General features: G+C 46.0%; 1 protein-coding gene across 11 annotated transcripts; it reads right to left on the reverse strand.

Annotated features, from left to right (window-relative positions):
• Positions 1 to 10,115: 10,115 nt before the first annotated feature.
• PDS5A (PDS5 cohesin associated factor A) lies at positions 10,116 to 229,340 on the reverse strand. Of its 11 annotated transcripts, none has more exons than XR_012227056.1 (35): positions 229,067 to 229,340; positions 228,584 to 228,725; positions 164,355 to 164,558; positions 148,881 to 148,967; positions 134,093 to 134,190; positions 132,859 to 132,985; positions 124,334 to 124,414; positions 123,566 to 123,706; positions 122,602 to 122,717; positions 120,801 to 120,895; positions 115,735 to 115,880; positions 115,456 to 115,607; positions 115,192 to 115,305; positions 114,338 to 114,419; positions 113,866 to 113,914; positions 113,539 to 113,678; positions 110,991 to 111,106; positions 110,691 to 110,796; positions 109,551 to 109,711; positions 90,600 to 90,723; positions 84,263 to 84,421; positions 84,103 to 84,171; positions 73,478 to 73,614; positions 73,237 to 73,360; positions 71,475 to 71,679; positions 68,044 to 68,158; positions 67,757 to 67,889; positions 64,179 to 64,298; positions 55,320 to 55,382; positions 53,932 to 54,077; positions 38,985 to 39,090; positions 33,623 to 33,975; positions 28,033 to 28,180; positions 11,834 to 11,956; positions 10,116 to 11,222 (listed from the first exon to the last, which is right to left on the reverse strand). XR_012227056.1 is itself a non-coding variant. In XM_073561102.1 (34 exons), the coding sequence occupies exons 2-34, from the start codon at positions 228,692 to 228,694 to the stop codon at positions 11,219 to 11,221; spliced, it is 4,107 nt and encodes a 1,368-aa protein (XP_073417203.1). In that variant the 5' UTR covers positions 228,695 to 228,725; positions 229,067 to 229,340; the 3' UTR covers positions 10,116 to 11,218. The 11 variants fall into 11 exon arrangements, 9 of the variants coding, with proteins under 9 accessions (XP_073417203.1, XP_073417200.1, XP_073417201.1 ...); XR_012227057.1 differs by lacking the exon at positions 10,116 to 11,222 and adding an exon at positions 11,653 to 11,745; XM_073561102.1 differs by lacking the exon at positions 28,033 to 28,180.
• Positions 229,341 to 253,462: the final 24,122 nt, after the last annotated feature.

Consider the following 253,462-nt stretch of genomic DNA (forward strand, 5'->3'; position numbering starts at 1 on the left):
TAATAATTGTAAGACGTGCAAATACACATTTCAAAAAATTTCTCAAATACGTACAACACGGTCAATTTTAAAATAAAAAATTATATTAATTGCAATTCGACCAATGTTGTATACAAAATAGACTGCAAAGCTTGTAATTTATCATATATAGGTTGTACTTCTAGGACACGAAAAACACGAATTAGAGAACATCTTCGTGATATTAATAATACCAACATTACAGATCGTAATGTATCCGCAGCTTCTTACCATTTCATATCACAGCATGCTCGCAATACAGCGCATTTTCAGGTACAGGGAAGAGAACGTGTCACCATACCTTTTCGGGGAGGGGATGCCAGATGGCGTCTCCTTACCAGAGAAGCTTATTGGATCTACAGCTTAAACACTAGAATCCCTGGTGGTCTCAACAAAAGAAATGATTTAATGCTACATTATTGTTAATTTACCATGTTTTTTTTCTCATTCATTTTTGAATTTTTTTATTTTTCTATTTTTTTATTCATTCATTTTTCTGTTTGTTTTGTACCTTAAATATCATGGTTAATGCTTTTAAATTTTGTATAGGACCTGCTTATCGGTCATGTAATATACTATTGTGTTGTGATTGGTTACAATTTTCTATATAGAGATAAGCTGTATATGTACTAGTATGGCTTGGTTAAAGACCGACAAGGTCGAAACGCGTAGCATCTGTCTGTTATGGCACCTGTGGAGAGTGCATAAGCTATTTGTGCATTTTAATACGTTTTTTCAATAAAGAAAAGGATTTTATACGCAGCTGGAACCAATTTTTCCTTTGCCTTGCCAGAAATGTATCCTCGCCATACTGTAAACTATCCTCCAACCATAACAGGGTGTCAATACAACGTGAAGAACATTAAAAACACAGGAATCATATAAAGCCAATATTGTTGCCTAGTCCGCTCACATGTCTACGGACACTGCCCAGAAGAGCATAAAAAGGTGCAATACTACAAGCAAATAAGTGCAATTGTTCCATACCCACAGATGATGCTTGAGATCAACACTTCTAACAAGAGAGGAGGGAGGAAATGCATGAAATCGTAACCGTGGAAAGGCATCCATTCAAGTGTTCATTTATGTTATGTGGCACCCGTTACATCATGAAGTTTGGTTGCTGGAGATTCCAGAATTCACAGCATAGACAAAGGTCAAGATTAAGTTGCTAGAACTCTGCAGCCATTTGCTCCCTAAATGCAATTTTCTAATAGTGTATATGTGATAAAAAAAAGACCATTTTGCTGCTGTTGAGCGTTTGCAAGTCCTATATTTAATAAAGCGAGCAACAAAAATGTTACAAATGCATCAGAGCTTTCGCTTCCAATGCACTTTCTGCTCTATCCCTGTTCGAAATAGCAGGAAGGAATGTGAGGAGGTTGTACACCGATCTGTTGTGGAGGGGAGGGAAAGGATCTATAGTTTTATGGACAGCATAGAAAACATGCTGCAGACAAGGAGGAAAGCACATGCAGAGTACATTATTACAGCGGTGCTTAAAAATTTAAAGCAAATGAACTCCGCAGCACCCTGAATGTACACAGATCTCACATCCAGCATGTGTTACAGGGAGCGACTCTCTGATAAGAGAAATGTCTGAAACTGCTTATCCGCAAGTCTGAAAATTAATCAAAGAATGAAGGTTGCAGCCAGAAATTTACCGTATATACTCGAGTATAAGCAGACCCGAGTATAAGCCGACCCCCCTAATTTTGCCACAAAAAACTGGGAAAACTTATTGACTCGAGTATAAGCCTAGGGTGGGAAATGCTCCATAGATTATTCCCCCATATACTGCCCCCATTAGAAGCTCCATATTGTTCCCCCATATGCTGCCCCCATTAGAAGCTCCATATTGTTCCCCCATATACTGCCCCCATTAGAAGCTCCATATTGTTCCCCCATATACTGCCCCCATTAGAAGCTCCATATTGTTCCCCCATATACTGCCCCCATTAGAAGCTCCTTAAGATTATTTCCCCATGTGCTGCCCCCATTAGAAGCTCCTTAAGATTATTTCCCCATGTGCTGCCGCTGCTGCAGCATGTAAAAATAAAAAAAATGACATACTCACCTCTCCGTCGCTGGGTGTCAGATACTCACCTGTCCTGCGTCCATGGCTGCTCACCGCTATCTGCCACATCATCAGTCAGTGACGTTCAGACTGCAGGGGGCGCGGCGCGCACTAACCACGTCACCGCGCCCTCTGCTGTCTGAAGTCACTGACCGATGACAGACAGACAGCAGCAAGCAGCCATGGACGCAGGACAGGTGAGTATCGCTATACTTACCCGTCCTGACGCTGTTTTTTGAGCCCCCAGCTTCTCCCCGTGCTCTCTCTTCCTGCCTTCAGTGGTCACGTGGTGCCGCTCATTAAAACTCATGATATGCGCATATTCATGAGTTTTAATGAGCGGCACCACGTGACCGCTGAAGGCAGGAAGAGAGAGCACGGGGAGAAGCTGGGGGCTCAAGACACAGCGTCAGGACGGGTAAGTATGACCTGACACCCCCGCCCCCCCTCCCCCTCTGACCCCCGGTGTATATGACTCGAATATAAGCCGAGGGGGGGACTTTCAGCCCCAAAAAACGGGCTGAAAATCTCGGCTTATATTCGAGTATATACGGTACTGCAATTTTATTAACTTAACGAAATCACTGAAGATACATAAAATCAATAATCCAATTTTTTTTTCAGTTTGAAGCCCTTTATGACCGCAAATATGCCTTTTAATGGCGGCAGTTAAGGGTACTTACTCCTCAGCGCAGCTTATTAACGGCACTGAGAAATAAGGTTATAGCACCCCCCAGCAGAGGAAATTTTCCGGGGTCTCGGCTAGCAGGGGTAGCTGAGACCAAGGAGAACATGATTCGGGTCGATTTTTACTGACCCCAGTGGTACAGATATTCACGCAATAATGGCGACCGCAAAAAAACAAAAGTCCGACTTCCCATTTAATTTCTCTTTCCTCTGATGTGATCACACATCAGAGGAGAGAGAAATGGGGTCCCCCGATTCCTCCACCCCGGTAACTCTGGTGTCCCTGGATTTTCCTGCATACTCCGTGTTGTCTCCCGGCCGGCGGCGACTTCTTCCGGGAAGAAAATGACGGCACCCAGCAACAATAGGAAATTTTTCCTATTGGTTCATTTTGATCACTGTGATATATATCGCAGTGATCAAAATACAAAAGATAGTAAATCAAACCCCCCTTTATCACCCTTAGGTAAAAAAAATAAAAAAAAGTATTTCCTTTTTTCGGCTATGGTGGGGGCCAGGGTTAGGGTTATGGTTTGCATTCGGGGTGTGTGGGGGTTAGAGTTATGGTTAGGGTTGGGACAAGGGGTTAAGAGTGAATTGGGGTTAGAGTTTGAGTTAGAATGGGGGGGGGGGGTTCCACTGTTTGGGTACATTAGGGGGTCTCCAAATGCGACATGAAAAGTCATTGATTCCAGCAAATTTTGCTTTCAAAAAGTCAGACGGTGATCTCTCCCTTCTGAGCCCTGCCATGCGCCCAAACAGTGGCTTTCCCCCACATACGGGGTATTGGCATCCTCAGGAGAAATAGCACAACAAATTTTGTGGTCCATTTTCTCCTGATACCTCTGTGAAAAAAAAAATAAAAATTGGTTCCAAAGTAAATTTTTTGTGGAAAAAGTAGAATGTTCATTTTGCTCATTTTTTCATTCCACATTGCTTTAGTTCTCGTGAAGCACCTGAAGGGTTAATAAACTTCTTGAATGTGGTTTTGCACACCTTGAGGGGTGCAGTTTTTAGAATAGTGTCACTTTTCGGTATATTCTGTTATATTGATCCCCCAAAACTCACTTCAAATGTTAGGTGGTCCCTAAAAAAAAGTGCACAAAAATGGCAAGTTTTCAAGGGGAAACCATTTCATGAAATGTTACTTTTTTGGTAGGTTTTAGAGCAGTCTTTCATTTCCTGAAGAGGACTGGGTATGAATTCTGTAGTGTTTCGTAAACGTGTGTAGGCTAGTCCAAGTGGCCGCCTTACACACCTGTTGTGCCGAAGCCTGGTGCCGAATGGCCCAGGAGGCCCCTATCGCCTGCGTAGAGTGTGCCGTGATATCGGCTGGAAGAGGAGAATTGTGAAGGCGATAAGCCTCTTGTATGGTGGACTTGATCCACCTGGCAAGGGTAGCTTTGGAAGCCGGCAGATCCTTGCGAACGCCTTCCGGAAGGAGAAGAGAATCAGACTTTCGGAAGGGCGCAGTCCTAGACACGTATATACGCAATGCCCTGACGAGGTCAAGTGTATGCAGAGCCTTCTCCACTCTATGAACCGGGCAAAGGGATGGCAGTGAAATTTCCTCATTGAGGTGGAAGTTGGACACAACCTTCGGAAGGATGGGACTGTACAGAGAACCACCTTGTCCTGGTGAAAGGCTAGGAAGGGACGTCTGCAGCAGAGTGCTGACAATTCAGACAACCTGCGTAGCGAGGTGATTGCCACCAGAAAAAACACCTTCTGTGATAGAATGCGGAATGGGACTTCCTTAAGGGGTTCAAAAGGTGGTGCCTGCAATGCTGTCAGGACCAGGTTGAGGTCCCACGTTTCCAGTGGATGTCTGTAGGGGGGAACTAATCGGGAAACTCCCTGGAGTAAAGTCCTTACTTGCGGCTTGTTAGCATTGCGCCTCTGGAAAAGCACTGAGAGCGCTGACACCTGGCTCTTAAGCGAGCCTAGGGATATCCAGGCGTCCAGGCCCGATTGAAGAAAACCAAGTACCTATGGGAGGGAATAAGGGAGTGGAATCTGGCCGTGAGATTCGCACCAGGCAATGAAAACTCTCCAGGTACGGTAATAGATCTTGGCGGAGGCTGGCTTCCGTGCCCTGATCATGGTTCCAATGACATCCAGCGAGAGCCCTGCCTGGGTAAGAACCCAGGACTCAAGGGCCACGCCGTTAAATTGAGAGCCCCTGAATTCTGATGGTAGAACGGGCCTTGTGACAGAAGATCGGGATGGTCGCGGAGACGTCAGTGGGTGTCTGCTGTAAGTTGTACGATGTCGGCGTACCATGTACGTCTGGGCCAGTCCGGCGCTATCAGAATGGCTGGAACTCCCTCTTGTTTGATCTTCCTCATGACTCTGGAGATCAGGGGGAGAGGTGGTAAAATGTACAGAAGCTGGAACTGGGTCCAGTCCTGAACCAGGGCATCCGCTCCGAGCGACCGCGGATCGCGTGTCCTGGCCATGAAATTGGAGACCTTGGCATTGAGATGGGATGCCATTAGGTCCACATCTGGGGTCCCCCAGCGATGGCAGATCTGGTGAAAAATTTCAGGATGGAGAGACCACTCCCCCGAGTCCATTCCTTGTCTGCTGAGGAAGTCAGCTTCCCAGTTGTCCACACCCGGAATGTGGACCGCAGAGAGTACCGACCTCGTGTCTTCCGCCCAGTGGAGGATATGTGCCACTTCTCTCATCGCCTGGGTACTGCGGGTCCCGCCTTGGTGGTTCACATATGCCACCGCCGTGGCATTGTCTGACTGTATTCTGATCTGAGAGGCTGCCAGCAAGTGATGAAAGGCTCTCAATGCCAGGAAGATGGCCCGAATTTCCAGGATGTTGATGGGCATGGTCGCTTCCACTGGGCCTTGTGCCCTGTGATGTAAGTGCACCGCACCCCAACCTGTCAGGCTCGCGTCGGTGGTTAGGACCTTTCCAATGACCTGAGAGAAAGGATTTTCCCCCCGCAAGCAAGGTTGGCTTGAGCCACCAGTGCAGGGGACCTCTTGGTTGACGATGTTAGCCGGAACTCCCTGTCGAGGGAAAACGGATTCCTGTCCCAGGACTTGAGGATGGCTAGTTGAAGAGGCCTGAGGTGAAACTGAGTAAATGGTACCGCCTCCATTGCTGCTGCCATCCTGCCGAGGACTCTCATGGCAAACCGGAGAGATCGGGGGGGGGGGGGGGGGGGGAGTGCCAAGGAGTACGCGAACTCCCAGACGGAGAGCCGGTACCTTGTCCCTGGGAAGGAGCACCAGACCCCTGGAGGTGTCGAATAGCATCCCCAGGAACTGACTCGGGGTAGTCGATGACTTTTGTAAGTTGACTAACCAGTCCAGGCGTCTCTCGCAGCGCTTGAAGGTGGAAGCCTTGATGAGAAGGTCGTCCAGGTATGGAACGACTACTATGCCTCTGGAGTGTAGAACGTCCATGGTGGCTGCCATGATCTTGGTAAACGTTCTGGGAGCCGTGGCAAGTCCAAACGGGAGAGCCACGAACTGGTAGTGGTCCTGGTCGATCGCGAACCTGAGAAATCTTTGATGGGCGGGAGCAATTGGTATATACAGGTATGCGTCTTGTATGTCTATGGAGGCGAGATATTCTCCCTGCTCCATGGATGCAATGATGGACCGAAGGGACTCCAGGCGAAAATGACGAACACGTACATATTTGTTGAGTTGTTTTAGGTCTAGTATGGGCCGGACGCAGCCTCCTTTCTTGGGAACTACGAATAGATTGGAGTAGAACCCTCGGAAGCATTCAGCCACGGGAACCGGAACTACGACTCCTGCTTGAAGAAGGGAGGAAATCGCTTGGTGGAAGGCACGAGCCTTGTTTTGCGGTTTTGGTGGAACAGAGAGGAAGAACCCTGACCCACCTGTCTTCTGTAATAGGCAGCCAGACTTGCTGAAAGAGTAGAAGTCGTCCGCCTACGGGTGGGGTGTCTTCCGGAGTTCGTGAGTCATGATGTGGAAAAATTCTGAGGTATTCCTCCCTTGGGCTTCGCCTGGCCTGCTTTCGACTGCCAGGTCCTGTCCGGCCTCTGCACCGTCCATGGGTTGTCCCTGCGTGGAGAGCGGTTACGATTTTGTGCTGGACGCGAGACGGACCAGCCCGATGAATTCCGAAAGGATCGGAATCGTGTTTAGTTACGCCGTTTGAACGTGTGTTTAGGTTTTAGTTGAAGGAGAGGTACTCTTACCCCAAGTGGCGTTGGATATCATTGTGTCCAACTTTTCACCGAAAAGCCACCCACTGAGGTACGGGAGATGCGAGAGGGACTTCTTTGAGGCCGCATCCGCTTTCCATTCCCGCAGCCAGGATACGCCAAATTGTGATGGCGTTTGATGCTATCCCCGCTATGCCTCTTGCGGAATCCAGGGCTGCATGAAGCATGTAATCTGCTACCACTGCTATTTGAACCGCTTAGTCCGACAGCTCAGGATTTGAAGCTTGGAGGCCAGCTTGCAATTTTTTGGCCCAAGCCAGAATGGCCTTGGCCGCCCAAACTGAAACGAACGCGGGAGCCAGGGAGGCCCCTGCAGCTTCGAAAACTGAACGAGCCATGCGTTCTACCTGCCAGTCTGCTGCGTCCCTGAGGGTTGAGCTATCTGGCAGTGAGAGGAGGGTCTGTGCTGCTAGCAGAGACTGGGGGGTCCACTTCAGGCGGATCTGTCCACTCTTGGTGTCCTTTTGTGGGAAGGGGTACCTAGCCTCCAAATATTTGCGATTGGTGAATTTCTTCTCGGGCTGTGAAAACTGCTTAGTAAGGATCGCCTGTAATTCCGGGTGGTTAGAGAAAACCTTAGGCGGTTTCAGAACACCTTCAAAGAAATTCTTGTGTTCTGGGGCTTCCGGGGTTGGATCGGAAATGTCCAGCACCCGATGGATGGAAGAGATTATGTCCTCAACTAGCGCTGTATTGCTAGGGGGACAAGGGACCAGAGACCTCTCCGTTTCGTTGTCTGAGTCACATATGCCTTCCGAATCCTGCGTATCGCTGAGGCGTTCCCTGGTGGGTGAGCTGGGGTGGAGGTCTTCTGTAGTCGGGGATCGCAGTGGAGATCTGCGTTGTCTGTGACTGGTAGGGGACGGTCTAGGTGACCTAGAACTACGGTCTCTCCCCCTAGAGGGAGACGACCGTGTGCTATGGGATGACGCAGAGGAACGCGACGTGTGGGTCGGCTTACGTCTGGGAGAGCTAGAAATGGCCTGTCCCTGAATGGAGCTGTCCCTTTGCTGGGTAACGCTCATAGCCGAGACATGACCCTGCAGAGCCTGGAGCAATGTGGAGGTTAGGTTATCTATGGACTGCGTCATAGACTGCGACATCTGGGTAGCCCATTCCGGCGTGGTAGCAGCTGCTGAAGCATTGGTAGGAGCCTCTTGGGGTTCTGACCCAGTATTCTGGATACAGTCCCGACAGTGCGGGTACGTGCTGCCACTGGGGAAAGCGGTTTTTCAGGCTGTGCAGAATGCATAAAAGCATTCCTGCCTGGTTCTCTTGTACCTAGAGCCAGGCATAGTGTACAGAGTGCGGAAGGGCTGGCTATAAGAGGACCCTACAGGGGTGGCTATGCAGGGAAAAACTAAAAGGAGAGCCTCACAGGGAATGCGGATTCACAGCCGAGTGAAAAATCCGAGCTGTGATCTTACCCCACCAGTGTGCCCCTAGGTCCAGCGCCAAAGATCCACAGTCCTGTGCCCCCCGGAGACTGGCTGGCATGGAGCTGCTGATGCCTGCGGCAGAAATGGCCGCCGAGAGGATGAGGAGGGAGAAAAAGGGGGCGGAGAGCTGAGAAAGAGCATGCAGTGATGTGTAAAAACGCACCCTTTCTGTCTAGATCCACACTGTAGCGTGTCATATTTGTCATCCGGGGGCGGACCGGGGGGTGGAGATGAGGCGGCGATCTCAGCTAGGCCGAAGCCGCGGCCTAAATTAGATACCGCTGCCCAGATAGGGCTCCAGGCCGGCGCGGAAGTCCGGAAGGGGGTCGGATCTGAACTGGACCCCGCGGATTGAAAAGGCAGGATAGCGGTGGGGCCACAATCAAAAGCGGAGCCCTTTGTTGGGTCCCCCTGAGGTGCTATGGAGCTGGTGCTGCCGCAGAGACAGGGGCGCAGAGAGCCCTATGTCTGTATGTGCCATGCCTGCCGCACTCTCCCCCGACAGGAGCCCGGAGCTGGGCTGGGGTGCCTGGATACTGTGAGTGGTGTCTCTCCCTTAGGCAGCCAGACTGCAGATTGCCGTGGTACAGACCCTACCTGAGGCGTCTCAACCTAATACCCCCATAGGGGGATTAGGGAGGGTGCTGCTGTCACCATCAGGGGGCTTCCTCCTTGCCTCGACCTCAACCCAAGACCAAAAGGAATTGAGGAAGGAGGGGGGTCTCAACTTCGAACCAGCACCCACAGGACTGGGGAAGGAGCGACATGGGGAACAGCCATCTCACCTTCAACCGGGCACCACATAATAGGGGGCCGAGGAAGGAGCCATGCCGGGAGTCTCACAAGAGACCCACTTTTCTTCATCTGTCTTCTGGAAAAAGAAAACGGAGTGAAAGAAAAAGAAAAAAATCTTTAGGTGTGCCTCCTGTGCGACACTAAGCAAAAACTGGAGAAGGCTGACGCCGTCCAGGGGTGTATACTGCAGAGGCGGAGCCAAAGTTAATCTTTTTCAGATTATGCATAGTGTCGCCTCTTAGTGGACAGCAGCATAACACCCATGGTTCTGTGTCCCCCAATGAGGCAACAGAGTAAACCATGGAGAGAAAAAAAAAAAAAAAAAAAAAAAAAAACACCAACGGCCAAGCCAGTGGGAAACAAATTGCTCCGGAAAAGACACCCTTCTCCCCCATAAAAGACAAGATTTTTCAGGATAAAAAAAAATGCCATTTACATGGCAGATAGCCCGAGTTCAAAAGATGCTGGGTGCACATAAGTTTAGAGGTGTTTTTTGCAACCTTCCGATTGGACAGTCCCTTTAATATACACCTGAAGAACAAATATAACTAATATAGATATTAGGATTATCATCTTATATTACTAAAATGAATATACAGTGCTGTGCAAATTAATTGGGACAAAGCATTTTTTTAAGTAAAATTGTAAGTTGGTTACTAGTCAGTGATTCAAACCAGTTTTAACTGCTTTGAACAGGCACTCACACCTGTTGAAAGCAGTTAAAACTGGTTTGAATCACTGACTGATAACCAACTTACGATTTTACTTAAAAAAAAAAAGCTTAGTCCCAATTAATTTGCACAGCACTGTAAACATGACAAGACAATGAAAAAAAGCAACAAAAAAATCAGAACAAAAATAACCAATGGACACAATGTGACACCTAGAAGCGTTTATTGTATGCAACCAAACTTAAATATGATCATGTGTACATACACGGTGCAGGGCGTCAGGGGAACATTTACGTGTCCACTAATCCTTTGACAACATGCGTCGTGTACGGTCATCAATCTAAAACTGAAAGTTGGAAAAATTATTCTGAGACAGACAACAAAACAAGGACTGCAGAACAGCAAAAACTCCTAAACAGAGTCGGCCGCCTCCTGTACAAAGCCACCTAATGCAGCTACTTTCTTTATAATAATAAAAATAAAAGGAAAAAAAAATAAAAAATATAGACGTGGAAACGTCAAAACCTTAACATCTTAGGAAAGACCTGGCAACCAACATTATAAAATGAAATGCCGGACTGTCTCGCTTATCCAGTACAATATCCCAACATGAACAGGTCATAAAAACGGCGTCTACGCAAAGTGATATATTGTTTAAAAAAATATGTACATTTGGATAATTCTGAATCCAGAGCAGACAGAGGGGCAGAGAGGTGGAGGATTAATGAAATGTCTGCTTAAAAAATAAATGGTGAATCCCTCTCTCCTACTCGGGGCAGAGAGATAAGCGTAGTATAACATTCTTGGGGTCTGGGGTTGGGGCCTGGGTCTGTACATTTTATTCTATTTAAAAAGTAGACTTGCGACGCAGTTTTTTTTTTTATACATAAAACAGTTTCTAATTGATTTATTCAACCCATTTGTCCAACAAGCGTTTCCCTTGCCTCTATGTACACCAGCAGTACAATCTGTTTACACAGCAAGTCCTATGTGCAGGGGCAAAATTCATGAGAAGCCGGCTGAAGTTAGAACGGCACCTTCCAGCTTTTTCTTCCAGAGTAAACCAGACACGTTGTGTCCTGGAGACCCAGTACGACCATACTGTAATTTCAATAGATTGGGAAAAAAAAAAAAAAGTTCCTAAAAATTCAATGAGCTTTTTTTTTTTTGTATTTGTTAAAAGTAGAAAGCAGTTCATATTTGAGCAAGTTTAACTTCTTCTGAATAAAAAACTGGAATTTAATCTTGAAGTGTGGAGCATGCCTGGTGTCGGACAGTCACTTCTGTCTCGAGTTCAGGACCTTTCTTTTTACCTGTCCAGAGAGAGAAAAAAAAAAGAAAAACAAAATATAAAAAACAAAACAAAAACAAACGTGGCATAGAAGCAAGATCTGTAACACATCGTGTATTTCTATACTAATACCCCAGGGTAATCTAGATGAAACTTTTCATGTACAGTATAAACAGACTTTAGGTCACCAAGTATTAGCCAGACATATAGTCGGTGGTATGGCAGGTTTGATGTAGGGTATGGATATGTTTGTATGATGGCGCAGGCTATGAGTGTAGTTTGGGATGGTAGTGTTCATTCAGCACTGTTCACATTGGATGTATTCCCCAGATATATCCGTAAACTAGTGCACCCAACATAAGGGGAAAAAACAGAAGGATTGCCAGCATTTTGTGAAAAAACAAAAAAAACAAACAATTAATTGGAAATCCATTGGGTAACCAACCATGTACTTGCCTGCACAGGAAACCAATGGATTTCCAATAGAACCTTCTTGGTGTCTCTTCACAAGATCCCGGCAATCCATCTAATTTCGTGCTGTTGACCTGAAGATAAATGGTTACTTTTGCCTAACAGTTTTAGAGACTCTTTAGTTGGAAAGATACAGCGTGAAAATTTCCTTTTCATTCCTACCTTAAAAAGTATTCTTCGTAAAATCGCTTGGTGGACATAGAGACCATGGGTTTTAGTTTGCTGCCGATAGGAGGTGGACACCAAGTAGTTAAGGGTTTGCTCCTCTCACAAGCTATACCCCTCCTGCAGGCAGTGAGTTGTATATTAAGTTTGTTACCAGCAGTAGGAGAAACACAAAATCGCCAATATCAAATGCGAAAATATAACCAAACTCGAGAATTAGGAACCTCTTGTGGAGGACGGGTCAACTTTACGAAAGTTGGGTGGGTGCAGTGTTCCCCTATGTGCCCCCAATGCAGGGTAGAATAAAGGCAGCTTTTTTAGGCAAGAACAAAGAGTGAATTTTCTTGTTAGTGCCTTTTGGGGAACGCTGGACAATGGGATGCTCCAAAGCAGTCCCTAGGGGGCTGGACAACAATGGAGAATCTTTCTAATGAACCTGCCCCCATTCTAATGAACTCTGCATCCTAAAACAGCATCAGCATAAGCAAATTGTGGCAAGGCAAAGATTTGGCCAGGCAAAGATTTGGCCAAGGTTACAAAATAATTTCTGCAGTACTCAAGGTTCCTAAGAGCACAGTGGCCTCCATAATCCTTTAATGGAAGAAGTTTGGGACCACCAGATGTCCTCCTCTACTTGGCCATCCAGCCAAACTGAGCAATCTTGGGAGAAGAGCCTTGGTGAGAGGTAAAGAAGAACCCCAAGATCACTGTGGCTGAGCTCCACAGATGCAGTAGGGAGATGAGAGAAAGTGCCACAAAGTCAACTATCACTCCAGCCCTCCACCAGTCGGGCCCTTATGGCAGAGTGGCCCGATGGAAGCCTCTCCTCAGTGCCAGACATATGAAAGCCCGCACAGAGTTTGCCAAAAAAAAAAACACACATAAAGGACTCCCAGACTATGAGAAATGAAACAAAGATAGAACTTTTTGGGGATAATTTTAAGCGGTATGTGTGGACAAAACCAGGCACTGCTCATCACCTGCCCAATACAATCCCGACAGTGAAACATGGTGGTGGCAGCATCATGCTATGGGGGTGTTTTTCAGCTGCAGGGACAGGATGACTGGTTGCAATTGAACGAAACATGAATGCGGCCAAGTAGAAATATCCTGGATAAAAAACCTCTTCCAGAGTGCTCTGGACTTCAGACTTGGCCGAAGGTTCACCTTCCAACAAGACAATGACCCTAAGCACACAGCTAAAATAACAAAATGAGTGGGTTCAGAACAACTCTGTAACCATTCTTGACTGATCCAGCCAGAGCCCTGACCTAAACCCAATTGAGCATCTCTGGAGACACCTGAAAATGGCTGTCCACCAACGTTAACCATCCAACCTGACAGAACTGGAGAGGATCTGCAAGGAAGAATGGCAGAGGATCCCCAAATCCAGGTGTGAAAAACTTGTTGCATCATTCCCAAGACGACTCATGGCTGTACTAGTTCAAAAGGGGGCTTCTACTCAATACTAAGAAAAGGGTCTGAATACTTATCACCATGTGATATTCAGTTTTTCTTTAATAAATTTGCAAAAATTACTACGTCTGCTTTTTTCCAGTCAAGATGGGGTGAAGAGTGTATATTATATTAATGAGGAAAAAAAATGAACTTTTTGGAAATTCCCAAATGGCTGCAATGAAACAAAGAGTGCAAAATTTAAAGGGGTCTGAATACTTTCTGTACCTACTGTATGCACAAATCCTTCCTGATAACTGGCCTGAGGGACTCCATCGGAAAATGGTGAATCTTCATACAGCAGTTATGAAACATGAGGTTCAGGACGGCGCACAGAACGTCCTTTCTTGAGGATAACCAAAAATATCTGAAAACCATTGCAAGGGTACTCCCTCCTGAACACAAACTCTAACCCCTTGGCCTCACAAAGAAAAAAAAATTCATCTGCTCGGGGTGGTGCGTTCATAGGAGTATTGCGGAAAAAACTGGGGGCATAGAATTTTAAATTATAAGCTGCATAGACCTCCTAACTCATCCATGAATCTTGTAGCTCTGAGAGTCAGACATCCTTAAACAGAAGACAACAAGCCCCAACCCTAACCTCATCAGGAGGAGATTGCCCATCATGCTGAAGTAGACTTTGCTGATGAAGACTTTGAAGTTGTATTGGCAAGGATGGGGGTGACTTCTGGTTGTGAATTTCATGTTTCTTGTAACCTTGACTGTGCTGGACAGATGCTAATAGGAGCAAAAATGTGTCTTGGATCTCATCTGATGGCTGGAAAGAACGCGCTCATTATGAGGCAGAAGCGTTCTCTTTCTACCTGGTGCTTCTGAGAGGATTTCATCCAGTGGTTTACCAACCAAACAAGAGCCTGTAAAAGGGAGAGCTGTAAGAGCTTTTATTGAATTTTTATCTGTAGACTTGAACTTCAGTAATAGAATGCGATGGATGGCCACAGGGTAGAAGAGCGGACAAAAATGGCCAGGTGCATGAAGAGTAACTTCTCAGATATATCTTCCAGCTCCAGATCTTTGCAGACAGACGTCTACTAAATCTTTGGGAGAAGTACCAGCTAAAGATGCCACCCTAAAGTTAAATGCAGTTGATTGTGGCCTTATAAATAGTCATGAGCATTGGAATATTGACCTGAGCTCCAAATTGGCAGCTTCAAAAGAGAATTTAGCAAACTACTCAATCTTACAGGTCCCTGAATGGGTAAAGCTGTATGTTTTGTTAGACATGAGACTACTAGTGAGGACAACCATCTTTCAAGGCAGTCTTATCACAAAAAACAAATCAGCCCCAATTCATTAAGACTGGCATTTTGTGCACCAGTCTTAACAGGGGTGAGCATGAATAAGATGCGCTAAATTCATTAAGCGGCCACTTAATGAATTCAGCGCATGTTTCATCTTGCCATAAATGCTTCTCCAGTTTGGTACATTTGCTGAATTGGACGGCCAGGCATAGCCACACCATACCCAGCTCCACCAATTTTGGCAAAGCTGTTTGAAAAGCCACTGTGTAAAAATTTTAAGATTTTCAAAGAGTTGTCCATCAGTTTTCTAATGTATACTTCATTGAAAAATCTTGCCATATCGTCCTAACATTTAGATATGAAAAAATGTTTATCCAGCCATTTCCATTCCTTTCACAACTTGCTGTCAATACTCAGTGTAAGGAAAAAAAACACAGGTATTACATACCTGGTAATGTGTTTTTTCATGAGACATGACGGCACCACGTGAGAGTTAGAGATTTGTATTCTCTTAGGGAGGGATCACTGCTTGTAACACTCTTCTCCCGAATGTGAGATCAGAGGTAGCAGATAGGTCTAACCTATAATGTTTGAAAAAGGTAGACGGAGAGGACCAAGTGGCCGCCTTACAGATTCGGTCAATGGAAGCGTCTGCTCTCTCTGCCCAAGACGTCGCCATGGCCCTCGTGGAGTGGGCTTTTAGACCCTCTGGAACAGCCATGCCTGCACTACTATACGCTAGCATAATGGCCTCTCTCACCCATCTAGCTATAGTCTGTTTAGAGGTTTTAAGGCCCTTCCTTGCCCCCCTGGAACGAGACAAATAAGGCCCTCTGCTTTCTCCAAGGTCTCGTTACCTCTAAATACTGCAGGATACATCTCCTAACATGTAGGCAATGAAGCCTCTCCTCCTTCTGGTTGCAAGGGTTAGGACAAAAGGATGGTAAGACTATCTCCTGAGCCCTATGGTATTTTAATACCACCTTGGGAAGGTATGATGGATCTAATTTTAACACAACTCTATCGTCCATGACCTGAGTGTAGGGAGGGGTCTGCTGACAATGCATGTAAATCCCCAATCCTACGGGCCAATGTGAGCACCACGAATAAGTGTACCGTTACACCTAGCGACTCACCAGCGATCCCGACCAGCGATATGACGCGGTCAGGATCGCTGGTGAATCGCTAGGTGGTCGCTAGTGAGCTGTCACTCAGGCAGATCTCAACAGCGACATCGCTGGGGACAGGGATCGCTACTTACCTGTCAGACTCGGCGATCCTGCGTCCTCCCGCCCGGCTCCACGCGTCGCTCGTCGGCGCCACAGGAAGCGCCGCAGGAAGTGGACGACGAGAAATGGTCCAGCAGCTTCTCGCGCGATCAGCGATAACCAGCGGGGGAGCCGGTCGGAGGTAAGTATCACATGCCGCGATATCGCTAGTAATATCGCTGTAACGTCACAAAATCGGTGACTTTACAGCGATATTGCTAGCTGACATCACTCTCAGCCAGTAGAACCAAGGTCTTTTCGGTCAAAAGGCTATCACAATCACTGGCTCTGATCTTCCTCAGAACTGCTGGTATGAGGAATATTGGAGGGAAGGCATGTCCACTCGATTCTGAAGGCGTCTACTGCCAACGGCCTATCTGCTGGACTTAGTGAACAGAATTTCTTAACCTTCCTGTTGGCTTTTAAGGCGAAGAGATCTATACTGGGTTTTCCCACATGTGCACTATCCGTTGAAAAATGGACTCTTTTAGGGACCATTCTCCATGCCTCAAGTGGTTCCTGCTCAGAAAATCTGCCTACAGGTTGTCTACACCTAGGACATGCAGGGCCGACAATGAGAGGAAATGGTGTTCTGCCAGAGTCATTATCCTCTTTGTTATCTGCATCAAGGACTGAGAACAGGAGCCCCCCTGGTGGTTTACATATGCAACCGCTGTTCGGTTGTCCAATAGGACCCTCACATGGTGTCCTCTTAAAGCCCCCGTCACACATAGCAATCTCGCTAGCGAGATCGCTGCTGAGTCACAAGTTTTGTGACGCAACAGCGATCTCACCAGCGAGATCGCTGTGTGTGACAGCTATCAGCGACCGCCCCCCCCCCCCCGCCGGGTATCGCTGATCGTTGTTGAAACGTCTGGACATTTTTGGGGTCACTGGCCATCACGCATCGCTGCGTGTGACAGGCGGGAGACCAGCGACCAGGAGCTGGTAACCAAGGTACACATCGGGTTTCTAAGGGGCGCGCAGCGCCTAGAAACCCGATGCGTACCTTAGTTAGGAGCGCGCTGATGCAGGGAGCTGGTAACCAAGGTACACATCGGGTTTCTAGGCGCTGCGCGCCCCTTAGAAACCCGATGTGTACCTTGGTTACCAGCTCCCTACATCAGCGCGCTGGTAACTAAGATACGCTGTGGGTAACTAAGCGGCGTGCGTCGCTTGTTACCCGCGTGTCGCTGGTCCTGATCGCTGGTGAAGCTGCCTGTTTGACAGCTCACCAGCGATCATGTAGCGACACACCAGCGATCCTGACAAGGTGATATCGTTGTCGGGATCGCGCTGGTGAGTCGCTATGTGTGATGGGGCCCTAAGGGTGGTAACAACCCCTTTAGTGCCTTTTCGATTGCCAGACGTTCCCAATCGTTTGAGGATAGATTTCTTTCCTCCTGGGCCCAGGGATCCTGGAGCCATAACGTGTCTAGGTGGGCTCCCCACCCGCAAGGACTGGCGTCCGTTGTGACTACCTTGGAGGCGGTGTATGTCCAAAGTACTCCTCTCGGAGATGACTATCTGTAACCACCACCTGAGTGACTGGAGTACAGAGTCCGGGAGGGTGAACTTCCGCTCTGTCCGTCCCTGAATTTTCAGGTCGTTCTGCAGCACACACCATTGCAGTTCCCTTGTATGGAACTGGGCCCATTTCACTGCTGGTATGCAGGAGGTTAGAGACCCCAACACCAACATGGCCGTTCTCAGAGTCATTTCCGGCTTTTTTATTGTTGTTACAATTGTTTAATTTTTTCCTCTTTCTCCTCTGGGAGGCGACACTCCTGCACCACCGAGTCCACTGTTAACCCCAAGAAATTCTGGATCATTGCTGGTTCCAGTTTGGATTTTTTGAGGTTCAGCTGCCATCCCAGCCTCTTTATTGTTTCCATCACTATTCTGACTTGTTCTTAACAGTGAGGGAGATTTCTTCCCACTATCAAGAAGTCGTCCAGATATGGTATCACCAGAGAATCTTTTTCTCTGTGATGCGTTGTGACCTATGCAATTAATTTTGTGAAAACTCGAGGGGCTATCACTACCCCAAAGGGCAGAGCCCTATACTGAAAGTGACGCCACTGTGACCCCATCTGGACTGCCACTCAGATATTTGTGATCTTGTTGCCGGATCGGAACGTTGTAATAAGCATCCTTGAGGTCCAGGACTGCCATATAACACTGAGGAAAGAGGAGTTTTACTGCTGACCTTATCGTCTCCATCTTGAAAGACGGGATTATCAGATACCTGTTGAGGCCTTTCAGATTTATAATTGTCTGCCAGGAATTGTCTGTTTTTTTTTTTTATAAGAAATAGGGGGAGTAAAAACCTTCCTTTCTTTCCTCTACCGGAACCTCTTCCAAGATATGTTTGTCTAGGAGCGAGATTACTTCCCCTTCCAGACTCTCTTGTTTTTCTTTAGAGGACTGTACTGAAGTCTGCATGTATCTTCGTGGCGGTCAGTGGTGGAACCTTAACTCCAGACCTGATCCCACAATTTGCCAGATCCATTTGCTGGATGAGATCCTCTCCCAGGCTGGGAGGAAGTGATAGAGCCCCCCCCCCCCCCCACACCTGAGAAGGACAGTCACTGGGAGGGTTTTTTGGTGTCTTTGGAGGGCTTGCTGAAGTAGAAGCCTCTCCCTCCTCTGGATAGCTTGTCAGAGTTGTTTCTGTCTCGATCCTTGTACTGCTGTCTTCTGAACTTCCAGCCCTTCTGAAAGGAGCGCCAAAAGGCCTAAAATGGCTATTTTGGGAAATTTTTTTTCTTGTCGCCAGCTTTTTCCAATACGTCATCCAATGCCAGTCCAAACAAGAAATTTCCCTCACACGGCAGAGAGCAGAGTTTCATCTTTGCCTGTTTCCCCCCCGGCCAGCATTTGAGCCATACTGCACGGCGTCCCACATTAGCCAAAGCTGCCGATTTTGCTGCTAGCCTTGCTGAATCCGCTGAAACCTCAGCTAGAAATACTGCCGCTGCTCTTATGGTCGGTATTACTTCTAGGATAGACTCCCTGGGGACTCTTTGCTCTAGCTGATCCTCCAGGTTATCAACCCATATTTTTAGGGATTTAGCCACACAAGTGGCCGCGATGGCCGGCTTTAGTGCCCCAGCCGAGGCCTCCCAGGCCGTTTTAAGACAACTGTCTTTCTGTCCAGAGGTTCTTTCAGGGAACCCAAATCCTCAAAGGGCAGGGAGGACTTTCTGGCGACTTTTGAGATCGCTACATCAATCTTTGGAGCCCTATCCCAAGATATCTTCATCAAAGGGCTACCTCCTCTTCAGGGAATTGACTATCTGGGACTTATCTGGTTTTTCCCATTCCCTTTTTATGAGTCCTTGCAGCTGTTCGTTAATAGGGAAGGCTCTACGTATTTTTTTTTTTTTGCAAACCGCCAAACATGAGTTCCTGGGCCGTCTTTTTTGCTCGCTCATCTACCAGCCCCATGGTAGATCGGATTGCTTTTATAAGCTTATCTGTAGCTTCCACTGGGAATGTATCTTCCTCACCAGAGCTACTTTCTGAGTAGCGAGATTTAACAGAGTCCTTCTCTGATCCTGTGGAGTCCTCCTTCAATGAGGAGTTGGACCTATCCCTTGCTTTGCTATCCGCATCCGTTGACTGTAAAGCCCTCACTGATTTACAGACTTCTGACTGAATCAGGCATCTCAGGTTTTCAGCGAAAGAGGCTGTCTCTTCCGCCACTGTTTTATCAAGAGTCCTGGAACAATCTCTTATTCCAGGATGCTCCTAAGGGACTTTTGCATAAGGGACACTTCTTAAGCCCCCGTCACACATAGCGAGATCGCTGCTGAGTCACAAGTTTTGTGACGCAACAGCGATGTCACCAGCGAGATCGCCGTGACACTGACCAGCGACCGGCCCCCCTGCCGGTTATCGCTGATCGTCCTGGAATGGCCAGGACATTTTTTTTTGATCGCTGGTCTCCCGCTGGCCAGCACGCATCGCTGCGTGTGACAGGCGGGAGACCAGCAATCAGCGAGCTGGTGCTGGTAACTAAGGTAAACACAGGGTTTCTAAGCGACACACAGCGCTTAGAAACCCGATGTGTACCTTAGTTACCAGCGCGCTGGTGCAGGGAGCTGGTAACCAAGGTACACATCGGGTTTCTAAGTGCCGCGCGCTGCTAAGTGCTGCTCCCTGCACCAGCGCGCTGGTAACTAAGGTACACAGTGGGTAACTAAGCGACGTGCGTTGCTTGTTACCCCCGTGTCGCTGGTGCTGATCGCTGGTGAAGCTGCCTGTTTGACAGCTCACCAGCGATCATGTAGCGACACACCAGCGATCCTGACAAGGTCATATCGTTGTCCGGATCGCTGGTGTGTCGCTATGTGTGACGGGGCCCTTATTCTTAGCATTTGATTTACTCTTTAGGGACCTCCTAAACTCCACCCCACCAATGTATGTAAAAAAAGAGGGGAGAGATGGAGATAAGAGAGAGAGGAGAAAGAGAACAGACATTAGCGTGCTGGACTTCCTTGAAGCTCATTCACCACTTGGACGCTTCACAGAATGTGTACCGGATCTGGACGCTGACTGGTCATCTCACTGTCTCCCAAAGAGACTATGGAACCCTCTTTTTTAGAACCATGACAATCCTCCCGTACGCTGCAGAGCGGCTTCCATTACTGCTGCGGCGCGTCTGGCTCTTCTCATTTGAGCGAGACAGCCTCTCCTGCACCTCCTAGTGTGGCTGCAAGTGCTCTGGCGAAAGGCTCTCCATCTTATAAGCTGATTAGCTGCTGATTCTTCCTGACGAGAGCAGTCACATTCAACCTAGAATGGCTGGTGACGTATGCCAGCACTTCTGACTGCCTTTAAATAACAGCATTATCCCTTTTTTCTTTTTGTTTGATTAACTGATCACCTGGTTGATCCTGCACCTGCCGGCCTCTTGCGCTTCCTGGATCTTTCCCCATGCATGCGCGCTGTGCCTTGTCTGTGCGCGCATCCGGCAACCACATCCGGTGCCCGCGCCCCCCCTCATTATCCAGGTATATGTGCATCTTGCGCACACCCGGCTGAGGAACGCACCTGGCAACCACTTTCAGTGCGGGCTCTGTACTGTTTCCGGTGCACGCATCCTCCATGTGTGTGTACCCCAGAATTACCTACGGAGCGTGCTGGACCACCTCCGGTGCGCGCTCCCCTGACATTCCGGCTCTGCGCTGCTGCTTGGTGTGCGCTGGCCCCGGGTGTACATACCCGCTGTGCGCACCCGGCTTCACTTCCGTTGCGTACCTGCGGTTTGTTCCTGGCCATGACTCCCGCCATAGTGCTGCAGAAAAGCAACATCGGATCTGAGAGCTGTCCACTCTGCCACTGTCGTCATCATACCTGTGTGGCCTGGTCCGGAGGAAGCATCAGCACTGACACCACTGCTTGCAGGTATTTCTTCCCCAGGGCAGCCCTTAGTGCCTGGCTCTACCTGCTTCAACAGGGAGGGTACACACACGAGGCCTCCAAGGAGCTTCAATTCTGCCCGAGCACTATGTGCCTCACGGGCTGCATGGCCACCCACTGTCGACAGGGAGGGCACATTGAATGTGGCCTCCGAGGACCTCCATATATCTGGTGGGTTGTAGGTATCAGGGAGGGTACACGAAACGTGTCCTCCGAGGTTACAAACTTCACCCAGGCATTTGCCTCACGGGCTGTGGCCATGCGTTCGCTCAGGGGGGACATGGGAATACATGGCCCCCAAGGAGACTACCAGTACCTGGTGACGGATGCAGCAGACCCGTGCCTGCCAATAACCATCCGACCCAGGCTCGGGCATCCTCTTCTTTCTTCAAGAGTCTTCATCTTGAGGGTTCCCCATCAAGGACAGTAAACCAACTGATGCGGAGAGAGGAGCCGCCCCTTTTATCTTGAAGGCTTCCTGTCCTTGAAGGGCGGATCCCCTATCTCGTGGTGCCGTCATGTATGATGAAAAAAAAGGTTTCGAATTTGTCAGATCCTGAAAGCAAATGGGCTCCTGGTAAGAAATAGCTTAGTTACTCACCGATAACGGTGTTTCTCGGAACCCATGACAGCACCACGGAGAGAGGGGATCCGCCCTTCAGGGACAGGAACCTACAGAAAAAGGGCGGTACCTCTCCTCCGCCTTCAGTTGGTTACAGAGCATCAGAGGGTCTCCAGGTTAGACAACAGAAATATATACACAATATTATAATACTGCTTACTTATCAAAGCACCGTGCCTAAACGGAAACACTCTACTAACAGTAAAACGTGCTCACCATACTCGAAGGGGAGGGGAATAAGCGGGTGCTGTCATGGGTTCCGAGAAACACCGTTATCGGTGAGTAACTAAGCTATTCTCTCTCACCCATGACAGCACCACGGAGAGAATTTCAGAGATTGGTAGCTTAGGGAGGGACCACCGCCTGAAGGACCCTTCTCCCGAAGGTCAGGTCAGATGTAGAGGCTAGATCTAATCTATAGTGCCTAAAAAAGGTCGAAGGTGATGACCAGGTGGCCGCCTTACAGATTTGTTCTATTGATACCTCAGATTTTTCAGCCCATGAGGTCGCCATTGCCATTGCGGAATGAGCTCTCAGCCCCTCTGGGATGGTATTCCCGCTGGATGAATATGCCAGGGCAATCGCATCCCTTATCCACCTTGCCAGGGTACTCTTGGATGCTTTGAGCCCCTTCCGAGGACCCTAGAAACATACAAAGAGAGAGCCTTCCTTCCTACACTTTTTGGTGGCCTCTAAGTACTGTACTAGGCACCTTTTAACAGCTAAAGTGTGGAACTTTTCTTCTCCCTTATTTTTTGGATTTGGGCAGAAGGAAGGAAGGACTACCTCCTGGGACCTGTGAAAATGTGATGACACTTTAGGTAAATAGGCTGGGTCAGGTTTTAGGATGACTCTATCCTCTAGAATTTTTGTAAAAGGAGGCCCCGCTTACAAGGCTTGAATATCGCTTACTCTCCGGGCTGATGTTAGTGCCACCAGAAGCACAGTTTTAAGAGATAGGATTTTTAGGGGTGCCGAGTGAATTGGTTCAAACGGAGGGCCTGTCAGTGTTGAAAGTACAAGATTCAGGTCCCATGATGGTAATCTTTGACTGGCTATAGGCCTAGATCTGGTTGCGGCTTTAATAAACCGTGCTACCCAGGGGTCCCCTGCAACATCATGGTTATAGAGGGCGCCTAACGCCGCTATTTGTACTTTTAATGTGTTGACCGCCAGACCCTGTTCTAGGCCCTTTTGTAGAAATTCTAGGATCTTATCAATCTGAACCCCGTCCTGAACCTTTGCCCTAGAGGTGGATAGAAATTTTTTCCATGTTCTGCCATAAGCTCTCATTGTCACCGGTTTCCTACTCTTTTGTAGTGTTATCAGGTTTTCTGAAAAAACCCTGTCCCTCATCAGTGCCCTTTCAAATTCCATGCTGTTAAATGGAGGTTCGGTGCCTGAGGATGTAGCACTGGGCCCTGCGATAGCAGGTCCGGGAGATCCGGTAGGACCCATGGGTCGGTACTGAGAGCATTCTTAGCCAGGAAAACCAGGTTCTTTTGGGCCAGAAGGGGGCTATCAGTATCATTCTCGCCCTGTCCTCCCTGACTTTCTTTAGGAGCGCTGGAAAGAGCATGATTGGGGGAAAGGCATATGTTAGACTCTGTGTCCATGGGAGCATAAATGCGTCCAGAGTTAGAAAATTCCCCCTGGGATCTAGGGAGCAGAAGGAGTCTACTTTTTTGTTTTTGAAGTCAGCGAACAGATCTACGTCTGGGCTCCCCCACATTTTTACAATCTGCCGAAAAATGGACTGCTTTAGTACCCATTCCCCCTGTCGTAATTGGGTGCGGCTCAGAAAGTCTGCCCTTTGATTCTCTGTACCGCAGATATGTAGGGCTGTCAGAGATAACAGGTTTGCCTCCGCTAGATTGAGGATTTTGGCGGATGTGTCCATTAGGGCTCGGGACCTGGTTCCCCCCTGGTGATTTATATAGGCCACTGTGACCCGATTGTCCGAAAGGATACGGACATGGTGGTTCTGGAGTAGGGGTAGGAAGTGTGTTAGGGCATAGCCTACTGCTAGAAGCTCCTTTTGATTTGAGGAGGCTTTTAGTTCTTGATTTCCCCATACGCTCTGAGTCACCTCGTTGTTCATGTGCGCTCCCCATCCTGTGGGACTGGCATCCGTTGTCACTATGTGTGTTATCGTTGATGCCCAGGGGATCCCTTTGGATAGATTCTCCTGGTTTTCCCACCAAGCTAGGGAATGAATAGTGCTTGAATTTAGGGTAATGCGACCCTCTAGGTGTCCCCCTATTATTGCCTGGTTGGCCAATACGTCCCACTGGAGATTTCTCGTGTGTAACTGAGCCCATTGAACTGCTGGCAGGCAGGCAGATAGTGATCCCAGCAGTGACACAGCCTTCCTTAGTGTCATAGAGGGATTTTGGATTGCTCTTGCTGTAATTTGAGCGATCTTTTTGTGGTCTGGGAGGCGACACTCCTGAATGTTTGAGTCTAGTGTTAGGCCCAAGAATTCTTGTACCCTGCTGGGCTCCAATCTTGATTTTTTTAGATTTAGAAGCCAGCCCAGGTCTTGTAGAGTGTTCATCACCCTGTCTCTCTGTTCCCTGCATTTTTGAGCCGAGCGGCCTGCTAGATACGGGATTATTATTATGCCTTGTTCCCTTATATGAGCCATCATTTCCGCTACCATTTTGGTGAATACCGGCGGGGCTATCGATATTCCGAACAGCAGGGCTCTGTACTGCAATTCTTTCACCTTGCCTTTTATTGAGACGGCTAACCTTAGATACTTCCTGGAGTCTTTGTGGATAGGGACGTGATAATAAGCGTCGCTGAGGTCCAACACCGTCATGTAGCAGTTTGGGAACAGGACTTTGGTGGTAGATTTGATCGACTCCATTTTGAAGCTCTGGTTCTTGACGTATTTGTTTAGCTTTCTCAGATTTATAATTGTACGAAAGGTGCCGTCTGGTTTGGTCACTAGAATAAGGGGGGAGTAGAACCCTCTGCCCATATCCTGCAAGGGAACCTCCCTGGAGGACTCCTTTTTTCACTAGGCCTAGAACCTCGCTTTCTAGCGCTTCCTGTTCTCGCATGCTGGATCTCAGCGGAGTTGTTACATATTTTTGAGGCGGGAGAGAGAGAAAGTCTATCCTTAGGCCCTCCTGGATTAGGTTTATTATCCATGGGTTTGTTGAAATTCTCCTCCAGGCTGGAAGGAAAAAGGATAACCTTCCCCCCACCCTTGGCGTACTGTCACTTGGAGGGCTTTTTGTCCCGGGGAGAGTTATTAAAGAAGAAGCCTCTATCTCTTCTTTTATCATCCCACTTTTGTTCCCTTGGTGGTCTTCTCTGAAAAAACCTCCTATTCCGAAAGGGTCTTTTAAATGCCGCTGGCCCTAAATTTGGGAATCCTTTTTTCTTGTCCCCTGCTTTCTGGAGGATGTCATCTAACGTTTCCCCAAAAAGGAATTTTCCTTCACAGGGGATGGAGCATAATTTCATTTTGGTCTGTAGGTCCCCATGCCAACTTTTAAGCCATAGTGTCCTTCGGGCCACGTTTGAAAGTGCTGCTGTTTTGGACGCTAGTCTGACTGAATCGGCCGATGAGTCCGCTAGGAATGCAGCCGCACCCCTTATTACTGGGATAGAATCTCAAATTTTATCTCTAGGTGTTCCTTCCCTCAGTTGTTTCTCAAGTTGGTCCACCCATACCATTAGGGCTCTTGAGGTACATGTCGCTGCTATCGCTGGCCTGAGGTTACCGCCTGCCGACTCCCAAGCCCCCTTTAGAAAGGTATCCGCCTTCTTATCTAGGGGGTCCCTGAGGGTGCCCATGTCCTCAAAGGGAAGGGCGAATTTCTTTGAGGCTTTAGCAACTGCTACATCGAGTTTCGGGGCTCTATCCCAAGACGTGGATGCCTCCTCCTCAAAGGGATATTTCCTTTTAAGGGAAGGGACCGTAGTATTTTTCCTATCTGGCTTATCCCATTCCTTTTTGATTAGACCCTTGACGATTTCATTCAGCGGAAATACTCTCCGTTTTTTTTGGCCTAGTCCCCGAAACATTATGTCCTGGACTGTCTTATCCGGCCTCGGGTCCAATACCCCCATGGTAGACCTTACAACTTTCACAAGTTTGTCTACCTCTTCTAGGGGAAAACAATGGCGCCCTCCTGTTTCCTCGTCTGAGGAGCCGGATTCTGAGGATTTAGACGAGATTTCTCCCGATGTGGAAGAATCTGACAGGGAGGTTTCTACTGTGTCTTTTTTCCTCGTTTTATCCTTATGTTTAAGGGATTCGAGGGCAATCTGGACCTCTGATTTAATTGCGGCCCTTAGGTCAGATGCAAAATCCGGAGTCTCCTGACAAAAAATTTCTTTTGTACAGGACTCGCATAGTTTTTTCTCCCATGATACCGGTAGGGGTTTAGTGCAAGTGGGACATTCCCTGTTCTTTTTAGCCTTCTTCTTTCCCTAGTAAGGGAGAGGGATTGCATTACAAGGGTGACATTCACGAAGATCACTTACCCCTCAAAAAAAGGCGCGTGGCTGCAGGTACCGGTTCGGGAGACGGAGTCAGGTCCAGTATTGGCTGATCTCCTGGTGGCGTTTTGCTCCTCGCTGCTGACGTACTACGCCGCGTGGAGTGACTGCTGGAACGGCGCTCTGTTTCGTTCCTTTTGTCGGTGGTGGTGTTGGTGGTGCTGCTGCTGTTTCAGCTGCTGCCTCTGCTCCTGTTGCTGGTAGCTATCCTCCATTATTAGGATCGCTTCCAGCCAGGAGTTTCTGCGCCTCACCTTTTTAAACTTAGCGCCCCGTGACGTCACCGCTCCCCCTGCACGCGCTGGTCGGCATGCGCCCGGTTCCGGGACCCGAAAGTCGCTGCTCTACTTCCGGGGCAGCGGCCATCTTGGTACTCTCCGTACCATGGCGCTGCCCACGCTCCACCGGGTCCCGCTGAGCCCCGATCTCCTTTCCGGAGCGGCGACTCCGGCGTCTCTCCCCCCCGCTCACCCGACAGCCCGCATCGGCCCCGGCAGTGGCGGCTTCGGGCACCGCACCTGCCGCGACAGAGGCCTCCCCACTGCCGATAACCGGTCAGGCCGGCCCCGGACTCCTGGATGCACAGGTACCGTCCTGTGGGTCCCTCAGTCAGGGACAGGAACCCAACTGAAGGCGGAGGAGAGGTACCACCCTTTTTCTGTAGGTTCCTGTCCCTGAAGGGCGGATCCCCTCTCTCCGTGGTGCTGTCATGGGTGAGAGAGAAAGAGGTCTGTGTGAAAGACGTTTAAGGTCTGACTGAGAAATCTCAACTTCAGAGAGGTCCTCAATTGTAGATAAAGTCTCCGAGCATTGTGCCATCAGTGGAAGGGGTGGTAAAAAGCAAGGGAATTTCAATAGCGGGCTGAAGAGTTTGAACTTCAGCCATTTACACAATGTGTCAGAAGATTCTCCTGCAGCAGAAGCCTCATTGTCCATGGGGTTGTGATTAAAGGACTTGTCCACTATTTGGACAACTCCTTATTGATCAAAATCTTTGCCCCCTCCATAAAATAAAGCCTGTGGGGGCACAGTGTGCGGACGTTTGTGACAGTTATGGGTAAGAGCTACTGACTGGGGTTATGACCCACTGACGGATAGGCGAGGGATCACTGGGACATTTGTACACCTCACTAGGGGGGTTTATCACGCCTCTACCTATCTTTGTCTGTGGGGCCTCATTTATACTGCGGCACTGGCTTTCTCTATATAAGTCTGATATATGCTACTGTCTAAAATACTGCACTAGTGTTGCACCTTGGTATCTCAGCTTTACACTCTGCCATAATATTGTACATTGATCATGTCTTAATGTGTGATGTAATTTATCTAGATGTAATGTATCTAATAAAATAATTGGGATATTTTTTTACACATGGATTTAGACTCCTTTCTTTCTCTTTGTTTATATAGTCTGGGCTGTAACAGCAGATCCAAGCCTTGTTCTTGGATTGTACTTGACAACACAACCCCTGTAATGTAAATGTGCATATAATAGTGATATATTTGCAGACAGGTAATAAGAAGAGCATAACAATACTTATGGACTAGAGCAAGAAATGCACAAAAATATACGCACTGCAGACATTATGGATTATCATGTAACTAGACACTTCTACTCTGTTCATTATTAAGGTTAACCTGCACCTTCAAGAAACCTCTCTCTTCTATCTGTGCATCTTCTGTTTCCTGGCTGCTCTCACATGCACTAAATTGATCAGCATCACTAGCTGTATATCCTGGACTGGAGTCTATCTCCCATAGGCATTCTCCTTCACTGCCCAGATAAAGGCTGCTGGAGGAATCAACAGATTATGAGATTGTACATCATCGCTTAAAGAGTCAGCACGTATGGGGGGAAAAAAAATACATACAAAGTAAACAGTGGGGTACTACAGGGGTCAGTATTGGGTCCTCTTACTTTTATTAAACACTCCTCAACATTGAAATTTCAACAGCAAGAAAAATAGACATAATATCAAAATCACAGAGTGAATAGACATGTTAATGATACGCAATGAGCGTAAAGGGGTAAAGTTTTTCCTTGTGGAGAGTACAATTCCAGTGTAAGGAGACTTCCAGGTGAGTGCAGCCTAAAAGAGTTACCATGTGGCTACTCTGTGTGACTGCAGATTTATAAATTACCCCAGTGTACGCACTGTGAGGATTCACTAGTTTCTGACCTGGGACGGGAGAGTGTGCGCAGCCTCGCTTCCATACACATGTATGGAGCAAGGCCGCGACCTGTAGCAGTCCATGCCCATTGGTTGGCCGTGTCACAAGTCAGGGGGCGGCCTCGCTTCCATACACTGGCCGGGAGTATGTGTAATGCATACATACTCTCTGGTCCCAGTTCAGAACCAGGAAATCCCCACAGCACACAGTGCGTGACTGCAGACTTATCGGTTTGGAACTGACAACCCCTTTAAGTGCGTAGATATACAGGTGTTTCTCACAATATTAGAATATCATCAAAAAGTTAATTTATTTCAGTTCTTCAATACAAAAAGTAAAACTCATTATGTAGAGTCATTACAAACAGAGTGATCTATTGCAAGTGTTTATTTCTGTTAATGTTGATGTTTACGGCTTACAGCCAATGAAAACCCAAAAGTCATTATCTCTGTAAATTAGAATACTTTATAACACCAGCTTGAAAAATTATTTTAAAATCAAAAATGTTGGCCTACTGAAATGTATGTTCAGTAAATGCACTCAATACTTGGTCGGGGCTCCTTTTGCATCAATTAGTGCATCAATGCGGCGTGGCATGGAGGTGATCAGCCTGTGCACTGCTGAGGGGTTATGGAAGCCCAGGTTGCATTGATAGCAGCCTTCAGCTTGTCTGCATTGTGGGATCTGGTGTCTCATCTTCCTCTTTTGACAATACTCCATAGATTCTCTATGGGGTTAAGGTCAGTTGAGTTTGCGGGCCAATCAAGCACAGTGATACTGTTGTTTGTAAACCAGGTATTGGTCCTTTTGGCAGTGTGGACAGGTGCCAAGTCCAGCTGGAGAATGAAATTTCCATCTCCAAAAAGCTTGTCGGCAGAGGGAAGCATGAAGTGCTGTAAAGTTTCCTGGTAATGAGCGAACTTACACGTCACTCCGTGTTATAAAGAGATAATAATAATAATAATAAATTTTATTTTTATAGCGCCGACATATTCCGCAGCACTTTACATTTCAGAGGGGATTTGTACAGACAATAGACATTACAGCATAGCAATAATCACATACAGTAGATTATAACAAATACCAAGAGGAATGAGGGCCCTGCTCGCAAGCTTACAGTCTATGAGGAAAGCGGTAGACACGAAAGGTGGGTGGTAACAGTTGCCCTGATTGTATGGACCAGAGATAGATTGTGCACAGAAAAAGGATACCACTCCTTAGTCAAAATATAGAAAACATTCTGGCACTCTATGTAGTATCATCAGTGTTTATTAAAGTTTAACAATCCCAATATATTTTCACATTCTGGTGACACTTGCGCTTTCCATAGGTAACGTTGGTACCACAGCTCACATCAGTGCTATTTTCTTGATGTCCCAAGTCTTACTGATACTACATAGAGTGCCAGAATTTTTCAATATTTTAAAATTTCCTGGTAGAAGGCTGTGCTGACTTTGGTCTTGACAAAACACAGTGGACCTACACCAACAGATGACATGGCTCCCAAAACCATCACGGATTGTGGAAACTTCACACAAGACCTCAAGCAGTTTGGATTGTGGCCTCTCCACTCTTCCTCCAGACTCTGGGATCTTGATTTCCAAATAAAATGCAGAATTTACTTTCATCTGAAAAACCTTGGCCCACCGAGCAACAGTCCAGTTCTTTTTCTCCTTGGCCCAGGTAAGACACTTCTGACGTTGTCTATTAGTCATGAGTGGCTGATACAAGGAATGTGACATTTGTAGCCCATATCCTCGATACGTTTGTGTGTGGTGGCTCTTGAAGCAATCACTCCAGCAGCAGTCCACTCCTTGTAAGTCTCACCCAAATTTTTGAATGGCCTTTTCTTAACAATCCTTTCTAGGCTGCGGTTATACCAGTTGCTTGTGCACCTTTTTTCTACCACACTTTTTCCTTCTACTCAAATTTCTATTCATAGGCTTGGATACAGCACTCTGAACAGCCAGCTTCTTTAGCAATGACCTTTTGTGGCTTACCCTCCTTGTGCAGTGTGTCAATGACTGCCTTCTGGACATCTGTCAAGTCAGCAGTCTTCCCCATGATTGTGGAACCTACTGAAACAGACTAAGAGACCTTCTTAAATGCCGAGAAAGCCTTTGTAGATGTTTTTGTTAATTATTCTAATTTACTGAGATTATTACTTTTGGGTTTTCATTGGCTGTAAGCCATAATCATCAACATTAGCAGAAATAAACATGTAATAGATCACTCTGTTTGTAATGACTCTATATAATATATGAGTTTCACTTTTTGTACTGAAGAACGGAAATAACTTAACTTTTTGAAAATATTCTAATTTTGTGAGAAGCACCTGCAGATCTCCATTATAATCTACTGAGAGCACAAGGAGAGTGAATTAAGATGTGGTGTGGTATTGCTGCAGATTTTACTAGGAAATTTGTTAGGGAAATCCTACAGAGAATGACTGTAGCAGACAGGAAAATCTTTACATGCTGCGGATATTTTGGCATGGAAAAATAAAGCATGCTGCCAATTTCCAAATGTAATTTTCAAATCCCAAATGTCCCCATGGCCTAACTGCTATTACTTCAAAGAAACGTTATAAAATCTGCAAGCTGCTCCAAAAGGTATTTGAGCTCTCTGGGAACCATTGTTGGCATGGGATCTGATATTATCTATATAGCTTCTTCTCACATATATCAAATATAATTTATATCAAAAAGATCATTTAGGATTTCCCTCTGCTCCCCTAATTTATATGCAAAGGCCAATATTTTGTAATACACCGGTACTTCAATACTAGAAGTAACTTCCATTGTGCAGTGCTCATTTGCCAACAGAGCACCATTTGTACCTGTCCATATGGCAGACTACACATTATCCAATTCCTCCAACTCATAATACTAGTAAATGTGAGGAGAGCAATAGCAGCATGAGAAAAACATGATCACTTTACTAAATTACTTTCATAATAGTTTGAGGGTAGTACTAAACTTGAATGCTACAGAGCTTGAATAGCAGAACCAGGCCATGGACAACTAAGGGGAGGCTCCAAGTTCTCCTAATATCATTCAGGCACTTTAGTTGTTTCAATTTTACAGTCACTTCAATAAAAAAAGAAACAAAAACCTTTTAATACAATTCCCCCAATGGAAAATGCTGGGGTAAAAAAAGTCAAGTTTTCTTGGATTTCACCATACCTGCTCTTATTCTCACGTGCAGCAAGCCAAAAAAAAGTTATCTGGCACTAGATTACTACCCTCAGCATGCTGCGAAACGCACAAACGCTTGGCGAGCAGAGTCGCTCAACAGACATGTTGGGCTGACATCTATCTAGGATGTTGGTTATCTTACAGTTGCGGCCAAAAGTATTGACACCCCTGCAATTCTGTCAGATAATACACAGTTTCTTCCTGAAAATGATTGCAAACACAAATTATTTGGTATTATCTTCATTTAATTTGTCTTAAATGAAAAAACACAAAAAAAATTGTCCTAAAGCCAAATTGGAAATAATTCCACACCAAACATAAAAAAAGAGGGTGGAAAAAAGCATTGGCACTGTTCGAAAAATCATGTGATGCTTCTCTAATTTGTGTAATTAACAGCACCTGTAACTTACCTGTGGCACCTAACAGGTGCTGGCAATAACTAAATCACACCTGCAGCCAGTTGACATGGATTAAAGTTGACTCAACCTCTGTCCTGTGTCCTTGTGTGTACCACATTGAGCATGGCGAAAAGAAAGAAGACCAAAGAACTGTCTGAGGACTTGAGAAACCAAATTGTGAGGAAGCATGAGCAATCTCAAGGCTACAAGTCCATCTCCAAAGACCTGAATGTTCCTGTGTCTACCGTGCGCAGTGTCATCAAGAAGTTTAAAGCCCATGGCACTGTGGCTAGCCTCCCTAGATGTGGATGGAAAAGAAAAATTGACAAGAGATTTCAACGCAAGATTGTGCGGATGTTGGATAAAGAACCTCGACTAACATCCAAACAAGTTCACGCTGCCCTGCAGTCCGAGGGTACAACAGTGTCAACCCGTACTATCCATCGGCGTCTGAATGAAAAGGGACTGTATGGTAGGAGATCCAGGAAGACCCCACTTCTTACCCCGAGACATAAAAAAGCCAGGCTGGAGTTTGCCAAAACTTACCTGAAAAAGCCTGAAACGTTTTGGAAGAATGTGCTCTGGTCAGATGAGACAAAAGTAGAGCTTTTTGGGCAAAGGCATCAACATAGAGTTTACAGGAGGCATTCAAAAAAAAAAAAAACACGCTCCCTACAGTCAAACATGGCGGAGGTTCCCTGATGTTTTGGGGTTGCTTTGCTGTCTCTGGCACTGGACTGCTTGACCGTGTGCATGGCATTATGAAGTCAGAAGACTACCAACAAATTTTGCAGCATAATGTAGGGCCCAGTGTGAGAAAGCTGGGTCTCCCTCAGAGGTCATGGGTCTTCCAGCAGGACAATGACCCAAAACACACTTCAAAAAGCACTAGAAAATGGTTTGAGAGAAAGCACTGGAGACTTCTAAGGTGGCCAGCAATGAGTCCAGACCTGAATCCCATAGAACACCTGTGGAGAGATCTAAAAATGGCAGTTTGGAGAAGGCACCCTTCAAATATCAGGGACCTGGATCAGTTTGCCAAAGAAGAATGGTCTAAAATTCCAGCAGAGCATTGTAAGAAACTCATTGATGGTTACTGGAAGCGGTTGGTCGCAGTTATTTTGGCTAAAGGTTGTGCAACCAAGTATTAGGCTGAGGGTGCCAATACTTTTGTCTGGCCCATTTTTGGAGTTTTGTGTGAAATGATCAATGTTTTGCTTTTTGCTTCATTCTCTTTTGTGTTTTTTCATTTAAGACAAATTAAATGAAGATAATAATACAAAAGAATTTGTGTTTGCAATCATTTTCAGGAAGAAACTGAGTATTATCTGACAAAATTGCAGGGGTGTCAATACTTTTGGCCACAACTGTAGGTCCCTGTCACTCCTTGGTCTCAGAGGGAGAGCCTGTACTCCAATTCCTGAAAACTCTATTCTATGAAATTTCTTTGTAAACTGACTCATTTACCTTTGTAAATCCATTTGTCTTTGTGCTGTTTTTTTGGCTGTTACATCTTGCTGTTTTGGTACCTTTGCATTGCCTGCCTCCATCCCCGCAGCACCTTCTTGACTGGCCGCTGCCCTCTTGCGTCCTCGTCCAGACGTCTTGCTGGAGTCATCACGCTTTGCTGCACTGCCCTGAGACTCTGACTTTGGCGGCCGGCCTCTTCTAGGTTTGGGTGGTGGTGTTGGCACCACAGCATCTGTCTTTATCTCCTCAGTCTCTTTCCTGATATTTTCGGTCCCCGTGGAAGCTGCTGGCCTCTTTTTTCCTTTTTCAGGCCCGAGAATTGGAGAAGTTATCTGATCTGAAATAACCTCCTGAGACAAAATGCATGTGTAAAACAAAGGACTAAGAAAAACCCCATCTACAAAAAAAAAAAAAAAAAAAAAATTTTTTGCACTTACTGCAAAATTCCTTTCTTATTCAATACATTGAGGGACACAGGATTGTGGGTAAAACACCGTGGCTCTAGGAGACCTGACATTAGGTGAATAAAAAGTGTTGGATTCGCCTGGTGGGCTATTCCCTATCCTCAAATGCTAGGCAGCCCAGTTTAGTGCCAAAAGTAATAGGACAGCAAACAGTAAAAATTCAGTGACAGACACACACACAAAAAAAAAACAACCAGGAACCAATATGACCCGAACCCCGGGAAGAAAAGAACAGTGCAACCAGAACTGAATCCAGGACAAGTGAAAAAGGAACAGAGTGGGAGCTGTGTCCCCCAATGTATTGAACTAGAAAGGGATTTTAAGGAAAGAATACAACTCCAATTTTCTTGTTGTCAACATTGCGGAATAGAAGACCATGGGACATTCCAAAGAAATTCAAACGGGAAGGAAAAAGCAGCAGCTTTACCATGGCCTGCAGTATCATGTGCCCCAACCCAGCATAGGCCATATATGCTGGCATTAGCCCGGGTAGCAGCTTTGCAGATCTGAAAAACAAAGGCCTAGTGCCTGATCTATCAGGAGGCCCTGATGACCCTTGTAGGCTGAGCTGTAATCTAAAGGGTGGAGATTTGCTATTGGCCTTGTAGGCTTCTACGGTAGCCAACCTGATTAATTTCAAAATGTCATCTTAGACGCCGAAAAGCACATGGGCGGTCCATCAGGGATCAAAAAAAGAAAATTGGAAAGCTGGAAGACTTCCAAAACTGAAAAAGATAGGCAGGCCCTAATTGTCTTGACCAGATATAGATGGTGGAGAGAACGTATAATGTCCTCTTTGATGGGGAAAGACAAAAACTTTAGAAGAAAGAAATATAAGGGACCTAAGACCACCTTGTCCAGATGGAGAAGAAAGAAGTGAGTTCTGAAGGAAAAGACAGTAAATAGAGGTTATGACCACCAGAATTGAAACCTTCACCAAAAGGAACCTTGGAAATGTGCTGCAAACAGGCTCAAAAGAAGACTCCTGGAACAAGGTTGATGTTTTAAGGTTCCACTAGATAACTGGATGCCGAAAGTCATGTCCAGAAATTCCAGGCGCTGGGAAAGCATCAGACATGACTTCTGTCAGATGATGATCCAACTAAATAGATGCAAGGAGTTTGAACCGATTTGGAGACTGGACAAGTTTTTCTCCTGTCGACATAAGGAATGACTGCATTCCTTCTGGCACAGAGGAGCTTCATCAGGAGTTAGGGCACGTTCGTCAAGACCCCCTGAGAGCTGTCTCTAGTCTGAAGGTGAGTGCGACAAACTGGAAATGAAAAAAATGTGCAATAAAGCAAATAGGTTGCCTCCCTTGACAACTTAACAGGTTGGAGTAGTATTCCCAGCAATGTTCCTTGTATGGAACAGGAACAATGACCCTTAGAGCTGAAGGTCATGGATGGCTCAGAATAATGCAAACACGCAATGTTTAACCTTCGGAGGGGAATAAGCATAGATCCTTTAGGAGAGTAAGTAGGCAAATTTAATCTTGAAACCCAAAGACACCACCTACTCTTTGACACAGGTGTCCTCCACGTTAGCCATCCATATCTCTCTGAAGAAAAAAAAGACGTCCTTCCACTCAAGGAAGGGATTCAAGTGGCTGAAAATCTTTATGCATTGAGGGACCTGGAAGTGGAGACCTTTGCAACCTTGTGACAGGTGTACCCGAAAGGTATAGTCTTGAAAGAGGGCTGCTTGGACTTGGAAGGACTTCTGGTCATCTCTGCGAGAAGAGGAGTTACAGAAGGAATTAAAATTTAGGTAAAGCTTAGAAGGATGAGAGTGTCTACATTTCTGAGGAAGCAGAGCAATTGTGCACCTAGTAGAATTGTTGATCTTATATAAGCACTTTCTCCAGAGTCAGTCTCCTCTGGATCAGCATCTGAACTAAGTGGCTCTTCAAACAGCCACAGAATTGGATGCAAAGCAGACTGCAGGTTATGCTGACAAAAAAATATTCATAAAAACATTTTTTAATGCAGCAAAAGAGAAGTAAGGTCAAGAAAATTCTCCTTAGGATATCCAGAAGAGAAATCCTACTTAAGATGCTTAGCCCTTGGCATACAGTCTTTACTGACCAAAGACACCGCAAAGGCAGGACAGAAGGGGAACCTGCTTTTGAAAAGGCCGCTTTTCAGAGTGAGTCAATCTTCTTATCCAGCTAATCACTGAGGGATGCCGCATGAGAAATAGTCAAGGTAGTAGCTGTAGACAGAAAAGCTACCTGGCAATCAACAGAGAAGCATATAGACTATTTGGCATCCCATTCTTCAGTAAAGGGGAAGAAGGCACATACCTTGCTTAAGGAATGCCCCATCTGAGTGTGTTCACTGTATGACAAGCATACAGTCAAAGTCTTCATAGTTGGTAAAGGTGACCTGCTGCTGGTGATGCAAACAAAAGAAAACCACTTTCAGGAAAAGAGATGCAAACTTGTCCTTGACCTGGAGGGTGCCCTAATAAAGAAGGTTCTGCATAGATGAAGCCAACTTAGAATCCTGCTAGAACTCAGAGATCTACCCTGGAGATTTAGGCTGGGAAAGGAAAGAAACAATTTTCTCGTCTGTGGCTCTGAATGTGGATCCGGGAAGGTCGATGACCATCTGTGGGAAGAGATCTTATGCCTTTTGTGAGAGCATGTGTGGAGAGGGTGTAAGATCCTCAAGCTTTATGAAAGAGGAAACTAGCTGGGTTGGCAAACACTCCAGGGAATCAACCATAGATTGGGAGAGGATGGCCATGCTACCTATGGCCTGGGTCAAAGGCCTGACAAACTCAGGAAGACTCTCCTCTTGAGGGGGATCAGACATCTGGGAGAAGTAGTGAGTGATAAGGGTGGGTTACGGCATTAGGTGCAGAGAGAATTTGGGGACCGCATGTTAAGAGTTTGTCACATGCGGTCAAATAAGATAGGGGTCCATTGTGATTTTGAGAGTAGGGGTAACATGGGATGGGGCCTATGATCCAGAAAGGTTCAGTCCACAAGTGACAAGTCAGTGATGCTGGGGATAGATGGGCAGCTGGAGGTCTTGGAGATGCATACAAATCAGCAGGAAAAGTGAGCCCATGGTTGGAAGTGAGGAAAAAGGCTCAGGAAAAGCGACCCTCCCGCATTATATAAGTGGAGGGTCAGGAGAGAGAGTCACCCAGGGCGCAAGATGAAAGTTTAGACTTATCCGTGAGAGATGATGCAACACGTGGTGCAGCTGACCGCGCAGGATGCTCGGAAAGAAAAATTGGGGACTGACAAGTAGTTCTCTAACAGCAAAAAAGCTTATGGAAATTGGCATAAAACGTGCCGTAAGATGATGGCAAGCCTCACAAAAAGGTGGTCTCAAACTAAAATAAATGACCCAAAGGTGGAGATCGCCTAGGTAAAACATAACAAAAAAAAATACTAAAAAAGGTGAGATTGCCAAGGGCGTTGTGTATGCGCCAGAAACGCGTCAGGTGTTTATTCTGTTTTTAAACATGGCTAACATGCCTTAAAGATTTTTTTTTACCAGGCAGGAGTGTCACTTCTATTCCTGTTGTTTCCTTCTGCTAACTGCTGTGCTCACCAGCGCAATCTGGCACCCATTTGTGTTTTCCTTGATTGGACCCAGCATCATTTGGTCGTATGTTTGGATCACGTGTCAAGCTCCCATACCTCTTTCTCAGGCACCTAAAATAGGTGGGAGAGGTGGTTGTAGGAATTATACTCACAAGTCCGACATTGGACGCCCATGGAATGACCCCTTTGGTGACCTGTCACGATTGTGTTGTGTTCAAAACCACACTGCAGCAATAGCCTCAGGTGACTGGTGACCCTTGGAGAGATAGCATCCACAGGGAAGTTCACTACTGTGAACTGTGTGGTGCGACCTCCCTTGGGTGAAGGAAAAAACAGATGACGTGAGAGAGGTCATATTTGCGACACCAGGCTAAAACTGAGCTGTCTAGTATCCAAGAACAAGAGAGATAGCCCAACAGGTGGAGGAAGCACATTTTTTTTAACCTGGAATTGAAGCGCATAGTGACAGGGCGCATACTCACGGTCCTCTGACCCCAATTGGTATTAACAAGAAAAGAACCTACTTTGCACCATGAAAAGAGAATCTTTTACCGGGTTTATGCAGCAAAACTAGAGGCAGAAATCACAATTCCGGGCCACTTAGACTAGATGCGACAATGTCTTTTTCAGGCAGATTCTGCGTTGATTCCGCCACAAGAGAGACCGTCTTATGTAATGTTTGTAATCGTTTCAGGGTTAGGAAACCCAGAAGCAGTTAAATGACGTGACAAGCTTTTTCGGGCTTAGAATCCACCTGCACTTTTTACGTCACAGTACACAATGGAAGATGACAGAATCAGAACTGCTGCAAGAACAATGACAAAAATTTCCAAAAAGGCAGCTGCAGAAAATGACAGTGTGCGTTTTCCTGAAGCAGCTTTGCATGGGAAAACTCGGCTGCTACGCCGCCTTCTAGATACACAGTGTGCACATGCACTTACTGGGCTTCTATTGTAGTTTTGGTTAAACACTGTTAAACACTGTTTTAATTGCTACAAAATTTGCTAGTCCTCTCAAATAGGACCTTGCGCAATGTAGTCCTTGATACTTATGAACCCTGGCCATCCTTCCTGCCACAGCTGATTGATAGCTTTATGTCTATGTACAGTATAGGTATTAAGTGGTCAATGTTGCAGGAGGGGTTAGAAAGAGCTGAGAGAACTAGCAGGGCTGCAGCAGATAAATCGTTGAGTTTATTAAAGAATCCCAGTTAATGACCCAGCACTAGAATCAGGGTCTTTGCCCCCATGTTATGTTGCCTGCAAATTGGGAAGCATAAACATGGTGCAGCTTCCCTTTAACTATAACAATAAAAGCAGTGATGTCACTGTACCTTGTTCTTCACAGCGTCACACTTTACTGGAGTGACAGAGATCATTCTCACTGGATGCTCCTCATTTTCGCTTACACCAATTTCAGATACTTCTGAACTTTGATCCCTAAAGAGAAATGAACAAACTGTACACAAAGCTTTGCTTTTTTATGTGCAAATACATCACTACATAAATACTAATCTGAAGGAAATGCGTCACTTTTCTTTATATTAAATATGATATTAATAGTATATAGTACGACAACCTTTAAAACATTGTAATGTTATTTTATTTTCAATTGCGTAACAAGGATTTGTTATACAGGAGCGCAACCTGTTTAATAGCATCTTCGTGCGGTCTCAGGACACAATACACACCATATGGCATACCTAAGACATAGGAGAGGAAGGACAGCAACTGACCTATCACCTACGCTGATCAACTATGGCAGGTGCACAAGTATTGTGTAGGAGACTGTTTGTTGGGAGACTCAGCTGCATGGACAACACAACCTGGTGGACATTCGCTGCTAAATAAGGGATTATTTCCAAAACATAAAGTTAGCCCCTATCTTCTGGCAGTCTGACCTATGAGACTGCCAGAAATAAGAACTTGGATTTCTCTGGTAGTCCCAATGAATGGAGCAAAGCGCCAGCAGGTGCATCTCTGCATCACTCAGTAGAAGACACTGCAGAGCCTGATCCTCCAGATCTCCAGAGATTTCAGCTGCACAACCCCCAGCAATCACTAACTTATACCCTACATAATGGTTAGAGGAGAACTTCATATTTTGGGAGTAGCCCATTAACCTACTTCTCCATCCTTGTTTTGTAGAGGCCAAAGGGAAGTGTAGCTACTAGTTTTTGTAGTTTGCTTGTTTACACAATATTTCCATACTTGCCTCTCTGCTGGCAGACAAAGATAATGAATATGGTCAAAAATTATTATTTAGATTTCCAGAACTACATGCAGCCGGACCCTACTAATTTACAGTGCCTTGCGAAAGTATTCGGCCCCCTGGAACTTTTCAACTTTTTCCCACATATCATGCTTCAAACATAAAGATACCAATTGTAAATTTTAGGTGAAGTATAATAATAATAAATAATAATCTTTATTTTTATATAGAGCTAACAGCGCTTTACAGTTTGCACACATTATCATCACTGTTCCCGATGGGGCTCACAATCTAAATTCCCTATTAGTATGTCTTTAGAATGTGGGAGGAAACCCACGTAAACACGGGGAGAACATACAAACTCCTTGCAGATGTTGTCCTTGGTGGGATTCGAACCACTGAGCCACCATGCCGCCCCAAGAAGAATCAATAACAAATGGAACACAATTGTGAAGTTGAACGAAATTTATTGGTTATGTTATATTTTTGTGGAAGTTCCAAAACTGAAAAGTGGGGCGTGCAATATTATTCGGCCCCTTTACTTTCAGTGCAGCAAACTCACTCCAGAAGTTCATTGTGGATCTCTGAATGATCCAATGTTGTCCTAAATGAATAATGATGATAAATATAATCCACCTGTGTGTAATCAAGTCTCTGTATAAATGCACCTGCTTTGTGATAGTCTCAGGGTTCTGTTTGAAGCACAGAGAGCATCATGAAGACCAAGGAACACAACAGGCAGGTCCGTGATACTGTTGTGGAGAAGTTTAAAGCTGGATTTGGATACAAAATGATTTCCAAAACTTTAAACATCCCAAGGAGCACTGTGCAAGTGATCATATTGAAGTGGAAGGAGTATCATACCACTGCAAATCTACCAAGACCCGGCCATCCCTCTAAACTTTCATCTCAAACAAGGAGAAGACTGATCAGAGATGCAGCCAAGAGGCCCATGAACACTCTGGATGAACTGCAGAGATCTACAGCTGAGGTGGGACAGTCTGTCCATAGGAAAACAATCAGTCATACACTGCACAAGTCTGACCTTTATGGAAGAGTGGCAAGAAGAAAGACATTTCTCAAAGATATCCATAAAACACCAAGGTTACTTACCGGTAGCCGGTTTTTCCGGAGCCCATGACGGCACACATGAGAGAGGGGATCCGCCCAGTCAGGACAGGGACCCTACTGAAGATAAAAGGGCGGTACCTCTCCCTCGCTTCAGTTGGTTTACAGAGCATGAGGCGCCCCCCGGGTTAGTACACATGGTAAAACTATCACCACATTATATCTAACTAAAAAAACACCCAAACTATAGTGCACACCAAAGGAGTGAAAAGGGTGGGAATATACAGGTGTCGTCATGGGCTCCGGAAAAACCGGCTACCGGTAAGTAACCTTGCTGTTTTCCCATCTCCCATGACGGCACACGAGAGACTTTTGTAGAATAAGACACCATAGGGAGGGACCACCGCTTGCAGCACCCTTCTACCAAAGGTTAGGTCAGTAGAGGAAGATAGATCAAGTCGGTAGTGCTTAAAAAAGGTGGAAGGTTAGGACCAAGTAGCGGCTTTACAAATTTGTTCAATTGATACCTCAGCCTTCTCTGCCCAGGAGGTAGCCACGGCTCTGGTGGAGTGAGCCTTGATGCCTTCTGGAACCGGAGCGCCACTTGCGGAGTAGGATAACATAATGGCCTCCCTGATCCATCTGGTAATGGTACTCTTAGCTACCCCGTGCCCTTTTCTACTACCCTGAAAGGCTACAAAAATGGACTGATCTTTCCTCCACTGACTAGTTACTGACATATATTGTAATATGGCTCTTCTTACATCTAATGTATGGAACTTTTGCTCCCCAGGGTTTCTAGGATTGTTACAGAAAGATGGCAAGGAGATCTCCCGAGTCCTATGAAACTTTTGGACTACCTTGGGGAGATAGGCCGGGTCTGGTCTTAGAACCACTCGGTCCTCCAAGATCTGTGTATATGGAGGACATAACGACAGAGCTTGAAGGTCGCTGACTCTTCGGGCTGATGTTAAGGCTACCAGTAAGACAGTTTTAAGTGTAAGTAGCTTTGGTGACAGTTCTAGTAGTGGTTCAAAGGGGTCTTTGGTTAAGGCCTCTAAGACTAGGTTGAGGTCCCAGGGTGGTATCTTTGGGATAATGACCGGCCTTGACCTGCCACAGGACTTTATGAATCGGAACACCCACCTATTGGCTGCTAAGTTGCAGTTATATAGGGCCCCCAAAGCTGAGACTCGAACTTTGAGTGTGTTAGTGGCGAACCCCAGTTGTAGCCCCGACTGCAAGAACTCTAGGATAGGTTCCACTGGCACTACATCCCCCAAGGGTTCCCCCAGGAAGTCTAGGAACTTTTTCCACGTTCTGCCGTAGATTTGGGATGTTATAGGTTTCCTACTTTTCAACAGGGTGGAGACTAACCCTGGAGAAAATCCCTGGCGACTCAGTAGCGCCCTCTCAAATTCCAGGCTGCTAGATGGAAGCCCTTCACCTGAGAGTGGACCACAGGTCCCTGGGAGAGCAGGTCTGGAATCTCCGGTAGTATCCATGGATCTGTCACTGACATGAGCCTCAGAAGAGAGAACCAAGGCCTTCTCGGCCAAAACGGAGCTATAAGAATTATTCTCGCTCGATCCTCCCTGATTTTCCTGACCACCACTGGGATTCATTGTTATCGGGGGAAATGCATAGGCCAGGATGAACTTCCAGGGTATTTGTAGGGCATCTACTGCGAAGGGGTTTTCCCTTGGGTTTAGTGAGCAGAACTTCCTGACCTTCCGGTTGTGTGCGGTAGCGAACAGGTCTATTTCTGGTTTGCCCCAGGCCTGAACTATTTGTTGGAAGACTTGGGGGTTTAGGGACCATTCCCCTTGTCTCAGATGCCTGCGACTCAGGAAGTCTGCCTGTATATTTTCTGCCCCCTTTATGTGCAGTGCGGTGATGGATAACAGATGTTGTTCTGCTAGCTGGAAGAGTAGATCTGATATTTGCATGAGGCCCCGAGATCTCGTTCCCCACTGGTGATTGATGTAGGCTACTACTGCCTGATTGTCCGTCATGACCCGGGTGTGGCGGCCCCGAAGTAAGGGAAGGAAATGTCTCACGGCTTTCTCCACTGCCCATAGATCTTTTACATTTGAACCATGATCCCTTTCTAGCGAGGACCAGGTCCCCTGTACTGAGTGGGATCTCAGGTGTGCTCCCCATCCTGTGGCACTCGCGTCTATTGTAATGATGTCCTCGACTGGTTTTTGCCACGGGACACCGGCTGTTAGATTCTTTTCTACAGTCCACCAGACCAGGGAATCTCTTACAGCCACTGAGAGACATAGTTTGCCTTCTAAATGCCCTTTTAATTGTTTCTGTGCTGACAGAACTTCCCACTGTAGTTGCCTTAAGTGGTACTGCGCCCACGCTACCGCGGGTATGCATGTCAACGAGTCTAAAAGGGACATTGCGTTCCTCAGTGTCATATTTGGCCTTTGTATTGCTATGCGAGCTACGCCTCTTATCTTGGTCACTTTGCTCTCTGGTAGGAGGCAGCGTTGTTGCTCGGAGTCCAATATCAACCCTAGGAAGGATTGCTCTTTTACTGGGGTTATCCTTGACTTGGGGATGTTTACTATCCATCCTAGTCCTACTAGAATTGCTATCACTTCCTTCACTTGATGTGTGCAGTGGGACTCCGACCTCCCTATTACCAGAAAGTCGTCTAGGTATGGGACGATCACTATGTCCCTGGAACGCAGAAAAGACATTACTTCGGCCATCACTTTGGTGAACACTCTGGGGGCTGTAGACAGGCCAAATGGAAGGGCTGCGTACTGGTAGTGTTTCACCTGCCCCTGGATATAGAGCGCCACTCTCAAATATTTTCGATACTCCTGATGAATTGGGATGTGATAGTAGGCATCTTTTAAGTCTATCACTGCCATGAGGCAATGCTGGAACAGGATCTTTGTAGCCGTGTTGATTGACTCCATTTTGAAGGAGCAATTGTCTACCCACTGATTGAGTCTCCTCAGGTTGACAATGGTTCTCCAAGAGCCGTCTGGTTTTTGTATTAAGAAGAGGGGGGAGTAGAACCCCCTTCCTTCTTCTTGCACTGGGACTTCCTGTAGGACTTGTTTTTTCACTAGTCCCAAGACTTCCGTCTCCAGGGCCAGCTGTTGCTCTTGGGCTTTCCTTATGGGTGTCATTATGAAGGTATGTCTGGGCGGACGGATGAATTTTATTTTTAAGCCGTCCTTGATTATATTTAGGACCCATGTACTGGGGGAGATATTTGCCCAGGCGGAAAGGAAGAGAGAAAGCCTTCCCCCTACCTCCGGCCCAATGTCATTGGGGAGATTTTTTGGAGGAAGTGGATGGCCCTTTAAACATATAGCCCGATCCTCTTCTTTCTTTAAAGTCCCAGCTTTTTCTATCTCCCGGAGGACGACCCCTGTTAAATCTCCTCCTCCGAAAGGGCTGCTTTTTAGGTTCTCCCGGAAATCGAGGAAAGCTTTTCTTCCTATCCCCCGCATGTTCCAAAATCTCTTCTAGTTTTTTCCCGAAGAGGAATTGGCCATCGCATGGAATGGAACATAACCTATGCTTTGATGGTAAATCTCCGGGACACCCTTTAAGCCACAGGACTCGTCTGGCCGCGTTTGACAGGCTTGCTGCCCTAGCTGTCAATCTTGCGGAGTCTGCAGAGGAATCTGCTAGGAAAGCCGCTGCTCCGTGCACCAGTGTCAAATTAGCCAGAATTTCGTCCCTAGGAACTCTATCCTTGATCTGGTCCTCTATTTGTTGCAGCCAGACCATGAGGGCACGAGCGGTACAGGTACCAGCTATCGCTGGTTTCAATCCACCTGCTGAAGCTTCCCAGATGTGCTTCAGGAAACCGTCTGCTTTTTTATCAAGCGGGTCTTTCAACACGCCAGAGTCCTCTAATAGTAGGGATACCTTTTTTGAGGATCTGGCTACGGCCCCATCAATTTTTGGGACTTTTTCCCAGGCTTCTGAATCCTTCTGCTCAAAAGGGTACCTCCTCATTGATGCGGAAGGTAAGCCCCCTGACCTCTCCGTTTTTTTCCATTCCCTGTCAATTAGTGCTTTTATTTTATCATTTACAGGGAAGGTACGTTTTCGTTTTTCCTCCAGTCCTCCAAACATTACATCCTCTAATGATTTGGGAGCTTTTTCCTCTTTAAGGCCCATTGTAGCCCTAATCGCTCTGACCAGTTTTTCCACATCCTCTGTTGGGAAACATGGACGGCCGCCTATATCGCTGTCCGAGGAGGATTCTGAGGACTGAGTAGAGGAAGAGGCGGTGGAGGGGGACAAGAATCTATCCCGCCCCTTCTGCCTTGGCGAGGCCTCTGAATCGGAGCTTCTTCTACGATTTCTTTTATCTTTCTTTTTAAGGGCTGCCTTTAGGGAACCCTTCACCTCCTGCTGAATTAACTGTTTAAGGCTAGTCACCAAATCAGGGGTCTCTTCCTGTATAGTTTTATTTATACAGTCAGCGCAGAGGTCTTTCTGCCACTGATCTGCCAGCGGGTGTTTACATAGGGCGCATTCTCTATTTTTGGTTTTGCTGCTGGCCTTCCTCGACCCTAGTGCTCAAACAGAGAAAATGGAACCCTGTTACCATAAGGGTGACATTTACGTAGATCACTCACCACCGCTGTCAATCAGGGGTACCGATCTCGGAGGCTCCTCAGATGCACTCGTGACGTTTCTCCTGGACGTTTCAGTCATGCCGACTGCGTTTATGACTGCCGCTCCCACCACTCGAGCGACTGCTCCTAGTATGTTGGCGGCTCGGCCTGGCATCTGGCGAGAGGTCTTGCTGCTGACGCTGCTGCTGACGCTGCTTGTCTTGCCCCACTTCCATCATGAAGCCTTGGGCATGAGTGCGTCTTCTGTGGTCATCCCCCTTTTGTAAGGGGGATCCACTGCACTCTCCGCCTCCTCCGGTTACCCCCCAGCCCCTCCCCCCCCGCCATGCCGCCGGGATCTCCTATCGCCGGCCGGCGTTATTTGCTATGGGCGCAGCCATCTTGGATCGCCGGCGCCGCCACCCGAAGTCACGCAGGCACGCCCCCTCCCAGCGTGCCCTGCGCGTGTGACGTCAGGGGAGCGCGACCTGGAAGTGGCCGCTCCGACGCTCCTGGATGCGGCAGAGGGGGAGAGGGCGGCGCGGCAGCCACGGCAGAGCCCCAGGACCCCAGGCCGTGGTGCTCCTGCGCCCGCTCGGACGCTGAGCCCCCGGGGGACCCGCGGACGGCGCTTCCCTCCCCCGACGCACGGCGCCCAGGACCCTGCCTGTTCTTCCACGCCGGCACGAGAGAGGGGCAGGTACGTCTTCAGTACACGGGTCCCTGTCAGGACAGGAAACCCAACTGAAGTTAGGGAGAGGTACCGCCCTTTTATCTTCTGTAGGGTTCCTGTCCTGACTGGGCGGATCCCCTCTCTCATGTGTGCCATCATGGGAGACGGGAAAAACATGGATTTTTGTGAGTACTCACCGTAAAATGCTTTTCTCCGAGACGCTCATTGGGGGACACAGAGACTGTGGGTGTGTGCTTCTGCCGTCTGGAGGCTGACACTAAGTATACAAAAAAAGAGTTAGCTCCTCCTCCGCCGCATACACCCTCGCCCCCAGACCGGGCGTAACTCAGTTTAGTGCATAAGCAGTAGGAGAATGCGCCTTAAATTCAGGCAAGAAATTATACGTCTGGAAAAGGGACCACCCTGATCATTACATAAGGATTTGTATAACTCAAAATAAGCAAAAGCCAACTGGCTAGTAGGGTGGGTGCTGTGTCCCCCAATGAGCGTCTCGGAGAAAAGGATTTTACGGTGAGTACTCACAAAAATCCATGTTTCTCCTTCGACTCATTGGGGGACACAGAGACTGTGGGACGTTCTAAAGCAGTCCCTGGGCGGGATCTTAGCTCACTCAATCCATGCTATTTTGCGCCCCTGATTAGAGGTGCGCAACTGCTGCCTGGAGAATCTTTCTTCCCAGGCTTGCATCCGAGGATGCCTGGGTATGTACGTTATAATGTTTGACAAACGTATGCAAGCTGGACCAGGTAGCTGCTTTGCACACCTGTTCCGCTGAAGCTTGGTGTCGCAGTGCCCATGAGGCACCCACTGCTCGAGCCGAGTGTGCCTTGATCCCTGCCGGAACCGGCGTGCCACTAATTTCATAAGATTCTTGGATCGTCAGGCGAACCCATCTGGCCAAAGTCGCTTTGGACGCAGCGAGCCCCTTCCGCCGCCCTTCTGGGATCACGAATAGAGAGTCTGTCCGGCGGAAAGGAGCTGTCCTTGTCACATACCTCCTAAGAGCTCTTACCAGATCCAAGGTGTGCAATGCCTTTTCTACCCTGTGCACCGGTGCCGGGCAAAACGAGGGTAAGACAATGTCTTCGTTGATATGGAATGCAGAGACAACCTTCGGCAAGAAGGGAGGAGCTGGCCTTAAAACTACCTTATCCTTATAAAAGGTCAGGAACGGCGGTTTACAAGATAAAGCCGCCAATTCCGAAACCCGCCTAATAGACGTAATAGCTACCAGAAAAACGACCTTCCTGGACAGGTAAGGTAAGGAAACCTCTTGTAACGGTTCGAAAGGAGCCTCCTGAAGGGCCCTGAGCACCAAGTTCAGGTCCCATGATTCCGTCGGCGCCTTATAGGGGGGTACTAAATGTGCGACCCCCTGCATAAACGTCCTAACCTGCCAGACCGAAGCGACCTTTCGTTGGAAAAGCACCGACAGAGCCGAGATCTGCGTTCTGAGCGAACTCGGAGCCAATCCTGCGTCCAGCCCTGCCTGCAGAAAAGCCAGTACGTTGGGGATCGAAAAAACCAGAGGAGCCACTCCGCGATCCCTACACCAACGGAAAAAAACTTCCCAAGTCCGATGATATACTCTCGCCGAGGAAGGCTTTCGGGCACTCACCATCGTGGCTACCACATCGCGCCTGAATCCTGCCTGTGTTAACAGCCAAGATTCAATGGCCACGCCGTCAAACACAGGGCCCCTAAGTTCGGATGGTAGATCGGCCCCTGGGACAGCAAGTCCGGCCGATCTGGGAGACGCCAGGGTACGTCCACCACTAGCTGAACCAGATCTGCATACCAGGCCCGCCGAGGCCAGTCTGGGGCCAGCAGAATTGCTGGAACCTTCTCTCTCCTTAACTTTCTGATGACTCTTGGAAGCAGAGGTAGAAGGGGAACAAGTACGGGAGACGAAACTGGCTCCACGGAAGCACCAGAGCGTCTGCTGCGATTGCCTGCGGGTCGAGGGATCGAGCGACGAACCTTTGTACTTTGGCGTTCTCTCTGGATGCCATAAGGTCCACGTCCAGTGTCCCCCACCGTTGGCAGATCTGTTGAAAAACCTCGGGGTGCAGGGACCATTCCCCTGCCGCGACCCTCTGTCGGCTGAGAAAATCTGCCGCCCAGTTTTCGACTCCCGGAATGTGCACCGCTGAAATTACCACGCGGTTCTTCTCTGCCCAACGCAGTACCAGCCCGACCTCGCGCATGGCTGCCTGGCTGCGCGTGCCCCCTTGATGGTTGACATATGCTACTGCTGTAGCATTGTCCGACTGAATGCGCACCGGCCGGTGTCTCAGGAAACACTGGAAATGTTGCAGGGCCAATCGTATTGCCCGTATCTCCAGAATGTTGATCGGGAGAATTATCTCCTGAATGGACCACCGCCCCTGGGCTGTGTGACTCTGGAAAACTGCTCCCCAACCATGCAGGCTTGCATCGGTCGTCACCACCAACCACTGCTCCGGGGGAAAAGGTTTCCCCTGGACCAGGGACGAGTCGCGAGTCCACCAGAGGAGTGAATGTCGGACCAGCGGAGACAACTTGCACCGATGACTGAGAGACAGCAGCCTCCGGTCCCATGCTGACAAGAGCGCATGCTGAAGCGGACGGAGATGGAACTGGGCAAACGGGATTGCCTCCATCGCCGCCACCATTCTGCCCAACACACTCATGCCGTACCGGATGGATCTGGTGCCCGGCTGCAGAAGGTTCCGTACTCCTTGCTTGATTTTTCGCGCCTTGTCCTGAGGGAGGATCACCAGCCCCCGGGAGGTGTCGAAAATCATGCCTAGGAACACGATTCTTTGGGCTGGAACCAAGGACGACTTGATCCGATTGATCAACCAGCCTAGACGGGCCAGGGTATCCAGCGTGATACTGACATTCTCCTGGCACGCCTGAAACGACGGCCCCTTTACCAACAGGTCGTCCAGGTAAGGTAGTACCGTTATGCCCCGAGCATGCAGGATGGCCATAACCACCGCCATTATCTTCGTAAAGACTCTGGGAGCAGTGGCCAGACCGAAGGGCAGAGCAACAAATTGAAAATGTCGCCCTCCGATCGCAAAACGCAGGAACCTCTGGTGTGGAGGAAAAATCGGAATGTGCAGATATGCATCCTGCACATCGATCGAGGCCAGGAACTCCCCTGGATCCATGGCTGCAATGACCGAACGGAGGGATTCCATCCGGAACCGCCTGACTCTGATGAATTTGTTCAGGATTTTTAGATCTAGTACTGGCCTTACTGTCCCGTCTTTTTTGGGGACCGAAAACAGGTTGGAGTAAAAACCTTGTGTCTCTTCGCTTTTCGGCACTGGGACAATGACCCCGTTGCGCCGTAGCGTCATTATGGCCTATAACAAACCCTCTGCTTGCGATACTGTTCCGGAAAACCGGGAATGAAAGAATCGCCGTGGCGGGAGTCCGACAAACTATCTTGTACCCGGACGATATCAGTTCTGCCACCCAAGCGTCGCGTGCCACTGCGACCCAAACGTGGCTGAACCTTAGTAGGCGTCCGCCCACTCTGTCGTCCGTAGGTACGGAGCGCCTCGAGTCATTTTGCTGGAGGCTTTTGGGATCTGGCACCCCTCGTTCTGGGCAAACGACCTCAGCCTCTGCCCAGCGGATTGGCTCTGTAAGAGGTTTGCCTTTCCCTAATCTGACCATCATTTGCGGAGGTGGATGCTCTGGCCGAAGTCCCCCTCCAGGGGTTACGAAAGGGCCGAAAACGCCTCTGTGTGTGCCTGAATGCTGGCCAAGTCCTCTGCTGCGGGAGTAAACTACTCCTCCCCCCCGTGGCTTCTGAGATAAGCTTATCAAGCTTCTCACCGAACAAAAGATTGCCCTGAAAAGGCAATGAGGTCAAGGATTTTTTGGAGATAGAATCCGCTTTCCACAATCTCAGCCATAATGCTCGCCTAACGGCGATCGCATTTGCTGCTGCCACAGCAGAACACTCGGCCGCGTCCAGAGAGGCGCTGACGAGAAAATCACTTGCCCCTGATATCTGATTTGTAACCTCCAAGACCTCCGCAGGCAGATCTCTGTTTTGGAGGGCATTATGCAGAGCGTCCGCCCATGAAACCATGGCCTTAGCCACCCAAGTAGCCGCAAAGGAGGGGGCCAGGGCCGACCCCGCTGCCTCATACACCGAGCGGGCAAGCCCCTCTATAAGGCGATCAGTTGGGTCCTTGATAGAAGAACCGCTGGGTATCGACAATAGCGATCTTGATGCCAAACGTGATACCGGTGGGTCCACTACTGGCGACTCCACCCATCCTTTATGGAGTTCAGGAGGAAACGGATACTTTGCTTGCAGCGCTTTTTGCATTGCAAAACGCTTACCCGGGTGTTCCCTATGTTTCTGGACTAGCTCCTCGAACTCCGGATGCGTGGCAAACCTTTATGCGGTCGCCTGGTCTTCTTGAAGGAGACCTTGTGACCTGAGGCCGTGGACACATCGTCCTCGATCTCTAATGTCTGGTTGACTGCCTCAATGAGGCTGTCCACCGAGTCCTGGTATCCCAGGCTTTCTGGATTCCAGGCCTCCTCTCCCTCCTCCTCGCCCTCATCCTGCTCGCTTCCCGAGCTCGGCGACGGGGAACGAGATGCCCTAATACCCGCCGCCGAAGCCCCAGAGGGTCCGGCCGACGGGGAACGAGTTCTTTTGCCATGAGCTTGTCTGGTGCTGGAGCGGCCTCTAACGGTCGGAGGGTCCTGAGACGTGGACGAGCTGTCTTCCGCTGGCAGACCACCATCCTTGTCCCTGCCCGGGCCTCGAAGAGACTCAATTGCCCTTGTAAGGGACATCATAGAGTGTGATAAAGACACCGCCCATTCTGGGGGGTCCTGACTTCTGGGCTCTGCAACAATGGGGGGCTCCTGGGCTCGCTCCGACTCGCAGGCTTCACAAAATTTATCCGGCTGCGCCTTAGGCAGCCTGACCCCACAGGAAACACAAACAGCATATAGGAAAGAATGAACTTTCCCTTTGCCAGACATATTGCAGGGTAGGGTAGGCGGAGGAGGATAACCCCTTCCTTGACCACTAGTGCGGCACTCGAAACGGGGTTGCACTCACCCACCGGTAATGTCCACCTTGCGTCTCTTCCACGGGGCGTGCGGCGTTAGTCGCCGGGGCGCTTGCGGCGCACTCCGGGAGATAGGCGGCGGCTTCCGGCCGCACTTCGCGAGAAATGAGGAGGGGGAGGGGGCGGAGCTCCCCGGTAACTGTGCGCGCCCGCCGCTCTCCGCCCCCGGAAGTTAGTGGGCGGGACTTCCGGCTACCCCCGGAAGTCGGCGGGCGCGCGGAACTCCGGACCTCCCCATACAGCGGGGACCGCGGCCGCCGACGGGGCTTCTGGCCGCACTACACGTGCGGCGTTCGAGGGAGGAGGGCAGGAGCTCCCCGGTAACTGAGCGCGCCCGCCGCTCTCCGCCCCCGGAAGTTAGTGGGCGGGGCTTCCGGCTACCCCCGAAAGTCGGCCGGCGGGCGGGCGGAATCTCGGGCCTCACCATACAGCGGGGGCCGCGGCCGCCGGCGGGGCTCTGGCCGCACTCCACGCCCATCAACAAGAGAGCCACCCAACAAGAGAGCCCCCCTGTGGCTTCTGCGCCGTGGGCTTGTGGTGCTCTCAACCCCATCCCTGGGCCGGGAGGGGGAGGCTACTGCACCAGTCTTCGACGCTTCGCTCCCTTGGCTCACCTCCGCCTCCAGGACCACCCCTGGTCTCCTACCTAGGGGTGGTAGGGGCATTAATGCATTCCCACGTTGCAGGAGATTAACAACGTGGAGGATCACTCACACGTGCTCGCCCGCTGGGGTTCATGGGGAACCGAATCCTCTTATCAGGATGCGTTGCCACCTCTTTAGAAAAAATAACAAAGAAAAATGGTTGTCTGGGGAAAAGTCCCAGATGTGTCCCTCGGTGCGGGAGAGAAAACACGTGGAGGGCTACTCACACGTGGTCGCCCGTTGATGATTTGGGGAGATCGGACCCTCTCTATAGGATCCGTCGCCCCTATCTTATCTTCATAGAAAGAGACCAAAAAAAAAAAAAAAAATCTAGTCTGGAGCTCCAGACTGCGTGTGCCTCCATCAGACACTAAGCAAAAAACTGAGTTACGCCCGGTCTGGGGGCGAGGGTGTATGCGGCGGAGGAGGAGCTAACTCTTTTTTTGTATACTTAGTGTCAGCCTCCAGACGGCAGAAGCACACACCCACAGTCTCTGTGTCCCCCAATGAGTCGAAGGAGAAAGAGTCATTTAAAGTTTGCAACAAGCCACCTGGGAGACACACGAAACATGTGGAAGAAGGTGCTCTGGTCAGATGAAACCAAAATTAAACTTTTTGGCCACAATGCCAAACAATATGTTTGGCGTAAAGGCAACACAGCTCATCACCATGAACACACCATCCCCACAGTCAAACATGGTTGTGGCAGCATCATGGTTTGGGGCTGTTTTTCTTCAGCAGGGACAGGGAAGATGGTTAAAATTGATGGGGAGATGGATGGAGCCAAATACAGGACCATTCTTGAAGAAAACCTGTTGGAGTCTGCAAAAGACCTGAGACTGGGACAGAGATTGGTCTTCCGACAAGACAATGATCCCAAACATAAAGCAAAATCTACAATGGAATGGTTCACAAATAAACATATCCAGGTGTTAGAACGGCCAAGTCAAAGTACAGACCTGAATCCAATCGAGAATCTGTGGAAAGAGCTGAAAACTGCTGTTCACAAACGATCTCCATGAAACCTCACTGAGCTCGAGCTGTTTGCCAAGGAAGAATGGGCAAGAATTTCAGTCTCTCGATGTACAAAAGTGATAGAGACATACCCCAAGCGACTTGCAGCTATAATCACAGAAAAAGGTGGCGCAACAAAGTATTAAGTTAAAGGGGCCGAATAATATTGCACGCCCCACTTTTAAGTTTTGGAATTTCCACAAAAATTTAAAATAACCAATAAACTTCGTTCAACTTCACAATTGTGTCCCACTTGTTGTTGATTCTTCACCAAAAATTTACATTTGGTATCTTTATGTTTGAAGCACGATATGTGGGAAAAGGTTGAAAAGTTCCATAGGGCTGAATACTTTCGCAAGGCACTGTATGTAAGGGCATACGCTTCTTCATGAATCAGGAGAGCAAAAAGAGTGGCGTGCACACAGTCCCTGAAAATTTGTGGCTTAGCTCCAGCTCACATTGTTGGAGCAGGGCAAAAAATAGGGTGAAAATGCCAAAAATCGCAGTCTTGAGATGTGCCAAGTTTATGAGACTTTTCCAAGCTTTTTATGGCATAAAAGCTTTGATGAATTGGGCCCCTTACCTTTACAACACCCTCCATTCTTCACATATACCCAGTCTGTTAAGCAAACAGTTCCCTGTTCACCATATTTAATTAGGTAAAAATGTTATAAATACCTTTACGTAATAAAAGCCACAACTATTTTAGTGGTTATACGTTTAAGGGCAACCCTGAAAAATTGTATTTGCGTGTTTTTGAGCACAGAGACACAAATAAAGGACTGAGGAAAAAGCAAAAAAAATACTATTTTTCATAAAAAGCTATTTGTATAGATTTCTGTGGCTAATACAGTGCCAGCATCTCTATTTTGCGGTACACAGGTAAAACCTTAAAATCTTTTAAGAATCTAGCCGATACTTGGTTATTAGTAAAGTGTCTTTGTTCTACCTTTGCCGTATAAGAATAGTAGGGTCCGATTCTGAAATGACACTTGTATTGCTTACAGCATCAGGACCAGAGCTCCTGTGATAAGGCCGCCTGCCGGTTGCAGAAAGAGGCTTATTCAGAGCACCTAGGACTGTTGTTGGTTTTGGCTAAAAGAGAAAAAGAAAAGGTGTGAAAACCATGAAATACGTGAAGAACATTTGCCCATCAGTACATTTGTAATATATGTTTTTACACAATTTTATTTCAATCTCAGAATATCTGATTATATTGCGGTCCTCATAGGTAACCACGAGTAAAGCAAGGTGAGGGTAGTGCAGCCTCAAAACCTTCCACAGAAGCAAATTTAATGATTTTAACTTCTTATTTATGCAATTCCTTGATCTATTAAAGACTATATGAGTCTTAGGGTGTGTGCACACGCTGCGGATCCGTAGTGGTTTTGGCCCTGCGGATCCGCAGCAGTTTCTGCTGCGTTGTACTGTACCATAATATCCTATCGGAAATGGAAACCGCAGTGCAGACGGTGCGGATTTCTCCATGCGGATTTGCTGCAGTTTCTAATCAGCAGAACGAATTGACATGTCAATTCTTTCTGCGGATTCCACTGCCGTTTACCATTGTAGAGGTGATAAATCGCAGGGCAAAACCGCAGGCTAATCCGCAGATAAACCGCAGGTCTTTTGACCTGCGGGATTTACCTGCAGATTTTGCAAACTCCGAGCGGATCAATCTGCAGCAGAATCCGCAGCGTGTGCACACACCCTTAAAATCTGTTTGAAAAAGGAGGAAAAGGAGCATAAACGAAAATTGTCATAGTCTTTAATATTCAATTTAATTAATTATAATTAATTTCATATTTTTCCATATGAGGGATTCTTATTTTGCAGAATGAGTTGTTGTTTTGGACAACACCAAACATTTTACCATAAATTGTACATAAAAAAAGCAGAACAAAATTCCAAGTGAAATACTGAAACATCCTCGCCCTTCTTCCGCCCAAAATTACCATTATTTTTGGGGTGTTTCATTTTTATGGTGTTCGTTAGCAGGAAAAATGACCTGGCAAGTTGATTTTTCCAGTCACTCTGATAATACCAGTACCAGACTTTTGTAATTTTTGGGGGGGCTTTGTTAATGTCTTAAAAAAAAAAAAAGTGAAACTTTGTATTAAAAAAAAAAATATATGGTTTGTTGCCATTTTCTGGGAAATGAGCACCAACATGGTAGCGGAAAGCTTTGCCTTCAGCAGAGACTGACAGAGGCGTTTAAGGGGTTGTCAGCATGGATCAATCCTAAGCTCAGACTGTAGGTGTTGGAGGCAGATGCCGACGGTGATCAATGATCTTTTACACTTCAAAAAGGGGACATTTAACACTTTAAAATGTTACCTTTCCCGTTAACAGATGTATCCGCGTCTCTTCAGATATGTAACTCTTATCATTGCATAAATCCTGCAAGGAACAGAATTACCTGTTATATTCTCCAGAAGTTACAAGTGAGAAAAAATGTACAGCATATTCCACCAAAGAAAGTGTGTAACGTCAAGGGGGTTTTACACAGTGATATCGCTAGCAGTATCGCTAAAACGTCACCGATTTTGTGACGCAGCAGCGATATTGCTAGCGATAACGCTACATGTGATACTTACCTCCGACCGGCTCCGCCCGCTGGTTATCGGTGATCGCGCGAGATCGGCCTGGTCCATTTCTCGTCGTCGGCTTCCTACTGGCGCCGACGAGCGGGCCATGGACGCAGGCGGAAGACGGACACCCTCGCCGCATCTGAAAGGTAAGAGGGACCACCGAGCATCTCTAGTGAGATCTGCCTGTTTGGCAGCTCACTAGCGACCATTCAGCGATGCACCAGCGATCCTGACTGGGTCGTATCGTGGTCGGGATCGCTAGTGCATCGCTAAATGTAAAGGGGCCTTAAGTCGCCAGCCCTGTTATGTAATGACATTACTAACACTTTAACAACTGCACTGGTGGGGGGCGTGGCCTAGCAGCATGTGAGGAGGACGTGGGTCTGCTGAGCTCCCACACACAGCTACTGATTACTGCCATTATATCCCCACAGCACGGTCAGTAACTAATCTGTGTGCATTCCTGAGACCTGTGGGTGCCGCTGGACAGAGACATTCAGCCTCTAGCCCTAAATCATGCGAAAAAAAGGTCAGAGAAGAGTGACTAATGAGCTGGGGCCTGGGTCCCAAGATGGCGCTGCTAACAGTGCGTGCTCTGGAGGAAGCAGCTGCAGACAGTGAGGCCAGGAACAGGGAGGTGGCAGCCCGGCTGAGACGCTTTGCCAGAGTGGAGGAGGCAGAGCGCGAGTCCCTCCAGGAGACAGATGAAGAGCTGGAGTCTGCAGGTGAGGGTATGGATCCGGAGGTGGGAGAGAGGGGAGAGGAGGAGGCCACAGGCTCTGGAGGTCGGGAGAAGCAGGACGCTGCAGCCAGCTAGGGAGAACTAGTGGAGCATAACAAAAGCCAGCTCCAAGCACTGCAGCTGCAAATGCCAACTGAACCTACTATCAAAGATGTGCTGACAGCAGTTATGCAGTGTGGGTCTGCTATTTCTTCTGTGCTCACTCAGCTGGGTTATTTACAAGAATCCATGCAAAATGTGAGGCATGAACTGCACACCATTAAAGACAGAACCGGGCAACTTGAGAAACGAGTCGGAGTTGTGGAGGGTACTGTGTCTAAGTCAGCGCAGCATCATAAAGAACTTAAAAGAGATATGGTTGCTGTGTGGGCCAAAACTGATGACCTAGAGAACAGGTCTAGACGGAACAACGTCCGCATTGTTGGCATGCCTGAACGTTATGAAGGCAAAAATTCTACTGTTTTTATCGAAGCCTGGATTAAGGAGAAAATAGGAACTGATAATCTAACTCATTTATATGCTGTGGAACGTGCTCACAGGGTTCCTACCCGCCCTCCTCCTCCTGGTTACCAACCGAGGCCTATCTTGGCTAAAATTCTCCACTATAGGGACAGGGATAATATCCTTAGATACTCAAGGGAACATCCTGACCTTTCTATTGATGGCTCCAGAGTTTCTTTTTACCCTGACTTCTCGCCAGAAGTCCAAAGTATGAGAGCTAAATTTATGGACATCAAAAAACGTCTAAGGGCCATAGGTATCCGATATTCTATGATATTCCCGGCCAAGCTGCGGGTCGAGGCCCGGAACAAAATTCACTTTTTTCTGGATGCTACAGATGCTATGGACTGGCTGGATCTGAATGAACAGCAGCTGAGGTAGGATGAGGAAGACCTGGAATGCGGATGATGATGTATTTGCTACTTTAGACACTTCTGCGCTGTCTGGTGTCTTGACTTTCGGTTCTGTTGCAGGAAACTGCTCAACATGTTGTCGTTTTGCTGTAGATGGTTGCCGTGTGCTGTGGGGACTGTTATATGTGGGCAGCAGTTAGGAAGCAAAACGCCCGTTGACTGATGTGGAAGGGAATAACATCGCCCTTGGTTGAAATACCCTTGGCACTGCCGGGGGACATGTTGGGGAGAGTTCTGGGGGGGGTTCTAGGGGTTTGTCGGGTCCTATGTAATTTTTGTGCACAACAATGTAAGCTCTACTATGACACGGTGGATATTGGCACCGACTGTATATCGACTTGAGAATGGGTGACGTTAAAATACTTAGCTGGAATATTAGAGGGCTAAAGTCCCCAGTAAAAAGACAGGCCATATTTTCCTTTATAATGGATCAGAAGCCAACTGTTGTATGCTTACAAGAGACGCATCTTACTCCTGAGACACTTGGTATATTAAATAAGAGGTGGATACAACATGGGTATCATTCCACATACTCTCAATACTCCCGGGGAGTTAGCATATTGGTCTGTTCAGGGTGCCCAGTTTACATGCAATCAGGTGGTGGTGGACACGGAGGGGCAATTCGTCTTTCGAGTCTGCAAACTCTTTGCTGAGATAATGATACTCATTTCTATATACATCCCCCCGCCTTATAGCAGCAAAGTTATATATAAAATTCATACCATGTTGAGGGACTTTCCGGGGGTCCCTTATATGTTGGTGGGGGACTTTAATAATGTTTTGGACTCCCACTGGGATAGAGGGAATCATGCACCCCTGAAACCGGGAGGTAATCGTACGCCTTTCGGAGTTTTGTTACATGAGCTAGCCCTGACTGACTTATGGAGAAGTCGTAATCCTGATGTCTACCAATATTCATGCTTCTCCTCTACCTTTGTCTCAGTGTCACGCATTGATTTGGCTATGGGTGATGATTTGATGCTGAGAAAAATTTTAGACGTTAATTATTTGCCGAGAACAGTGTCGGATCACTCGCCCATGTCCATTACAATCAAGGGGGGGATAATAGATTGAAAACTAAACCGTTATGGCGACTTAATCCGTTTTGGCTGCAGCTAGTGGATAAGAATGATAGCTTTATCTTTGAGATAGAGGAACATCTCAGGTTTAATTTGGGTTCAGCATCTAGTTTGACTGTTTGGGAGACTCTGAAGGCATACCTGCGGGGCATGTATATACGTGAGATTTCAAAGCTTAAATCTAATTCCAGAGCAGAATCTCAGATTATACTTCATGAGCTGGAGGATGCGGAAAAGGCTCTCTCCATGCGATTCACTCTCGCCAGTCAGAAAAGGCTAAAAGAGGCACAGTTGAAGGTGACTAAAATGACGCTAGAAACTGCGAAACGAAAACGTATGTTTCAGTCAGTTCAATATTTTAAAAATGCGGAGAGTGTTGGTCATTTGCTCTCGGATATAACTTCAGCACGGGGGGGGGTCCTCGTTTATAGCCGGCCTTCGGGATGTGGGTGGGCAACTTTTCAATGACACACCGGGTATTTTGAGAATTTTGGAGACTTTTTATACCGAGTTATACTCCTCACACACCAGGGCCTCGACTGAAGACCTTGACAACTTTTTGGGGCCCGCTAAACTCCCACGTCTGACTGACGAAGCGAGACGTATGCTTGATGAGCCGCTGGACTTGGGGGAGATTGAAGAGGCTTTGGGATCTATGTCCAATGGTAAGGCGCCGGGGGTGGATGGCTTACCGGTTGAGGTGTACAAAAAGTATAAATCTGTACTACTCCCTACCTTGCTGGCTGTATTCAATGATAGTCTCAGTTCTGGAGCTCTCCCATCTTCTATGCGGGAAGCTATTATTACTGTGCTGCCAAAAAAGGACAAAGACCCGACACTCCCGGCGTCATATAGACCCATTTCCCTCCTGACGGTGGACATTAAGCTCCTGGCGAAGGTTTTGGCCACTCGACTTTCGAAGGTGGTGGAATCGTTAGTACATTTGGATCAGACGGGTTTCATGCCTCGTAAGTCTACGGCCATAAATATTAGGCGACTATATTTGAACATGCAGATGAGGGCGGATAATGCGGGGGGGAGGGTGGTCCTCTCTCTGGATGCCGCCAAGGCATTTGACAGTGTAGAGTGGACCTACCTCTGTGCTACACTTCGCTGTATGGGGTTTGGTCCGGGTTTTATTAGCTGGATCAGTCTCCTATATTCCGAACCAAAAGCACGAATACGAGCAAATGGATCACTGTCTGACCCTTTTCCTCTTTATAGAGGTACGAGGCAGGGCTGCCCTCTGTCCCCGCTACTCTTTGCTTTAGCGATAGAGCCTCTGGCCTCCAGAATAAGATATGATAAGGGCATCGAGGGGTTCAGATACAGAGGACAGGAGGAGAAGGTAGCACTCTATGCTGATGACTTGCTTATGTTCTTGGCGGACCCTGATAGATCATTACATAATGTGATGTTGCTCCTTAATTCTTTTGGTGCTGTCTCGGGACTAGTTATTTACTGGGAAAAATCTGCGATTCTCCCTTTAGATCCGATCCCAATCAACGTCACACAGGTGCCGGTTGTAACGACTTTCAAATATCTGGGTATTATGATATCTAATAAACTCATGGATTTTGAATATTTGAATCTCTCGCCACTGATGGCCAGGATTAAGGGAAAGGTTAAGGCCTGGGCTAAGTTGCATCTTTCTGTGGTGGGCAGAGTGAACTTACTAAAAATGGTGATCATGCCGCAGCTTCTGTATGTTCTTCACAACTCCCCAGTCTGGCTCCCTCAAAATAGGTTTTACAAAATTAATGCGATATTTAGAGAACTTATTTGGTTAAAAAAGGGTGCAAGGATCAAATTGGAACATTTACAAAAATCTAAAGAGATGGGGGGGCTGGCGCTGCCCAATCCATGGCTCTACTTTCTCTCCTCTCAATGTCAGCACATGGCGGGGGGAATGGAGGGCTTCCCAGCGGTTTCCGGTTTCTTGTGGGTCAGGGGTCGCTGTTAGCCAACTTAGAGGCGGGCAGATTTAGACCTTGGGCGTCTAGATATCCTACGGTCCTTCTCATGATTAAAGTGTGGGATAAAATTAAACAGTTAAGAGGAATCACGGGTTTCACAAAATACTCCCCTATTTGGGATAATCTGTATTTGCCGCAAATGAGGTCGCTTAAAGGTTTTGCGCAATGGAGGCGAATAGGTATCTGGTGGCTGTCGCAATTAGTGGAGGATGGGGTTTTTAAGTCCTTTGACACACAGACAGGATTTTCCGCTTCAACACTCTATGTTCTTCCAGTATCTGCAGTTGCGGCATGCCTACACAGTGCAGGACCAAATGAATACCATATCTATACACCAGGATGCTATTGTCAGCAGGCTTGGGCTGCAGGCATCCACTAGGGGTTTAATCTCGTTTGTGTACGGTGGAGTTCTTTCAATGGTTTTGGTGAAGCATCCGATAGGAGCGCTGGCGAAGTGGGAGCAACAGTTGGGCGCCATTTCAGGGGATCAATGGGAATCTATTCTGCAGATGGTCCCCAGGCTGTCTCTTAGTGAACCCAATCGTTTGTCCCAATTGTATATTCTTTATAGAGTTTATAGAACCCCTAAATGGTTATTTGATATGGGCATGAGGAGGGATTCGCAGTGCCCTAAATGTACGCTCGAGAATGCTGATATCTTACATATGTTGTGGACGTGCCCCTGCCTGCAGGTATTTTGGATTCTGGTCCTTAATTTGATCCATGTGACTACAGGACAGGATATCCCGAGAGATCCCGTCTGTGTCTTGGGTTATGTGGAGGGAGATGAATACCTTCAAACCGCAGTTGCCAGAATGCTTTATGCTGCTAGGAAGCCGATAGCATACCATTGGATTTCAGATAAGGTGCCATCTCGGACAGAATACATCAATAAATTAAACTATATACTCTATAGAGAAAAAGCCATATACCTTAAGAGGGGACGACCGAATACTTTTGTGCAAGGGTCTGCCAGCAGCGAACCTATTCGTCTAATAGCTGATTTTGGTCGACATTGTTATCCACTGTGTCTATGTGCATGTATTTTATATTTTCATAAGATTTGTGCTTTTTGTGTATAATTTTCTTATTTCTTTTGTGGACCGGGCGGGGGTGTGGGGAGGGGGATTTTGGATGGTGATACAGATGTTTTTCACTTGTTTGTTATAATGAAAATGTGAATAAAAACTATTTGATTAAAAAAAAAAACAACTGCACAGGTGTCGGCCAATCAGTTTAGTCAGATGAAAAAATCGTGATAGTAATGAAAATCATAATTGGTTATCACATCATTAATGCAGGGTGGGCAAGTGACAGGTGTGACACTGCGGGAAAGTTCCATAAGGTATGATAGCAACATTCTGGTAAAGGTGACCATACAAAATAGATGAATACAAAATTAGTGACCTTCCTAATAAAGTGAAAAGGAGCTGAGCTGCAGTACATGAGATCGGCCACTGCAGCATATAGTGCCTTTGCTGGTGTATACGGATTATATCTAGCCACCAGCAGCACTGCTAACAGCTGATACAGTTGGGGCCAAAAGTATTGACACCCCTGCAATTCTGTCAGATAATACTCCGTTTCTTCCTGAAAATTATTGCAAACACAAATTCTTTGGTATTATAATCTTCATTTAATTTGTCTTAAATGAAAAAACACAAAAAGAATTGTCCTAAAGCCAAATTGGATATAATTCCACACCAAACATAAAAAAGTTGTCTTAAATGAAAAAACACAAAAAGAATTGTCCTAAAGCCAAATTGGATATAATTCCACACCAAACATAAAAAAAGAGGGTGGACAAAAGTATTGGCACTGTTCGAAAAATCATGTGATGCTTCTCTAATTTGTGTAATTAACAGCACCTGTAACTTACCTGTTGCACCTAACAGGCGTTGGCAATAACTAAATCTCACTTGCAGCCAGGTGACATGGATTAAAGTTGACTCAACCTCTGTCCTGTGTCCTTGTGTGTACCACATTGAGCATGGGGAAAAGAAAGAAGACCAAAGAACTGTCTGAGGACTTGAGAAACCAAATTGTGAGGAAGCATGAGCAATCTCAAGGCTACAAGTCCATCTCCAAAGACCTGAATGTTCCTGTGTCTACCGTGCGCAGTGTCATCAAGAAGTTTAAAGCCCATGGCACTGTGGCTAACCTCCCTAGATGTGGACGGAAAAGAAAAATTGACAAGAGATTTCAACGCAAGATTGTGCGGATGTTGGATAAAGAACCTCGACTAACATCCAAACAAGTTCACGCTGCCCTGCAGTCCGAGGGTACAACAGTGTCAACCCGTACTATCCGTCGGCGTCTGAATGAAAAGGGACAGAATGGTAGGAGACCCAGGAAGACCCCATTTCTTACCCCGAGACATAAAAAAGCCAGGCTGGAGTTTGCCAAAACTTACCTGAAAAAGCCTAAAACGTTTTGGAAGAATGTTCTCTGGTCAGATGAGACAAAAGTAGAGCTTTTTGGCAAAAGGCATCAACATAGAGTTTACAGGAGAAAAAAAGAGGAATTCAAAGAAAAGAACACGGTCCCTACAGTCAAACATGGTGGAGGTTCCCTGATGTTTTGGGGTTGCTTTGCTGCCTCTGGCACTGGACTGCTTGACCGTGTGCATGGCCATTATGAAGTCTGAAGACTACCAACACATTTTGCAGCATAATGTAGGGCCCAGTGTGAGAAAGCTGGGTCTCCCTCAGAGGTCATGGGTCTTCCAGCAGGACAATAACCCAAAACACACTTCAAAAAGCACTAGAAAATGGTTTGAGAGAAAGCACTGGAGACTTCTAAGGTGGCCAGCAATGAGTCCAGACCTGAATCCCATAGAACACCTGTGGAGAGATCTAAAAACGGCAGTTTGGAGAAGGCACCCTTCAAATATCAGGGACCTGGAGCAGTTTGCCAAAGAAGAATGGTCTAAAATTCCAGCAGAGCATTGTAAGAAACTCATTGATGGTTACCGGAAGCGGTTGGTTGCAGTTATTTTGGCTAAAGGTTGTGCAACCAAGTATTAGGCTGAGGGTGCCAATACTTTTGTCTGGCCCATTTTTGGAGTTTTGTGTGAAATGATCAATGTTTTGCTTTTTGCTTCATTCTCTTTTGTGTTTTTTCATTTAAGACAAATTAAATGAAGATAATAATACCAAAGAATTTGTGTTTGCAATCATTTTCAGGAAGAAACTGAGTATTATCTGACAGAATTGCAGGGGTGTCAATACTTTTGGCCACAACTGTATATTACTGATGACTTATCATACTGGGATTAAAAACACATGTAACATGCACAAATGTGAACAAGTGGGTCGGACAGTGTTCACACCACCCACTGACTGAAACACAAAAAGAAAACACAGAATGACAAATGTGCAGAAATACCCTGCAGTAACAAAATATGACAGTAGTCAGCAAGTGCTGGTAAAAAGATGGCAACAAATACAGCGTATTTAGTCGATACTTTTTTTTTGCAAAAAAATGTATACCAAGCTTCTCCACCTCGTCAAGGTAACCCTTAATGGAGCAGTCCCTATCTAATGTATTTAAAACCTGAACATATGAACAGTGTCTAAATGAACAGGATTCAGAAAGGCACTTCCTAGTATGGGCACGTGGTGTAAGACAGCTCTTTATGTGTATGTCACACAAGAGAGGGGTGGGGTCTCTCAAACCATGCATAAGCAAGGGAAAAAAAGGGATGTATTTGTTGCCATCTTTTTACCAGCACTTGCTGATTACTGTCATATTTGTTACTGCAGGGTATTTCTGCACATTTGTCATTCTGTGTTTTCTTTTTGTGTTTTTGACTTATCATACTGGTAGGTCTTCAACATCAAAGTAGTGCACAACTCATTTACATTTTTCAAGCAAGAGATTAAGTTTTATTACCTTATCAGGTTGTGTAAAAAATCTACTTGGCAACATGGGTTCCTTAGGTGCATCAGCGATCGTGATTGTAATTTTGCTATTGACAACACAAAGTGCGACATCGCAGACAGTATGCAATTTCTAAAAGGAAAGACATCATTATTGCAGAATACAATAAAATCTATACGATCACTAGAGGTTTTTTTTCTAACAATTGAAACCATTTTTCTTTTTTTAATATAAAAAGTAGAGTCTTACCCAACAAAAATTAGGAGCAGTGGGAGGATATAAACCAAGTCATACAAAGTCATGTTGCCTACACACCACTGCACTTTCTAAGCACAACTCCCCCATTACACCTGTGCTATCCTACAAATAGACCTATTTACTCAGTGGTAAAACATATACAGGGAAACTGATTAAGGCCTGTTTCACACTTCCGTTTTTGTGTCCGCAAAACGGATCCGTTTCCGTTTTTTTGACGGAAACTGATGCAAACGGATCCGTTTTTTTAAAAACGGATCCGTTTTTTTGACGGATCCGCGGTAACCGTAATGGAAGTCTATGGGACAAAAAAAACGGATCCTGCAAAAAATGGCGGATCCGTTTTTTTACGGAAAACAACAGATTTTGACGGATTTGAAAAAACGGAAGTGTGAAACAGGCCTAAGGCTTTCTGGGGCATAAAAGTTACAAATCAATGCACAATGCATAATCTTAATATAATTTTTTGCTTTTTTGAACCAATCACATCTTTTTTTAGCACTTGGCAGATGGGCATGGCCCAATAGATTCTGTCCTGGGCCCTGTATTGTTCAACATCTTAATCAACAATTTAGATGAAGGAATTGAGGGTAAACTGATTAAATTTGCTGATGACACAAAGCTAGGAGGGATAGCTAATACTAGAGAAGAGAGAGAGGATTCAAAAAGATATTAATAAACTGGAGCAGTGGGCAGCAAACAGAATGGTTTTTAAGGCCGGTTTCACATTAGCGCTTTTTAAGCGCACGCACGGCCGGGGGTAGCTCCGCCCCCGAGCCGGCTCTCTGCCCGGCGTGCCCGCCCCTTGCTTGTAGCGCCGCCTACTAGCGGACAGCGGCGCCTGCGATCGGCGCACCCTATCTTTAGCATAGGGTGCGCAGATCGTGCGCAGGCCGTGCGCTAGTTGCGCTTTGACCTGCGCTGCGCACTTTTGACGGTGCGCCGTGCGCGCCAAAATCCGAAAAGTTTGATTTTGGCGCGCACGGCGCACCGTCAAAAGTGCGCAGCGCAGGTCAAAGCGCAACTAGCGCACGGCCTGCGCACGATCTGCGCACCATATGCTAAAGATAGAGTGCGCCGATCGTAGGCGCCGCTGTCCGCTAGTAGGCGGCGCTACAAGCAAGGGGCGGGCACGCCGGGCAGAGAGCCGGCTCGGGGGCGGAGCTACCCCCGGCCGTGCGTGCTCTTAAAAAGCGCTAATGTGAAACCGGCCTAACAGGGAAAAGTGCAAAGTACTGCATCTGGGCTATAAAAATGAAAAAAGCATATAGAGAATGGAAGGAATAGGGATAAGCAACAGCTCATGTGAAAAAGACTTGGGTATACTAATAGATCACAGACTGAATATGAGTCAACAGTGTGATGCAGCAGCAAAAAAGGCAAATGCAATTCTAGGATGTATAAACAGAAGCATACAGTCTAGATCATGTGAAGCCATTATTGCCCTCTACTCCTCTTTGGTCAGACCTCATCTGGAATACTGTGTCCAGTTTTGGGCGCCACATTTTAAAAAGACATCAACAAACTGGAGCAAGTTCAGAAAAGAGCGACCAGAATGGTGACCGGTCTGCAAACCCTGTCTTATGGGGAAAGGTTGCAGGATTTGGGAATGTTTAGTTTGCAAAAGAGAAGACTGAGAGGAGACTTAATAGCTGTCTACAAATATCTCAAGGGCTGTCACACTGAGAGGGATCATCTTTATTCTCATTTGCACAAGGAAAGACTAGAAGCAATGGGATGAAATTGAATGGGAGGAGACACAGATTAGATATTAGAAAAAACTTTTTGACAGTTAAGAGTGATCAATGAGTGGAACAGGCTGCCACGAGAAGTGGTGAGTTCTCCTTCAATAGAAGTCTTCAAACAGAGGCTGGACAGACATCTGTCTCGGATGATTTAGCGAATCCTGCTTTGAGCAGGGGGTTGGACCAGATGGCCCAGGAGGTCCCTTCCAACTCCACGATTCTATGACTATCATTTCTGCCAGAAAGGGGAAATTATAAATGTAATCTAGCTCACAACTGGAGCAGTTAGAATTCGGACTTGAGCCATCCAGAAAAATTGACAAATTTGTTCAGATGAGTGGCACAACATAGACCAGCAGATTTTTTTTTTTTTTTAATTTATTTTCTTTGGGGGGGGGGGGGGGGACGACTGGAGATAGCCATCTCTTTTGATGAATTGCCCCTTGATGTGTGATGTAGATCATTCAGTTTATAATGCTGCCCTGTGTAGTGACTTCAATGACTGACCGGCTCCTGTGTATCTGGTCAACCCTCAGGGAAGCAATCAGCAGAAGATGGGGTCAGTGCCCTGTTCAGAAACACACTGGACTCAGTCTACAATTTGCGTCTGTTGGATTCTCAGTGTGCTAGTAAATACATAGATATTTCTGTCTGACACGGTACCACAATATCATTAATTGTACATCACCCGTGAGCTAGTAAATTTTGCCATTTGGCAACCAGGAGTATGGACCTGCATCTGTAATATAGCACTGATACATAGGACAGCATATCAGAATTACAGGTTCGTAATAGAAACTTAAAGGGGTATTCTCATCTCCAAGATCCTATCCCAATATGTAGTAGGTGTAATAATATTAGCAAATACCTCCAATTAGAAATGTAGTATAGTTTTTTGTTATTTGCTATGTTTCTTTCCTTATGTGCAGGCATTGCAGGACCTTGGGTACCCATGGTTACGACCACTAGCAACTGTTATTATATCAATGGTCGTTACTATGAATACCTAAGGTCCTGTAGTGCCTGCACATGAGGAAAGAGACATGGCGAATCAGTAAAATTATACATTTCTAATTAGAGGCATTTGCTATTATTATTATTATTATTATTATTATTATTCCTACTACATATTGGGATAGTACCTTGGAGATGGGAATACCTCTTTAAATAGGACATCACTGCATGCTCAGAGCTTGTAAAGAGACGCCTGACAGTAAAGTTGCATACATTTCTTTGGGCAGCACAGTGGCTCAGTGGTTAGCACTGTTACTCTGCAGCACCAGGGTCCTGTGTTGAAATCCCACCAAAAACATCTACAAGGAGTGAGTCTTTATGTTCCCCCCATGTTTGTATGGGTTTCGTCCCACACTCTAAAGACATACTGATAGGTAATGTAGATTGTAAGTCCCAATGGGGACAGTGATGTCGTCTGTAAAGCGTTGTGGAATTAATGGTGCTGTGTAAGTGAATAAAATACATACAGTGGTCTGTGTATTATGTCACTGTACTGTGAAGAGCGCGTATAAAGCCTACAACGTCTGTGTGTTAAAGGCGACCGACCACAGTGCCATATCCTACGGTGGCACTCACTTCATTTACTTTAGGGTCATCAGGAGCTTGCGCATCGCGAGTCTGTTTGATGCTCTCACACATTTTCTTCATGAACATATGACTGTTGTTTTCATTCTTGGCCATTAAAACTTCAAGCATGAACCAAAGGCACCTGCATAGAAAGAGCAATCCCAGTAAGGGTCCAGATCAAATAATTTAGTTGTAAAGGTCATAACATGAGGTCATATTATTTTACACATTCACAGGTTATCTAAAAGTGAAAAGGGAGAGGGACAAAACAATAAATCTCCCAAAAAATAACTTACTCTTTGATATCACGGAGTTGGTCAATATCCTGAGGTTTAGTAAAGTCTGGGTCATGAGCCAGAAGATGAATCATGTAAGGTACGACGTATTCTGGCAGTAAGGACAAAAGCTTTTCTGTGGAAAACAAAATGTCCATATTTTAATATTTTGTAGAAATAGGGATTTGTGTACTCACCGTAAAATCCTTTTCTCTGAGCCAATCATTGGGGGACACAGAGACCGTGGGTGTTATGCTGCTGGCCACTAGGAGGACACTAAGTAAACCAGAAAAAAAAAGTTTAGCTCCTCCCCTGCAGTATACACCCCCTCGCTGGCTGAGATTCTCCAGTTCGGTGAAAAAAGCAGGCGCATAAACAGTTAACAATAACAATATTAACGCCCAAGAATGCTACAGTGAGCCAATAGGCTAAAAAGGGTGGGTGCTGTGTCCCCCAATGATTGGCTAGGAGAAAAGGATTTTACAGTGAGTACACAAAAATGCCTATTTCTCCTACGCCTCATTGGGGGACACAGAGATCGTGGGACGTCCTGAAGCAGTCCCTGGGTGGTGAGCATACATATGCTAATACCCCATGTACCACTGAGTGAACACCGTGGAACTGCCGATTGTAGGCAGCGTCTGTCGAGAGCTGCATCCGCAGAAGCCTGAGAATGAATTAGGCAATGTTTGTAAAGGTACGCAAGCTGGACCAAGTCGCAGCCTTGCGGAGAGGCCCGAGAATGAATTTGGTAACTTTCTGTAAAAGTATGCAGACTGGACGAAGTCACAGCCTTGCAGACCTGTTCTGCCGAGGCCTGGTGCCGAAAGATCGAAGAGGCGCTCACTGACCGGGTAGAGCGCGCCTTATTCCCCGCTGGGACAGGCGCATTCCTGACACGGTAGGATACCTGAATAGCCAAGCGAATCAACCTGGCTAGACCCTTCCTATGCCCGTCCGGAAGTATGAACAGGGCATCTGACTAGTGGAAAGGAGCCATCCGCGAGATGTACCGTCTCCGCACCCTAACCACATCCAGGGTGTGGAGGGCCTTCTCAATGCGATGGACTGGCGCCGGAAAAAAGGGAAGGCAAAACAATTTCCCCGTTGACATGGCAAGAGGAGAGGACCTTGTCCAGGAAGGACAGGAACGACCTGAGAACTACCTTTTCCTGATGAAAATTCAGAAACGGAGAACGGCAGGAAAGGGCTGCCAATTCCGAAACTCGTCTGATTGACGTAGTTGCCACTAGAGAGACCACCTTCTAAGAGAGGACGGTCAGTGACACATCCTGCAGCAGCTCGAAAAGGAACCTCCTGAAAGGCCCCGAGAACCATGAGTCAAATGGTCTTCTATAAGGAGACGCCACATGGGAAACTCCCTGAATGAACGTCTTGAGCTGAAGCTTGGTGGCAATTTGTGTTGGAAAAGCACTGACAAGGCCGAAATTTTGCCGTTGAGCGAGCTAAGCGCAAGGCCGGATATTAATCTGGATTGAAGGAATTCCAATATGGCCAGAATGGAAAATACCGGAGGTGATCAACCATGAACCTTGCACTACAAAAAAAGGAAGGTTGTCTAGGTGCGGTGATAAGATGCGCATGGACACAGGCTTCCTGGTACTAATCATGGTGGAAATCACGTCGTGAGGGAAACCAGGGTGGTAAAATCGGGCCCTGCAAAAGTAGATCCATATGATATGAAAGTCGCCAGGAGACGTCGGCGACTATTTGTATTAGTTCTGCATACCATGCTCGGCGCGGCCAGTCTGGCACGACTAGGATCACTGGCACTACCTCCGCTCTAATCCTCTTGATGACCCTCGGAAACAAGGGAAGTGGGGAGGGAGATGTACAGGAGCCAGAACCGGAACTATGGCGGAACTAGAGCGTCCGCTCCGATGGCGCAAGGATCGTGCGATCAGAAAATAAGAAAATGAGGAACCTTGTTTAGTCTTGAGGCCATGAGATCCACATCCGGAGTCCTCTAACGATGACAAATCTGCTGAAAGATTTCCGAATGAAGAGACCACCTCCCCGAGGCAATGCCTTGGTGACCGAGAAAATCTATATTCTAATTTTCCAAGCCCGGGATGTGGCTTGCTGAGATGGGCGAATGGTTGGTCTTGGCCCTATGGAAGATGAAACTCACTTCGTGCATGGCCATCCTGCCCCGAAAACCTCCATGACGGTTGATATACGCTACAGCCGTGGCGCTGTCGGATTGAGACCTGATGGGGAGACCTGCGAAGAGATGGTGGAAACTCCTTAGAGCTAATCTGGTTGTTATCTCCCAAGGTTAATGGGGAGACGTGACTCTCGGGTTGACCAATAACCTTGTGCCGTGAGATGACGAGGGACCGCACCCCAACTGAGGAGACTTGCGTCGGAGGTTACTACCAACCATCTTACTGTGGGTAAAGACCTCCCTTGATTCAGGGACGACCTCGGTGTCTACTCCCTGAGGGCTTGCCTGTCCCGCAGGGACGGAGGAATCCGACGGTCCAGGGAGAACGGGTTCTTGTCCCAAGCTAACAGCAATGCATGTTGTAAGGGACGGAGGTGGAACTGTGCAAATGGAACTGCTTCCATCGCTGCCACCATCCTTCCGAGAACTCTCATGCTGAAACGAATGGAGAGAGAAACTGGTCGAGAAAGAGGCCGCTCTGCTTGTTGTAAGGCTTGGGTCTCTCCTGGAGGGAGAGTGGTGAATCCGCGGGAAGTGTGAGCCGGTCCTGGGAGAGACTTTTCGTAGCCTATCTTCTGCCCTAGGCGGGAAAGAGTATTTACTGTTATCCACAGATTCCTTGCAGACTGGAAGGGACGGACGCTTGATGAGCAGGTCGTCCAGATACGGTAACAGTATCCGTGGAGTACCGACCATAAGGGAACCATCGTCAGAGGAATCAGCCCCATTCGTCGCAGGAAAGTGTACGTGAAGGGTTACTCCACGTGCTTGCCTGTTGTTGGTTCGGGGGAGAGCGGGCTGTAGAACGGAACTGTCGCCCCCTTCACTCCGTTAATTAAAAAATAAAAATTTACAGAGAATTCAAAAACAAAATAAAAACGGTTTCAGACCCAAGTGCCTCCTATAGACACTAAGTAAGAACTGGAGAATCAAAGCCAGCGAGAGGGTGTATACTGCAGGGGAGGAGCTAACTTTTTTTCTGGTTTACTTGGTGTCCTCCTAGTGGCCAGCAGCATAACACCCACGGTCTCTGTGTCCCCCAATGAGGCGTAGGAGAAATATAATTGCTTAGTAAATGAATAATCATAGGAGCAGGGTAGCAGAAAAACAGTTACAGACAAGCCTCTGAAGACCACATGCTTACCGAGAGGACTATCAGTTGTGTTACAATAAAAGATCTATAAGAAGTTTTTTTTTGTTTTTTTTAAAAAAAAAAAAAAAAAAAAAAAAAATATATAATATTTGGGGCCTTCCGTAAACTCACCATTTGCCATTGGGTTTTGTTTTATGTATTCTCTCCGTACACTTATGTTCTTCAGCAAACATTGCCTGGCATGTGCTCGTCTTTCTTTCACTGGATCTTTGGCACAGAGGGCAAAAATAGCCATGTACTCAAGTGGAAGCTGAAGCTTACCCAGGGCCTTGTGCAGCTTTTGTGCAAATATCTGCCGGACCTGGTAGCATTCATCCTGCAAAATAACAAATTAGCAATAGCCATTAGTTTTTCACTACTATTTAGCAGTAAGACTAGTAGAGAGAAAAAGTTTTGCATGAATAAATTAATCTCTTTATTCCAGCCAGAAACATTTGGTCTCCGATAGGAAATAAATGTAAATTGCAGGGGTTCCGACAACCAACTGTCATAACACGGGGATCTGAGCTCACCCCTGCGGCAAGACTTAAGTAAAGGAGCCTCCACTAATTAGCAAAGTGGCAAAAAGCTCTTCTATGAGTTCACCTCTGTTTATTTCTGAACCCAAAAAGCAGTCTATGGCAACAGAAAACACATGCAGAATCTTCAACGAGACAAAAAAGTCAGTACCACGATGTGTGTAAAAATTATGGTAATTTCCAATGGGCACAAGATCAATTCATGTTTGTTTTCTATATACTTTGTTATGATTTTTACTTATGCATTAATAATTATAGATAATATAATATATATTTTTGTAATACAAATTGGAATGCCAAGTTTTAACCAATATTTTTGAAATACTTTTTCCTGCAGCCACTAGGTACTGCCATTTTTGCTAGCGTGTAAGTGGTTGGTGTGCGACCACATGTCTTGTACTGAGGCTGCCACCTTGCCTGACCAGTTCACAGCTGTTGGGGGAGTGAGGCGCCATTTTTTTTTGTAGTCCCGAGCTGTACTCCAAGGTACAATTTCCCAGTCACCCACTCACAGTGTTCAGCAGCGAGCGGTGACAGGAGGTCCAGGCAGTGGTGGAGAGGAGAGCATCAGGGTAGCAGCGGAGAGCAGAGCATCAGGGCAGCAGTGAACACAGGTCGCAAGCCTGGTATAGTAATGCTAAGTCACTGAGCTGTTGCCACTGCTGTAAGAAGTCACCACAGCAGGTCTGCAGCATAGACTTAATCCAGCGGTAAAAAAAAGCTTCTCAGTCTGGGATTAATAGCCCAATGTCAGGCTGCCTGACCTGTGCTCACTGCCACTGTCACCGCAGTGTTCAGAGAACAGCAGAGAAATCATCACATGTAATATATCATCATGTGCAATACATTCTCCTGAGCAGTGTTAAAAAGTAGAAAATATCAAATTGTACTCATTTTAATAAATTCAATAAAGACAAAGTTAAAAAAAAAAAAAAAAAAAAAAATCAAAAACTTTTTTAGGACATTCCCTTTAAAAGCCATAATGTGGTAATTTATTTCCAATTGACTAATAGATGATCACTTTTTGATCTACTCTTGTGGTAAAGGTATTTGTGACAGAACAGTTATTAATGTTAAACACACACTTCTCAAGAAAAGGATTTTTTTTTTTATGCACTCCATATTTTTCTGTAACTAGAGCGGATATATAAGGCCCATATAAAAGGGAAACCCAGTTGCATTGGAGGCAATAACGACAGCACCGTGCAGCTTTCTTCCCTCCTTACACTGTTACTGCTAACATGCAGCATGTGCCTTCCCTTCTGGGTCCTCTGGAGCATTTTATAGGCCTATAGAACAAGGCCATTCAGAATATATTAGGAGTAAAGGAGTTCATCAGTAAAGGCCATACTTACATTAATAACAAGTGCACATAACTGGAATTGCTCCGGCGTGATTATTTCATGGTAACAAGGCTCCTGTGCCAACTTCATAATGGCGCCACCGGCCGCTAATCTCAGTCGTGACATATCGGATTTACTGAAATAATGACGGTCAATGTCAATGTTTGGTCACAGACATCAATACAAAGCCTATAAGGTGCTACATGCTGGGTCATTGTAGGTCTCTGACATTTACTCATGCTTATTGGCTGACCTTATTTTTTTGTGTTCTGTTAGGTCTCCTTCGCTGACTAACATGGCAGAGAGCAATCGCAAAGTGGAGTTTGCAGACTTTGACTGATTGTTCTTCATACCCAGCAACCAACGCACTAGTAGCTTTATCGCTTGCACCTGAAAAGGAAAAGTAAAACTGACAAATTTGTACACTTCATACCGGTGTGCAGTATTATTGACCTGCCCATAAAAGCTTTTACTATAGAAAGAATGGAGCAGAAACCCAAGCAGTTGTACGTGGCAGATTCTATTAATGTCCCCAGCGCTCTGAGGACTTACCGTTTTCTGAGCCGGAAAAGGTGGTGATATATGCGATAGAGATATTCCCAGGCAAAAGTTGTCAAGTGGGCGCTGCCTCGCTGCATACAAGTGGCAGTGGATCTGCTCCTCAGTGCTTCCTCTCCCTCCCGGGAGGCTGATCAGGAGGCTTAGCCTGCTCCTGGCTTCTAGTAATAGCCACACCACTCTATCTCCTTTCATACTTTCAAAAATCAGGGGGCATGGCCAGCCCCTGCCAAGCTGAAATCATTTTATCTGAGCTCTGCTCTCCCTCAGGATCCATACCTACTAATTTCACAGTATGTTTATGACAGTCAGCTCCAGCAAATATAGGCTGCAATCCACTGCTGTACAAGCCATGACCCGCGTCAGGCAGGGAGCAGAGCGCTGACGGACCCATATCAGAATAAGCTGCGGCAGTGCATTATGTGCTGATGAGCCGATGAGCGCTCCAATCATGGTCCATTATCACAATGTATTAGTAAAAAGCAAATGAAGCTGAGAAGTACACCGTGTCTTCAGAGCGTCATCTGTTCTACATGGATTGCCATAGACTTTAATAATAATAATAATAATAATTTTTATTTATATAGCGCCAACATATTCCGCAGCACTTTACAATTAAGCGGGGACATGTACAGACAATAAATTCAATACAAGTTAAGACAATTCAAACAGTGACATTAGGAGTGAGGTCCCTGCTCGCAAGCTTACAATCTACAAGGAAATGGGGGGACACAGTAGGTGAAAAATGCTTGTTAATTCAGGTCTGGCAATTATAATAGGGATTTTCATATAAAGCTGCATGATCCGGTCATCAGCCCGTGTGTTTAAGTGCAATAGACAAGTATCAAGTGCAGTTATCATGTGCATGAAGGGTGTGGAGACAGATGAATAGTAGGGTGCAGATTCAGAATAATATTTGGAAGGAGGGAACAGGGCAAAGTTAGCTTGCTGGGTAGTTGATGTGGTAGGCTTGTTTGAAGAGATGGGTTTTCAAAGCGCGCTTGAATAGGTCAGGGCTAGGTATCAGTCTGATCGCCTGGGGAAGTGCATTCCAGAGAGCTGGAGCAGCACGAGAGAAGTCTTGGAGGCAGAGGTGCGAGGTTCGGATTACAGGGGATGTTAGTCGTAAGGTCATTTGTAGAACGGAGGGCACGTGTAGGGCGATAGACAGAGATGAGAGAGGAGATATAAGGCGGTGCAGAACAGTGGAGAGCTTTGTGGGTGAGAGAGATGAGTTTATACTGGACCCTGTAGCGAATAGGTAGCCAGTGTAATGACTGGCACAAGATGGAGGCATCGGTGAAGCGGCTGGACAGAAATATGACCCTGGCTGCCGCATTCAAGATGGATTGGAGAGGAGAAAGTTTGGTAAGAGGGAGACCGATCAGAAGAGAGTTGCAGTAGTCCAGGCGAGAATGAATAAGAGCGACAGTAAGAGTCTTAGCAGTTTCAAAGGTGAGAAAAGGTCGGATTCTGGAGATGTTTTTAAGATGCAGGTGACAAGAGCGACTGAGTGATCGGATGTACGGAGTAAAGGAAAGTTCAGTGTCGAATATGACCCCAAGACAGCGGGCATGCTGCTTGGGAGTTATGGTTGAACCCATATATTTAATGACAAAAGTCTGATCCACAAAATGGATGAGAATAGGATATGCCCCGGGTCTCATGGACCGAACACACGGATCAGTTTTTAAAACTCTGTGTTCAGATCAATGGTCAGTGTATTGTCTGAGAAAAAGTAAAATAATACACTAAAATGTTGAAAAAAAAACTGCAAAAGCAGGAGTGTATCTGCTACACATACCAGGCTAAAAGGGATTTATCTCAGCGCCTGCAAGGTGGTAGTATAGTTTGGTATTAATAACAGTGGTTATACCAAAAAGGAGATTTTTGTGTACTCACCGTAAAATCTCTTTCTCTTAGCCTTTAATTGGGGGACACAGAACCTTGGGTGTTATGCTGCTGTCCACTAGGAGGCGACACTATGCATAATCTGAAAAAGATTAACTTTGGCTCCTCCTCTGCAGTATACACCCCTGGACGGCGTCAGCCTTCTCCAGTTTTGTGCCAAAGCATAAGGAGGAACGTAACCAAATAACATAACCATGCCTGTAAGAAGGCTACTATGTACGAGCTCAAAGAACAATATGAGAACTCAACAGGAAACAACGGCCCGTAAGGGCAACAGGGTGGAGCTGTGTCCCCCAATTAAAGGCTAAGAGAAAGAGATTTTACGGTGAGTACACAAAAATCTCCTTTACTCTGTCGCCTAATTGGGGGACACAGAACCTTGGGACGTCCCAAACCAGTCCCTGGGTGGGAAGCAGTGGACGAATATTGTGCTGACAGTCCCCTAGACTTGGGGTACTGCCGCCTGCAGAACCAGTCTACCCAGGCTCGCATCCGCTGAGGACTGGGTATGAACACTGTAGTGTTTCGTAAACGTGTGTAGGCTAGTCCAAGTGGCCGCCTTGCACACTTGTTGTGCCGAAGCCTGATGCCGAATGGCCCAGGAGGCCCCTACTGCCCGTGTAGAGTGTGCCGTGATACCGGCCGGAAGAGGGGAACTGTTAAGTCGGTAGGCCTCATGTATGGTGGACCTGATGCACCTGGCAAGGGTAGCCTTGGAAGCCGGCAACCCCTTGCGACTACCTTCCGGAAGAATGAAGAGGGAATCAGATTTCCGGAAAGGTGCAGTCCTGGACACGTAAATCCGCAATGCTCTGACAAGGTCAAGCGTATGCAGAGCCTTCTCCACTCTATGAACCGGAACCGGGCAAAGGGAAGGCAGTGAAATCTCTTCATTAAGGTGAAAGTTGGACACAACCTTCGGAAGGAAGGATGGTACCGTGCGGAGAACCACCTTGTCCTGGTGGAAGGCTAGGAAAGGCCGTCTGCAGGAAAGTGCTGACAATTCCGACACTCTGCGTAACGAGGTGATCGCCACTAGAAAAACCACTTTCTGAGACAGAATGGAGAGTGGAACTCCTCTAAGAGGTTCGAAGGGTGGAGCTTGCAATGCTGTCAGGACCAGATTGAGGTCCCACGTATCCAGCGGACGTTTGTAGGGAGGAACCAATCGGGAAACTCCCTGGATGAAAGTCCTTACTTGCGGTTTAATAGCAATGCGCTTTTAAAAAAGGACTGAAAGCGCCGACACCTAACTCTTAAGCGAACTTAAGGATAGCTTGGCATCTAGGCCCGATTGAAGAAAACCTAGTACCTTCGGGAGGGAATAAGGGAGTGGGACTTGTCCATGAGATTCGCACCAAGAAAAGAAAGCTCTCCAGGTACGATAAAAGAGCTTGGCGGAGGCAGGCTTCCTTGCCCTGATCATAGTTGCAATGACTGCCGGTGAAAAACCTGCCTGGGTTAGAATCCAGGTTTCAAGGGCCATGCCGTCAAATTGAGAGCCCCTGAATTCTGGTGGAAGAACGGACCTTGAGACAGAAGGTCGTGACGGTCGGGTAGACGCCAGGGGGCGTCTGCCGTAAGTTGCACGATGTCGGCGTACCAAGTACGTCTGGGCCAGTCTGGCGCGATGAGGATGGTCGGAACTCCCTCTTGCTTGATCTTCCTCACGACCCTGGCGATTAGGGGGAGGGGTGGAAAAATGTACAGGAGTCGGAACTGGGACCAGTCCTGGACCAGGGCATCCGCTCCGAGCGACCGCGGGTCGTGTGTCCTGGCCATGAAATTGGGGACCTTGGTATTGAGATGGGATGCCAAGAGGTCCACATCCGCGGTTCCCCAGCGTTGACAGATCTGGTAAAAAATCTCGGGATGGAGAGACCACTCCCCCGAGTCCATTCCTTGCCTGCTGAGGAAGTCGGCTTCCCAGTTTTCTACACCCGGAATGTGTACCGCAGAAAGTACCGACCTTGTGTCTTCCGCCCAGCGGAGGATATGAGCCACTTCTCTCATCGCCTGGGCGCTGCGGGTCCCGCCTTGGTGGTTCACGTATGCCACAGCCGTGGCATTGTCCGACTGTATCCGTATGTGCGAGGCTGCAAGCAAGTGATGAAATGCTCTCAGTGCCAAGAGAATGGCCCTGATTTCCAGAACATTGATAGGCAATGTCACTTCCCTGGGTGACCACTTGCCCTGTGCCCTGTGATGTAGGTGCACCGCCCCTCAGCCTGTCAGGCTTGCATCGGTAGTCAGGATCTTCCATTGTCCTGAGAGGAATGGCTTCCCTCGTGTAAGCGAGTTTGGTTTGAGCCACCAATGCAGGGACCTCCTGGTTGATGACGTCAACCTGAACTCCCTGTCGAGGGAGAGAGGGTTCCTGTCCCAAGATCTGAGTATGGCTAGTTGAAGGACCCTGAGGTGAAACTGGGCAAATGGCACTGCCTCTATTGCTGCTGCCATCCTGCCAAGGATTCTCATGGCAAACCGGAGAGATCAAGGAGGACTGCGAAGGAGTGTGCGAACTCCCAGACGGATGGCCAGTGTCTTGTCCTTGGGAAGGAGCACCAGGCCCCTGGCGGTGTTGAATACCATTCCCAGGAATGTTAGAGTCCGAGTTGGGATGGTCGACGATTTCTGTAGGTTGACTAGCCATCCCAGGCGACTCAGAGTGTCTAGAGTGATTGAGACACTGACCTCGCAGTCTTTGAAAGTGGGAGACTTGACGAGGAGGTCGTCCAGGTACGGGACGACTAGGATGCCTCTTGAGTGCAGGACGTCCATGGTGGCCGCCATGACTTTGGTGAACGTTCTTGGAGCCGTGGCGAGTCCGAACGGAAGGGCGACAAACTGGTAGTGGTTTTGGTTGACTGCGAACCTGAGAAACCTCTGGTGGGCGGGAGCAATTGGTATGTGGAGATACGCATCCTGTATGTCTATGGAGGCGAGGTATTCTCCCTGCTCCATGGATGCAATGATGGACCGGAGGGACTCCATGCGGAAATGACGGACCCGTACGTAATTGTTGAGCTGTTTTAGGTCCAGTATGGGTCGGACGCCGCCTCCTTTCTTGGGGACTACGAACAAATTTGAGTAGAATCCTCGGAATCTCTTGTTCGCGGGAACCGGCACCACAACTCCTGATTGAAGGAGAGAGGAAACCGCTTGGTGGAAAACACGAGCCTTTTCTGGTGGTGTTGGAGGAACAGAAAGGAAGAACCGGTTCGGTGGAACGGAAGTGAACTCTATCTTGTATCCGGAAGACACTATTTCCCTGACCCACCTGCTTTCTGTAATAGGCAGCCAGACTTGCTGAAAGAGTAAAAGTCGGCCGCCTACTGGTGGGGTGTCTTCCGGAGGTCTCGAGTCATGATGAAGTGAAGTTCTGAGGTTTTCCTCCCTTGGGTTTCGCTTGGCCTGCTTTCGACTGCCAAGCCCTGTCCGGTCACTGCTGCGTCCGTGGGTTGTCTCTGCGTGGAGAACGGTTGCGGTTTTGCACTGGGCGCGAAACGGACCAGCCTGAGGAATTCCGAAAGGATCGGAATCGCGTCTGGTTTCTTCGTTTAAACGTGCGTTTCGGTTTTAGTTGAGGGAGAGAGGTACTCTTACCCCCAGTGGCATTGGCTATCATGGTGTCCAGCTTTTCGCCGAAAAGTCTTCCAGTAATATACGGAAGTCGCGTGAGGGACTTCTTTGAGGCCGCATCCGCTTTCCATTCTCGCAGCCAGAGGATGCGTCGGATCGTGATGGCGTTAGATGCTATTCCCGCTACACCTCTGGCGGAATCCAGGGCTGCATGAATCATGTAGTCTGCTACCACTGCCATCTGGACCGCTTGGTCCGAGAGTTCAGGATTAGAAGCCTGAAGACCCTCCTGTAGTTTTTTGGCCCAAGCCAGGATGGCCTTGGCTGCCCAAACTGAAGCAAATGCAGGGCCCAGAGAGGCGCCTGCCGCTTCGAAAATAGAACGAGCCATGCGTTCTACTTGCCGGTCTGCTGCGTCCCTGAGGGTTGAGCTATCCAGCAGAGAGAGTAAAGTCTGCGCTGCTAGCCTAGAAACCGGAGGGTCCACTTCAGGTGGATCTGTCCATTGTTTGGTGTCTTTCTGTGGGAAGGGGTACTTCGCTTCCAAATATTTGCGATTAGCGGATTTTTTGTCAGGCTGCGCAAACTGTTTGGTAAGTATTTTCTCAAACTCATCGTGATTAGGGAAGACCTTAGGTGGTTTTTGAACACTTTCGAAGCAAATCCTATGTTCTGGGACTTCCGGGGGCGACTCTGGAATTTTTAGCACCCGATGAATGGCAGAGATTATGTCCTCAACTAGCGCTGTATTGCTAGGGGGAGAAGGTACCACGGACCTGACCGTTTCATTATCTGAGTCGGAGTCACAGATGCCCTCCGAATCCTGTGCCTCGCTAAGGTGATCCCTGGAGGGCGACCTGGGGCGGGGGTCTTCTGTGGTGGGGGATCCCTGTGGTAAATTGCACTGTCTGTCTGTGGCAGGGGACTGCCCAGGAGACCTGGAATGACGCTGTCTCTCCCTAGAGGGGGACGACCTTGTGCTACAGTGCGACTTAGGTGATCGAGACCTGTGGGTCCGCTTACGTCTGTGAGAGTCGGAAGCAGCATGTTCCTGAGACAAGCTGTCCGTTTGCTGTGTACCGTCTATAGCCGGGGCCCGACTCTGCAAAGCTTGCAGTAATGTAGCAGTTAGGTTGTCTATGGACTGTGACATAGACCGAGACATCTGAGTTGCCCATTCCGGCGTGGCCTGTGACACTGAAGCATCAGTAGGGACTCCCTGGGGTTCTGACCCAGAGTTCTGGATGCAGTCCCGGCAGTGCGGATACGTGCTGCCACTAGGGAGCGTGGCTTTGCAGGCTGTACAGAATGCATAGAAACATTCCTGCCTGGTTCTCTTCCTTGAGCCCGGCATAGTGCACAGAGGCTGGCTATAAGGGATTGTACAGGGGTGGCTACGCAGAGGGAACCCACAGAAAGCCTTATAGGAAGTATAGATTCACAGCTGAGTAATGAAAACCCAGCTGTGAGCTTACCCCACCGGTGTGCCCCTAGGTCCAGCGCCGACAGATCCAAGTTCTGTGCCCCCCGGAGACCGCTGTGATGCTCCTCTCCTGGATCTCATCCAGAAAAAATGGCCACCGGGGCTCTGAGGAGAGGGAGGAGGGGGCAGAGAGCTGAAAAGGGCGCGCTGGGCTGTGTAAAAACGTGCCCTTTCTGCTTCAATCCGCCCCTTCTATGACACTCCAGCGTGTCATTTTGGTCATCCGGGGGGGCGGGCCAGGGGGCGGGGAAAAGGCGGCGGCTTCAGCTAGGCCGAAGCCGCGGCCTAAATTAGAAGCCTGATGCCCAGGAGGGCTCCAGAGCGGCGCGGTAGTCCGGGAGGGGGGGGCGGATTTGTACCAGACCCCCCCAGAATGGTCGACTGGATAGCGGTGGGGGTAGCAGGGGTAGCGGTTTTTGTATGGGGTGCCCCTGAAGCGCTATGGAGCCGCTGCTGTTGCAGAGACAGGGATGCAGAAAAACCCTGTCTCTGCTGTGCCATCCAGTCCGCACCCTCCCCCGGCCCCAACAGGATCCCTCAGCCAGCCTGGGGTCCCTGGAAGCTGCGAAATGCTGCCTGATCTCCGACCCTACCTGAGGCGTCTCAACCTAATACCCCCTGCGGGGGATTAGGGAGGGTGCGTCTGTCACCGTCAGGGGGTCTTCATCCTCGCCTCAACCTCAACCCAGACCCCTTAAAGGGGTTGGGGAAGGAGGGGGGTCTCGACCTCGAACCAGGACCCGAGGGACTGGGGAGGGAGCGACATGGGGAAAAACCACCTCGACCTCAACCGGGTACCCCTAATAGGGGACCGAGGAGGGAGCCATGCCGGGAGTCTCGCTGGAGACCCACTTTTCTTCATCTGTATTTCCGTGAAAAAAAAGGAAAAAAACGGAAGAAAAAAGGTGTGCCTCCTTGCGGACAGCAAGTGGACAGCAGCATAACATCCAAGGTTCTGTGTCCCCCAATTAGGCGACAGAGTAAGATTATTCATATCTCCCAAACATAGTAGACAAGACAGTGCTCATATGGTTACTAATTCTATGACTATTACAAATATATATTTTTTTAAATAGAAACAAAAATATTCAAGTATGAACATGATTTTCTCTTTAGTAGAACAATAGCCTAAAGGTCAGACATTAACCCCTTAGTGACAGAGCCAATTTGGTACTTAATGACCAAGCCAATTTTTATAATTCTGACCACTGTCACTTTACGGGGTTATAACTCTGGAACGCTTCAACGTAATCCCACTGTTTGAGACTGTTTTTTCGATATATATTGTACTTCATGTTAGTGGTAAAATGTCTTTGATATAACTTGTGTTTAATGAAAAAATTTTTTTTGCAAATTTCAAACAATTTTTGTACCCTTAAATTAGAGTCACATTGCACAAAATAGTTAATAAATAACTTTTCCCACATGTCTACTTTACATCAGCACAATTTTGGAAACAACTTTATTTTTTTTGTTAGGACGTTATAAGGGTTAAAAGTAGATTTCTCTTTTTTCCAACAAAATTTACTTTTCCACAATGCGATTCAGCAGCGGAAAAATCCGCAGCATGGGCACAGCAACTGCGGAATCCCATAGGATTGCATGGGATGCGTTATATTAGCTTTTTTTTAAGCTTAAAAAACGCAACGTGGGCACACAGCCTGATATAGTATCTATCACAGTGATTAAAATGAATCAATAGGAAAAATTTCCTATTGTTGCCGGGTGCTGGCTGGCAGATCTTGGCAGCATGCGCCCACCATTTTTTTCCCCCAGAAGAAGACGCTGGTGGCCGTGGGGGATGAAGGAGGGTCCAGGGACACCGAGGAGGGTACCGGGAGGGGGGGGGAAATCGGGGGACCCCATTTTTTCTCGCCTCTGATGTGCGATCACATCAGAGAAATTAAATGGGAAATCTGATTTTTTTTTTTTTTTTGCGGTCACCGTTAACGGCGGCCTCAAAAAAAAAAAAAGAAACAACCCTGCCGAGACCCTGGAGAAATTATGTCTGCGGATGGATACCTGGCCTTGGTATTTCCCTTGTCAGATCTGTAAACTTGTAAAGAGCTGGATATTGACTTAAAGGGCCACTTAATATGGTGGTAATGGTGGTTTCCGAAAGGAGCCACCCCTTGGCTGGGTCCTTCCCTGCAGGAAGATCTGGCTAGTCCCGTGTTTGAGACTCTTAAATGAGGCTCCACGGACTTCATTTGCATATTCGTATTTCCCAGGGAGCATTGCATCTAGGATTTCACTGTGTTTGAGCACCTTTGCTGGCTGCCGCAGTGTTTTCTTTCACTGGTCTCCCTGAGGTCAGTGATTGTTTCGTGATCCTGGAGAAATTATGACTCTGGGGGGCGCTATACACTTATTTCTCAGTGCCAATAAGGAATAAGTACCCTTAACGGCCGCCGTTAAAAAGCGTGTTGGCGGTCGTTAAGGGGTTAAAGTTATTAAATTCTTCATGTGTCTAGACGAAAACACCAAAGATATACTAATTGAATATACTGAAACAGCACAGATGTAATTCACATACAGCAACACAGACGAAACCGTCTCCTTCCACATTAATCCAGTTTTAGGCGATTCACATACAGTAGTTTATGTGGAATTGACTCTTTTTGCTATCAGGGTTTTCAAATTACACAAAAGGTCTACATTTGTTGTTGGGGAATTTATCCCCCCTCACAGTTCAAAAGCAAATGTCAATGAATAGCAGAATTATTGCATGCCACTATCCTGGAGCAGCTTCAACTAATCCAAATAATCTATGCTTGCTTTATGACACTGTATACACATCTTCACTGCTTTATTCCAAGATCAATAAAAACAGTGCAGCAAACTTCAAGCACCTATGTCATTGTGAGATGGGGGTTTTCAGGTTGCTGCACTCTACTGATTTTATTATAGAGCACTAAGCACTTCATAAACAGGCAAATGCATTACAAATAACAAGTACACAATAAAAATTATATTATGTAGCAAAATAAAAAAAGCTACATTCGGTGTACAGGGTCTTATAATAAAGACCTTTCTGCAAAACTACCAGAACCGCACCACTTATGTAAGTTGATGATATACGTAATCATTAGAAACATTTACAAACAATAAAATTGCATGCACGTACAATGTAATGCTAAAAGAGTTACTAGATATTTCCATTGTCTCACACTTTCTGGTATTGGTGTATGTTATATAAGCATAGCTTTATACTATACATAAACGTCAAAGCAAATTATAAAATCACTTCCAAAAAATAGAAAGTTAAACACGAAGGTCTAAAAAAAAAAAAAAAAAAAAAAAAATGACCACAAACCCAAACCCCAAAATGTAAGTAGCCTTACTTTAGCAAGAACTTCTGGTGAAACTTCTTCATCAAGTGACCACAGTTTGCCATTCTTATCACCATTGGTCTGTAGATGAATAATATTTTTTAGTCAATTTCTCCTTTTTGAATTGTAAATAAATCAATAATACAACAATGGTTGACTGGAGAAGTCTTACCCGATCATTCATGAGCAGATCTTTCACAATGAAGTTTGCCACAACTGATTTCATTGGTGAAGCAAACTGATCAGGTGCCAACATGGAAATGTGACCGAGCGATACTAGAGGCGTTACTAACTGCTCTGGTACATCGGCATTGAGACTTCGGCTGAGGGGCTACAACAAGAACAGAGTACAAGAGGAAATATTGTCAGAAAAAACTTCATATGTTTGGGTTGTGTTATAGCAACGTTACGCTGCAAATTCTAGCTTGTCTTCTTTAATGGCATGTGATGCTACATCGTTATATATTTTCTGAAAGTAGACACCTGGAACATTGTGAAAAAGTCACCATGCACTTTACAAGCTTGCAATTTTTAATCAAATAGTTACATGTTTAACCCTAGCAGAGTCTTAAGGTTTAAACACCTCTCAAATAGTTTCAAATGAAGTTAAACATTTGACCAAAGATGCTGGGAGTGATGTTCAATTTCATATTCTCAATCTTAGTACTGTATAAAAAGAACCCAACACAAACAAAAATGTGACAGGAACCAGATATCTTGTCTGATTGGTAAATGGGGTGACAACATGAAGACAAGTTCCAGTTTGAGATCAGTGGAGGCTGCATAAAAATAATGACAGCAAAAGGCTGTAATTCCTTCTGACTCAAAACCGGGAAACAAAACTTGATGCTGTGCTTCCACTTTGAACCCCATGATATGCCCCAAATATTGCCCAAAGAATAATGAACTTGTTATAATTGAATAATAGGGATTTTTGTGAACTCACCGTAAAATCCTTTTCTTCGAGCCAATCATTGGGGGACACAGAGACAGTGGGCGTTATGCTGCTTGCCACTAGGAGGACACCAAGTAAACCAGAAAAAAAAGTTAACTCCTCCCCTGCAGTATACACCCTCTCGCTGGATGAGATTTCTCCAGTTCGGTGAAAAAAGCGGCAGGATTCCTGAATCGCCAAGCGAAACCACCTGGCTAGCGTTGCTTTTGAAGCGGTTAGACCCTTCCTATGCCCCTCTGGAAGTATAAACAGGGCATCTGACTTGCGGAAGGGAGCCGTCCGCGAGATGTACCGTCTCAGAGCCCTAACCACATTCAGGGTGTGGAGGGCCTTCTCAATGCGATGGACTGGCACCGGACAAAAGGAAGGCAAAACGATTTCCTCGTTGAGATGGAAAGAGGAGACGACCTTGGGCGGGAAGGAAGGATGGGGACATCCTGAGAACTGCCTTGTCCTGATGAAAATTCAGGAACGGAGAACGGCATGACTGGGACGCCAATTCCGAAACTCGTCTAACTGACGTAATTGCCACTAGAAAGACCACCTTCCAAGAGAGGATGTCCTCCAGCGGTTCGAAAGGAGCCTCCTGTAAGGCCCCGAGAACCAGTTTAAGGTCCCATGATTCCAATGGCCTTCCATAAGGAGGCACCACACGGGAAACTCCCTAAATGAACGTCTTGACCTGAAGTTTGGTGGCAATTTTGCATTGGAAAAGCACTGACAAGGCCGAAATTTGGCCCTTGAGTGAGCTAAGCACAAGGTCTGACTTTAATCCGGATTGAAAGAATTCCAATATGGCCGGAATGGAAAACACCAGAGGGGATCGACCAAGATCCTTGCACCACGAAAAGGTTTTCCAGGTACGGTGATAGATGCGCATGGACACAGGCTTCCAAGAACTAATCATGGTGGAAATTACGTCATGAGAGAACCCAGCCTGTGCTAAAATCCAGGATTCATCGGCCACGCCGCCAAAGACAGGGCCCCGGAGTTCTGGTGGTAAATCGGGCCCTGTGATAATAGATCCAAGTGATCTGGAAGTCGCCAGGGGACGTCGGCGACTAGTTGTATTAGTTCTGCGTACCATGCTCGGCGCGGCCAATCTGGCGCGACTAGGATCACTGGTACTCCCTCCACTCTGATCATCTTCATGACCCTCGGAAGCAAGGGAAGAGGGGGAAAGATGTATGGGAGCCAGAACCGGTGCCATGGCAGAACTAGGGCGTCCGCTCCGATGGTGCACGGATCGCGCGATCGGGCAATGAACCGAGGAACCTTGTTGTTTCGTCTTGAGGCCATGAGATCCACACCCGGAGTCCCCCAATGATGACAAATCTGTTGAAAGACTTCCAGATGAAGAGACCACTCCCCCGAGGCAATGCCTTGGCGACTGAGAAAATCTGCCGCCCAATTTTCTACGCCCGGGATGTGGATTGCTGAGATGGATGAATGGTTGGTCTCGGCCCAATGGAGGATGTGACTCACTTCGTGCATGGCCATCCTGCTCCGGGTACCTCCCTGGCGGTTGATATACGCTACAGCCGTGGCTGGATCCTGATGAGGTGTCCTGCGAGGAGATGGTGGAAACTCCGTAGCGCTAATCTGATCGCTCGTATCTCCAAAATGTTGATGGGGAGACGTGACTCTCGGGTTGACCAACGACCCTGTGCCGTGTGATGACGAAAGACCGCACCCCAGCCGAGAAGACTTGCGTCAGGGGTTACTACCAACCATCTTACTGGGAGAAAAGACCTCCGTTGATTCAGGGAGGACCTCAGTGTCCACCACCTGAGAGTGTGCCTGACTCGCAGGGACAGAAGGGTCCGCCGGTCCACGGAGAACGGGTTCTTGTCCCAAGCTAACAGCAATGCATGTTGTAACGGACGGAGATGGAACTGTGCCAATGGAACTGCTTCCAACGCAGCCACCATCTTTCCGAGAACTCTCATGCTGAAAAGAATGGAGTGAGAAACCGGTCGGGAAAGAGTCCGCGCTGCCTGTTGTAAGGCTTGGGTCTTTTCTGGAGGGAGAATGACCAACCGGCGGGAAGTGTCCAAGATCATTCCTAAAAAGGAAATCTGCTGAGCCGGTTTTGTAAAAGACTTTTCGAAGTTTATCTTCCATCCCAGGCGAGAAAGTGTATTTACTGTTATATCCACGGATTCCTCGCAGGCTGTAAGGGACGGACCATTGATGAGCAAGTCGTCCAGATACGGTAACACCACTACTCCCAGAGAGTGGAGAATGGCCATGGCAGCCACCATGACCTTGGTAAAGACTCTAGGGGCGGTGGCGAGTCCGAAGGGCAAGGCAACGAACTGGAAGTGTTCCTCGTAAATTGCAAAACGCAGGAACTGCTGGTGGGACGGGCAATTCGGAATGTGAAGTTAAGCGTCCTTGATGTCGATGGATGCTAGTAACACTCCTTTTTCCATGGAAGCGACAACTGATCGGAGAGATTCCATTCGGAATCGCCGTACCTTAAACTGTTTTAACAGTTTGAGATCCAGAATGGGCCGCATCGTCCCGTCCTTTTTTGGAACCACAAAAAGGTTTGAATAAAAACCCCTGAACCTTTCATGATGAGGGAGAGGAATGATAACTCCGTCCCTTAGCAAAGCCTAAACAGCCCAAAGGAAGGCTCTTGTCTTTTTCTTGGGGGGACAGGAAGGGAAAAACTGAGTTGGACGGGGAGAAGAAAATTCTATCTTGTATCCGGAGGACACCAGCTCCCTGATCCACTTTTCATGGACGACCGCGAGCCATGTGTGGCTGAAGGAAAGTAGGCGACCGCCTACTTTGTCGGTGTCCGCCGGATACCGCAACAAGTCATTGGGTAGAAGATCTATGAGATCTGGCTCCCCTAGATCCAGATGCCCTAGGCCTGGGTTTCCAAGAGCGGTTAGGTCTGTATGAGAACGACCTGATCCGGAAGAGAAGGTAGAGGAGAACCAACCGGAATTGTTGCGAAAAGGTCGAAAACGCGTCGGCTGTTGGTTGCGAAACGGCCGAACAGCCTTTTGTTGAGGAAGGAATTTACTTTTTCCCCCGGTAGTATCAGAAATGAGCTGGTCCAGTTTCTCTCCAAAAAGACGACCAGTTTGAAAGGGGAGAGAAGTCAACGATCTTTTAGATGTGGCATCCGCCCGCCAGTCGCGGAGCCATAGGGCTCTTCTAATGGAGATCGCATTAGCGGCAGCAGCATCAAAAGAAGCGTCCACTACAAAGTCCGATGCGTGAGTTATCTGCCTGGCAACAGTGGTTGCCTCCGGAGGAAGATTGGTGCCCTGGAAGTAATCAAGACTTCTGCCCAGGCGGCCACTGCCTTAGCGACCCAAATTACCGCCAAAGACTGAAAATTCGCCGCTCCTGAAGCTTCAAAAACTGAGCGGGCAAGGTAGTCAATTTGACGATCGGAGGGATTTCTGACTGAGGAGCCCTCAGAAACGGATAGGAGCGTTTTAGAAGCAAGACGAGATACAGGAGGGTCCATCGGAAGGGACTGTAACCAATCCTTCATTAGGTCTGGATCAAAAGAGAATTTAGCCTCAGTAGACCTTTGCCCTGGGAACCGCTTATGTGGCCGATCCCTGTGTTTCTGGACAATTTCCTTAAACTACGGATGGCTGGCAAAAAACCTGTGCACACGCTTGGTTTTCTTAAATGAGATAGGGTGTGCTGGAGCGGGAATATTTTCCTCATCCAACTTCAGAATCCTGTTGACTGATTCTATAAGAGAATCAAGCGACTCTTGATCAGTTGGGGGATTCTGAGGGACTGACGTGTCAGATTCGAAATCCGAGTCGTGCTCGCTGTGAACCTCAGGAGAGGGAGAGCGAGAGACAGGAGTCGTCGATGCTGAGGCGCGAACAGGACTAGGGGACGTGTCATGGGTCCGCTTTCTAGAGACCTGACCATCCCTTGAACAAGTACGGCCCCTGCTGGTGGACGGTTCCCGGCCGACGCCAGAGCCCTCGTTGGGAGGCAAGGACGCTTTCTGACTTAAAGAGTCCTCCCGGAGGGAGAATATAGCCTGGGTCAGAGACTCCACTGACCGTGACAGGGTCGCAGCCCATTCAGGGGTACAGGAAGCCCGTCAGCAGAGGCGGCGAGGGGCGTTTGAGCGCAGGCCGGGTCGCAGTCCGTGCATAACGGCGCTAGCATGGGCGGCACTATTCAAATTGCGGCCTAGCAGGCCGGAAAAGCCTGGGACTAAATTTTTGGCCTACCCGCGGTAAGCACCGAGAGTGGGGGGGCCGCCGGTGCACCGCCGCTGACGCTAAGTCAGCGCTTCTCCCGGGGACCAGAACCCAACCCCACACCTCTACTCCAGTGCTCAGGCAGGCCGCGCTGTCCGAGGCCATCCATACAGGTCTTCTGATCCTCCTGGGCTGATATAGCAGAGCTGGAGTTCTTAAAGGGGTATATGCTCATTCGAATCTCCCTATGACAGGGGGATGGAGAGCTATGGGGCTGATTCAGGGTATTCGGAAGTGCTGTTCCAGTCTTCTCCATTGCACTCCATGCGCCAGCCCTCTTATCCGTGGATTACCGGGACCGTAAGGATCATGGCCATCATCCCCAGAGGAATCAGCCTCAATCATCGCAGCAAAGTGTACAGGGAGGTATACTCCGCGTGTGCTTGCCTGTTGTTGGTTCGGGTGAGAGCGGGCCGTAGAAAGGAACCGTCGCCCCCTTCACTCCGTTAGTTAAAAAATAAAAATTGACAGAAAATTCAAAATTAAAATAGAAACAGTGGGGTCTGAAGCCAGACCCAAGTGCCTCCTATAGACACTAAGCAAGAACTGGAGAAATCTCATCGAGCGAGAGGGTGTACACTGCAGGGGAGGAGTTAAGTTTTTTCCGGTTTACTTGGTGTCCTCCTAGTGGCAAGCAGCATAACACCCACTGTCTCTGTGTCCCCCAATGAGGTGTAGGAGAAATTTAGAGAACCACTCCCAAGAAAGGTTTTAGGTGAGAAAACCTGTCTAAACGTGTTGTGTAATGCAATAAAATAATTACAGATTGCAGTCTTCCCTGGTTTTCCAGCACCGCTCCTCTCATCGCTCAAGTGATTAAAGTTACAACTCGCAAGATCACAAAGTGTTTAAAGGAGAACCGGAAGTCGCATTTACACTAAACACTCTGTAGCTTCATTGTGTTGTTCCATAGGCTTACACTGTAAAAGTGACTTTGAGTTCACACATAAATCCCGGTGTGATCCAGTGAGTAGGAATTTAAGTCACATGAGCAACAAGATGATCGGCGCAGCACTGAAACCTGGGGAAGACTGTGATCGGCGACTATTTTATTACACTTACATTACCCAACACATATTTAGGTAGGTTTAGGACATTAAACATTTTTTGGGAGTGCTTCCATAGTATGATGCCATTATACTTTTTGACACGGAAAGCATAAATTTGACTATAGTACTAAGTACATGTTTCCATTCAAATCTAAGAGCTTTGAACATGCAGAAAAACAAATATTTTATTTAAAAAAAACACAGCTTTACTTGTAATTAACTATTTTGAACAAAAAACTAAATTACCTCAAATATCTGAGCAAGTTGCACTTCTTTATTGGAGAATATAGAATGGATGCAGTGTACAGCCTGCTTTGCTTGATGAGGCGTTCCCCTCTTTGCCTTCTGATGCAAAATTGGAATAAGTGTCCTATTAAATCACAAATTTAGCAAATTAATATTGCAGTTTGAGTGTTAGAAACCCCAAAATGTAAGATTGAAAAATTGTATCAAAGTCTTAATACAAGTGTTCTACAAATCGGTAAGCTCTGCATTTTATGTGGACCTAAGGCTACAGTATAGTGCAAACCCACATATTGAGTGAGCAGTCCCAGAATGGTGATTTTATTAAATATAAATTGTCAAACGTGCACAGATGGACCACAGTGCCCCCAATAGGGCTCAGCTTACTAGGAAAAGTTGGGCCTGAGCTATCAGATTGTGGGAATCTGGCACGCATCCCTTCTGCACAAACTATATTTCCTTTTCTCGTTTCCTTCATTGGGGACACAGGAACCATTGGAAGTCCTAAAGCAGTTCTAATGGGTGGGAAATTAAATGTATCTCGCAAATAGAAAAATAGTCCATGAGACAGTAGGTTGAACCACAGCTGGCTGTGAAGTCTATACTGGATCATCTGATATTCTACCTTGCTTGTGCAGAAATGACGGAAGAATAGTTCAGAGATCCAGTGCTTGCACAGAAGAAGAGATTCTGCTGCATCCAGCAGTATGGAACTGGTTACGGGAGAAAGACTCTTCCCCTGGAATGTAAAAGAGCCCCGACATCAGCCATGAACCAGTCACATATCGAAAAAAAGCTCAGATGAAGGAGTGTGGTGACCAGAAAGCTTTACTTATGGGGTTCTAACATTTTTTTTTTTCTTGTATTTTATTAAAAAAAAAACTCCAAAAAAGAAACCGCTTTAATTACGGCCAGAGTAACCAGTTTAAAAAATAATTATTATAATTTCCTAAAAAAGGATACCATATATACTCGAGTATAAGCCAAGGCATTTAATTTTGTACTAAAAAACTGGGAAAACGTATTGACTCAAGTATAAGCTGGGTTATGCATTGTCGCCTCATCCCTGTCCTTGCAGGCATGGCTCTTCATCCCCGTCCTTGCAGGCATGGCTCTTCATCCCCATCCCTGTCTGCATGGCTCCTCATCCCTATCCTTGAATGCATGCCCCCCCTCATGAGAAAAGCATAAAACAAAACCTACTTACCTTCACTGCGCGCCCTCGCAGCATCTTTTCTTCCGGCTTCCAGCAGCCAGGCGATCATGTGACCCAGCTCATTAATGTAATGGATATTCACCTCGCTCCACTCACTGTGGACACGTGATCGCTCATCTGCAGGAAGCCGGGACAGGATGCTGTGAGGTTGTAATAGTTTGTAATAGGTTGTAATAGGAAAGTAATAGTTTTTTTTGTTTGTTTTTTTTACAGCTGCTGGAAGCTGGCGGCTGTGGCTGTGCGCGCTAGAAGAGAAATTAATATTCATACCCAGTGCAGTGACTATTAATTTCTCTTTAGCAGCGGGTACAGTTACAGCGGCTGGCTCCTGCCTCCTCCTGTGACCCGCCAGCTTCTGGGACCACCACTCATGTATAATAAAATGTGCTGAAAAACTCGGCCTACACACAAGTAAATACAGCATATAAAAATTCAGACAAGGTACACTGTATACTGGACTGGATTTTAATTCCAGAAGCGATGAAATAAGGAGAGCAATCATCAAACATTGGCCTATTCTTCTATTTGATAAGACTATCTCCACATTTGTAGGCCCAGAACCCACATTTTATCTTTGACTCAAAAGGTCCAACATGGGGGTGTACAAAGTGTGGTGTGTAAAAATATTGCGACTATGAAGTGTGCCAAATAAAAAAAAATTATAAAACATACACAATTACACACAGTATTAGCTTCACCATGAAGCGGATATATATCATGCCACATGCCCTAGCGGTCTCATTTACGTTGGCATGACAACACGGGAACTGCGCAGGAGAGTACTGGAGCATGTCCTGGACATAGAGGGAGCAAACTCGAAAACAGACATTCAAAAATTGAAGCCCATACCACGTCACGTTAGCTCAACACACAAGTGACCCCACAGGTTTGGTGGTTAAAGGTATAAACAGTTTACATTGGTCCTCGGGGGGGGGGGGGGGGGGGGAGTTACATACTCTTTCTGCCCATATAAATTATAACATTATAGTCCCTCTGCCCTGGCGGCATGTGCCTCATACCTTTATTATTTTTGATGCTGTCTAAGTTTCTGGACCGATTGTTTTTGTGAAGACTATTTTATTGTTTATTGTTCTATTTTTATATTTGGTATTGTGTCGTTTGTTGCCACTTGTGTAGGGTGTCTCTCATTCTTCTGCTTAGGCCTGTTTCACAAACACTTTTTGATGTCAGTTGTAATCAGTGAAAATGACGGAAAATGGATCCGTCGAGAGAGAGGGAGAGAATTTTTCCCGATCCCGGAACAGCATTCAGGGTTAAAAATGTTCCCGGAGCAAAGCTTCTGGGCATGCGCAGTTCAAAATAGTGGACCGTCAACAAAAAAACAAAAAACGTTGCAGAGTCAGTCTCATCCGCCCGGGAGATGGTAAAATTTTGGCGGATCTGTCAAAAAAACGGGTGTGACGGATGACCGTCAGTCAAGATCCGCCACTAATGTTAGTCTAAGGGGGGGAAAACGGATCCGCCCCTTTTTTGGCGTATCCGTTTTTTTCCGGAAATTGGCGTATTTTGACTGACGCCAAAAAAAATGAAGTGTGAAACAGGCCTTACCTTACCTGAGTTTGCTGGTACATTATACCAATAGAATAATGGACATATTTAAAGAAACTCTGAATATTCTATCTTAATATATGACAGGGGTTGAACTTGAACTTTAACCCTGCTGTTATGTCGGTCAAAAACGACCGATTTTGAACTTTAATATTTATTAAAATATTCAAGATGCGGTTCTGAAACTTGTGGTTGATTGACCTTTCCTCATTTGAGGGGTTCTTACTATGGCTACTTTTTTTTTTTTTGTTTACTTTTTGCGTCACAATTTTTTATACACTTGTACTGTTCGGTCAAAAAAGGAGATTTTTGTGTACTCACCGTAAAATCTCTTTCTCTTAGCCTCTAATTGGGGGGACACAGAACCATGGGTGTTATGCTGCTGTCCACTAGGAGGCGACACTATGCATAATCTGAAAAAGATTAACTTTGGCTCCTCCTCTGCAGTATACACCCCTGGACGGCGTCAGCCTTCTCCAGTTTTGTGCCAAAGCATTAGGAGGAACATAACCAAATAACATAACCATGCCTGTAAGAAGGCTACTATGTACGAGCTCAAAGAACAATATGAGACCTCAACCGTAAACGGCCCATAAGGGCACCAGGGTGGGAGCTGTGTCCCCCAATTAGAGGCTAAGAGAAAGAGATTTTACGGTGAGCACACAAAAATCTCCTTTACTCTGTCGCCTCATTGGGGGACACAGAACCATGGGACGTCCCAAAGCAGTCCCTGGGTGGGAAGCAATGGACGAATATTGTGCTAGCAGGTCCCTAAATTTGGGGCACTGCCGCCTGCAGAACCAGTCTACCCAGGCTCGCATCCGCTGAGGACTGGGTATGAACACTGTAGTGTTTCGTAAACGTGTGTAGGCTAGTCCAAGTGGCCGCCTTACACACTTGTTGTGCCAAAGCCTGGTGCCGAATGGCCCAGGAGGCCCCTACTGCCGGTGTAGAGTGTGCCGTGATACCGGCCGGAAGAGGGGAACTGTTAAGTCGGTAGGCCTCATGTATGGTGGACCTGATGCACCTGGCAAGGGTAGCCTTGGAAGCCGGCAGTCCCTTGCGACTACCTTCTGGAAGAATGAAGAGGGAATCAGACTTCCGGAAAGGTGCAGTCCTGGACACGTAAATCCGCAATGCTCTGACGAGGTCAAGCGTATGCAGAGCCTTCTCCACTCTATGAACCGGAACCGGGCAAAGGGATGGCAGTGAAATCTCCTCATTGAGGTGAAAGTTGGACACAACCTTCGGAAGGAAGGATGGTACCGTGCAGAGAACCACCTTGTCCTGGTGAAAGGCTAGGAAAGGCCGTCTGCAGGAAAGTGCTGACAATTGCGACACTCTGCGTAACGAGGTGATCGCCACTAGAAAAAACACTTTCTGAGACAGAATGGAGAGTGGAACTCCTCTAAGAGGTTTGAAGGGTGGAGCTTGCAATGCTGTCAGGACCAGATTGAGGTCCCATGTATCCAGCGGACGTTTGTAGGGAGGAACCAATCGGGAAACTCCCTGGATGAAAGTCCTTACTTGCGGTTTAGTAGCAATGCGCTTTTGAAAAAGGACTGAAAGCGCCGACACCTGACTCTTAAGCGAACTTAAGGATAGCTTGGCGTCTAGACACGATTGAAGAAAACCTAGTACCTTTGGGAGGGAATAAGGGAGTGGGACTTGTCCATGAGATTCGCACCAAGAAAAGAAAGCTCTCCAGGTACGATAATAGATCTTGGCGGAGGCAGGCTTCCTTGCCCTGATCATAGTCGCAATGACTGCTGGTGAAAAACCTGCCTGGGTTAGAATCCAGGTTTCAAGGGCCATGCCGTCAAATTGAGAGCCCCTGAATTCTGATGGAAGAACGGACCTTGAGACAGAAGGTCGTGACGGTCGGGTAGACGCCAGGGGACGTCTGCTGTAAGTTGAACGATGTCGGCGTACCATGTACGTCTGGGCCAGTCTGGCGCGATGAGGATGGTTGGAACTCCCTCTTGCTTGATCTTCCTCACGACCCTGGAGATTAGGGGGAGGGGTGGAAAAATGTACAGGAGTCGGAACTGGGACCAGTCCTGGACCAGGGCATCCGTTCCGAGCGACAGCGGGTCGTGTGTCCTGGCCATGAAATTGGGGACCTTGGCATTGAGATGGGATGCCATTAGGTCCACCTCCGGGGTTCCCCAGCATTGACAGATCTGGTAAAAAATCTCGGGATGGAGAGACCACTCCCCCGAGTCCATTCCTCGCCTGCTGAGGAAGTCGGCTTCCCAGTTTTCTACACCCGGAATGTGTACCGCAGAAAGTACCGACCTCGTGTCTTCCGCCCAGCGGAGGATATGCGCCACTTATCTCATCGCCTGGGCGCTGCGGGTCCCGCCTTGATGGTTCACGTATGCCACAGCCGTGGCATTGTCCGACTGTATCCGTATGTGCGAGGCTGCAAGTGATGAAAGGCTCTCAGTGCCAAGAGGATGGCCCTGATTTCCAGAATATTGATGGGCAATGTCACTTCCCTCGGTGACCACTTGCCCTGTGCCCTGTGATGTAGGTGCACCGCCCCCCAGCCTGTCAGGCTTGCATCGGTAGTCAGGATCTTCCATTGTCCTGAGAGAAAGGGCTTCCCTCGTGTAAGCGAGGTTGGTTTGAGCCACCAATGCAGGGACCTCCTGGTTGACGACGTCAACCTGAACTCCCTGTCGAGGGAGAAGGGATTCCTGTCCCAAGAGCTGAGTATGGCTAGTTGAAGGACCCTGAGGTGAAACTGGGCAAATGGCACTGCCTCTATTGCTGCTGCCATCCGGCCGAGGACTCTCATGGCAAACCGGAGAGATCGAGGAGGACTGCGAAGGAGTGTACGAACTCCCAGACGGATGGCCAGTGTCTTGTCCTTGGGAAGGAGCACCAGGCCCCTGGAGGTGTCGAATAACATTCCCAGGAATGTTAGAGTCTGACTTGGGATAGTCGTCGATTTCTGTAGGTTGACTAGCCATCCCAGGCGACTCAGTGTGTCTATTGTGATTGAGACACTGACCTCGCAGTCTTTGAAAGTGGGAGACTTGATGAGGAGGTCGTCCAGGTACGGGATGACTAGAATGCCTCTTGAGTGCAGAACGTCCATGGTGGCCGCCATGACTTTGGTGAACGTTCTTGGAGCCGTGGCGAGTCCGAACGGAAGGGCGACAAACTGGTAGTGGTTTTGATTGACCGCGAACCTGAGAAACCTTTGGTGGGCGGGGGCAATTGGTATGTGCAGATACGCATCCTGTATGTCTATGGAGGCAAGGTATTCTCCCTGCTCCATGGATGCAATGATGGACCGGAGGGACTCCATGCGGAAGTGACGGACCCGCACGTAATTGTTGAGCTGTTTTAGGTCCAGTATGGGTCAGACGCTGCCTCCTTTCTTGGGGACTACGAACAGATTTGAGTAGAACCCTCGGAATCTCTCGTTCGCGGGAACCGGCACCACAACTCCTGCTTGAAGGAGAAAGGAGACCGCTTGGTGGAAAGCACGAGCCTTGTTTGGTGGTGTTGGAGGAATAGAAAGGAAGAACCTGTTCGGTGGAGCGGAAGTGAACTCTATCTTGTATCCGGAAGACACTATTTCCCTGACCCACCTGTCTTCTGTAATAGGCAGCCAGACTTGCTGGAAGAGTAAAAGTCGGCCGCCTACTGGTGGTGTGTCTTCCGGAGTTCGTGAGTCATGATGAAGCGAAGTTCTGAGGTTTTCCTCCCTTGGGTTTCGCTTGGCCTGCTTTAGACTGCCAAGACCTGTACGGTCGCTGCTGCGTCCGTGGGTTGTCCCTGCGTGGAGAGCGGTTACGGTTTTGCGCTGGGCGCGGGACGGACCAGCCCAAGGAATTCCGAAAGGATCGGAATCGCGTCTGGTTTCTTCGTTTAAACGTGCGTTTCGGTTTTAGTTGAGGGAGAGAGGTACTCTTACCCCCAGTGGCATTGGCTATCATTGTGTCCAGCTTTTCGCCGAAAAGTCTTCCAGTAATATACGGAAGTCGCGTGAGGGACTTCTTTGAGGCCGCATCCGCTTTCCATTCTCGCAGCCAGAGGATGCGTCGGATCGTGATGGCGTTTGATGCTATTCCCGCTACACCTCTTGCGGAATCCAGGGCTGCATGAAGCATGTAGTCTGCTACCACTGCTATCTGGACCGCTTGGTCCGAGAGCTCGGGATTTGAAGCTTGAAGACCCTCCTGTAGTTTTTTGGCCCAAGCCAGGATGGCCTTGGCCGCCCAAACTGAAGCAAACGCAGGGCCCAGAGAGGCGCCTGCCGCTTCGAAAATAGAACGAGCCATGCGTTCTACTTGCCGGTCTGCTGCGTCCCTGAGGGTTGAGCTATCTGGCAGAGAGAGTAAGGTCTGCGCTGCTAGCCTAGAAACCGGGGGGTCCACTTCAGGTGGATCTGTCCATTGTTTGGTGTCTGTCTGTGGGAAGGGGTACTTCGCTTCCAAATATTTGCGATTAGCAAATTTTTTCTCAGGCTGCGCAAACTGTTTGGTAAGTATTTCCTCAAACTCATGGTGATTAGGGAAGCCCTTTGGTGGTTTCTGAACACTTTCGAAGCAAATCCTATGTTCTGGGACTTCCAGGGCCGACTCTGGAATTTTTAGCACCCGATGAATGGCAGAGATTATGTCCTCAACTAGCGCTGTATTGCTAAGGGGAGGAGGTACCACAGACCTCTCCGTTTCGTTATCTGAGTCGGAGTCACAGATGCCCTCCGAATCCTGTGCCTCACTAAGGTGATCCCTGGAGGGCGACCTGGGGCAGGGGTCTTCTGTGGTGGGGGATCTCTGTGGTAAATTGCACTGTCTGTCTGTGACAGGGGACTGCCTAGGAGACCTGGAATGACGCTGTCTCTCCCTGGGGGGGGGGGGACGACCTTGTGCTATAGGCCGACTCAGGTGATCGAGACCTGTGGGTCCGCTTACGTCTGTGAGAGTCGGAAGCAGCATGTTCCTGAGACAAGCTGTCCGTTTGCTGTGTAACGTCCATAGCCGGCGCCCGACTCTGCAGAGCTTGCAGCAATGCGGCGGTTAGGTTGTCTATGGACTGTGTCATAGACTGTGACATCTGAGTTGCCCATTCCGGTGAGGCCTGTGACACTGAAGCGTCAGTAGGGACTCCCTGGGGTTCTGACCCAGAGTTCTGGATGCAGTCCCGGCAGTGCGGTTACGTGCTACCACTAGGGAGCGTGGCTTTGCAGGCTGTGCAGAATGCATAGAAACATTCCTGCCTGGTTCTCTTCCTTGAGCCCAGCATAGTGCACAGAGGCTGGCTACGCAGAGGGAACCCACAGAGAGCCTTCTAGGAAGTATGGATTCACAGCTGAGTAATGAAAACCCAGCTGTGAGCTTACCCCACCGGTGTGCCCCTAGGTCCAGCGCCGACAGATCCTAGTTCTGTGCCCCCCGGAGGCCGCTGTGTGCTCCTCTCCTGGATCTCATCCAAAAAAAATGGCCACCGGGACACTGAGGAGAGGGAGGAGGGGGCGGAGAGCTGAAAAGGGCGTGCTGGGCTTGTAAAAACGCGCCCTTTCTGCCTCAATCCGCCCCTCTATGACACTCCAGCGTGTCATTTTAGTCATCCGGGGGGCGGGGAAAAGGCGGCGGCTTCGGCTAGGCCGAAGCCGCGGTCTAGATTAGAAGCCTGATGCCCAGGAGGGCTGCAGAGCGGCGCGGTAGTCCGGGAGGGGGTCGGATTTGCACCGGACCCCCCCCGGAATGGGCGACTGGCTAGCGGTGGGGGCAGCAGGGCTAGCGGTACCTGTGTGGGGGGTCCCTGGAGCACCATGGAGCCACTGCTGCTGCAGAGGCAGGGGAGCAGAAAGCCCTGTCTCTGCTGTGCCACGTCTGCCTGCACCCTCCCCCGGCCCCAGCAGGATCCCACAGCTGGGCTGGGGTCCCTGGTGCAGAATGTTGTCTGTACTCCGACCCTACCTGCGGCGTCTCAACCTAATGCCCCCTGCGGGGGATTAGGGAGGGTGCGTCTGTCACCGTCAGGGGGTCTTCATCCTTGCCTCAACCTCAACCCAGACCCTGAAGGGGGTTGGGGAAGGAGGGGGGGGTCTCAACTTCGGACCAGTACCCGAGGGACTGGGGAAGGAGCGACATGGGGAACCGCCATCTCCACTTCAACTGGGCACCCCTAAAAAGGGGGCCAAGGAAGGAGCCATGCCGGGAGTCTCGCTGGAGACCCACTTTTCTTCATCTGTTCCAACGAAAGGAAAAAAAGAAAAAAAGGTGTGCCTCCTTGCGACACTAAGCAAAAACTGGAGAAGGCTGACGCCGTCCAGGGGTGTATACTGCAGAGGAGGAGCCAAAGTTAATCTTTTTCAGATTATGCATAGTGTCGCCTCCTAGTGGACAGCAGCATAACACCCATGGTTCTGTGTCCCCCAATGAGGCGAGAGTAATGACCGATAGCCTTCTATAGTGATCTCTATTTGAAAAAGATATGAATAGAGGGTCTCAAAAGTATTATCATGAAAAAACCCTAAAGACAAAATACTTTATTAATAAAAGAACCAAAAATTGGTTCACACCACAAAGTGAACAAACCAAATAACAAAAAATAAGTGTCTAAAAACCAGGTAACAATACAGGGGGTGTCACTACGAGTCACTGATGAATACTATCACTCGTGCCCAACTGGCCGCGGAGGTTGGCACCCTAGGGGGGGAAAGTTGTGGGGCCCCCCGCTCAACGATGGCTCTCCCTGGGCACCCTGATACACCCTGCAGCCACTAGGGAGCCCTCTAGCCGATGACTAAAGGGACCCCTAACACTATACATAAGTGATCCTATGATAAGGAAGACCCTAGACCCCACACACATAAAAACACGAATAGGAACACAAATGCAGAATAATGGCGTAACTTGTTTTGATAAATAGAATCCCTTTTCAGACTGACAATATACATTAATGGTTGTACACCACACAGATCAGCAATCCATTAGGAAAGAGTTATTTCTGACCATCAAATAATATTCAAAGATTCATAGGCTGACTCCTCATAATTCCCATCCAACATCAATAAAACAGGGAATTACTATTGGATCAATCTTAGACATGATGCCCTTAGACCCATATCAAGATCAGTCTCAACATAGCGATACATTCAGGATTAGCGCATACAATACATGTATGACAAATATGGTCAGATAGAAATAACATGGATACTCATCATTTCATCCGCCAACTGCCAGTCAATGATTGCGCCTTTTATAGTGATCTCCAGCCATTTTATGAGAAAAATAAAGGAGCTATAATCTCATCTACATCTACTACTATTTATCATTTTATTTAGGTCCTTTTGGTCCATGCAGATTTACACATACATACATTTTCTCATTACAACACTGCTGATGGATTACCTTCCAGTATAGTTATGTTCCAAATATTTTAACCCTGCTGTTCATGTAAAATAGTTCAATTCAGTTCTCAACATTTCATATTGTAAATGAACATATTCTCTTTTTTTACGTGTGTTCCCTGATCTAATTTCAGTGAAATGCTGACCTGAAAGAGTACAAATAAATTCTGTCTGAAAATTGTGTTTGCTTTAAGGCCCCGTCACACTAAGCGACTTACCAGCGATCCCGACACCGATATCAAGGTGTCAGGATCGCTAGTAAGTCGCTATGTGATCGCTGGTGAGTTGTCACACAGACAGCTTCACCAGCGATCAGCACAGCGATGCCGAGCGCACGGCATCGCTTGCCATCGCTGTAAATAGAATCAAAATAAAAAATATTGTTATTCTCACCTTCCGACATCGCGTTCAGCCATCCTGCCTCTCTCCACGCTCCGGTCCCAGTGATCCTTTGCACGAATGACCGCGAGATGTCATGGTCTCGCGGGAGCGCGAAGGATCATTGGGACCGGAGCATGGAGAGAGGCAGGATGGCTGAACGGGACTTCGGAAGGTGAGAATAACTATATTTTTTTATTATTTTTTACAGCTGATCGCTGGTCTCCTGCCTGTCACACACAGCGATGCGTGCTGGCCAGCGGGAGACCAGCGACCAAAGAAATGTCCAGAGGTTTCTTCCAGCGATCAGCGATACCGGCAGGGGGGCCGCTCGCTGATCGCTGTCACACACAGCGATCTCGCTGGTGAGATCGCTGTTACGTCACAAAAGTTGTGACTCAGCTACCCGTCTCACTAAGCAATCTCGGTAGCGAGATCGCTGCTGAGTCACAACTTTTGTGACGTAACAGCGATCTCACCAGCGAGATCGCTGTGTGTGACAGCGATCAGCGAGCGGCCCCCCTGCCGGTATCGCTGATCGCTGCAAGAAATCTCTGGACATTTCTTTGGTCGCTGGTCTCCCGCTGGCCAGCACACATCGCTGTGTGTGACAGGTGGGAGATCAGCGATCAGGTGTAAAAAATAATAAAAAAAATAGTTATTCTCACCTTCCGATGTCCCGTTCAGCCATCCCGCCTCTCTCCACGCTCCGGTCCCAGTGATCCTTTGCACGAATGACCGCGAGACTTTGTTATCCCGCGAGACCGTGACATCTCGCGGTCATTCATGCAAAGGATCACTGGGACCGGAGCGTGGAGAGAGGCCGGAAGACTGCGCGGGACATCGGATGGTGAGAATAACTATATTTTTTATTTTGATACTATTTTTTTCAGCGATGGCCAGCGATGCCGGGCGCTCGGCATCGCTGTGCTGATCGCTGGTGAAGCTGTCTGTGTGACAGCTCACCAGCGATCACATAGCAACTTACTAGCGATCCTGACACCTTGATATCGGTGTCGGGATCGCTGGTAATTCGCTTAGTGAGACGGGGCCTTTACTGTGAGCTCTTATCCTAAAGGGTGGGGGTGTTTTATTTTATCTTATCAGTAGACAATTGCCATAGTAGTCTATCCAGTTTCATTTTCAGTCCAGCTGGAGAGTGCAAAGAGGACATATGCAGACATCAGAGTTCTGAAGGATCATCGTTACACGTATGTAGCAGATAAACTAATTTTTTTATTGTCAAAGTATGCAATTCTTTTGATTAGATGGTATAGTGTAAAGCAGCAATTGATAGAATGAGTGCATGCTTATATGGATGGTCTTGTTTGCGACGCTCCAGCATCACAATCGCAGTGGATTTCTCAATGTGTGATGGGGCCCTAATTGTGATTATTGTTCTAAAACTGGTAATAGTTTGTTCTCTCATTGTATTATTGTTTATGTATATATTTTATTTTTTCATTCCAGAGTGTTGCCTCTTTGCATACAGTTGGATAAATAATTATTTTTGTATGTGCAAATATGCAATATGCATAAATATTCCAATAAAGCCATGTTAAATGTTTTGACACAAAAACATAAAAAGTTTCTCTTTCCATTTTTCATTTGTTTATAAACAACCAGGTTTACATACAATATAATACTGCAAAACTTATTCAATTAAAACTTAAATTAGCTAAAAATCAAGACTTTATTAGGTCCGGTCAAAATTGACCGGAACATAACAAGTGTATAGTGGTAACGAACAGAATAGCAGGGTTAAATATGCGGAAAAAAGATTTCGGATATCACTTACAGTTGTGGCCAAAAGTATTGACACCCCTGCAATTCTGTCAGATAATACTCAGTTTCTTCATGAAAATGATTGCAAACACAAATTCTTTGGTATTATTATCTTCATTTAATTTGTCTTAAATAAAAAAACACAAAAGAGAATGAAGCAAAAAGCAAAACATTGATCATTTCACACAAAACTCCAAAAATGGGCCAGACAAAAGTATTGGCACCCTCAGCCTAATACTTGGTTGCACAACCTTTAGCCAAAATAGCTGCGACCAACCGCTTCCGGTAACCATCAATGAGTTTCTTACAATGCTCTGCTGGAATTTTAGACCATTCTTCTTTGGCAAACTGCTCCAGGTCCCTGATGTTTGAAGGGTGCCTTCTCCAAACTGCCATTTTTAGATCTCTCCACAGGTGTTCTATGTTATTCAGGTCTGGACTCATTGCTGGCCACCTTAGAAGTCTCCAGTGCTTTCTCTCAAACCATTTTCTAGTGCTTTTTGAAGTGTGTTTTGGGTCATTGTCCTGCTGGAAGACCCATGACCTCTGAGGGAGACCCAGCATTCTCACACTGGGCCCTATATTATGCTGCAAAATTTGTTGGTAGTCTTCAGACTTCATAATGCCATGCACACGGTCAAGCAGTCCAGTGCCAAAGGCAGCAAAGCAACCCCAAAACATCAGGGAACCTCCGCCATGTTTGACTGTAGGGACCGTGTTCTTTTCTTTGAATTCCTCTTTTTTCTCCTGTAAACTCTATGTTGATGCCTTTGCCCAAAAAGCTCTACTTTTGTCTCATCTGACCAGAGAACATTCTTTCAAAACGTTTTAGGCTTTTTCAGGTAAGTTTTGGCAAAGTCCAGGTTGGCTTTTTTATGTCTCGGTACGGTAAGAAGTGGGGTCTTCCTGGGTCTCCTACCATACAGTCCCTTTTCATTCAGACGCCGACGGATAGTACGGGTTGACACTGTTGTACCCTCGGACTGCAGGGCAGCTTGAACTTGTTTGGATGTTAGTCGAGGTTCTTTATCCAACATCCGCACAATCTTGCGTTGAAATCTCTTGTCAATTTTTCTTTTCCGTCCATATCTAGGGAGGTTAGCCACAATGCCATGGGCTTTAAACTTCTTGATGACACTGCGCACGGTAGACACAGGAACATTCAGGTCTTTGGAGATGGACTTGTAGCCTTGAGATTGCTCATGCTTCCTCACAATTTGGTTTCTCAAGTCCTCAGACAGTTCTTTGGTCTTCTTTCTTTTCTCCATGCTCAATGTGGTACACACAAGGACACAGGACAGAGGTTGAGTCAACTTTAATCCATGTCAACTGGCTGCAAGTGTGATTTAGTTATTGCCAACACCTGTTAGGTGCCACAGGTAAGTTACAGGTGCTGTTAATTACACAAATTAGAGAAGCATCACATGATTTTTCGAACAGTGCCAATACTTTTGTCCACCCTCTTTTTTATGTTTGGTGTGGAATTATATCCAATTTGGCTTTAGGACAATTCTTTTGTGTTTTTTCATTTAAGACAAATTAAATGAAGATAATAATACCAAAGAATTTGTGTTTGCAATCATTTTCAGGAAGATACTGAGTATTATCTGACAAAATTGCAGGGGTATCATTACTTTTGGCCGCAACTGTATCTGCACTTTAAGACATAGTTTTTTTTATGATCAATTCTCCTTACAGTTGCACAAAAGCACCTTGCACTTTACTTTTATTGTAATTTGCTTGGATTATCATTCACAATATTGTTATTATATATTACACAGATCATTTTATAACACTGCTGATATTTTTGTAGGAAAATTATTAACCCCTTACCTACAATTGACGTAATATTCCTAATTACCATGGACGGAATATTACGTCATCGCGATCAGCGGCGCCCACGTGGTGAGCGCCGCTGATCGCGGCCGAGTGTCAGCTAATTATCATAGCTGACACCCGGCACAATGTGTCAGGGGCGGTCACGGACCGCCCCCGACACGTTAACCCCTTGCACACCGCGATCAAACACGATCGCGGTGTACCGGGGGTTAAAGGGAAGCATCGGCAGGGAGGGGGCTCCCTCCTTGCTTCCCTGAGCCCCCGACGGCAGCGCAATGTGCAGCGCTGCTGCGGGGGGCTCCTTTCCTGCAGGTCCCCGGATCCAATATGGCGACGGGGACCTTCGGGGGCCTGCAGGAAGCTGGCTTCCTCAGTGCCTGCAAAGCGCAGGAATGAGGAAGCCTGTGCAGTGCCTGTGACAGATCGCTGATCTGTCACAGTGATCTGTGATGTGACAGATCAGCGATCTGTCACAGGACAGTGATGTCCCCCCTGGGCCATTGTAATAAAGTAAAAAAAAAAAAATTAAAAAAAAGTGTAAAAATAATTTTGAAAAAAAAAAAATCGCCAAATAAATTAAAAAAAAAAAAATATTCCCCAAAAGATTCATTTTTTGGAAATAAAAAAATAAAAAAAAAAACAATAAAAGTACACATATTTGGTATCGCCGCGTCCGTAACGACCCGCCCTATAAAACTGTCCCAATAGTTAACCCCTTAAGCGAACCCCTTAAAAAATAAAAATAAAAAACCAAGCAAAAAAATAATGATTTATTATCATACCGCCGAACAAAAAGTGCAATAACGCGCGATCAAAAAGACGCATATAAATATCCATGGGACCGCTGAAAACGTCATCTTGTCCCGCAAAAAACGAGCCACCATACAGCATCATCAGCGAAAAAATAAAAAAGTTATAGCTCGCAGAATAAAGTGATGCAAAAATAATTATTTTTTATATAAAATTGTTTTCATTGCATAAAAGTGCCAAAACATAAAAAAACGACCTAAATGAGGTATCGCTGTAACCATACTGACCCGAAGAATAAAACCGCCTTATAAATTTTACCGCACCCGGAAAGGCGTAAACGCACCACCCAAAAGAAATTCATGAAACGCTGGTTTTTGTAAATTCTGCGTCCCAAAAAACGAAATAAAAAGCGATCAAAAAATGTCACATGCCCGAACATGATACCAATAAAAGCGTCAACTCTTCCCGCAAAAAATAAGACCTCACATGACTCGGTGGGTCAAAATACGGAAAAATTATAGCTCTCAATATGTGGTGATGCAAAAACTATTTTTACAATAAAAAGCGTCTTTTAGCGTGCGACAGCCGCCAAACATAAAAACCGCCATAAATAGTAAGTCAAACCCCCCGTTATCACCCCCTCAGTTAGGGAAAAATAATAAAATAAAAAGAATATGTATTTATTTCCATTTTCCCATTAGGGTTAGGGCTAGGGTTAGGGCTAGAATTGGGGGTTTCCACTATTTGCGCACATCAGGTGCTCTCCAAACGCAACATGGCGTCTGATCTCAATTCCAGCCAATTCTGCGTTGAAAAAGTCAAATGGTGCTCCTTCCCCTTCCAAGCGCTGCCATGCGCCCAAACAGTGTTTTAACCCCATATGAGGGGGATCAGCCTACTCAGGAAAATTTGCAAAACAACTTTTGGGGTCCTATTTCTCCTGTTGCCCTTAGGAAAATAAAAATTTTGGGGCAAAAATATCATTTTTGTGGAAAAAAATTTTTTTGTTATTTTCACGCCTGGGCGTTATAAACTTCTGTGAAGCACTTGGGGGTTCAAAGTTCTCACCACATATCTAGATAAGTTCCTTGGGGGGTCTAGATTCCAAAATGGTGTCATTTGTGGGGGGTTTCCACTGTTTTGGTACATCAGGGGCTTTCCAAACGCGACATGGTGTCCTATCTCAATTCGAGCCAAAAAAGTCAAATGGCGCTGCTTGCCTTCCGAGCTCTGCCATGTGCCCAAATAGTCATTTACACCCACATATGGGGTATCAGCGTACTCAGGACAAATTGCACAATAACTTTTAGGGTCCTGTTACCCTTGGGAAAATAAAAATTGGGGGTGAAAAGATCATGTTTGTGGAAAAAATATGATTTTTTAATTGTACCGCTGTACATTATAAACTTCTGTGAAGCCCTTGTGGGTTCAAAGTTCTCACCACATATCTAGATAAGTTCCTTGGGGGGTCTAGTTTCCAAAATGGGGTCACTTGTGGGGGGTTTCCACTGTTTAGGTACATCAGGGGCTCTCCAAACGCGACATAGCGTCCGATCATTCCAGCCAATTTTGCATTGAAAAAGTCAAACGGCGCTCCTTCCCTTCTGAGCTCTGCCATGCGCCGAAACAGTGGTTCCCCCCCACATATCAGGCATCAGCGTGCTCAGGACAAATTGCACAATCATTTTTGCAGTCCAATTTCTCCTGTTACACTTGGTAAAATAAAAAAAATGAACCTGAAGTAATTTTTTTTGTGAAAAAAGTTAAATGTTAATTTTTTTTAAATATTCAAAAAATTCCTGTGACGCACCTGAAGGGTTAATAAACTCCTTGAATGTGGTTTTAAGCACCTTAAGGGGTGCAGTTTTTAGAATGGTGTCCCTTTTGGGTATTTTCTATCATATAGACCCCTCAAAGTGGCTTCAAATGTGATGTGGTCCGTAAAAATAAAATGGTGTTGCAAAAATGAGAGATCGCTGGTCAACTTTTAACCCTTATATCTTACTAACAAATAAAAATTTTGGTTCCAAAATTGTGCTGATGTAAAGTAGACATGTGGCAAATGTTACTTATTAACTTTTTTGTGTGCCATATCTCTGTGATTTAAGGGCATAAAAATTCAAAGTTGGAAAATTGCGGAATTTTCAAAATTTTCGCCAAATTTCCGTTTTTCTCACAAATAAAAGCAAGTTATATGAATTAAATTTTACCACTAATATGAAGTACAATATGTCACGAGAAAACGTCAGAATCACCGGGATCCATGGAAGCGTTTCAGAGTTATTACCTCATAAAGGGACAGTGGTCAGAATTGTAAAAATTGGCCCTTGGTAGTGAAGGGGTTAATATTTATATTTACATAGTAATTTTAGTGAGGATGCGTTTGTATGACTGCCCATTTGAATAAAACCTGGTCATCCGACAGACATTCCCCACTATATTCACTTGGTTCACATAGAATATTTTTTAAGATTTACACTTTGTGTCACTGTTTCTTTGTATATAATCTTGAAATAATTAGTTAATTTTCTTGATTATGCTAATCGGTGTATTAATGTATTATCTATGAAAAGTATGTCTTATATATGCTAACTATCTGTCTTTACTACGTTGCAGATAAACCTTGATCATGTTACCATGTTAAACATAGGATATTCCCGTCCAGGACCATTATAATATGTTCTTGTTATTTAATAAGGCATAGAAATGCCCAGTAATATCTGCGGGGACGGCGGTGTTGGAGGATAAATGCGACGCTTTTGTGTTAACCTGTACTGTGATTAGCAAAAGTGACGCTACCTTGTATCCAGGAAATGACATTTCGGAACTTGTCCCTTTGGTCACATGATAGCGCGACAGGATTGACGGAAGGGATGGGGCACCATTTCCTGCCGGAGAGCCCACGTGACCAAATCGTCTGGGTAATGGCGGTAACGTTTGTATCGCGGCAGTCCACGGCAGGAGAATTAAGTAGGGTTATGGGAGACACCTGAGTAAAGTATAAGCCTATTGGCAACATAAATATTCATCTGGCCAGCACCAAACCACCCCTGGATGAAGCATTTCCAGCGAAACGCACGTCAGATGTGGTGGGTCCCCGGTTATTGTCCTCAGGTAATTATACCTCCTTTGGTCCTTGATTTACGTAATAGGCTTGTTTGGCTCTGCTGCAGTCTTATATCTATATTATATTACATGTATTTCTGAAACTTCGCTGTCAAGTGACTAGTAGAATGCATTGTATACATCAGGGTATTGTGTATATCGGACTAATGCTGCACTTATACTGAAAATATTTACCTACATGTGCACAATGTGGTAATTACCATTTAGTGTCTATATTTGCAGACATTAGCTGCTATTTTGGAGGTTTATAAATTGTTAGGACTCCTACATTTTCCCGGGTGTAGCCACCCTTCAGTTTCTGTACCTGTGGTAATTTGTCTGACTTTTTACATATCCTCTTATATGAAATTATAATAAAATTACTTATTAAACTAGTTAAAGCAGTTTCTTTTTTGGAGTTTTTGTTGATGAGTTGCTTTATGGTCAATTTTATGTAGGATAATTTTGGTGTCTTCTTTGTATTCTATTAACTTACGTGGCAATATTAAGTCTGCTGTTTAATTTCTAACTTTTGACTATGATCATGTGATCGCCAACACAGTACACTGGAGTACTATACTATACCATAATACAGAAGTGCATTGTAAAGTTAGGAATACCACCATGGCAGATGCTGAAGCCTTCAGAAGGCAATGGCTGCTATTACAACTCATGATCACGTAGCTTGAGGTGGAGGGTTAGGATTGGGGGTGGGGGGCCTTAGGTGTAAATAGGCTCAAAACAGATAGCTAGCGGTCATTATAGATACTTCTTAAATGCAGCCAATAGTGGCATTTAAGAGGTTAAAGTGATGTGATCTGAGTTACGTTATGGTCGCATCAGTGCTTATACATACACTGGTGGTCTTTCTGTGTCCTCCATTGAAGCGATAAGAGAAATACAAAATTATATTTTGTGATTCAAAATTACTTACGATCGAATCTGTGGCAAATCTGTTTCTATTTTATGCCCTGTGTTGCGAAATATCTGGATGGCTGCTTCTGCTACTTTGTCATCATCCATACGAAGGCACTGTAGGAAAGACTCGTACGTCTCTGCTGAGTGGAAAGCAGTTGGATGTGTAAAGGACAGTACCTATAAGTAACCACACGAGTCCATTAATTTAGTTAATGTTTTACAATTGGCGCAACATTAACACTAGAAGTAGCATCAGTGGCTAATCCATTACTAGAGACACATGCAAAACTCAAAATCCACAAAAATAACAACAAAAAAATCAGGTTATCATTGGCCACATATTACATTCTACCACAACTAGCTATGTAAGGCTAGGTTCACATAGCGTTATGGCAGTCCGTTTAATGGTTTGCGTTACAAACCGACATTAACGCGATCTAACGCATCCGTTAAGCTAGCTTCACACTAGCGTTTTGGGCCGCCGCTAAGCCCCGCCCCCTCCGGTCATCTCCGCCTAGTATCGCAAATGGCTGCATGCGATCTGGACACCCTATCTTTAGCATAGGGTGCGCAGACCATGTGCTGACCGTGCGCTAGTAGAATTTTGCGTATGCTGCGCCCTTTTGACGGTGCTCCGAGCGCACCAAAATGCAACATGGCGCGTTCGGCGCACACCGGCGCACCGTCAAAAGGGCGCAGCGCACGCAAAATTCTACCAGTGCACGGTCTGTGCACCCTATGCTAAAGATAGGGTGTGCAGATCAAAAGCAGCCGTGTGCGATACTAGGCAGAGATGACCGGAGGGGGCGGGGCTTAGCGGTGGCCATGCACTGCGGCCCAAAACGCTTGTGTGAAGCTAGCCTTAACGCTGCCATAATGTAGCACATCGCTAACGCATATCATAATCGGCATGCGTTAGCGATGTGCCGTCATGCTGCGACAGACCCTCAGACGCTAGTGCGATCGCATAACGTGAGCAGAATAAAGAGTAGCGTTAGCGCAGTACGTTTAACGCATGCGCTGAACGGACTGCAATAACACAATGTGAACCATGCCTAAGAAATAAGCAGGTGCTAAAGGGAGGAGTATATGCAGTGATCAAAAACAACACTTCCATGTATTCGCATACTCGAGTTAAAAAAAAAAAAAAAAATACCTTAAGCAGTTCCAGTCCTGCTCGAATTGCAGAATCGGGACTCACACCTTCCTCTTCATCATCTACAGTACCTTCAATGGATTTGTTCATCAACTTTACTAAAGCACTGGAATAGAAAATGAGCTGCAAATCTTTAAAAAGAGACTTTTGCTCCATTTTAGAGGGTCCTGTTGATTTATCGGTCTCGCTAAAACTGGACTACTAGGTGCTGCAGAAGCAATACAAACTTATCTGTTACAATTACTGAGCTGATCTAAATGGTAAATCCAATAGTACGACAAACAAACAAGTTATAAATACCTGATCGCTTCTGAATCTATATGCACAGGAGCTATTCTTTCCAGGAGAAATTTTACCATTTCCAAAAATGGATTAGTTGGTTGCTTAGGGTTAGCTAATTTTCTGGCAATTTCTCGCTTTAACAAAAACAAAAAAAGAAGATTAGCCACTAAAATAACTTACTGTATTTTTCGTTTTGTAAGACGCACTTTTTTCCCCCAAACTTGGGGGTAAAATGAAGGTGCGTCTTACAAAGCGTACATGACTTACCGGTACTGGCCGGTGCTGCGGGTGTCGGGTGGGTGTCCGGTACTCTGCCGACATTTTTGCAACAGGAAAGAGCCCCGACACTTCCACTGTTCCCTGGTGCAGTGGACTGGACTCCGGGAATATGGCCGCCGCCAGGGGAGGCGCATGCCCAGATGGTGATCTCGGGACCAAGATCTCGAGAGATGAGATCTGAAATCAGAGCCCCGGGCAAGCGCCGGACACCCACGCAGCACCGCTGGGCACCGGAGACACCCGCAGCATCGGCCAGAAACCGCCAGGCACCCGGCAGCAGCACCGGACATCACAGCAGCAGCATAACACCCCTGCAGCACTGCGCCGCACATCGGAGCCCCCCCCCCATCCCTGCCTGCATCATCACCCCACTCCTGCCTCCTCCAGCTGCGACCCTGCTTCACCACAGCCACCACCCCCGATAAGCAATAAGATGCATGGATTATAAGAAGCACCACCATTTTATTAAAAAATATTTTTTTCTTTTTTTTCTCCTCAAAATTTGGGATGCGTCTTATAATCCGTAGCGTCTTATAATCCGAAAAATATGGGTATTCAGTTTTGACGAGTTCACAAATCTCAAGAAAAAAGCACTGGTTTCTTAGCAGGCCAGATGTAGGCCACTATAATAGGATACTGTTGTGATTTATGTTATGTTATTCTAGCCAGAAAACGGATGTGAATGAGTCCAAATCACTAGCATCTGAAAGCAGCCTTAGGCCACTTTCAGATGAACATGTTGCGGCGGGTCATGAACTACATCCATATGATTAAAACTGAAGCCGGACATGAACTTACTATTTCAATACAGACGTTAAAACAATCTCCCCATTATGTTCAACAGAAACTGTACTTTTGTGAGTTATGTACTAAGCATTTAAAAAATTATTCCCAAAAAAGCAAGTGATCCCTTGCGTTGAGAAACATGTGATGGTGTCTCCGCAGCTTCTGTTTTGCATGTTTTACATATTTCCCATAAGGGATGGGGGCAGTGCTCTAGAATCACTGCGCTGAGAAACACGTGATGGTGTCTCCGCAGTGTTGGATGTTGATCTCCATGAGGTCAATCATCCTCATTTTTCACAGTCTTCTACTAGGCATTGCTCCTACTAGCCAGTTTCCTACTCCACACTGATGAGGGGCAAATACCCCGAAACAGCTGTCTGTGGATGGATACCATGTTTTGGCATAGGTGGTTTCCTTCATTGGAGACTGCCCTTCCCGTGGTTGTTCCTTCCCGGTGAAAGACCTGGCTAGTCATTGCTTGCGTTGAGAAACATGTGATGGTGTCTCCGCAGCTTCTGTTTTGCATGTTTTACATATTTCCCATAAGGGATGGGGGCAGTGCTCTAGAATCACTGCGTTGAGAAACATGTGATGGTGTCTCCGCAGTGTTGGATGTTGATCTCCATGAGGTCAATCATCCTCATTTTTCACAGTCTTCTACTAGGCATTGCTCCTACTAGCCAGTTTCCTACTCCACACTGATGAGGGGCAAATACCCCGAAACAGCTGTCTGTGGATGGATACCATGTTTTGGCATAGGTGGTTTCCTTCATTGGAGACTGCCCTTCCCGTGGTTGTTCCTTCCCGGTGAAAGACTTGGCTAGTCATTGCTTGCATTGAGAAACATGTGATGGTGTCTCCGCAGCTTCTGTTTTGCTTATAATCCGTAGCGTCTTATAATCCGAAAAATATGGGTATTCAGTTTTGACGAGTTCACAAATCTTAAGAAAAAAGCACTTGTCTCTTAGCAGGCCAGATGAAGGCCACTATAATAGGATACTGTTGTGATTTATGTTATTCTAGCCAGAAAACGGATGTGAATGTGTCCACATCACTAGCATCTGAAAGCAGCCTTAGGCCAGTTTCAGATGAACATGTTGCGGCGGGTCATGAACTACATCCATATGATTAAAACTGAAGCCGGACATGAACTTACTATTTCAATACAGACGTTAAAACAATCTCCCCATTATGTTCAACAGAAACTGTACTTTTGTGAGTTATGTACTAAGCATTTAAAAAATTATTCCCAAAAAAGCAAGTGATCCCTTATCCGTCAGACACACAGTGCTCTGTTTTCTCCGGCAGTCCCATAGACAATGAATGAAGCGGATGTCAATAATATTCAAGACAGGGAAGCAGAACCCCATTTTCAGAAACGCTGGGGGTCCCAGATATCAGACCCTTAACAAATCAAAGTTATTGACTAGCTATTTTTTAATAACCCTTTAAACTTAATTTCTAAAATGAAAAAAAAAAAAAACAATCTCCGCTTTCTTACCACACACACATCAGCCTGTTTACATGAGCACGTTGGGCTTATAAGCAACTCCAGTTGAGACCGAAGCTTCTCATCATCACCCAAAACCTGATTGAACTTTTTGACAAAATCTTGTGCTTTTCCAGGATCAGGTAAATTTTCTAGAAAAAAGAAAACAAATTAATACGTAATCTGAATCTCAAGACACGTAGCGAAACATTCTTAGAAATTAACAGAAAAAGGGAATACAAGCTGTAGATAAAAAACTGGAAATTTGATTAAACTTTGCAATTGGAATCCAAAACTGAACCTTCTGTAGAGGACACTGACTAGGCGAGAATTACTCACTTGCTATTGTCATTAGTTTTCCGAACATGGCTGTATTGTTTGCTTCTGACTGAAAATAGAAATAAGAGAACAAGCATAAAGTACAATTATACTATAAAATGTGACTAAAACACACTAGTCATGCAAGGTAGTCAGAGTTGAGCGAATTTTTAATATTCGTTTCGGATTGCAATTGCTGGCGAATATTGTATGTGCAATATTTGCTGAACACAGCCGAACGCCATTCTAGTCAATGGGAGAAGAAATGAGTGAATATGTTCGGACGGAAACAACTGTCAAATAAATTCAGCACAAAACGGGTACCAATATGGCAGAATATGGCAATTCAGATTCAACGATCAATTTCAAACATATTTGCTCAACTCTAGTAGACAGCCGCAGCCAATTGCATCTTCTAGTACGCATGACACTTGTAATAGAAGCACCTGTTTAGAAACAAAAAATCACAAGGCATGTCATAAAACAAACTTACTGTTTGCAGCTTGTGCAAGTCTAATAACTCCCGGACGTGGCTCCTTAGCATATTCTGACATTTCCACATTTCATTTAGTGCCCTGTAAATTTAAAAAAAAAACAAAAAAAACATTAAAGGATCTGTCATCATTTACCTTTTAAATATTTGTCTAGACTCATAGAAACGATTAACAAAAAGTTTCAATAAGTTACAAGGGTTTAGTGGGAGTCCGTCCCGAGACCCCACTGATTGTTCAAAACCCCACAGTGTAATGTGCAGTGAACGCATGATCTGCACGCAGAGAGCAGCGCACGGACTTAAAGGTCACTGTGGGTCCAGCTACCACACTGCACAGAGCAATCGCTGGATACACTTACTTTTGACCTGCAGCTGATTATGGAATTGCGCCTTTCAGATTGGTGTTTTGAGAAATAAGTGCAGAGCTCCCAAGGATTAAAACAATTTGCAACCCATGTAACATTAAAAAAATATATTAAAAAACATATTAAAAAAAATTTGCTTGGAACTCCGCACACTGCTGTGGACTACAAATATAAATCTGGAAAGCTGTACTACAACAAAACAAAAAAGTCTGCGTAAACAGTGAATACCCGTCTAAAGACAAGATAGAAAATAATAAATACTACAGAATTGTTTACTTATTGAAGGGGTTTTCTGGTTTCAGAAAACCTCTGTCCCCCCTGCTGTAGATTAAGAAAAAAACAAAACTCATCCCCCTGCCGCGGTAGATTCCCTCTAGAAAATCAATTAACCAAGTAACTCAGCTGAGAACGCTGAACTTTCTGAACGTCCCCTCGGCCAGAAAAGAAAGACTAGACATGAAAGCACTACTCTAACCTTCGTGTACTCACTTCACAGCATTGGGATCCAGACTTGCATACAAATAATACAGACATTTCATTCTTTCTTCAGTTTCAAGATTGTGGGGTACTAGATACTGGGCAAAAATTTTCTCTACAAGTAACCTAGCAGGAAAGAAAAGATAAACATGATTGAGAATAATATTTGTACAAAATGTCTGGAGTACGAACCTGCAAGATGTATCATAACAGAACTCTATTTGCTGGGAATAATGATCACAGTTTAGAAAAAACAAACAAACAATAAATACTAACTTGTCATCAATGCTGTTTTGGTAATATATGTGTAAAAGTTTATCCTTTATCCAGCTAACTTTCTCGCCAACTTCCTTCCCAGCTTCGGCGTGCAGGCAGTACTTTTTATACAGCTGAGCGAGGCCCATCATAGCTTCCTTCCTGACTCTCCACTGCATTGACAGAAGAGGGAATGTGCGGTTTATTATAAAATTTATGGACTGTTTTGAAATAAAGTCAGTCAAAACGAGTGTACAAGTAAATTAATACTGTGTATACGTCAACCGCTTTATTTCTTACCCTCTTGTCCAATGTTCTCTCTCGTACAAATCCAAGCAGCTGATCATTGACAAGAGAAAGATCCTTCTTCCCAGCTGTAATTATCGTCACTATAACATCATGCCGAATTGCTTCTTCGGGATCGTGCGATCTAACTTTCAGAAATTCTGCAAAGAAATATGAAACTCTGCAAATGCCAGCAAAATATGTGCATACACACACAATACAGATATACATTTTTATACAGGACAGGCACTACCAGGTTAGTGGCCACTCCACTCATTGCTGCAAACTTGGTCTATATTTTACTTTAGGGTTTCAATACTAATGTATACCTTCAATTGTGGGAAATATACTAAATATCAATTCCAATTGAGGAGGAAAAAAAATCCTCCTTGGTATAGGCCATCAGTATTAAATCATGGTGACCTGAGACTGATCTTCTGTACTGGTAAGCTCTACAAGAAGCTTGGCATCCTCTTCATGGTCAACCAAGCACAGCTCTGTAGTTTTAGCAGCGGCCGTGCCCAGTATTATGTAAGGGGCACAAGGAGCTGTCCGTAAATATGATACTGTAATTTCTGATGTTGTGTATATTTATGTATAACTATTGTTATAGTTGTAGGGAAAGCATAGTAACCTAGTTAGGCCACTAGATGGGGGTGGAGCGCATACCCAGCCTGTATATAGTTAAAGTAGGAGGAGCTAACGGCAGTTAAGGTGGGGAACAGCTAAAATTTGAATCATTTGGGCGGGAGCGCCCTGACAGGGCTGTTGGCTCCATAACATTAACCCCTTAACCCCCAAGGGTGGTTTGCACGTTCATGACCGGGCCAATTTTTACAATTCTGACCACTGTCCCTTTATGAGGTAATAACTCTGGAACGCTTCCATGGATCCTGGTGATTCTGACATTGTTTTCTTGTGACATATTGTACTTCATGCTAGTGGTAAAATTTCATTCATATAACTTGCTTTTGTGAAAAAAACGGAAATTTGGTGAAAATTTTGAAAGTTTCGCAATTTTCCAACGTTGAATTTTTATGCCCTTAAATCACAGAGATACGGCACACAAAAAACTTGATAAGTAACATTTCCCACATGTTTACTTTACATCAGCACAATTTTGGAACCCAAATTTTTTTTTCTTAGGAAGTTATAAGGGTTAAAAGTTGACCAGCGATTTCTCATTTGTGCAACACCATTTTATTTATACGGACCACATCACATTTGAAGCCACTTTGAGGGGTCTATATGATAGAAAATACCCAAAAGTGGCACCATTCTAAAAACTGCACCCCTCAAGGTGCTCAAAACCACATTCAAGAAGTTTATTAACCCTTCAGGTGCTTCACAGGAATTTTTTGAATATTTAAAAAAAAAATGAAAAAATACTTCAGGTTCAATTTTTTTTTATTTTACCAAGGGTAACAGGAGAAGTTGGACTGCAGAAGTTATTGTGCAGTTTGTCCTGAGTACGCTGATACCTGATATGTGGGGGGGAACCACTGTTTCGGCGCATGGCAGAGCTCAGAAGGGAAGGAGCGCCGTTTGACTTTTTCAATGCAAAATTGGCTAGAATTCAGATTGGACGCCATATCACGTTTGGAGAGCCCCTGATGTACCTAAACAGTGGAAACCCCCCACAAGTGACCCCATTTTGGAAACTAAACCCCCCAAGGAACTTATCTAGATATGTGGTGAGAACTTTGAACCAACAAGGGCTTCACAGAAGTTTATAACGTACAGCGGTACAATTAAAAAAATCTTTTCCGCAAAAATGATCTTTTCACCCCCAATTTTTATTTTCCCAAGGGTAACAGGACCCTAAAAGGTATTGTGCAATTTGTTCTGAGTACGCTGATACCCCACATGTGAGGGTAAACCACTATTTGGGCGCATGGCAGAGCTCGGAAGGGAAGCAGCGCCATTTGACTTTTTGGCTGGAATTGAGATGACACCATGTCGCGTTTGGAAAGCCCCTGATGTACCTAAACAGTGGAAATCTCCCACAAATTACACCATTTGGGAAATTAGACCCCCTAAGGAACTTATCTAGATGTGTGGTGAGCACTTTGAACTCCCCAGTGCTTCACAGAAGTTTATAACGACCGGGCATGAAAATTAAAAAAAATCGTATTTTTTCCACAAACATGATCATTTAGTCCCCAATTTTTTTATTTTCCCAAGGGTAACAGGAGAAATTGGACCCCAAAAGTTTGTTGTCCAATTTGTCCTGAGTACACTGATACCTCATATGTGGGAGAAAACTACTGTATGGGCACACGTCGGGGCTCGGAAGGGAAGTAGTGACGTTTTGGAATGCAGACTTTGATGGAATGGTCTGCGGGATTATGTGCGTTTGGAGAGCCCCTGATGTACCTAAACTATTGAAACTCCCCACAAGTGACCCCATTTTGGAAACTAGACCCCCCACGGAACTTATCTAGATGTGTGGTGAGCACTTTGAACCCCCAAGTGCTTCACAGAAGTTTATAATGCCCGGGCGTGAAAATTTAAAAAAACATTTTTTTTTCCACAAAAATTATATTTTTGCCCCCAATTTTTTATTTTATAACAGGAGAAATTGGACCCCAAAAGTTGTTTTGCAATTTGTCCTGAGTAGGCTGATACCCCATATGTGGGGGTAAAACACTGTTTGGGCACATGGCAGAGCTTGGAAAGGAAGGAGCACCACTTGACTTTTTCAACGCAGAATTGGCTGGAATTGAGATCAGACGCCATGTTGCATTTGGAGAGCACCTGATGTGCCCAAACAGTGGAAACCCCCCAATTCTAACTCCAACCCGAACCCCAACACACCCCTAACCCTAATCTCAGCCCTAGCCCTAACCCTAACGGGAAAATGAAAATAAATACATTTTTTTTATTTTATTATTTTTCCCTAACTAAGGGGGTGATAACGGGGGGGTTTGATTTACTATTTACGGCGGTTTTTATGTTTGACAGCTGTCACACGCTAAAAGACGCTTTCTATTGTAAAAATAGTCTTTGCATCACCACATATTGAGAGCTATAATTTTTCCATATTTTGACCCACCGAGTCATGTGAGGTCTTATTTTTTGCGGGACGAGTTGACGTTTTCATTGGTATCATGTTCGGGCACGTGACACCTTTTGATCGCTTTTTATTCTGATTTTTGGGACGCAGAATGAACAAAAACCAGCGTTTCATGAATTTCTTTTGGGGGGGTGCGTTTACACAGTTCCGCGTGCAGTAAAATTGATAAAGCCCTTTTATTCTTCGGGTCAGTACGGTTACAGCGATACCTCATTTAGGTTGTTTTTTTATGTTTTGGCGCTTTTATGCAATGAAAACTATTTAATATAAAAAAATAATTATTTTTGCATCGCTTTATTCTGCGAGCTATAACTTTTTTATTTTTTTCACTGATGACGCTATATGGCGGCTCGTTTTTTGCGGGACAAGATGACGTTTTCAGCGGTACCATGCGTCTTTTTGATCGCGCATTATTGCACTTTTTTTGTTCGGCGGTATGATAACTCATTTTTTGCTTCATTTTTTATGGGGTTCGCTAAAGGGGTTAACTAATGGGACAATTTTATACGGCGGGTGTTACGGATGCAGCGATACCAAATGTGTACTTTTATTGTTTTTTTTATTTCCAAAAAATGAATTTATTAGGGAATATATATATATATTTTTGAATTTATTTAGTGATTTTTTTAAAAATTAATTTTTACACTTTTTTTTTTTTTTTTTTTTTTTTTTAAACTTTATTACATTGTCCCAGGTGGGACATCACTGTCCTGCGACAGATCGCTGATCTGTCACATCACAGGCACTGCACAAGGCTTCCTCCTTGCCTGCGCTTTGCAGGCATGAGGAAGCCAGCACGCTGCAGGCCCCCGAAGGTCCCCGTCGCCATCTTGGATTCGGGGACCTGCAGGGATGGAGCCACCCGCAGCAGCGCTGCACAATGCGCTGCTGTGGGGGGCTCAGGGAAGCACGGAGGGACCCCCTCCCTGCCAATGCTTCCCTTTAACCCCTGGTACACCGTGATCGTGTTTGATTGCGGTGTGCGAGGGGTTAATGTGTCGGGGGCGGTCCGTGACCGCCCCTGACACATTGTGCCGGGTGTCAGCTGTGATAATCAGCTCACACCCGGCCGCGATCAGCGCCGCTCACCACGTGGGCGCCGCTGATCGCTGTGACGTACTATCCCGTCCCTGGGAATTAAGTCTCAGGGCACATGGACGGGATAATAAGTCACATGACAGAAAGGAGTTAAAGCCAAGAGCCCAGTCATACAGTATTTGGGCCAGGACTTCATCGGGGATAAGCACCAGGAGAAGTGCTGACAGTGCAGTACAAGTGGGACTGCAGTTGCCAGAAGACGACTAAGCAGTACAGGCGAGTCACTCAGAATGTGGCGGCTGACTACATGGGTGGATATTCTCTAGACCGAGGTGAAACGGCTAAGAGGGTCTCCCACTGGAGTAAGACTGAGCAGAGATGACGCTGGAAGAACCGGAGAGCGTGGTCCGTCAAGGAAGCGAGCTTGGTGATAGGGAGGGAAAGACAGGAACAGAGGAGGAGAAATTGTCCATTGCCAACCCTGATGCTGATATTGGAGAGAATATGATGCATGCGCTGTGTACAAGAAGCAGTAAAGTTGATAGTTCAAGCGTTGAACGGGACTGTGACTCGGTTTGTTCCACACCATCTGAGGAGAACGTGCAGCGCATTACAGGAAGCCCTGAGAGGAATGGAGCTGCAGGTGTGCTGACAGAAAACTGTCATTTCTATGTGAGGGGAAGCCTGGACACCGTTGCCCTGGAGTCCTTGGCCACGACTACCACCCTGGCCGAACCTTACAATTACACTTTTCTATAGTTGCGTCACATTCAATTGCATGGGACTGATCTGTAATACCAGGCACATACACTACCAGGTAACAATGAAGGGGATGTATAATTTGCCAGACCGCCATAGTCCCTTCAGAGAGTTGATCGACAAGGTTGCAGTGAGTTGGCCACTTGAAATATTAATGAATTTTTCATTTCCAGTGTCATTCATTCCTAAGCAATAGTTCATCACTTACCTGTGAGATCTTTAGCCAGATCAGGATGGTTCATTAAACAGTGACTAGCAAATTTCACACTTTCCAGTCTGACGGGTACATGGATATCATTAAAGCTAAAAAGAGAAAATATGAAAGTCAGATCTTGGTGTAAGCACTATTCTTATTTGTAAGAAATACGGACAATGATCGAAGTAGGAAAGAGATCAAAGTCTCATATATAGCCAGTAACATGTGCAATAATAATCATCCAGATTCTGTAAACCCCAATATCAAAGGAGACAAAAATCCTTAACATTATATATTACATGAAAAACATACCTTTATCATCAGATATTGTGTTAAGGGGCGCCCGACGGGAGAACTCTGCGGGAGTCCGACGGAAGAACTCTGCGCCCAACTAAGACCCAAGTGGTCTGAAAATCTTTCAATAGTTTTAGCATTTTGTGTACTCGAAAATGGGAAAAAAAATTCCAAGTACGGTTAAATTGCAAAAAAAAAGTGCAATCCCGCACTTGTTTTTTGTTTGGCTTTTCTTGCTAGGTTCACTAATTGCTAAAACTGACCTGCCATTATGATTCTCCAGGTCATTACGAGTTCATAGACACTAAACATATCTAGGTTCTCATTTATCTAAGTGGTGAAAAAAACTCCAAAGTTTCACACAAAAAAAAAATAATAATAATTTGAGCCATTTTACGATACCCGTAGCGTCTCCACTTTTCGTGATCTGGGGTTGGGTGAGGGCTTATTTTTTGCGCGGCGAGCTGACGTTTTTAAGGATACCATTTATGTGCAGATATGTGCTTTTGGTCGCCCGTTATTGCATTTTAATGCAATGTCACGGCAATTAAAAAAACGTAATTCTGGCGTTTTGATTTTTTTCCCGCTACGTCGTTTAGTGATCAGGTCAATCCTTTCTTTTTATTGATAGATCGGGCGATTCTGAACACGGTGGTGCCAAATATGTGTATTTGTGATTTTTTTTTGTTTTTAATTGTTTTATTTTGAATGGGGCGAAAGTGGGGTGATTTCAATTTTTATATTTATCAGATTTGTAAAAACTTTTTTTTTTTAATTTTGTTATGCTTCAATAGCCTCCATGGGAGACTAGAATCTGCCACAACCCAATTGGCTCAGCTACATAGAGGCGATGATCACTTCGCCTATCTGTAGCTGTATTACTGCATTGCTATAAGTAATGGCGCTCATAGCAATCTGGCATCAACAACCATAGAGGTCTCCAGGAGACCTGTGGTTGTTATGCCAATGCATCGCTGACCCCCAAATCAAGTGACGGGGGTCAGCGATGCATGCATTTCGGGCCCGGCAGCCGGAAGCGCTTGTTAAATGCCACTGCCCGCGTTTGACAGTGGCATTTAACTAGTTAACAGCCGCGGGCGGATTGCTATTCCACCTGCGCCTATTGCAGGCACATGTCAGCTGTTCTAAACTGTCCTGGCTTTGATGTGGGCTCACCGCCGGAGCCCTCATCAAAGCGGGGGAACTGACCTCGGATATACTATTCCGTCCGAGGTCAGAAAGGGATTAATAGGTAAGGGGTCAAGGTGATACACTGCAAGAAGCACTCTATCCTCAAAAACTGAAGCCGGCTTAATAGAAATTCTGTCATTCTGGAGAAAAACAGCGCTCAACTGAGCACTTCTGCTGCTCCTTTTCAGAGAGTCTCCTCACCTGCCCCCACTGACACTTCTCTATGACAAAAGCTCAGATACGCATTACAAGGTAAGTACATACCCATTCACACAACTGTAGACGTAGGGAACATTGAAAAGTAAAGGTGACTGACAGACACACTCACCGGCCAAGGAAGCACTGCCACAGGGGACGATTCTGATTTGCCAAATCTGAATCTTTAGAACCAAAAAGTTTTGCAAGAAGTCGAACAACAGCCAGACGTTCCTCTCCATCGTTACTCTGAGAAGAAAGGCGATGGCATAAAATGTAGATGCTAAATAATGGAGACCTAGAAATTCTGGGCAATAAATTCAGTGCTCTTAACATTTTATTCAAACCAATGGCTTCTTCTGATCTAATGGATCATAAGGAGAGGTTACAGAATTTAGGGAATACAGTCTGAAAACCCAATAGGCCACTCTGAGTTAATAAAGGAGGTCCCTTGTACAGGTAAGAGTGGACATCAGCTACAAACAGCCACGAAGCCAGCACCACTGTGCTATGCACGGGTAGCCTGGTGATGTTAATGAGCTTTTTGTAATGCTTCAGCTCTCCTTTGGGGGAGCAGCAGGGAAATCAAACACTTGCTGCTAGGTTCTCCCACAGATTACAGTCAACTGCTCTGGGGCTGAGTAACATGACAGTGTGCTATACATGTTCCTCTTCAAGAAACCCTTGTAATAATTAGTGGATCTCTCTTTAAAAAAAAGGAAATGGGAGGAAAATGAGCCAAATTCAGTGACTGAAACTACCAAGTTTAGCAGTCCGACAGAAAGAGTGAGGGTCTTCTAGGTAACATTGGTCATCTGGCTCCTAGATTTGATCTATCCTACATTAGCAGTCACCCATAAGCCCAGTAACGACGTTTATTTTAAGGTCCTGAAAATGCAGGCGGAATAGGGAGCAATAATCATATTACTACTAAAGCTAAATTAGGGACTCCTCCTCTATAGCCAGTGTCTCCATGTAACACCCATAGGCCAATGTTACAGCCATATGATTGGGTAGATGACACATAACTCTTTTGAGCATCTACAAACATGGGTGACACAAAAAAAAATTATTTTTAGGTAAAGAAAACTGCTTACCTTTAGCTTGAATTCCAGCTGTGGCATTACAGAAATCAGCAGATTTGGATCTATAGCAAACAGCTCTTGAATGAGATCAAACACGTGCTCCGACAGGTCACTCACTGATGACTTTCCCAACACCAAAACCTGGTTGAAAAACTATTGGGTAAAGAAGAAAAGAGATTTTATAAAACTGCAGGAAATATTGGACTTCAAAATATAATATTAAATCTGTATTCTCATTTCAGCCTGTCTTGATCGGACAGAATAACAGACTGCTGGGACTCAGAAAACGAGGAGCGCCCGAACGCTACCGACTCCATATCTCTAGCTCCAGTGGTCAGAGATGGATGTTTTCACCTAAGGCTCTGTTGCTCTAAAATTTCATAAAAACTTTGAGACCGCCTGACTTTTATATGTAATAATTGACACTGTTCTTGTTGCCATTTATTTTTTGTCATTTTGTGCCTACATGTATGTGAAATGATCACATCCCATATTGATGCTTTACACCTGACTATTGTGTTTAGGATGGCATTTTTAAGTCATATCAAGAAACCAAAAGCAAAATAAAAAACTAGAATAAATTGCTGTACCATACGGTATAGAAAAATGGCTGTTAGACATGCAAAACCCACTGCTATCAAGAGGTACCCACCCACTTGTCACAAGAGCGTATGTCAGTAACCTGAGGATTACAGCTCTCTACAGTCCATAGATTGACAGAAAACCACAAGTTGATGTAAATATACTCATTTCAATCCACACACAACATAAAGTACCTACGTTTGCAATGCAGGGTTCAATGGTCTGAACCGTCCTCTTTAACAGAACTTTGGCAAGATCAAAGGCCTGCTTGTTTAAATTCTGGTGGAAACATAGAAATAAAAAAAAGTAAGTTCATCTTTAAAAAAAACAAACAAACAAACCACAAAACCAAGTGTGAAATCAGTGCAGTTGGTTTGTAGACATAGATGATGATACACTGTCAGTGAAGAAAGGCATGCACCCCAAAAAGATGAAACAGATTTACTAAGGTGGAACAGCAGGCTGTCAAAGAGAATATTTAAGCCAAAGATGACTCAAATAATACCAACATAATTATACGTGAGTGAAGGTCCGAGACATTTACAGAAAACAATATACAATGTGCTGTCCGCTGCCGCCACCATACAGCCATTAAATAGGGCACTAGGAGTCTGATGAAGTGCTCCTAGTACCTTCTATGGGTAAATCCTGAAGACTGGCACCCTATAAATAATAGGGTTGTCTGTTAGAGGACAATCTCTTTATTAGCACAGTAAGCAGTAGCCCTCTGTAATGGCACCCATAATGTAATCACTTCGATATCTTTGGTTCTCAAGTCTAAAATGTAGCATCTGTATTTCATAGTTTTTCTCAGGATCGGTGGGGGTCTCAGGTCCAGCCCTCACTGATCGCATGATGATGGCATACCCTATCAATAGGTTTGCAATATGCACAGGTTGAAAAAAAAAAAAAGTATCTCTAAGGGTGAATTATATAATGGACAAAACACTGTACAGGCCTGGAAATAACCATTTATTTTCTGCCGGTCAGAATATTTAATTGCATTGTATGAAATGTCTGAAAATTAAAGATATGGGAAACTAGGAAAAATAGAGCACAATAGTGTCTTAACTGATAACACAAGAAGGTGCAGGGAAAAAAGGAGTCTGCTCACCAGATGAAGCTGCACCGAAGCAACCAGGATAGGGATGAGGGACCCACTTGGGTGTTCCAAAATGGTGGTTGGCGTACTTCCGGTGCGGCGCGTTGGATTGTGGGATTCGGGGACATCCATACAGAAGTGGATGACGGACAATTTGAGGCAAATATATATATATATATATATATATCTCTCTCTATCTATCTGAAGTGCCTCTTTTTAACCGTTTACCGACCGGAAGTATTTTCAGTTTTGGGCTTTCGTTTTTATTTTTTTGTCAATATGGCCATGTGAAGGCTTGTATTTTGCGGGACAAGTTGTACTTTTAAATAACATGATTGGTTTTAACATATCGCGTACTGGAAAACGGGAAAGAAATTCCAAGCGCAGTGAAATTGCAAAAAGAAAAAAAAAAAAAAAATGGTGCAATGCCACATTATTTTTTTAACCATGTTTATTAAATGCTAAAACTGACTTGCCATCATAATTCTCCAGATCATTACGAGTTCATAGGCACCAAACATGTATAGATTCTTTTTAATTTAAGTGGAAAAAAAAAAAAATAAAAAAAAAAAATAAACATTTTCCGAGACCTGTAGCATCTCCATTTTTTGTGATTTGGGGTTGTGTGAAAGATTTTTTTTGTGCACCAAGCTGACATTTAGATTTATACCATTATGGTGCAGATACAATCTTTTAATTGCCCGTTCTTGCACTTTATTGCAAATGTAGCGGCGTCCAAAAACAGGATTTTTGGGTTGCTTACCGTAAAATCTGTTTCTCGGAGCCTTCATTGGGGGACACAGAGACCATGGGTGTATGCTGCTGTCACTATGCACAAAAAAAGGTTAGCTCCTCCTCCGCAGTGTACACCCCACCGACCGGCAGGGAATTCCTCAGTTAGTGAGAAAGCAGTAGGAGAAGTAACAGAATAGATTGAAAACAGAACAAACAACTCAACTGTAACCAATCAACCAAAGTAAGAACAGGAGTTGTAGAACATGGGAGGGTGCTGTGTACCCCAATGAAGGCTCCGAGAAACAGATTTTACGGTAAGCAACCCAAAAATCCTGTTTTCTCGTTCGCCTTATTTGGGGACACAGAGACCATGGGACGTCCCAAAGCAGTCCCTGGGGTGGGAAACAAACTTCCATCAGGCCAGTGGACTCACCACCGCTGCCTGCAGGATCCTTCTACCTAGGCTGGCGTCCGCCGAAGCGTAGGTGTGGACCTTGTAGAATTTCACAAACGTGTGAACCGAAGACCAGGTTGCAGCTTTGCAAAGCTGCAGCGCGGAGGCTCTGTGGCGTACCGCCCAGGAAGCACCCACTGCCCGGGTAGAGTGCGCTCTGATCCCCGGAGGGGCCACTCGATGCTTAACCCGGTAGGCCTCCAAAATTGCCAATCTGATCCAGCGAGCAATAGTAGCTTTGGAAGCCGGGTGACCTTTCCGTGCCCCATCTGGAATGACGAAAAGAGAGTCTGTCTTTCGCAAGGAAGTTGTCCTAGACAGATAGACTCTCATTGCCCTGACCAGATCCAGCTTGTTCAGGGACCGATCCCGAGGGTGAGTTGGACTCGGACAGAAGGACGGCAGAACAATATCCTCATTGAGGTGAAAGGAGGACACCACCTTCGGAAGAAAAGAGGGCGGAGGCAGCAGAACTACCTTGTCCTGGTGAAGTACCAAGAAAGGAGAGCGGCAAGAAAGAGCCGCCAATTCTGACACGCGCCGGATGGAAGTGATGGCCACCAGAAAAGCTACCTTCCAAGAAAGGACCGAAAGGGAAACATCCCTGAGAGGTTCAAAAGGAGAACCTTGTAGAACCTCAAGAACCAGATTAAGATCCCATGGATCCACAGGCGCTCGATACGGAGGAGCAGTGTGAGCCACGCCCTGAAGAAAGGTTTTGACCTGAGGGCAGGAGGCCAACGTCTTCTGAAACAAAATGGACAGCGCCGAAACTTGACCTTTCAAGGAACTGAGAGCAAGCCCCGCATCCAGCCCTGCCTGAAGAAACGCCAGAACGGAAGGGAGCGAAAAGCACATGGGCGCGATGTTATTGGCCTCACACCAAGTGAAATAGGCCTTCCAAGTATGGTAGTAAATTTTGGAAGATGATGGCTTCCTGGCTCGGATCATGGTATGAATTACTCGACCGGAGAATCCTGCTCGTTTCAAAACCTCGGTCTCAACAGCCACGCCGCTAAATTGAGCGGCCGAGAATTGGGGTGGCAAATCGGGCCTTGAGACAGCAGATCTGCCCTGTCTGGAAGCTTCCAGGGGGTGTCCGCGAGAAGGTTGACAATGTCCGCGAACCAAGACCTTCTGGGCCAATTCGGGGAGATGAGAATGACTGGAATTCCTTCTGCTTTGATCTTCTTCAACAGCTTGGGAAGAAGAGGCAGGGGAGGAAACAGGTAGGGGAGCTCGAACTGCGACCAAGGAATGGCCAGGGCATCGGCGCCCACTGCGAGAGGATCTCGAGCCCTGGATACAAACTGTGGGACTTTCCTGTTGAGGCGAGAAGCTAGCAGATCTACGTCCGGGGTTAACCAACGACGGCAGAGCTGAAGAAATACCTCCGGATGTAGGGACCACTCTCCTGCCGCGAGGCCCTCGCGGCTGAGAAAATCGGCGGCCCAGTTGTCTACGCCGGGAATGTGTACCGCGGAGATTGTCGGTACCGAAATCTCTGCCCACTGAAGGATCTTGGACACTTCTGCCAGGGCTGAGACACTCCGTGTCCCTCCTTGACGGCTGACATATGCCACCGCTGTGGCATTGTCTGTCTGAATCCAGACAGGCAGGCCCCTGAGGAGCCTCTCCCAGTGGACGAGAGCCAGATGGATCGCTCGTATCTCTAGGACGTTGATCGGCAGAGCAGATTCTTGAGTCGACCAACGACCCTGAACAGTGTGATTGCGGAACACTGCACCCCAGCCGAGAAGGCTGGCATCCGTTGTTACAATCTGCCAGTGAACAGGAAGAAAAGACCGCCCCAAGAGGATTAGAGGTGACGTCAACCACCAGTTGAGTGACCACTTGATCCGGCATGAAAGGCGAACAGGGCGATCCAGGGACAGAGCCGACCTGTTCCACCTCGACAGAATGGCCTGTTGGAGAGGCCTGGCGTGAAATTGGGCAAAGGGAACTGCCTCTATCGCCGCCACCATCTTTCCCAGGACCCTCATAGCTGTACGGAGGGACGGAAATCGTGTGGTTTGCAGCGATCGTACATCCTGCTGCAGGGAGAGAATCTTCTCTTGTGGGAGAAAGACCCTTGACCGACGAGTGTCGAACAGTAGGCCCAGAAACACAAGACGTTGAGTAGGGACCAGACAGGACTTTTTCCTATTGACGATCCACCCGAAATTGGAAAGACTGTCTAGGACGATCGCCAAACTGAGGCGTGCCTGTTGGAAAGCGGGAGCTTTGATCAGAATATCGTCGAGGTACGGAAAAAGAACGAGACCTCTGATCCTCAACAAGGCCATCAACGCAGCCATGATCTTCGTGAAGACTCTGGGAGTGGTGGCAAGACCGAAAGGCAGCGCAACGAACTGGTAATGTTCCTGGCGAACCGCAAAACGCAGGAACTTCTGATGTCCGGAGAATATGGGAACATGTAGATAGGCATCTTGGATGTCTATCGAACACATGAATTCCTGCTCCTCCATGGAAGCGATTACCGAACGAACCGACTCCATCCAGAAGTGGCGAAGGCGAACTCTCTTGTTGAGCAGCTTGAGATCCAAGATGGGTCGGACCGCCCCGTCTTTTTTCGGCACGACAAACAGGTTTGAATAAAACCCTGTAAACTGCTCCGATTCGGGAACGGGCACAATCACCCCGGAACTGAGGAGAGAGTCAATGGCCGTAAAGAACCCCGGGATCAAAGCTGGATCTTTTGGAGGACGGGATTCGAAGAAACGATCCCGTGGAAGAGAGACGAACTCTATCTTGTATCCTGACGATACAACCTCCCTGACCCAAGCCTCCTCTACTGAGGCCAGCCAGACGTCCTTGAAGAACAGGAGTCGACCTCCCAATTGGAAGGGACCCTCGGGAGTCCGAGGATAGTCATGCTGATGTGGACCGTCCAGATCCGGATCTGGATGGTCTGCCCTGCGAAGAGTGGGAGCGCCAGGAGGGAGTGGGTCTGAAGGAAACTTTCTTCCTATCTTGGCGTGCCTGCGGTCTTTGTTGGTTGGAGGAGGTCTCTGCCGTATTGAAACGGCGGTAAGCCCGAAAGGGTCGAAACTGACGCCTTATTGGGGGTCTACGAGGCTTGGACTGAGGCAGGAGAGAACTCGTGCCTCCGGTGGCGTCCTTAATAATCTGGTCCAATTGGGATCCAAAGAGGCGCCCTCCCTGAAAAGGGAGATTAGTATGAGACTTTTTAGAAGACAGGTCCGCCTGCCAGGCCTTGAGCCAAATTGTACGTCGGATTGCCACAACGTTACTTGACGCCTGAACTGCGCAGGATGCGGCATCCAAAGAAGCAGAAAGCAGATAATCCCCCGCATGGGAAATCTGATTGGTGAGATCGGCCATTCGATCTGGTTGTGCTTTCTCTAGGATGCCCTGACGAAGATCCTCTGCCCAAGTGGCTATGGCCTTTGATGCCAAAGATGAGGCAAAAATTGGGCATACCGCCGTCGAAGCCGCTTCGAAGGCAGACTTCGCTAGGGATTCTATAATCCTATCATTAGAATCCTTCAGAGACGCCACGCCTGACAGCGGGAGAACCATGTTATTAGAAAGCCTGGACACGGGCGGATCGACCGAGGGGGAAGTAGACCAGTTGTCCGTGAGCAAACGGGTACAGAAGGTTGAAAGCGTCTGGTCGGATCTCCTCTTTCCCTGGTAAAAATCTTTCCAAACTCGGAATGTAAAGGGAATACCCTGGAGGGTGTTTCCTCCCGTCTGAACGAAACCTCCTGATCTGAGGATTTCGCAGGGGGTTAGCAATGTCGAAGGACTGATGGATCGCTGCAATGAGGTTCTGCACAGTAACCCTCATGTTCGCATCCTGGTCCGAATCCAGCTCTAAGATCCCCTCAGATGACCTGTCCGAGAGCGCTTCACCTGACTCGGGTGAGGAGGCCCGGGAGGGAGGCTGCCGAGGACTATGTGGAGACATGGGGCGAGGAGAGGATTCCGGCTGGAGATCCTGCCTGGGTCTTTTGCGACTAACGCTGGCCGACTCAGATGGAACCTCTTGAGGCCTTCTGGACCCTGTAGAGGTGTCCAGGGGCAACTTATCCAGAACGGCTACCAGGGACTGAGACACCCTGGTGAGGTCTGCCACTGACTGTGATAGAGACAAGGCCCAGCCGGGCATGGGGGGTTCACGCTCGCCTGGGGCCCTAGATGGCTCCTGGGCGGCGTCAGGTTGAATAGGACTGCTACAATCCAGCAGGCAAAGGGAAGTGGACTGACCTGAGGGAAGTTTGCGACTGCAGGAAGAGCATGCAAAGAACTTGAATAAAGTGCAGGGGGGAGCCGCAGGGCGGTTACGGTCAGACTTGGAGTTAGACATAGTGAAAATTTGAGGGAGAGCCGGAAGGTTGGGGGACAGGGTGCAGAGAAGGGTGTCAGCCTGCAGATGCAGAGCTACTCACGGTCCGGTGACCCCAAAGACGAAGGTATCCACCACTCTGCAGATGCAGGTCAGAGGAATATCCGGCGGACAGGCCCAGGGAGCGATATCTGGCTGACAGGGGCGTCCGGCTGTGCGGCTGCAAAGATGGCGACCGCCTGAAGGAATCAGGGAAAACGCGCTCCCAGGGGAAGAAGGAGGGCGGAGCTAACCGCCTGCTGAATGCGGCACCACCCCTGGCCAGGAACAGGCTAAGAAGGGCGGTGGGAGGGCCTGGAACGGGCGGGAGAGAAGCCCGCTTAGTAGAAAGGGGCGGGTGGCGTGGCCGCGATACCGGAGTAGGCCCGAACTGAAGCCGGGGCCTAAATTACTAGCGGCGGCCGCCTGTCAGCACGGGGTCGGCGCGGAGGTGCCGCAATGCGAGCGCCGCCGCGAGAGGACCCTGGGATACCCGATCGGAGTGTCGGGGGAGAAGAGGACGGTGAAGGGGCTGGCTGTAGGAGCAGGATGGGCGCAGGAGATCGCAGCGCCACCGCATCCCTGCTCCAGGGAAGACGCTGCGAACGCGCCCTCGGGGAGGAATGCTGCTGGCCAAAGGGTCCCAATACTTACCCGTCCCTGACCCGCTTCTTGAAGAAAGTACCTGTACATGAAGAGCCTGCGTCTCATCCAACTGACAGGTTCTGGTAGGCGAGTGGGTGGGAGACTGGCGACGAGGACCCTCTGGATCGCTGACACATCTTCGTGTTGGCGTCCGCCTGGAAGGCTGGTGGTCCTGCTACGGAGAACTGTGAGGATACGGGGTGGCAGTACACGCCGTACTCACAGACTCCTTGTGGGACTACAGAGGTGACCATTCACACTGTATCCCTCCGGGAAAACCTGAAAAGGAACGACGCACGTCGAGGTAGATATGGGTCTAATTAAAGACCCGTGTCCACCTCCTACTGACACTAAGCTAAACTGAGGAATTCCCTGCCGGTCGGTGGGGTGTACACTGCGGAGGAGGAGCTAACTTTTTTGTGCATAGTGTCAGCCTCCTAGTGGCAGCAGCATACACCCATGGTCTCTGTGTCCGAAAAACGTAATTCTGGCGTTTTGAATTTTTTTCTCATTACGCCATTTAGGGTATGTGCAAACGCTGCGGATTACGGTGCGGATTTGGCCGCGCAGATTTTGTAAAATCCGCAGGTAAATTTGCAGATTTAATGAGCCATTCGCAGTTTCACTGTACCATCCGTTTGTACTTACACGTGCATGGCTTAATCTTTGAGACAAGCATATGCTACTGGTAGGATCAACCAGGTAGCTCCCCAACACGACTGGACCGCATTTAAAACCGCAGGAAAACCACGCGGAAAAATCTGCACCGTCTGCACTGCAGTTTTTTATTCCCATAGGGAATAATGGTACTCTACAACGCAGCAAAAACTGCTACTGCTGCGGACCCGCAACGGCCAAAACCGCTGTGGAACCGCAGCAGAATCCGCAGCGTGTGCACACACCCTTAGCAATAGGGTTAATTCTTTTTATATATTGATAGATCAGGCGATTCTGAGAGCGACGATACCAAATATGTGCATGTTTAATTTTTTATTATTTTATTTTGAATGGGGAAAAGGGGGATGAACTGAACTTTTATTTTTTTTTTAATATTTAAAAAATTTTTTTTTTTTTTTTTTACTTTTGACATGCTTCAATAGTCTCCATGTGAGACTAGAAGCTGCAGTTGTCTGATTGGCTCTTCCACATACAGGCGATTATCAGCTCGCCTGTATGTAGCAGAAATGTTCAATCGCTATGAGCACCGACCACCAGGCGGCGCTCATAGCAATCCGGTTATGACAATCAGAGGTCTGCTGGAGACCTCTGGTTGTCATGCCAATCCATGGGTGACCCGCGATCACGTTATGTAGTATTTAGGACTGCAAATACACAAATAATTGCCTTTATGTGGCTAATGGCTGGTTGACAATAAGTGGTGGTGGTGTAAATCAGTAGTTGTAAGCAGTACTGACCTTATGTGCAGGAATGAGGTTTATAAGTATTGAATCCAACAATTCCTGTGTAACTCCATCACCCTCCATAGTGATTGAGCTCATTAAATCCAACATGTGCATTTGAACTTTCTGGTTGTGGCTGTTACTATGAAAAACACTTATAGGTTACAATTTTTGCAACACCACAGTCAAAATAAACAAATAGTAAAAAAAATAATTTTTAAATCTAAAAAATACTTAGAACAAAATCACACCACCAAAAAAGAACTATTTTTCCACTACTCGGACAACCCCTTCTCAATTACTATGTTCCTCCCTCCCTTCCTTATAAAATAGTAATAATAAATACACCTGCGGTGCTGGCGCCATTCCAGAGGTATCGTCACTGGCTCTCCCTGGCCTTGCATGACACTGTCATACAATCCTTGCAGCCAGTCAATTTGCCCATAGGAGGGGACAGTGAAGTGTCTGCAAGGACAATGTCAGGCAAGCTCTGGGGAAGTCAGTGCTGACACCACAGAGGAGTACAGGTGTTATTTTACTTGTGAGGGAAACAAAGGGATTGAGAAGAGGTTTTCGGAGTAATGGACAAACCCTTTAAAAAGAACCTGTCATCTGTATGAATCAGACAATAGCTGCAAGATTGCTGAAGCGATTCAGAGAAAACCACACTCTGAAAACCTAGCCGGGAAGTCTTGGTCTTTGTGGTCTATCCCCGCCCTGATCCCCGTGACTGACAGGTCTCTTCCCAACACAATGTTAATGGAAGGGTGGAAAGAAGCAGCCAGGGACTAGCCTCAGACTTGTCAGGAGAGACAAAAAGTCCCCAGGGGGCTTTCCAAGATGGGACATTTCAGAGAAAAAAAAACACATAAGGCTGAAATAGTGCAGCACGCGTCAGAGACATGCTACCTGTGGTTTGGGCAGTATGAATCAAATGACAGATTGTTTTTAATAACGCTCTTTAAAGAATACGCGGAAACATCCCCTTAGAAGTGGCTCCTGCACTGCAGCGCTCCCAGCCACCTGGTGCAATACACTGGAGCATGGCCCCATGCCCTCTGACCAGTAGGCTGCTTTAGTACAGGAAAATCAGTGAAGAGAAATTGTGATTTTCCCACAGCTGCCATTACACTCTGAATGTGGAGACACTGGCATAGATTACCATTCTTATAATGGCAGAATCAGGGAATTGTTATTCAAGTTACTTATTTGCATGTAAACATGGAAAAACACAGACAATTTTACTTACTTTATAACCGAAAAGAGGGTCTTAAAGAGCTGAATAAAAATTTCATTGCAGTCTTCCAACTCAAAGCAAATGTTATACGATTTGACCCAAGCTAAATTCTGAAAATCAGAGAAGGAAAGAACAATTAAAAAACTAACAAGTCACAGTCATAAGAAGAAAGAAAGCGTGGCGCTTTAAAGGCCCAAGCCAGCTCGGTGAAACAATGTAGGATTTTAGATGAGGTACCACTTGTTATTCTGAAGCTACATGGACCATTAGCAGACATTAGTAAGTGCGGTCCTGGTGTACGGAGCGATTCCTGTAATGCCGGGACCCATGGATGCAGTTCTGGGTTCTCCTCACATATCACTTATCACTGCTGAACGTTTAGTATCAAAATGAAGGCGGCCATTGCTGGATAAAAGTGCATTTATATTTAACTATGTTAAAATTGGTGATTATTAACATATTGGCGGTGGTTTAACCCATTAGTGACTGGGCCATTTTTTTTAAATCTGATCATTGTCATATTATGCAGCAATAACTCAAGAACGTTTCAAAATCTCCCATTGATTTGGAGACTGTTATTTTTTAATGACACAACGGTAAACTTAGGTTATGTTTTGTATTTATAAAAATGACAAAAAAATTGTCAATTTTTTAAAAAATTAGCAATTTTCAAACTTTTAATGATTATCCCTTTAACCCCTTTCCTACATTAGATGTACTATTCTGTCCATGTGACCTGGGATCCAAGTCCCAAGGACGGAATAGTAAGTTTAGCGCAATCAGCTGCGCTCACGGGGGGAGCGCAGCTGATCGCGGCCGGGTGTCAGCTGGTTATCACAGCTGACACCCGGCACTGTGTCAGGGGAGGTCACGGACCGCCCCCCGACACACTGACCCCTGGCACACTGCGATCAAACACGATCGCAGTGTACTGGGGTTTAGGGAAGCATCGGCAGGGAGGGGGCTCCCTCCGTGCTCCCCTGAGACCCCCACAGCAGCGCAATGTGCAGCGCTGCTGCGGGGGTCTCCTTCCCTGCAGGTCCCCAAATCCAAAATGGCGGTGTGGACCTTCGGGGGTTTGCAGGGAGGCGGCTTCCTCATGCCTGCAAAGCGCCGGCATGAGGAAGCCTGCAGCACTGCCTGTGACAGATTGCTGATCTGTCACGGCGATCTGTGATGTGTAAGATCAGCGATCTGTGACATGACAGTTATGTCCCCCCTGGGACAATGTAATAATGTTTAAAAAAAAAAAGTGTAAAAATAATTTATAAAAAAAAAAAAAAAAAATTCCCTAACAAATTCTTTTGAAAATAAAATACAATAAAAGTACACATTTGGTATCGCCGCGTCCGAAACGACCCGCCCTATAAAACTGTCTCATTAGTTAACCCCTTTAACGAAACCCCTAAATAAAATAAAAAAACGAAGCAAAAAATAAAGCTTTATCATACCGCCGAACAAAAAGTGCAATAACGCGCGATCTAAAAGACGGATAAAAATATCCATGGTACCGCTGAAAACGTCATCTTGTCCCGCAAAAAACGAGCTGCCACACAGCATCATCAGCGTAAAAAATAAAAAAGTTATAGCTTGCAGAACAAAGCGATGCAAAAATAATTATTTTTTATATAAAATTGTTTTCATTGCATAAAAGCGCCAAAACATAAAAAAACGACATAAATGAGGTATCGCTGAACCGCACTGACCCGAAGAATAAAATCGCTTTAACAATTTTACCGCACGCGGAGCGGTGTAAACGTCTCTCCCCCCCCCCCCCCCCAGAGAAATTCATGAAACGCTGATTTTTGTTCATTTTACATCACAAAAATCTGAATAAAAAGCGATCAAAAAATGTCACGTGCCAGAAAATGGTACCAATAAAAACGTCAACTCGTCCCGCAAAAAATCAGACCTCACATGACTCGGTGGGTCAAAATATGGAAAAATTATAGCTCTTAAAATGTGGTGATGCATAAACTATTTTAACAATAAAAAGCGTCTTTTAGGCTATGTGCACACGTAGCGTTTTAAAACGCTTACTAAAAACCGGACTCCTTCCCAGAAATCGCGCGATTTTACTGCGATTATGATCGCGATTTTGCCGCGATTTTCGCGTGCGATATTCAAGCACTTTCCAAGCGATTTGAAGCATCGCTTGGAAAGTGATTGACAGGTTGGTCACACTCGTCAAACATAGTGTTTGACAAGTGTGACCAGGTTTTTACTATTGAGGCCGCCTATGCAGCATCAATAGTAAAAGATAGGATGTTAAAATGCTAAAAAAAATAAAAAAATCGGTTTATATTTACCTTCCGGCGTCCCGCGCTGCATTCCCGGGCCTCAGCGTTCCCAGTAATGCCTTGCGAGACCTGTGATGAGGTAGTCTCGCGTTGCTATAGCGATCTCGCGAGACTGCTAGAGTCACGCGAGACTACGTCATCACAGGACCTTGCTGCAAGGCATTACTGGGAACGCTTAGGCCGGGAATGCATCGCGGGACGCCGGAAGGTAAATATACACCGATTTTTTATTTTTTATTCTTTTTTTACAGGGGTCTGGTACCCAGGGCATGGAGGACAGTCTCCTCTCCTCCACACCGTGGGTACCAACCGCACATGAGACACTTAACTTCCCGCATGGTGGGCATAGCCACATGCGGGAAGTAAGCGATTCTCATGAATTCCTATGGGTGCGGAATCGCGGCAATTCTTTGCGATTCCGCACAAAGAATGAGCATGCTGCGATTTTTTCCGCGATGCGATTCCGCCACGGAAAAAAGCGCAGCATTAGCACAGCATGTGCGGAATGCCATAGGAATGCATGGGGGGGCGTTCTGTACACGATTTTTAAGCGTTTTCGCGCCGAAAATCGCGGCAAAAACGCTTAAAAATCGCTACGTGTGCACACAGCCTTAGCGTGTGACAGCTGCCAAACATAAAACCCGCCATAAATAGTAAATCAAACCCCCCGTTATCATCCCCTTAGTTAGGGAAAAATAATAAAATTTAAAAAAAATGTATTTATTTCCATTTTCCCATTAGGGCTAGGGTTAGGGCTAGGGGTGTGTTGGGGTTAGGGTTGAAGTTAGAATTGGGGGGTTTCCACTGTTTTGGTACATCAGGGGCTTTCCAAACGCGACATGGTGTCCGATCTCAATTCCAGCCAAAAAAGTCAAATGGCGCTGCTTCTCTTCCGAGCTCTGCCATGCGCCCAAATAGTGGTTTACCCCCACATATGGGGTATCAGCGTACTCAGGACAATTTGCACAATAACTTTTGGGGTCCTGTTACTCTTGGGAAAATAATTGGGGGTGAAAGATCATTTTTGTGGAAAAAATATGATTTTTTTAATTGTACGGCTGTACGTTATAAACTTCTGTGAAGCCCTTGTGGGTTCAAAGTGCTCACCACAAATCTAGACAAGTTCCTTGGGGGGGGTCTAGTTTCCAAAATGGGGTCACTTGTAGGTGGGTTTCCACTGTTTAGGCACATCAGGGGCTCTCTAAACTTGACATGGCATCCGATCAGAATTCCAGCCAATTTTGCAGTGAAAAAGTCAAACGGCGTACCTTCCCATCCAAGTTCTGCCATGCGCCCAGTGGTTCCCCCACATATCAGGTATCAGCGTACTCAGGACAAATTGCACAATAACTTTTCCAGTCCAATTTCTCCTGTTACCCTTGGTAAAATAAAAAAAATTTAACCTGAAGTAATTTTTTTGTGAAAAAAAGTTAAATGTTCATTTCTTTTTTTTAAACATTCAAAAAATTCCTGTGAACCTGAACGGTTAATAAACTTCTTGAATCTGGTTTTGAGCACCTTGAGGGGTGCAGTTTTTAGAATGGTGTCACTTTTGGGTATTTTCTATCATATAGACCCCTCAAAGTGGCTTCAAATGTGATGTGGTCCCTAAAAATAAAATGGTGTTGTAAAAATGAGAAATCGCTGGTCAACTTTTAACCCTTATAACTTACTAACAAAAAAAAATTTTGGCTCCCAAATTGTGCTGATGTAAAGTAAACATGTGTGAAATGAAATGTTACTTAAGTTTTTTGAGTGCCATATTGTCTGTGATTTAAGAGCAAGTTGGAAAATTGCAAAATTTTCACCAAATTTCCGTCTTTTTTTCACAAATAAACGCAAGTTATATCAATGAAATTTTACCACTAACGTGAAGTACAATATGTCACGAGAAAACAATGTCAGAATCATCGAGATCCATGAAGCGTTCCAGAGTTATTACCTCAAAGGGACAGTGGTCAGAATTGTAAAAATTAGCCTGGGCATTAACATGCAAATCACCCTTGGGAGTAAAGGGGTTAATCCAGATAGTCACACCACACAAAAACATTAATAAATAACATTTCTGTCATGCCTGCTTTACATCAACACTACCTTGAAAAATTGTTAAAAATAAAACCTTTTAATTTTTTTTTTAAGGAAATTTACAAACACTTATTTTTTTTAAGGGATTAATTCAGTTTTGAAATGACTTTGGGGCAGGGCTGTGGAGTCGAAGCCCATTTTGGTGGAGCCGGAGTCATGGAAATTGATGAGTTGGAGTCCGAGGTTTGGCTTACCAACTTCCACAGCCCTGGGAATCCCCCAAAAGTGATAACATTTTAAAAACCGCACCCCTCAACTTATTCAAAATTGCTTTCAGGTAGTTTATTAACCCTTCAGGTGCTTTTTAGGTAGTAATGCAAAGTGGCATGACAGGAATGAAAAAATGTATTTTTACAACCTAAATGTTTCCTACTTCTGTACAGGCCGCTATAGCCAAGAGACTTTAAGGCTGTTATTTGGCCATGAATTGCCATCATAAACATCAGGACCACACAATCATGATCTGTAAGTGCTGATGAGGTTAAATAGGAAGCCCCCACACTCTGTTAACCATCTACATGCTGTAGTTACGATTTACAGCAGTAATTATTTAAAGAGTTAAATGACCATGGTCGGTGCCAACACTGATCGTGGCTGATGTAGCAAGTTGTCAGTTATAGTGTACAGCCGACAGTTGCTGGATTGTCACCCGTCAGAGGATGCTATTCTTATATATTGCAGGTCAGTTTTAAGTCGTACTGGCTGTCATTAAGGGGATAATAGACTGTTTACACTGGCCGACCCGCTTGAGATGTGTACACCATCATCTGTAGATTGAGAGCCCATGCACACTGAACAATGTTGTCGGCAGCACACGGCCTGCTTACTTAGGCTTCTTGTACACTTGTGTTATCTGGCGCAGCGCTCGGCCGCCGCTAAGCTCCGCCCCCGGCCGCGCCTCCTCCGGTAAGCTCCTCCTATGGGCGCATGACGCTGCATGAGACCAGCGTACCCTATATTTAGCGTTGGGTACGCTGGCCGTGCGCTGGTATGGTTTTGCCGGAGCATGCGCCCTTTTTGCACAGCGCCGAGCGCACAAAAACGCAACATGGTGCGTGTGGCGCATGTCTGCGCAGCCCAAAAAGGGTGCATACGCCGATAATACCATACCAGCGCATGGCCAGCGTACCCAACGCTACATATAGGGTACGCTGGTCGCATGCAGCGTCATGCGCCCATAGGAGCTGACCGGAGGGGGCGCAGCCGGGCGCTGCGCCTGATAATTCAAGTGTGCAAGTAGCCTTAGAAAGATGTGCTGCTGAGAACAATCTTTTTTTTTTTACAAACCAAAAAATAATTTCACCCGATGAACAAGAGTTCTGTAAAGCTGTTGGGTGCTCAGCAGCCTGTTTACACTGCAAGAAGCAATCCTCAGCACGCTCAGTCAGATAATGGTGCAGTGTAAATGCACTAAACATCCAAAGCATCCTGTGATCTCCTGATGAGCACTGGACGCCACTGCATTGATAGGATAGTTCAAGGGGAAAAAAAAGAACAATACAGGACGGAGAAGGAGCTAAACCGACAAGAAGTTATAATGTCAGCATATGGCATTACAGGTTACATGCAGGGCTGTGGAGTCACCAACACAGGGATCAGGCTGGATTTTCCACACTCTCGAATCTTGCTTACACTCACCAATAATTAGTATCTACTGCAGTAAACAGGCAACCTACGGTGTGTATGTATATTAAGGTGTTTCATTTTTCCAAAGTTATGATTTTCATATGACTTTGCTTGAACCCTTGGTCTAAGTCAGGGGTGGGGAACCTCAGGCCCCAGGGCCATTTACGGCCCTTAATGACCTTTTATCTGGCCCCCGGGCAGATTCTCAGGGCCCGCATTCTTGTGCAGGGAGTTGTATTTTGATTGCCACCAGCTCATTAATTTCTACTTGCTCTGAGCACACACACGCAGTGTTCAGTAATGAGCAATGAAGGGCATGCAATGAAAGATTATATCCTGACACCAGTGCGTGAGTCGGGATGTACTTTGTGGGCGGAGTTTGTACGGCCCCCGAAGGATGGTATAAATATCCAAATGGCCCTTGGCAGAAAAAAAAGATTCCACACGCCTGGTCTAAGTCATCTAAAAGATCCATGTAAAAAATTTTAGCAAAATCGATTAATATTTGCACACTTTGATCACTTTTATCAGAAAGTACTGAAATTCATGAAAATGTATCATCGACATCACACTAATGTGTATGTTGTGTTTCTATTATGTTTTGCAGGTAGTTAAGCTGAAAATGAGTACTAGAAAGGGAATTTGGTTACTTGAAAAGGTGTCTGGTGGTGAATTTTTGGGAGCTTGACTCCCTTCCAAGGAACAAGTGCTTTTAGTTTTTATTTACCATCACAAGGAAATGAAAGAAACACTCTCGTGTGCTGCTAAATCCACAAGGATTGTTACGGCAAGGATGCGGGAGAGGTTTTCTTGTGATGATTCTTTCATGAAGGCCATATTTGTCCAGGTGCCTCTGAACAGCAGAACAATGTTCTACAACTCCAGTTTTCTGAGCACACAAATCTCCAAGGGTGCCCAAACTTTTGCATTGCAATTTAAAATGAAAAAAAAAAAAAAAAAAAAAAAAAGACAGTATTTTTTTCCGGACAAAAATACAAAAGGAAATGTGTCATCTTTAACTTTAGGCCTTTTAGAGATAATTTCATCTTCAACTTGCTTAACTGTTCACAATAACAGTAACTTTGACCAGGTGTGCCCAAACTTTTGCATGCCACTGGATATTTTTATTGCTTTTTTTTTTTCAAGCAAATCTTAAACTATAGCAACTTTACATAGGCCAGAAAAATGACAATATATCACACTATCCTCTTATTGACACTTTTTATGCCACATTTTGGACATGGCACAAATTTTGCAGCACGTTTTTACCTCTTACAAAATGTGACTTTTTAGACAAAATTTTGTAACAACTCAGCATGACAAAGATCATACTGCATAGAAAATCCACAGCCTTCCCCACAGTCTGCCCAAATGTCTCCTGCCACCTAGAAAAGGGGTTTCCGAATAACTGGGTTACTAGCCTTATGAAGTACTTGGGGGGGACTTCAGTGCAGAGCAGACAATCTGAATATGGCCTCGGTGTCGAATAATCAATATTTCCCCTTTCTTTTCTTTCCTAAAACAGATTCATACTCTTGTTCCCATTTAGCAGTTTTTATTATCCTCTCCATATCTTTTCAAATTTTCTTTTTTTTTTAACAAGGATGCAGGAAATAAAAAAAAAACTGGATTTTTAAAGGTGCTATAAATAGCAGACGTTAAACAGAAGTCCTTGCACACAAAGGGGGGATTGCATTAGAGTCAGTGTGTCTCTAGCAGAATTACAGGTGAAAATGAAGAACAAAGTGTGAAAATGGTGGACTACCTCAACAAGGTCTTGAAAGATGGCAGTCATCCAAGAGAAGATTACAAAGAGCTATTACAACTATCACTTCTATATCTTGGAGGTTGGGATGAAAAAGATTTCGAATTTAGGGTTCCAGGGGCTCTGACTCAAGCAAGGTGGATGGCAAAGGCCATATATGTACTCAAAATTGTGTAAGTCACTTAACAATTGCATATTTCTAATACCGAATGGAAAGGAATAAGAAAAGAAGCACGTTTTGTCTGTCTGATATACAACTGCCTCGTGCCAAAAGTGGACATATAAGACGATGGGCTCCAAAGAATGATTTGGAGATGCTACAGCTTTTGCAATATTATCCAGATAAAGCTGTCAGAGATTGGGCCCTCACAGTGGCTAAGGGTGGTTTCACATTAGCGTTTCAGGGCGCAGCGACAGCCTGCGCACGGCCCCCGCTAAGCCCCGCCCCTGCCACGCCTCCTCCGGTAGCTCCGCCTACTGGCGCATGATGCTGCATGCGTCCCCTATCTTTATCACTGGGGACGCAGGCCGTGCGCAGTATGCGTTTGGCGGCGCATGCGTCCTTTTGATTTGGTTGCGCTCGGCGCACCGTCAAAAGACGCATGCGCCGCCAAACGCATAATGCGCACGGCCTGCGTCCCCAGTGATAAAGATAGGGGACGCAGGACGCATGCAGCGTCATGCGCCGGTAGGCGGAGCTACAGGAGGAGGCACAGCAGGGGGCGGGACTTTGCGGCGGCCATGCGCAGGCCGTCGCTGCACCCTGAAACGCTAATGTGAAACCACCCTAAAGGTACGGTCACACTTAGCGATGTACCAGCGATCCCGACCAGCGATATGACGCGGTCAGGATTGCTGGTACATCGCTAAGTGGTCGCTAGTGATCTGCCACACAGGCAGATCTCACCAGCGACATCGCTGGGGACGGGGATCGCTACTTACCTGTCACACCAGGCGATCCTGCGTCCTCCCGCCCGGCTCCACGCGTCGCTCGTCCTCACAGCAGGAAGCGCTACAGGAAGCCAACGACGAGAAACAGTCCTGAACGTTCTCGCGCGATCAGCGATAACCAGCGGGGGAGCGGGTTGTAGGTAAGTATCAGACACAGCGATATCGCTAGCAATATCGCTATAACGTCACAAGTTATAGCGATATTGCTAGCGATATCTCTTAGTGTGACATGCCCTTAAGAGACACATTTGGTATGTCAGAAACTAACAGGATTGGCATTTTTGGATGAACGCATCAGTCAGGCTGAGAAGGATAAGATGTTTGAAAATTTAAGAATGAAACCAGAAAAGAAAAAGGAACTGAAACGGTTGGAAGGTAAAAACCTCGTTTTTGAAGGAAAAGACCTCAGCAATTTTGTTACAAGTAAAACAAAGACATTCTTTGAATTGTTTGGCATCCACGACGTAGAAGAATATTGCAGTGATACACTAATAAGCTCCATCAATGCTCTTAGGCTATATACCCACATATGCAGAAAATTCCTGACTGAAAACCGGATTCCTTCCCAGAAAACGCGCGTTTTTTATGCATTTTTTTCCGGAGCGTCCCCAGTCTCATAGAAAATAGTTAGAAATGTGGATTTTTCCGCAAAATTAATGAGCATGCTGCGTTCTTTACCGCGATGCGTTTTTTCGCAGAAAAAATGCATCAATATGCACAAAAAGTGCACAATTCATTAAAATGAATGGGATGCTTCCTTTAAGCATTTTTAAAGCGTTTTTGCCAGAAAAAAAACGCTTACGTGTGCACACAGCCTTAAGGTGGTGAATGACACTGCAGAAAGGGGCATTGCTCTGATAAAGAAGTTTAATAATTCAATCAGAGATGAACCACAGAAACAGTTCTTGTTAAGAGTTGTCGAGTATCATAGAAAAGCCGTCACCAAGCGAACAAAAGAAGGAGCCGCATCTTTCACAGCACATTAGTGAAAATCATTTAATACGTATGATACTGCCTATCAATGTTACTGTTTATTGTCATTATTATTCTAAATTATTAATTGTTTGAATTTCTAATAAAAAATACTTAACACTGAAAATCTGGTTTTTGCGTACTTTTTTTAAACTGATAAAAGTGTGCAACCTCTAAATATTGTTCGATCGTCTTGAAATTTGGCATATATACTTTTTACATTAGTGAGACTAGGGGCGTAAGCAAAGTCTGCAAAAATTTGACATTTTATTTTTTACCATACAAAATGAAACACCCTAAGTGTGTGTATATATAATATCTCTTTTACATTGATAAATTAACATAGCCATTTAACATTACCAAACTCAACTAAGTTCCAATGAAAGTTAATAAATTATCCAAAATGAATGAATATATTTGGTGTGATATTATATACTATATAAACGGTGTTCCAAATTATTATGCAAAAAGAGTTTAGGAGTGATAAGGTTAGAATTTTTTCGTTTGTCATTTAAACTCATTGTTGGTGATGTGTGTCAGGGCTCTTTATATCACTGAAAGCAATTGCAGATACCTGTGCAAATTAGTTTGGCAGGTGTGTCCAAATAAAGGCAAGACTACTTAAGAAGGCTGTTCCACATTATTAAGCAGCCTACATTTTTTGCAAAAATGGGAAAGAAAAAGGATGAGTCAGCTGCTGAGAAGCAACAAATTGTGGCGTATTTAGTTCAAGGCATGACTACAATCAACATTGCCAAGGCACTTCATCGTGATCATCGCACAATCAAGAAGTATGTAGCTGATTCCCAGCACACAAATGTGCGTGCTGATAAGGAAAAATTGAGGACTCTTTCCAACAGGCAATTGCGTCAGGTTAAAAGAGTAGCTGCAAAAATGCTGTTGGTGCCTCCAACGTCCCCCGAACAACAAGATGCAGGGTCCTTCAGAGGTTTGCAGCTGTGCGTAAGCCATCCTGTCGACCACCTCTATAAACTGCACACAAGCAGAAACGGCTCCAGTGGGCCAAACGATACATGAAGACTGACTTCCAAACTGTTTTGTTCACCGATGAGTGCCGTGCAACGCTCGATGGTCCAGATGGATGGAGGATGGCTGGTTGATGGACACCCCATGAAAACACGGCTAAGGCGCCAACAAGGAGGAGGTGGAGTAATGTTTTGGGCTGGAATCATAGGGAGAGAGATTGTCGGCCCCTTTAGGATCCCTGAAGGGGTAAAGATGAACTCCATAATCTATGTGGAGTTTCTAAAACAGCACTTCCTGCCATGGTTCAAGAGGAAGAACCGTGCTTTCCACAGCAAGATCATTCTCATGCATGATAATGCACCGTCTCATGCTGCAAATAACACATCTGCATCTCTGGCTGCTATGGGCATAAAAGAGGACAAACTTGTGGTGTGGCCACCATCTTCCCCTGACCTCAACCCCATTGAGAACCTCTGGAGCATCATCAAAAGGTGTGTCTATGATGGCGGGAGAGCAGTTCACATCTAAGCAACAGCTCTGGGAGGGTATTCTGTCCACATGCAAAACAATTGAAGCACAAACCATCCAAAAACTGACAAATTCAATGGACGAGAAAGTTCAGAAGCTTCTTTCGAACAAGGGGTCCTATGTGCAAATGTAACATCACCGAGAATAACGTTTTGACTTAAAAACTGTTTAATTTCATTTTGTAATAAGCTGATAATGCTTATAATTTCACAATTGACCATTTTTTTGTTCAAAATAAAAATAAAAAGGTTGAAAACTCTGCTGTGCATAATAATTTGGAACATGCATTTTGAGTGTTTCTTATTTTTAAAAATATACTGTTTTCATAGGAAGTTTGTTCAAAAACATTGCAATTATACTAGAATATTAGATGACTGGAAAATAACAATGACTGCAATTCATATAGGTAATTTAGAGAAAATGAGGAAATATTTTTTGCATAATAATTTAGAACACAGTGTATATTATACACACACAATATACACACACACATATCCAGTAGACCAAAAGTTTGGACACACCTTCTCATTCAAAGAGTTTTCTTTATTTTCATGACTATGAAAATTGTAGATTCACTCTGAAGGCATCAAAGCTATGAATTAACACATGTGGAATTATATAATTAACACTAAAGTGTGAAATAAGTGAAAATGTCTTATATTCTAGGTTCTTCAAAGTGCTTTGATTACTGCTTTGCACACTCTTGGCATTCTCTTGATGAGCTTCAAGAGGTAGTCACCGGAAATGGTTTTCACTTCACAGGTGTGCCCTGTCAGGTTTAATAAGTGGGATTTCTTGCCTTATAAATGGGGTTGGGACCATCAGTTGTGTTGTGCAGAAGTCTGGTGGATATACAGCTGATAGTCCTACTGAATAGACTGTTAGAATTTGTATTATGGCAAGAAAAAAGCAGCTAAGAAAAACGAGTGGCCATCATTACTTTAAGAAATGAAGGTCAGTCAGTCTGAAAAATTGGGAAAACTTTGAATGTGTCCCCAAGTGCAGTGGCAAAAACCATCAAGCGCTACAAAGAAACTGGCTCACATGAGGACCGCCCCAGGAAAGGAAGACAAAGAGTCATCTCTGCAGCGGAGGATAAGTTCATCCGAGTCACCAGCCTCAGAAATCGCAGGTTAACAGCAGCTCAGATTAAAGACCAGGTCAATGCCACACAGAGTTCTAGCAGCAGACATATCTCTACAGCAACTGCTAAGAGGAGATGTTGTGCAGCAGGCCTTCATGGTAAAATAGCTGCTAGGAAACCTCTGCTAAGGACAGGCAACAAGCAGAAGAGACTTGTTTGGGCTAAAGAACACAAGGAATGGACATTAGACCAGTGGAAATCTGTGCTTTGGTCTGATGAGTCCAAATTTGAGATCTTTGGTTCCAACCACCGTGTCTTTGTGTGACGCAGAAAAGGTGAACGGATGGACTCTGCATGCCTGGTTCCCACAGTGAAGCATGGAGGAGGAGGAGGAGGAGGAGGAGGTGTGACGGTGTGGCGGTGCTTTGCTGGTGACACTGTTGGGAAATTATTCAAAATTGAAGGCATACTGAACCAGCATGGCTACCACAGCATCTTTGTATTGCACTGTAGGAACGGAATAAAGCGAAAATAGGGTCTTATCCGATGATAAAGGTAAAAAGGTATTAAAAAAATCTACTCACTTGATATAGGAGAGGTATAGCGCATGGAATTATTAATCAGCTGCTGCACGTCCAAAGGTCAGACAAGTGACCGCCGAAACATCAACTTCAATGGAACTTTTTTGGACTCTGTGCGCTGCTTGATATAATAAACGAATACTTGTGCATTAAATGATCGATATTTTATTCTTTTTCCCAAAGCGTTTTGAAGTATAGACTACTTCTTCCTCAGGGGATGACATACATGATGAACAAAAGTTCCATTGAAGTTGATACCACAGCATCTTGCAGCGGCATGCTATTCTATCCGGTTTGCGTTTAGTTGGACCATCATTTATTTTTCAACAGGACAATGAACCCAAACACACCTAAAGGGCTGCATAAGGGCTATTTGACCAAGAAGGAGAGTGATGGGGTGCTACGCCAGATGACCTGGCCTCCACAGTCACCAGACCTGAACCCAATCGAGATGTTTGGGGTGAGCTGGACCGCAGAGTGAAGGCAAAAGGGCCAACAAGTGCTAAGCATCTCTGGGAACTCCTTCAAGACTGTTGGAAGACCATTTCCGGTGACTACCTCTTGAAGCTCATCGAGAGAATGCTAAGAGTGTGCAAAACAGTAATCAAACAAAAGGAGGCTACTTTGAAGAACCTAGAATATAAGACATATTTTCAGTTGTTTCACACTTTTTTGTTAATTATATAATTCCACATGTGTTAATTCATAGCTTTGATGCATTCAGAGTGAATCTACAATTTTTATAGTCATGAAATTAAAGAAAACTCTTTGAATGAGAAGGTGTGTCCAAACTTTTGGTCTGTACTGTACATATATTCCCCTCAAGCTGGCGTAATCTGCCTGTGACTCCCCAGCACTGGTTACATGTGAGCGGCACATCATTATATTTATGAAGACTGTATGCCGTGATAAAGACAGTTTAATTACCCACAGAGGGATAAAGACCAGCCCCCAATAGAACATATCTGGGATATTATTAGTGAAGACAAACAGGACAAATGCCAGAAATGGGTACACAAGTGACACGAAGGGCTGGGTAAAATCCTCCTTTCTTGGTGACACTACAGCTGTCAGAGAACACACAGTCATCTGCTCCTCCTGCTGTATCTTGCCAAGGGTAGATGCGGAGGTTTACCACCAGATGGCGCAGTGACTGTGCACAATGGCGTGAGAGTAATGTGCAGGCTTACTGTAAGGACACAGTAATGACAAGAGGCATGATTGGGATCACTGACTACTGTGAGGGCAGACAGACAGAAAAAGGGCCCCTGTGCAGTCCAATAGTTCAGTCTACGACAGGCGCAGTTTTGGAGGTGGTAGTGGCTCCCTTACCTCGTGGGCTCCTGTGTGGCTGCACTAACGAAATGTTCTCTCTTGGGTACAGATGTACTGCAGTTACAACTGTAGAAGTGAGGGCCGTATGTGGGAATTATCACTGTTATATGACATGATATCCACTAACGCCTGTGGGCCACTAAGTCACACAGAAATGTCGGAGCCACTACAAGGGTACATCCCAAAATGACCAAACAAGGCTAACTATATATTTGCCCATGGTGGGACACAATGGGGCAGCAGTCAGAGGAAAAGGCTGGGGCTACTGCACCGGTCATCTCTGACATTAGCCTCAGGTCACATATGTTCATTAGAAGTTACATAAAAACCCATAAACAAGGCGAGAGCATTTTGGAATATGTTCGTAGCTAGACAGCACTTACTACAATAACGCACTAGTATGATATCTGTCATGGAGGAGTGAATTGGCTTCTGAAAACACTAGATAGGTCAGCGGCGTCACAGAGGGATCAGGCCCTGTTATGGCGGGACCTAGACCTGGGCCAGCGATATACAAATAGCTCCTAATAATAAGGACATGGGAATGGGTGCAACAAAAAACATAAAAACGTAAATTAATGATTACCTCAAGCAGGTAAAAGTATCTGTTGAATTGTGGACTTTTAGTGTCTTCTAGACCCTTCAACTGCCTTGTTATAAACAAGAAAATGTCCTGTTAAAAGAAAAAGAATGTGAGAGGTGCAATACAACTTACAGGATATGAGAAATGCAGAGCTACAGACACAGCTAGACTAAACTTAGCCAGAGAATTAACAGGTCCGCTTTTGTGCCTCACAGACAATCTTGCCCTTTGTCAGGGCTACATAAATACAGCAGGTCTGCTGGACCATCACACCAAAAACACAAAAGGAGGATCCCAGCTATATGTCTGCTGGAGTCAGGCGATTACCACTCCACCTTCGCCAAAGGTTCATGGCTACATTTCACCCACAGTAAGAATAATTAGAAAACAAGAACATTCACAAGTTTTGTTTTTTTTTGGTGTGGTTATCATGAGCACCTCTAAGGACATTTATGTATGTGTGTATCTGTATATTCATCTATCAGCTCCTCGCATACATGTGTGTGTGTCCGCTGCTGTATATGTCAAGTAACACACAAATAACGCCAGTGTGCTACTACTGTATAGTGCTAGTGAGTAACAGCATCTACCACACTATTGCACACAGCTTAGTATTTCTAGGGTTTTCAGCTCTAGCTCAATAGTTAGGCCAGGGATGCATGGTGACCCTGGTCATGCAATATGAATATTGCAATGACACATTATGGCCTCAAATAAATGCCAATGGGGTTACAAAAAAAAAAAATAAAATCGGGTCACAGCAATTTTGTCCCCAGACCTTAAAGGGAACCTGTTGCATGAAAAAAAAAAATACTATAACCTGCAAATATGTGGTTAATCACACTCTGAACCTACACGGTGCCCGCTTTGAGAGCCCCACGGCCGGGAGGAAATAGGAATTTTTGTGTACTGACCGTAAAATCCTTTTCTCCGAGCCATTCATTGGGGGACACAGACAGTGGGTGTTATGCTGCTTGCCACTAGGATGATACTAAGTAAACCAGAAAAAAAGTTAACTCCTCCCCTGCAGTATACACCCTCTCGCTGGATGAGATATCTCCAGTTTGGTGAAAAAAGCAGTAGGAGCTTAAACAGTCAACAATAACCATAACTATGTCAAAACCTAAGAATGTTACAAATGAGCCAGTAGGCTAAACAGGGCGGGTGCTGTGTCCCCCAATGAATGGCTCAGAGAAAAGGATTTCACGGTGAGTACACAAAAATCCCTATTTCTCCTACACCTCATTGGGGGACACAGACAGTGGTACGTCCTAAAGCAGTCCCTGGGTGGGTGAGGTACTGTCGATTGCAGGATGCGTCTGCCGAGAGCTGCATCCGCAGAGGCCTGAGAATGAATTTTGTAATGTTTTGTACAAGTATGCAGACTGGACCAAGTCGCAGCCTTGCAGATCTGTTCTGCCTAGGCCTGGTGCCGAATGGCCCAAGAGGCGTCCATTGACCGGGTAAGAGTGCGCCTTAATCCCCTGTAGGACAGGCGCATTCCTGACAAGGTAGGACTCCTGAATCACCAAGCGAATCTACCTTGTTAGCGTTGCTTATGATGCGACTAGACCTTTCCTATGCCCCTCAGAGCATGGTTAAGTCCCCATGAGTGGCCTTCTATAAGGAGACGCCACATGGAAAACTCTTTGAATGAACGTCTTGACTTGAAGCCTGGTGGCAAATTGGGAAAGCGCTGACAAGGCCGAAATTTCTCCCTTGAGTGAGCAAAGTGCAAGGCCTGATATTAATACAGATTGAAGGGATTCCAATATGGCCAGAATGGAAAACACCAGAGGTGACTGACCATGAACCTTGCCCTTGAAAAAGAAGGTTGTCCAGGTGCGGTGATATATGCACATGACCACAGGCTTCCTAGCACCAATCATGGTGGAAATCACGACGTGAGAGAACCCAGCCTGAGCTAAAAACCAGGATTCAACGGCCACGCCGTCAAAGACCGGGCCTCGGAGTTCTGGTGGTAACTCGGGCCCTGCGAGAGAAGATCCATACGATCTGAAAGTTGCCAGGGGATGTCGGCGACCAGTTGTATTAGTTCTGCCTAATGACCCTCGGAAACAAGGGAAGAGGGCGGAAGATGTACAGGAGCCGGAAACAGTGCCATGGCAGAACTAGAGCATCCGCTCCGACGGCGCATGGATCGCGCGATTGGGAAACGAATCGAGAAACCTTGTTGTTCAGTCTTGAGGCCATGAGATCCACATCCAGGGTCCCTCAACGAAAACAAATCTGCTGAAAGATTTCCAGATGAAGAGATCACTTCCCCGAGGCAATGCCTTGGTGACTGAGAAAATCTGCCTCCCAATTTTCCAAGCCCAGGATGTAGCTTGCTGAGATTGGCGAATGGTTGGTCTCGGCCCCATGATGTAACTCACTTCGTGCATGGCCATCCTGTCCCGGGTTCCTCCCTGGCGGTTGATATACACTACAACCGTGGCGTTGTCGGATTGAGACCCGATGGGGTGAGGTGGAAACTCCGTAGAGCTAATGTGATTGTTCGTGTCACCAAATGTTAATGGGGGGACGTGACTCTCAGGTTGACCAATGACCATGTGCCGTGTGGCGACGAGAGGCCGCACCCCAGCTGAGGAGACTTGCGTCGGTGGTTACTACCAACCATCTTACTGGGGGTAAAGACCTCCCTTGATTCAGGGAGGACCTCAGTGTCCACCATCTGAGGGCTTGCCTGTCCCGCAGGGACAGAGGAATCGGACGATCCGGGGAGAACGGGTTCTCGTTCCAAGCTAACAGAAACGCATGTTGTAAATGACGGAGGTGGAACTGTGGAAAATGTAACTGCTTCCATCTCTGCCACCATCCTTCCGAGAACTTCCATGGTGAAACTAATGGAGTGAGAAACTGGTCGAAAAGGAGACCACGCTGCTTGTTGTAAGGCTTGGGTCTCTCCTTTGGGAGGGTGGTGAACTCGCGGGAAGTGCGAGCCGGTCCTGGGAAAGACTTTTCACAGTATATCTTCCACCTTAGGCAAGAAAGTGTATCTACTGTTATCCACAGATTCCTCACGGGCTGGAATGGACGGACCCTTGATGAGCAGGTTGTCCAGATACGGTAACACTACCAATCCCCGAGGGGGAAGAATGGCCATGACAGCCGCCATGACCTTGGTAAAAACCCTGAGAGCGGTGGCGAGTCCGAAGGACAAGTCACGAACTGGAAGTGTTTCTTGTGAGTTGCAAAACGCAGGAACTCCTGAAGGGACGGGCAGATCGGAATGTGAAGGTAAGCGTCCTTGATGTCGATGGATGCTAGGAACTCTCCCCTTTCCTATAGAAGCGACAACTGATGGAAGAGCTTCCATTCGGCTTCACCGTACTTTGAGAAACTGATCTAACAATTTGAGATCCAGAATGGGTCGCATCGTCCAGTCCTCTTTTGGAACCACAAAAAAAGGTCTGAATAAAAAAATCCTAAACCTTTCGTGAAGGGGGACCGGAATGATGACTCCATCCTTTAGCAGACCTTTAACAGCCTGAAGGAAGGCTCTTGTCTTTCTCTTGGGGGAAAAGGAACATAAAACCCCCGGGTTGAAGGGGGAGAAGAAATTCTATATTGTATCCGAAGGACACCAGCCTCTTGACCCAATTACCGTCAATGGGTAGATCTATGAGATCTGGCTCCCCTAGATCCAGAATCCCTAGGCCTGGGTTTCCAAGAACGGTTACGTCTGTATGAGGTCTGGGCCGAAAGAGAGAGCAGAGGAGGACCAACCGGGATTGTTGCGAGAAGATCGAAAACGTGTCGGCTGTTGGTTGCGAAACAGCCCTTTTACTGAGGAAGGAATTTACTTTCTCCCCCTGGTTAAATCAGAAACGAGCTGGTCTAATCTCCCTTCAAAAGACGACCCTTTTGAAGGGGGGGGGTGTCAACGATCTTTTCGATGTGGCATGCGCCCACCGGCCGCGGAACCCTGGGGCTCTTCCAATGGAGATTGCATTAGCGGCAATTGGCGGTATCAAAAGAAGCATCTACTACGAAGACCGCTGCGTGAATCATCTGGCTGGCGACAGTGGTTGCCTGCAGAGAAGATTGGTGCCCTGGAATGAAATAATCAGGACTTGCGGCCATTGCCTTGGTGACCTAAACTGCCACGAAGGATGGAGAAAAAGCCGCTCCTGAAGCTTCCAAATATTGAACGGGCAGGTAGTCCATTTTGACGATCGGAGGGGTTTCTGACTGAGGCACCCTCAGAAACAGATAGGAGCGTTGTAGAAGCAAGACGCGGTACAGGAAGGTTCACCGGAGGGAACTGTAATCAATCCTTCAATAGGTCTGTAGTAATTAGCCAGAGTGTACTTTTGCCCAGTGAGCCACTTAAGTTTCCAATCCCTATGTTACTGGACGGCTGGTAAATAACAGCGCAAACGCTTGTTCCATAGATGAGACAGGGAGTGTTGGAGCGGGAATAATTTCCTCGTCCAACTTCAGAATCCTGTTGACTGATTCTATAAGAGAATCAAGCAACTCTTAATCAGTTGGGGGATTCTGAGGGGCTGACGCGTCAGATACAAATTCAGAGGCATGCTCGCTGTGAACCTCAGGAGAGGGCGAGCGAGAGACAGGAGTCGCTGATGCTGACGCGCGATCGTGACTAGGGGACGCGCCATGTGTCCGCTTTTTCAGAGACCTGACCATCCCTTGGACGAGTATGGCTCCTGACAAATAGTCCTCCCGGAGGGAGAATAGCCTGGGTCAGAGACTCCACAGACCGTGACAGGGCGCAGCCCACTCAGTGGTACCAGGCGCAGGAAGCCCGTCAGCAGCGCAGCGATGGGCGTTGGAGCGCAGGTCGGGCGCAGGCGGCGCGATCTGTGCATAACGGATTAGATTGTGCACTGGGTAGGGCAGACTTGCAAGTGGGACACACGATTAAAAACGGGGTGTATTTCTTAGCCCATTTAGTCTCGTTCGAGTGATGCATAGCGCTCCAGAAAGGGTTAACGGCAGAGTCTGGCTGCAGAGAATGTGCCGGGAAGGGGTTAAGCTTTAATCTGAGGCCATATGCCGCTTACCCTCGGTCCTATGTTATCTCCCCCGGGAGGAAAAACGGTGGCCCTGTGGCGTCGCCCGGTATTCGGCTGCTCCTGCAAGGGTTAACTGCAGCAGCGGTAACAGATATGGCCCCCGAGATTAAAATTGCGCGTCTCGTTAGGAGCGAGAGGCGCCAAGAGGAAGGGGGGCCCACAATAGCGCAGGCTGCGCTATTCAAATTGCGGCCTAGTAGGCCGGAAAAGCAGGGGGCTCAAATTTTGGCCTACCAGCGGTAGGTGCTGGGGGCAGGACGGCGCTAGTGGGTGGCGCTATTGAAATTGCGGCCTAGCAGGCCGGGAAAAGCCAGGGACTAAACTTCTGGGGCCATCTGTAAATGCTGAGCGCGCGGGGTCCGCGATGGGGCGCCGATGCGCCGCCGCTGACGCTAAATCAGCGATTCTCCCGGGGGCAGGACACGACCCCATACCTCAACTCCAGTGCATAGTCAGCGCCGAAGTCCATTCTTCTTATCCTCCTAGGCTGATGTAGCAGAGCTGGAGGAGTTCTTGAATGGGGGGGATGCTTAATCGGTCCTCCCTCTGGGTAGGGGATGGAGAGATCTGGGGCTGATTCAGGGCATCCGAAAAAACGCTGTTCAGGTCCTTCTCCATGCACTCCTGTGCGATCTTGTTGCGCTTGCCCTCGTATCCGTTTGACCATCATGGGAACCATCGTCAGAGGAATCAGCCCCGTTCGTCGCAGGAAAGGTACGTGAAGGGATACTCCGCGTGCTTGCCTGTTGTTGGTTCGGGGGAGAGCGGGCCGTAGAAAGGAACCGTCAGCCCCTTCACTCCGTTAATTAAAAAATAAAAATTTACAGAAAATTCAAAAATAAAATAAAAACGGTGGGGTCTGAAACCAGACCCAAGTGCCTCCTACAGACACTAAGCAAGAACTGGGGAATTCCCAGCCAGCAAGAGGGTGTATACTGCAGGGGAGGAGTTAACTTTTTTCTGTGTTTATTTAGTGTCCTCCTAGTGGCTAGCAGCACAACACCCACGGTCTCTGTGTCTCCCAATGAGGCGTAGGAGAAAGATGCATTTCATCACATATTCTGGGCAGTGGCAGGGACTAAGCGGTGTTTAATACCTCAATTCTCAGTTTGATCGCAAGACAATTTTGTGCTTGGATTAATTTCTGTGTGTAGACATTGTTGTTGTTTCATACGTGACACAGTGCCGCCTGCCATTCCTCTATTAGGTCACCAACAATGTGCCCAGTGCTGAAGGGGATACCAGTACACTGATTTTTACTAGTGGCCCAGTAACAGAAATCACTCTTGTTTTCTGTGCACAGGATCATCCACGCCGAGGAGACCGAGCACATTTGTGTCCATCGGCATTGGACGCATTAGGACGATGCTCAGAGGGGGAATGGAAGAATAGTGTAGGGTGCCATGGCCAGCAGCTGACAGGCAGTGCAATTGCCGGGGACCCAGGGTGGAGCGAGTGTTTTCCTATACACCTTTTTGTTAGCCGTAATACATAGCAGCAGGGAGTGGGACCAGCGTGTGTCATGAACTCATTTTCTGCTCCACCAGTTGAGAGTTCCCCTTCCGTTCTCCCTCTGGTGGTGACAGGAGGTAATGCGGTTGGTTTAAGTGGTAGTGATCTGCCACCTGATGAGGAAGATAACGATTGGATCTCTGGAGTATCAGACTGGATATAAGACAGCCGACGCCCTATCCGGGTGCTGGTGATTCAGTCTGCTTCTCAGGTCCAGGACTTCAGCTCTCTTCCAGTCTTCTCAAGTTAAGTTTGTTTTTTACTATTGTTCACACTTGCGCTTGTTGGTCAATTCAGTTTTTTGTTTAATCAGCCTGCCCCTGCTGGGGCTATGCTGAAATTCCACTCCTATTAATCAGTATTTGCCAATCTGCTTTTTGTCCCTTATTAGATTAGCCTCTTTTTTGCTCTGTCTCAGAATATTTCAGAGTGCTGATATAGGTTTAGAAATCTAGTGACTTCAGGGTTAATTTTGCTATCAGAAGTGTTGGACAATATTTTTGTAGGTTTTTTTGGCAGATTGCAGACAGTGTCTTTCCTTTCCTTTTTAGTTAGCCGGGCCCCATTGTTTGCTCAGCCTATTTTCCTGCCTTGGTTTGTATTTTCATCTTGTTTCACCGTCAATACATGTGGGGGCTGTCTTTCCTTTGGGGTTTGCTCTGGGGCAGTTAGTTTTCCTCGTTTCCTGCTTTAGGCTTATGTAGTTCTCCGGTTGTGACGAGGCGTCTAGGACCAACGTAAAAACGCTCCACGACTGCTGCTAGTTGTACGGTTAAGATCAGGGATCTGCAATCTGCATAGTTACCAACTTCTCTGGTTTTCTGAGACTTAGCTTGTTGTCTTTTTTTCCTCCTCGGTTTCCCATTCATAACAGAATCACCAGCCAGACCGCAGATTCTAGGGCACTCAAAAGCAGGAAAGAATTGTTGAAGAAAAAAAAAAGTGTCAGAATTTTTTTTTTTATTATGTATTTTTTCCTCTTTTTCTCTGGGGCCGTAGGAGGATTTTTTTCATGGAGATTCAGCTTGCTGCTGAAGTACAGGGAATTTCCACCTACCTTATTCAGTCACATGCTGCTGAACCCAAGATTCCAACTCCTGATGTGTTTTCTGAGGATCGGTCTAAATTTCTGAATTTTAAGAATAATTGTAAATTATTTCTTGCTTTGAAGCCTAACTCATCGGGGAGCTCCGCGCAGCAGGTTAAAATTGTCATCTCTTTGCTGCGTGGCGATCCCCAGGATTGGGCTTTTTCTCTGACACCTGAAAATCCTATTCTGACTAATGTGGATGCATTTTTTCAGGCCTTGGGGGTTGTTGTATGATGAACCTAATAATGCAGCTGATCAAGCTGAGAGAACCCTGTTGGCATTAAACCAGGGTCAGGATCCTGCAGAGTTGTACTGTCAAAAATTGTGAAAGTGGGCGGTCCTTACTACATGGAATGATAGTGCATTGGCAGCTCTCTTTCGGAAAGGTTTGTCAGAGACCGTAAAAGATGTTATGGTGGGATTTCCTGTTCCCTCTGGTCTGGATGGCACTATGTCATTAGCCATTCAAGTTGATCGGCGTTTACGTGAACGTAAAACTACACGGGAGGCGCTGCCACCTTTTGAACAAATGTCTGAACCTATGCAATGTGATGGGGTTTTCTCTAGGGTGCAACAAGCTGTGTTTTTTCTGTGGAGACGCCTCTCATACTATTTCTGTCTGCCCTAAACGAGAGAAACGTTTTGCACACACATTTGCTGTGGGCAGTATACAACCTAAGTTCCTTTTGGCAATTACTCTGATCTGCTCCTTGTCCACATATTCCACTAAGGCTTTTGTGGATTCAGGAGCAGCTCTGAATCTGATGGATTTGGACTTTGCTAAACGTTGTGATTTGTCCATGACGCCTCTGCAGACGCCCATTCCTTTGAGAGGTATTGATGCTACTCCTTTGGTGGAGAATAAACCTCAGTTTTGGACCCAGGTGATAATGTGAGTTGCCCCAGACCACCAAGAAAATTGTAAATTTTTGGTGCTGCATAATTTGCATGATACTATTGTTCTGGGGTTCCCCTGGTTGCAAACTCATAACCCAGTTTTGGATTGGAAATCTGTGTCTGTGGTGAGTTGGGGTTGGGACGCTCCTGTTTTCTCCACCTCTCCTCAGTCTCATGATATTCCTGATTATCTGGCTGATTTCTCTGATGTTTTTAGTGAGAGTAAGTCTGCATCTTTGCCTCCTCATAGGAGTTATGACTGTGCAATTGAGTTGATGCCTGGGTGTAAATTTCCCAAGGGTCGGCTTTTCAACTTATCTGTACCCGAACATGATGCTATGCGATCCTATATTAAGGAGTCGTTGGAGAAGGGTCATAATAGACCATCCTCGTCACCGTTAGGCGCTGGGTTTTTTTTGTGGCCAAGAAAGATGGTTCATTAAGACCGTGAATTGATTATCGTTTCCTTAACAAGATGATGGTTAAATATCAGTACCCGTTACCTCTGATGTCTGATTTATTCTACAGAGTTAAGAGTGCCTGCTGGTTTACTAAGCTTGACCTCAGGGGGGTGTATAATCTTATTCGCATTAAGAACGGTGATGAATGGAAGACAGCGTTTAATACTCTGGAGGGACATTTTGAGTACCTGGTGATGCCTTTTGGGCTCACTAATGCCCCTTCTGTCTTCTAATCCTTTATGAATGATATTTTCCAAGACTTTGTGGATAAGTTTTTGATCATCTATCTAGATGATATTTTATCTTTTCTAGTGATTGGGATTCCCATGTGGAACATGTCCGAACTGTGTTCCGGATTTTGAGGGAGAATTCCCTGTTTGTTAAGGGATCGAAGTTCCTCTTTGGTGTACAGAGGATTTCATTTTTGGGATTTATCTTGTCTCCATCGACTATTGAAATGGACCCGGCCAAGGTACAGGCCATTTATGATTGGGTTCAGCCTACTTCTTTGAAGGCTCTCCAGAAGTTTTTGGGGTTTTCTAATTTCTATCGTAAATTTATAGGTAATTTTTTCTAGTATTGTCAAACCACTGACTGATCTGACCAAGAAGGGAGCTGATGTGCTGAATTGGTCTCCTGAGGCTGTCTCAGCATTTCAGGAGCTTAAGCGGAGATTTACTTCAGCTCCAGTTTTACGGCAACCTGATGTCTCACTTCCATTTCAAGTGGAGGTAGACGCTTCTGAGATTGGTGCAGGAGCTGTTTTGTCCCAAAAAGACCCTGTGACTTCTAAGATGAATCCCTTGTGCCTTCTTTTCTCGAAAGTTTTCTCCATCTGAACGCAACTATGACGTGGGGAATCGGGAATTGTTGGCCATGTAATGGGCATTTGAGGAGTGGAGACATTGGTTGGAGGGAGCTAGACATCAATTTGTGGTCCTCACCAATCACAAGAATCTGATTTATCTGGAGTCGGCCAAACGCTTGAATCCTAGACAGGCTAGATGGGCCTTGTCTTTCATGCGTTTTAATTTTGTGGTCTCTTTTCTTCCGGGCACTAAGAATGTTAAGGCAGACGCCCTTTCTAGGAGTTTCTTTGCTGATTCTCTTAATGTGACCGAGCCTACTACTATCCTAGGTGAGGTGGTAGTTATTTCTGCCATTTCTCCCGATTTGAAACATGCCCTGGAAGAATTTCAGGAAGATAAACCTGAGCGTTGCCCTATGGGAAGATTGTATGTTCCTGACCAGTGGAGAAAGAGTGATGTCTAAAGTCCATTGCTCCGCATTGGCTGGTCATCCGGGTATTTTTGGTACCAGAGCTTTGTTGAGTCGGTCGTTTTGGTGGCCTGCCTTATCTCGTGATGTCAGGAATTTTGTACAGTCCTGTGGGACTTGTTCTCGGTCTAAACCCTGTTCTCGTTCTAGTGGGTTGCTGATGCCCTTTGCCGCTGCCCAAGAGGCCATGGTCCCATATCTCAATGGATTTTATTTCTGATCTTCCTGTCTCTCAGAGAATGACTGTTATCTGGGTGATTTGTGATAGATTTTCGAAGATGGTCCATCTTGTACCACTCCCAAAGTTGCAATCTTCCGCTGAGTTGGTGCCCCTGTTTTTACAACAGGTGGTTCGGTTACACGGGATTCCTGAGAACATTGTGTCCGATAGAGGGGTCCAGTTTGTTTCCAGATTCTGGAAAGCCTTTTGTGCCAATCTGGGAATTCAGTTATCCTTCTCCTCCGCGTTTCATCCCCAGACCAATGAGCAGACTGAGAGAACAAACCAGACCCTGGAGTCTTATTTAAGATGTTTTATATCTGCTGATCAAGATGATTAGGTCTCATTTTTGCCCTTGGCCGAATTTGCGCTGAACAATAGAGCTAGTTCTGCCACTCTGATGTCACCCTTTTTCTGTAATTTTGGGTTTCATCCTCGATTCTCTTCAGGGCAAGTGGAATCTTCGTCCTGCCCAGGTGTGGACACTGTGGTTGTGAGAATGCAGCAGATATGGGACCAAGTGGTGGATAAGTTGTCACTCTCTCAGGAAAAGGCTCAGCGTTTTTCCAGCCGGCGTAGGACCATTGGTCCCCAGTTTAAAGTGGGTGATATGGTTTGGCTGTCGTCTAAGAATATTCCTATGAAGGTTGCATCTCCAAAATTTAAGCCAAGATTTATTGGACCTTATAAGATTTTGGAGATTCTTAATCCTGTTTCTTTTCGATTGGCTCTTCCAGTTATGTTCAAAATCCATAACGTATTTCACAAGTCACTGTTGAGGAGGTTTGTTGAGCCAGTAGTTCCTGTGGCGGCACCTCCTGATCCTGTATTGGTTAAAGGCAATGTGGAATATGAGGTAGAGAAAATATTGGATTCTCGTTTGGTTAGACGGAGACTCCAGTATTTGGTCAAATGGAAGGGTTATGGCCAGGAAGATAATTCTTGGGTCTCTGCCTCTGATATTCATGCCAATAAATTGGTTCGTGCTTTTCACCGGGCCCATCCTTATCAGCCTGGTGGCATGGATGAGGGTTCGGTGACCCCTCCTCAAGGGGGGGGGGGTACTGTCATGAACTCATTTTCTGCTCCACCAGTTGAGAGTTCCCCTTCCGTTCTCCCTCTGGTAGTGACAGGAGGTAGTGCGGTTGGTTTAAGTGGTAGTGATTGCCACCTGATGAGGAAGATAACGATTGGATCTCTGGAGTATCAGACTGGATATAAGACAGCCGACGCCCTATCCGGGTGCTGGTGAGTCAGTCTGCTTCTCAGGTCCTGGACTTCAGCTCTCTTCCAGTCTTCTCAAGTTAAGTTTGTTTTTTACTATTGTTCACACTTGCGCTTGTTGGTCAATTCAGTTTTTTGTTTAATCAGCCTGCCCCTGCTGGGGCTATGCTGAAATTCCACTCCTATTAATCAGTATTTGCCAATCTGCTTTTTGTCCCTTATTAGATTGGCCACTTTTTTGCTCTGTCTCAGAATATTTCAGAGTGCTGATATAGGTTTAGAAGTCTAGTGACTTCAGGGTCAATTTTGCTATCAGAAGTGTTGGACAATATTTTTGTAGTTTTTTTTTTGGCAGATTGCAGACAGTGTCTTTCCTTTCCTTTTTAGTTAGCCGGGCCCCATTATTTGCTCAGCCTATTTTCCTGCCTTTGTTGGTATTTTCATCTTGTTTCACCGTCAATACATGTGGGGGCTGTCTTTCCTTTGGGGTTTGCTCTGGGGCAGTTAGTTTGCCTCTTTTCCTGCTTTAGGCTTATGTAGTTATTCGGATGTGACGAAGCGTCTAGGACCAACGTAGGAACACTCCACGACTGCTGCTAGTTGTGCGGTTAAGATCAGGGATCTGCAATCAGCATAGTTACCAACTTCTCTGGTTTTCTGAGACTTATCTTGTTGTCTTTTTTTCTTCCTCGGTTTCCCATTCATAACAAGAGTGCACTTCCAGTATGATAGGGACATTGTTTGGTGTGATTAATAGTGAAGGTTTATATGTGTAGGGGTTTGCTAGCTGGAGGACATGTGGAAAGAATTCACAGCAGTGTAAGGCCAAGTTCACATGACCGTATATTCAATTAGAGCGCTGTCAGTGTAAAAATGGAGAGAACGCAGACTAATGTTGATAAATATGCGAATCTGCACGTGAAATTAAAAAAAAAGTCATGGTATTTACTAGCTTCCTCTGTGTGCTGGATGAGACTGGCCCACATGGAAACGCCCCATATGTAGATATACAGTACTGCTTAGCCATACCGCGAGACTCGGGAGGAACGAAGCGCTATTTGCCTCCTGGAGCGCAGATTTTCATACAATATTTTCCCGAATTCCATTTACAGAGACACTAAGTGCTAAAGGAGCAGAATCCACATTTTGGAAATTATACCACGTTGGGAATTTATCTACAGATGTCGTGATGATTTTGACTCCATGTGTGTTTTCCACAAATAAAAAGAAGTGGATGTTGTGGAGTGAAAATTGCAAACTGCAGTTGTAGTCCCAAGTACCCAGTCCCAAGTACGTGGCAGTCCTAAGTACATGCCAGGGCCCAGTTCATACTTCTGGAGACACGCACCTGTAAATTAGGCGGGCTCTCAGCTACAGAAATGCCAAACATGTGTGCACTAAATGTGATTTAGGCACACTGGGACTCAGAAACGAGGGGGGCATTTGGATTTGGGAGCGCAGAATTTGATGAATTTCTTTTGAGGGTCGAGGAGCCATTTTGCTGTTTTAGAACCTTTGTGCTACCAGTAACGTGGAAGCCCCATATATTTCCATTGACAGATGACAGAGCTGAGTTGGGGCATTTTTTGCAGATGGAGTTGAAGCTTATGTTAGGAACATTTCACATAATGTTTGGGATCACATTTATCTGGCACTCTACGCTGAGCACTTACATCGGTGTTTCCACCTAGCACGCCTAAATAGACAGATACTGCCGATGCCGGATCACAGGTCCGATGGCGTTCCACAGTGTCTCAATTTACCTTATTATAGGGAATCTTCCGCCAGGGATTCTGTCTGAATCACATATTTCATAGACATACACAGAAACTCCGGTGGAAGCGCTCAGAATAGACTGCAGGATAAATGGAGCTGAGCCTTACTGCGATCTTTGAGGCAGTATGAAAAAAATCAACAGCATGTGAAGAATTGGTTTTATTTATTTTTTACACCGTTCCTCATGCGGTATAAGTGATTAGACGACTTTATTCTTTGGGTCGGTGCGATTACGATACCAGATTTATATCAGGTTTTTAGGTTTAGCTGCTGTCACACACTAAAAGACTCTTTTTTTTTTTTTTTTTTTTTTTGCAAAAACTCAGCCCTATTTTGAGAGCTATAATTTTCCATATTTCGCCTGACAGTCACGTGAGGGATTGTTTTTGGTGGGATGAGTGGACGTTTTTATTGGTACCATTTTTGGGCATGACATCTTTTGACTGCTTTCGGTTCCGATTTTTGGGAAGCAGAATAAACAATAACTAGTAATTGAGGAATTGTTTTGGAGGTTTTTTTATGCCGTTCTGCGTGAGGTAAAATTGATAAGGCAGATTTATTCTTCAAGTCAGTACGATTACAGTGATACCACATTTATATTTTTTTTTATGTTTCATCACTTTTACATAATTTTTATAGAAATTTTTTTAAAAATTTTGCATCGATTTAATCTGAGAGTTATAACTTTTCTATTTTTCCGCTGACTGAGCTGTATGACTGCTTCTTTTTTGGAAGGACAAGACGATGTTTTCAGCTATTCCATATTTATTTACTTACATTTCGTATATTTATTTAGTCTTTTTGATTGTGTTTTATGCCACTTTTTGTTCTGCCATTTTATAGGGCGGGGCATTCTGGACACGGCAATACCAAATATGTTTACCTTTTTTTTTTTTTTTTTCATAAAAATTTTATTTATGGGTACAATATATTTTTTTAAAATATGATTACAACTTTTTATTACTTAGTCCCACTATGGGACTTAGAATTTCAGCACTCTGATCACAGTTATAAATCAAGTTTTAACAAATTCTTGATGAAAACATAACACCATTGGTAAACAAAGCTGAAGTTGAAAAGAGGATGGCTTCTACAAATGGATAATGATCCTAAGCACACGTCAAAATCCACAATAGATGACCTCAAAAGATGCAAGCTGGAGGTTTTACAATGGTCCTCACAGTCCCCTGATCAGATCAATGAACATCAAGTGGCTAGACCTCAGAATAGCAGAGCATGAAAGACTACCAGGAATCTCACAGAGCTGGAAGAATTTTCCAAGGAAGAATGGATGAAAATCCCTCAAACAAAAATTGAAAAACTCTTGTCTGGCTACAAAAAGCTTTTACAAGCTGTGATACTTTCAAAAGAGGGTATTACTTGATACTAACCATGCAAGTTGCCCAAACTTTTGCATTGGCCCATTTTCCTTTGTATAAATTTTTTAAACGTAAAAGATGAAATTTTTTTGTCTAAAATACAAAGTAAATGTGTCATCTTTAACTTTTGGCCTTTTAGTGATCATTTCATCTTCAACTTGTTTAACTGATCACAACAATAATTTTGATTAGGGGTGCCCAAAGTTTTACATGCCACTGTATATAAAAGTGGACCGCACATGCATGTAGATGACAAATGAGGGAAAAAAAATCCAAGTTTTCTGGATGAACACTCTTGAGAACTTAGTCTTAGATGGAACTATTCACATGAGGGTTTTTCTGCTTCCTGTGCCTTTTACTTTTCCCCATGCCATCAACACTTAGCTGCTGTACGTGGGAAAATGTAATAAATTTTTTTGTATATATTCTGAGTGTGGAATGACCCTATTATGCGGGGATAACGTAGAAAAATACTTATTTACCACCATGGTACATCAAATCATGTTCCTGCTGTTTTGGGCTATTCTGAATTAAACCCAAGTCTCCACAAGGAGCCTGATTTGTTGTGAGACATTACCTTTAGTTTGTCATGTGAGGTGTATGGTGCTTCTGGTGCATATATTCTGAAGATGTCAGCCAAACAGCAGGCCACGAGAAGGCGGACATCTTTATTTGGATTCCTGAGGAAGAATTCAGATGAAAGGTGCAAGGCTAAAGGGAGATATTGCTGTTTTTCATCCTCTGAATCCTGGTCCATATCCATAAACGTTTTAACCACCATCTGAGGAAAAAAAAGCAAAACAAAATAAGTATATGAAGAAATCAGATCGACATATGCGAAAAACGCACCATTCCTAAACTACGTATTGGTGCCTCGCATGAGGTATAAAGCCACATTTCAGCACCATTTTATTATTTACAATTAGAAATAATCTAGATAAAAAGCAAAGTAACCCCATAAATGTATCACACAGATTAACTAGCACTGCTCTGGAGGTGTACTATAATCCAGAGCCTCATTCATAATTCTATAGGCTTCATCCATTATGGTTTGCTGCCTCCTTAAAGGGAAGGTGCCGCAATTTTATATAATTTGCAAAAAAATAGTAAGTTACAAAACATGTTGTTTCAGCAAATGTTGTACTAACCAGGATTTATGGTTTGTTTGTAATAATGTTTTCATGTAGCCACTGGGCGCTGACATCTTGATTTGCAGATCTGTGGAGGACTCATACAGTCTGCAAATATGGCCGTCCCTGCACATAGGAAACTGCGGTTGGCTTCCGACCGCACATTGCAGCCTCAGTAGCAGAGAACTGGGCACGCCCCTGTGGGCTGCACCATTCACTGCTGTAGGTGTGGCTGGGCGCCATTTTACTGTAGCCCAGTGCTATCTGCTGAGCTCCACTTACCCTCTATCACAGGACCACTTGTGGCATAACGGGTCCTGTGTTGTGAGGAGAGGCTGAAGAAAAGGAGAAGGTGGTCAGCAGAGGAGAGAAGCGCTCACTGGAGCCGGAGGATGGAGAGTGGTGAGTGCGGGTGACTTTCATCTATGCTCCTCCGTACTGCTTACTCCAGGCTCAGCCCTGTGCTTCCTGCTCCAGCGTCCTCCTGCTCTGTCTCCGCCTCCTCACTCACAGCCCCAGTGATCTCCGGTAATCTGACACCTTTGCTTTTATGGCTGTCTGAGGAGGACAGTGACTTATACAGCCCATAGTCTTGTGTATAATTGGGGGGGGCTGGAAGTTTCACCAGTGTGGGCATATCTGTAATACTGTCTGCCGAGCCGTGTATCTAATCCTCTCCTGTGTGATACTGCCTGCTGAGCCGTGCATCTAATCCTCTTCTGTGTGATACTGCCTGCTGAGCCGTGTATCTAACCCTATCCTGTGTGATACTGCCTGCTGAGCCGTGTATCTAATCCTCTCCTGTGTGATACTGCCTGCTGAGCCGTGTATCTAATCCTCTTCTGTGTGATACTGCCTGCTGAGCCGTGCATCTAATCCTCTTCTGTGTGATACTGCCTGCTGAGCCGTGCATCTAATCCTCTTCTGTGTGATACTGCCTGCTGAGCCGTGTATCTAATCCTCTCCTGTGTGATACTGCCTGCTGAGCCGTGTATCTAACCCTATCCTGTGTGATACTGCCTGCTGAGCCGTGTATCTAATCCTCTCCTGTGTGATACTGACTGCTGAGCCGTGTATCTAATCCTCTCCTGTGTGATACTGACTGCTGAGCCGTGTATGTAATCCTATCCTGTGTGATACTGACTGCTGAGCCGTGTATCTAATCCTATCCTGTGTGATACTGTATTCTGAGCCGTGTATCTAATCCTCTCCTGTGTGATGCTGCCTCCTGAGCCGTGTATCTAATCCTATCCCGTGTGATACTGCTCTCCTGAAATACTCTGTGCTGCTGTCACTCTGCTCCCAGAATCCTTGCTGCCTGCCATCCTCGGTGACCGAAGACCCCATTCTTCTCCTCAGATCCCGTCCTGGCGATGTGTGAAACCGAGGGGACAGGGGCCTGATGTATGGTGGAAGGAGCAGGGCGACAGCAGCACAGAGTATTTCAGGAGAGCAGTGTGCTGGTCTGTGGGGGGCGCCCTGTTCGGTGCCAGGGATTGTACAAAGAGCGCTGTGTTTTATTCACATGGATGGACCGTCTGCTTGTCTGCTCCACAGAAATCCAGGAAACATGTCTGCTGATTGATGGCCTGTTCTGATCCAGACTTTACATGCAAAGAGAGTCAGTAACTTTGCAAGCCCCATCAAAATGGCTGCTCACTGTGTCTATAGATGTCATAGGTTTTTGTGCCAGATTTCAGTAGCTGCTCCCCCTAGTGTTAACAAGTGGAAATGCCAAACTTTTTAAAATTATTTTTCATATTTTGCAAAATTAAAAACAAACGATAATATTTTTTAAGAAAATGTAAACATTAATTCTTTACATTTTTTCAATTGCTGAAAAAAATTTTTTGGGATGGCACCTTCCCTTTAAGTGCACATCGATAGTGTCCTTATTAATTATAAGCACAGTGGACTGATGCTTGAGGAGCTACACCTGGCATTACACACCAGTATGGGACCAGCCGAACATCCCCTGTATATGTGGGGGACTGACTGCCCTAACAAAAGGATCGGGCAGCTGGACTTTATCATGTCCGATCCTCTTGTTTTCAAAGACGCCTAGCTGTGGCCTACTCAACTCTCCGTATTAAGCCCATCTTGGCATGCATGTCTATAGGGTGTCCACGAAGTATCGTTTCTCCTTGCGGAGATTGACATGCTAAGCATGCCAAGATGAGGAGACTTAAGGCCCTTTTACATTTAGCGATGCACCAGCGATCCAACCAGCGATACGACCCGGTCAGGATCGCTGGTGCATCGCTAAATGATCGCTAGTGAGCTTTCATACAGAAAGATCTCACAGCGATGCAGCAGCGACGCAGCGCACGATACTCACCTTTCACACACAGCGATCCTGCGTCCTCCCGCCCGCCTCCACGCGTCGCTGGACGTCACAGCAGGAAGCGCCCGACGAGAAATGGAGCCGGACATTCTCGCGCGATCAGCGATGAGCAGCGGGGGAGCCGGTCGCTGGTAAGTATCACACATAGCGATATCGCTAGCAATATCGCTATAACGTCACAAAACCAGTGACGTTTTAGCGATATTGCTAGCGATATTGCTTAGTGTAAAACCCCCTTTAAAGCCGCAATGCTCCTCTTGGAAATATGCAAATTGCCTCTTCAGAGAGGAAGAAGACTAAAACTCTATTGCCACCTATTGGAAGTAGCAATCCTAAACATCAATGTTGACCCTGTGTATAGGGTGGCACAGTAATGGGCAGACACACATCTACTGTATCCAAGTAGATGAGTAGCCCAACTCTCTTATAGCAGTCAAGGAGCCAAGCTAAACTGGAAGGGTATGTTCATGAGTTCCAATTTTTGCAGCTTTTTTTCTGCATAAAAACAGAGGTGGTAGCAGAAAAAAACATGTGCTTTGTTGCGCTTTTCACTCATTCATATTAATGGGTGAAAAGCGGTGCACAAATACTGTAGAAATATGGCGAGTCTTGGCAAAAACGCAATATGTCAGGAAATACACAGAAACAAGGAGTGTATGCATGATTTCAGAAATAGCTATACTGGTAAAGTAAAATGCCACGTGTGAACATACCCAAAGATGGGTGATGATAAACACTTTCGCACGGTTTGACAAACCCAGAGACTGTGAATAAGGAAATATTCAAGAATCGGGCTAAAGTGATGAACGCAGTGATTCTCTCTGCATGTACCAACAATTGTTGGTACAATCACACACGTGAATTGCCTAATTAACGGTAATGGGACATTGTTCAGGCCTAGTGTGGTCCCACCTACACATGTACACTTTGTGTGACTAGGCCCTTAGTCATAGCCTGCCATTATCTGACACATCTGCAGCTGTGTACGGTCATTTATAATAGCGCCAACATATACCGCTATCCATACCTCCTCATCTCTCGCTGTCCCCACTGGGGCTCGCAATCTAAGCTACCTATCAGTATGTCTGCAGTATGGGAAGAAACCCATACAAACGGGGGAGAACGTACCAAGTCCAAGCCGATGTAATGGATGAATTTACAACAAAAATAAAACTATTTACTATTATTAGCCAACCGAGCTTTGAAACATGTCCTGAGCAAACAAGGTTCTGAATCAATTATTTGTTAAAGGCAAAGTGCACCCCATGTGTGAGAGGAAATATTCTTCACATCAGGTGTCAGACACACAGAAAATCAATTGTCCAAGTAACGCAAGCATCAAAGATGAGCGAGTGCCGCGGCCATGCGTATGGCAGGCATACTACTACAGTGACATGAGAGATGGCGATTTTGCTCCCTATATGGATATGTAATAAATGAAGGTTATGTAAATTCTCAAGGTACAGCTCTTAAAAGGGTGGCCACTACTCAGACAACCCTTCTCAAATACTATATTCCCCAATGTTAAATAAAAACTCCATATACTCACTCCTCGCCCATATTGCAATGCCACATGAAAGATGAGCGAACGTGCTTGGATAACGTGTTGTTCGGCATGCTCAGGTGCTATCAGAGTGAGTATCTCGGGCGTGCCCAAATAATATGTTTGAGTCCCTGCGGCTGCATGATTTGTGGCTGTGGACAGCCTGAACACATGCAGGGACTCGAACATATTATTCGAGCACGCCCGAGATACTCTGATAACAGGTTACCCCAGCATGTTCACTCATCTCTACACATTAACACTGCAGTCAGTGGCACTGATTACTATGCCACTTGAGCCGTGCAGTCAATGTCATGCAGATATCTATCTACATGGACAAATACAAAATAATAAAATGCTTTCAATCTTCACACTGGTCATTAGGCCTAACACTAGACTCACACCTCCTGTTAAGTTCAGCCATATAGACAGACTGCAAAAGGAGAAGCTGTGCTGTGATCTGGGTATAGGTAATCATGTAGGGAGGAAACGAGCTGTGACATCGCCTACTGTGGATGATGGATCCTGTGTCCTCTACAATACGAGTGTGGACCGTGAAGTCCAAATCAAAACCAAACATCCATATAGGCATACATGAGGCTTATCAGATCAGGAGACCCATGGACAGCCCAGACATCGACATCTAGTCTGACCGGGTTTCACATGCATCTGAATTCGGCTTAGAGGCCAGTGTGAAAATGAGGTTTCTGATCTACTTTCTATGATCTACTTTCTGATTAAATGGTTTTTTTTGTTTTGCTTTTTTTAAATATAGAAAAAAATATATATTTAGTTTTTTTTATTTAGCATAAAAACCTAATGTCTTTTTCTGAAGATATATTCACTTTAAGGTCACTGAATGTCGTACATCAGATGCCTTGTTGTGGACAAATCATCTGTTATCACTTTATACAAATGGCCTTTTCCAGGCTATGGGAGGATGGTGCCTGGAAGATAACACTGCCTCCAGAGATTATTTGACATGGAGGGGAGTTACCAGTGAGACAAGCAACTTACACAGAACAGGAGAAATTAACTTTGTCTTCTTGTAAACACATTTTTGCTTCTCTAAGCTCTGCTGTACTGTAACAATACTGCAGCCCTGTCTGCCTGTGAGCTGGAATCTGAGAGGAACCTGCAGATGGGTCAGGTATAATCACACACAGCTCTGCAGTGAGATCAGAAGAGCAGAGAGTGGCCATCACACATCACACTGATAACACTGGAGACCATTACACATCACACTGGTAACCCTCTTCATGTAAAATGATCTCTTCCAGGCACCATCCTCCCCGACGCCTGGAGGAGTTCACTTATATAAAGTGATAAAAGATGATTTATCTAAAACAAGACATATGATATAAGGCACACAGGTATCGCTCAAATCATCCGTCTATAAAATATACTGCATGCCCATGTTACAAGCTTAGATAGGTCAAAAGTAATGTCAGATCCCCTTTAAGTCTGTGACCCCACCCCTCCCCCGAAACCATTTCATAACATGGCTTATAGTAGACTTCAGTGCAGGAGAAATAAATCTGATCTAATGTATTTGAATATTTGAACAATAATAATTTAAAGAAGAACAGAAAGCTGTAATGCACCACTCCAGGTTTTTTTTTCAACGCTGGAGTGGTGCTACAAATTTAGGTGTTCCCCCACTATACTTACCAGCCACCGCTCCAGTTCAGCGCCATCTTGTGACCGCAACTACTGACTGAGAGGAAATCAGAGGTAGCAGTCACAAGTCTCAGTGTTAATCAATGAGAGAAATCAAAACACTGGAGCTTTAATGACAAGATGTGAATAGATCTGACACTTTCTGAACAGCAAGAAGGTAAGTGAGACGCCACTGACTGAAAATGCTGTGGTTTAGGTATCGATTTAACTAAACCTTAGATGCGAAGTAACCAGCTGCTTATGAGGCTGGCGTCTGATCTCATCATTACTACAAAGTCAAAGGAAAATAATACTTAGGTTTTTGGATTCATGGGCGGGTTATACATTTTTGGGGAAAATCCTTTAACAACTGCCAATACGCATTAAAACAGCCACCGCTAAGGGGCCTTATTCCCTCTTCGCCTTTTCAAATGGCAATCGGGAATAATTCAATAGCGCCCCCCAGAGTCCGAAAATCTCCAGAGGGTCAGCTACCAAGGGCTGCCGACATTCAGGAGAACACGATCAGGGCCTGCTTTTCCAGCAAAGAAAAAAAGGTTGTCTGTTATAAAAAATATTCCTCTCTTCCTATCATGCTATAACATGCCAGAGGAGAGAGAAATTATGCCCCCAAATCCCCCCTAGGTACTTCTCCCATCCCCCTTCCCTCCGCATGAAAAAAATGGAAGATGCATGTGCAGTGTGCTCGCTGAGATCTGCTGACCGTGACCCGGTAACAGCAGATATTTTTTCTATTGGTTCCGGACTGTCATTTCATTTCCTTCATTCTTTGCCATTAGGGTTAGGCTTGGGGTCTTTGGCACAAGTTAAAAAATAAATAAATAAATAAATAATGATAATGATATGACAACTAGTGTTTTATCCAGGAGTATAGTCAGCAGTTTGCACCAAAAGGTACTACAGAGAATTTGATAACATTAGGTCATCATATAGAATATGTCGTCATTAGTATTGAGCACAAGTGCTCGGGTATGCACCAAGCACCACAGGTGCTAGAGTGACCTGCTTCCGTCCCTGCCCCGCAAGTTGCATGGCTGTTAGACACCAAAAAAAAAATGTGAGGATTGCCTGCCATACACGGACAATCCCTGCATGCTTTCTTAGGTGTAACAGGCACAAAACATGTGGCCGTGGGGATTTGAGCATGTCACTGTGGAATCCACGATACTCTGTGCATACCGGAGCACCCTAGGCAAACTCGAGTAACAAGTACTTGCCCTTAACATTAACCCATTTGGGACAAAGCCTGTTTTCACTTTAATGACCGGGCCAATTTTTACAATTCTGACCACTGTCACTTTATGAGGTAATAACTCTGAAACACGTTAACAGATCCCGGTGATTCTGACTTTGTCTTCTCGTGACATAGTAACATAGTTTTGAAGGCTGAAGGAAAACCTTATGTCCATCTAGTTCAGCCTATTTTTAGTGCAGCTGTTCTGCACTGTTGATCCTGGGGAAGGCAAAAAAAACCCACAGAGTAGAAGCCAATTTTCTCCATAGGGAAAAAAAATTCCTTCCCCTAAGCTGGGTCAACCATCTACCTATAATATTATGTTATTCGTAACCTTCTATACTGTTACTCACAAGAAAAGCATCCATTCCTTTCTTAAATTCATTCAGTGAGTTGGCCATCACCACTTCCTCAGGAAGAGAATTCCGGAGCCTCACTGCTCTTACCGTGAAGAACCCTCTTCTATGCTGGTGCAGAAATTGTCTTTCCTCCAAACGAAGAGAATGCCCCCTTGTTCTTGTCACAGTCCTTGGTACAAACAGTTCATTGGAGAGATCTCTGTATTGCCCTCTGATATACTTGTACATATATATTAGGTCTCCCCTAAGTCTTCTCATTTCTAGTGTAAATAGACCTAATTTTGATAACCTTTCTGGGTATTGTAGTGAACCAACTCCATTTATCATTTTAGTAGCCCGCCTTTGAACCCTTTCAAGTTCAGTAATGTCTTTCTTGAGCACCGGCGTCCAAAATTGCACACAATACTCCAAGTGTGGTCTGACGAGTGATTTGTACAGAGGGAGAATTATGTTTTCATCTCGTGTCCCCAGACATATTGTACTTTATGATAGGGGTAAAATTTCTTCAATATGACTTGCGTTTATTTGTGAAAAAATGGAAATTGGGTGAATAATAAGAGTCATATTGCACAAAATAGTTAACAACATTTCTACTTTACTTCAGCCCAGTTTTGGAACTAAGTTTTATTTTTTGTTAGGAAGTTATAAGGGTTAAAAGTTCACCAGCAATTTCTTATTTTTTCAACAAATTTTACAAGACTTTTTTTTTTTTTTTTTCTAGGGACCTCCTTCACATTTGAAGTCACTTTGAAGGGTCTATATGAAAGAAAATACCCACAAATGACACCAATCTAAAAACTGCACCCCTCAAGGTGCTCAAAACCACATTCAAGTTTATTAACCCTTCAGGTGCTCTCAGCAGGCGCTCACAAGCCACCTTACCTGCAGGACCCTGCGGCTATCTTGGTGCGGGGGGTTTTCATGGAGACCATCAGGACATTGCGATTGCATGCTTCTCTATGCTGCTGTGACTACTGACAGTGGCATCAGAGGGGTTAAATGCCCACGATCAGTGTTAGCACCGATCGTGGGTGATGCTGCGGGGTGTCAGCTGTCACATACAGCTGACAGACGCATGCTCAGCATGAATGCCGCGCAATTGTGCTGCCATACTAGTACTGCTCCGGGCACAATTGCATCTCCCACAGAGCACTACTAGTATGGCGGAGGTAGCGAAGGGGTTAATGATGACATTCTATATGACGACCTAATGTTATCAAATTCTGTGTAGTACCTTTGGATTCAAAATGCTCCCTGTACCCTGGATAAAATCCTTGAAGGGTGTGGTTTCCAAAATGGGGTCATTTGTGTGTTTGGGATGGGGTGGTTCTGCTGTTTAGGCACCTTAGGAGTCCTGCAAAGGAGACCTGTCACCTGCAATCTATTTCAGCCAACTGGTGTTCAAAACTTGAAATGGTGCTCCTTCCATTCCGAGCCTGCCGTTTGTCCAAACAGAACTTTTTGATTACATGTGGGTATCACTGCGCTCAGGGCTGAGGAGTCAGTGTCCAATTTTAAGGAGTTGATATAAAATGGACCGACGCCAAAAATATACAATTAATTGGGTACAGTAATACAACGCAGGATGTGTAGTAAATGTTTTCATAAGAATTTGGGAAAGTTATGAAGTGTCCTATAGATGTTTGTCTTGTTCCTGATCTAAGGATCTCAGCTTTTAGTTGAGACGAATCTGTGCTGCACTTTATGTACATGCTCAGTAGTGACCAGTACTGTGGAGTCATAGATGAGATGAATCTGCGCTGCACTTTATGCACATGCTCAGTAGTGACCAATGCTGTGGAGTCAGATAAGAGATGAATCTGTGCTGCACTTTATGTACATGCTCAGTAGTGACCAGTGCTGTGGGGTCATAGATGAGATGAATCTGCGCTGCACTTTATGCACATGCTCAGTAGTGACCAATGCTGTGGAGTCAGAGATGAGATGAATCTGCGCTGCACTTTATGCACATGCTCAGTAGTGACCAGTGCTGTGGAGTCAGAGATGAGATGAATCTGTGCTGCACTTTATGCACATGCTCAGTAGTGACCAGTGCTGTGGAGATGTAGATGAGATGAATCTGTGCTGCACTTTATGTACATGCTCAGAAGTGACCAGTGCTGTGGGGTCATAGATGAGATGAATCTGTGCTGCACTTTATATACATGCTCAGTAGTGACCAGTGCTGTGGGGTCATAGATGAGATGAATCTGTGCTGCACTTTATGCACATGCTCAGTAGTGACCAGTGCTGTGGAGTCAGAGATGAGATGAATCTGTGCTGCACTTTATGCACATGCTCAGTAGTGACCAGTGCTGTGGAGATGTAGATGAGATGAATCTGTGCTGCACTTTATATACATGCTCAGAAGTGACCAGTGCTGTGGGGTCATAGATGAGATGAATCTGTGCTGCACTTTATATACATGCTCAGTAGTGACCAGTGCAGTGGAGTCGTAGATGAGATGAATCTGTGCTGCACTTTATGCACATGCTCAGTAGCAGGGTGGATTTGATTTAAATCTAACTGATTTAAATCACGATTTAAATCACTAGTCAGTAAGGCTTGATTTAAATCAGTGATTTAAATCAAAGTTTCTACCTAAACTAGTTCTTGCTACTTTAACATGCAAGTAGATGAAGATTTTTAGAATCACTTTTTATATTACTTTTTTCTCCCCAGTTTAATGGGTTAATCATTCATATTTGGACACCACTGTTCTGTTGTACTTAGGAAGGAGAAAAATAATCCTGACCTTAATAACAATTTAAATAGATTTATTCAACTGAAACAATAACAACATTACAGCACAAGTTATTTGCTTAAACATCCATGTTTGTTAACTAATTTGGCTAAACAAAACATATATATATTCTAAGAAACTTAGACCAGCCCAGCCGACACATGAAAAACTTAAATACTACTGTCCCTGCTGTCCTCTGTAGCTCACTTGTCGTCATCTTCATCATCATCTTCTTCTTTGTTCCTATTCATAATCTGGAAAAGAAAAACAAGCTTTCCTGCTTTATTGGGTCCCAACCGATTTCTCAATTTAGAATGAATGAGTCCAAAGGAAGAGAATATTCTTTCAACGCCTGCAGAAGAAGCTACTGCTGTTAAAAGTGAAATCATTACTTGAACAGTCTCTAAATCCAAGCGCTTAAGTGACTTCCACCAGTTTACTGGTGTGACCTTCCTTAAAATATCTTCAGCAAACATATATTTCTTGAATGGTTCCCCCTTAGCTCTGAAGTTTATTATAGTTGGCATTAAAGATGGATGATTGCTGGATACCCATGTCATAGCTAACTCCTCTTCCTCAGCACTTAGGTTTTGACCCTGATATTGGATATTGACAATATTTGCCAAAAAATGAGCTGGAGTCAGTGCTTGTCCCATTCGTTTGTTTACTGCTTGTAATTTAATTCTGTCCATGTGTAGTTCTGTTTTTAAGTGTTCACTCAGTTCCTTCCAAATTTCAACAGCATCCGCAATAAAACAGCTATTTTTCTGTATTTTGTTTAAAGCTTGAGAGATGGGTTTCAGGAAGCTCAGCATATGTTCAACATTTCTCTTAAGCCCAATGTTGAGGATTTTGGCCGTGACAGTGCCATCTATTTTATCTCGATTTTCTTCACAAAGTGTCATCAGAATAAGCCAGTTTTTGATATACTGCTCAAAACAGTCCACCACAGAGTTCCATCTAACATCTTGTGGGAGCGTTAGCTTGGTTCCACCCATCCTTTTCAGAGCTGCTGCAGCAAAATGATTATTACGGAAGTATTTAGCAATTTCAACAACATTAGCCTTTATTTCTGGAACACTTAAGTCTTTGGCTAAGAGGTGCAGCAAATGAGCACTGCAACCATATGTTATTAGCAGCTTTGTATTCCCTCCCTGCTCTTCTAAATCTCTTCTCATCTTGGATACGTTTGCAGCATTGTCAGTGACCAAACTGCGTACTAGACATTTGAATTTTTGTTCACATGTCGTTATAGCTTTTACTGCCACTTCTTGTAAGTATTCTGCTGTGTGTGCATTTCCTGACGTATCAGTTGTTTGTGCAAGGAAGACTTTACCTTCTTCTGTTGTTATACAAGCACATACAATAGGATCATTGTGGACATTACTCCACCCATCAATACTTAGGTTCACAATTTTACCCTCCAGAGCTGTTGCACATTGCTCCATTTCTCTGTCATACACTTGATCCAGCAGTTTCCCTGCAACATCAGCTCTGCTGGGTGGACTGTATCCTGGTCTCAGTGACTGAACCATATTAATGAAATGTGGGTTCTCAGTCAGACGGAAAGAAGAGTTCGTTGCATAAATAAACTGGGCAATTTTTTCATCAATCAACTCTTTTTCTAATCTGCTAGTTCTTATCACAAACCTATCTATGATGGTTCCAGGAGGTAAAGGTTTTTTCTCCTTTTGGGTGATGGTGATATGTGGCTGTGGGTGTCTGATGATGATGCTGCTGCTGCTGCTAATGAAGCACTACCCTGGATGGATAACTCTGAAACTGTAGAACAGGATGATGGTGATCTTGGAGGTGGATAGTTTCCAGAATCCATGAATTCCCCTAAACAAAAAAAGTCAATGCTGTTATTTTATTGTTTATTCAATTTCTGCTTATTGTACACAACACATCACTGCCCCTGCCCCAAAAGGAATATTTGTTTTTCTTCATAACTGTACCAAATGACAGTAACGTGCAGTAATAAGAAATATAATTTTTCTCACACATGACAGTTCAGTCTTTAGAAATAGGATTCAATAAAAATGTTTACCAACCTGAAGATCCTGCCTGTTCAGAAGTGTTTCTTTGGTCATCTTCATCACCGCACTTCTCATGATGTTGCCTCAGTCGCGCCACCAGGCCTTGCATCTCTTTGTTGCATCGTTTGCATTTTGCACGCATGCCTGCCTTACCGATAGGCGAAGGAGCTTCATTAAAATATTCCCAAACTGGGTCTCTTTTACGGCCTGCTGCCATTATAAGGAAAAAATGTAATAAACCTCAGATCGTACACACAAACAGATCCAGATTTGTCTGTCTGTGGCTATGCTGCAGTATTGTGCTCAAAGTTTCACTTTCATTTTCTTGTCTGCTTGCCCTTCCTCCTCCTCACACTTAGATTCACATTCTTCTTGTGTTGTGCAGATCTATTCCACTCCAAACAATCAGAAACATATTGTCTAACTTCTTGGACTTGGCACTGAAGGGGTTGATTCTGTATTCATAGGTTTGTAGAACAATAGGATTAAGGTCTTTTTCTCAACTCTGTTCATGTTGTAACATTTTTGCCGTGAAGAAGAGGCTGGGACCTCTGCGGAGTCAAATTCAGTTTTGAGAACTGCGTAAGTAAAGCAAGCATCTGTGATAATATAGGAGAGAAACTGCCCACTAATCCTACAGAAACCTCTGGAAGAGCATGGCATTGTGAATGTTACACATATACAGCCTTTATTCTACTGAGTTAAACAACTCAGCTTTATCTCATGATGGAAGAACCTTTGGATGGTAAAATATTTTCCTCAAAAAGCAGTTTATTGAAAAAAATCCGATTTAAATCAAAAAAATCTGATTTAAATAAAAAAAATCCGATTTAAATCAAAAAAATCCGATTTTTTTTTTATTTTTTTTTAAAAAAACATTGATTTTTATCCACCCTGCTCAGCAGTGACCAGTGCTGTGGGGTCGTAGATGAGATGAATCTGTGCTGCACTTTATGTACAAACTCAGTAGTGACCGATGCTGTGGAGTCGTAGATGAGATGAATCTGTGCTGCACTTTATGTACATGCTCAGAAGTGACCAGTGCTGTGGGGTCAGAGATGAGATGAATCTGTGCTGCACTTTATATACATGCTCAGTAGTGACCAGTGCTGTGGGGTCATAGATGAGATGAATCTGTGCTGCACTTTATGCACATGCTCAGTAGTGACCAGTGCTGTGGAGTCGTAGATGAGATGAATCTGTGCTGCACTTTATGCACATGCTCAGTAGTGACCAGTGCTGTGGAGTCGTAGATGAGATGAATCTGTGCTGCACTTTATGTACATGCTCAGTAGTGACCAGTGCTGTGGGGTCAGAAATTAGATGAATCTGTGCTGCACTTTATGTACATGCTCAGTAGTGACCAGTGCTGTGGAGTCATAGATGAGATGAATCTGTGCTGCACTTTATCTACATGCTCAGTAGTGACCAGTGCTGTGGGGTCAGAGATGAGATTAATCTGTGCTGCATTTTATATGCTCAGTAGTGACCAGTGCTGTTTCACAATTAAAGTCACAGAAAACAAAGTTACTATTATCACGGAGTTCAATATGTCATGAAAAAAGAATCTCAAAATCAGTGGGATCAGTTGAAGCGTTCCAGAGTTGCCACCACAAAGTGACACTTACTGGCCAGATTTCTAAAATTTGGCCTCGTCATGAAGGTGAAACAGGCTCTTCTCTTCAAAAAGGAAGGAAAATTTTTTTTCCAACAATGCAATTAAAATGAACGTTCAACGAAAGCTAGAAATAGCAGCCCTTATCCAGGCAGGCCGTCCCATGGAGTGAGGAGATCTCAATTCCCCTCCTCCACAGCTAACATCTCAGGTTTGCTGGCATTCTGATCAAACACAGCAGAGCTGGATCACGGGTGCAGTGTGACACAGGTCCTGTCTGTAAGGAGGAACACACTATGAGGAAGTCTGTGGCAATTACAGCAAGTAAATCTTACATTGTAAACTGCATCTAGATGAATTCTGCACATGTCATACACAAATGACAAGTATCTGAATGTACAAGGGCCCATTTACACATGGACATTCGATTGGGTACAAGCAAGCTGATCAGTGGTCAATTCAAATACACAGGCCGGCCACACTGCTACGCACACAGATCAGTCTATAAAGGGGTCATCGAGTCACAGAATAAAGATGATCTATGACTCATCCACAGACCTGTTGGACCCAGTCATCTTCATCCATCAGCTATTTGCATGATTACCCTCAATAAGGAGCTGATCCACAGACCTGCCAGACACACACTGAATGCAGCTGCGCTATGCAGGTCCACTCAACACATTTACATCCGACATGCACTGGAGCAAATAACGGATCGGCGGGTGTGCTTGGTCTCGGACCTCCACAAATCTCATGCTGACGACCTATATCAAGTATGCTGGAACCGGACAACCCCTTTAATACGATCATTCAGTGGACTTGGATCATTATGTTCTTGCTAGCACATCTTGTTTACTGTAAATAGGACGATGTGCTGCCGAGAACAATTAATTTTATCATCTCAGCAGAAGAAAAAGGATTTTGCTAGTTTGTCGGGTGCTTGCAAGCCACAATCGGGAAATGAACAAGATTGATCAGGAATGTTTGTACCCAATTATTGTCCTGTCTAAATAGACCTCTACTACCCCCTAGATACGCATATCACCATTTCTGATAAATTACAAGCACCCTAAAATAGACCTCTTAAAGCTGAAGATTATAGAGGAGTAGTTACTGCCTACTGAAAGGAACCAATAAAGGTAGGACAGGGTTTCTGCCAAAATCTTTGTATTCCTTGATTCAGCACTGCTATCCTGGCTTTGTGTTTGGCCCCCTAGCGCACCACCTCTTCTGTGCCAGGAGCATGTTGTCCGTGAGGCTGCGAGTAATAAGACATGCTGCAGCTGTGAAGTTCTTTCCACACTGTTTGCTGCGCTTTTACCATCTGCCCACATCTGTAGCATAGATGTACAATTAGACTTACACAGGCTAGACATGTTTCATCAGCCACACCTGGCGCAGGCACAGCATCGTCATCGGCTGAGGCTACAAGAAGACTTTGAGCTGTGACTTTCCAACTCTAAACACTGACGTGCAAGCAACTCAGTATCATCTTAAGACTCCAATATGCGTCACATATGCGGTGCATGTCGCTCAGTTGAAAAATCTTCAACAAGTGACAGATTTTGCTGTGGAAATGCAGCAGATTTAGAGCGCATTTCACCCTTCAACTCAGCAGAAATCGACATGCTTGCGACATAAAATCTGCAGCATGGATCAATTAACACTGTGGATTTTCTCTGCGTGTGGAAGAGCGTCATACAATGTCATTTACATTGCAGGCATTTTAATATGCTACAGATTTTCCTCCCAGATCCGCAGCATATCTGACCCATGAAGATTTACTGTAAGAGTTATGTTCCCATGTTTCTTTTTTTCCTGCAGCAAAAACCTGATCTATTGGCAGTGATAGGCTATGTGCACACGCCGAGTATATGTTTGCAAAAATTCCTACAAGGTTTCTGGATCTCTTGGCAGGAAAAACACTGAGGCAAAATGTGTGTTTTTGTTCAGCAATGAAGGCTTTATTGAGCTAAATAAAGATATTTTCAAAAAAGTTTTGATATGTAATGTCTTGGTTCAACACCACCTTTTTCATGCTGATTCAGTGGCATCAGGGTAACAGGATTAGGGCCTGGTGCCAGCAGCTGTCATTGACACCTATCCCTAGGTTTAGTAATGAAAAGTTGTCAGCCAAACATCCTCATTACTAAGCCGATAAGCACACATGCGCAAGCACACAGACACCAGCCTATGTACTAGCGTTAACAGAACGAACGTACATAGGCTGTAACCAAACAGCAATTGTTAATTTTAAAGAAAATAAATAAATGATTGCGTGGGCTCCCACGTAATTTTTTATTACCAGCAGAGGGAAAGCCGACCGCTGAGGGGTGATGTTAATATTGTGGGAAGGAGCCAATAGCCATAAAGGTTCCCAGGCTATTATTTTCAGCTCACAGCTGTTAGCTTAAGACTTTACTGGCTAGTTTACAGGGACACCCCAAAAAGGAAAATGACATAGGGTCCCCCCTATAAAACCTAACCAGCATAGGCTAGGCAGACAGCTGCCGACTGATATTATTAGCAAAGGAAGGGACTATGGATATTAGCCACCTCCCAGACTAAAAATATAACTCTCAGCCGCCCCAGAAAAGGCGCATATATAAGATGCACCAGATCTGACACTTAGCCTCGCTCTTCCCACTTGCCTTATAGAGGTTCATATTTTAGGGTTGATGTCACCTTTGTATTGTCAGGTGACATCAAGCCCACAGGTGGAGAAGCGTCTATTAGACCCCTATCCATTAGTAACCTCATAGTGATATTGTACAAAAAACACAGACACCCAGAATAAAGTTCTTTATTTGAAATAATGACAGACTCCTTTACTGAATCTTAATTCAACCATACTCACAGAACGCCTAGTCCACTGACCTCAATGTCTCACGCAACAAAAATAAAGTAAACCACAATAATCCTCACTTGTCCGCAGAGAAGATAATCCATAATGTTCCACGACAATCCTGATGACACACTGACAGGAGGGAATTGCTCCTGCAGTGTATCACTGAGCTGCCGTGAGAAAGTGCTCACGCAGCGGTGATGCCATAAGTGAGAGCACCGGTGCTGATCAGCTGATGAACTCCGGTGACTTCTCTCACGGCAGCTCAGTGATACACTGCAGGAGAACTACCTGCAATCAGTGTATCGTCGGTGTCCGGGTAGAGCAGTCACATCTCCCGATCCCGGACACTCAGGATTACGTGGGCTACAGCGGACAGGCGAGTATATGTTGGCTTATTATTTAACATTTTCTCTAGGCGACGAGGGTGTCAGGGATTTGATGTTACATGAGTATAATGGGTGTACATTTATTTGAATATGTAATTGTTTTACTCTGAGCACAGGCGCTGGCTGATGAGAAATGTCTCCCATCAGCGGCACCAGATGTCACTGTAATCCGTGGCAGCAGACATAGACCGATGGGAGCAGTAGCATCAGCCCACGCCTGCTGTCCTGCAGTAAGCTCTTTTTTTTTTTTATAATTCTTTATTTAAAGACTCACAACGAAATCCAGGTTAACATAATAATTGAAACCAGACAAGTAGATGAATACAAGCAATACAATATAACTCCCGACCAAGGCAATCGTCCACGAGTCCTTAACATCCGGGGAGCCGGTAGTAGAGGTCTGCAGTAATCTTTCTACTGCATGTCATCGCTGCGGGTCACAGGCACAACTGCAGGGTCACGCTGACATCTGACAGCGTGACCCCACAGAGCTCTGACCGACGGTCTTACCGGCGGTAGCGTTACCACCGATAAACTCCATGTTGGTGTTTCCCACCCAGTCACACAGATGACAGCATGGGAAACACCATAGGAAGAGGGTAAAAACACAAACAAAAACTCAGCAAAATCGGGAAACCTTTTTATACCTGAGTTTTTGTTGCGGATTTGACTGACTCAAATTGAAGTCAATAGGTGACAAACGCTGCAGAAACGCACAAAGAATTGTCAAGCTGCAGAAAAAAAACGCACTGCAAATACTCAAAGGAAATTTACTAATCATAGCACAACACTTCAGGATTGTCATTGAATTAGCTTGCATAAGGATTCCATAGTATTTTTGGGCCATTTCCGAGCCGAAAAACTGCAGTAAAAATGCAGAGTGTGCACACAGCCATAAAGCTGCAGACTAAAAGCAGGCTTTGCTGGCTTTTTGGTGCTTTTCTTGCTGCATTTTTAAGGATCCCAAAGTTCAATTTTGCTTTCACCATGCAAGCATGAACAATACAGGGCATTAGACCACCAATGCAAGACGTATGTGACACCATAAAACATTTTTGGAAAAAAAGGGCAATTTGATCAAGTTATTTAGTGGGAAAAGGTTTTCATGTCTTAAAAAAAAAAAAAAAAAAGTGATTCATATGAGTGCATGAAAAAAATACACAATTGCAAATGTAAAACAAGAGGGGGATGTTAAAATGGTGAGGAATAGTTTACCTAAGACATTGGTTGGTCAGGCATTGTTTACTGTGAAACATATGACTAACTTTATCACTAATTTAATTAAACTGTACTAATACTGTCATTCATGCTCATGTGAGGAGACCAAGACATTTTGGCTTAAACTTAGGAAAAAAATCAGAAAAATGAATGGATTTCAAATCCTTCTGTGCCTGCGTTTTTTCACTAAAAACACTGCAAACACTGACGGCAACATTGCTTTGCACTTTCTCATTGCGTGAAAAACGCTGTAAAAATGTTTAAAGTGACATGCTGCAATTTTCAATAAGCAGTTTTCCAATTCAGTCAGGGAAAATAAAATTGTGTGAATGAGAATTCTGAAATCTCAAAGCTTTTCCTGGTACTGTAAGGGTGGTATGTGCACACGTTGCAGATTCCATTGCGGATTTCCCCTGCGTTTTTACACCTGCGGATTCCTATAATGTAATAGGCATGCTGCGGAAAATAAACCGCTGTGTTTCTGCGTGGAATTTTCCGCAGCATGTGCACAGCGGTTTTTGTTTTCCATAGGCTTACATGGTAGTGTACACCGCATGGAAAACCTCTGCGGATCCGCAGGGCCAAATCCACAACGTGTGCACATACCCTAAAGAGCAGCTTTTAGTTTGCATAGAAAAACAAACAGCAAAAACACAATGTGTGAACATTGTCTACACAGAATTTATGTGTGGTCCCAACTTAAAGGGGTTTTCCAGTTTCATTTGTTATTACAGCTTTCCTCACACCGACCAGCACTTCTGCCCATAAAATGTCCAATGATAGAGGATAACGTGACCAGACCATCAGCCTCCTCCAATAGAAAAGCAGTTTTCTCACGTGAGGCTGTTTACAATTGGTGGAGGCCGATGGACAGGTCTGGTCACATGATCCTCAGTCATTGGCCAGTTTGTGGACAGAAGTGCTGCAAGGAAAGCTGCCATAACAAGAAAAAGTGGGCAACACCTTTAAGGACCCAGTCACACTAGCATATGGCATCTGATGCAAAAGCATTGGATGCGATATGCTAATGACCCTCGGCTCCATCTCTGCTGCGAGCGGGAGCCAAGTGACAGTGCTCCCATCCTCTTGCATGTAAGAATCACAGCACAGCTACAGAACAGAAATTGAAAGTAATTTCTCCATCTCCTCTGCTGCCGCTGTCCACATGAATCGCACTGCACTTACGTGACATCAGAGTGCAGTGCGATGTTTCACACGCCCTCAGACTTCTATGGGTATGTGTCATTCTGATTCTCAGTTGCACTCCCAGCAATGCTGCCATTGTTTTTTCATGCTGAATCAGCATGAGAAAATAATCGTAGATGTGAGCTTCCCCATAGAGTAACACTGTGATTGCACTAGTCTGATTTTATCGCAAGTGAGTGAGCACTAAGGAGTCGGTTTATAAGTGCAAGATGAAATGGAGTTATGCAGCAAAAGCCTCCAAAACCCAATTGTAAGCAGACATGAAAATGACTGGGGAAACACAAAACCAAGTGTTTTGGGATAAATCAAAGCCAATCAATGGAAGCCAACTGAAACGCCATGGCAGTATCCACAATGAGGGGAACATGCACAAAAACTGGACAACTTACTGATCTCAATTTTCAGGAGACATTTGAAATGTGAAGATGGCAATCTGATTGCTAGGAGAGAACTCATCACTTTTCCTTCTCACTACATTGGAGACATTTTCCTAATTATGACTCTGAACAGAGCAGAAAAGCGAGGTACAGTTCAAAAGTACCATGAAAGACAAAAGTTGTATTTTGGGAACACTCAACAGTCTTCCATACCCAATACATCAAGAGGGAAAAAAGGACCGCTGGGAAGCGGCTTATTACGATCTCCCTACTGACATCAACACGCAAAGTCATTGGTCGTGTGTGGCCAACATAAGCATCTGGTCTCACTTTAACAATAAAAAGGTTATATTTTGTCAGTATTTTATGGAAGCAATAATTATAGAAATCCTCCTTTAAAAGGTTTTATCCACTAACCAGACAACCCCTTTTTAATCAAAGTAGCTCACCTTACGATTATAAAAACACTGTATACACTTATTCCAGCGATGTTGACACCGTGCCTTGCATGACATTGTTGTACTTACAAAGATTAATGTACTTAGCACATAAATTGGCCCTCTTGTAAGAGCGCATCGGCCACAACAAGGCAACCTTTCTTTAATGGGACCCTAAACCCAATATTTATCAAACATGCTTCTAACGGGCTAAAAGCCTACAAATTTAAGGGCAGGCAGGATCCAGCATTAATTAAAAACCACCTTAGGCTGATGGGAGGCGTGCCGAGTCAGAAAAGGAGGCAGTCACAACCTTGAATAGTAGTCTACAAAGAAACAGAAAACTGACTAGCAGCTCCAAACAGAATAACGCAAGTGTGAACAATTTCATTGACTGCAGCCAACACATAACACAGTCCAGTCAATCTATGGGAGGTACATTGACAACGATGTTTTTATTTTACTTAGGGTCCTAAGTTGATTAAGCTTTGGTTGTCTATTAAGGCCTCTTTCACACTTCAGTTTTTTGCATCAGTTATAATCCGCCAAAAAGGCGGACAAGCGGATCCGTTCTAAACTGATGGCACAGGATCCGTTTTTAGACGGATCCTGAAAATGAAGAAATTTAAAGGAATCGCTGGCGAGAGAGAGAGAGAGAGAGAGAGAGAGAGAGAGAGAGAGAGAGAGAGAGAAAGAGAAAGAAAGAGAGAATTTTTTTTTTTGTCCGGCACCCAGAAAGAAGTTCGGGTTAAATCAGTGTTTGCAGGATCCGCCAGAGAAAAAAACGTTACAAGCTCCGTTTTGAAATTTTTGAGGATGGTGACGGACAGCAACTTTTGGCGGATCCTCACAAAAAACGGATGCAACGGACAGCAATCCGTCACAATCCGCCATTAATGCAAGTCAATGGGAAAAAAACGGATCCTCAAAAAAAAATTGAGGATCCGTTTTTTTTCAAAACCTGGCGGATTGTGACTGATTGTAAAAAACGGAAGTGTGAAAGAGGCCTTAATAAACAACCCTGCTAAAGGTAACAGTCACGTGATTCACGATGCCCAGACCATAATCAATATGAATCAGAGCTCGGGCTGCATGAATGCAAATGGGAAACACTCTGGAGTTTTCAGAGAAAACATTGCTAGAGGATCTCACTGAGGACTAGCGAGAGCCCCGACTAGTCTTGTGTCAACCACAGGCAGCTACTCCCAGCACCGCTCCAGGTGAACGACACTAATCATAAGGAGAAGCGCAGGAAAGCGCCATCCGATAGCGATGCGGGAATAATCTTGTTTGTAGATGGATATTCTGAAATGCTAGAGCATTTTAACCCCTTTAATGATCAGGCCAATTTTTACAATTCTGACCACTGTCACTTTATGAGGTAATAACTCTGGAACGCTTTAACAGATCCTGCTGATTCTGATTTGTTTTTTTCATGACATATTGTACTTCGTGTTAGAGGTAAAATTTCTTCGATATGAGTTGCGTTTATTTATGAAAAAAACGGAAATATGTTGAAAATTTTTAAAATTTAGCAATTTTCAAACTTTTAATTTTTGCACCCTTAACCCCTTAGTGACAGAGCCAAATTTAAAAAATTTGACCAGTGTCACTTTATGTCGTAATAACTCTGGGAGGCTTCAACAAATTCCAGTGATTTTGAGATTGTTTTTTCGTGACACATTATACTTTATGATAATGGTAAATTTAGGTTGATATGTTTTGTGTTTATTTATAAAAAAATATCAGAAGTTTGACAAAAACTTAAAAAAAAATATTAATTTTCAAACTTTGAATGATTATCCCTTTAATTCAGACAGTCATACCATAGCAAAAAATTAATAAATAATAATTCGAACATGTCTGCTCTACATCAGCGCCATTTGTAAAATTGTATTTTATTTTGTGTGCATTTTAGGAGGTTTAAAAATGTAGCAGCAATTTTTCGTTTTTTCAAGGAAATTTACAAAGTTATTTTTTTTAGCGACCCATCCAGGTTTGAAGCGACTTTAGGGGTCCTATATATTGGGAACCCCCCAAAGCTATACCATTTTGTGACATACTGAAAATTGCTATCAGACAGTTTATGAACCCTTCAGGTGCCTTTCAGGAATTAATACAAAGTGGCATGACAGGAATTAAAAAGTTGATGTTCACCACTTTGTCACTGACTTTTGAACATGTTACTATAACCGGCAGACTCTAAGGCCGCTATTTGCTCATGAATTGCCATGCCAAACATCAGGACCACACAATCATGATCTCAGGGTGCCAATAGGGATAAAGAGGGAGAAGCCACTCTCTTAACCCCTTCCTGACATCCGACGTACTATCCCGTCCATGGGACCCGGGCCCCTATGCCCATGGACGGGATAGTACGTCTACCGCGATCAGCGGCGCCCACGTGGTGAGCGCCGCTGATCGCGGCCGGGTATCAGCTGATTATCCCAGCTGATACCCGGCACAATGTGTCAGGGGTGGTCACGGACCGCCCTCTACACGTTAACCCCTTGCACACCGCGATCAAACATGATCGCGGTGTACCGGGGGTTAAAGGGAAGCATCGGCAGGGAGGGGGCTCCCTCCGTGCTTCCCTGAGCCCCCCACGGCAGCGCAATGTGCAGCGCTGCTGCGGGGGCTCCTTTCCTGCAGGCCCCCGAATCCAAGATGGCGACGGGGGCCTTCGGGGGCATGCAGGAAGCTGGCTTCCTCAGTGCCTGCAAAGCGCAGGCATGAGGAAGCCTTCTGCACTGCCTGTGACAGATCGCTGATCTGTCACAGTGATCTCTGATGTGACAGATCAGCGATCTGTCACAGGACAGTGATGTCCCACCTGGGACTATTTAATAAAGTTAAAAAAAAAATAAAAAAAAGTGTTAAAATAATTTTAAAAAAATTGCCAAATAAATTAGAAAAAAAAAAAATAAAATATTCCCCCAAATAAATCCATTTTTTGGAAAAAAAAAAAAAAAAAAAAAAAAAAAAACAATAAAAGTACACATATTAGGTATCTCCGCGTCCGTAACGACCCGCCCTATAAAACTGTCTCATTAGTTAACCCCTTTAGCGAACCCCTTAAAAAATAAAAAACGAAGCAAAAAATAATGATTTATTATCATACCGCCAAACAAAAAGTGCAATAACGCGCGATCAAAAAGACGCATATAAATATCCATGGTACCGCTGAAAACGACATCTTGTCCCGCAAAAAACGAGCCACCACACAGCATTCATCAGCGAAAAAATAAAAAAAAGTTATAGCTCGCAGAATAAAGCGATGCAAAAATAATTATTTTTTATATAAAATAGTTTTCATTGCATAAAACTGACAAAACATAAAAAAACGACCTAAATGAGGCATCGCTGTAACCGTACTGACCCGAAGAATAAAACCGCTTTATCAATTTTACCGCACGCGGAACGGTGTAAACGCACCCACCCAAAAGAAATTCATGAAACGCTGGTTTTTGTTCATTCTGCGTCCCAAAAATCGGAATAAAAAGCGATCAAAAAATGTCACGTGCCCGAAAATGGTACCAATAAAAACGTCAACTCGTCCCGCAAAAAATAAGACCTCACATGACTCGGTGGGTCAAAACACGGAAAAATTATAGCTCTCGGTATGTGGTGATGCAAAAACTATTTTTACAATAAAAAGCGTCTTTTAGCATGCGACAGCTGCCAAATATAAAAACCGCCATAAATAGTAAATCAACCCCCCCCCCGTTATCACCCCCTTAGTTAGGGAAAAATAATAAAATAAAAAAAATGTATTTATTTCCATTTTTCCATTAGGGATAGGGTTAGGGGTGTGGGTTGGAGTTAGAATTGGGGGTTTCCACTGTTTGGGCACATCAGGGGCTCTCCAAATGCAACATGGCGTCTGATCTCAATTCCAGCCAATTCTGCGTTGAAAAAGTCAAATGGTGCTCCTTCCCTTCCAAGCTCTGCCATGCGCCCAAACAGTGTTTTACCCCCACATGTAGGGTATCAGCCTACTCAGGACAAATTGCAAAACAATTTTTGGGGTCCAATTTCTCCTGTTACCCTTAGGAAAATAAAAAATTGGGGGCAAAAATATCATTTTTGTGGAAAAAAATGTTTTTTTTATTTTCACGTCCAAGCGATATAAACTTCTGTGAAGCACTTGGGGGTTCAAAGTGCTCACCACACATCTAGATAAGTTCTGTGGGGGGTCTAGTGTCCAAAATGGGGTCACTTGTGGGGAGTTTCAATAGTTTAGGTACATCAGGGGCTCTCCAAACGCACATGACACCCACAGACCATTCCATCAAAGTCTGCATTCCAAAACGTCACTGCTTCCCTTCCGAGCCCCGACGTGTGTCCATACAGTAGTTTTCTCCCACATGTGGGGTGTCAGCGTACTCAGGACAAATTGGACAACAACTTTTGGGGTCCAATTTCTCCTGTTACCCTTGGGAAAAATGAAAAAATTGAGGACTAATTGATCATGTTTGTGGAAAAAATACCATTTTTTTATTTTCATGCCCTGGCATTATAAACTTCTGTGAAGCCCTTGGGGGTTCAAAGTGCTCACCACACATCTAGATAAGTTCCTTAGGGGGTATAGTTTCCAAAATGGTGTCATTTGTGGGGGGTTTCCACTGTTTTGGTACATCAGGGGTTTTCCAATGGCGACATGATGTCCGATCTCAATTCCAGCCAAAAATGTCAAATGGCGCTGCTTCCCTTCCGAGCTCTGCCATGCGCCCAAATAGTGGTTTACCCCCACATGTGGGGTATCAGCGTACTCAGGACAAATTGAACAATAACTTTTAGGGTCCTGTTACCCTTGGGAAAATAAAAATTGGGGTGAAAAGATCATTTTTGTGGAAAAAATATGATATTTTAATTGTACCGCTGTACGTTATAAACTTCTGTAAAGCCCTTGTGGGTTCAAAGTTCTCACCACATATCTAGATAAGTTCCTTGGGGGGTCTAGTTTCCAAAATCGGGTCACTTGTATGGGGTTTTCCAATGTTTAGGTACATCAGGGACTCTCCAAACGTGACATGGTGTCCGATCTGAATTCCAGCCAATTTTGCATTGAAAAAGTCAAACGGTGCTCCTTCTATTCTGAGCTCTGCCATGCGCCGAAACAGTCGTTCCCCCCCACATATCAGGTATCAGCGTACTCAGGACAAATTGCACAATAACTTTAGCAGTCCAATTTCTCCTGTTACCCTTGGTAAAATAAAAAAAATTGAACCTGAAGTATTTTTTTTGTGAAAAAAAGTTAGATGTTCATTTTTTTTTTTTAAATATTCATAAAAATTCCTGTGACGCACCTAAAGGGTTAATAAACTTCTTGAATGTGGTTTTGAGCACCTTAAGGGGGGCAGTTTTTAGAATGGTGTCACTTTTGGGTATTTTCTATCATATAGACCCCTCAAAGTGGCTTCAAATGTGATGTGGTCCTAAAAATAAAATGGTGTTGTAATAATGAGAAATCGCTGGTCAACTTTTAACCCTTATAACTTCCTAACAAAAAAAAAATTTTGGTTCCAAAATTGTGCTGATGTAAACATGTGGGAAATGTTAGTTATCAAGTTTTTTGTGTGCCGTATCTCTGTGATTTAAGGGCATAAAAATTCAAAGTTGGAAAATTGCGAAATTTTCCGTTTTTCTCACAAATAAACGCAAGTTATTTGAATGAAATTTTACCACTAACATGAAGTACAATATGTAATGAGAAAACATTGTCAGAATCACCGGGATCCATGGAAGCGTTCCAGAGTTATGACCTCATAAAGGTACAGTGGTCAGAATTGTAAAAATTAGCCCGATCATGAACGTGCAAACCACCCTTGGGGGTGAAGGGGTTAAACATTTATATGAAGTAGTCACTATTGGCAGCAGCATGTAAGGGGTTAAACAGATATGGACGGTGACAACACTGATCGTGGCTGATGCAGCAAGTTGTCAGCTATAGTGTGCAGCCGACAGCTGCTGGATTGTTACTTGTATGGGGATGCTAGTCTCTTATATCTCAGGTCAGTAAAAAGACATATTGACGGTCATTAAGGGGTTAAACCAGAGTGTGACGTCACACAAAATACTTAATAAATAACATTTCCCACATGTCTACTTTACATCAGCAAAGTTTTGGAAACAATTTCTCATTTTTACAACAAAATTTACAAAAATTTTTTTTTTTTAGGGACCACCTCACATTTGAAGTCACTTTGAGGGGTCAATACGACAGAAAATACCCAAAAGTGACACCATTCTAAAAACTGCACCCCTCAAGGTGTTCAAAACCATATTCAAGAAGTTTATTAACCCTTTATGTGCTTCACAGGAACTGAAGCAATGTGGAAGGAAAGAATTAACATTTAACTTTTTTAAACATTTCAGAACCATTTTTTTTCTCTATTTTCACAAGTGTTAAAAGAGAAAGTGAACCACAAAATTTGTTGTACAATTTCTCCTGAGTATGCCGATACCCCATAAGTGAGGGTAAACCACTGTTTGGGCGCATGGCAGGGCTCGGAAGGGAAGGAGCGCCGCTTGACTTTTTCAATGCAGAATTGGCTGGAATTGAGATCGGACGTCATTTCGCGTTTGGAGAGCCCCTGATGAGTGACCTATGTCAGGAGCAGGTTAGGCCTGGATCACACTTCCGTTTTTTAAAATCCGTCCAAATCCGTCGTTTTCTGATAAAAAACGGATCCGCCATTTTTTTGAGGATCCGTTTTTTGGTCCCATAGACTTCCATTAGTGGTTACCGCGGATCCGTCAAAAAAACAGATCCGTTTTTTCACACAAAAACGGATGCAAAAAACGGATGGCGGATGCCAAAAAAACAGATGTGTGAAACAGGCCTAATATGCTTCACAACCTGCTCTAAAGCTGTCTGGATATGAACAACCTCAGGGCTCAGCACTACTCACATGTGGGAAAGGCAAAGCTACCTCTGCTAGCAGTATAGGGGAGCGCACAAGTCAGAACATCCGCAACACCATGACGATGACCTCAACTATCAATCTCCAGGAGCACACCAAACTTGATGTGTGGGGAGCAGTGTGCTTCGGAAGACACTCCTGAAGAGGAGCTTTTCAAGGTTTAACAAAATTTTCATTCTTTTTCCATTATTGTGTTCAGCATGGAAAGTTCTGATTGTTTGCATTCGACTTCAGTTAACAGCCGTACTGTGGATCAATGGATTGTGGCAGCACTGCATGAGAATGCTTGCCCCTGGGGGAGATAAATGCTGTGACTTGTAGTCTCCTCTCAACATCGTAATGTTTATTGCAGCATGCCCTGCACGCAGGCATTGCACCAGGACTGAGAGATGCCGTCTCAGCAGCAACAGATGAGCGATGGAAAGACAGAAGATGCACTCCTCCCATCCTCCTGTGACAGCATTTCTCAGTCACATTGTAAGGCTGCGTTCACACTTTTTTGCTGGGATCAGAGCTGATCTGCAACTTTAACAAACTATGACAAAACAATATGTCAAAATAACGCAAAGAACACACAAAGCATGTGAACGCAGCCTTAGCTCTCTGTGAATCATGCTGCTATGCTTGTCTGTCTCCTTTATTGCACCATCCCCGAATGCAGGCGACAACATTAAATCACCTAGGAGCAAGCACGATTGTGTGCAGGCAGAATCCATACTCCAATTATAAAGATACAGAGTATTGATGTTGCACAGCACGGTGGCTCAGTGGCTAGCACAGTGGCTCAGTGGCTAGCACAGCAGCCATGCAGCACTGGAGTAATGGGATCAACACCCACCAAGGACAACATCTGCAAAGAGTCTGTATGTTCTCCCCGTATTTGCGTGGGTTTCCTCCACACTCCAGAGACTTTTCTCCCGTGGATGGGCTGTGCCATGGACCCTACTGCACATTTGTCACGGCAGTGTCTGTCTTTGGCACAAGATATAACATAAAAAATATTCTGCTCAAAAAAATAAAGGGAACACTATTCCATTTGCAACAGGCTGCTTGTGTTCATTATTTTTTTGAGCAGTAGATTATAGTTCATTTATCTGTTAATAATTTCATTGTCACAGCGAGCCCAGAGATCGCTACAGAAATTTTTCATTAGAATGGCTTGTATTTTAGGGGGGCATAACAAATGTTTTTATTTCTATAGTGCCCAACATATTCCACAGCACTTTATATTACAGAGGAAACTTGTACAGACAATAAAGACATTACAGAATAATACATAAATCAACAGATGCCACGAGGAGTGAGGACCCTGCGTGCAAGCTTACAGTCTAAGAGGAAATAGGGGAGACAAGAAAGGTGCGCGTATTGTAAGACCCAGCCATTAATATAATAAATAAGGTACTCACATAACACTGAGTGAACCGGTCACCAGCCAGTGCGTGTACAGTACAGATATTAAAGGAGTTGCCCACTATTAGCACAACTCCTTCTTTAACTAAATGTTTGGCCCCAATAAAATAATAAAGCCTGTACTCACCTCCTGTGCCAGCCCTACTGTATCGGCACTCAGTCTCCCCGGGGTTATCGTGTGGTGTGGCGACACGTGACCCTAGCGCCAAATTAGCACTGGTGTCACTGTCCTTGCCTACATAGGGATGGAACATGAAGACGAAGCCAGGGATCAGGTGAAGTCCGGACTTCCTCTTCATGTTCAATCAGTATGGCACCTGTGCAACAGCAGCTATCGGAGCTATACAAACCGAAAGCTGCGACTGCGCAGACGCCCCGGGCGCCATTTTCAAAATGACTTCTTTTTCCCCTCACTCAAGTAAATCTGCAAATGGGATTAAAGGGAATCTGTCACCCTTTTTTTGGACTATGAGCTGCCGGCATCGACATCAGGGGCTTATCTACAGCATTCTGTAATGCTGTAAATAAGCCCCGATGTAACCTGAAAGATAAGGAAAAAAAGAGTTATATTATACTCACCCCGGCGTCTGGTCCAGTCCGAGGGGTGTCACACTGCAGTATTCTGCTCTGCCCTCAACAGGGCAGAGCAGTGCGCCTGCGCCGGAGCCACGACACGAAGGAAAGAAGAGGACGGCATCGTATGAAAATGAGAGGCGCCGGACCGCAACACCCACCGGACCGACCCCCGGTGAATATAATCTTACTCCTTTTTCTTCTCTTCCAGGTTACATCAGGGGCTTATCTACAGCATTACAGAATACTGTAGATTAGCCCCTGATGCCGATGCCGGCAGCTCATAGTCCAAAAAAAGGGTGACCGATTCCCTTTAAGTGCACAGTAACCATGCGATTATAGTGCAGCGCAGGTGCCACGGCCGGCACCTGCCTGCAGAAGCGGTTTTTTTTTTTTATTCAGTATGTGATGGTATTCATTACACAAACTAGAGGGCGGATCACTGAGGGATCAGTGGCCTGTCAGCAGTCTGCATTATGAATATCTAGTCAGAGCACCACATACATGAAACCCACCTTAGGACACGAGCATATCATTAAAACAAAGCTGAAAATAAAGATTAAGAAACAGTCACAAGACGGATTTCATCAACCAAGGTATCATTTTATTCAGTATAACGGCGCCGACCTGACACTGTAGGTTGCTATGCATAACCCTGCTGCAGGTTCCATTTAAACACATGCTAAAAAGGAAAAAAAATGTTTATCAAATAGAAAGAGGGAGGCATATCTAAAGAACGATATAATGCTGTCTGCAGTACCTACAGGGCACACATCAGATTATCTAGAGCTAATAACGAACCGCCAAAAGCAATAAAAAAGGATTTTGGGGATATGTCAAAAGTAAAAGAAAAGTCAAAGATGCTATCAAAGATGCTATGGGATTTTTACAGGATGAAAATGATGAACTGGTAAAAAATGATGTTGAGAAGGCCAGACTTTTAAATTCCTATTTTGCATCTGTGTTCTCTCAGAAAGTAAATGTAACACCAACGGATCTTCACACTGCTATCGAAGGAATAAAAGAATCCACATCTATAAACAGAGAGATGGTGGGGAACACTTAGCTAACAAGCTATTCAAGTCTCTAGGTCCAGATGAATGAGATCCTAAGGTACTGAAGATGATACAGGAAATTATTGAACCACTCTTCATAATTTTTGAAAATTCTTGGAGAACAGAAGTCGCAGAAGGGTGGAGAAGAACAAATGTCCCTATTTTCAAAAATGGGAAAAAGGTGGACCCAGGGAACTATAGTCCTGTGAGCCTGACTTCTATACCAGGAAAGATCTTTGAACAATTTATTAAACAACACGTATGCAAGTACCTGGATAAGAAAGAAGTAATTATCCAGAGCCAGCATAAGTTTGTAAGTCATGTCAGACTAACTTAATTTCCTTCAATGATGGAATCACTGACTGGGTGGATCAGCAAAAGGCAGTAGATATAGTATATCTCGACTTCAGCACAACATTTGACAAAGCATCTCACACTATCCTTATTGAAAAAATGACTAAGTATGGAATGGACAAGGCAACTGTGGATTCATAACTGGCTTAGTGATCGGACCCAAAGAGTGGTCAGAAATGGCTGCACATCTAGTTGGAACAACGTCTCAAGTGGGGTACCACAGGGCTCTGTCCTGGGTCCTGGGTTATTCAACAACTTTATCAATGATTTAGATGAAGGAATTGAGAGTAAACTGATTAAATTTGACACAAGCTGGGAGGGATGGCTAATACTAGATGAGAGAGAGGATTCGAAAAGATCTTAACCACTGGAACTGTGGGCAGCAACTGAATAAATTGGATAGTGACTGGTCTGCAAACAATGTCCTATGAGGAATTGTTAGAGGATCTGGGAATGTTTTGCTTGCAAAAGGGAAGACTGAGAGAAGACTTAACAGCGGTCTAAAAATATCTTAACCCCTTTACCCCAAGGGTGGTTTGCATGTTAAAAACCAGGCCAATTTTAACAATTCTGACCACTGTCCCTTTATGAGGTAATAACTCTGTAATGCTTCCATGGATCCCGGTGATTCTGATGTTGTTTTCTCGTGACATATTGTAATTCATGATAGTGGAAATATTTCTTTGATTTGACTTGCATTTATTTGTGAAAAAAATTGAAATTTGGCGAAAATTTTTAAAATATCGCGATTTTCCAACTTTGAATTTTTATGCCCTTAACTCAGAGATATCACACAAAATACTTAACCCCTTCACTACCAAGGGTGGTTTGCACGTTAACTCCCGGGCCAATTTTTACAATTCTGACCACTGTCCCTTTATGAGGTCATAACTCTGAAACGCTTCCATGGATCCCGGTGATTCTGACATTGTTTTCTCGTGACATATTGTACTTCATGTTAGTGGTAAAATTTCATTCAAATAACTTGCGTTTATTTGTGAAAAAAACGGAAATTTGGCGAAAATTTTGAAAATTTCACAATTTTCCAACTTTGAATTTTTATGCCCTTAAATCACAGCAATACGGCACACAAAAAACTAAATAAATAACATTTCCCACATGTTTACTTCACATCAGCACAATTTTGGAACCAAACTTTTTTTTTGTTAGGAAGTTATAAGGGTTAAAAATTGACCGGCGATTTCTCATTTTTGCAACACCATTTTATTTTTAGGGACCACATCACATTTGAAGCCACTTTGAGGGGTCTATATGATAGAAAATACCCAAAAGTGACACCATTCTAAAAACTGCACCCCTTAAGGTGCTTAAAACCACATTCAAGAAGTTTATTAACCCTTTAGGTGCGTCACAGGAATTTTTTGAATATTTAAAAAAAAAATGAACATTTAACTTTTTTTCACAAAAAAATACTTCAGGTTCAATTTTCTTTATTTTACCAAGGGTAACAGGAGAAATTGGACTGCAAAAGTTAATGTGCAATTTGTCCCGAGTACGCTGATACCTGATATGTGGGGGGGAACCACTGTTTCGGCGCATGGCAGACCTCAGTAGGGAAGGAGCGCAGTTTGACTTTTTCAATGCAAAATTGGCTAGAATTGAGATCGGACACCATGTCGCGATTGGAAAACCCCTGATGTACCAAAACAGTGGAAACCCCCCACAATTGACACCATTTTGGAATCTAGACCGCCCCAAGGAACTTATCTAGATGTGTGGTGAGCACTTTGAACCCCCAAGGGCTTCACAGAAGTTTATAACATACAGCCGTACAATTAAAAAATCATATTTTTTCCACAAAAATGATCTTTTCACCCTCAATTCTTATTTTTCCAAGAGTAACAGGGCCCAAAAAGTATTTGTGCAATTTGTCCTGAGTACGCTGATACCCCACATGTGGGGGTAAACCACTATTTGGGCGCATGGCAGAGCTCGGAAGGGAAGCAGCACCATTTGACGTTTTTGGCTGGAATTGAGATCGGACACCATGTCGCGTTTGGAAAGCCCCTGATGTACCAAAACAGTAGAAACCCCCCACAAATGACACCATTTTGGAAACTAGACCCCCTAATGAACTTATCTAGATGTGTGGTGAGCACTTTGAACCCCCAAGAGCTTCACAGAAAATTTATAATGCCCAGGCATGAAAATAAAAAAAAAATCGTATTTTTTCCACAAACATGATCAATTAGTCTCCAATTTTTTTTATTTTCCCAAGGGTAACAGGAGAAATTGGACCCCAAAAGTCGTTGTCCAATTTGTCCTGAGTACGCTGATACCTCATATGTGGGAGAAAACTACTGTATGGGCACACGTCGGGGCTCGGAAGCGAAGTAGTGACGTTTTTGGAATGCAGACTTTGAAGGCATGGTCTGCGGGTGTCATGTTGCTTTTGGAGAGCCCCTGATGTACCTAAACAGTGGAAACCCGCCACAAGTGACCCCATTTTTTAAACTAGACCCCCTAATGAACTTATCTAGATGTGTGGTGAGCACTTTGAACCCCCCAGTGCTTCACAGAAGTTTATAACGACTGGGCGTGAAAATAAAAATATCGTATTTTTTCAACAAACATCATCTTTTAGTCCCCACTTTTTTTTATTTTCCCAAGGGTAACTGGAGAAATTGGACCCCAAAAGTTGTTGCCCAATTTGTCCTGAGTACGCTGATACCTCATATGTGGGAGAAAACTACTGTATGGGCACACGTCGGGGATCGGAAGGGAAGTAGTGACGTTTTGGAATGCAGACTTTGATGGATTGGTCTGCGGGTGTCATGTGCGTTTGGAGAGCCCCTGATGTACCTAAACTATTGAAACTCCCCACAAGTGACCCCATTTTGGAAACTAGACCCCCTAAGGAACTTATCTAGATGTGTGGTGAGCACTTTGAACCCCCAAGTGCTTCACAGAAGTTTATAACGCCTGGGGGTGAAAATAAAAAAATCATTTTTTTTCCACAAAAATGATATTTTTGCCCCCAATTTTTTATTTTCCTAAGGGTAACAGGAGAAATTGGACCCCAAAAGTTGTTTTGTCATTTGTCCTGAGTAGGCTGATACACCATATGTGGGGGTAAAACACTGTTTGGGCGCATGGCAGAGCTTGGAAGGGAAGGCGCACCATTTGACTTTTTCAACGCAGAATTGGCTGGAATTAAGATCAGACGCCATGTTGCATTTGGAGAGCACCTGATGTGCCCAAACAGTGGAAACCCCCCAATTATAACTCCAACCCTAACCCCAACACACCCCTAACCCTAATCTGAGCCCTAACCCTAGCCCTAACCCTAGCCCTAACCCTAGCGGGAAAATGGAAATAAATACATTTTCTTTTAGTTTTATTATTTTTCCCTAACTAAGGGGGTGATAACGGGGGGTTTGATTTACTATTTATGGCGGTTTTTATGTTTGGCAGCTGTCACACGCTAAAAGACGCTTTTTATTGTAAAAATAGTTTTTGCATCACCACATATTGTGAGCTATAATTTTTCCGTATTTTGACCCACCGAGTCATGTGAGGTCTTATTTTTTGCGGGACGAGTTGACGTTTTCATTGGTACCATTTTCGGGCACGTGACATTTTTTGATCGCTTTTTATTCCGATTTTTGGGACGCAGAATGAACAAAAACCAGCGTTTCATGAATTTCTTTTGGGGGGGTGCGTTTACACCGTTCCGCGTGCGGTAAAATTGATAAAGCGGTTTTATTCTTCGGGTCAGTACGGTTACAGCGATACCTCATTTAGGTCTTTATGTTTTGTCGTTTTTTTGCAATGAAAACTATTTTATATAAAAAATAATTATTTTTGGATCGCTTTATTCTGCGAGCTATAACTTTTTTATTTTTTTGCGGATGACGCTGTATGGCGGCTCGTTTTTTGCGGGACAAGATGACGTTTTCATCGGTACCATGGATATTTATATTTGTCTTTTTGATCGCGCGTTATTGCACTTTTTGTTCGGTGGTATGATAATAAATCATTTTTTGCTTCGTTTTTTATTTTTATTTTTTAAGGGGTGCGCTAAAGGGGTTAACTAATGGGACAGTTTTATAGGGCGGGTCGCTACGGACACGGCGATACCAAATATGTGTACTTTTACTGGTTTTTTTTATTTTGAAAAAATGGATTTATTAGGGGAATATTTTTTTTTTTTTTTTTTACTAATTTAGCGATTTTTTTTAAATTTTTAACACTTTTTTTTTTTTTTTTACTTTATTACCTTGTCCCAGGTGGGACATCACTGTCCTGTGACAGATCGTTGATCTGTCACATCACAGATCACTGTGACAGATCAGCAATCTGTCACAGGCAGTTCTGCAGACTTCCTCATGCCTGCGCTTTGCGCTTTTCCTGTAGGGAAAGAGCCCCCCGCAGCAGCGCTGCACATTGCGCTGCCATGGGGGGCTCAGGGAAGCAAGGAGGGAGCCCCCTCCCTGCCGATGCTTCCCTTTAACCCCCGGTACACCGCGATCGCGTTTGATCGCGGTGTAGAAGGGGTTAACGTGTCGGGGCGGTCAGTGACCGCCCCTGACACATTGTATGATAATCAGCTGACACCCGGCCGCGATCAGCGGCGCTCACCACGTGGGCGCCGCTGATCGCTGGGACGTAATATTCCGTCCATGGTAATTAGGTCCAGGGTCACCTGGACGGAATATTACGTCCATTGTAGGTAAGGGGTTAAAGGGAACCTGTCACCCCCCCGGGCGTTTTTAAGTAAAAGAGCCACCTTCAGCAGCACTAAGACTGCATTCTGTGAAAGTGGCTCTTATGTTTCTGATCCCTAGTAACGACGAAATACAGACTTTTATAAATTCCCTGCTACACCTCGTGTGTCCGGGAGGTGTGTCTTCTCCCCCGGTGTCCAGCATCTTAGAGCCGTTCATCATCCCCCTCTTGCTTTGTTGCACTGTCTCCTCTGCTCCTTACATGCCTGTTGCCAGTGTACTTCAGTGAGATCCTGCTAGCGCTCAAGGTGCTAGCGGGGGTCTCAGAGGATCTCACCGTAGCTCAGCCCGGCTGGGAACAGAGGTAACCTCTATGACGTCACCCTCGGTTACTGACGCTGCGTTCCCAGCAGCTCATTCACCAGTGGTTTCCAGCGTGGATGGTAGCATCTTGGCACCGTCCAGGCTGAAAACTAATATTTTTATGTTTGGCAACTGTCACACGCTAAAAGACGGTTTTTATTGCAAAAAATTGTTTTTGCATCACCACATTTTGAGAGTCATCATTTTTCCATATTTTGGCCCACAGAGTCATGTGAGGTCTTGTTTTTTGCGGGACGAGTAACGTTTCTATTTGTACAATTTTCGGGCACATGACATTTTTTCATCGCTATACTGATTTTTGGAAGGCAGAATGAACAAAAACCAGCAAATCATGAATTTCTTTTTGGAGGGGCGTTCATATACTGTTTCGCGTGTGGTAAAATTGATAAAGCAGTTTATTCTTCGGGTCAGTACGATTACAGCGATATCTCATTTATATCATTTTTATGTGTTTTGGCGCTTTTATACAATAAAAACTATTTTATAGAAAAAATAATCGTTTTTGCATCACTTTATTCTGAGAGCTATAACTTTTCTATTTTTTCGCTGATAGAGCTGTACGGGGGCTTGTTTTTTTGCGGGACAAGATGACGTTTTCAGCGGTACCATGTATATTTATATCCATCTTTTTGATCGCGTGTTATCACGCTTTTTGTTTGGCGATATGATAAAGCATTGGGGTTTTGCCTTTTTTATGGTGTTCACTAAAGGGGTTAACTAATGGGACAGTTTAATAGGTCAAGTCGTAACAGACATGTCGATATCAAATGTGTCCTTTTATTTTTTTCCATTCAAATATTTATTTGATAGAATATATTAGTTTATTATTGTTTTATTCTGTTAATATTTAATTATTTAAAAATTTATTTTTTTTTACTTTTCCCTAACTTTTTTTTTTTACTTCGTCCCACTATGGGACAATCATTTTTTGCAGGCTGATCGCTTCTATGGAATGCAGATGAAGCAGCATCTGCATGCAATATAAGCTGTCAGCGAGGCACCGACAGACTTGTTGATCATGCACTGTGCATGATCAGCAAGTTTACCTAGCTCTGATGACCCAGATGTCGTCATGACGACATCCGGCTCACCATGACAACATTGGGGTCTCGCCACGGGGTCTTCGATACAAAGGCAGATGGGCTGTCAGCCACTGTGCTGACCCCCGAATGCTGCGATCTTGTTAAGGCCCCATCACACTAAGCGATCTCGCTAGCGAGATCGCTGATTTTGTGACACGCCAGCAAGATCGCTGTGTGTGATGGGGATCAGCGACCGGCCCCCCTGCCGGTTATCGCTGATCGTGCTCGAGCGGCCTGGGTCATTTTTCTATCGCTGGTCTCCCGCTGCCCAGCGCGCATCGCTGCGTGTGGCAGCGAGAGAGCAGCGATCAGTGACGCTGGTTGCTAATGTAAACGTTGGGTATCCAGGAGCCGTGGCTCCTGGATACCCGCTGTTTACCTCGGTTTCCAAGGTAAATGTCGGGTATCCAGGAGTCGCGCGGCTCCTAGATACCCGATATTTACCTTGGAAACCAGCGTGTACGCCGGTTTCCAAGGTAAACAGCTGGTATCCAGGAGTCGAGCGGCTCCTGGATACCCGACGTTTACATTAGAAACCAGCGTCGCTGGTCCTGATCGCTGGGGCTGTCTATGTGACAGCTCACCAGCGATCAGCCTAACGATGTCCCAGCGATCCCATCATGTCGGATCGTTGGTGGGACCGCTGGGACATCGTTTAGTGTGACGGGGCCTTTAGATCGCAGTATTTCAGGGCCTAAAGTGCCAGGAGCGGTCTGTGACCGTTCCTGTCACCTAGTGGTGGGTGTCAGCTGTGAAAATTTTCACAGCTGACACCCGGTGGCGACCTGCCGCGCATCCCCCGTGTGCGCGGCCAATTGCTATGACGTACTATATCATCAATGGTCAGACAGGCCCAGGTCACATGGATGGTATAGTAAGTCAGATGGCAGAGAGGGGCTAAGGGATGTCACAGTGTAGAGAGATCATTATTATTTTCATTTGCACATGGAAACACGAGAAACCATGGAATGACACTGAAAGGAAGAAGATACAGAATAGGCCAGGTTCACATAGTGTTAATGCAGTCCGTTCAACATATAGCGTTGACGGACTGCATTAACGCTACTCACATAACGCGATCACGTTATGTGAGCCTGCTAGCGCAGATGCTTCATCTGCGCTAGCAGTGATGGACCCCCGGACGCTGCAGCCCGTGTCCAAGGGTCCGTCACAGAATGACAGCACATCGCTAGCACATGTCGATTTATGGCATGCGATAGTGATGCACTCCTAATGGGAGTGAATGGCAGTGAACGGATTGCATTACATTGCGTTATGCCGCGGTGTAACGCAATCCGTTAAACCGACTGCATTAACGCAGTGTGACCCCAGCCTTAGATATTAGAAGAAACGTTTTGCCAGTGAGGATGATCAATGATTGGATCAGGCTGCCAATAAGGGGGCATGTAGTGATGAGCGAACATGCTTGGATAACGTCTTATCCGAGCATCTGGGAGAGCTCGCATATTATGTTTGAGTCCCTGCCGGTCGGCATGATTTGCGGCTATTAGACAGCCTCAACACATATGGGGATTCCCGAAGAAACAGGCAATCCCTGCATGTGATGAGGATGTCTAACATAACATAACATACGAGCATGCCCAGGTGCTCGGATAACACCCGAGTATTCTCGGATAAGACGTTATCCGAGCATGTTCGCTCATCACTAGTGGAGAGTTCTCCTTCAATAGAAGTCTTCAACCAGATGCTTGACAGACATCTGTCTGAGATGGTTTAGTGAGTCCTGCATTGAGCAGGGGGTTGGACACGATGACCCTGGAGGTTCCTCCCAACTAACATTCTAGTATCCGTGTACTGCGATTTCAGGGACCCATATAGAATTGTATGGGTGATTTTCATCCGTGATGCTGAAAAACGGACGTCTCCATGATTTTTTTTTTTTTGGAGGACACATGTGAACAGCCCCATAGACTAAAATGGGTAGATGTTCTAGCCATGAAAACAATGAATAGGCCACGTACATGAAAAAAAGGCATCTGAATGAGGGCAAAAAAAAAAAATCAAATACGCTGATATTCAGTACCCAGCTCAAAATTGGTTATTTGCCATAGTCTTCACATGCAGTGAAAAAAATACATATGGAATAATTAAAACGTATCTCAGTGAACCAGAATTTGTATATACACACAGAAAAGCCACAGGTCAGCTCCACTGACAGAATGGGAAAACAACCGGCACAACTGCAGCAGAAATCCAAGTGTTGGCCTCAGGTCTCTGACGTGGATTCTTTTAACGGATATCTCTTATCCATGTGCAAATCGTGCACCTGTAAGCCTGAAAACCTGTGTTTCAAGAGCCTCACATATATAAATACTGACTAATGTAGTCCTTCACCTAGAGCCCTTATAATGACTAGGAAAATCCAGAGCTGAATGGTGACAATCAGAGCAACGGCTGTCATATATTACAGCCCAACCATTACATTCTCCGTCCACAGGTGAATAAAAACATGCAGAAACGAGTAAATAGAACATGCAGATAATATGCATTTAACCCCTTCATGACCCAGCCTATTTTGACCTTAATGACCTGGCCATTTTTTGCAATTCTGACCAATGTCCCTTTATGAGGTAATAACTCAGGAACGCTTCAACGCATCCTAGCGATTCCGAGATTGTTTTTTCGTGACATATTTGGCTTCATGATAGTGGTATATTTAGGTCAATAATTTTTGCGTTTATTTGTGAAAAAAATGGAAATTTGGCGAAAATTTTGCAATTTTCAAATTTTGAATTTTTATTCTGTTAAACCAGAGTTATGTGACACAAAATAGTTAATAAATAACATTTCCCACATGTCTACTTTACATCAGCACAATTTTGGAAACAAAATTTTTTTTCGTTAGGAAGTTATAAGGGTTAAAAGTTGACCAGCAATTTCTCATTTTTACAACAAAATTTACAAAACCATTTTTTTTAGGGACCACCTCACATTTGAAGTCACTTTGAGGGGTCTATATGGCAGAAAATACCCAAAAGTGTCACCATTCTAAAAACTGCACCCCTCAAGCTACTCAAAACTACATTCAAGAAGATTATTAACCCTTCAGGTGCTTCACAGGAACTAAAGCAACATGGAATGAAAAAATGGACATTTTAATTTTTCCAACCAAAATTTTATTTTAGCATCAGTTTTTTCATTTTCACATGGGTAACAGGATAAAATGTATCCTAAAATTTGTTGGGCAATTTCTCCTGAGTACACTGATACCTCATATGTGGTCATAAACCACTGTTTGGGCGCACGGCAGGGCTCAGAAGGCAAGGAGCGCCATTTTACTTTTTGAATGTAAAATATGCTTGAATGTTTAGCGGTTGCCATGTCTTGTTTTAAGAGTACCTGTGTGCCTAAACATTGGAGCTCCCCCACAAGTGAGCCCATTTTGGAAACTAGACCCTCCAAAGAACTTATCTAGATGCATAGTATGCACTTTGAACCCCCAGGTGCTTCACAAATTGATCTGTAAAAAAAAAAAAAAAGTACTTTTTTTTTTTTTTTTTTTCCCCACAAAAATTTTATTTGGCCTCAGTTTTTTCATTTTCACATGGGCAACAGGATAAAATGGATCCTAAAATTTGTTGGGCAATTTCTCCTGAGTACAACAATATCTCATATGTGGTCATAAACCACTGTTTGGGCGCACCGAAAGGCCCGGAAGGGAAGGAGCGCCATGTGACTTTTTGATTGGAAAATTAGCTCCAATCGTTAGCGGACACCATGTCGCATTTGGAGAGCCCCTGTGTGCCTAAACATTGGAGCTCCCCCACAAGTGACCCCATTTTGGAAACTAGACCCCCGAAGGAACTTATCTAGATGTGTGGTGAGCACTTTGAACCCCCAAGTGCTTCACAGAAGTTTATAACGCAGAGCAGTGAAAATAAAAAAATAATTTTTTTTCCTCAAAAATGATTTTTTAGCCCGCTATTTTTTATTTTCCCAAGGGTAACAGGATAAATTGGACCCCAAAAGTTGTTGTCCAGTTTGTCCTGAGTACACTGGTACCCCATATGTGGGGGAAAACCACTGTTTGAGCGCACGGCATGACTCAGAAGGGAAGGAGCGTCATTTGACTTTTTGAATGGAAAATTAGCTCCAATCGTTAGCGGACACCATGTTGTGTTTGCAGAGCCCCTGTGTGCGTAAACTTTGGAGCTCCCCCACAAATGACCCCATTTTGGAAACTAGACCCCCTAAGGAACTTATCTAGATGCATAGTGAGCACTTTGAACCCCCAGGTGCTACACAGAAGTTTATAACGCAGAGCCGTTAAAATAAAAAAAAAATTTTCCCTCAAAAAATAAATTTTTAGCCTGCTATTTTTTATTTTCACAAAGGTAACAGGATAAATTGGACCCCAAAAGTTGTTGTCCAGCTTGTCCTGAGTACGCTGGTACCACATATGTGGGGGGGACCACTGTTTGGGCACACGTTGGGGCTCAGAAGGGAAGTAGTGACGTTTTGAAATGCCGACTTGATGGAATGGTCTGTGGGCGTCATGTTATGTTTGCAGAGCCCCTGATGTACCTAAACAGTGGAAACCCCCCACAAATGACCCCATTTTGGAAACTAGATCACCCAAGAAACTAATATAGATGTGTGGTGAGCACGTTGAACCCCCAAGTGCTTCACAGAAGTTTATAAAGCAGAGCTGTGAAAATAAAAAAATATTTTTTTTTCCCTCAAAAAGTGATTTTTAGCCCACTATTTTTTATTTTCACAAGGGTAACAGGATAAATTGGACCCCAAAAGTTGTTGTCCAGTTTGTCCTGAGTACGCTGGTACCCCATATATGGGGGGGACCACTGTTCAGGGACACGTTGGGGCTCGGAATGGAAGTAGTGACGTTTTGAAATGCCGACTTGATGGAATGGTCTGTGGGCGTCATGTTACGTTTGCAGAGCCCCTGATGTACCTAAACAGTGGAAACCCCCCACAAGTGACCCCATTTTGGAAACTAGACCGCCCAAGGAACTTATCTAGATGTGTGGTGAGCACGTTGAACCCCCAAGTGCTTCACAGAAGTTTATAACGCAGAACCGTGAAAATAAAAAATCTTTTTTTTTCCACAAAAATAATTATTTTAGCCCCCATTTTTTTTATTTTCCCAAGGGTAACAGGAGAAATTAGACCCCCAACGTTGTTGTGCAATTTTTCCTGAGTACCCTGATACCCCATAAGTGGGGGTACACCACTGTTTGGGCACACCTCGGGGCTCGAAATGGAGGGAGCACCGTTTGACTTTTTGAACGCAAAATTGGCTGGAATAAATGGTGGCTCCATGTCGCGTTTGGAGAGCCCCTGATGTGCCTAAACAGTGGAAACCCCTCAATTCTATCTCCAACCCTAACGCCAACACACCCCTAACCCTAATCCCAACCCTAATCATAACCCTAACCACAACCCTAATCCCAACACACCCCTAACGAAATCCCAACTCTAACCCTAACCCCTAGTCCAACCCTAACCCCTAGTCCAACCCTAACCCCTAGTCCAACCCTAACCCCTAGTCCAACCCTAACCCCTAGTCCAACCCTAACCCCTAGTCCAACCCTAACCCCTAGTCCAACCCTAACCCCTAGTCCAACCCTAACCCCTAGTCCAACCCTAACCCCTAGTCCAACCCTAACCCCTAGTCCAACCCTAACCCCTAGTCCAACCCTAACCCCTAGTCCAACCCTAACCCCTAGTCCAACCCTAACCCCTAGTCCAACCCTAACCCCTAGTCCAACCCTAACCCCTAGTCCAACCCTAACCCCTAGTCCAACCCTAACCCCTAGTCCAACCCTAACCCCTAGTCCAACCCTAACCCCTAGTCCAACCCTAACCCCTAGTCCAACCCTAACCCCTAGTCCAACCCTAACCCCTAGTCCAACCCTAACCCCTAGTCCAACCCTAACCCCTAGTCCAACCCTAACCCCTAGTCCAACCCTAACCCCTAGTCCAACCCTAACCCCTAGTCCAACCCTAACCCCTAGTCCAACCCTAACCCCTAGTCCAACCCTAACCCCTAGTCCAACCCTAACCCCTAGTCCAACCCTAACCCCTAGTCCAACCCTAACCCCTAGTCCAACCCTAACCCCTAGTCCAACCCTAACCCCTAGTCCAACCCTAACCCCTAGTCCAACCCTAACCCCTAGTCCAACCCTAACCCCTAGTCCAACCCTAACCCCTAGTCCAACCCTAACCCCTAGTCCAACCCTAACCCCTAGTCCAACCCTAACCCCTAGTCCAACCCTAACCCCTAGTCCAACCCTAACCCCTAGTCCAACCCTAACCCCTAGTCCAACCCTAACCCCTAGTCCAACCCTAACCCCTAGTCCAACCCTAACCCCTAGTCCAACCCTAACCCCTAGTCCAACCCTAACCCCTAGTCCAACCCTAACCCCTAGTCCAACCCTAACCCCTAGTCCAACCCTAACCCCTAGTCCAACCCTAACCCCTAGTCCAACCCTAACCCCTAGTCCAACCCTAACCCCTAGTCCAACCCTAACCCCTAGTCCAACCCTAACCCCTAGTCCAACCCTAACCCCTAGTCCAACCCTAACCCCTAGTCCAACCCTAACCCCTAGTCCAACCCTAACCCCTAGTCCAACCCTAACCCCTAGTCCAACCCTAACCCCTAGTCCAACCCTAACCCCTAGTCCAACCCTAACCCCTAGTCCAACCCTAACCCCTAGTCCAACCCTAACCCCTAGTCCAACCCTAACCCCTAGTCCAACCCTAACCCCTAGTCCAACCCTAACCCCTAGTCCAACCCTAACCCCTAGTCCAACCCTAACCCCTAGTCCAACCCTAACCCCTAGTCCAACCCTAACCCCTAGTCCAACCCTAACCCCTAGTCCAACCCTAACCCCTAGTCCAACCCTAACCCCTAGTCCAACCCTAACCCCTAGTCCAACCCTAACCCCTAGTCCAACCCTAACCCCTAGTCCAACCCTAACCCCTAGTCCAACCCTAACCCCTAGTCCAACCCTAACCCCTAGTCCAACCCTAACCCCTAGTCCAACCCTAACCCTAGCCCTAACCCTAGCCCTGGACCTAACCCTAGACCTAACCCTAATGAAAAAAAAAATATATATATATTTTATTATTTGTCCCTACCTATGGGGGTGATAAGGGGGGCGGTGATTTACTTTTTATTTATTTTGATCACTATGAAAGTTTATCATAGTGATCAAAATAAATGAATGAATCTGCAGCGTTGCAGATTCGATTCGGCGCACTGCGCATGCGCCCGCCATCTTGCAAGATGGCGGCGCCCATGACGCTGAACGGCAGGACACCGGGACGGATAGCGGGAGATCGGAGGCACAAAGGAGGGTGAGGGGGTGATCGGAGGGTGAGAGGGGATGATCGGAGGGCTGGGGGGGCGGAGGGAAGGCGGGGGGGGGGGCAGATCATGACGGCGGCTGCCGATCGGTGCCGTCAGAAGGTGGCGACAGCCGATCGGTGCCGTCAGTCGGTGTGGGGGGGGTCGGGTCTCGGTGTCCAGCCATGTCCGATGCTATTTCAGCATCGGCCATGGCTGGATTGTAATATTTCACCAATTTTCATTGGTGAAATATTACAATCGCTCTGATTGGCAGTTTCACTTTTAACAGCCAATCAGAGCGATCGTAGGCACGTGGGGGCTAAGCCACACCCCCAGGTGTTAACTCTGAAGGGTCCTTTGTGTGCGGGTCGGGTGACCTTTCAGTGACCCCGGTCACCCGACCCGCAGGGGGGCTATTTATAGCATGACGCCTACGTAGGCGTCATAGGTCGTTTGGGCACTGCTTTTCATGACGCCTACGTAGGCGTCATAGGTCGTGAAGGGGTTAAAGTGATTGTCCACTTCCATTTTTTTTTTTTTTTTTTAAAGGTTCATATCGGGATACGAAATAGAAACCAGCAAAGTTCACCTCACCGATCTTGTTCTAATGCTGTCCAGTCCCCTGCCGGGCAAAGGAACAGCGTGGGAAAAGGGACTGTGAGTGGGAGAAAAACAGATTTGTGAGAGCCGAATTATTGCTGGTTGGTAGGTGATCAAATACTTATTTCATGCAATAAAGTGCAAATTAATTATGTAAAAAATCATACAATGATTTTCTGTTTTTTTATTTTTAGATTCCGTCTCTCACAGGTGAAGTGTACCTACGATAAAAATTACAGACCTCTCCATTCTTTGTAGGTGGGCAAACTTGCAAAATCGTCAGTGCATCAGATACGGAACTTATTTTCCCTGTATATCAGTAAAAAGTAGCAAAGGGGCGCATTAAAACTTTTTTTTCTTCTACACAGCATATGAGCTTTGGAAGCTTATATGCAAATTTCAATCAAGGAGCTTGTTAAAAGATTCTTGTTTGGAGAGGTCTACATTTCACCTTCTATGACACTGCCCAATCAGAAGAAGGCAAAGTCATACAGGGAGAAGAGAAAAATCAAATAAACCCAGAGATGGTCAAAAAAAGGCACATAACAGGGAGTAAGGAGTTGCGATAAGGTTAGACACCAAGTCTCACCGGATCAAGCTGAAAAAGATGGTTCTGACCTTCTCTGTAGGAGTTTGCTCCCCCTTATGTCGTCTTATGATTGGGCAATGGTAGACAGGGTAAAGAAGAGTAAACTATGATAACACCCCCTAAGTCAAAGGAAAATCTGCACATAACCTTCAAAAGTTCATATCTCTGCAATGCCACTTAGAGAAAATAGTTTAATAAATCCCTCTGCGCCTCTTTACTGATATATCCAGTTCAAATCAAAAAATATTATGAAAGGCCCTCTTTAATTCTGTGTCTTAAAAATATTGTTTGTCCAACTGGATCACCCCTTTAATCCCTTCATGACCCAGCCTATTTTGACCTGGCCATTTTTTGCAATTCTGACCAGTGTCCCTTTATGAGGTAATAACTCAGGAACACTTTAACGCATCCTAGGTCGATAATTTTTGCGTTTGTGAAAAAAACGGAAATTTGGCGAAAATTTCTCAATTTTCACATTTTGAATTTTTATTCTAATAAACCAGAGAGTTAAGTGACAAAATACTTAATAAATAACATTTCCCACATGTCTACTTTACATCAGCACAATTTTTTTGGGTTAGGAAGTTATAAGGGTTAAAAGTTGACCAGCGATTTCTCATTTTTACAACAAAATTTACAAAACCTTTTTTTTTTAGGGACCACCTCACATTTGAAGTCAGTCACTTTGAGGGGTCAATATGGCAGAAAATACGCAAAAGTGACACCATTCTAAAACATGGATTTTTGTGAGTACTCACCGTAAAATCCTTTTCTCCGAGACGCTCATTGGGGGACACAGAGACTGTGGGTGTGTGCTACTGCCGTCTGGAGGCTGACACTAGGCATACAAAAAACAAGTTAGCTCCTCCTCCACCGCATACACCCTCGCCCCGATAGCGGGCGGAAACCAGTTTAGTGCAAAAGCAGTAGGAGAACATCCAAAAATTAGCCTTAACGCAGAAAATCATATGTCTGAAAAAGGACCACCCTACATTAAATAAGGAATTATACTAATTAAACAAGAGCCAACTGGCTATCAGGGTGGGTGCTGTGTCCCCCAATGAGCATCTCGGAGAAAAGGATTTTACGGTGAGTACTCACAAAAATCCATGTTTCTCCTTCGTCTCATTGGGGGACACAGAGACTGTGGGACGTCCTAAAGCAGTCCCTGGGTGGGAGGACAACTCACCGATCCAAGCCGCATGCCCTCCTTTCTAAAGGTGTGCCACTGCTGCTTGGAGAATTTACCTACCCAGAATCGCATCCGACGAGGCTTGAGTATGCACATTGTAATGCTTACAAAAAGAGTGCAGGCTGGACCAGGTTGCTGCTTTGCATACCTGCTCTGCCGAAGCCTGGTGCCGAAGCGCCCACTGCCCGAGTAGAGTGCGCCCCTATCCCTGTTGGAATCGGTGCGCCTCTAATACGGTAAGCCTCCTGAATAGTTAGGCGAATCCATCTGGCTATGGTTGATCGTGAGGCTGCGAGACCCTTCCTGCGCCCTTCCGGAATCACAAACAACGAGTCCGTCTGGCGAAAAGGTGCTGTCCTTGACACGTACCTCCTGAGAGCTCTTACCAGATCTAAAGAGTGGAGCGCCCTTTCCACTCTGTGTACTGGCGCTGGACAAAACGAAGGCAGAACAATGTCCTCATTAATATGGAAAGAGGACACGACCTTCGGCAGAAAAGGCGGCGGTGGTCTAAGGACTACTTTATCCTTAAAAAAGGTCAGAAAAGGAGCTCTGCAGGATAATGCTCCTAACTCCGAGACCCGCCTAATGGAAGTTATGGCTACCAAGAATACCACCTTCCTGGAGAGATATGAAAATGAAATTTCCTGCAATGGTTCAAACGGGGCTTCCTGTAGGACACCCAGGACCAGGTTAAGGTCCCAGGCGTCTATAGGTGCTCTATAGGGGGGCACCAAATGAGAAACCCCCTGAATGAACGTCCTGACCTGCATATTGGTAGCGCTCTTTCGCTGAAAAAGGACCGACAAGGCCGAAATCTGCCTCCTAAGGGAACTTGGCGCCAACCCTGCGTCCAGGCTGGACTGCAGAAAAGCCAGGATGTTGGGGACCGAAAAGGATAATGGCGCAACCCCGTGTTCTCGACACCAATGAAAGAAAACCTTCCAAGAGTTATGATAAATTTTCGCCGAGGCCGGCTTCCGGGCGCTAACCATTGTCGCAACCACTTCACGCCCAAATCCCGTCTGGGTCAGAATCCAAGATTCAACGGCCATGCCGTCAAACACAGGGCCCCTAAGTTCGGGTGGCAGATCGGCCCCTGAGACAGTAAGTCTGGCCGTTCCAGTAGACGCCAAGGCACGTCTGCGAGGAGCTGCACTAGATCCGCGTACCATACTCGACGGGGCCAGTCCGGGGCCAGCAGAATTGCCGGGACCCCCTCTGTCTTGATCTTTCTGATGACCATTGGGAGAAGCGGCAGCGGGGGAAACAGGTATGGGAGCCGAAACTGGCTCCACGGTAGGACAAACGCATCCACCGCGATCGCTCGCGGGTCCTGAGACTGAGCGACAAACGTGCTCACCTTGGTGTTCTCCCTGGACGCCATCAGATCCACGTCTGGAGTCCCCCACCGTTGGCAAATCTGCTGGAAGATCTCGGGGTGAAGGGACCATTCCCCGGCCGCAACGCCCTGTCGGCTTAGGAAATCTGCTGCCCAATTTTCCACACCTGGTATGTGAACTGCTGAGATTACCGAGTGGTGCCTCTCGGCCCAACGGAGCACATGCTCTATCTCGCGCATGGTTGCCCTGCTGCGCGTGCCTCCCTGGTGATTCACGTACGCCACTGCCGTGGCGTTGTCTGACTGACCTCGGACTGGACGTCCTGCTAGCAAGTGCTGAAAACGCTGCAGCGCCAACCGCACCGCTCGAATCTCCAACAGGTTGATCGGAAGACGAGCCTCCTGAGGCGACCATTGCCCCTGGGCCGTGTAATGCCGGAAGATTGCCCCCCAGCCGAAAAGACTTGCATCGGTCGTGATCACCAACCAATGATCTGGGGGAAAAGGCTTTCCCTGTCGAAGAGAGGAGTCGTGTGTCCACCACTGCAGCGCCCGTCGAACCTGAGAGGGAAACCTGCACTGATGATCGAGGGAGAACGGACTCCCGTCCCAAGCCGCTAAGAGAGCATGCTGCAGGGGACGGAGATGAAATTGAGCAAACGGAATTGCTTCCATCGCCGCCACCATCCTTCCTAGAACCCTCATCCCGAACCGGATAGTGTGAGGGCCCGGTTGTTGAAGACTTCGGACTCCCTGCCGGAGAACCCGAGCCTTGTCCTGAGGGAGAATTACCAACCCTCGGGAAGTGTCGAAAATCATCCCCAGGAATAAAATCCTCTGAGCTGGGGTAAGGGAAGATTTCTTCCCGTTGATCAACCATCCTAGGCGAGATAGGGTATCCAGTGTGATGCTCACATTCTCCTTGCATGCCCGAAAGGACGGCCCCTTTACTAAGAGGTCGTCTAAGTACGGCAAAACCACTATGCCCCGAGAATGTAGAACGGCCATGACGACCGCCATCACTTTCGTGAATATCCTGGGTGCCGTGGCCAACCCGAAAGGTAGGGCCACAAACTGAAAATGCCGACCCTCGATTGCAAACCGAAGGAACCTTTGATGCGGGGGAAAAATAGGGATGTGCAGGTAGGCATCCTGGACATCGATCGAGGCCAAATATTCTCCGTGCTCCATGGACGATATGACCGACCGGAGAGATTCCATGCGAAAACGCCTGACCCTGATGAACCTGTTCAGGAGCTTTAAGTCCAGAACCGGCCTTACTGTTCCGTCCTTCTTGGGGACTGCGAACAGATTGGAACAAAATCCTTGGGCCTTCTCGCACTCTGGTACAGGGACAATGACCCAGTTGCGCCTCGATGGCCCCTAGTAATGCCTCTGCCCGGGATTCCGTTTTGGGAAGCCGGGAAAGAAAAAATAGTCTTGGCGGATCTTTGACAAACTCTATTTTGTACCCGGAACACATTAATTCTGCCACCCATGTGTCGCGCACCACCGCGACCCAGACGCAGCAGAACCTGCGCAGACGTCCGCCTACTCTGCTGTCCTCGGGTACTGGATGCCTCGAGTCATTTCGCTGAGGGCTTCTGGGACCTGGCCCCCCTTGATCTGGGCGGGCGGCCCCGCATCCTACCCAGCGGGTTGGTTCTATACGTGACCTGACGCTCCTTGTCTTGGTTATAGCAAGCTGGGGTGGAGGTACTGGCCGCTGCCATCCAACCGGGGGTGCGAAATGCTCGAAAGAGCGCCTGAGGTTGACGAAAAGGCGGCCTAATCTTCTGCTGTGGAAGGAAGCTGCTTTTTCCCCCCTGTAGCATCTGAAATGAGCTTGTCTAATTTCTCCCCAAATAGCCGATTACCCTGAAAAGGCAGGGAAGTCAAAGACTTCTTAGAAATAGAATCAGCCCGCCATAACCTTAACCACAAGGCTCTCCTAATGGCGATTGCATTTGCTGCCGCTACAGCCGCGCCATTAGCCGCATCCAAGGATGCATTAATTAAATAGTCACCCGCCATCGCGATCTGACTTGCTATCTCTGCCACTTCTGTCGGCAAATCTCTATCCTGTAGGACCTTGTTTAAAGAATCTGACCATGACATCATGGCTTTGGCTACCCATGTTGCCGCAAAAGAAGGAAAGAGCGCTGATCCCGATGCTTCATACACCGAGCGAGCTAAACCTTCTATGAGTCGATCCGTGGGGTACTTAATGGAAGAACCGCTAGGTACTGACAACAAGGACCTTGAAGCTAGGCGTGACACTGGGGGATCCACTACCGGAGATTCCACCCATTTTTTTACAAAATTCCGATGCGAACAGATATCTCGTTTCCAGCGTTTTTTTGTCCTGAAAAACGTTTGTCTGGACGTTCCCTATGCCGCTGCACTATATCCTCGAACTCAGGATGAGTGCTAAATACTCTATGTGGTCTCCTGGTCTTCTTAAAGGATACCTTATGACCTGCGGTTAGGGAGACATCATCGTCAATACCCAGAGTCTGATTGACTGCTTCAATATGACTGTCTACCGTTTCCCGGTACCCCAGGGTATCCAGGTCCAAGGACTCTTCCCAGTTATCACCTGAACTCTGTTCGCTCCCAGAAAATGGTGACGGTGAGCGAGATGCCGCACTCACGGATGCTGAGGCACCGGAGGGGCCAGGAGACGCAGTACGGGCTCTTTTCCTGTGCGTCTGCCTAGAGAGTGTGCGGCCCCTGCAGGCCGGAGGCTCTTGTGAGGTGGATGACCCCCCCCCAAACAGGCGAGCCGTCATCTCTACCCCTATCCGGGGCCTGAAGGGTCTCAATCGCCTTCGTGAGCGAAACCATGGACCGAGAGAGTGATAACGCCCATTCTGGGGGATCCAGACCCCTGGGCTCTGTCGCAGGGGAGGGCTCCTGGGCGCGTTCGGAGTCGCAGGCTTCACATAACTTAATAGTTTGCGCTCGTGGGAACATCACCCCACAGGAAACGCATGCGGCATAAAGGAACGTGTGCGTTTTTCCTTTCCCAGACATACTGCTGGCGTCGGCCCACACACAAAAAAATCCCTTAAAGGCTTGGGGGGGGTAGGCGGAGGGGGAGGAGGGTACTGTGTAGTGCCTTAGTGTGGCTCTGGGACGGGGTCGCACTTACCCGCTCCTGCGCGTCTCTCCCCCTGCTTCAGTTCGCGCCTCACTCCTGGTAAGCTGCGATTCCTCTGTGATCGCGGCCTACCCTGCCTTGCCGCCGGGGCCTCAATTTAATCCGGCGCCCTCCCTGGAGATGGGGGGCGATGCCGGAAATGACATCACGCGCAGGGCGGCGCTTCCGCCCGCGGCCCAGGCCGAACCCGCGGGCTAAATTTAGAAGCGGTCCGCCCGACCGCTACCCCGGCCGCCCGCCTCCCCATGCCCGGCTGACGACGGGGGGCGGCGCCGGAGATGACATGCGCCCAGTGCGGCGCTTGGCTAAATTAGAGGCGGTCCGCCCGCCTGCGGCAGACCGCTACCTCGGCCATCCGGCTGCAGCTCCCCAGTGTCTCCCGGACCATGCCAATACCCGGAGGGAGGTGAACCAGGTTAGAGGGGGGGAGGGAAAGGTGGATGGGGGGGGAGGGAAAGGGGAAAGCGTGCCTTTCCGAAAACGCTGCCCACGGCCCTCCACTCGCTCCAGCACATACCTGAGGTACTCTGTTTAAGACGGTGCAGGCACCCTACCTCCGACCGCCTTGCCGGGGCGAGGAGAGGGACCGTCTGCCGCCATGCAGCACCGCCGTCATGCGTTGGTGGAGTCATGGGGGCCGCACAGACTAGTCTTGTGCCTCTGTGCAAGCCCATGGTTTCAATACCTAGGGGTGGACAGGGCTAAGTCTGGCCTAATGTCCCACGTCGCGGGAGAGGAAACGTGGAGGGACACTCGCACGTGGTCGCCCGTTGCTGGTTTGGGGAAATCGGATCCTTTCAATAGGATGCGTTGCCCCTGTCTTATCTTCATAAAACAAAAAACCAAGAAAAAAAATAGATGTCTGGGGAAAAGTCCCAGATATGTCCCTCGGTGCGGGAAAGGATACGCGGAGGCGATACTCAACGCGTGCTCGCCCGTTGATGGTTTGGGGAGATCGGACCCTTTCTATAGGATCCGTCGCCCCTGTCTCATCTTCATGGTAAACTAGAAAAAAATAGTCTGGAGAGATCCAGACTGCGTGTGCCTCCATAAGACACTAAGCAAAAACTGGTTTCCGCCCGCTATCGGGGCGAGGGTGTATGCGGTGGAGGAGGAGCTAACTTGTTTTTTGTATGCCTAGTGTCAGCCTCCAGACGGCAGTAGCACACACCCACAGTCTCTGTGTCCCTCAATGAGACGAAGGAGAAAACTGCACCCCTCAAGCTACTCAAAACCAGGGCTGTGGAGTCGGAGTCGTGGAGTCGGTGCTCATTTTGGTGGAGTCGGTATAAAATGGACCGACTCCTAAAATATATAATAAATTGGGTACAGTAGTTCAATGCAGAATGTACTGAATATTTTTTCATAGGAATTTGGGAAAGTTATGAAATGTTCTATTCCTGATCTAAGGCTACATTCACACACAGCATTTTTCCTGCGTTTTTTGAGGATATGTTTTTCAGTTGCAAAATCAGATCAGCTTTTGAAAAAACTGCATCACCTGAAAGGTTTTTGCGCTCATAGATAATGTTTTCAATAGCAAAAGCAGATTAGAAATCTGCTCTATATATCCATTTATCCATATCATATCTGTACCAAAAAGAATGAAAGCCGGATAGCACACAGACTAACACTCCTTTTTTTTAGCACAAGTCAGGTACACCTCATAGCTGCCCAAAAGGACGCCCAGGACAGTCATTGCTTGTCTTCAGTAACACATCAACATCAATCGATGGAATAAATAGACTGCATTCATCACCACATCTCCTTAAGGTGCAGGCTTTATTTTCAAGTGTAGGGGTGTGCAGTATGAGGTTCTGCAGCAGGTGAGGTGTGCAGTATGAAATTCTGCAGAACAGCACAAGGTTCTGGTGGATACACAGCTGAAGTCCTACTGAGTAGACTGTTAGAATTTGTATTATGGCAAGAAAAAAGCAGCTAAGTAAAGAAAAACGAGTGGCCATCATTACTTTAAGAAATGAAGGTCAGTCAGTTTGAAAAATTGGGAAAACTTTGAAAGTGTCCTCAAGTGCAGTGGCAAAACACATCAAGCGCTACAGAGAAACTGGCTCTCATGAGGACCGCCCCAGGAAAGGAAGACCAAGAGTCACCTCTGCTGCGGAGGATAAGTTCATCCTAGTCACCAGCCTCAGAAATCGCAGGTTAACAGCAGCTCAGATTAGAAACCAGGTCAATGCCACACAGTTGTAGCAGCAGACACATCTCTACAACAAATGTTAAGAGGAGACTTTGTGCAGCAGGCCTTCATGGTAAAATAGCTGCTAGGAAACCACTGCTAAGGACAGGCAACAAGCAGAAGAGACTTGTTTGGGCTAAAGAACACAAGGAATGGACATTAGACCAGTGGAAATCTGTGCTTTGGTCTGATGAGTCCAAATTTGAGATCTTTGGTTCCAACCACCGTGTCTTTGTGCGACGCAGAAAAGGTGGACGGATGGACTCTACATGCCTGGTTCCCACCGTGAAGCATGGAGGATGAGGTGTGATAGTGTGGGGGTGCTTTGCTGGTGACACTGTTGGGGATTTATTCAAAATTGAAGGCATACTGAACCAGCATGGCTACCACAGCATCTTGCAGCGGCATGCTATTCCATCCGGTTTGCGTTTCGTTGGACCATCATTTATTTTTCAACAGGACAATGACCCCAAACACACCTCCAGGCTGTGTAAGGGCTATTTGACCAAGAAGGAGAGTGATGGGGTGCTACACCAGATGACCTGGCCTCCACAGTCACCAGACCTGAACCCAATCGAGATGGTTTGGGGTGAGCTGGACCGCAGAGTGAAGGCAAAAGGGCCAACAAGTGCTAAGCATCTCTGGAAACTCCTTCAAGACTGTTGGAAGACCATTTCCGGTGACCACCTCTTGAAGCTCATCAAGAGAATGCCAAGAGTGTGCAAAGCAGTAATCAAAGCAAAAGGTGGCTACTTTGAAGAAACTAGAATATAAGACATGTTTTCAGTTGTTTCACACTTTTTTGTTAATTATATAATTCCACAAGTAATTCATAGTTTTGATGCCTTCAGAGTGAATCTATGATTTTCAGAGTCATGAAAATAAAGAAAACTTTTTGAATGAGAAGGTGTGTCCAAACTTTTGGTCTGTACTGTATATATGTAATCGATATTATACAGTGTATTTCATATTTACAAATTATTACAGTTTTTTGTGTTCTAAAGTTGTATTCCAATAAATAGATATTATGTTCTACCTAAATATCTTGATTATTGGATCATAGAAATTGATTAAATGTCTGATGTTCACATTGTACTACAATAAATTTTTCACTTAAATATAAGCAATATATGTGGGAGTCGGAGTCGTTAAGTCGGTGTAAGGGAAATTGAGGAGTCGGAGTCGCAGGTTTGGCTTACCGACTCCACAGCCCTGCTCAAAACTATATTCAAGAAGATTATTAACCCTTCAGATGCTTCACAGGAACTAAAGCAACGTGGAAGGAAAAAAAATGGACATTTTAATTTTTCCAACAAAAATTTTCTTTTAGCATCAATTTTTTCATTTTCACATGGGCAACAGGATAAAATGGAACCTAAAATTTGTTGGGCAATTTCTCCTGAGTACACCGATACCTCTGTTTGGGCGCACGGCAGGGCTCAGAAGGGAAGGAGCGCCATTTGACTTTTTGAATGGAAAATATGCTGGAACACTTAGCGGTTGCCATGTCACATTTGAAGAGCCTCTGTGTGCCTAAACATTGGAGCTTCCCCACATGTGACCCCATTTTGGAAACTAGACCCCCCCAAGGAACTTATCTAGATGCACAGTGAGCACTTTGAAACCCCAGGTGCTTCACAAATTACTCCGTTAAAAAAAAAAAAAAAAGGACTTTTCTCAAAAATTTTCTTTTAGCCTCAGTTTTTTCATTTTCACATGGGATAAAATGGATCCTAAAATTTGCTGGGCAATTTCTCCTGATTACACAGATACCTCATATGTGGTCATAAACCACTGTTTGGGCGCACGACAGGGCCCGGAAAGGAAGGAGCACCATTTGACTTTTTGAATGGAAAATTAGCTCCAATCGTTAGCCTAAACATTGGAGCTCCCCCACAAGTGACCCCATTTTGGAAACTAAACCCCCAAGGAACTTATCTAGATGTGTGGTGAACACTTTGAACCCCCAAGTTCTTCACAGAAGTATATAAACACAGAGCCGTGAAAATAAATCTTTTTTTCCTCAAAAAAATGATTTTTTTTAGCCTGCAATTTTATATTTTCACAAGGGTAACAGGAGAAATTGGACCCAAAAGTTGTTGTACGGTTTGTCCTGAGTACGCTGCTATCCCATATGTTGGGGGAACCACTGTTCAGGCACACGTCGGGGCTCGGAAGCGAAGTAGTGACGTTTTGAAATGTCGACTTTGATGGAATGGTCTGTGGGCGTCATGTACATTTGCAGAGTCCCTGATGTGCCTAAGCAGTAGAGACTCCCCACAAGTGACCTCATTTTGGAAACTAGACCGCCCCCAAGGAACTTATCTAGATGTGTGATGAGAACTTTGAACCCCCAAGTGCTTCACAGAAGTTTATAACAGAGCCGTGAAAATAAAAAATCATTTTTTCCCACAAAAATAATTATTTTAGCCCCCAATTTTTTATTTTCCCAAGGGTAAAAGGAGAAATTAGACCCCCAATGTTGTTGTGCAATTTTTCCTGAGTACGCTGATACACCATATGTGGAGGTAAACCACTGTTTGCGCACACGTCGGGGCTCGGAATGGAGGGAGCACGGTTTGACATTTTGAACACAAAATTGGCCGGAATAAATGGTGGCGCCATGTCGCGTTTGGAGACCCCATGTTGTGTCTAAACAGTGGAAACGCCTCAATTCTAACCCCAACACACCCCTAACCCTAATCCCAACCCTAACCCCCAACACACCCCTAACCCTATCTCTAACTCTAACTAACCCTAACCCTAATTCTAACCTTAATGGAAAAATAAAAATATTTTCTTTATTTTATAATTTGTGCCTACCTATGGGGGTGATAAATGGGGGTGTATTTACTTTTTTTTTTTAAGTTTGATCACTGTGAGAGTATATCACAGTGATCAAAATGAAATAATGAATCTGCAGCCGGCAAGTTCAGGCGGGTGCACTGCGCATGCGCCCATTTTCCAAGATGGCGGCGCCCATGATCCTGGACGGCGGGACACCAGGACGGCCAGAGGGACTTTGTAGGTACCCTGAGGGGTGAGGGAAGGGGGATCGGAAGGAAGGGGAGCTGATTTTAACGGCGGCGGCAGATAGCCACCGTCCGTCGGTGGCCAATCGCCCCCACCAGTTGCTGTTTCACTTTTAACAGCCAATCAGAGCGAGCGTAGGCACGTGGGGGCTAAGCCACCCCCCTGGGGTGAACTATAAAGGGTCTTCTGTGTGCAGGTCGAGTGACCTTTCAGTGACCCCAGTCACCCGACCCGCAGGGGGGAAATCAATTTATGACGCCACATAGGCGTCATGGGTCGGATTGGCACCGACTTTCATGACGCCTATGTGGCGTCAAAGGTCGGGAAGGGGTTAAACACTCTCCAGAATCATTAATCTGACAGCATGTGTAGAAACAGTTCTGATCAGCAGCTTTATTCCAGATCAATTGATAGTCTCTATGTGGCTGAGCAGTTTTCCAATTCACTAGATGAAAACATTGAGCAAAAGTAAACGTACAAGCTGAATGACACGAGAACATTATTTGGCTCTGTGCTTATATACATAACCCCAACATATCGAGGACGCGCCCACAGGCAAGTGCCATGCATCCAGATTAATGACAAACTACGCATTATTTGGTCATCCTGCAACAGGATTATAAAAAAAATATGTCAAACAACATTCAGTGCCTCAGTAAGCGAGTGCACCAGCCTGGAGGAATATGCAGCTCCTCAGTGGTTGTAGAAAGGTCTCCAACCACCCATCATATAGCAATAAAGGAAAATCCACAAAAATAAAAGCTGGAAAGCAAATGGAAGATAAAGGCGGTGTGGGTGCACGCAAGTCTTAGGGCCCCGTCATACATAGCGATCTCGCTAGTGAGATCGCTGCTGAGTCACAAGTTTTGTGACACAACAGCGATCTCACCAGCGAGATCGCTGTGTGTGACAGCAATGAGCAACCGGCCCCCCTGCCGGTATCGCTGATGGCTGCAAGAAACCTCTGGATATTCTTTTCGTCGCTGATCTCCTGCTGGCCAGCACGCATCGCTGCGTGTGACAGGCGGGAGACCAGCGATCAGCTGGTAGCTAACGTACACATCGGGTATCCAAGGGACGCGCGTACCCGATGTGGACGTTAGTTACCAGCGAGTTACAGGTGCCGCCGCCTCACGCTGGGGACCAGGAGCCCGCGGAGTGTGTACCTGCCACCGCCACACGCTGGGGACCAGGGGGCAGCAGGACGCCGCCAGGAGAGGCCGGGGATTGAGGCACGTCCTCTGCTGGTGGAGGACTGGAACAGCAGGCACACTTGTCCGCTGCTCCCGGGCTCGCTCCTCACCTCGGCATGCTGATCGCTGGTGAAGCTGTCTGTGTGACAGCTCACCAGCGATCCTGACACGTTGATATCGTTGTCGGGATCGCTGGTAAGTCGCTATGTGTGACTCCAGCTTTACACAGACGCAAAGATTTACACCTTATCAGACGAAATAGTTTTCAGTGAGAGTGTCTATGTTATCTACGTGCTGTATATGACCCATGTTATGAAATATTTCACCGACTGGAAAGATTGATGCAGATGAGGTCATAGAAAAATGAAATCTAGCAGATCGGGCAAGACCTTTTACTACACCCCAAGTCCTCCTGGTCCTGTGTCTGCGCTGTGTGATGAGAGTTACTTTGCGCTCCCCTAACATCGTATCAGATATTGGAAACATGCAGCATCTGTATTTACACCATGGGTCGTCCACATACACAGGAACCAGGCAAAAACCACCAGTACACAACCAAAGCAGCTCATACAAGGACAACGAATCACTACCGGACCGCCCACTGGACTCCTAAGCCAAGCATGAGCAGAGAATTTCATGAAATATTCACAATTTACTAGAAATCTTTTCCCGCATATTTACTGGACATGTAAATCTGATCCACTTCGCCATCTTTATAAAAGGTATGTGCACATGAGTGTCACAAAAGAAGTAACTTTTTTTTTTTAGTGGAAACTGCTTTAGTAAACATTTTAGACTATGTTCACACATTTTTTCAATGTTCTTTGCAAATTTTCAGCTGTAATGTGAATTTCAGACATCTCAAGCACACAGCTTGTTTTTTTTGTCCTCAGTATTTTGTGCAAAAACTTTTTTTTACAGAATGCAGCATGTCGCTTGTTTCAGCGTTTTTCACCCATTGAAAGCAATGGGTGGTATAGAAACCGCAAGTATCAGGTTCTGCTTTGCTTTTGTGCCAAAACCTGATGCAGTAGAATCAGATTTTTTTTTTTTTGCACTGAACTTTATCAGCATGCACTAGAGACAAATGTAAGCAGACAAAAACACAGCAAAAAAAGAAAAAAAGCACCAAAAACGCTGAAAGAAAAGCCGCAAAACCTGCTTTCTTTAAGCAAATTTCTTACTGCCAAGAGAGCAGGTTATACCTTAGGAAAAAAAAAAAAAGCATGAGGCTATGTGCCCACGTTGCAGAAATGCTACAGAGTTGTCCGCAGCATTTCCGCAACTCCCCGCTGCGGGTAAAACGCATGCGGAATTCGCATGCTTTTTCCCACAAAACACAAGCGTTTTTAGCTTGCAGAATGCTTGCGCTTTTCCAAGCGATTTGAAGAATCACTTGGAAAAATGATTGACAGGTTGGTCACACTTGTCAAGAATAGTGTTTGACAAGTGTGACCAACTTTTTACTATTGAGGCTGCCTATGTAGCATCAATAGTAAAAGATAGAATGTTAAAAATAATTAAAAAAAAAAAAAATATATAGGGATATACTTACCCTCTGGCGGCCCCCGGAGTCCTCATCGGAGCTGCCGGCAACTTCCATTCCCAGGGATGCATTGCGCAAATGACCTCTGATGACGTAGCGGCCACGCGACCGCGACGTCACAAAGGTCATTCTCGCAAAGCAAGCCTAGGAATGGAACTTGCCAGCAGCGCCGTTGAAGACCGGGATCGCCGCTGAGGAGATCAGGGGTCACCAGGAGTTGAGTATATGCATTTTTTTTTTTAATTTGTAACATTCTATCTTTACTATTGATGCTGCATAGGAAGCATCAATAGTAAAAAGTTGGTCACACTTGTCAAGCACTATGCTTGACAAGTGTGACCAACCTGTCAATCACTTTTCCAAGCGATGCTTCAAATTGCTTGGAACAGTGCAAGCATTCTGCAATCTAAAAATGTTTGCAAAACGCTTGTGTTTTGTGGGAAAACGCATGCGTTTTACCCGCAGCAGGGAGTTGCACAAATGCTGAGGACAATTCCGCAGCATTTCTGCAATGTGGGCACATAGCCTAAGGCAGCATTTTTCCAGCCAAGAGGCATGTTTATTGATGCAGATATGTCAATACAATGCACGGGTGCCGACTGTGGCATGTTTTTATTGAAGACCTGGAGACCAGAGGTGAAATCTCACACTACACACACACACCACCCACCCAATGATGATAGTGGCACAAAGTTTCAAAACAGAGGCAGATCACTGAATAATTAGTGACCTGTAGAAACACAGAAGGCAGGTGGAGGGGCCGGAGCAGAAGACCACCCAGGCCCGACGCAGAGAAGACATCATCAGAAGGAAACTTTAAATCATGATAAAAAAAAAAGAACCACTGATCAGATTCCTTACACAAAGGTATCAATTTAATCAGTGTAATAGCGCCATTACAGCCATACCTGTACTTTATGGTGCTAAATCCTGCTGACAGGTTCTCTTTAAGGGGTTCTTCCAGTATTAGTATATTAAAGGGACTCTGCCAGCACAGAATGACAGCTCAAGCTAAGTACTAACACTCGGTGCATCAAGGCGGGTTAATCAATTAAACAGTAACTGTCGCTTTCATTATTATATCATAAATCACATCATAATTTACAGTAGCTTTGTCAATTAAAGGGGTTGTCCACTACTTTTAAAATAAAGACCTATCCTTAGGATAAGTCATCAATGACCGACACCCCCGCTGACAATATGTTACCAGAGTTGGCAACCGCCAGCCATAAATACTCACTTGCGGAGCTGGCCATCTTCTGATAGTGGCAGGAGTTGGCTGAGCAGCACCAAGCCTTGGCCACTACCAAAAAACAGAATAGCTCGGCAAGCGATTACTTCCTACCAGCGGCCACCGACACTGGTAATTGCTGATTGGCAGAAGTGCTGGGTGTTGGGACCATGGCCGATCATACATTACTGACCTCTCAAGGGATAGTTAATCAATATAGTAGTGGACAACCTCTTTAAGGATAATTATTGATGCCTCAGTTCATGTGTCCCTCAGAACCTCAGCCCACTTCTCAAAGTTAAGTCTCAGACACATCCAGGTAATTAAAGAGAAGGAAAGGGAGTAGGGATTGTGGTCCTCAAGCCTTAATGTGCGATCCCCGGGCAGGACACACAGAATAGACCACGCGGGCACAATCCTAGCACTCCAACACCGCCCATATACTAAAGTCAGAGTTACGTATTCTTAGGCCTGTTTCACACTTCCGTTTTTTCAAATCCGTCAAAATCCGTTGTTTTCCGTAAAAAAACGGATCCGCCATTTTTTGCAGGATCCGTTTTTTTTGTCCCATAGACTTCCATTACGGTTACCGCGGATCCGTCAAAAAAACGGATCCGTTTTTAAAAAAACGGATCCGTTTGCATCAGTTTCCGTCAAAAAAACGGAAACGGATCCGTTTGGCGGACACAAAAACGGAAGTGTGAAACAGGCCTTAGCAGTACAGTTTGGCCTGAAAACCACATGGATGCTATAAGATATAAGAGACAGAATCTATACTGTGAGCACATCACAAGTCTCTCTACACTGCTGAGGGAAAAGTAAATCCACAGTTTTTTCAGCATTTTTTTCTGCAGCAAAACCTGATCTCTTGGCAGGAAAGAAGCTGCAGAAAAGTTGCATGTTTTCCTTGTTTTTTTGCAGTGTTTTTGATGTTTTTTTGTGCGGTTTTGGCATGCTAGATTTGTCTCTTGTACATGCTGATAAAAGTTTAGTGTAGAAAAAAAAAGTCCTATTCCATAGAATCAGGTTTTGGCTAAAAAAAAAAAAACAAAAAACAAAAAAAAACGCAAAACCAGATACCTGCGTTTTTGGTGCTACACAATCGTGTCAATGGCTGAAAAAACTCTGAAAGAAGTGACATGCTCTATGTCCAAAAAACATGCAAAGCACAAAATTCTGATGAGAAAAAAAAAAAAAAACAATGAGTGCGCGCATGAGATTTCTGAAATCTCATAGCCTTTGCAAGTACTGTAAAAAGCAGCTGAAAATTAGAATAAAAAAAGCAGCAAAAATGCCCAGTGTGAACTTAGACTAAAGGGGTTCAGATGTTTCATGTTAAGGAGCACAAGCACTGCTCCCCACTTTGCCAAAGCGTAAGGGGTGTGTGCTCTCGATGTGCAGCAAGGGAGGACGGGACGCAGAGTCCGGCGGGCATGCAGCGAGGGAAGAGGAGGAGGGGACGCAGAGCCCGGCTGACGTGCAGCGAAGGAGAAGGAGGAGGGGACGCAGAGCCCGGCTGACGTGCAGCGAAGGAGAAGGAGGAGGGGACGCAGAGCCCGGCTGACGTGCAGCGAAGGAGAAGGAGGAGGGGACGCAGAGCCCGGCTGACGTGCAGCGAAGGAGAAGGAGACGCAGAGCCCGGCTGACGTGCAGCGAAGGAGAAGGAGGAGGGGACGCAGAGCCCGGCTGACGTGCAGCGAAGGAGAAGGAGGAGGGGACGCAGAGCCCGGCTGACGTGCAGCGAAGGAGAAGGAGGAGGGGACGCAGAGCCCGGCTGACGTGCAGCGAAGGAGAAGGAGGAGGGGACGCAGAGCCCGGCTGACGTGCAGCGAAGGAGAAGGAGGAGGGGACGCAGAGCCCGGCTGACGTGCAGCGAAGGAGAAGGAGGAGGGGACGCAGAGCCCGGCTGACGTGCAGCGAAGGAGAAGGAGGAGGGGACGCAGAGCTCGGCTGACGTGCAGCGAAGGAGAAGGAGGCCGGGACGCAGAGCCCGGCGGACGTGCAGCGAAGGAGGAGGAGGACGGGACGCAGAGCCCGGCGGACGTGCAGCGAAGGAGAAGGAGGACGGGACGCAGAGCCCGGCGGGCGTGCAGCGAAGGAGAAGGAGGACGAAGGGACGCAGAGCCCGGCGGACGTGCAGCGAAGGAGGACGAAGGGACGCAGAGCCCGGCGGACGTGCAGCGAAGGAGGACGAAGGGACGCAGAGCCCGGCGGACGTGCAGCGAAGGAGGACGAAGGGACGCAGAGCCCGGCGGACGTGCAGCGAAGGAGGACGAAGGGACGCAGAGCCCGGCGGACGTGCAGCGAAGGAGGACGAAGGGACGCAGAGCCCGGCGGACGTGCAGCGAAGGAGGACGAAGGGACGCAGAGCCCGGCGGACGTGCAGCGAAGGAGGACGAAGGGACGCAGAGCCCGGCGGACGTGCAGCGAAGGAGGACGAAGGGACGCAGAGCCCGGCGGACGTGCAGCGAAGGAGGACGAAGGGACGCAGAGCCCGGCGGACGTGCAGCGAAGGAGGACGAAGGGACGCAGAGCCCGGCGGACGTGCAGCGAAGGAGGACGAAGGGACGCAGAGCCCGGCGGACGTGCAGCGAAGGAGGACGAAGGGACGCAGAGCCCGGCGGACGTGCAGCGAAGGAGGACGAAGGGACGCAGAGCCCGGCGGACGTGCAGCGAAGGAGGACGAAGGGACGCAGAGCCCGGCGGACGTGCAGCGAAGGAGGACGAAGGGACGCAGAGCCCGGCGGACGTGCAGCGAAGGAGGACGAAGGGACGCAGAGCCCGGCGGACGTGCAGCGAAGGAGGACGAAGGGACGCAGAGCCCGGCGGACGTGCAGCGAAGGAGGACGAAGGGACGCAGAGCCCGGCGGACGTGCAGCGAAGGAGGACGAAGGGACGCAGAGCCCGGCGGACGTGCAGCGAAGGAGGACGAAGGGACGCAGAGCCCGGCGGACGTGCAGCGAAGGAGGACGAAGGGACGCAGAGCCCGGCGGACGTGCAGCGAAGGAGGACGAAGGGACGCAGAGCCCGGCGGACGTGCAGCGAAGGAGGACGAAGGGACGCAGAGCCCGGCGGACGTGCAGCGAAGGAGAAGGAGGACGAAGGGACGCAGAGCCCGGCGGACGTGCAGCGAAGGAGAAGGAGGACGGGACGCAGAGCCCGGCGGACGTGCAGCGAAGGAGAAGGAGGACGGGACGCAGAGTCCGGCGGACGTGCAGCGAAGGAGGAGGACGGGACGCAGAGCCCGGCGGACGTGCAGCGAAGGAGGAGGACGGGACGCAGAGCCCGGCGGACGTGCAGCGAAGGAGAAGGAGGACGGGACGCAGAGCCCGGCGGACGTGCAGCGAAGGAGAAGGAGGACGGGACGCAGAGCCCAGCGGACGTGCAGCGAAGGAGAAGGAGGACGGGACGCAGAGCCCAGCGGACGTGCAGCGAAGGAGGACGAAGGGACGCAGAGCCCGGCGGGCGTGCAGCGAAGGAGAAGGAGGACGGGACGCAGAGCCCAGCGGACGTGCAGCGAGGGAGGAGGACGGGATGCTGAGCTTGGTGGTCAGCTGATATGCGCTGCAGCCAAAATACCGGAACCGGAGCAGAGGCGGGTAGCAGGGGTTGAACCCTGAGAGGGTGAGAGCTGAGGCGTTTATTTGGCAGTCTGGGGGGCTCTCCTGACAGTGGACAGCCCCTTTAACCATTTGTGACGTTGAAAAATCCCCATTACAAGCTGTTCCTGGGCCGCCACAGATCCCAGGTGCTCACCTTGAGCCGTTTCACCACCTCATCGTTGCTGATCTTGTCGGTGATCTCCTTCACCCCCGGGGGGTAGACGATCTTGCCGTCCGGGGCTTTCTGCGGGGCAGGGAACTCCATGATGTCGGTCTGCGCGGTCCTCTAGCGGCCTCTATGGGTCAGAAAACAAAACGTCACCTCCGTGTACAGAGCCGGAGACAAAAACAGCCCCATACACGGGGCTCTGCCCGGTCACAGCAGCCCGGACGGGCGGGGGCGGCACCGGGAGATCCCGGCAGGAGGCTGCAACCGGGTGTGAGCGGCACAGGACCGGAGGGGCAGGCAGGGAAGTGATAGCTACTTTTACCCGGTAGCGATTGAATGGGAGGCCGGAAAGTGTCAGTGACCGCCCCGCACTCCACTCCCAGCCGGGCGGCAGCTGTGTGCGAGGCCCGGAACGCGGCCTCCCCCTGTACAGCAGCAGGACATGCGCCGGGCCCGCTGCAGACTTACCTCCGGAGGACAGCAGGCTCCCCCCGCATGTATCCGGTGTGTCGGGGCGGCTCTCACACAGGAGGAGTGTCTGAGGGGAAGGCCTCTAGCGTGCACCTCGCTTCCTGTCCGCAGCGGCCTGGCTCACACACACGAATCACCTGGCGCCAATCCGCTGCCGGACACGTGACCCGCACCGGGCTCCACAGCGGCACCGCTGGTCTCGGGTATGGCGGACACGCGCAGGCTCGGCCGCCACCACCACACTCTCACTCACACGCTGCTGCTGCCGCCGACACCGGGACTCGCGCTGGCGCACAGCGACATCTAGTGGTTGGCGCCAAAACCCTGGAGACCAAATTGGAAACAGAATGAAAGTGTGACCCCTGCCCTCCCGACACTGGGAGAGGGGTCCGGCACTGGGGTCAGGGGTACTGGGAGAGGGGAGAGGGCACTGGGGTCAGCTTCAGGGGGGAGAGGGGTCCAAGCACTGGGGTCAGTGGCTTTGGGAGAGGAGTCCGAGCACTGGGGTCAGCGGCACTGGGAGAGGGGTCCGGGCACTGGGGTCAGCGGCACTGGGAGAGAGATCCGGGCACTGGGAGAGGGATCCGGGCACTGGGGTCAGCGTCAGGGGGGAGAGGGGTCCGAACACTGGGGTCAGCGTCACTGGGAGAGGGGTCCGAGCACTGGGGTCAGCGGCACTGGGAGAGGGGTCCGGGCACTGGGGTCAGCGGCACTGGGAGAGGGGTCCGAGCACTGGGGTCAGCGGCATTGGGAGAGGGGTCCGAGCACTGGGGTCAGCGGCACTGGGAGAGGGGTCCGGGCACTGGGGTCAGCGGCACTGGGAGAGGGGTCCGAGCACTGGGGTCAGCGGCATTGGGAGAGGGGTCCGAGCACTGGGGTCAGCGGCATTGGGAGAGGGATCCGGGCACTGGGGTCAGCAGCATTGGCAGAGGGGTCCGAGCACTGGGGTCAGCGGCATTGGGAGAGGGATCCGGGCACTGGGGTCAGCGGCATTGGGAGAGGGGTCCGAGCACTGGGGTCAGCGGCATTGGGAGAGGGATCCGGGCACTGGGGTCAGCGGCATTGGCAGAGGGGTCCGAGCACTGGGGTCAGCGGCATTGGGAGAGGGATCCGGGCACTGGGGTCAGCGGCATTGGGAGAGGGGTCCGAGCACTGGGGTCAGCGGCATTGGGAGAGGGGTCCGAGCACTGGGGTCAGCGGCATTGGGAGAGGGGTCCGAGCACTGGGGTCAGCGGCACTGGGAGAGGGATCCGGGCACTGGGGTCAGCGGCACTGGGAGAGGGATCCGGGCACTGGGGTCAGCGTCAGGGGGGAGAGGGGTCCGAGCACTGGGGTCAGCGTCACTGGGAGAGGGGTCCGAGCACTGGGGTCAGCGGCACTGGGAGAGGGGTCCGGGCACTGGGGTCAGCGGCACTGGGAGAGGGGTCCGAGCACTGGGGTCAGTGGCACTGGGAGAGGGGTCCGGGCACTGGGGTCAGCGGCACTGGGAGAGGGGTCCGAGCACTGGGGTCAGCGGCATTGGGAGAGGGGTCCGAGCACTGGGGTCAGCGGCATTGGGAGAGGGATCCGGGCACTGGGGTCAGCGGCATTGGCAGAGGGGTCCGAGCACTGGGGTCAGCGGCATTGGGAGAGGGATCCGGGCACTGGGGTCAGCGGCATTGGGAGAGGGATCCGGGCACTGGGGTCAGCGGCATTGGCAGAGGGGTCCGAGCACTGGGGTCAGCGGCATTGGGAGAGGGATCCGGGCACTGGGGTCAGCGGCATTGGGAGAGGGGTCCGAGCACTGGGGTCAGCGGCATTGGGAGAGGGGTCCGAGCACTGGGGTCAGCGGCATTGGGAGAGGGGTCCGAGCACTGGGGTCAGCGGCACTGGGAGAGGGATCCGGGCACTGGGGTCAGCGGCACTGGGAGAGGGGTCCGGGCACTGGGGTCAGCGTCGGGGGAGAGGGGTCCGGGCACTGGGGTCAGCGTCGGGGGAGAGTGATCCGAGCACTGGGGTCAGCGTCGGGGGAGAGGGGTCCGAGCACTGGGGTCAGCGTCGGGGGAGAGGGGTCCGAGCACTGGGGTCAGCGGCACTGGGAGAGGGATCCGGGCACTGGGGTCAGCAGCATTGGCAGAGGGGTCTGGGCACAATCGTCACAATCCGCCTATAATGAAAGTCAATGGGGAAAAAAACGGATCCTCAAAAGAAAATTGCGGATCCGTTTTTTTCAAAACCTGGCGGATTGTGACTGATTGTAAAAAACTGAAGTGTGAAAGAGGCCTAAGTAACCAGGTAATCACCCAGAACAGGAGACGCTTGGAAGAAACCCAGCACGTCCCTGCCCTGATTGGAGTCTGGACTATCACTCACAATACTGACAGCTCAGCACGATCCTGATTCTATAGGGCAGATGAGCGGTCACTCACTTCGTCCAGGACGCAGTGAGTGGTGAAATTGTGACAAACCATTCTAAGTCAATATCACATACTACAAGAAGGTGAAAACAGGGCTCACAGAAATATACAATTAAAACATTACTTTTATCATCTTGCCACAGAGGTTGGCACCCTAATATCACAACTGGCATCTCTGTCCTAAGGTTGGCTCTGGTAAACCCTATTAAACTCTGCAGGACAGAAAAATAACAAATTAATAATGATAGATGGAGAAAAATCTCAAAAGAGCGGATATAAATAAGATAAAAACAATAGTCTAAGGCTACTGCAATGCAAAATTAGGTTTTTTTATACAGTCTAATTATCGTACTGCATCATGATTTCATTTGGTTAGTCCAGATAAATCTACAGAACATCTTAAAGGGAATCTCACCCTCTTTTTTGACTATCAGCTGCCGGCATTGACATCAGGGGCTTATCTACAGCATTCTGTAATGCTGTAGATCAGCCCCCGACGTAACCTGAAAGAGAAGAAAAACACGTTAGATTATACTCATCGGAGGGGGCGGTCCGGTCCGACGCCTCCCATCTTCATACGATGCCGTCCTCTTCTGCCCTTCCTGTAGTGGCTCCGTCGCAGGCGGAGCAGAATACTGCAGTGCGCAGGCGCCAGACCTCTCCTGACGCCTGCGCACTGCAGGACTCTGCCCTCAACAGGGCAGAGCAGTGCGCCGGAGCCACTACAGGAAGGGAAGAAGAGGATGGCATCGTATGAAGATGGGAGGCGTCGGACCGGACTGCAACACCCATTGGTCCGGACCACCCCCTCCGGTGAGTATAATCTAACACGTTTTTCTTATCTTTCAGGTTACGTCGGGGGCTGATCTACAGCATTACAGAATGCTGTAGATAACCCCTGATGTCAATGCGGGCAGCTGATAGTCCAAAAAAGGGTGACAGATTCCCTTTAAATTCATCACAGACACAGGTTTTGCATTACAGCAGCCTTACAAGCAGGGTCGGCGTTATCTTTGCTTTAATTATTGTATTATCTTTAACTTTGTTACTTCAGACTGTTGTGTATGAACTGTTGAATTGTAAAGCGCTGTGGAATATGTTGGCACTATATAAAGATTATTAATATTATCGATCATATTTAGTTATTTTTCTGTCCTGCGATATTAGGGTGCCAACCAAGGTAGGTTTAGGACTAGTGATGAGCGAGTATACAGTACTCGTTGCTCGGGTTTTCCCGAGCATTCTCGGGTGGTCTCCGAGTATTTTGGCGTGCTCGGAGATTTAGTTTGCGTCGCCTCAGCTGCATGATATGTGGCTGCTGAACAGGCTGAATACATGTGAGGAATACCTGTTTGTTAGGAAATCCCCACATGTATTCAGCCTGTCTATTAGCTGTAAATGATGCAGCTACTTCGACAAAAACTAAATCTCTGAGCACGCCAAAATACTCGTCGGTCAGCCGAGCATGCTCGGGAAAACCCAATCAACAAGTATGCTTACTCATGACTAATTAGGACTAGAGGTACAATTGGGTTTGTTTTTACCCAATGGTTGATATACTTTGAGTCATTGGCTACATTTTCATAGAACACATCAATGAAATTTTGAAAAATATTGGCTAGCCTTTTTGATTTTTTTCTTTTTTACATTTCTAACTGGTTTCTAATTTACATTCATACATTAAATAATGTGGTTTTAAATGGGAAATAAAAGTAATGTTTTAATTGGTGAATATTTCTGTGAACCTTGTGTTATAGTCATACACTTTATAGTACAGGGTGGGCCATTTATATGGATACATCTAAATAAAATGGAAATGGTTGGTGATATCAACTTCCTGTTTGTGGCACATTAGTATATGGGAGGGGGAAAACTTTTTAAGATGGGTGGTGACCATGGCGGCCATTTTGAAGTCTGCCATTTTGGATCCAAATTCATAAATGGCCCACCCAGGTGAGTCCATATTGATGGCTCACCCTGTATAAGTATAGAAGGGGAAAGAAGGCTTCGGCAGTAAGGGGTTAATGAATTTCTTTGTGAAAATTGAGAAAGTAAGTGCAAGTCATGGTATACAGTATGTCAGTATAAGATTCAGCGAATGTGTAATTATGGATTAGCTAAGCTAATGGTCTTATGCTCCCGTTTCACATAGCGACGCACCAGCGATCCCGACAACGATACGACCTGGTAAGGATCGCTGGTGCATCGCTACATGGTCGCTGGTAAGCTGCCAAACAGGTAGATCTCAAACGACGCAGCAACGATACGGTGATCCGTATAACGACCTCGGCGGTCGATGGGACCTTGTCACACAGCAGCTACTCTGACGACTCACGCCTGTGTCCCTGAGCTCTGCGTCACCAACAATGCCACTCATCCGCATCAAACAGCGATGCATGCTGGCCAGCGGGACACCAGCGATCAAAAAATGGCCCAGGACATTCAAGCACGATCAGCGATATCCAGCGGGGGGCGGTCGCCGCTATGTGTCACACGTGGTGGGGTCGCTGTTGCGTCGCAAAATCTGAGACGTTTCAGCGATCTCGCTAACGATCTCGTTATGTGAGATGGGGCCCTTAGAGGTCAAAAGTGTTTTCAAAGTGTTAACGTGGTGGTCACACCAGACAATGACTGGTTTTCGGACCCTCCCGCAACCCCCCAATACTGTAAAACTGGGCATTTTAGGGTATGTGCACACGTTGCAGATTTAGATGCGGATCCGCAGCGTTTTTGGCCTCACGGATTCGCATCAATTCGGCAGTGTAGTGCACAACCAATGTTGGTGAATGGTAAATTCGGGTTTGTTGTGCACATGCTGCGGAAAAATCCACACAGATTTGCAGCTTTTTTTTCCCCGCAACATGTCAGTTCTTTTTGCGGATCTGCAGCGTTTATGCACCCAATTGAGTCAGGTACATCTGCAGCAAAACCGCAGATGTAAAAAAGATCTGCAGACTCCGCACAGCCTCACTGACGTCCCTGGCTGACCTTAGGTGAACTGATGAGCGTGGGAAAAAATGCAGAAACTCCCACGCCCATTAGTTCATCTCCGGGTAGCCGGGGATTCTGCGCAGAGATAAACTAATTCACTCTGGCAGTGGTTTAGAGCCGGCTGATTATGTACAAGAATATCCTTTAAAATGACACTTTTCCTACAAGCGAAAAGGGGTCCTCTACCACTTCTGATAAATCAGTATCGTGACTTAAAATGTGCCAATTTTTACGGATTGCAGACCTGACTGCCCCATCCATAGGACCAAAATCAAATGAAAAAACAAACCTATTTTCATCCTTCTTACAATTAACCCTTTTATTCGCCTCACCACTTGAGTTCTGATTAAACCTGGTCTGTGTTTTTTTTTAGCAGGTTTTCAGAGTAACCCCTCTTCAAAAATCTGTTATATAATTCTCGCGATTGGTCAACAAAGCCTTCCTGGGTATTATTTATACGTTTTAGTCTAAGAAACTGACTATACGGTAAAGAATTTTTCATGTAAAAAGGGTGATAACTGTCATAGTGAAGCATGGCATTAGTGGATGATGGTTTGCGGAAAACTGAAGTAAAGAGAGAACCCTCTCTAAGGCCTGTTTCACACTTGCTTTTTTTTGCAGCGCGTTTTTCCCGCAAAAAAACGCATTGAAAAACGCATACAAAAGCATACAACTGCTGCGTTTTTTCAAGCATTTTTATGAGCATGCATGAAAAAAACGCAGCGTTTTTATGCGTTTGTATGCGTTTTTAGTGCGTTTTTACCGCGTTTGCGTTTTTTCCAACATTAGGTGGCCCCTCACACTAACCCAAACCATGACTTTACTAACCCTAACCCTGACCCTAACCCTAACCCTTAACCAAACCATACTTAACCCTAACCCAAACCCTAACTAACCTTAACCCTAACCCTAACCCTTAACCAAACCATACTTAACCCTAACCCTGACCCTAACCCTTAACCAAACCATACTTAACCCTAACCCAAACCCTAACTAACCCTGACCCTAACCCTTAACCAAACCATACTTAACCCTAACCCTGACCCTAACCCTTAACCAAACCATACTTAACCCTGACCCTAACCCTTAACCAAACCATACTTAACCCTGACCCTAACCCTTAACCAAACCATACTTAACCCTAACCCTTAACCAAACCATACTTAACCCTAACCCTTAACCAAACCATACTTAACCTTAACCCTAACCCTAAACCCCCTTAACTAACCCTAACTTTACCCAAACCCCTAAATTCCATTGTCTAAACTAATGGTAAAAAAAAAACGCATGTGCAAAAAAACGCATACATAAGCATGCCAATGCGCACATATGCTCACCATAGACTTATAATGGGTGTCTTGCTGTAAAAAAACGCATTGCGCGCGCATGCGTTTTTTTGAGGCAAATCGGACGCACAAAAAATGCAACAAGTTGCATTTTGTGCGCCCGAGCGCATACCGCAAAAAAACGCATGCGCGGTAAAACGCGTACAAACGCATGTGTATGCGCACATAAGCGCATCCCATGCAAAGTATAGGAGAAAAAACGCATGCGCTATTTAGCGCTAAATTACCGCGAAAAAAAACGCAAATGTGAAACCAGCCTAACCTCTAAAAAAAAAGTCCAAAAATTCAATTCAGGTGCCCCCAAATTTGGAAGTGAATGACATATTCATGTCACCTAAATTATTAAGATACTCCACAAAATTATCAAATACGTCTGGGGGGCCGTCCCACACAATGAATACATCGTCCACATATCTAATATACATCTTGATGTGTTTCAAAAAGACATTAGAAAGTGATTAGATATGCCTGTTTTCAAAAACAGCCAAAAAAAGATTGGCGAAAGTGCACGCCACCGGAGTCCCCATAACGGTCCCGACCTGTTGTAGGTACCAAGTATTCTGAAATTTAAATGCATTGTGTCTCAAAACGAAACGGATCCCCTCACATACAAAGTCAATGAATGCAGCGTCTTTGTCCGTTGTGGATAAAATTTCCCTTATGAAGTCTACCCCTAGATCCTGGGGAATATTAGTATAAAGACTTTCCACATCAATGGACGCAAGAGAAAAACCAGGCTGCCATTCAAAATCATTGACAACTTTCAAAAATTTTTTCGTATCCTTTATATATGAGGGGATGTCGCCAAGAAGAAGACGAAGCAGCCAATCCATATACTGGGAGAGAGGCTCAGTGAGACACCCTATCCCGGACACAATGGGTCGGCCGGGAGGGCAGGACATAGACTTATGTATTTTAGGAATGCAGTACAAATAGGATTTTTTGGGGAACTCCGGTAGCAAGCGTTCTGCTAATTTCTTGGGGATAACCCCTAATTCGACATATCTCCTGAGAAAAGAACGAAGATCATTTTTAAATTTTCCTGTGGGATCATTTTTAAGCTGCATGTCTTATTGACACCTCTCCATTATTAATCGGCTTAATGTCACCTTCCAATAGCAAGATGACATTAACACATTAATATTAACCCATTAGCTACCGCTACAGGGCAATTGGAATAGAGAGGCTAAGTGCCAGAAAAGGTGCATCTTATAGATGTGCCTTTTCTGGGGTGTCTGTGGGCAGATTTTTGTAGCCGGGGGGGCAAAAACAATGGTACCTCTCAAGGCTATTAATATCTGCCCTCACTCACTGGCTTTCCCTCTTTGGTTGCGCATTTACCGTGGGAGCCCACACAATTTTTTTCAATGAATTAACCCCCTTATTTAACACCTACATGTCCCAAATTTTACACACATACCCTAATCTAATTATTAGGGACATACAAAAAGCTAAATGAATGAAATAGTTTACTGTATGTAAACCATGTGTCATTTCCTGTCGGGTTTTGGAATGATTTTTCAGAAGCCGGCAATTGAATTAGCGTCTATTATGCTATGTAGAACTCTATGTGTTTGTCTTTTAACCTGTCATTGGGCTCCATTATATGTCCATTTGTAAGCCTGTGAGAAAATCTCGGCATATGTAGGCCATACGGATTACATATGGATGCTTACATGCGCAAAATACGCGGCCACACCTTGACAACGGATGACATATGGATTACTTTTCAGGGAACATTTCTGCGTATTACGACCGTAAAATATGGTCCGTATTTTTATATGTTAAGTGTGACTCCAGCCTTACCCTAAGTTCATTCTCTCACCTGTAACACTGTGTGAGAAAATCCTCACACAGCATTGCCATAAAGTGAGAGGATGAACTCACGTAACCTCTTCAGTGATGCACTGCAGGAGCCATTGTCTCCTGTCAGTGCATTGTGGGAAGGCCCTGTAGAGCAGTGACCTCACCCAATGTCACTGTTCTATAGGGGAGATCGTCATGGGATACTCGTTATTAAATGGACTATGATGGAACAGGGAGTATTTGTTTATTTTTTGCAGGAAATCTTGGGCGTCGCATGGATTAGGCATCTAATAAATATGGCAAAATGTATGTAGTGTTTTATTTCATTAAAATACTTTTTTCTGGATGTTTTTTTAACCCTTAACAACTATAGGATTTGCAATAGGTGACTTATTGACGTCTCTCCATTACTAACCGGGCTTGATGTCACCTTACAATACAAAGGTGGCATCAACCCCACAAATATTACACCATATGCCACCTCTACAGGGCAGTGGGAAGAGAGAGGCTAAGTGCCGGAATTGGCGCATCTTAAAGAGATGGGGGTAGATGTTTGTACCCAGGGGGGGGCCAATAACCATGGTCCCTTCCTAGGCTATGAATATCTGCCCCCAGTCATCGGCTTTCACTCTCTGGTGCAGAAAATTGCGCGGAAGCCCACGCCATTTTCCCCTTTTTTCAAAATTAAACATTGTTCATTAATAAACATCGGCCTTGGTATTATATAAATAGATTATATATACAGTGCCTTGTGAAAGTATTCAGCCCCCTGGAACTTTTCAACCTTTTCCCACATACCATGCTTCAAACATAAAGATACCAAATGTAAATTTTTGGTGAAGAATCAACAACAAGTGGAACACAATTGTGAAGCTGAATGAAATTTATTGGTTATTTTAAATTTTTTGTGCATACCTGCACTAATGCAGACTAATCAGCTTCTTGATATGCCACACTTGTAAGATGGATGGATTATCTCGGAAAAGGTGAAGAATTATCTCGGCAAAGGTGAAGGGCTCACTAACACAGATTTGTCAAATTTGTGAACACTATTTAAGAGAAAAAGGTCTTTTGTGCACATAGAAAAAGTCTTAGATATTTGACTCCAGCTCATGAAAAACAAAAGTGTTGCATTTATATTTTTGTCCAGTGTGTGTTGGCCGCAGGGCCCATAAATTATTCAGTATGATTTTATGATCATGTTCTTTTATACAGTATTATGGGTGTGTAGTGTCTGAGTAAAAAATTGTACAGCACACTGACCAGTACAGTTCAATAGGACTGTTCGGATTAGTTTTTGTGAAAAAAAAATGGCAGCAGACACTATTCCTTTGAGGGTTTTTTTTATGCATTGCCATTATTAACCTAGGGAACTGTATAATCATGTACATTTTTAAATATTGGTTTAGAAAAACAGACGCATGGGTGACAATATAGATGATTTTTAATACACTTGTCTCACTTCAGCTTAAAAATGGCGGCAAATAAAGCGCGAGGTCGCACCTAACCATCACATTCTCACAACCTCTGTATTCTGCTCTGTTGTACATCTGAATATCAGCTAGTTTAGACAAGTGTACTACACAGATGTGTGATGTCCGAGTAAAAATCGGAGAGCACTGTTCAGATGACAGTTTTTTTCCGATGGACCAAATGTCGGCGTCAACTGCCTATACAAATCTATGGGAGCGAAAAAAATCTTCTGATCCCATACAGCAGAGGATATTTACAGATACATTTCCATTATTAGAAGAGAAACCCCCAAAAATGTATTCAACAAAGGGGACAATCAAAACAGTCAGTTCAACATTTTATTCAGTAAATAAATCACACATAAAAACAAACACAAGACAAGGACAAATTATGAATTATTAAAAAAAAAAAACAGCTCTGGAGGGGGAGGAGTATGCCCACAAGAAAATGGTGGTGATAGATCTCAAGATAGATCACTGTGGTATTGTATCATAAATCGATATTATATTTATCCAAAAATAATTACATCCATGATTATTCATTTTACAAAATCAATTAATCATATATATCTCTTCTGCCCAAAATGTATAAATTTGGGCAGGATATATATATATATATAGTGGTGTAGTGACCACTGTGTCCGCTAGGGGGCGCTGTGTGGGTGTCCCAGGACAGGCGTATAAGCATTTCCATTGTCCTAATAGGTCTAGGGTGCTGAATGATCATAATGTATCTCAAGGTGGGTGGCCTTGAGATGGAGACTGATGCGTGTGTTGAGCAGCAGTGATACTGCTGAGGTGCTGTGGCAATGTGTCTGGGAGAAGTCTCCAGGTAACTAGGGAGACGGGTGGACCTAGTTACCTACAAACCCACCCAGGGGGTGTTTAGTACACTATAGTAAAAGACTGAGTGTGTGAAGGACCTGTGATGAGGTTATAGCCATGTGACCCGGTGGGTGTGGCTACGGACCATATATGGTGGCTAGGGTAGGTCACAGGTGGTGAATGCAGGGACCCGATTGGTCCATTTGGAAGGTCTTGTGCAAAGAAATGTCTGTCTTCCTAACAGCACGTGTGGACGCTGTGTTAATGGCTGCAAGTGTCTGACAGTTCCCAGGGAGAGGAAATGAACATCTGCAGTATGGATGAAGCAGCCATGAGGTAAAAGCCTGACAGGGTGAGAACTGTGAGGCTAGAAAGCCTGCGCAATGGACTTTGCATAACCTGTGTGAGTACAGGATAACCAGAGTGAAGCTCTGTAATGGACGCTAAGCTGTTGTATATTGCTGCTGTGGGTTTATGATGGAGGAATAAACCGCATGGACTATGTTATGGTTTATGAAAATCCAGTGCCGGATGTGTTTTATTCGCAGTCAAGCGAGTGATCCCCTAACTGAATGACAGCGATACCTCACAAAATATATATATATCGGGGACTGGAAAGTGCCAGCTGTCTCCAGATATTCATTGTCACAGGTGATTGCCTGGCTACTTAACTGGGCTGTTAGTCCCAGACATTTGTCAGACATAGCTTCATCTAAGTGTGGTTGCTTTTCTTTGTGCCCGTGTTTTGCTTGATGATCTTTTGTTGCCTAACCTTGGACCTCATCCTGACAATCCATCTGTTTAACCCCTTTTTTTCTGATCTGCTATCTTCCTGGTATTTTGACCTGAGACCATTACCTGACTATGGATTTGTCTCTTCCCTCTGTTTTTGACGTACCCTCCTGGCTTTTGACCTCAGACTCCTTGACTATCCCAACTCACGGCTTGTCCATGAGAATTGACCGAGCATTACATTACCTCTGGCCTATACGTTTTTCTTTTTCGCCAACATGGATCCTGTTCACGCTTAGTGACCAGGTGGCAAATTTAACGCAAATAATTTAGGATCTGACTAAGGAATGCTAGAGTCTGGAGTCATCACAATATCAGCTGCAGAATCAGAGAATTAATTTTATGAATATTTCCTATAGCCCTCCACTGTGGTTGTGACGTCAATACCCTCTGATGTACAGTTGGTCTCTCCCGAACCTGTAATGGCCCTCCCTGATAATTTTTTTGTGAGCGAAAGACCAGTTTAGGGTGTTCATGGAGAGCGGTAGGTTATTTTTTTACTGAGTGTCCTTGATCGTCAGGGATGAGTTCCAGTGGGTGAGAATAATCATGTCCCTACTATGAGGGGGTCCTTAGACCTGGGCATTTAGCTTATTCCCACAAGCCCCAGAACAGTCTTCTTTTGACACCTTTTTTTAGACAGTTTAGGTCTTAACATCTCACAGAGAGAGGGGGATCGCACAGCTGAGGACTACTGCACTGAGTTCCGACAGCAGTCCCCTAAAGTTCTGTGAAACAATGCCGCTCTCAGGTGCCAGTTCCACAAAGCCCTTTCTGAAACTTTTAAGGATGCTCTGATCCTTCATGACACCCCTTGTTCTCTGACGGAGACCATGACCCAGGACATACGAATGGTCCACAGAATCTGTGAGAGACGTGATGAACAGCAGGCTGCCCGTTATACTTCCCCGGAGTAGGTCCATTTACCAGAGGAGGAGCCATTGGAGGTTAGAGTTGCCAGTCTTCATGTTGTGGAGAAAAAAATGTAGACAAGATCATGGACTTTATCTGTACTGTGGTCCCTCTGGATATTTTTTCAAGAATTTGCCCAACTCGTCCTCAGGCAAGCAAACCGTTGGGAGACGGCCTGAGTCTAGGTGATCGCCGAGAGGTGGTCACTAGACTTCTCCCACTATATCAGCACTCTGAAATATTCTGAGACAGAGCAAAAAGAGACCGAACTAGTAAGGGACAAAAAGCCAATTGGTAAAATACTGATAAATAAGAGTGGAAATTCAGCTCAGCCCCCAGCCGGGGCTGGCAGACCACACAAAAAGCTGAATAGACCAATAAAATCAAGTGTGAACATTAGCAGAAAAACTTAGCTTTAGATGACTGGAACAGAGCTGAAAACCAAGAGCTGACAAGCCAGAAGGAATCACCAGCAACTGAATAGGGCGTCGGCTGTCTGAGAATCCTGAGATCCAATCGTCATCCTCATTCTCAGGTGGCAGATCTCCACCGATCAAACCAGCCGCACCACCTCCCGACACCACCAGAGGGAGTCCAGAAGGGGAACCAGAGAATGAACTCACAATACATGTGCCCAGGACGCAGCCGGCAGGGGGGCGCAGCCAGGCCGCCTAATGCAGTAATCCGCAGTGTCTCCACCGGCGACTGCATTCTGCTGCACCTCAGACTGGGAGTCAGCTGTTCTCTGTGCTGCAGGCAGTCAAGCAGACAGCCGGCACAAAGAGGCTGCAGCGTGCAGACTCCCAGGGATCAATTGTACTCATGTATTACAGACGTGAGAACAATTGAAGCTCTGATCACCGGGTCAGAGCGACACCAGCAACATGATCAGATCATGTGATCAAGTTGCTGACATCAATCGCCACCCTGCAGAGGCGCACATTGGTGGTATCTGCTCCAGTGGAGCTGAAGACACCAAAGATTAAGTGCACGGGGGATGATTTAGCTTGGGTATGGAGGGATTTAATGTGTGTGGGGAGATTTGGAGTGGGGATGGGGAGATTTAACGTGTGGGGAGATTTGTAGTGGGGATGGGGAGATTTAATTTGTGTGGGGAGATTTGGAGTGGAGATAGGGGTATTTAATGTGTGTGGGAGATTTGGAGTGGGGATGGGGGTATTTAGTGTGTGGGGAGATTTGGAGTGGGGATGGGGTATTTAATGTGTGTGGGGAGATTTGGAGTGGGGATGGGGGAATTAATGTGTGTGGGAAGATTTTGAGTGGGGATAGGGGAATTTAATGTGTGTGGGAAGATTTTGAGAGGGTTGGGTGGATTTAATGTGTGTGGGGAGATTTGAATTGGGGATGAGGGATTTATTTTGTGTGGCAAGATTTGGAGTGGGAATGGGGGGATTTAATGTGTGTGGGGACATTTGGAGTGGGGATGGGGGGATTTAATGTGTGTCGGGAGATGGGAGATTTGGAGTGGGAATGGGGGGATTTAGTGTGTGTGGGAGATTTGGAGTGGGGATGGAGGATTTAATGTGTGGGGGGATTGAGGACAAAAAATGAGGAGCAAAGGGGGAGATGCAGAGCATGTATGAGGAAACGGTAAGGGGGAATGGTGGCATAGACAAGAAAGCAGTATGTGGGATGGGGGCAGACAAAGTATGGTAAGTGGGGCTATTGGTGCAGACAGTATGGGGAGCAAATGGTGGAATGTATGCGGACACAGTATGAGTTGCGATGGGAAAATGTATGTGGACACAGTATGGGGAGTGAGGGTGATGGCAATAGTGCAAACACAGTATGGGTAGTCAGGAGTATATGTGAGTAAGCAGTATAGAGAGTGAGTGGTAAACATATGAGGAGACAGTATGGTGAACAGGGGGGATATGAGAGGAGACAGTATGAGAAGAGAGGAGAATAATGTGAGGAGACAGTAGTGTGTGTGTGGAGGGGGTGTTGCATGGAGTGACAGTGTAAAGGTACAGCCAGGATGGGATAGTATACCAAGGAGGGGGAGTGTGATGAGAGGGTACAGTATAGAGGCTGGGCCATATAGGGAGGACACAGTGTGAGAGGACAGTGTGAAGAGGGGGCCAGTATGGAAAGGAGAGGTCAGGGAGAAGAGCATGTACCATAAGAGGGACAGCGTGGGATGATATTTTTTGCAGACAATATAATGAGGGGCACTTATTTATTCAGGGCCTAAGCATAGGGCAGATATTTTTATTCAGGAGCATTATAATGACACTAGTATCTTTAAAGGCATCATGTGGAGATATGCTGCGGAAGACCGTAGAAGATGGAAGTCTGCAGAGACGGGCTGTGGATGAGAAAACTCATCATGGGGTCAGGACAAGATGAAGACAAGAATGAGAATGACTCCAGAGATGACGTCATTTATAAGGTACCTGGATGTGAATATTGTTTGTGATATTGACTAATTCTCATGTGTGGGGTAGTAACCACTGTGTCCGCTAGGGGGGCGCTGTATGGATGTCCCAGGAGAGTGGATGAATGGCAAAATACGGAATGACCGTTATGTATCTCAAGGTGGGTGGCCTTGAGATGGAGATTTATGAGTTAATCAGCAGTGATACTGCTGAGGGGCTGGTTCAATGTGTCAGGAACTAGCTACCTCCAAACCCACCCGGGGGGTGTTTATTAACGCTATTGTAAAGTGTATATGTGAGTGGTTGAAGGACCTGTGATGTGGTCAGTCATGTGACCTGGTGGGCATGGCTATGAACCATATAATGTGGCCAGGGTAGGTCACATGAGGTGAATGCAGGGACCTGGTTGGTCCAGAGCGGAAGGTCCTGTGATGAGAGTTGTCTCCTGGCTAACAGCCTGTGTGTGGCTGGGTGTAATGGCTGCCAGTGTCTGAGAGTCCCAGAGGAGAGAGTGGATGTCTGCAGCGTGGAGCAACAGCCATGAGAGAACCCTGAGATAATTATGAGGCTGAAGAGCCGGTGTATGCTGGACATTGCTAGCAGAGTGAAGCTATAATGGACGCTATGCTGACTATATGCTGTTTCCTGTTGCTTTGTTGGTTTATGATGCTGAATAAACCGCATGGACTATGTTATGATTTATGAAAACACGGTGCCGGATGTGTTTTGTTCGCTGCCTAGCGAGGATCCCCTAACTGAATAACAGCGCTACCTCACACATGTTTTTATTTATGTTTGGAACATTAAAGGGGTTGTCTAGGTCTTTGATGAGTCTGCAGTTATTTTACATGACTGCAGACTTCTGAATCCTCACAGTGGTCACTGAACGCTATTAGGATTCTCTTGTGCTGGCGATTTACATACATGCGGTCACATGCTGACTAGACATGTGTGGTCTCACTCAATGAAAATGAACTGAGCGAGGCCGGACATGTCTAGTCGGAATGTGGCCTGAAGTATACAAATCGCTTGCTTATGCTGACATATTACCATGTACTCTTGCCACCGGCAAGAGAGAATCCTAAAAGTGTGCAGTGCAATTTGTTGTGAGAATTCAGACGCCTGCAATGTCAGGATTCAGCTCTGCAGGTTCCAGTAGTCATCACATGGACACCACTCATATGCGACTTTCATACTTATGGACCTGTGACAACGAGCTTCTCTCAGTTTTTCACTGAACATTGAGAGCATTAGGGAGAGCAGCTTGTCGGTACGTGACTAAGTGTTTAAGTGTTCAAATCACATATGTACTCACATATGTACTTGCGCCAAACTGAATACTTGCCCCGGGTCTCAGAAAACTTAGATATCTCTGGATTAATCTCTTTCACCACATAGTGTGCCTGAAACATTTTTCCACGTACATATCAATGAAGCTAACATCTTCAGTGACACATATCTCCCCTCCTGTATTTTAGCACTGACCTTCTCACAATATTCTCAATCCTTTTATTGAATGGTGTCAGAAGGAAATTGTTAAATGGAGTCCCAATTGTAAAAAGAAATGTCTAAAAATCTGTAAAAATATGCTCTCCCAGCCTGAAGAGTCTACCAAGGTACCTGAAGGACTTCAGAGATGTGTTCTTAGAAAAAGAGGCGGAGATACTACTGTTTGACACCAATTTTTCCTTCACATCCCATACACAATCTATTGCCCGCTCTTGCCGCTTACACCTTAAGAACATATCTAGAATCCGCCCTTTTCTCACCATGGAAACAACAAAAACCCTTAGGCTAGGTTCACATTGCATTTAACCAGCCCGTTCTACGCGATCGCGTTATGCTATATCCGCTAGCGCAGATGATTTATCTGTGCTAGTGGTGATGGGGTCTCAGACGCTGCAGCCCGCGTCCGAGGCTCCGCCACTGAATGACGGCACATCGCGAGCGCATGCCGCTTTACGGCATGCGTCGCGATGCGCCCGATAATGGGGGTCAATGGCAGCGTTAACGGACTGCGTTACACCACGTTATGCCGCGGTGTAACGCAGTCCATCTAACGGACTGCCATAAAGCAATGTGGCCCCGGCCTTACTGTCGCCTTGATCCACTCCCGCCTGGACTACTGCAACGCTATATTAATTGGCCTCCCCGTTACTCGACTTTCCCCTCTCCAGTCCATACTTAATGCAGCAGCCAGGGTCATCCATCTGGCTATACGGTACTCGGATGCGTCCGCTCTTCGCCAGTCGTTACATTGGCTGCCCATTCATTATAGGATCCAATTCAAAGTACTTGTTCTCACCCACAAAGCTCTCCACAGTGCAGCACCCCCCTACATCCCCTCCCTAATTTCTGACGGCCTAACTGACCGCTGCTCTCTGCAAACGACTTTCGACTAACCGCACAAATCCGTTCCTCCGACTCCAAGACTTCTCTCACGCAGTGCCAATCCTCTGAAATGCTCTACCCTAGGAAATTAGGACTATCCACAATTTGCACAGTTTTAGGCGCTCCCTCAAAACACACTTGTTCAGAGCGGCCAATCACGTTCACTAATCAAAGTCATTCTATGTGGAAGTGTGCGTATGTAGCCCATGTACCAGCCCCATCTATCCCCCCACTCCCTCAAGAAGGCTGGACCATCATTGTCAATACACCATTGTAAATACACACCTGCACTTTGTATCTCCCCCACCTCATTGTAGATTGTAAGCTCTCACGAGCAGGGTCGTCTTATTTTGCTTTAATTATTGTTTTGTTAACGCTGTTACTTATGACTTGTGTTTTGAAACTGTTAAAACTGTAAAGCGCCGCGGAATATGTTGGCGCTATATAAATAAAGATTATTATTATTATCCCGACTCATGGCTTGTTTTTCAGAAGTGACTGAGCATCACATTTTTTTTTTATTCAATGGCAAAAGTGTTTGGCAACTGTTTTTTGAGACGAGGAGGAGTCTTTTGGCCTTAACAATAAAAAGCAATATGTACTTTGGGCCTCATACTAAGAGGTGATGTTCATTTTTTTATTTTAATACACTCGGACAGTTATCATTCTGTTATTGGGGGTTATTACATAGGACTGCAAGTAGCTACTAAATCGAGATTTATCAATGTGCTAACTCTGGTTTTACATAGGACGCTTGGTAAAATAAGCATTATCTGTATGCAGAGAGTTATCATTTATGTTATCTGTGGTGTAACACAGGACTGAAGGTAACAACTACTATATTGCTTGTACTTTGATAGTTATTGTGGTATCTGTTTTGTCATACAGGACTGCTGGTATCATCTACTATATTATCTTTACTCAGCGATATCACTGTGTTATCTGTGGTGTTACATAGGATTGCGGGTAACGTCTACATTATCTACTCTGATGGTTATCACTGTATTTTATCTATGGTGTTACCTAGGACAGCAGGTATCTACTACATTATCTGTACTCAGAGTTGTCACTAAATAGTTTGCTGGCCTAGTTGTACTCGGGTATATGTCATTTTACATCTCTAACTTTGAATTTTACACTTGGAAATGTAGTGAAGTTGATGCTTGATCTAATGTATTCTTAACTATAACCAATGAAATAAGTAGTAAATTTGTACAAGTGTCACTGCTGGTGCCAGTGTAAACCAGAAATGATAAAAGAGGCATCTTCTGTTTGAAATACTCGAAGACCCCAGCGAGTAAAAGATACTGTGAGCTCATACCGTTGAAGTGTTATTGAAAAAGTTTTCGAAGATCCCCAAAAAATGGAGGGAATATGCTATAAAAGAACCATTTTTTCTCTGATAAATGACTTGCTACTTGAGATCCAGTGCACCACATGTCCGGCACTTTGTGCAAGTTTTTTTGCTTTTTTTGGAAAACGGATTCAATAACCCTCTTAATCTTCATGCATTGTGACCAGCTGTCAGTGATACCATCAAAGCTGCCATCACTTTTGCCCACAAATAGAGTGCAGCAAGTGCCACTATTTTAGGCAAAAATAATGGGACCCTCCACAGAACCTGATGGGCCTCAGCCTAAGTTCAGACAAGCGCCATTAGTGTCAGAACATTACAGATGTGACTGACTCCATGTACGTGCCTGGATCATGGACAGGTGAAGGACTTGCCTGCTATTTACATGATCTAGTCTGGCCTATGGGCCACACGCGTGCATGCTCCAAATTTTTCCATGTGGACCTGAGGTCCATATGGAAAATCACCCAAGCATGTAGGTTACTATTAGTCAGTCCAAGTAAGTGGAGCGCCCTCACATGCAAGAGCTGTGGGGTAATCGGTACCGGGCCGGTTGATCTTCTCAACGGGAGTTGTCACGGCAGCAGTGACCCGGTCCGTGGCCCTGGGCCTCCATTGCAAAAGGGGTTGTTTCAGTGTGCTTATGGTGATGAAAGTTTATAAGTGATTCGTGACCCCACCTGTGGTGTTCGGCAAGGAAGATGTTAAGCCGAGGCTGCAAACAGCTCCTCTGGGACAGATGGTGTGGTGCAGCAATGATGTTATAGCCCTCCACAGGCAGGGCTGTAGTCCCAGGGCAGAGTAGGTGAAGTGACACTTAGATGGTGTAGTGTCGGGCGAATTCTACTTGTATGGCAGACAGCTGTAGCTTGCTTCGGGGTCTCTTTCTACCTAGTCCCGGTTCACACATGTTGCTGTTGTGCCCCCAAGTCTGGTGTGGGAATAAAGTGGTCACTACTTCTATTCCTCCGGTGTCTGCTGCAGGACCATTAGTATCCATACAACCTCGGGGACCGGACCCCGGCCTTGCGCTTAGAACTTGGGAAGGGTTCTCCTCTAACCCTGATCCTTGGTTCTCTTCTTCTCCTCACGTTCCGTACTAATTCTTCCTTTCTTATGGAGAGTCAGGCTTTCTATCAATGTTCCTTTCTTGTGCCAGCGGACCCAGATCACTGAGGTCGGCTGCAGCACTTCCTTCATCCATCCCACTCAGGGGATCTCCTTTCACAGACTGACCTCGTCAGACTCCTGTGACTAACTGACTAAATCCTATCCTCTTCCCGCTCTTCTAGTGCAACCTAAACTCCGCCCGCCTCCCAGCACGCTTCGTGTTCCAAGCAGGGAGCAGGGAGTTGCTTTGCTACACTACTATGTTGTGTGGGATGCAGGTGTTGGAGTCTCGTCATGTGTCTCCACCTTACCTGGATAGTGGGGCACCACACCTCAGGAGGAGGTGCAGTACCTCTGTGGCATCTGAACCCTCAGTGGCACCACATAAGATCTGTCCACATTTTTTTTTTTGTACCCTGAAAGGATCCACTCCACAAACGCTCAAAACAATCTTCGTATTCATTTCTATCTCAAAAGGACTTGCTGGTCATATGTTCAGGCTTTTGAGTGTCTTTTAACCACTTAAGGCTTTCAAAAACTCCAAGAAGTTAAAAGAAGTGACCTGACCATTCTCTGGGTGTTTCCCGTTAGGAGAATGCTGCATACTATACAGAAGAAGTTAATGGGAAGGCTCAGAAAACATTTATAAGATGCCAGGGCATCTTTTTGAGCCCATTTGAAGTGTGATTCATTGCTTTATGGATGTAAAAAAAAAAAAGTCACGAACCTCCAATAAAAGGAAATTTATAACCAAAAATTCACAAGGAAACAAAAAAAAACACTAAAAAAAAACTCTTCAGAACAAAACAGCAGAAAAAGGAGCATCAGCATCTTCTGGTTGAAAAATGTATGTTACACAACGTCTGCACACGCAACATCTTTTTCAGGTGAATTCAGTCTGCAAATAGCCTGAACATGCGCCATAAAAAGTGATCATTGCTGCGCACATGTTCCGTCTTTTGCCACTTCATTACTGCTTCATGGTTTGGAAACAGGGAAGCAGTTAGAAAAAGTAGTGTGTTCATTCTAGTGGAATAGTGGAAAATGAAGAGTAACGACACCGGCAATGGAGCGCTTCAGGATACTGAACGCTTACGTAGCGTTCAGGTCAGTAGACCTGCATTCAGGTCACCAGACCTGTGTTCTGGTCAGTAGACATTCATTCCGATCAGTAGACCTGCGGTCGGATCCGTAGACCTGTGTTCTGGTCAGCAGACCAGCGGTCGAGTTAGCAGACCTGCTTTGGGGTAAAAAAAAACCCACAAAAATTGGGATACCGACATTGGCGTAACAATATGTCAGATGTCGGTGAGGGGTTAAAAACCTTACCATTTGTCAAAATTGACCTCAGTGCGTGAACAGCTGACATGTGCCCGCAATAGCCGCTGGTGGAATCGCCATCCGCCCGCGGCTATTAACTAGTTAAAGAGGATCTGTCACCCCATTTTAGCCCTATCAGCTGCCGGCACCGACATCAGGGGCTTATCTACAGCATTCTGTAATGCTGTAGATAAGCCCCCGATGTAACCCATTTTCTAGTACACAACATGGTAAAGCCGATGATGTGTTTCAAAAGTACAACTCATCCCGCAAAAAATAAGCCCTCATATGGTCATATTGATGGAAAAATAAAAAAGCTATGGCTCTAGGAAGGAGGGGAGCGAAAAACGAAAACACAAAACCAAAAAAAGCTTCGGGGATTAAGGGGTTAATATTAGACAGTGTAGGACCATCCCGATCAGAATCACCTTGTTGACCGTGGGATGGCTTTTATGCTATTTTTGATCAAAAACAGTATTACTAAAAACTCTGTATTATTTAAATGCACTTCTGCTTTTTACTTTTTAGTTGCAGCAGGGTTTTTGCTCATTTTGTCTCTTGTAGGTTTTGTCTGCTTTTGGGTCAGTAAACCTGCGGTCAGGTCAGTAGACCTGCGGTAGGGTCAGTACACCTGCGGTAGGGTCAGTAGACCTGCGGTAGGGTCAGTAGACCTACGGTAGGGTCAGTAGACCTGTGTTCTGGTCGGTAGACCTGTGTTCTGGTCGGTAGACCTGTGTTCTGGTCAGTAGACCTGTGTTCTGGTCAGAAGACCTACGGTAGGGTCAGAAGTTCAGCGTTCGGGTCAGTAGTTCTGCGGTCGGGTCTGTAGACCTGTGTTCTGGTCAGTAGACCTGCACCTGCGGTCGGGTCAGTAGACCTGCGGTCGGGTCAGAAGACCTGCGGTCGGGTCAGTAGACCTGTGGTAGGGTCAGTAGTCCTGCGTTCGGGTCAGTAGTCCTGAGTTCGGGTCCATAGACCTGCGGTAGGGTCAGAAGACCTGCGGTAGGGTCATTAAGCCCTGTGTTCGGGTCAGTAGTCCTGCGTTCGGGTCAGCAGACCTGTGGTAGGGTCCGTAGACCTGCGGTCGGTTCAGTAGACCTGCAGTCGAGTCAGTATACCTGCAGTATGATCAGTAGACTTGCATTACGGTAAGCAGACCTACAGTCATGTCAGTAGATCTGTGTTCTGGTCAGTAGACCTGCGGCAGGGTCAGCAGAACTACTGTCGGGTCAGTAAACCTGCGGTCAGGTCTGTAGACCTGTGTTCTGGTCTGTAGACCTGCGGTAGGGTCAGTAGAAATACTGTCAGTTCAGTAGACCTGCGGTCGGGTCAGTAGACCTGCGGTAGGGTCAGAAGACCTGCTGTCACGGTCATGTGTGTCTGGACGCAGCGAGTACCGCAAGGCGAACCCATGACACGCGTGACCCTGGATACACCGCCTCCAGTGGGGCGAATTTAAATAATAAAAACGTGCAGCTGGATACGCCGCCTCCAACAGGCGAATTTAGGTATTACACGTAAATCTGGAAACCCCGCCTCCAGTAAGGCGAATTTAAATAATAAAGGGGGAACCTGGGTAACATTAACAATGGTGGGCCCTGCGATAGGGAATAGTGAAGTGGAGACCTCCTGAGCTCCCCTGAGCCAGTGTTCCTGCACTCCTAACGTTCCCTATGCCGGTTCCGCACCGGGCGCGCAACAGGAACCTAAAAACCCTAGCTCGTCCTGACCTAAACCCTCACTAGGGAATTGGTCGGTGCGGAAACTAACCCCACCACTGGAGTAAAACACACATGAGGAAAGATGACAAAACAGGGAAAACACCACTTAGCTTTGCTCTGTTGCGTACGCTCCTAGCAACAGAGCCCACCACCTGTGTGCATCTTCTCCTCCACCCGGATCCATCACCATAACTGGATCCTTCACCATAGTGCAGCCTTGAAGCAGAGTCCACCACCAATTGCAGAAGTCCAGTAACAGAGTCCCAAAGATGAGTTCAGCTCCTGCCCAAAACGTCAAGCATGCTTGAGTCCAGCTCTCAGCAACCAAGTCCCGCATGCTGAGTGCAACCCTCTCCATATTCGTCACTCCACCAAGCCATGCAAGCACTTCCTGCCAACACCATAAACTGGGACTCCACCACACCATGCCAGCCCTTCTTGCAGACCACCTAGCTGCTACTCGTCCCCTCTGGCTGGACTGCGCCGGACTCATGTTCAGCTCCTTCATTCACCCAGGCTTCCTTGTGAATGACTAACACACAATATCACCAACAGTGATTGAACCCACCTGGCTCCCTTTTATAGAGCCTAACACCTGATTTGTAATTGCGTGCACATTAACCCTCAAACTAAGGTGCGATACCACTCACCACCACCGGGGCAACTTAAAATGAACGACACCAAGTGTAATAATTCTAATGGCCACCGGGGGCAATCAACCCACTTTGGCACCAAGCCAAAGGAAAAATAGTTCACTTTGTCCATTACAGGCCTGTTTCACACTTCAGTTTTTTGTTTCTGTTAAAATCCGCCAAAAAGGCAGAAAGCGGATCCGTTCCTAACTGATGTGAACGGATGCCACTGGATCCGTTTTTATGACGGATCCGCAGAATGAAGAATTTTAAAGGAACCGCTGCCCGGGAAGGAGAGAGAGAGAGACTTTTTTCTCTGTCCGCCAGAAATGATTTCAGGGTTAAATTTCCTCCTGACTTCATTTCTCCGGGCATGCGCTGTATAAAAATGCGGATCCTGCAGTAAAAAAAACGTTACATGGTCCGTCCAGGCATCTCGGCGGACGCAAAAAAAATTGACGGATCCGCAAAAAAACGGACCCAACGGATGGCCATCCGTCAAGATCCGCCGGTAATGCAAGTCAATGGGGAAAAAAATGGATCCGCCCAAAAAAATGGCGGATCCGTTTTTTTGCAAAAACGGCGGATTTTGACTGATGTTCAAAAACGGAAGTGTGAAACAGGCCTAACTTGTCAGATCCAGCCTGCATCATGACACCTGCGCTCAGGTCAATAGTCCTGCGTTGGGGTCCGTAGACCTGCTGTAGGGTCAGAAGACCTGCGTTTGGGTCAGTAGACCTTTGTTCTGGTAAATAGACCTGTGGTAGGGTCAGTAGACCTGCAGTCGGGTCAGTAGACCTGCGGTAGGGTCAGTAGACCTGCAGTGGAGACAGTAAGACCTGCTTTCAAATCAGTAGATCTGCAGTTGGGTCAGTAGCCCTGTGGTTGGGTCGATTGACCTGTGGTAGGGTGAGTAGAGATGCAGT

Source organism: Dendrobates tinctorius, unplaced genomic scaffold (genome assembly GCF_039654945.1).
Source record: "Dendrobates tinctorius isolate UK_male_01 unplaced genomic scaffold, ASM3965494v1 ptg000314l, whole genome shotgun sequence".
Lineage (NCBI taxonomy): Eukaryota > Metazoa > Chordata > Amphibia > Anura > Dendrobatidae > Dendrobates > Dendrobates tinctorius.

What these genes read in the sequence shown, in the direction of transcription:
- PDS5A (XM_073561097.1), bottom strand. Translation starts at nt 228,694, where the DNA reads ATGGAGTTCCCTGCCCCGCAGAAAGCCCCGGACGGCAAGATCGTCTAC. An exon ending in ACCTCATTCCTGCACATAAG is followed by an intron (nt 124,415 to 132,858) that starts GTCAGTACTGCT and finishes TGTTTCCACCAG; the next exon opens with AATTTAAACAAGCAGGCCTT. An exon ending in ATGACCCTAAAGTAAATGAA is followed by an intron (nt 64,299 to 67,756) that starts GTGAGTGCCACC and finishes CTTTCCTTTTAG; the next exon opens with AAATTGCATACTGTCTGCGA.